This window comes from Ambystoma mexicanum, chromosome 14 (assembly GCF_040938575.1).
Source record: "Ambystoma mexicanum isolate Mex_15411 chromosome 14, UKY_AmexF1_1, whole genome shotgun sequence".
Lineage (NCBI taxonomy): Eukaryota > Metazoa > Chordata > Amphibia > Caudata > Ambystomatidae > Ambystoma > Ambystoma mexicanum.
This window is the reverse complement of record NC_090940.1, coordinates 538,601,276-538,889,633: the sequence shown is the minus strand read 5'-3', so window position 1 is coordinate 538,889,633 and position 288,358 is coordinate 538,601,276. Positions and strand designations below refer to the sequence as shown.

General features: G+C 46.8%; 1 protein-coding gene across 2 annotated transcripts; it reads right to left on the bottom strand.

Annotated features, from left to right (window-relative positions):
* Positions 1–58,588: 58,588 nt before the first annotated feature.
* On the bottom strand, positions 58,589–283,423 carry DEGS2 (delta 4-desaturase, sphingolipid 2). 2 transcript variants are annotated; one of them, XM_069637791.1, is made up of 3 exons: positions 283,310–283,423; positions 85,101–85,843; positions 58,589–60,655 (listed from the first exon to the last, which is right to left on the bottom strand). In XM_069637791.1, exons 1-3 carry the CDS (start codon positions 283,395–283,397, stop codon positions 60,512–60,514), a joined length of 975 nt encoding a protein of 324 aa, XP_069493892.1. In that variant the 5' UTR covers positions 283,398–283,423; the 3' UTR covers positions 58,589–60,511. The 2 variants fall into 2 exon arrangements, with proteins under 2 accessions (XP_069493892.1, XP_069493893.1); XM_069637792.1 differs by lacking the exon at positions 283,310–283,423 and adding an exon at positions 162,697–162,773.
* Positions 283,424–288,358: the final 4,935 nt, after the last annotated feature.

The window sequence follows — 288,358 nt, the reverse complement described above, 5'->3', positions numbered from 1 at the left end:
GAGGGACCTTGTCCGAGTCCCCACTTGTGAGTGTAAGGTGCCTTTGTTGGTGTCTTCGCAAGGACTGACAATGACTTGGCAGTTTGAGTACTGGCCTTGGTCTTTGTTAGTTCCTCGTCCATGGAGGCGTGGGACAGTTCCTTACCCTTGAAAGGTAGGTCAAGCACCTTGTCCTGGACTTCATTTAAAAACTTCATAGCATGTAGCCACGCTAAGTGGGAAATGTCAACCCCAACCATAAGGCCTCGGGCGGAAGTGTCTACGTGATGGGCTGCAGCCTCAAGTAGATCCTGTGCCAGAACCCTGGCGTCAGATAAGCCGCCCTTGAAGTCTTGAAGCCTAGCCGGAGGAATGCATCCCTGGAACTCGGCTAGCTCTTTCCAAAGTTTCACATTGGCAGTGGCCAGGATAAGCTCAGTATTAGCCTGACGTAGCTGAAGATTGGAATTGAAAAATACCTTTTTGCCAATGGTGTGCAGAAGTTTGTCCTCCTTGGAAAGGATATGCCATGCTGCAGTAGATGATGTGGAGGCCAGTTTTGACTGGAGCGTAGCTGCTGCCACCACAGCCGATGAGGGGAGCGGGCATGAAGACAAAGATGTCCTCAGACGCTTGTAGCGAGTGTATATTTTTCTATTTAGGTGCTGCCCGGTATGAGGTTTTTCTCATACCTTACGGGCCTCGGCCAGGACGGCCTTCGGTAGGAAAGGAACAGGCCGGTGTGCTCCTGTGGTGATAAGGTGAAGGCTCAGAAAGTATTGCCTCCTGTGGAGCTGGGGGCTCAAGTATTGGAATGTCTAGCGGCACCATCATATCCAGCACCGAGTCGTGAAAAGGCTCTAATAGAGCGAGATGGGTCGTCGCAGTCATGGTCCGCCTGGACCTCATCCAGCAAATCGGCAGCAGAAGACTTGTCCACCACACATGGCACCTCAGGTCCTGAAGTGGTGTTTGGCAGGGTCACCGGAGTCTTTTTCACGGGGGAAAAGTGGAGGCAGCGGGGGGGGAGGCCCCACAGGCAGAGGCGTTACCAGAATCAGCATCGGAACTGCTGGAACAGGGGCCGGTTCAGGCAGCTTAGGATACATTTCCTTAAACAAATCCTTAAAGTACGCCTTCTTGGGTTCAGAATGCACCCGCGTCTGAAACTTCCCAAAAATCGCATCCTCGGAAGAGTGTCTGGGCGCTGGAGTGCGCATGCCCCCCAGGAATGCAAAGAGGGTGGTTGCCAGGATGGTCCTCCACCAGCTGGATCCACATAGATGAAAAGCTCCGATGCAGGAGGGTGCAAGACTATGTGGCAGCGGAGTCCGAACACAGCAATCCATTATTTATTTATATAGCTCACCAAACCCTCAGGTAGCTGGGCGCATTGGAGGGAGCAACAGGTTCTTCTTGTCCATGAAACGTGGAAAAGGCTGCTCTGCCCCAAAAACAGGCCCCTCAGCACCAGCCATGGTGAACGTTGGTGTAAGATAGGTAGTCAAAATGACCACCGTGGACCACGGGGATTGGACTGCCATTTTGTCAATGAATGAGGCAAACTGCGTCACAGGTTATAAGTGAGGCTGTGGTCACCACAGGGGAGTCAGGGGTCTTATGTGACATCTTAGCCTTGTGACAAGGAACCTCAACAAAGCCAGCGCTAGCAGATCTAGTGTGTGTCTGGGACACCTTAGAGACTGCTGATAAGTTAGTCCCGAATAGGGAAGCCTCAGCAGAGGCAGTACGAGAAGATTTATGGTGCGTGACCGGCTTCTGTGTCCCCTCAGCAGGATTGATTCCACCACGGCCTGAGTGTTGGAAGGTTTGGAGTCACCCACCCCCTGCCCACCTCCCCCAGAAGCCAGGACCCTCAAAGGAGGCCCCTCAATCTTGATGGTTTTAGAAATAGCCCCGAGAAGGGGAACCTTGGGAGTGACCCCAGTACGTTTAGCCACCTTGAAAGGGACCTCAAGCCGAGACTCGGTACACTTAGTTCCAGGAGTGGAAACCTCAGGGGTGACCCCAGTGAAAACAGCACCAGAAGAACTGGACCTAACTTTAGCCCCCAAAGGGGCAACCTCAGATTTTGAAGATCCGGTCTTGACAGCCCCTTTACAGGGGTCCTCTGAGGATACTTCCATGCGCCTGTTAGATCCCTTGCAGGACACCACAGGGATATCCCTGGTAATAGAGCCGCTTAAGCCCCTGCCAGACCCAGAAGACCCGGGATGGAGTCCCCCAGCAAGGGTGCCCTGAAAAGGAATGAGCTGACCGGCTGTCTCCTTTTATCTTCAATGAAGAGCTGCAAATGTGGAGGAGGAACGTGTTGAAACACTTCCTCCCACCTGACAAGCCGACATTGGGAGTGCCCGGATGCAGAGGAAGTCACAGTAGAATCACATGTCCCTTTGGTGTTCTGGCCCAAATCACTCCAGGCAAAGAGTAGGGACCGCCCTCGTGAAGCGACATTCACAGTATGAACAGGACACAAATCCAAGATGCGCCGGCATAGATGCCCGTGTAACCGGAGTAGGATTGAAGGACAAGGGAAGAAAAATATTCCCTGTGATGCTAGTGCATCTGACTGCGCCGAGAAAAGGACTGAAGGGCGATGCATGGGGTGGAGCTCCGGAGGGCGGGGCTATGGTCACATGCAGTAGCCCAGCGTAAAAATAAAGTACAAATGTTCTTATTTTTGATGCTAAAAAAGTGCTCCGGTCCTGTCCCGAAGTATGGAGGAAAGGGGGACAGGGCTTAGGAGTAAGACTATATTTGGGCTCCTCAAAAGTGTTGAGTTGGGGTCCATATCCCGATCAGATCATGCCCTGCTGATTATTAAGTTAACAGTGTGTAACCCCCAGGAAGGACTATGGAAATGGAGATTTCCAACAGAGGTATTACATGATCAGGTAATAGCTGACTCTATACAGGATAAAATAGATTTGTACTTTGGGGACAGAGACAGTGTGGGGTTCCTTTAAGGTAGTTTTGAGTGGCCAACTGTTAGGGAGAATATTCATTAATGGCCAATTACCCTCATCTAGTGAGTCCCCCAGTAGCTTTGCTGGACTTCTGGCGTTTATTTTTTTCCACTTGGTAAGAGTGTGAGCGTTTCCCCCCACTCTTACCTATGTTTTGCCATGTGTATTTCTCTGTTTTTATGATTGTGAACTCTGAAGTACACCACTTCAGTAGCCCCCTTCTTTTTGTGCGTCACCCAGCACCTTCAGTGCGGTGGCACAGGGTTGTCTTTGAGACTTCCCCCGACTCAATTTCTGAGGCGGACTACAGTCCCCCAGAAAAGGGTAAAGTTGCCATTAACTTTACTTAGTCAATCTACCACAGATCCAGTACACCCCATCTTCCATGGAGTACTGGAAGGGGTTAATTTGTATCCCTTTTTATCTGTACCTCCTAGAGCATTGTGTCACTCTTAACATTTAGACTCGGCTGGTGGCAGTGGTATCTACCCTAATTTAGATACACGTGGTAGTGTTCTTGGCTATTATATTAGCCTCGAACATAAACCCGCTGGACCAAATCGTCTTTCTTTTGGCTCCAGTTGTGTTTATTCACCATTTCTTTTTGTTAAAGTCCTTCTTGTGTTTTACTTTGCACAGCAAACTAGGTTTGCCTTCTTTGTTCACCGTCTTTTGGCAGGCTCCTGCTCAGAAGCCCTCCACCAGGCGCCTGGGTTTCTAGGTGGGCTGAATGTGAGGGAGGGGTGTAGTCACCCCCTGCACAGGGTATCCTAGGAAACCCAAGTCGCACTTTGCCATGATTGGCTGAGGTGGTTGTCCGGGCTGGACAACCCCCCTGCTGGGTGATTGACAGCCAGGCTCTGTGAATGGGGGTTTTGCGCATAAAAGGCAGGTCTCTTGGGCTAGAAGTCAGAGAGTCGCCACTGGAACTACAAGGAACCGAAGAGAAGCGGAGAGAATGACGGCTGCTGCATCTATCCTGTCCCGGTGAAGCCCTGCTGCAGTCCTGCTGCAGTCCTGAGTTATCTACCCTTAAACGACTAAGAGAAGATCCAGTCCGGAGTCTTCTTCCCTTGAGCCTGGTGGGGATATCCAACTCATCTTCCATCAGCCAGAGGATCCTCTTCCTTGTTTGAAATCGCTGCACACGGTTGTAGTGGTCCGGACAGCCGTTGGAAGAGCCTCTCCTGTTTTTAAGGAGCGCACCTTTTATTCATTGTCGCTGCTGCCGGCTTCATCTCTGTGTGGTGCAGACCCCCTTCAGACGTCCTCCTTCACAACGAAGCTCCAGGAATCGTGGGTCTGTGGGAAACCAACAGGAACAACTGTCAAGGCACCAGCTGCACCATTGGAATATGGTAGTGTTCTGCTTGAGGAAACTGGGTGAACCCCTTTTCTTCATTTCCAAGGCTTGCCCTTGTCGTCGTCCTCCTTATAACTTTGCTTCTGAACATTGACAATATCGAAGTACTCTTGGCTACGTTGAATCGTGAACTATCTGACTGTGATCTTCGGCAACAGGCCCCTGCTGTCACTTGACCTTGGCTCCAGCCCTTTGACTTTTGAACTCTTGTCTCTGAGTGTTTCTCGATTCTGTCTGCCTAACCTAAATATTGCCTGTGATTTTTGCCTCCAACACCCTCTGGGTATCTCAGGTGCCAAGTGTGTTTTTGCCCCAGTAGCATTCCATGTAACGGATACGCGTTTATTTAGTAGACCGAACTGTCAAAAAGTGATCGCAATCGTATTCACGGTAACGTGTTTTGTTCATAACACCGGTTCATTCAAACACAGGGTACTTACCTTGAGACATACTGTACAAAGTGAATTGGTTAGTTGTAGTATATTTGACGTGTGGTTTGTGTTTAAGTTTAATAGAAATGTTGTGTTTATAACGAATGGTTTAAAAATAAATGTACTATATTTTTCTACCTGAAACCTTGAGTCAGTGTTTGCTTGAGTCACAGTAATTGTGGTCCCTTTGTGTAATCTCTGCTACTACTCATATACTCTGCAGATAAGCCTGGCTGCTCCGCCACTGCTACCACTCTGACAAAGTAGTACAGACTTGTACCAAAGGTAAAACTTGCATTGCCACCTGTAGTCTTAAGTGTGTGTAGTGGTCCCTAAGGGCACTGCACAGGATTCTGCCTCACACCAACTAATAGCTATTAAAGTGGCATGGGACAAACAAAGGTGGCAGTGGGAGGGGGAAACGGTGGGCGAAACTGAAAGAGATAGGAGAGCTGATGAAAGGCCTGAATAGGAAGATGCACAGGGCTCTGAGACATGTTCAACACCAAATAGATTCTCTACATACAAAACGAGTGGAGATGGCCTTACTTTATTTGAAACAAAGATATTATTTGAAGGCAAATAAAGCAAAATCGGCTGCTAGCTAAACAATTGAAAGGAAAAACATGAGCCCAAAGGGTAATGAAACTTCAGAACTCAAAGGGGGACAGAGGCAGTGAACAAGGTGATAGTACCCCTGAAATATATCAACTATCAATCATTGTATACGACAGTGAACCCCTATTCTCCCCCACCCCCCAACTCCCCCAGTCGGATATTTGCAAAAATTAAGCTTCCTCAGATTCTGGAGGAGGAAAAAGAGCTTCTAGAGGGGGAGATACAAAAGGAAGAGGTGAAGAAGGTGATTAGAACATTTCCGACGGATAAGGTCCCGGGCCCAGACGGGTACCCAGCAAGGTTTTACAAAAGATGCCAGGATATCTTAACCCCACCACTTATGAAACTCTTGAATACATTTAGTACCTCACACAATCCATGAATGAGGCAAAATTGATAGTATTCCATAAAGAGAGTAAAGATCCTACAATTCCAGGATCATATAGACCAATAGTGCTGATCAATCTGGATGCTAAGCTATACACTAAGATCCTGGCAGGCAGAATAACCCAATTAATGTCCAAACTTATAAACCAAGACCAATTGGGGTTCAGCCTGGAGAGGCAAATGCACGATAACACCTGCAGAATATACCATTTAGTAGAGAAAACAACAAAGACTCAAAAACTGGCAGTACTAGTGGCCTCAGATTCGGAAAAGGCATTCGCCAGTTGAATGGTCCTTTTTATTCCACACGATGGAAATCATGGGGTTTGGCAAAGTTTCTCCAGATGATCAGAGCCAACCGGTCCATAGCTCTCTAACAATGCAAGTTGCAGTAAATGGGGTAGTATAGAGATTAGGCGGAGTATGAAACGAGGCTGCCCATTGTCTCCCTTATTGTATGCTATTTACTAAGAACCATTATTAGCCAGAATTCAGGGGATGGATAAAATAAGAGGGATTGAAATTGCGAGCGAGGAGCATAAAGCCATAGCATTTGCTGAGATGTTAATTGCGCTGATGGGCCCGGGGAATTCAATCCCAGGATTGAAGAATTGGAGGAGTTTGAGATGGTCTCGGGATTAAAATGTGGCAAATTAAACTCCAGATCAATCGAAACAACGCCATTAGAGCAGCCCTCAACATCCCTAGATAAGCACACATCTCTGAAACCAGGAAGAACCTTCACTGGCTTTCAGTAACCCAAAGGATTTCACTAAAATCTCTTGCCCCGACTTATAAATGCATGAATAACCTGGCCCCTATTTACCTAGCCTCATGGTTCACTCAATATATCCCACCTCGGTCACTCAGGTCTGCCCATAGCCAGAGCCTCATGATTCCTAGATACAAGCTCCAAACAGCCGGAGGGGTCAGCTTCCCAGTCCTGGCAGCCAAACTTTGGAACACTGTGCCTCTCACTATTACAAATCTATCATCTCTGAACCTATTCAAACACAAAGCTAAACTTTGGTTAGCCACCTCAGATGACCAACTGTTATCCTGAAAACCCGATTATCTTGACTTTTATGTATGCCTGACTAACCTGTATGCACTGCACCTGTATTCCTATGCTTTGTACTTATTGTTTCTGTAATGACCTCCCTTGATGGAACTACTGTTTGAAGATATGCGCCCGGTTGTCTCCGGGCCTGGTTTGCGCTATACAAATAAAATAAATACAAATTACCCCCCCCCAACTACTTAAAGGGATAGTCCAGTAAAATATTTCATTTTAAAAATAGATGGGCAACATTAAAAAAATAATACTAGCACTTTTTTTTAAAAACTTGCTATGTAAAATTTTGAGCTATTCAAGCTCAAAATTCGCAAAAGCAAGCACATGGGGGCATCCATTTTGTGAAATGGATGCCCGCCTGTGCTGGCTTTTGCTTTTGCGGCACTACTGAAGGAAAAGCCAGCCAGCTGTAGTAAACAAAAGCTACCGCTGGGTGGCTTTTCCTTCATTGGTGCTGTACGCGGAGGACGGGGACCGGAGACCAGAGCAAGAAAGCTGCAGCTGAATCTCGGTAAGTGCTATTTATTTTAAAAAAAATAGCAAGCACTAGGTGCGGTTTTTTTTCTACGTTTTCCAGGCTGGAGGAGCCCGGAAAACTTAGAAATAAAACCGCAGCTTTAAAAACATTGTATTTATGTTAGCGGTCGCTTTGGTCTTTCACAAGTGGGGAATAGAGGCAACGAGAAGCCTGGATGGGGAATGAAGGTAGTAGTTTCTTACCTGTAACTCAATTTCTCCAGTGTTGGTATCTTTCATGGATTCACATGCTGTGAATATTCCCCAATGTCAGGCTGGGAAACCTCAGTCACTTTAACCTAGCGTTTTCTTACCAGGTTACTCATCGTAGTGACCACCTTACTCCTAGTCCATAGTCCCCTTCCCCCATACTTGTGGGACATCTCTCTGTCCTGTGGGACGGGACCGGAGCACTTTGTAAAAGGCATCCACATTTTTTTCACAAATTTGTCCCTCCTCTCTTTCCTGCGCGGGGCCCGGCACGTGACCGTAACCCCGCCCACCTTGGCTCCACCCCGCGCTTCGCCCATCAGTCCTTTTCTATCGCAGGGTCAAAGACCCATTAGCAATAACAGAGGAACCTTATTAGAGGGGACGGCGGGCGTACGGAGGAAAGGGGACTATGGACTAGGAGCAAGGCGGTCACTACGGTGAGTAACCTGGTAATACTTCTACGTCCCATCCCCTTTCCTCCATACTTGTGGGAGATTCCCAAGCACTCCTTACAGGAACTACGGGTGGATGGAAATACCCCTTACTGAAACAGGTTCTTCAGCACAGCCTGACCAAACTGAGCGTCAGCTCTTGAGCTCATGTCGAGACAGTAATGCTTACAGAAAGCAGATGGGGAGGCCCAAGTAGCTGCCCTAGCGATGGACTCCCAGGGGACATATTTCTGAAAAGCAACCGCGGCTGCCTTGCCCCGCACCAGGTGTGCATGGATACCCTTAGCAGTTTTCAGCCCTTGGACGGTGAAAGACTCTGTGATGCAGGCAGCAATCCACCTAGAAATAGTTGCCTTAGACGCCAGCTTGCCCTGAGGGTTACCAAAGGTCACAAAAAGTTGAGAAGAACTCCTAAGCTCAGAAGTCCTGTCCAGGTAGAACTTAAGAGCTCTTCGGACATCAAGACAGTGTAGAACCCTTTCAGCCTCTGAGGCAGGGTTCGGAAAAAAGACCGGAAGGGACATCGACTGATTCAGATGGAATTCGGTCACCACCTTCGGTAGAAAAGCCGGGTTTGTCCGAAGGACTACCTTGTGAAAGACCAAGAAAGGATACTCCACCGACAATGCCTGGAGCTCACTCACTCACTCTCCTTGCTGACGTAACGGCGACCAGAAAGGACATTTTCCAAGACAAGAACTTGAGGTCCACCGTAGCCATTAGTTCAAAGGGTTTGTGGCACTGCGCCGTCAAGACTACATCTAGATCCGATGGCGGGTGGGGATTATGAACCGGAGGGTAGAGGCGTGTCAAGCCAGAAAAATACCTCTTCACCACTGGGTTAGACAGTAAGAACACAGGTCTGTAGAAAGGTAAGCGGAAACCGCTGAGAGATAAGTCCTGCATGACAGGACATGAAACCCTGACTCTGCTAGGGAGGACAAGAAGGACAACACTGTCAATCGTGGCCACCCTCGGATCCAACTTCTTCTCCAAACACCAATGACAGAACCTGAGCCATTTACTCTTGTATTGAGATCTGGTCGAGGGTTTCCTGGCTGCCTGGATAATGCGCATGTTATCCGCAGACAAACTCAGATGCTCTAAAGACTTGAACTCAGGCACCATGCCGCCAAGCTGAGCGATTGTGGGGAGGAGTGCCACATCTGTTGTTCCCCTTGGTGAAGAAGATCGGGAGTTACTGGTAACCTGATCGGCGGATACACCGACAGGTGTTGAAGTTCTGAGAACCAAAACCTGGCCGGCCACCGCGGAGCTATGAGAAGAAGGGGACAGTTCGCAGAGTTCTTCAACTTCCAAATTGCACGGTGAACTAGAGGCAGAGGCAGGAAGGCGTAAGCTCTCATGTTGTGCCATGGAATCTTGAGAGCATCCCCAGAGAGGAGGCTCCCAGCCCCCCTCTGAAGGCATACTGAGGAAGCTTCTTGTTCGCCGCCGTAGCAAAGAGGTCCACCTCCGGTGTGCCCCAGCGCGAGAAAATCCATGAGAGGACCTCCGCCTTCAATTCCCACTCGTAGCTGACCACTGTCTGAGGGCATCCGCTGTGACATTCAGCTGGCCCGGGATGTGCACTGCAAGCAGCCAGACACCATGAAGCACGGCCCACTCCCAAATCTGGATGGACAGGTCCACGAGGGGGGTGGGGGGGGAGACTTTGTTCCCCCTTGTTTGTTGATGTAATACATTGACACCACATTGTCCGTTCTTATGGGGACCACCTTCTTGACGATGAGCAGTCTGAACGCCCTGAGCGTTAGGAAGATCGCCAGAAGCTCCAAATGATTTATGAGCATGAGCTTGTCCTGAGGCGACCAGAGGTCCGAAACCTGAAGATGATCTAACATCGCACCCCACCCTAGAAGGGAGGAGTCCAATGTGATCGTCACCGGTTCCTGAAACCCTGCGCGCCCAGACAGATTGCTGAGAGATGACCACCAATCCAGGTCCACTCTCATGGAATCCGGAATTATCTGCATGGAATCCGGATCCACTGCCTGACGCCATGAACTGCGAAGAGCCATCTGGGTCCGTCTCATCTTGAGACGAGCAAGAGGAATAGCCAGCACGCACGAGGCCATGATGCCCAAAAGCCTCTGTAACCACCAGGCCGACATGCTCTCCGACTGCGCAAACATCTGACACGTGGCTAACAGATCCGCCATTCTGTCCCCGGTCAGGTACACTCTGCAGTCAATCGTTTTCCAGCGAAAACCCAGGAAAATCAGGTCCTGCGAGACCGTCATGGAAGATTTCCGCCAGTTCACCGACAGCCAAAGATGGAACAGGAGCTGAAGGAGAGACTGGAGATTGCCCGCTGCTGCTAGCGGACAAGGGCTGCGTAAGAGCCAGTCGTCCAAATACGGATACACATGGATACCCTGGAGACGAAGATAGGCCGCAATCAGCGACATCATCTTCGTAAAGACACGCGGCGCCAAGCTGAGGCCAAAATGAAGCACTCAAAACTGGAAGTGCTCCTCTCCCAAAGAGAAGCGGAGATATCTCCTGTGTGGGTTCCAAATCAGGATATGCATGTACGCGTCCTGAAGATCCACAACGCTGAGCCAATCGTCCATCTGTAAGGAGGAGCGTATCTGGCTGGGCGCGATCATCTTGAATTCCTCTTGGGGTAGGAAAGGATTGAACTGGGAAAGGTCTAGGATGGTGCTCAGGTCAGCCTGGTTGGGTTTGGGCACTGTAAACAGCCGGGAGTAGAAGCCCTCCCCTCGCTCCCCAAGGGAAAGGTTCCACAGCTCTGAGGTCCAGATGTTTCTGAACTTCAGCCTTGAGGGAGGGTGAGCCCGACAGCTGAAAAGGAGGGTTGAGGGGTGGTGTAGGGGGTAAAGTTAAGCGGAAAGCCCGCTCGAGCGACTGACGAGACCCATATGTCTTTTGTGATGGTCTGCCACGCCTCCCAATGAGACGCAATGCGTCCTCCCACCGGGGTCTCGTGCGAGCGCTGAAAACCCTCATTTGGCAGGTTTTATCGGTGGCGGTGCCACCTGAACCTGATGAGGAGGCTGAGGAGCGGGAGAAAAACTGCATGCGTTGTCTACAGGGTTATTCCCCGCAGGAGTATCCACTCTGCGAGATTTGTGGTCGAGGAAGCCCCTAAAACCAGAGGAGGGTCGACTTTGCGACAACGGTCTCTGGGATTTGAAAGGAGCTTTGACCAGAACAGACAATGATTTAGCCGTCCGAGTGCTATCCTTGGTCTTGGTGAGCTCTACATCAGTAGTAGAATGAAAAAGCTCCTTACCGTTGAATGGAAGGTCCAACATCTTGTCTTGCACTTCCTTAGAAAATTTAGTGGCATGCGGCCACACCTGCCGTGAGGTATCAACCCCAAGCATCAGGCCCCGAGCCGAGGTGTCTACGTGGTGAGCCGCAGCCTCCAGGAGATCCTGGGCCAAGACCCTGGCATCGGAAAGGCCTCCTTTGAAGTCTTCCAACTTCTCGACCGGGATGTGCTCCTCAAACTCCGACAGACCTTTCCACATCCGCATGTTGGCTCCTGCCAATATCAAATCAGCATTGGCCTGCCTGAGCTGCAAGGCTGAGTTGGCAAAGATGTTCCTCCCTTGGGAGTCCAGGAGCTTGTCCTCCTTTCCCAAGACCTGAGTAGCCGTCGTGGAAGAGGATGCTGCAGGTCTGGATTGCAACATAGCCGCAGCCACCACTGTGGAGGAGGGAGGCGGACAAGACGACAGGGCCACCTCTTCCGAAGAATGCAGCCTGTACCTCGCGTCAATCTTCTTATTGACAAAAAGTCCTGAGTGTGGCTTTTCCCAGACTCTTCGGACCTCGGCCAGAACGTCGTCCTGCAGAAACAGGCCGGTACGCTCCAAGGGAGACATGGTGAATGCCCCAGAAAGCACGCACTCCTGCGGAGCAGGTGCCTCGGGCACCGGAACATCTAAGAAACTCATCATGTCCAGTACCCGGTCATGAAAGGCTCTGATAGAGCGGGGAAGGTCCTTGTCGTCCTGATCGCCTTGAGGGTCATCTGACAGGTCAGGATCCTGCTGAGCCGTGTCAGGCGCTGCCTTGTCCACTGGGGACAATGGAGGCACAGGCGGAAGAGCCGGGGGAGGCACCACAGGCAAGGGAGGCGCCGGCGGAACCACCGGAGGAACAGGTGGAGCTGGAGGCGCAGGTGGACATATCTCCTTGAAAAGCCCTTTGAAATATTCCCTCATGGGGTCGGTACGCATGAGCGCTTGGAAAGTACTGAAAAAAGCGTCCTCAGGAGATTGCTTCGGAACCCGAGGAGGCCTCTCATGAGGTGGACAAATCCAGGGACGTAACGGGGAAGGGTGCCACACCGGCCCCTCCACCGACGTATCCACATAAATCAAAGGAGCCACCCCCGCGGGCAACAAAACATTGTGCGGAAGAGGCATCCAGGCATTCCAATCATAAACTGGCCGGTAAGGATGCACACAAGGGACCTTAGGTTCACCCAAGGGACTGCGCCCTACACCAGAGGCCGATGGCGTAGTTGTAGGGGTAGCACCTAATATGGCTGCCGTGGCGGGAACGGGTGCCATTTTGTCCTCATGAGGGGAACTGCGGCACGTGAGGAAGTGAGGCAGGGGTCCTCGTCGATGGACCAGGGGTCTTAATCTTAGCCTTAACATAAGGAACCTCGGCCGAGCCGGTACTATGTGGCCTGGAATGTTTTTGTGACATACCAACCGCCAAATTAGGCTTCGAAGGAAGGACCTCGGCACTGCCGGTAAAAGAAGAACTTTGCTTCTTTGCCCCCTCAACAGATCTGGTATCACCACAAGAGAGGCAACGGTGTGCTTTCACCGACAAAGCCTTGTCCGGCCTTTCAGAACTGTTGGTAGCTTTAGCCTCTGAACGAGGCACCTCGGACCCAGGCCCGGTAACAGCCTTATCTGCACGGGCCTCGAACATCCGTTCGGTAACAACCAGCCCCAGCCAAGGCCTCGGGGTGCACCCCGGTCTTGTTTTTGAGGGAAGCCGACAGAGGCCTCAGAGCGAGCTCCGGTACCCCACGATTCAGTAGAACTGGGTCTACAAACAGCCCTCACAGGAGGGGCCTCGGAGCGTACTCCGGTGTTCACAGGCCCCTTACGGAGACCCTCAGAGAAAACTCCGGTAGAATTATTAGGCCCAATGCGCACCTCAGTGCGAACCCCGGTGACAGAGCGATAAACGCCCCTCCCGGACCGAGAGGAACCCGGAAAGGTATCCCCCGGCGTAACTTACCGGGCGTTTCTTCTTCTCGTCGATGAACGCCTGAAAACGCGAAGGAGGAGTTCGTCGGAACACCTCCTCCCACCGCTCCAACCGACGTTTAAGTGCCCGGACCGAAAGGGAGTCACAGTAAGAACAGGAGTCCCAACGGTGTTCCAGACCCAAACACTCTAAACAAAGAGGATGGGGATCCGCCCTCGCGAAGCGACGGTGACACGATGAACAATCTGGAAGTCTAATTTGAAAGACAGACTAGTAAACAAACGCTAGCAAGAGCCAGAGAGGAAAAAAGGGAAGAAAATCTTCTGAGGATGCAAGTGTGTCTGACCCCGATCGGGCGGAGAAAAGGACTGATGGGCGAAGCGCGGGACAGAGCCAAGGTGGGCGGGGTTACGGCCGCATGCCGGGCCCCGCGCAGGAAAGAGGGACACATTTTTGAAAAAAATTTGGAAGCCTTTTACAAAGTGCTCCGGTCCCGTCCCACAGGACGGAGAGATGTCCCACAAGTATGGAGGAAAGGGGGTGGGACGTAGGAGTACTATGGAAAACTTCAACACTTTAGTGTCCTTTCAACGTCCTTTTTGGGTGCTTTAGTCTCCACCATTAGGACATAGGGTATAAATACCCCTGCGGCTTCCATTCAGATTTTAACCTCCAAAGTAGAGGGAACCCGAACCAGGTTTGCCTGCAGGGGCAGTCAGTGGGCACATGTGAATCCATGAAAGATACCAACGCTGGAGAAATGGAGTTACAGGTAAGAAACTACTCCCTTCTCCAGCATTGGATCTTTACTGGATTCACATGCTATGAATAGATTACATAGCAGTACCAACGTGCATGGTGGAGTGTGAAGGCAAACCAATACAGAAACAGAATCACATGAGACAAGAAACTCATCAAGTGATAACGCTCAAAATAAACACCCAGAAGCTGCAGGACTTACCTTACTGGAACAGGTGTTGTAGGACTGCACGTCCCACCTGCTGCCCCAGACAGTAATGCCTGGTAAAGGTATGCGGCACCACCCAGGAGACCGCCAGGCAAATATCCACCAGCAGAATCTCTGACCATAATGCCGCAACGAAGCCGTGGACCTCGTCGAGTGCACTTTAGGAGTCCTTCCCAAAGGTTTCCCAGCTTTAAAGTGGCATAACGAGATAGAGGACACACAACGTGAAAGTCCTTGTTTGGAGCTAGCCTGTCCCTTGTTGGACGGACCATAAGCCACAAACAGCTGCTTTGATTTTCTGAAGTCTTGAGTTCGATTCAAATATAACTTTAACACCCTCTTAACGTCCAGAGAATGCATAGCCCGTTCTGCAGGCGTGGATGCTGAAGCAAAAAAACGAGGGCAAAACAATAGAAGACAGTTTGTGAAATGGTGTGGTCACTTTGGGAATAAAATGCAGATTAGTAGCCAGAACCACCTTGTCCTTCAGGAATCTCAAGTATGGAGGGTCGACAACCAATGCCTGCACCTCCGATATCCGCCTGGCCGAAGTAATTGCCACCAAAAAAAAAAAACCTTCCATGATAGAAACTTCAACGAAGTCGTCGACATTGGCTCAAAAGGCGGTCTGATCAGACCTGAAAGTACCACACTAAGGCTCCATACCGGCGCAAACTTCTTCACCGGACGAAAAGTTCGAAACAACCCCTTCAAGAAATGCTTTACTAGGCGATCACTAAACAGAGAAGCTGCATGACGCCTCCAAGTAAATCTCGATATTGTAGCCAAATGTACTTTGAGGTCAATGCCAGCCCCCCTTCTGCCAACTGCAACAGGTACGAGAGAACCTGTTCTGGGGAAAGGGTCCACCCCCGGTTGGGCCTTACACCATACACAAAAGCGCTTCCATCTACATGCATTGGAGACATTCGTGGACAGTGCCCTTGCTGCCTCCAAAATACAGCAACAGTCGCGGGAAAGACCTAGCTGGCCAAACTCGAAGTAGTTAGGAGCCAAGCCGTCAGGCTGAGAAACTCGGGATCGTGGTGCCACACTGTACCCCTGTCCTGAGACAGAAGATCCGGCACCGCCCCCAACCAAATCAGCTCTATTCCATTGACAACTGAAGGAGATCAGAGAACCACGGCTGCCTGGGCCAGAATGGCGCCACCAGAATCACACAGCACTGGTATCTCCGAATCCACTGGAGGGTCTGCCGGATGAGTGGCAATAGGGGAAATGCATACACTAACCGGCCCATCCACGGGAACGAGAATTTCTCCCCTAGAGACTCGGGATGAGCCCACCTGCTGGCGAACTCCCGGCACTGTTTTCCACTGTCGCAAAAAGAGCCAACAGGGGATGGCCCCACTTTCGGAAACCTGCTGCTCCTTCAGCTGCCACTCGTGCAGCTGGCCAACATCCCTGCTGAGCGCGTCTGCCTGCACATTCAACACTCCCGGCAGATAAGCCACAATGTCGATTTTTGCAAAGCAGAGCCCAATGCCAAAGGTCCAGCGCTTCCCTCGACAGGACCCTGGAACGAGTGCCCCCTTGTTTCCCGAGATAAAACAACATGGTGGTATTGTCCATCAACACCCTCACCACCGCCCCGCGTATGCGTGGCAGAAACGACTTGAGGGCCCAGTGTACCGCTCTCAACTCGAGCACATTGATGTGGAACCAAAATTCCTCCAGAGACCACAGGCCATGAACCTGCGAATCGCAGAGATGCGCCCTCCATCCCGTATGAGAGGCCTCCGCCACAATCGTAAATTGGAACTCCGGGTACAGCAATGGCATGCCCTGTACCAGATTGGCCGAGCACGTCCACCAGCGAAGAGCGTCCACCAGAGGGCCGCTGATCACCAACTTGTTGGACCAAGATCCGCGACTCTGCACCCACCGGTCCGCGAGAAACTCTTGCACCGGTCTCATGAAGAGACAACAGTTTGGCAGTAGCGGAATACAAGAAGCCATGGCGCCCAGCAGCGATATTTAGGTTTGGACCGACACCCTTGTGCCCACCTTCCACCCGCCTGCCCTTTGCAGAAGCTTCAGGACCTGCTCGCTAGAGGGCTTCACCAGACCCGGTCGAGTCAAACTCAGCCCCCAGAAATACCAATTCTTTGGGCGGTGTCAGAAATGATTTCTCGAAGTTGATGGCGAATCCCAGTCGTTGCAACATCTGCAAGGTAGCTTCGAGACTTTGTGCCTTCCCTGGTGACGAACCTCTAACCAGCCAGTCGTGATGACCCTCCCATCAGAGAAACGCTGTCACTGCTGCAAAACACTTTGAGAACATCCTGGGGGACAACTTCAAACCAAACGGGAGTACCCGAAACTGGTAAAGTTCCCCTCCTACGTCAAACCGCAGAAACCTGCAGTGCCATCGACGCATGGGAATGTGATAGGATGCATTCTGCAAATCCAACGACGCCAGAAATACGTCCGGCTGAACCGACCGGATGACCTCCTGAAGAATGAGCATCTTGAACTTCAGGCGTTGCAGTCTTGTTCAACGCCCGAAGATCCAGAATGGGCTGCCACTTGCCGTTGGGCTTCTTCACCACGAAGTAGCAGAAATAAACTTGGCACTGGTTCTATAGCCCCTTTCTCCAGCATAAGAACCACCTCCTGCCGCAGGATTTGAAGATGCAGTTGTAAGCCAAACACTGGTGGAATGGAAACCAGGGGACACTTGAATTCCAACGAGTGGCCTAGACGCACCATGTCCAACACCCAACGATGTGATGTTATTTTTCTCTACTCATCCAGGTGCATAGCCATCCTGCCCCGCAGTAGATTGCCCTGAAGGCAGTCATTGTTGCGGTTTAGCTTGCCTCCTTTAGAGGTGGAGGACTGCAAACCCTTTTTCAGCTGAGCCTGGAAGTCCCGACTCTTCTGCCCCTACTGTCAATATCCCGAATAATTTGATCGACCATAGCCCCGGTCCCTGGTGGAAGCAAACCGGGCAATACCGGAAGCACCGCTGAATGGGTGAAAGGAACGAAAAGAGCGCCCACTCTGCAAAGCCCCCAAGGCCTTAGCAGTCTCTGTGTCCTCCATCCCTTTGAGGGTCTCATCGATTTATTTCCCCAAACAAATACTCCCCTTCCCAGGGCATGTCGATAACTTTGTAATGCACCTCTGGTCGAAAGTCAGTGCATTTTAGTCAGGCCTGGCGATGAAGCACTACTCCGTTGTTAATTTGCTTAAAGCCTGAGTCTGCTAGGTCTACAGCAATATGTATGCTGTGGTTGGAAGCCTCTTCACCTTCCCGTACCAACAGCATGGCTTCCTTGCGGTGCTGCTCCGGCAGATGTTCCAAAATAGGCACCAGCCTATGCCACATTTCGCGATCATAGCATGCCATGATCGCTAAGGAATTTGCCACTTTCAGTCGTCGCCCCTAACAGTCAAAACCTTCTCCCCCGAAGGCATCCTGCCTCACTGTCAGGAGGAGTAAAATACTTGTGCTGACCTCAGGCCTTCCGGGTGGCCGCCGCCGACACCACTGACTCAGGCGTGGGCTGAGACACCAAGCACTTCAGGGTAGACTCCGGGGCCTTGAACTTCTTCTCAAGGCAACCCTTGACAGCCGGCTCCACAAATGGATGGTGCATCGTGCGCATGCCCTCCTGCCACACATGGTCAAGAATAGGCACGGAGAGGACCGCCTTCCTTCTCTTGCCCATATGATCAAACAGGAAGCAATCCTTCCGCTCTTCCTCTGCTGCCAGTCCAAAACTTTGACGCCGTAGACATCATGGCGTGGAACGCCCCAATATCATCGGGGGAAGGCTGCGCCGGACTCAGAGGCTGTTCCACCTCTCCGTCCGTATCTCACGCATCGTCCCTCGTCAGCGAAGACGAACCCGTAGACATAAGTGTCCCACGGAACACTCAGTCTCCGACTCTGGCAGTTCACCCTCCTCCGGATAAGACCGTGGACGGTCTTCCTTCACCAACGGTACCATCAACCCTGCCGGAGGAGACTTTTGCGGAGACCCATCAGGAACCTCCATCACTGGCCCCGTCGGTGTCACATTCAGAGGAGGCAATCTCGCATCCAGCTGGCCCAACAATGATTGCAGCGTGGACAGACCTTGGAGCGACAACATAGACTGTGGGTTAACCAGCGGATAACCGGCTGGACCAGCTCCCACCCACTCGACGGCCCAACACATTGTAGTCCCAAAGCCGATGGGCCCAGCACAGGCTCCTGGCCGTCGTCAACCTCAGAGGACACTGAAAAAGCCACTGTATCTTGATGCAGAATGGTGTCAGGCAGAATCGAGTCAAAGGTGGAAGACTGCCACGCCCCACTCGTCAGCAAAAATCCTTCCGTATCAACCCTCATGGACGAGAACAGCATTGGTTCCTTGTCAAACACTGTTGTCGGCAGAGCCGACACCACCTTCACCGACTGGACTGTAGATTGGAGAGCAACCATCGACGACAGGTCCACCGTCAACAAGGTCGTAGTCGGTAGTGCCACCTGTGGTGTAGACTTCACCGAAGACCCGGCCTGCTTGGAAGCACTGGACCGGTATTTAGAGGACTCCCGGCTGGACGACGACCTGTGATGGTCCCCGGACGAGCGATTCGATGACACTTCCTTTGCTTTGTACAAGCCCTTCTCCTGCAACGTCTACTTCTCGGGCCTACTACTAGACCCCCACGAATGGTCCGACCGACCATGCATGGATGAAGATGTTCCCTTCAACAGCTGCTTACTCGAAGAAGATATACTGCTCTTCCCCACCTCCGACGCTGGCACAGCAGAATGATGTTTCTTAGCCAGAGGTTCGGCCGACGCCACACAGCGATGTTCTGCAGCCTTCACAGGCCATTCCGAGGACAAGCTCCGGACGGACCCCACCTCCAAGGCCGGGTATGTGCCATCATTGAGCCAATAGATAAGCCGCTGATTGCGGTCCTTAAGAGTCTTCTGTGAGAACACCTGACAAATCTCGCAAGTGTCAGCCGAGTGATGTGGGTAAAGGCAGTAGAGGCAATCCATCTAGCCGTCACCTTCCTACACCTTCAACCCACAAGTAGCACAGGGCCAGAAAAAAGACTTCTTCGGAGCCCCTGAAGCCATCTTAATTATCAATATCAAAACTCGCATGCAAAAACACAAAACACGAAGTGATCCCAACAGTTTGGAGACGGTTGAAATCTGAAGGGAAGCTGTGGGGGCGGGGCTATTTATACCCTACGTCATATTGGTGGGTACTAAAGCACCCAAAAAGGTTGTTGATAGGACACTAAAGTCTCAATGTTTTCCATAGGAAAACGCTAGGTTAAAGGGACCCAGGTTTCCCAGCCTGGCGGGGAATATTCACAGCATGTGAATCCATGAAAGATCCAATGCTGGATAAGCAAGGAGCCCCGAGTGGGAATTCAGCATGAGCAAGCCCAGAGCAGGGAAAGAGACAACGCACCCAGACTGCTGGTTGGGAAATGCAAATATCTCCACAAAGGGAGGAGGACCAGCTTCAAGGAGAACCAGAGAGGTCTGGATGGAAACCCAGGGTGCACTCCAGCTATACATACACTATATGTTTGGACTGTGAACAGAGGCAATGAGCCTCTGGTAAAGAGACAAGTCTGGAGGCCAGCAGCCCTCCCTTTTCCTTGGGCAAGACCCAAAAGTATATCTTGGTAATTTATATTTTCTTTTGAGCAGTAGGAAGAGGAAGTAACCTACTCATAACCGTTCCACCTTTATCCCAATTGCTACTTGACCCACCAGACATGACTTTGCAACCATTGCACCCGACCATGCAGCTTTATGGCATCCCCTGGTTGTAGTTATGCCCATAAAGCATACGCTATGATATGTACTGTACTGCATGTATACCTATATGTTCCTTGACATGCAATTGTATGCACTGTGTTGTATGTATGTGCATGCATGTATATGCTTGCGACGAGCACTGTAACTAAGCTTTGAGACTTCTTGTACTGCTGCGCCCAGCTACCCAAGGGTTTGGTGCGCATTATCAAATAATAAAAGTAGGTTAGAATAGAATTCCTGCACAGAGGACTTAATTTATGTTTGACCATCTTTACACACTGATGAGCACCCCTTAGTACCTTAATTCGTATAGAGTAGGGCTCATTATCACAGAGTTAGGGAAAGACAAGGTCTATTTGAAACAGAAAATAGGGAAAAGACTTGGGAAAATCATGCCCTACTGTCCGTCTCTGGATTCTGAACTACCACACCAGATATAATTTATTCTGCAGAATGTGAAGGTATTTAACTGAATGGAGAGTGAATTTACAAGGATCTACTGTGGTCAACTATACATTAATCACTGCACAGCAGCTTAAATGCAAGATGTCCTTGCCTCCAGAGGGGTTACTGAATTTAATTTCCACCAACCGGGAAATTGAAAACTTCCAATATTCTTGTAGGGCAGAAGCAGAGTTTGGATTTGGCTGTTCTTGGATACTAATCAATTTCGTTGTAACCATGTTCTGTGCAGTTATGGATTTTACTGCGGGTTTATGGTAATTTTGCCCAAGATCATTCTGCAAACCAGTAAACAAATATAAAATAAATTATACATTCTTACAAATTGTGTGGCAAAATCAGGTGCCTGTCCCTGCCAAATTTACGGATGGGCCTCTCTGACCCAGGGAAGCAGGCCTACTAAGGACTAACTGCCAAAGAATGTGCTACTTTGATGAGGTACTGGGAGGGAATTGCAGAGGGCCACACAAAGTAAATTAGCTTTTTCCAAAAATTAAAACCTACCCTCTGAAGACTAAGGCTATATTAAGCTACCCCTTCCTCGTTCACAGCACCTACAGTGCATGCAGAAGTACATTAAATTTGACGCAGGTAAGGGCAATATAAAGAAAACGAAACTAATCATTGGTTGGTCCCTTGATAGAAGATCCAGCCCTTTGCCAGACATGATGGAATTTCCTTCCCTGTGGAAGGCGTATAAAGGCTCACTAAGCAAGTTACAGGGGTATATACTCCAGAACATGGCAAGAATCATTTCATCCTCAAGAGTCCCACATGCCATCAGGGACTGCCACAGAAGGAAGTGGAAGAGAAGTGAGCCAGGAGAGCTACAGCGACTTTCTAGCCTACTCTTAAAACTGAGTGATCCCTGTACCCTGGATGTGATCCCCACAAGCGCTCACCGCTGGGAAGCAAAGACATGCCCAGAAGCCACCAGCATTGTGTGAGACACGGCAGGAGTGGGGCAGAATGGAGGACATCCTTCTGGCCTAGGGATGGACACCCATGGTTTTAAGACACACAACAGCTGGTGCTAATAATACTGTACAGCACAAGAGCCTATCTATATCTGCCAAGACCACATGAGAATAGGCCTCGAGGGACAGATCTTTATAAGGTCAGAGACTGTGAAACAAAGGGCAGCAGTCAGCAAGAACCTAGGGAGCAGGAAGGATAACCAGGAAACAAGCCAGAATCTACCAGTAGCTCGGGCTAAGAGCACACCTGAAGATAATACACCAGCTGGCAAATAGGAAGGCACTGAGCAACTTAAAGAGACTAAAATGATGGACCAAGCTACTGGTCCTTGGAAAGCAAAGAGGCTTGATAGCCTGAGGAAGCAGAAAGGCTTGGGGCTGCCATTAAGTAAGCTACAATCTATTTCCACAGAGAGTGGACTAATGAGCTTCGATATACTCTCCAGAGATTTGAGGCCACTCTACTGAGCCAGCACTGACTCACGCCTGCGACTTTCTATCCACTTCCCAATTCTCCATCCTTGCCCTCGATCGGTCTTCTGGTTTTGAAGCTGTCAACCACCATTCTTGCATGCTCTCTTTAACGTCCCAAATCAAGACACTAACTTCCCTCCTCGTTGATCATTCCATCCACATATCCTGGAACACATTCACCTCTGCTCCTAGCCCTGGCCACACTACACTGCATGCTCTACATCACTTAGCTCTCTGTGGGGACAATCAAAGCCAAATGAAGACTGCCTGAATTAAAAGTGAGAGGTGCTGAAAAGTTGCACTGTTTCTTCAAGTGTGACATGTGATTCAACTGTGGAGAAAAATTGTGCCGGAAAAATGATTAGGTGCCACCTTTTGTAATTGACGGTAACTAATACAAGACATGAAGATTGCCTCAATGTAAAGCTTAAGGTACCAACATTTTCATGATTTTATTTATTAATATTTTCCCCCGTACTTGCTTCTTTGAGCACTGAAAACACAAGAGCTTTGCCTGCCACAGTGGAAAATATGGCTGCCAGCAACATGCAATCTCAAAATATTGATGATAATCAGCAACCTCATGTTATCAAATGCGGCTTCATTCCCTACAAATCTTGAGAACGCATCTCCAAAATGCAAAATGCCCAAGTGTAAAATGGAGATACATGTGCAGTAGTCCGCTATACCAAACAAGTGGTGCACTTCTGAAAATGGAGGAGGTGGGGCATTTACTTTTTTGGGTGCAGTTTCAACCAGTTGGTGTAAAATTTAGCTAAAGAATTTAAGTGTGGGCTCGAAACTCACATTTTTAATGATGGAGATTGACTCGCTGGAATGCAACTCTGAGCAAATATCATTGAAGTTTATGGCATCTTGGAAACCAGCAAGCACACTCCGGATCACGTTCTGGAAAACGTCTGCCATGGATACGATGCTGAAGTTCATTCCCTTGTATCATCTGAGCCATACGCCAGTGGTTAGGTAGTCAAGGCTCTGGACAGTTTCTGTAAACTGAGTTGGAGGTATCCAGATTTGAGATCTAGTTTTGAAAAGAGCTTGGATCCAGTCAGTTTCACTACTATGATCAATTGTAGGGGTTATGTGACGTTCACTTTTTATGGCCTTGTTGGGGAGGCACATAACACAGATGGGCACTTGTCTGGGCTGGTTGAATTTTGATGCAACCACGATTGGAATGACCCACTTACTCATGTCGGTTGCTCCCAGTGCTTGGAGTTCTACCTGCCGCTGCATGTATAATGAAATCCATTGACGGTGGAAGGAGAGGGGGCTTCAAGGTCTCTTTATGAAGCTTTACCGGTTTACTCTTTAGGAAGCCATTGCAGCAGAACAGTACATTTCTCGATAAGGTCTACAAGGTCTGAAGCTTGTAATTAAACTGTCGAGAGACAGATGAATACGTCATTCATAGCCACTGCCCCTCCCAAAGCCCAATATTGTAAAGGTCAGAAACGCTGTTCACTGAGACAACCATATCATCCATATCCCAAAGAAGTGCAGCAAATGATGGAACCAATGTGAGCTGACGACGGCGAGAATGACCTGACTTACGATAGACACATACATGCATCCATTAGCCATGAAGCATACAACACAAAGAAAATGCACTAGGTCAATTATGCATTTAACATATCGTAAGCAATGTATGGGGGACGTGGTTGGAGCTCATACAGTGAGGTGTTTTCTCCTCGAGCTCCCACTTTGATCCTTAATAGATCCGGACCAAAGTACAGATCATGGGGATTAGATACCTTTGCTCGCACACCCAGGCTGCTAAGAGCTGCAACCACAATTGGGAATTTGCTCAGAGAAAAATCAGAGCCTGAGAAACCGAGAAGCAGTCGCTGGAAGACCGAGGTGGTGGAGTCGGTGTATCCAAGATGGCAGCTGAGCTGGACCCATAGCACCAGATGGTCAACCTGCAGGGCTGTGGTGAAGCCATTCCATCTGCTTGATGCAGCGCTGTTGCAGCTAGAGAGTTGAGCGACCTCGTCAAGACTCTGCGGCTGTGCAATGGGCCTCCTGATGGAGCAGATGCAGAGGACAACCTGGACGGCAACTGTTGGAGGAGGAGCAGTGAGCGGGGCTTGCAGAACACGGCAGCGCGAGTGCCTGGGGGGAGCTTGCCTGATTCTGGTGCGGACACTGCTGGAGCAGAGCAGGGGGCCCGATGGTGTAGCGGCCAAGGCCGTGAAGGGGGACCAGGCTGCAGCTGATTATCTGATGCCAAATTACCTGATGCCGGTTCACCAGAAGGGTGGAGCGCTTCCCATGCACTGGGCCACATGAGGGATGGGGAACCCCACTCCTGCTCCCCTGTTGTGGTCGTTGCCGCCAGTGTGTGAGCCGAGACAAGATTAGTCAGACAAGGCTCTTTTTTCATGACATGTGGCGGGCCATACTAGTGCCACACTGCCTGTGGAAGACCAGATTGGTCATGATAGCGAGGGTGTTATAAAGGTTTAAGTGCTACTGCTGCTGCGGGATCCACGTTGGGGCAGGGAGGCGCTGAGATAGACAACTACAGGGAAGACCTTGAGGCGTTCAAGGAGCCCTTACTGCTCTCTACGTACTGCCCGTCCACCAGGTGAGGTGAGTCGTGAGTGAACTGAATGCTTCAAAGGCCCGCCTAGCCACAGAGGGTAGCCGGGCAGTAGGAAAGAAGAAGCAGGATGCAAACCACGCACCAATAGATGGCTGGGTGCAAGAGGCGGTGCCTGGGGTTCTTCAAGAACAAAGTTGGTGGAAAGGACAGCTGCCTGACCTAACAGTGTGCAGTGGGTGGGAGACTGCTGGCTTAGCTAAAGTGAGGCGGGGCCTGAGCCTTGCGCCTTTGGACCATGCCGGGACGCCTGGCACTAGATTGAGGGCGGAGAAGGGCCGTCCCAGTGGATAGCAGGCCTGATATGGAAGTGCCCTCTAGGGGACACGGGAAGCAGGGCTTGCACAGCAGCACAACCACATTCTCCATGAGTATAGGGTGTAGGAGCCGCTCTCATGCTGGATAAGTATCGGAAGGGGCACACCCGGCAGACTATTATGGAGGCCTACACGCAGAGGAAGGAGAGCAGCCCAGTGCAGCAGGGTGAACAGGCAACAGTGGCGACAGTGCCAGTGACTGCGCAGGTCAGAGGCCCAATATTGGCAGCCATAGCAGAGTTGAAATCAGCACTGGAATACAAAATCCACAGTTATTGTGGATGTGGGGTTACTTTGCCCAAGACGTGTCAGCGTTGGCGATTCGCCTGGGCACCGGGGAGCAACAGGTGCGAGAAAATACTGAAAATATCGCTGGCGCCCGGACTCACTTGCTGGAGGGAGTACAGGTTCTAGAGCATCGAGCAGAAGACAGAGGGGAGAGCCTGCAGGAATAATGTAAGGATTCTCGGACTCCCTGAAGGTGAAGAGGGATGAGACACAATGGCATACATTGAAAACATGTTACAAAAGGTGGGCCCGGGCACGTTAACCCCGGGATTCACCATAGAAAGGGCACATATATCTCTGACAAAGAAACCTCAGCTGGGAGGGCGCTGTTGCACACGAGGAGAGATGGACGCTCTCGTGCAGGCTCTCTGGATATCCTGGGCCGTGTCGCCAATGAATGCGTCTGTAAAAGCCATTTCCGTATGAAAATCAGCAGAAGTGTTCCGCTAGATTCAGGGAACATTTGTACGAAGTTTGGGTCCAACCCCCTGCACTAATCCAGCAAAATAAACTGTTGAAGTGGGCTCAGAGCCGGCGGGAGGTGCCTCATCACACAAGCCGCGGGCGGGAGGAGCCCAGCGGTGAAGCTAATTGAGACCCGCCAGTTACGCTGCAAGGACTGCCGGCACACACAGGGTCGCGGGCGCTCCGGTTCCCGTCGAGTGCCTGCGGACCCCCCCAGCCACCCAACCATTCCGGCGGGGACACCCAAGGAGCCTTGGAACGGCCCACGGGGCAACGGGGAGGAGGGGGGGTCTTCTCGTGCCAACTGTGCCTTTGTCGGCCCAATCTCCCGGACCCGGCTGCCCCCTCTCTGGTGGGCTGCCCCCCCCTGCCACACTGAGGATACAGGCAGAGGGGGACTGCGAGGGCAAGACCTCGCCATAACATTCTGGGCGCGAGGTTTCAACACCCCCATGCCCAACAGTAAAAGTGCAGCTGCAGCCCCAGGGATCAAAGGCCCCGCCAACCACAACTACCATTGTGGGCCCCCGCCAGCCGTGGGACTAGGCGCTCCCTCCCCCCGGGACACACGCCATTACTACAAATGCCACAGTGACCACGGCAACCTTATACTCTATAATCACATACCTGGCCACACAGTGGGGAACCTAGAACTGTTCACCCAAGTGTTAAAGCATTGAGGCCAAATACGCAGACTCTCACCGATCCACACAGTGGGGGGGGAAGCCCGCTAGGAGATGCTCCTCGAACAGATCACTCTAGAACCAGCTGACCCGGAATACACCACTAGATCACAGGCCCCTCCCCCCACTGGGCTGCCCCAAGTAAAGCAACAAGTACAAGGGGCGCAAGAAGAACAAGTTACTTTCTTACCTGGTAACGTTCTTTCGATGGGATGGTCCGACAACGTATTCCATATCTATCACAGGTAATCACCACAGCTGTGCTGCTTCGGAAACTTTTTTTGGCGTATGCGTCCTGCGTCGATGCGCCGTCGAGGACCTCCTCCGACGTCCGACGTCATCCGATGTGATAAGTAGGACGCATGACGCCCGTAGCCTCAGTTGTAGTTTTTTCCCCCAGAACGTGTGACATTAGTCTACTGCCAGTCAGACACAAAGCCTTGCGGAACGTAAGCTGCAATCGCAGAAGAAATTCTGCAGCGGGGTAGGGAGGGAGCGATATGGAATACGTCGTCGGACCATCCCATCGAAAGAACGTTACCAGGTAAGAAAGTAACTTGTTCTTCGAGGGGATTGTGTTCTCCGACGTATTCCATATCTATGACAGACTCCCAAAGCAGTACCAGAGCAAGGAGGAGGGAAAGAATTTATAATCAAAATTTAGAATTGCCAATCAAATAGCAGAGCAAAGGACCACCTTGCCAAAGGCCAGATCCTGTCCTCGGATGGAATCGAGGGAATAGTGACGTACAAATGTATGTACTGAAGCCCAGGTGGCTGCATCACAGATGTTGCGAATAGGAACACCCCTCTGCAGGGCAGTAGATGCAGCCATACCCCTGGTAGAATGGGCCCGCAAGCCAGCCGGTGGGTCCTTACCCGCCAAGCGGTAACACTCCGAGATGGCCAAAATAATCCAGCGAGACAAAGTCTGTTTCGTCACAGCTTGTCCCAAACGCTTTCCAGCGTAACCAATAAAGAGTTGATCATCCACTCTGACCCGGGACATGTGTGAAACATAAAAGCTTAAAGCTCTCCTAGGATCAAGCCTATGGAGCCTCTCCTCTTCCTTACCAGGATGCGGAGGAGGATAGAATGCCGGAAGAACAACCTTCTGGGCCAAATGAAATTCCGTCACTACCTTCGGAAGAAAAGGACGAACTCTAAGGACAACCCTGTCCTTATGGAAAACAGTGAAGGGAGGCTTAGCTGAAAGTGCCTGTAACTCACTCAGCGAGCGGAAGTGACCGCAACTAAAAATACAGTTTTAAGAGTCAACAGTCTCAAAGGACAAGAGTGCAAAAGCTCAAAGGCAGCACCCGTTAGAAACCTAAGAACAAGGTTTAAATCCCAACCGGGCACCAGGAAAGGTGACGGAGGGAACACATTAGTGAGCCCTTTCAGAAACTGTGAAATCAAAGGGATTTTAAAGTAGGAACACTCTTCAGACGAGCGCTTAAAGATGGACAGCGCCGCCAGGTAACCTTTAATGGTACCAACTTGCAAGCCCCTGTGGGCCAAAGAAAGTAAAAAAGACAGAATCATGGGGATGTCACATGCAAAAGGATCCACATTCTGAACTCTGCACCAGTCGCAGAACTTACGGCAACGGTACAGAGACTTTGTTGCTGGCCGTCGGGCCGAGAGCAACACCTCCATCACGTCTTCAGGGAGGTCCCAATCTTTATACCTCAACCTTTCAGAAGTCAAGCGTGAAGGTTGAGGGATCTGACCTCTGGATGGAGAACCTGACCTCCCTCCCGTGAGAGCAGATCGTCTCGGTAGGGAAGACGACGTGGAGGACAGATGGACAAGTCGAGAAGGTCCGGGTACCACGTCCTCCGAGCCCACGCCGGAGCAATGAGGATCATCCGGGAACCGAACTTCCGTAAACTCCGCAGCACTTGCGGGATGGAGGGAACGCGTACAGCAGCGGGAATGACCACTCCACCACGAACGCGTCTCCTAAGCCTCCTTTTGGAGGAAATTCCCGCGAGCAGAACCTCTCGCACTTCCGGTTGACACTGGAGGCGAAGAGATCCACTTGAGGGGTCCCCCAAAGGGCGAAGATCTCCAGGAGAATCTCCTGAGCCAACTCCCACTCGTGAGAGATCGTGCTCTGCCTGCTCAGAGCGTCCGCCGTCACATTTTCGTCTCCGGCCAGATGAACTGCGGAGATCGAAACTTCCTGCTGGATGGCCCAGAACTCGAGCTGCATCGCCTCCCTGCACAGAGGAAGTGACCCTGCCCCCCCCTTTTTGTTGAGGTAGTGCATGGCCACTGTGTTGTCCGTCAGGATCGGGACATTCTTTCCTCGCAGTCGGCAGAAAAGCCTTCAGGGCTAGCCTGACGGCCCTCAGCTCCAACAGATTGATATGGAGTCTGGACTCCGACGGAGACCAACGACCGCTGTCAGCTCGTTGGCATGAGCTCCCCATCCCGTGAGGGATGCATCCGTCACGATCGTCACCTCCGGCCAGGGAAGCCAAAACGAAGCCCCCTTCATCAAGTTGCCTTCGACGGCCCACCACAGAAGGTCCTGTGCGACTGAGGGCGGCACCTGAACCGGGTCCGACATCCTGCCGGAGGACTGGGACCATTGCATCTTGAGTGCCCAATGCAAAGATCTCATCCGCAGGTGAGCCTCTGGCACCAGAAGAATGCAGGATGCCATGAGGCCGAGCAACCTCAAGAAAAACCGAACGCTGGGAGCGTCTGGGCATGCTGAAACTTGTGCACCATCGGCTGAATGTGAAGAGCCCTCACCTGGGGAGGAAAACACTGCCCCAGGGAAGTGTCGAGCACTGCTCCGATGTACTGGAGCCACTGTGTTGGCGTCAAATGGGACCTCTTTAAATTGAGGGAGAAGCCCAGCCTGTGAAGGGAGTGGCAGGTGACGGACAGATGATCCAGGACCTGCTCGGGAGAGCGCGCCCTGATCAACCAATCGTCCAGGTAGGGGTAGACGTGAATCCCCCCCCTTTCCTGAGATGCACTGCCACCACCACCATGAGCTTGGTGAAAACCCTCGGGGCGGAGGTCAATCCGAACGGCAGGACCCGAAACTGAAAGTGCGAGTCGCCAACCGCAAACCTCAGGTACTTCTTGTGCTTGGGATGGATCGGCACATGGAAGTAAGCATCCTTGAGGTCGAGACACACCAACCAGTCCTGAAGCTGAAGGGCCTGGAGAACTTGAGAGTAACCATCTTGAACTTGTCCTTCCTGAGGAGTTTGTTCAAACCGCGCAAGTCCATGATGGGTCTCAATCCCCCGTCTTTCTTCAAAAATCAAAAAATAAGGGGAATACCATCCCTTGTTCCTCTCCGCTACAGGCACCAGTTCTATGGCGCCTTTCTCCAGCAGGGCTTGAATTTCCTGCGCTAGGAGCGGATCCGGACTCTTCAAAGAGAGGTTCCCTGGTGGATTGTCGTGAGGCCTCTGCCGAAAGGGAAGACAGTAGCCGTGGGCTATTGTTAAGACGGATTTCTGAACTCTGTCCTGGCGGCGCAGAGGTTCAGAAGGCCAACCTAATTACTTGGAACAGGGTAACCTCTGGACTAGCCAGACCAATCAGGGTAGCGATCGCGGTGGTCAAGACTAGGTCTCAAGAGGGGTGAGGGTGACTGAAAGCCCGCAATGAGCACACAAAGCAAGGACACTTACAAATTACTCCAAACAGGTGTTATATTAAAAATATATACACATTTATTCCAAGGCCTTTGCAACAATGACCGTAGCGAGAAATCACAATAAAACTCTAGTAAACCAACACATACCAAACCAATACAATATATATACAAATACAAACGAGTCTAAAGCATTAGATGCACGAAATGTGTAGTCCACCTAGAAGGGGAGGAAAACAGGCAGTGCGAAATAATGATTAGACCCAGTCCGCCTTCAGAGGCACCCAACTAAAAGGAAGTCCAAGCCCTACGAAGAGTGGAGCCTTGTGCTCAAAAGTAGCTGCACACGCTGGTGCGAACGGGCAAAAACGGGAGTCTCTTCGAGGGAATCAGGCAGTTCGGTGGACAAATGAAGATGACTCAAGTGCAGCCTCCACTGTGGGCAGAAGCAGAGCGCGAGTACGGAAAGGCGTGCTGTTTTGACACAGCGGGGAAAGGCTATGGGCTCCTGCAGGAGGGTGACCAGTTCCTAGCTATGCTACTCACCGGTCCCCGATGCAAGCAGACCCAGGCTTCTCCGCGTCAGTTTCAGTGCTGGCAGGTTCAGGGGAGCAGGGGACGTCTCGTCGTCGTGTAGATTCTGCAGCAGCAGAGTTGAGTTGAGGGCGTCCCAAACGCAGTGAAACCGCACAGTTTGTTACCACAGCAGGGCAACGGAGCGGCCGTGTGCATCTCAGCCAAATGTACACTACTCACTTCAGACCTGGGAATGCCAAGTGTACGAATCGTGTGAGTGTGACAAGGACTCGAAATAAAACACAACCTGACGGCGGTTACAGAGCAAGACTCCTGGGTAGGCTGGTCAGTCTGCTGGATGGCCCAGAGACACTTCCGAAGGCTTACGTGCAGGAGATGGTGAAGATGCCGAGAATAGCTGTCCCCGCTATTCCAAGGGTCGAAGTACCAGTACAGGCCGCCTGGTTCGATCAGAGGTAGAAAGGGTTTCATAAGGCGACAGCAGTGCAGAGGAGCAGTCCTTCAGCGGGTCACCAGCGATTCCTCGGTTCAGCTTCGTGGTTGCAGGATACTTGGCTCCTGTATTCCTTTGTTCGTGAGAACTCAGGAGATCGACATGGTAGTGGCGTTTCCAGCCCCCTCTTATCCACGGTTCCCTTCGCGCCAAAACGGAGGGGACCCAATGGGAGATCCGCTCATCAAACACTCACACCATACGTGGACCTATCACGGACCACGGTGGTCCCAGGCATTCATACCACACTAGACTTTCTGGCACCCAGGATGTGTATTGGGACCAGACATCCTAGCCCACATCCTGGAGGCACACACAAGGCCTGTAGAAGCCCGCAAACACATCTGTGTTTCGTGGGAAAGTACATGCCCAAATAAGGAAGGCCCCAGGTCGGCTCGACCTGGGGAAGGTGAAGGGGGCAAGACGGTCAGCGGACAGGACAAAGGAGCCTCGTGGTCTGGCCATTTTGGGAGCCAGGACACCATTTTGGGCTAAGCGCGAGAAACGCCAAAAGGAGCTCAAAAACACAAGAAACGATCGCTGCCACCATTCCCGTCCGTGATTCACTTGCACCGATCATTTACAATCCAAAAAGAGTATCTAGGGCCTGTAGAAGGCTAGAGACCCAAGAGAGCAGTAACTTAGCTTACAGTGCCCTCTTGTGTCATGTTGCACGAAAGCTGCAACATGATAAAGAAACTACGGAAAACAGCGTTTCCCGGTACTGACTGTCTTAAGGGCATGTCAGTTTCCCCGTAAGAATGGAGCGAAAGCCCAGAGGAGTGCGGCAGAAGGCTACAGTACAGTACCGGTGTGGCGGGCTGAGCACTATTCACGAAACTACAAAGCGCCTGCATCGAGTTCACATGGGGAGGGCATCCCAGGTTATGCTGGAAGACGTTAACGGCACCATACTCACAAGGCGGCCTAGCGGCACCCGATTTTGAACTCTATTATTTAGCTGTGCAAGCACATTACGCAGCCCAATGGGCTACTAGCTTCCTCAACCCTGAAAATACAACGAATGAACATCACACATCGGAACCCACCATACTACTCCATAACATTACGAGGTCACGTCCCAAACACAACACCATTAATCCTACGCAGGTGACGAACACAGCCTGGCCCAAGATAGCCGACATATATGGCACAGAAAAGCTCTATCATCCTAACATGCCGATTTGGGGCGATCCCCATATACCCCCTACACTAGACAAGTAGGTCGCAGCACACTGGAGCACCAGGGGAATTGTTCAATGGGGCCAATTGTTTCCAGACAATCTTTTTGTTACCTGGGAAACCCTTAAAGGCACGGTGGGAGACACAGCCAAATACAAACTGCACTATATACGCATTAGAGCATCAATCAGGAGCATATGGCCAACAATACCAGAAGAACTAGAGGCGAACCTGGGATTGGGATACATGTTCACCGAAAGAGCAGGAAAAATCACTGCGTCCACATTGTATAAAACTATAGCTCAAACTCGCCCAATGGCAGTGCACAAGGCCAAAGCTAAGTGGGAACAAGACCTGGGGCAACAAATAGAAGACCACCAGTGGCTACAGATATGCACCTTGACCAAACGCACATCCTGTAATGCCAGATACAAACTCATAGATTACAAGATAATCCACAGAACACATTACACCCCCGCTAGGCTCAAGAGCATCTTCCCCAGAACAGGGCACATGCCCACGATGTCAATCCGAAGATGCAGGCATTTATCACATGTTGCGGATGTGTATAAAAACTAAAGGAGTAATGTGCTGAGGTTTGCACAGCGCTAGACGAAATGGCTGACCAGCCCATTGACTGGCCACCACAGTTATGCCTCCTGGGGGCGCTGGATAGAATGAACCCAACATGGCGGAAACTTCTAAATCTGAGCTTGCCGATAGCCAAGAGGGCAATATTGCTGAAATGGAAGAGTAACGTACCACCTACGAAAGCAGAAAAAGATATGATATGGACAAATGACACTGAGGAACTGTATATAGATTCAGTACAACTCACTTCCAGACCCAGGAACATATGATATGGGCCAGATACAAACAATACCCATCAGACAAAGCAGAAGCTGAAGACCAGGATTGACAAAAAATGTACCCATACATGCTGTAATGTTTGGAATTCTCAACAAATGTACGTATGACTTATCTGTGTGCAACAATAAATAAATTAAAGAAACCTCAGCTGGATGCCACGCTGCTCATAGGCAGGCTCTCTCGGACGACTGCCACAAAGGGCAGGCGCCATAATCCCAGTTATAACTTTAGATGTCAGTTCTAAGTCATCAAGCTACGGCACGTGTCCCAGAGGGGAGGGTGGGCATGGAGGGAGTTGAAGGGAAAGGGGAAGTTGGGTGATCCAACAGGTTGAATCATGAATGCAGGGGTACTGGTGGACAGAGTATGACTGACAGGGCAGTGGGAACCAGAAGGCCCCATCACGAGCATCCATGCCAAGGTTTAGTGGGGTGAACATGATTACGAGGAATTTCAGAGGGCTTCATAATTATGTGAAAAGACCACGAATACACACATATCTGGTCAGGTGGCAATGTTACAAGATGCGCACCTCACGCCTGATAAACTAGCCATTACAGCTAGGAAATGGGGAGGAAAGATGGATGGCTCGACCTTTTCAACGAAAGCCAGGGGCGTGCTTACCTGGATAGCTCCAGCTGCCACATTCCAGTTGTTAGAGTTCAAGAGGGATGACGAGGGCAGAATGGTGGTCCGTGGACTGTGGGAGAACAGGGAAGTCTGCCTTATAAAAACATGTGCCCCAAACCATGATACCACTATGTTCTTTAAGTCGCTATACTTCAGGATCTCTGCATATAGGGAGTCCACATGGGTCGGGGGAGCGGGGACTTTAACTGCACTCTCAATCCCGGGCTGGATAGATCTGACAGCAAACGCACTAAGACTGCGCTGCCGGCCAAAACCCTTGGCATCCACCTCTTACAAGACTTAAGGTTGGCGGATATCTGGAGAGAGGCCATGGTGATGCACGAGATTACTCTCACTTTTTGAACCCCACACCATATATACAAGGATTGACTACATCTTCACGGGGAAGGAAACCATGGGAGAATTCATCGACATATAATACAAGGCCAGGGTTCTCTCAGACCATGTCCCGCTCACAGCGGTTTGGGAGACCACCACCTTACGTCCCCAAATACCCTCCTGGTGCCTGAGGCCAGAAGCTTTACAAGACGAGGCCCTTCTATGACCACATGAGAGAACAGTTAGGGGAGTATTTCGACATTAACACAGATAGTGTAGCAAAGACAAGCATGCTGTGGGAGGCGTTCAAAGTATTTATGCAGGGAATGGTGATAGGGAAATCAGGAGGCCTTAGGGCAGACATACTGCGGGCTCTGGAGGACATCAAAAACAAGAACGAACATGTAGACCCTCTGCACTGTCCACAAGGCTTTTTGCGGCCTGGGACCTACCCATCTGCAACATTGCCTAACTAAATACTGTCCCTCCCGAGCCCTCCGTTCATCTACCTCCAATCTTCTGTGAGTGAGACACTTCTCCAAGCAAAGATTTGGAGGGAGATCCTTATTTTCAGCAGGGGCCTCCCTCTGGAATAGCCTCCCTGCCGCCCTCCGTCTTGAGCCTGATGTCTTTAAGTTCTGGAAACTCCTCAAGACTTTCCTCTTCTCTTCCTACTCTCTCCCCTCTACCCTGCTAACCTAGCTCTCAGCGCTTTCCCTCTCACCCTCCTTTTTCTTCAGCTTGCTGACTGGTGTACTTCAGTCTCTTACAGCTCCCTGGCACATCCGCCAGTCCTCTCTTGCACTTGCCTCAGGGCCCTGCACTCACCTCACCCTCACTGTACTTGAGAAATGCCCCAAGAGAGTGACTCTCTCTGCACTTACCCCAGTCTCCACCGACTGGGTGCACTTGGACCTCCATCTCCCTGTAACTGTCCGTGCACTTGCATAATCCGAATGCATCATGCCTGAAGATCGTCTGTCCGTTCGCCCTGGTCTTCACCCCTTAATTGCACTTGGTAAGACTACAGAATCGTCGTCAGGCCTATTTGCGGTTTCTCAACTGTTAATTGTATTATATGCACTTAATCTGCCTGCGCAGACTATTATCAAAACACTTGCCTTGTGCATAGGCGCTTTATAAACATTACCATTGCCATAGAGGACACTCAGATGGAACTATCTGGGGAGTCAGAGAAGCTGCTGGGATAGCAACAAAACTGCAGCAGAGAATGGTGGGAAAGGCTGGAGAGACTGGATTTTGCAACATATTCACATAGGCTGCATGCAGAGGGAGATAAGCCCGGGAGACTGCTGGCACAGCTGTGCAGGCGAGAGGAACCAGGGACACGATTAGTGCCATTACCGATGGGAATGCAGAAGTAGTTCGGACCCAGTGTGGGATCAATGAGGTGTAAAAGATTTTACAAATCCCTATACTCCATGGGCGAAATAGAGGAAGACTGGAACATTGACGCAGCCTTAGCTCAAATTTATTTAGGAAGGCTAGAGGTGGAGTAGGTAGACATGCTGGATGCGCTCTGATACTAGAGGAGATGAGCGAGTTGATAAGAGAACTCCCACCAGCCAAGGCTCTGGGGTCTGACAGACTCCCAGGGGAGTTCTACAAGGTATATGCAGAAATACTCGCACCTAGACTGCTGGTCTATGCAGAAGCGTATGACCTAGGGGTGTCACCCAATAGCTTGAAGGAGGCCATTATAGTAACCACCCTGAAGCCGGGAAAAACCCCCATTGAGCTGTGGATCATATAGGCCTCTCTCAATGGTGAACCAGGACTGTAAAATTCTAAACGGACCAGACGGGATATGTGCCGGGGCAAAACACCACATGGAATTTGCAGAGACTACATCATGTCATGGAGAGCACTAACCATTGGGCAGAAGATTACGCGGTGGCCTCAGACCCAGTTAAGGCCTTTGACTCGGTCCACTGGGACTGGCTGCTAGGAACCCCAGAGAGATTTGGGATTGGCAAATCCTTTTTGAAGTGGGTGAAACTGGTTTACTTCCCACTGTCACCGTTTCTCTGTATCCTGGCACTGGAACCTTTGGCAGTGTTCCTCACAGAGGAGTACAGAGAGGCCGAGATTAAGATAGACGGAGTGGTACACTTGGTCTCTATGTACGCCGATGACATGCTGTTATATGCGAGACAACCGGACGATAACCTGCCACACTCCGCTGGATGATATCCATGAATTTGGCAAGTTCTCAGGCATTAAGGTGAACCAGGAGAAATCTGGCCAGTTCCCACTTGCGGGACTCTAAGGCATCTCTGCAAGAAGCAACTACCACACCTGGGTCTCCAATGGGCGATGGACACTTATCTGGGAATCAATGTAAGGCCTGACCAGGAGAACGCACATAGAGAAAACACGCTAAAGGCTTTGGAAGGGGTAGATAACTCAATGGGATTCTGAAAACAATTGCCCCTTGGGGTACCTGGCAGGGCAGCACTCCTGAAGATGGTGGTACTCCCCCGCCTCTTGTATTTCATTAATATACCAGTAGCTTTCTTCCACAAACTAGATACTATGGTCAGGGAATTCCTGTGGGAGGGATGTCACATGCACTTGCACGATCTGAATGACACCTGGCCTAGTAGGATCATTGTCTGTCTTCCCTCTGTGCCCCCCCTCCCCTTTTGCCTTGTTGCGCCTTGAAACACTTGTGTATAGGCATGTTATAAATGCCATATCATATCATGGAGGAATAGAGTTGATTTGTGCACACTGCAGGCTAGACATGTGTCAGAAGGGGGACATACAGTCTCCGGATTGTACAAACTATTCCCGAGTATCCTAGCCCCAACAAAATTCAAGGTGCATGGGAACTGCGAGGCAGACATGTGGAGAACCTTCGCAGACGAATGGAGGAGGGTGCTGTTGTATACCAAACAGGTCTTGAGGAATGCCAAATTCAAGCTAACCCAACTGTATGCAACACCCAGGGTATACATGACCCCACAGACTCTTGTATGGCAGAGATGGATCGTAGGTGGAGGCGGACATGATGCACATGTTCTGTGCATGCCCAGTAATCGGAAAATTCTGGCGAGAGGTGGCTGAGAAAGTGAAAAGGGGAGGTATTCAGATGCAGGCATGGTCAGCGGAATCTTGCTTGTTGGGTCTGTTCCCACAGGGTGGAAGACACAAAGCACACCTTTCTAAAATGAAGGCCTTGATCTGTGTACTGGCAAAACAGAAGAGCAATGGCGTGGAAAAGGACGGAGGGTCCTGAAATTGAGGCCTGGTGGGGGGACCTTCAAAGGTGGTCACTAGCAGAGCCCACAGTATGGTATAGAGCGCGGAGACAAGGGATGCACGAGAGGAGCAAGGGTGTCGAAGCTTGGAATGCACCGACATAGTCCTTGTTTGCACATGGAGAGGAGACCGGATGAGACGCAGGTTTGAGGGGTGTTAGAAGGGGCAGGCATTCACTTAAGGGATTAGTCACGGTGCACATGAACGAGACAGTGGAGACGGATAAGGATACAGGGTATAGTTGAGCTTGGAGGGTTGGTGGAAACCAGGAAGGACTGAACAGTTTATGTGCAGTTTGTACTGCTATATGGTTAGCAATCTGCTTTAAAATGAATGGAAGGCTTTGACGTTTCATAAAATTCAAACTGCTGAAATCACTGAAATACAGATTCATCCATGCAGGGCGCAGACAGTAGATGTACAGCCCCTTCATAGGCTACTGGAAGACTAGGGAGGATTTGGACAGTCAGAACAGAACACGAGAGAACAATTCCCAAGGCAGGACATTTCTTCAAGATTAAAGAACAACCAACCTTTGGACGCTATGTGCCAAATAATTAGAAGTTAAACCTCATAAGGTACGGATCAACTAGTGGTCAGAAAAGTAATGACACTTAAGTTCATATTAGCTTGAATCTTAGTAAATACAGGGTGAAATTATTCAGAGCACGGTCCTCTCACACATGACTCATAATTCAAGAACAGTGTCCATTTCTTAGCCCAAGACACACCTGCATTGACCCACCACATATTCCCAAATGAACGGCGCAGTGAAAGGCCGACTACAAAGGAGTTACTTTGGCTCCCGGGCTAGGAATAAGGGATGGTGTCTTTTTTAATGGAATAAAAGCAGTTTGCAGACCTTTCGCCCACTACTCCTCTGTTTGGCACACGTGTTGATGTCTGTCAATTGCTCAAGGTTGGTAAGTAAGATGCCAACCAATAGAAAGTCTCAATGTTGTGTCACCCAGTATATGTTGCACTAACCAATGAACTACTTTAAAGATGAAATGTATTCACTATCAATTTAGAGGTGGTCTTGGGTGGAGACATCAGATACACAATAGCCAATTAAAAGACCAAGTCATATACAACGTGTACATAGTCTATTTCTTGAACCAATCCCTCAACCCCGTAGGTTTTTGTAACCAAGATTGTGCTACAACGTCAATGATGTATTTTCTGTTTTTAAACCACTGTCACGCCACAGAAAGGCCAAGACTATTTTGCTTCTATGCTGTTTTTGCAACTAAGATTGTGGCATTACGTCAATTATGAAGGGTTTCTCAGTTATAAGATGTTTTGTATTGAAACGTTGGAGCGCTTTTGAGACCTGTGTGCTTAAAAGCTGTCCCTGCTTTATGTGGATTGTTAAACAGCTAGTTTTGCCATTTACTTTGACTATTAACTTTGAGTCTGGGTTTTCCCAGCCTACCATTTCCACTTAAACTGGGGTTTTCCAGACTATTATTACAAAACGTTAAGTGAATTAGATCCAGAGCCTGCATGGCTTTGCAGATCAGCAGCATGTTCTAGGCAGATCCCACCCTCAGCAAAGTCTTCTCTACAAAGGACTTAAACAATACCTTGCTCTCATCTATTGGCATCAATGATGAACTCAAATCAATGCTTCAACCTTTCTGTGCACAGGCATTGATCCCGTGACGCTGCGGACCACGCAAAACCATTGCAATACCAGAATGTAAAAAGTCGCACAGAATCATCATATCGGTCTTTTCATTTCATTAGGATTTGTTTGACATTTTCTGTCAATATAAACTTGATTATTGATTAACCACCGATTTTTGGATCATATAATGTCCAAGCCAATATTTGAGTGACTTTCCTTGATGAAATATTATTCTTCATTAGTACCCAGCGAGAGAAAATCAGAATGCAACAAGCATTCTGATTGGCTCTCACCGGGCCATTACCCAGCCGAGAATCCTTCGATTCTCGGCCGGGATTCCAGCCGCCTTGTCCTCAGCGGCAGTGTGGCAGCCCCTCAGCCAATGAGGAGTTTCGAAGCGGGGCCATCCCCGCTCCGAGCCTCCCACAACTGAGAAGCTGCCTTCGCCCCCCGCCGGGGACTCGGGTAAGCTTTTTCTTTTTCCTTCCCTCCCTCCCTCCTCCTTACCCCACTTAATCTTTATGCTTCTGCGTCCCCGCTGGGAAACGATAGCAGGCTCCAGCAGTGTGGAGACTCAGAGCAGGCCATCCCCGCTCCGCGCCTCCATGCGGCTGGAGGCTTCCATCGTCCCCCAGCGGGGACGCAGGTGCGTTTTTTTTCTTCCCCTCCCTCCCTTCAACCCTCCTAACCCCACTTACCTTCTGCTTCTTTTTTTTTGGGAGCGGACGCGCTGGGAACAGTTGTGTTCCCAGCGCGTCCGCTCCCAATGGCCGCCATGGAAAGGGAAAACTGACTCAGTTTTCCCTTTCCCGACGGGCAATTTTTTATTTCTGTTACGAAACGTGGCGAAACAAAAAAAAATGCCATTAGCACCCCGATCCAATGGGCCGGGGTGCTAATGGCAATAAGATCCGAGGCGACGGGCCAATACCGCCGCAGGTAATGCCCAGGGGCTTCGTTAAGGCCCTCACTACGCTCGGGCCTATAACTACGCCTCAGGCATTACCTGGGGCGGTATTGGCCCGCCGCCTCGGGTCTTATTGCCACAATATTTCTGTTCATTTGTATGTTCTTTCTTCCTGAGACCATCTAGTTCACTCAGATTATCTCTTAGGGTTTCCTTTCACTATATTTTCCTTTTCTAATATTTCTCAATAAGTTTCTGTTTTAAAAAACATTTCTAATCAATTTCCCAATCTCGCTCACGTTTTCTGATTTTTTTGTTGTGGTATTTGTGCATTTCACCTCTTCCATAGCATCAATTTTATTTTTTGCATACAAGACATGCTAATTGTCACAATCTGTGTTTGAGTCTTAGTATTTTAACATTGATGTTTATTCTTCAACATAATATATGAGCAAAACATGACAACCTTTTTTGGTCTATGTGCGTTCTTCTGGCATAGAACATAGTGAACAATTTAACTTTGAGCTTTAAATAAATCAGTGATTGGACCAATTAGGTTTTTAAATAGAACCTTTGTAGCCATCCAGGTGTAGCAGTACCCCGTTTTTGATTGCATTACAGTAGCATGTTCTAGCCTAGGACTGCTGCGAGCGCTGCTGTTCAAGTCTTGGGTAATAGGTGAGACAAACACTCCTTTGAGCGGGTTGGGAGTCTTGTTACCGTATACAAAGATCTTGATGTTGGTGCTCTAAAGAGAAGGTATGGCAAATCTTAGCTGTAATTTAAAACTGGGACTAAGTAAATGGAGAAAACACCCAAGTGTAGCAGAAACTTGTAAAGTTCACATCAACAGCCTGCATCAATGGTGTTTTGTCTTACCAAGAGATTTATGATGGATTTTCTAAGACGAAGAAGACTGTCATTGAGTCGTGGTTGTCGGATGGTATATCTCCACCACTGGCGGGTTCCAATCTCAGAACAGCTGCTTTCCTAGGGAAGCAATCATGCCACGCCTGCCATAGAACGGCAGCCATTCATAATATAATTCATCTTGTTGCAGTCACTGCATGCACCGTAGTCGGAGGTCTTGAACAGCACATCACAATGAGTGCATGATCATTTGGTGTTGGGATCACCAAATGCAGGACCGATTGACCAACCACGTATTTTCAACTGCTGTGCCCTCACTATAGCTGGCTTGTCTAGCACCTCATCCATGGCCAATGCAAGTGGTCAGCCAAGATGGGATTGGATCCTAGGTCAAGTGTTTTCTGAAGGGATATTCAACGTTCACAGAGAATGGTTACTCGCTTTAATGGCCGCACAAACTTGGATCACGTGGTCATGAATTTCTTCCTAGGTGTCACCCAACTCACATGATCTTTGAAGATGCTGGCCATGTGCAGGGTAGGCAAGAGATTACTCCCCAGCGTGGCACAAGTTGAATCACTAATAGTCAGGGTTGAACCCACCTGGACCCTTGAGACAATGTGTCTTTGACAATGTTAAATGGATGCAGGGGTGGGGGGGGGAGGGAGGGGTTGTAGTCTTGAGCCAAGGAGCCTCAGCAGAATTGTAGAGGCTGCGGCTGCAGCAGCATCTTGGGCAGACTGGGCAGGTTAGGCAGTGTCAGGATACTTGCTTGCCTGACATCCTGGAGATTAGGGGCAGCCTCGAGCTGCAGATAGAGGTGCAGGGCTTGATGAACAGGTAAGCCTGCAGATAAAAGCTTGCAGTTAAAATCTTAGAAGATGTAATGAAGCAGAAACAAGGGCAAAGGAATGGCATGAGAACACCACAGATTGTCGTACTTTGTGTTCCACGGGATGCGTCATGAATTCTGGCGTAAATGGAGTGCTACATGAGGTGTGGCTCGGAAATGCTTACTGTCAATTGATTTCTCGGTCAAGCACGGGGCAGACCCTTTTGATTTCAATAAGATACGATACAGCATTTATAACATGCCTGTACACAAGTGTTTCTAGGTGCCGTGTGTGCATCGCTGTGCTTGCATGTCGGTAAGCATCCCGGCTGCTTTTCCATGAGGCAACAAGTTTTGAATACTGCGTAAAATCCATGTGTAAAGGGTGGTTGGTTTCCAAGCAAGGGTACCTAAGAGGGGTATGAGACAGGAGTAGGTGGGCAAGAGGACACCAGGCAGAATGACACTTCAGAAGCCAAAACAAATGTGTGTTACCTTCAGGATCCTCTGCCACACTTCTTGCCGGTCTCACCAGGTCCCTGCTCTGCACAGAGCTCTGATGCAGCTACCATGGTTGATGACCGATATGAGAGAAGGGGAGTGGCACAGGTGAGGATGTGACCCAGATAGGTTATCCCAAATTCCCTTAAATGAAAAGAACACAATGCTGTGCACAACAAATACCAGACCACACTGACTGGTTTTCAGGATATCCCTCAATATTAATGAGCAAAAATGTGCATACATTTAGAATCATTGTATGCAAATTTATCGCCTGATTATTAATGAGGGTCACCCTGAAAATCTGACACCCAGAGGCTAGCAGCAGCCATTACCAAGACATTAGTGAGCCTATTTGGGCAATACACTCGAACATTTTAACTGCAGTAGGCAAAGTTCTAAGTCTTCTTGAGTAAAGTTTGTAGACTTCATGCAAACAACAAAGATTGGGACAAATGTCGTTATTCATAGGCAATATCTTGGCTATGGCAATCCCAGGCTTCCCGCGATATACAATCATATTGCCTCCAGGTCTGCATCGGACTCTCAATATTTAGCAATTTCCAGATTACTCTCTAAACATTTTTCATTACGGATTACAACTTTAGTTCGGAAAAAAACTTTCCATAAACATTACAGTATAGCAGTCTCAAAACATGAACAAAACATAATAAAAGCCACAAACACATGTTTTCACTATTAAGCCCAACATAATTTGGGAATCGCGAGTAATTATTGTATGGATTTTTATATCCCTGTTTAATAGCTTTCCTACTTCTTGTGAAGTCTTCCATTGATGTCACTACATGGTAGTTCAATTTTCTATAGCGCTGCCCTCTTTTCCCCCATTTCATTATCAAAAATGCATCTGATTTACCAGAAATGGCTTTAAATGGTTAACAGGGTGGTGATCATCGGCCATTGCCTACTACTGAACCGAACATTAAAACCGCCCTGATATAATATGAGCGATCTAGCTTACACCATGGACTACCATTGATGGTTCAAACATGGACTTGCTCCATGGCTGATCAAATGCATCCCATTTATTACCTTGTGTATCAACCATCAGATTGGACACAATACGTCTACTCATCTAATATCGATTATGCATAATCATCTTGTTCTTTCTAGTCACAAAATGACAAACATTACGGCAGAACAAAAAATATATTGAAAGATGGAGCTCGAATATGCCCTAAGTGGGGGGGGGAAATGGAATATCACCATTTAAATTTCCATTAGCTCCAACCTAAAAATGTATATTGCTATTGTAGGCTTTGATTGCGTGCTATGCTTCAAACAACCAACATTAAAGTTGTAAAACAGTAAAAAACGCTGTCACTACAAGTATTTTTTTAATTTAAATAGCTGCTTTGAAAATAAATAAAAGCCACCTCAAAGTTGTCTGCATTAGCTGGGGCTCCTCCAGCTAATATGAACCTGACAAAGCAACTCTTACCCACAGAGACAGTAAGATAAAGAACATAGATCACACTAAATCAATGTGTGATAAGCCAGGTAAAGCTAGTAGCCATGTAAAACTGCTGATCATCATGAACACTAGATGCAACCACCAGCCCCCTATTGTGGTTGCGTCTAATGGTCACCATCCCCCTAGAAAGTGCAACCACATGTAAATGTCTTAGGAAGTCACAAGGGGAAACAGAATTACAACAGTGGTTATTTTAAGAGAAGCCCTTTAAAAGGAACCGGTGTCCAAGTAGTATAGGTTTATTGCAGATACTCGAAATAGTATGTCCGGATCTAATGGTAAGACACAGGGTTCCAGTGAGCAGAAGTAATAAAGAATAGTTTGACCAAGGAGTGCATCATTCTCAGAAGGCCCACAATAATACAATTATGAAAGTATTCCAAAGGTTCCCTAATATAGAACTTTCTCTAGTGGGAAATGCAAAAAAACTGATGAGAAATAAATAAAATACTGAAACGCACAGCGGTGCTTGGCTGGAGCTATTCTTTGGTCTGAGGAATTAAGATCGAAACTAATTTAGCAAGTCGTCTCCATGCTATTAGGGGTCCTACCTCCTCCTCCCCCCCTCTGCTGACTGCTTTGTACCAGGCTGCCGTTTCAGCCTCTGCCCACTTCATAAGGATCGCCCATCACATCTCAATTTTAGGCCGTTGGGCTGCTTTCCAGCTCATTGCAATTCTGTTTGGCCAGGATGTAGGCCAGATCTTTCATCTTGCTGATGTGTCTTAGATTGCGTGGTCCGGTAAAGCCCCCAAGCATGCATGCCCAAGCTGACTCCACATCCAGCATGATCCCTTTTCCCACTAAGCGTATCTTCAGCTCCATCCAAAACCTTCCCACCTCCGGGCAAGCCCAAAACATGTGTAGCATCCCAGATTCCTCCTCCCCGCACATAGGGCATTTCTGTATCACCGGGCCACCAAACCTGGCGATTTTACTGGGGGTCATATATGCTCTATGAGTGACATAATTGAATATGCTGGAGCCTCGCATTTCGGGACACCTTATGATACCTTTGGGCTCTGTCCCATTTCCCATCCGACATGGGTTCTCCCACCTCCCCTTCCCAGTCTTGTCTCAGTTGAAGCAGCTGCTTACCCACCCTAGTCTAATGCGCACCTTCCGAGATGTCATACATCGTCTCGATGGTTGCATCGGGTTGTTCCGCAAGCACTGCCTCCGGCCACCTTTCTCGCACCCGTTTGATAATTCTAGAATAAGTGATGTGTTGGCCTACATGCACCCCAGTGTCCTCCATTAGCCTCAAAGTCTAATGCCGCCCCCTCCTGCCATATATCCCCAAGAGTAGCCAGGACCATTGGTTCCCAGTATCTACGGATCCCTGTTGTCATTTGGGAGTCCTCCCCACATAGCGCCACTAACGGCACCTGCAGGGAGAATGGGGCCAGGGTCCCCACAATTTGCCATGCCCTGCGCCACATTTCCCAGCCAAGCACCAACAGTCTCGCCATTCCCAGTACCCTTGGTTTAGGCAACCACACCGTCTTCTGAGGAAGAAGGGAGCGGGGCCTTTACCCAACAGCCTGGTTTCAGCAGTTTCTTCAGACAACCACCTGACCACATATTGCAGCTGTCCCGCCAAGTAGTATAACTCAAAATTCGGCAGGTATATGCCCCCTACTGTCACACGAGTTTTGGAGTTTCCAGACGGCCACCCTGTTCCTGGAGTTGTGCCATATGAATCCCCTACACAAGCTATTGGGCTTGGCAAAGAAGCGCCTGTGGATCACGTATGGGATATTTACAAAGAAGTGTAGAAATCTTGGCAAGACTACCATCTTAATCAGAGCCTCTCTACCCATCATGGCCAGGGGTGGTCTGGTCCAGAATCCCATGCTATTTTTGATACCTTCAACAGCCTTTTCCCATATTGCGTTTGTGTTCCTCTTCTGTCTTGTGGTATATATCAATACCCAAGTACCGAAACGTCTCGGTTCGCCAGGGTGTTGGCAAAACCGGTAGGCTCCTCGGCAAGGCGCATCTGTACCTCCCCAGGGGGAACATGCTAGATTTTTTGGGGTTTACTGCTATGCCCGAGAGGGTAGCATAACATTCCATCACCTCCAGGACATATTGTAGGTTTTCCTCTGGGAAGCGCAGGTATAAAAGCATGTCATCGGCATACAACGATATGAGATGCGAGCCTCCAGCAGTCTGGATCCCTATCGCCCCATATTGTTGCCTGAGGCAGACTGCCAATGGCTCCGACGCAAGGATATACAACATGGGCGATCAGGGGAAACCCCGTCTAGTGCCTCTGCTGAGTTGCCATTTATCTGAGATTGTAGCACCCATTTTGACTCTTGAGATTGGGGAACTGTATAGCATTTTGTCCCACCTCAGATACCCCGGCCCCATCCTGTATTCTCTCAGAGCCGCTAGCAACCAAGGCCATCTCACTGAGTCAAAGGCCTTAATCGCATCCAGCAAGACAATTGGCAGTTTGCCGGGATCGTTCTCTGTATGGTCGATAATGCGGTGGAGTCTCCCATGATTATCGGTTATGTTCCTGCCATGAACATAGCCTGTCGGGGTGTATCAGTTTACCGATGACTCGCTTAAGCCTGTTTGCCAGCACTGCTGTGAGGATTTTGCTGTCCCGATTAAGCATCAACAGGGGTCTGTATGACCCGCAGTCTGTGCTTGGCTTACCTGGTTTTAAGAGCGGGATGGATCACCGCCTCCCGTAGGGACCCCGGCAACCTACCGTGCTCAAACGTCTCATTAAGCATGGCCAGCATCGGGGGGAGCAACTCTTGTTTGTATGTTTTATAGAATTTGCTGGGAAGCCCGTCCACCCCCGGGGCTTTGCATGTAGGCAGATGCTGAATCACTGTCTCTAATTCTTCCGAGGTGATTGCGGCGTCCAGGTCCGCTCGCTCCTGATCATCTAATTTGGGCAAGCCTATGTCTTCTAATGTTTCCTGAATTTCTTGATTCATTTCTTCTCCTGCGTCCCCATAAAGACGTTTATAGTATCTAAAACTCTTACTCCCTCCTGGGTATCCCAGGCCTGGCCATCATCTCCTTTGATTTCCCTGATCACTGGTTGTGACGTTTCATTTTTATATAACCACGCCAGCAATCTGCCCTGCTTGTCACCGCCCGTGTGCTGCCTTTAGACATATTTCTTATAGCTCAACTTACATAATCTATCCCAGTGCTCTCTACTGGCCTGTTGTAGCACCTTCATCCTCATCTCATCCTGCTGTGAGGTGCTCCCCTTACGCATTATGTCTTCCAACTCCCTCTCCTTTTCATGCAACTCTCGTTCTATGCCCCCTTGGAGCCCTCTGGATTTCGATATGGCTATGCCCCGCACTTCTACTTTGAATGCCTCCCATAAGGTTCCCACCAATTGAACGCTTCTGGTGTTAGTTTCGAAATACTCTGATCGCCTCCCTCAGGTCTTCCCGGAATCCCGAGTCCTGCAGGGCCTCAGCTCTGAGCTTCCACGTTGGGATTCGCGCTCAGGTGGGCTGGTGTCACCACTCCAGGACCAAGGGGGAGTGGTCTGAGAGCACTCTGACCTTATACTCCGCGCTCGTCACTTCTACCAGCTCAGCAGCCGCGAACATATAATCCAGCCTCGTATGCAGGTTATGTGGAGCTGCGTAGTGTGAGTACTGCCTATCTTCTGGGTGTAACTACCTCCAGGCATCTTCTAGTCCCAAGTCTCTTAGCAGGCCCTGTAACGCCTTTGCGGCCAGAGTGGGCGTGTCTGATTTACTGTCAGATCTGTCTATTTTAGGATTTAGTGAACAATTAAAGCCCCTCTCCACAGGATCGCGCCACCCAATAGGGGGCTTATTTTGCCATATAGGGTCCTAAAGTAAGCCGCTGTATCTTGGTTAGGGGCGTATAAGTTTACAATGCTCACTGCCCTGTTTTCCAACATCCCCCGCACTACTATCATTCTGTAGACTGTAGCAGCTGAAATGGTACATGCGGTGCCACCCATGTGATAACTCCCCTCGCGTAAGCTGAGTGTGTGGCTCCCGTGGTACTCCCTCTCCACTTTCTTTTGACCACCTCCAGTTTCTCCCTAGTAAGGTGGGTTTCCTGCAATAATGCAATGTCAATCCTAATCCTTCTGAGGTACATCATTACCTTATTACGCTTCAACTAGCTGTTGAGGCCCCTCACGTTCCAGATCACTACTCTAAGGCTACCCGATGTCATCTATTAGGTGTCCCGCCTCCTCTCCCAGTTTCCACTCCTGCCTGATTTGACACAAGATTTGGCTCGTTTCCCTCCCACTACCAACAAACTCTCCCTCCCCCCTCCCAACTCTAAACCACTGCACACACCCCTTCCCTACCTACACCCTACCCAACCCCAACAAGTGCCCAGCTCCATCCCTGGATCTCAGGCCCCCCCGCGATTGGTCCTGCCTCGGGGTGCCGAGGTCAGGAACCCGGCAGGGTTTCACTGGACTACCGGTGACCTAACTAAACTACACATTGTGGGGATATGAGGGCTGGCTCTGTAAGGCTCCCGCGCAATATCAAAGTTTCTAGTGATACCAGATCATGCATACATGTATAGCCCTAGTTGCATCCTCCAACAGGCCATGTCCCATACTATATTCAAATCCCATTGTCTTAAGTTGTGACACCATAGGTGCCACAGTCCCATGTTACTCATCTTCGCCTTGTCCTGACTGGATACCCGATTCTTGGGGGCAGCTCTGCGCATCCAACCATCCCATGGCGTCTTCTGGGGTCTCAAAGAACAAGGTTCTGCTTTTGTGGAACACCTTCAGTTTTGCTGGGTAGAGCAGCATATACTTGTGGCCTGTTTCGCGCAATCTTTTCACAGCCTCAAAGTTCATGCGTCGGTGCTGCACCTGCAAGGTGTAATCCGGGTATGCAGTTATGTTTGCCGACCCCCTTTGTATTGTTCCGCCCTTCCGAAAGTGTTGAAGAAGTTTTTCCTGGTCCCGGTAATTGAGGATCTTGGCCATCATCAGCCTGGGGGGGGGGGGTTCCCGGCGGCGGCTTCCTCATCAGGGCTCTGTGCACTCTTAATTGAGACAACACTCCCCCAGTTATCTCCTGCAGTAACATTGATTCAATTAACTCCATGGGGTTGGATCCCTCAGCTCCTAGCAATCCAACAATACGTATGTTCTTTCTTCGGGCGCGTCCTTCCGCCTCCTTCGCCCTGCTTTCAAGGTTGCCCACGTGTTGTACTAAGGTATGGAGTTCAGATTTATGGGCTGCGCAGTCCGCTGTGTTCGGAGCAACCTCTTTTTCTAGGTCACTGGTGCGTTCTGCCAATGACCTGTCATCTTGCCGGAGAAGATTCACCTCCTCTTGTACTGCCCCAACTTTGAGCTCTAGTGCTGCTTTCAACTCGTCCATGGCCAGTCCCAGTTTAGTTTCCCAAGCCACTTTCAGGTCAGCAATTGCAGCAAGGATCTCCTGGTCTTTGCCCATAGTGTCTGTGCTCCTCACAGGGGGGGTTCTCTTTGCTCCCAGCCCCTTCTGCACCCCGTGGTGTTCTGGCATATTCGTCAAGAGTGGGTTGCTTGCCCTTTGTTCTGAGGAGCTTGCTAGTCATTGTGGTGTGTCCGGGCCGTGTGGGCTGGCCCCACAACTTGTGGTCCCCGGCCCTAGCAAGGTTAGGCTGCCATTGGTGTCAAGGCCCCGCACGGCCGTGTCAGGGGTGTCTCCAAGCTGCCGATTGTGTTCCTGGAGTGGGCTGTGTCCTCCCACGTAGCTATGCAGGTTTATTCAATCTGCTCTAGCTCAGAGCCTAAGCCCTAGTCGGTCTGGGTCCTCGGGCGCACCCCCCAGTGCTTATGGAGCCCTCCGGGCATATTTGCTGGCCCAATGTGCGTCCCCTGCAAGCCCCAATGAATCACTGACACTTCCCACCCGGAGTGGCGTTTGTGGCACACCAGGCACGCTTCACTGTACCCCTATGTTAGTCTCTGGCCCAGGCCGAGGGGGTGTCTCCCACCCTTTGCCTTTGTTACTGCTGTTCCTAGTCCAAGACCAAGTGGGGCACCACGCCAGCTCCTTGATGTCTCAGGCACCTTACTTATGTCCGTGTATACTAGCACAGCCCAGGGCTCGACTGCAGGGCCAGTCTCAGTGAAGCTGTGTGTTTCACCTGGATGAGGCCTGTGCCCGTCTGGGCTGTGTAGGTCCTGCGCACTGCTCAGCGCTCTCGTTCCCCAGCTGAGTTACTTTGCCACGGGCATGTCTATCCGCCGTGCCCATAGCGGCTCCCGCCCATAGAGGGGAGTTTCGCCCGTGCTAGTTACCTCTCTTCTCGAGGTGATCCAGAGTTCAGGCACACGGGGCTCCCAGGTGACCCATGCACTTTCGCATCCCCCTCGGGCCGTTTTAGCTACTTCGAGATCGCCGACGCGAGTCAGGGCCGCCGGATCCCCTAACCTGGTGCAGCTGGTCCCTCACCCACCTCGGCGTCAGGGGCAGCCGCGCTTCGATGCATCAGGCCTCGGGGACACCATGGAGCAAGGATCCAAGTGCTTACTTTCAGCTTCTGGTCTTCGTGCACCGCACACAAGCACTCCAGCAGGTGTTAGAGGGGCCCCAGTGCGCCGATGTCCGCATCCAACTCTCTCCCCCACAGTACCACCATCGGCTTCACTTCAGTGGCCAGCGCCTTTGTTGGCTTCATGCAGCTGCCATTTTGGGTTCTCCGACCCGCTGTACTTAGGCTGGACAATACCTGCAGTGCCGTCCTTGTCCCTGGCGCAGGCTCCAGACTGCAGGGTACTAGGATCCCGCTCCCAAGGGAGTGTGCAAGCCGACCCAGTTTTCGCGCTCTTCATGGCGCTCTGAAATTCCAGCGTGCAGGGCTTCTAGGTGTCTCAGGCCAGTCTTTATCCACCGCGGGCTGCTTTTACTGCCTCCTAGGAACACCATTGCGAGCCGGGTCCGCTGTTGGGTCCCCCCGCCTGGCACAGCCAATCCCAGACCCGCCACAGCTTCAGTTGCAGCCGTGTCACGCTGGACCAGCCTCGGGAGCATTACAACTCGGGGGTCTGTGCGGCGGCCTCCCCCCTCTGGCCTCCGGGAACCGTGCAGGGGTTCTCCAGCGAGAGTCACAGGAGCTGCAGTGCGCCGTTGCCAGCGTCCGACCCTCTTGCACGCAGCCACCACTGTCTTCACCCCGCTGGCTGGCACCCGTTAACTTCTCGCGGCTGCCATTTTAGGGTCCCAGACCCAGGATATGTGGGCGCAGCAATGCTCGCAGGGCCATCTCCTTCCTCAGCCCAGGCTCCAAACTTGCAGGGTACCCGTGCGCCTCCTTCATGGACAGGCACACGGGTTTTCAGGACATGAAAGCGTGCATTTGAGCACTTCTGATCAGGATCGAATGCCGGATTGCGGGAGCTCTCCCAGAGCTCTACTCCTCACATGGCTCTCGTAGCCACGCCCCTGCTGCTCTCCCTCTTATGGCCAGTAGGATGTTGCTACCTAAATATGTCTATAACCTCTTAAGAGGGACACATAGAAGGGTTATTACTCTTAGGCAAGAAGATAAAGAACTCATCCACATGTACCCCAAACAAGAATTGCTGAGCACAAATCTAAATTAACAAGAGCCAGCAGAGTAGTCGGAGGAATGAACCTAGACTATCTAGAAACTAGCCTGCAGATAAAGTCTAAAGCAGAAGAACAAAAACTGGTTACTTCAGTACCGCCATTATGTTACAAAATGGAGAAACCATGCTGAAGATTTTAGCTGCTAAGGCAGACACTTCGTTTTGGTTTCTGGTTAATAGAGAGCACTGTAAAGTAGACATTCAGACTAACAATTAGTGGAACTGACTAGGAAAGGCATTTTCTGAAATTCTACTCTACTGCACGCTCCAACTCTGCCGAAGTACGAGTGCATGAGGATCTCAACTAGTTTGCCCTATATATTATGAGGAAATTATAGCAATAATAAAGAGGGCTAGTAACTCTTCAGCACTTGGCCCTAATGAACTATATAATCTGGTCCTGAAAAAGCTCATGAGTGTGGGAAAGTATTTTTATCAGCATCCTGGAAATTATCATACATAGTTCCCATCTTTAAAAAAAAAGGGGGAATGCATGAATCCTTCCAACTTTAGACCCAGCACGCTAGACGTTGACGGCAACATTTTTGCAGGTCTCATTTTGAAAGAGCTGGAACTATGGGTCCTTAATCCAGGAAGAAGTACTAAATCAGGATTCAGGAGAAATATCAGGAGTTCCCTGAACGGGCCTCTTCTCAAATCTCCTACAGATGATTACAAATCATAGTGCTCAATACAATAGTGCTCCAGTTTAAATGGGGCCTGGTTGATTTTACTTCAGCGTTTGATACAGTGAACCGTGACATACTATGGAGGAAACTACTCATGGGGTTTGCCGATGGTCTGCTCAACATATACATTATCTGCACACCGATGCATCTTTCAGAGTGAGATTGGATATTTTGGAAGTCTCTCAGATACCTGATCTACTGAATAATGGTTATGTATAGGGTGTGTATTGTCAGCCTGTCTTTAAACTCTAGATTTCAGATCTGGGCCAATATTTAGAATCAGCCAGATTTGTAACACCACATTTGGGAAATGTACATATTTCATGGTTAACCTATGCGGATGTGGTCAGTTTTGGACCACACTCAGACAGGGCTGCAAAGAGCCTTGCATTTGCTTGCTTTCCATGCAGAGATGAAGGACCTCAAAGAACAAACAAAAATCATGAGACTATCATCCTCGTGCCACAAGATAGGCTTTACATGGTACTTTGAGGGTTTGCCGGTGGTAACAGTTTGGATATCTGGGTATTTGCTTGTAGCCAATGGATGCAAAGTGACATTGGGACACGAGATACATGCCAGGGTGGCTAAGATTATGCCCAGACTAAAGAAGCCGATACCTAAATATGAACGATTTTTCTATCTATGATTTACCATTATAATGGAACGTTATCCCCAAGGTTTTTTATTGTCTTGCGACATTGATAAGGTAAATGAACTAGGAGTGATAGAAGGCACAATTTGGAGGCCTGTTTTCAGCTTTCATAATTGTGTCCCTGCTCCTGTGCTACGCTGTGAGTTGGGCTTGCGGTCGCTCAAGGCGAGGGTTTGGTGGAACTCATGTCCATTTAGAAAGGTATTGTGCCTTTGACAGAATTCACTATATGGAGGACATGAATATGTAATGGGCCATTACACGACGCGAGCGGCAAGAAAAACATTTTCAGCAGATGGGATTTACCCCAGTACTATCTAAACATCTACAAACATGCATATATGAATAACGCTGAAGGATATGCAAGCAAAAGGATGGAGTGGGGTAGGCTTGTTGGAGGGTGGGATAAGGGAAGCAGTAGACACTAAACATAGGTCAGCCACTATGCAAGATAAAGTACTGCTGGGGTTGTTGGTTGATTGATTGTTTAAAAACCAATAAAAATTGTTTAAAAAAGGATATGCCCCGATTTGAAAAAGGCATAGTCAATGCCGAAACACGTCTAATTGGAAAGGGCCAATAAATAAAACTAATTGGATCACCAAACACATGTGATTGTGGAACTTTGTCAATACATAATTGTGGCGCAGCAAGGTGCAAGGTGGTGTGTGGAAAATACGCATTTCCTTACAAACGGAGTGGGGGGGGGGATCTCTTAGTCTCAGTCTTTCGCACATAAATGCAACACCTACAAATCTAAATTAAAATACTGGTCGTGGGGGTTTCACAGTGATATCACAAAAAGCTCCTCAAACCAAAGTTTTACTTTTTTTTTTTTTAGATGAATTGAGTATTGAAGGATTTTGTAATTGTTACCTGTAGCTGTTATGCTGGGTCATGTGAAAATTTTGAATAAACCAAAATAAAATTGAGGTCTATAACGTTTGCTGTGCAGGCAATAAGATTCCCCATTCATTTAATTTAATAACCGTATTATGGTCCCCATCTTTAAGAAAGGGCACTAGATCAGCCTATGTTGTGCGAATCCAGACTTGTGCACTGAAATCTTTCGTTGCAGTATCATAAAATGGCATGCCTGATTCACTTGTTTATGGTGCAGTCTTGTACGGGCTATTTACATGAGAGTGCCGTCTTTAAAAGATAGACACGGGGGACCCGACCGGTTCATGCCAGTCTGCTACCCTGCTGTCCATGAGTTGCTGGGTTATCAGAAGCTGCCACAAATACGAGTGCAGAAGTGAAGGTTGAGAGCAGATGTCAAGGGTTGTAGGAGAGGGGCTGATTGTAAAATCATTCGTGCAGGTTTTGTACGTTCCTGGAGACTTGTTCTCAATGAGATTAAATTCAGAATTTGACGTTCAGCTTAATGAAGTCATGCAAGCATGTCTTGAGATTTGTTTGGACAAAGATGAGTTAAGGATTTAGAGAATTTGTTTATGCCTTTTTGTTTTAGGCATACATCTTGCAAGACGTGGAGCTATTAGAGGTTATTGCTACAATTACATTTTTTTATTTTTGACACAAATGTTACAGTAGATTTTGTAGGTAACACTGAAGCAATGTGTTGAGCAAATAAGGATAAAATGTATCTGAAATGTAGCAAAGTTTGAAAGTCTATTAATAGCCAACAATGTACAAATATACAAACTGTCAAATTACTTGGAAAATACGTTTGCGGACTAAAATATTTTCAAATGCTAAAATACTTGATTAATTATGAATATTGAAATGAAAAATTACAAACATTGGTTGGTATCTAGTTGAATAACTGAATAGTTCCATTGATTGAAACAGAGGGAGGATTTCCCACTGGAGTGCATCCAGGTGACCTGTTGGTCCTCAACAGGTCAAATTGGTTTAAATTATTCTGTGCCCTCATTGTCTATTCTATGGCCTTTGAGCAGAATAAATGATGGTCCCAACTGTAAAAATGTGTAATCCCACATATTAGGGATGTTGATATAATGTCCTACAGATACTTGTGAACAGATCCAACTGGATGCCTCTGGTCATGTGGCCAAGAAAAAATATCAGCAAGGATGCAACGGGACTCCACTTTCACTTTTAATTAAGGACCTTTCAAAAGCAATGTCACCAGCAAGGTATTTTCCTATGATTTGCTGGATGGCGCCTACACATGTTTTCTTATAAGAACACCAGTTTGTTGGACTTGATCTGTCGGTCTGCAACATCTAACTGCACTGGCCAATAACTGTACCTCCAGATAAACTTATATAAACAAATACAATAACTCACCTAAGCAAATGGCTATTTAGGGCTGCAATCCGACGATTTGGTTTTTGCTGATCCTATAAACCAAACAAAAATGGAGCAGCAAAGAGCATGCCCTAATCCAAGGTGGTCCTTGCGCGTCACAACCAATGGATAGGATTCCTTTTGCCCTCCATAATGGAATCTGAAGGTCCATAGGATTTCAAAAGACCAACAAAATAATGAATTGAAATTGCTACTGAGCGACACCACCATAGAAAGTAATTTCAAGCAAGCTTTTGACTTTTGTAAGGACTGTCATTTGCTGGATTAAAACACCAATACATTCAGTACTAGTTAAGGAACGTTCATATCCACAAAACCGGAAATAATATGGGAATCGTGAATCAGGACCCGTATTATAACTATAAGAACCAATGGTTGGAAACTTTGGTCCCAGACCATGCATGAATGGAACATTTTGCTAGCTTATATAGAGCTGGCTCTGTCTCGTGTGAGAGCGACCTACCAGCACTAGTAGATCAGGGGGCTTTTCGGCCCCCCATCAAGTTCTGAAGTGGACCTATGGTCGCCCATTTTAACAATCGGTTTAAATGCAATTAACACTGAATCAATACCAGTCTAATGGCACTATGCAATTATTGAACCCTGCTTTGTATAGACCAATCTCATTTCCAGACTCGCTCTTTAAGATCTTCAGGTGGATTCTTCTGGCCAAAATCAAATCAAGTACCATACTATCCCTCGTGTAGTTGGGATTTAGACCTGGGGTAGGCACTGCAAGCAATGATCTGTATCTAGTAGTATCTTACTAACTATATGTAAAAAAGGAGCGCATTTATTTGGCCTTCATGGGCCCAAGCACAGCCTTTGACGAAGTAAATCAAACCAAATTATGGCTGCTCGGGTCCATGGGCTGCCGGTTGGCCATCGTCAAACTTTTAATTAGGCTCAATCAAAACACAGAAGCCTGCATTAGAAATGGCAAGAATGGCTACTGCACCGACTTCTTTCCAGTGGAGGCAGGGCCATGTCCTGGGACCCATATTTTTCAGCCTGTACATAAATGGCCTTTACAAGACTGCTGGCCTCAACTCCGGATGTACCAAGATTGTTGAATAGAGTTCTGCTGCTTTTAGTCTATGTGGCCGACAGTGCTGATTGTGCACACCCCATGCAAAACTTAATCTTAAAGTGAATGAGAGGAAGACTGTAGTAATAAGGTCATTATTCCAATGGTTAAAGAATTTGAATATTTCAGACTATGCTTTTCACCTAATCTCTTACCGGACACAAAAAAAAAAGAAAAGTTCATGATGTTTAGGCAAGCGCGTGGGGAGTGTCTCACTTTATGCAGATGTTTAAGATGTTTAAGACTAAATCAATAGACCCAGCATTAAAAGTATACTATAGGGAAGTTGCCTTGGTGGCTAGTTATGTAATGGCGCTTTGAGGATACACACACTAATTTGATTCAGGTAATTGAACATTATTTTTTCAAAAGAATTCCGGGACTTCCTCACTCAGCCTCCAACCATGTGTTTCACATGGAATTGGGCTGTATACATGGTAATGACACTCCCCACACAACTACTACTCCATCTGGAGGAAGTAAAAAGCCAATCTGACACAATCGAATTAGGTTCCTAGTTGTAATGGACGTTAATGACAACATACCGTGGTTAATATTTATAAAAACTAGGCTCAATGAAATGTATGCTTTTATGCACATATATCACAGGCTGCAACAGCTCTAAAAAGTTCCATATTTTACACACAAGAAAAGAAAAGTAGCGCTGGAGCTCTTAAAACCATCCAACCACAGACCTGCCATTATATTCGAACCTAGAGTCCAGAAATATCTTATGGGCAGGTGATCCAAGCCAGAGAGTTCCACTCCCAGAGCACAGTTCAATTGCCTTCCTCTTAGAGCAATTACAGCACTATAGAAAGCCAACAATATCACATCACAAACACAAACAGGTCTGATATGCAAGGCACCCATACTGGTCTCGCATATGGTTTGCCCCGCAAATTAAGAGGTAAGATCTGTGACCCCAATACCAATACTGCTAAAAACAGATTTTGTCCCGTTTTGTCCTAGATTAATGTACCTCTTGTGGGCTGACACCCAAAAGGTATGATTGGCACTTAACATATTTGAAGCATGCCTTGTATAAAACTAAAGTTGACATCTTAATGTTTCTATTAAGCATATACGTGTTCCTCACTGTACATAAGTATGCCAATCATGTCTCTGGAGGAAAGATTAGCTAAGGTCAGTCCAATTTCTTATTATAATCATGTAATTGATTGTTTATGCATTGCTATATATTGTGTTTTTATGAAATGTATGTTTTAAGGAAATTATCTTCATTTCCGAAATAAACTGATCAAAAATATTATTTGCCTTTTATCAAGAGGTGCGATTAAATGTCTCACAGTTTTGGTAGGCAAGATTTTTTCCACCATCCAGAAATTAAGAAGTCAACTTATTGATATTGCAGACAACTGTAAGGTTAGCCACAGCATCTTCAAGTTTGTCTGCAAATGAGGTTGTCTGAAGGAGGTCAGTGGATTAAAAGAGTGTGAACATGTGCAAGGTGGTGCAGTCTATTAGGAGTGATGTACAGGTTGATGTCAGTGCGATACTTGTGCTGGACTTACTGCCCAAAAGTGATTACCATTTTCCCACTTTCTGGTGCAGTTGACAAATTTAATTTTGTATTTTGATAGGATGGCATGTATGATACAGAAGAAGTCATCACTTAGCCACTTTTTGGAAATGGTGTTGATCCATGCTATTATCGCCAAGCAAGTACTAGATGTTGGCACTCTTTGGTAAGGGAGCAGGTGCCGAGGAGGGACCTCCTGGTTTCAGGAGTGATCTTCTGGATTGTTTGGTGGCTCGGGCAATGAGGGAGGATTTCTCATGTGGGTTGAATTCACCTCGAGCCAAATAAGGTTCTGCTTATTGTCAACCCATTAAAACAATGCATCAATATTTAATAAATCCGAGACCTGAACAGTTGTAGAAGCTATATGCTTTCTCAATTTGTACCAGATAAATAACAGGCACAGAGGAAGACACCTGCCAAGGGCTGAACATGTAATACAGATAAAGGAAGGGTATATTTTAATCCTTGAAAGGTCTTGCAGTGTGCTATAATCAAACTAAACCTGTATAGGTTTCTTGCAAGTATGTTCCACCTATGACACTGATTCAAAACTCCCTCAAATGGTTTAGTAATATATTTGATCAAGCTGTCTGAAAGCACTGAAGTGGGACGTCATTTCTATGAAATAGTTACAAAGCTTTTGCTTTTTCTAGATTGGGGAAAACAGCCAATTTGAGCAAGTTAAACTACAATGTGTTTTGCATTATACAAGTCATCGGTATTTTGATCACCTCTATATAATGCATCAGTTAGGTTTATGTAGTTTATATTGTGTATATTACATAGGGTTTACGTTCCTATTGCTTACAAAAAGCTTCTGGAAAAAACAGTGCCGTTTACTACATTTATCTTACAGGATCGCCTTACTTTTTTTTTTTTTAGACTTTACATGTGTTCTTGTGTCACGGATCTCAAAAGGTTATTTCAAAGTAGACATTTCCAACAATATATTTATCATGCATGTGAATAACCGATTTCAGTTCCAACCTGATACAAATGGATTTATCTTCCGATATGTCACAATCAGGAAAATATGTAAACCTATATGAGAAAAAGATTAATGTTGCGATATTGCATACCACCATGTTTAACATTAAACACTGTTACACATTTTCCACACATCATACACATGCCCATATGTCATTCACAAATTAGGTAGAATTCACTAGATAAGACAACAGAAGACAGTAAAGTTGGAATAAATATAAATCTACTTTTTCTGAACCAAAATATGGGTAAATCAGGGTTACAAGTGCATAGGCTAAGGGTATTAAAATACAATACATACTTTACAATTCATTGAAATGATTCACTTAGTTTTGAAAATGTTTTTCATTTCTAATACAAAACAAATACTGTGTTTCTAGTGCTTAGAGGAAACGACATTGCAAGTAATTTAATATTTTCAAATGTACATTTTTGTACACGTTAAATTTAAATAAGCACCCTTAATCATACAGTTTGACCACTGGTTAGAGAAAAACAAAGTGAACTTTGGTGCAATTATCAAAACTCATTTACACCAGTACTCCAAATCTGTAGCACTAAGCATTTGTATTAATGTTTGACAAGCTCCAAAATATCAAATTCATGTTTGTCCACCACTGTTACACCATATAATAGTCAATTTCCACTGCTTTTCCTACAATTCCCTTTGTGAACAATATTTTCTATAAAATGCATCTATGATTACATTCCATTTCAAACAGGATACATATATTTTAATAGTCATGAAAGACATTCTCACTTGTGGTCTGAAACATAATAAAGATGCATACCTCTAATGAGGTGTCCGTGTCTCACTAATTGCGTCCTGCCCTCTTAATCACACTCAAAAAACAAACAGAAGAAAATGATTCCGAATTTCATATTACAGTCACAAATCCTAATTTTGCTGAAAAAGTGTGGAAAAAGACTTGAGCCAACATGTCCCCCAGTGTGACTATGCCTTAAAACAACCAATCACTAAACTTCCTAGTGTGAAATTGCCACCAAAATATTAAAAAGTTATTAAACTGGTAAATGTGGATTACTGCTCAAAAAGACGGACATCACTGGTGTAAGACAAATCGCTTCATTAGGACACAAACAAAATATAAGTTATATAAAAACACCAAGTGTTTAATCTTCATTTTCCACCAATTAATTCATAGTAGAGAAAGATTCTCGGAATTCCAATGAGAACCTGTTAGGGAGTGATGGTGTGGCAGCAGATCATACTTGGTCTACTCAATCCATTGATCAGTCCAGTTAATGTTACATTAATACAGCATAGACAGCCACCCTGCTAGCGTGGAGTCTGGAGAATGCTAGACATTATAGAACTAGTGAAAATGTTTTGTAGCGTTCCATCCTCAAGGAAAGAAATGCACTGTAAAGTGCATATCAAGGAAATTCTGTACACAATTAAAGAAGCTTTAAAGATGGATTCCGTTTCATTTAACCTAACATGTCCAAATTGAAACTTTAATTATTTTGTTTAAATCCTAAGGGAACTTAAAAAGATCCCACCATCAAAACTTCAAATCTAGGGACGTAAAAATAAATTTTCACATAAGTGCCATTTCGGGAGAGGGTGAAACACCAGGCACAAAAACTGGAAGTCCAATCCATCAGTGATTAATGTTATCCAGGTACCCAGCTTCTTAAGGCCTCAGTAATTCACTATGTATGCACACAGTCCTAGCCCAGTGGCCCAAAAAAAGAGTGATGTCAAATGCATAGGCCTATCACTACAAAGGTAAACCTGCCACATAGCTTACGTTAAAACAATACGGTAGTCTCAACAGTGCCTCCAGAATCTCTAAGGAAACTACCACTACATTTTTAAAAGGGCTGCGTTGCCTTCACTCCTAGCGTCAATAGGACTCCAAAATTCACTATAGCAATTCGTCATTTTAGGGCAAAATCAACTTTCAAGAACCGCTTTCAAACACATTGCCATCTATTCTTGAAATCCAAGAAAGCATACCATAGTTCACATTGAATCAGTCTGAAATTTACAGTTGAATACAAATTTGGCCTGCTCAACAACACTGGTCTTTCTGGTTGGATTAACTTCACAATGACAAATTATATAATAAGATTGATTATAATAAGATTGATTCACAGTATTATTAGCCCTCATTTGGTAGTTTACATGTTCGCTTGATCCTGGAGTAGGGGCTAATAGATTCTTCAAAAACAAAATCCCAGAGAACGCATATCCAAGAGTTGTGCTGTGGGAGGGTGTCGTAGTATTCAGCTGCTATTTTCTTTACCTGAAAAAGAAACAATACTTGGAATAATGTCGCTGGAACAATGAGTCAATTTTAAAACCGCCCAGTCCGAAAATGGCACAGATTACCCTCACTGATACAAGGCAAGGCTATGGAGAAAATGTTTGGGAACTGAAAAGTGTATGCAACTCCCCAGACATATAACCACAGTATACTGTTGAGCATGCACTGCAAACTGCCATGTTTAAACCACAGCTTCTAACTGGTGTGAGGTAGACTGTACTGCGCATATCATTGCCATGAAAGCTCTCTGCCTAACATATAGAAATGCTCGCCTTCACAGTTCTCACTTCTAATATATTTCCCTTTTGGCATATGCAAGCGTGTTTTATGTTCTCGCTTTCATATGAAAAGCAGCATTAGTAGGTGGAAATCATATTTGCAAGTGCCCTCGCCTGCCTCACAGCGTGTATGCATCTTTGAGAATATTCACCTCGACTAAATCTATTATGCTATCCTGTCCTACCCAATAACACTAACTAGCACGGTAGACCGCAGCCAGCATCAAAAGCTTGTACAATGAGGGTTTGCTCAAGAGCAACATTCTTTCAAGGTCAATCAATGCCCTGTTGGGACCACCTCTTCCATTGAAAACTCATGTGTCCTTTTGGTTTTAAGAAAGTGGTGCACGAAGGGAGTGGGTACTGACACCGGAGTATTATTGTGTAATTTCTTATGTGTTGCTATTTCTTTACTTATAAATTGTACTTCTCCTGGTACTTCACTTGCGGCTCACACCATAACATCGTTCACGTGATCCACAAGGACTGAAAGGATGGCATACGCACTTCACACTTATGAAAATCATGTTCCGGTCTGAAATGCTGTCCACATTTTCACCCAATTCAACATTGCCACTCGTGTTTTTTTGCAGGATTATCCTTGGGTTTTCTGGATTTTTTTTAATTCTTTGATTAGTCAATTTCATCTTTTATTCATTCAGTGTGGGTAATGTGGGTAAAGCTTCGCATTTCTGCACAGTGATAACTCAATGTTGAAATCTCAGTAATGGAAATGGATCCATCACAGTAAACACACTGAGCCGGGAGGATAGCTCAGAGGCAAAGCATTTGTCTTGGAAGCAAGACAACAAAAAACAGCACAGGTTTGAATCCCTGTTCTGGGTGTAGTGGCTGAAGGCATGAGGTGAGATTTTAAAAACCATCATATTTTCCAAACCCTCCATCTATTGAGATTGCTCACTTTCTGAAAGCTAACTCCACCACAATTTACATCCAAGTAGCTGGAAACATCCCATTCTTCTACTTTACCTCTAAAACCTAATGATTCTACAGCCAATTCTCTCCAGCGCCCATCGCCCAGGCTTTTGAATGCTAGAACTGCGATTGCAAATGAATTAGCCATAACTGGAGCTCCCCCAGAAGGCCAAATTAGAACCGGCTCATGGATGACTGCTCAGTTTTATATGTTGGTTCCTGGAAAATATTTTTTAGGGACAATTGTTCCAATAAAGGCAGGAGGGGTTGACATTGTCCATATCCCCTTAAAGTACCACTATGTTCAATGCTGTTAGTTCCATCTTCAGTGGAAAGCCTGGATCTTCAAGTGAACAATAATTTGACATTCAAATGCAGTGAGTTACCGTCCACTTGGCTCTGGACTCCTTTTTATAAATGATTGTTATAATATGCTGTCCTCCTGTTCCTTGGACGTAGAACACCTACTTATAATGTTAAAGGATATTTATACCGCAGACTATCACCACTGGAGTCGTCCCTTCCGATTAACTTCTGGATGTACACCACCTCTTATTCCAAATGCAGGGGTACTATTTTAAACAAATGATGAGTGGGATTTTTGACCCATACTGTCAACTTAATGTTTGCAATATCCCTGCTACACTACACCATCCCATGCAAGGGCCATTGTTTAGATCTCATTTCGACTAGAAATACAGACCTCTTCTTGCAATTTACCTGGCTATTGTCGGATTGTTTCTTAATTTTTTTCCTGAAAGAGCAGACCTGTATGAAATTCAGATATAAAATCTCTAAGGGATCGGCCACCAGGGGGCGCACAGATGGGTTTACTTCCCATGTAGGCTCCGCGCAAGGGTCCCAAAAAGTGGAGTGAGCCCCCACCACGAGACCCCCCCCCAGCCGTAATATCGACAGAAATTAGTGTCAGAAGTGTTCAGGACGCACTGGGAGAAAACCCAAATTGATAAAGCTTTTTTCATGGAGAAACCCCCTTCTGCAGGACTCGGCGCACGAAGGCAGAGAAGGCCTGCGAGCTCCCGCCGCGCACTCAAGCGATCACAGAGCCGTGATACGCACGGTACCAGGGAGAGTTCGGCGTGCACACCGCTGCCGGGGCCCATCGAAAGGCACTTGCACACATGTACGCCCGGCCCCATGGTGCCCACCTAAATGATTTACGGCCCTTAGGTTTTGACAACCCCACGTCCGAGAACGCAGGGCCCGGAAGAGGGCCGAACGGACGCAGGGTGCCCCCGTGAGGGGACTGCTGTGGAGAGGGCCCAGCTTACACAGTCTCCGCTGTCGCTTTCGCCACGGGCGCATAGCGTGGAACCATATTTGCCCTGCGGCTACGCAGCACCGGCCAGCCCGCTCAAGTTGTCCCTGCAGTTTACCATAAGTAGACTCTCCTACGCCACAAACAGAGCAGGAAGCGGGCCCTCTCTCGGGTCCCACCATGGCTGGAAGGTTGTGCGTGGAGTGGGCCCTGTGATCGATGAAGCACCTTTCGCAGTCCGCATTCCCCTACGGTGCCCTGCCCCTGATCCTTGTCCCACGAGGGGGCACAGTCACCAGCTGGGTCTGACAATACGGCACCGAGACCCCGTAGAGGTGGAGCGAGCCATAGCACCTTGGGCCCCAAAAAAAAGGGCGCAAGAAGAACTTAGGCTACAAAGGGCAGAGGGTCGGGCCCCTGTCTGCCAGGGCATGTGCCCTCAGCTCCCAAGCAAACTCCGAAGCTTACCGGATCCAGGAACAGAACTCCAACATTCCGCCTGGAGTGGGCCGCGTGCATGAGGATTGCCTAAGGTGGTCATACGCAGACCACAGAGGTCTCTCTCCCAGGGGAACCCCCTCTGAGCCTTTCAATGTCCTACAGTACAGGAAACGCCTCAATCAAAAAATAGAAACAAGAACCACCAAAGGGCATTCGATCACATGAAAGAGGCTGTTTGAGGACAAAGCTCATATACACAAGCACATACTTCTCAATTGACCATTCCGGCGGGGCAATCTTTCCACTCATAGCTAAGATTCACACTCATCGTTGAGGTCCCGCCGTCCATGGACCTTAAGGCCAAACTGGCAAAATATAAGTTTACACCAACCCATGGACTCCTGAAGTCACCCACTGAGTTCAAGATGTCGACTGCAGGGTCTGATGCTGCTGCAACCAATGCGGATGTCGCTGACTGACCTGCTCACAGAGATGAGAAGCATGAGAGCAGATATAGGCAACAAAAATGACAAAATTACACAAAGAATGGACAAAATGGAGGACAGGCTGGAACAAGTTGAGCCTAACCAAACCTCCATGAACACGTTGGAAGCCCAAATAGACCACCGCATTGCAGAAATAGAACACAGAGGAGGAAATACGCCTAAAGGTTGATGATCGCGAAAATAGGGAACGCCGTAACATATGTGTGTTCGGTGTTCCCAAAAAAGAAGGAGAAACCAACTCAGACCTAAAGCAAACCCTGCACACCATTTTGAAGCTCCTCTTTAAAGATGAATCAGTGGACGAACCCAAAATTGACCACATCCACAGAGCTGGAGGCAGACCAGGAGGCCCGAGATCGGTCCTAGCTCGATTTCACAATTATGCGGACAGAGCCCGGATCTTAGAAAAGGCCTGACACGCTTCACAACTTTCACTGGACGATGCGAATATTTCACTCCATCAAGACTTATCATTCACGTTGGCAATGAGTAAGAAGTGCTCTCCAATTACAAAGATGCTGAAGGACAAAGTTGTTAAGATACCGGTGGGGCTATCCGTTCTCACTCACCTTTGAGTGGGAAGGCTCGACAATGAAACTTGTTTCGGGAAAGGACATTGCAGACTGTATAGCTGACCTGTTGGGTCCCCAGGGGGAGGGATCCGCCCCTGGTGAGTCTAGGAGAGAGGAGAGTGAATGGCGCACTAAGGGCCCACGGCACAGAAGGATTCAGGGATCCAGGAAATTCCGGAGGAGGAACAATTCACAGGATATGGGGCATTAACCTGGATTCCAGACTGTCACACCAGACCGCACGTGGCAAAGGAGCAGTGGGGTGAGTGGTACGGCTGAAGCTGAGCGCTCTGGCGCCGCCCGAGGGAGAGTGGAGTGATTTGGGTGTGTCTGATGGAGGAACTTATGCTCAGCACACGCCAACGATGCACTCGACCCCAAGATCAGACTTCAGATCTAATTGATTAATTTCTGTCGCACAAACGGTGAATTGGGGCCTGCATGTTTGGGGTGTTCAGATAGAAATATGAGGTAATACAGACACTGGAACGATGCCTAAGAAGGGGGTCAGAATTCATACTTGTAAGTTGTTTTTGCTGGATTATGAGCACACGGTTGGGGGCTCACTTATATATGTTTACATTAGGATAGGACCGCTTGTTTCGCGGTTTCCATTGGTGGTTGGAGACCGACTGGGTGATGTTAACCTGGAAGCGTCGGACGCCGAATGTAGGAGGCAGAGGGGAGGGAGCAGAGGGTGGGGTGGTAGAAAGACAATGCATCAGAAGACAGACCTGGGGGGGCGGAAGAATACAAAACTGGAATATGAAGGGACAGAACATGAACTGGTCAACCCTTGACCTCTTCAGGACTAATTGAGACCCAATTCAAAGAAGATGAACCACAAACTGCACTATCAAACATAACACGGACCATGAAGCAGACAACTTGACCATTTACATACTCACACGAAGTTCAAAATGTCACCTAAATTCTCTAACGACATTACGCATATGCACACTTAATGTGAAGGGTTTGAACTCACCCACAAAACGATCCATGGTGGGCAGAGAATTCAAGAGATCAAACAGATATTCTATTTCTCCAAGAAACACGATACTGAAGGGGTGAAGAGAAAGTGATCCCATCTCACGAGGTAGGCTCTTCCTTCTGGAGCTCTAGTATCTTAAAAAAGGCGGGAGTGGGAATCCTAACTCGCAAAGGCCTCCGGATGACAACTCTTGAGACATGGTCGGACAAGGAAGGAAGGGCTCTCATAGCTGTGGGAAACATTTGAGGCACAATTGTCACCCTTGCCACACTTTATGCGCCTAACCAAGGGCAGAATAGGTTCCTCCACAAAATCACTGAGAAGGTTTTTAGCATGGCTAAGGGACACACAGCTCTTGGTGGAGACTTTAATAAGTGGATGGATAGTTCTGTGGATAGACAAACTAGAGCCGATGCACATGACCCACCTACCTCCCGAGATGAAGCTGAAATCAAACTAACCCTTGACCTATATGGCCTCACTGACAGTTGGCGCCATTTGCATCCAGCGGACAGAGGCTTCACTTTCCACTCCCTCCCCCACGACACGCTCACGCGTATCGATTACATCTTCCTCTCTGATGGCCTCCTGCGCATACTTCGCGCGGCGAATATACACCCCGCCGCATGGTCGGATCACGATATGGTTATGGTGGACATATGCTGGAACGACCTGGCCCCCCCTGGAACACCAAATGGAGATGTAACGACTCTTTATGGGCTGACTCGGTTTTCAAAGAAACTCTTGAAACCAAGATCGAGCAACTGTTTTCTGCCAATGACACAGGAGAGATTGGGAAGACATCCGTATGGGAGGCAGCCAAGGCCACCTGGAGGGGAGTGCTCATTAGGGAAGGGGCCCAAAAAAAAAAAAAGAACAAGCCCTGATAGAAAAGAATATTAGGGAGAAGCTCTCTACAGCCCAAAAATTGGCACAGTCCTCCCCATGTGAGAGACCCAAGTACATTGCTGAAACCAGACAGCTCAGAGAGGAGCTGAAAATACTTATTGTGGGCAAAACAGCTCAAACCCTACAATACCTCAAACAAAAATACTACGAAAAGGGCGAAAAAGCAGATGCCCTCCTGGCGGCTCGTCTCCGAGCACAGAAGGCAGAAAGATGGGTTGACCTCATCGAGAGGACAGATGGCACCCTCACAGATACCATAGTAACATCTCCAAAGGTATACAAGAAGCATTTGCCTTCTTTTATGAAGATTTATATACATGTGACCCCCCCCCCTTCTTAGGAAGTATTGACACATACCTTAAAGAGGTGCGGATCCCCACACTCACATCCATGGAGGCCAAATCCTTAGATACACCAGTCACAGAAGAAGAAGTTACAGAAGCCATAAAACACCTAAAGACGGGAAAGACCACAGGAGACGATGGTTTCACGCCCGGTTTCTATAAGACATTCTCCACATTCATCGCCCCCTTCCTTGCATCCCTGTTCAACCACATCTTTGACACAGGCCAAGCCCCCGCCTCCGTCCTCTCCGGCCCTTCTCGCTGTCATTCCGAAGGAAGGTAGAGACCCCAAATACTGTAGCTCTTATCGCCCTCTCTCTTTTCTTAACATTGATGCTAAAGTATATGCCAGAGTCATTGCGGCCCGGCTTGAAACGCACTTACCACGTCTAATACACTCTGATCAGGTTGGCTTCGTTATTGGGAGACAGGGCGCGGATATCATGAGGAAAACACTTCATTTAATCCATGAAGCATAGGGAATGGGAGGGGATCCGTCCCTTATGTCACTAGATGCCGAGAAGGCCTTCGATAGGGTGTCATGGGACTTCCTAGAAAGGGTATTAGTTTGGAATGGGTTGAGGCCGAAGCTCCGCCGTGCCTTTAAAGCACTGTACACCTCTCCCACAACATCAGTGACAGTGAAGGGAGGCTATTCACGATGGTTTCCCTCGGAAAGGGGAACAAGGCAGGGCTGCCCACTGTCAGCGATATTATTTGTGGTGTCCCTTGAGCCGTTAGCGCAAACATTAAGACAAGATGGTAGAGTTAGGGAATCACAGTGGGAGAACTTGAATATAAACTAGGCCTCTACGCTGATGATATCTTATTACATTTAACTGATCCCCCTAAATTCTGTCCCGGCTGCGATCAGCATAATTGAAGAATATGGCGAACTGGCCGGCCTGAAAATCGACACCGGGAAGTCTATCCTCCTCCCAATTGATGAAAGTAGAGATTCCACCTGGGCATCAATGTTACCCATGACCTGGAATCACTATACGAAGCTAACTTCCCTCCATTATCACATGTCCTTCAAAAAGATATCCAAAAGGTGGTCCAAGCTTACCATCTCTTGGCTGGGCCGTTTAAATGCAATAAAAATTGTGATTCTCCCTAAAATACTCTACCTGTTCCAAATGCTTCCCATCAAAATGCCCCAAGAATATTTCACGGATACCAGAAAGTCTCTTAACCTTCCTGTGGCAAAGTCAAAAGCCTAGAGTCCCCAGATCTTTGCTCCAGCTCTGAAAGGACAATGCAGGGGTAGGCCTCCCAGACATAGAAACATATGATAGAGCAGCCCAACTGTGTGTCCTTGTTCCGCACATCAGGCAGCAGTCAGAACCACAATGGATAGCCATGGACAACTACCATCTCCGTCCTTTTATCTTGGGTGAATGGCTATGGGTTCTGGGGCCCCAACTACGTAATAGCGTCAAAACCCACCCCATTATTGGTACAATATGGGCAATATGGAAGCCAGGCAAGAAAATGGTGGGAGTTACATCCTGGCCCTCTCCACTGGGACACCTTTGGTCACCAGGGATCCGAGATGCAATCCCGGACCCAGGGAGCTTTAAGACCTGGTACGATGCGGGATTAGAAAGGGCGGGTCAACTCTGGAGAAATGGCTCCTTTATCACTATTCAGGAGTTTCAGGAGGCACTCGGTATAGGCCTGCTTTCGCTCTTCCTATACCTGAGACTTAAGGGGGTGATGACAAGGGCGATATGGAAAGACCAGTTACAAAGGGACCTCACCCCGTTTGAAAGAATTCTTAACACATGCACAAGCTCTAGAGGTTTAATAAGTGCAATGTACTTGGCATTGATTGAGGTTACACCATTCCTCACACTCAAGGACAGATGGGAAGCGGATATGGGTAGACCGATCTCACAAAAACTATGGCTACAAATATGTAGACGAACGGCGAAATCATCTATATCTTGCCATTACAAACTACATGCCGTCAAGTTAATATATAGATGGCAGTATGACCCAATCCGGCTTGCCAAAATGTGCCAAGGGGTAAGCCCATACTGCTGGAGGGGTTGCGGGAAGCGGGCCGACTATTGGCATATGTGGTGGGGATGTACAGTGGTCCAAGCCTACTGGTCAGAGGTTCTCAGTTGGATCAGGGAATGAGATGATGAGGAAAGGGAGAAACAACCACTGATGATTCTGTTTGGCCTGGTTGAGACGGATGACACGACCATGAAAGCACCCAAAATGATACAAGGTCTATTGATGGCCGCAAGAGCCTGTCTCACCATGGTATGAAAGAGAGCCACACTCCTTAACACAACTGAATGGCTGGGTGTTGCCCTGAACATATATAGAATGGACAGCCTGACTGCAGCCCTACATGGGGATCGCACCACAGTTGAGAACGCATGGTTTGAATTTCGTGCTAAATATGTTACATGAAAAGAATGTGTGCAAAGCGTTACTACATTCAGAGACAATCTACTCAACGGTCGACGACGTCTGCTACGCAAAAAATTCATGGGTAATATTGTGCTTGTGTGCCCCATGTCATATATATAAGAATGGTTCAGATGTAACAATTGGTCTCTTCTAGCTCTCCAGACGGCACTATGTGAAAAAGGGGCAGGGGGGCGGGCTGAAGGTAATTGGTTTTGATGATGCTATTGTAAACTTATGTGATCTCCAAAGACTTTATATGCTTTACACATGATTGTTCTTGTATGTAGAAAATGCCTGTAAATGATCGTCAAACTTCTACCTTTGGAAAACTAATAAAACTGACTTTTTTTTTTAAATCTCCAAGAACAAATGTGTATGATTTTAATTCCACGTGTGTAGATATCCATTTTGTTAGGTCTTTCTTCATGCCCTGGAATCTTTACTGCAACTAGGTAATCTGGTTAATCCCCTTAACTGAGGACATGGGAGGAGATTACAATGATTCCTTATGGGTATTTGGAACAAATGTGATGCGCGTGGGTATTCCGCGCAGTCTAAAACAAAAATGCAAATTAGTCTTTCTAGTCAATGGCCAGATCAGCTTCTTGTTACAGTGCTTTCAGTAAAGACGACAACGTCAATTAGGTACTTATTTTAGAGAATTAGATGCCCCACCTGCTTAATGGCTATTACTTTTAAATAGTACTGTTCAGTAAGTGGTTTGAAGTGCCTACCTTGGGCACATTTTCAGAAACTAGACCTTTTGCCATCAGACTAGCTAGGGTACATGACCATCATTCAATAATTTAAGAAAATTCACTTTACCATTTCTAAATCGTAGAAACCCCTGTATTAACATGCGATACCCTGTGCAGCCCTTTCACAAAACATCCCATCTTAGAGTTAAGGCACACTTTCTGTCCCCACATTTCCACAGTGCAAAGGCCACATTTTAGCTTTAAATATGGACAGCTTAATATTATGCTATATGTTAAGCTAAAAAGTGTCCATCAGTGAAAATGCATATGGTTGTCTTAAGTGTCCAAATGTAATTTTGTTGAAGGGATTGAATACATGTATGCAAGTAGAAAGACGACATTTGGTGGCCATTTGAGGATGGCTCTGCAACAAAGGACACATGCTTGACCACCTAGGCAAGTATCCAGCGGAAGAGAATAACCACTCTCCCTTTTTTGCATAAGAAAGCACCCACCCCATTCCCCAGGGATAAATACTAGCGTATGCATTTGGCGACCCACCGGACATATAAATCTAAACCTCCGCTTGAGTGGTCTCTAGCACACTATGGATTCAGAGATGGAAACCCTTACGGTTAATAACTAGATTTAAAATGGTAGCTTGTATGGCTGCTCTTTGTATGCTGGTCTGGTGCTTTATTGGGTGGAGGAGGGTGTGAAGCTACTCTCTTAGAGGATCCCCTTGCAGCCTGTTACTGCTGCCCTACTAAGAGGACAGATACTATTCAGTAGCATATGAAGATCGATCTTGTCCTGAAGAAGATGGTCGGTAATCACTCACAAACCATCGAAACCGGTCGACCTCACCTGTTGTGGCTTCACCACAACATTTTATGATACCCCCAAGACCAACAGGGGTTACTGCATGAAGTTGAGAAAAACCCAGAAAGCATGGGCTTTTCCATCCCATAACTAGTGGGATAGTGCATTTTTAGTGATAATTTGGTATCACCCAATCCACCCCCCGGGCAACCACCCTCTTGCAAGGAACTTTTGAGTCATCAAGGTTAAAATAAAATTACATGACCATCCGGATGCCTCCTTTTTTGCACTTGTCATATCTAGCTGTCTAGATTTAAGAATACGAGATTGAATCCCCCTCTCGCACTCTTTGACATAATAGTACTGGTTGCCCCTACTCCCACCCTGGTTTTCCGCTCCCCCGCCCCCTCCCATCCTTCAGGTTGTTGGTGACCAGACAAACCAAGCCAAGCCAGACTACCCTCCAGCCAGGTAGCACGCCCTACTTTGCTTGGGACCAGATATCCCACATGACACCTTCCTCCACCCAATAAAGCACCAGACCAGCTCCTTACCCTGTGTCCAATAGAATAGGACCACGGTCAATACAAATCTCATTAGTTGTTTTGTCTTGCCCTTATCGGCACTTTGATGAACCTTTTCCCCAGTAAACCGTTCCCTGTGTATCAGTATCCCCCTACGGTTTGGGAAGGCAATTGCCACTCTGGCTCTTTGAGCTTTAATTCACCCTGTTGTCTTTTCCTGCTCTTTGTATGCCCCATGGCTTCCTTTTCTTCCCCGGTCCCTTCCTATTGACAAGTAGTGCAAGCGGAGAGGAAGGAGTCCCCATATACCCATTCTGGACCTAGGTGGCGGTCTCGGTTTCCGTGTACCTTCCTAATGGCCTCTACATACATCAAGATAAGTCATTTGTACCATTATGCTCATACACAGGTGTGTTGCTAGGTCTGGAAAAGATCGGGGGCTACCCTGTTGGGACCCAGGGCAATCTAGTCTTTTGGTTGTAGCACCTGAGCTTCTATCAGGGGTTGCAACCAAAACACCTGGGGCTAAAGCCCCCTCAGCTCCACCCTAGCAACACCTCTGCTCAAACACAGCCTGTAGTTTAAGGCCCACTCTCGCAGCCCCCTTAACACAAATGGTTAGAATGCCACCAAAAGAAAATCTTTTATAACGTGCTTAATACCAGAGACCAGTATCTAAGCGAGGGACCAGGATTCAAATCGGTTTCTCTGCCTTGTCTTGCTTCAAAGACGAACGTGTTGCACCTGAGCTATACTTCCGGCCCAGAAGGATAGCAAATAATGAAAGAGCAACATGGCTGGGCATGTTAGCGACTCAATAACAGTGGTGTGTGTTGGGAATCAGACTATATAGGCAGTGGTGCCTTTGTGTTGTCTGAAGGATACTGCAAGTGAAAGACAGACAACAGCCCCTTAGTGGCCAAGTGCTACATTTAGTTCAGCAATTCACTTTTAATGGGGAGAAAATTGTCCTTATTCACAATCATGAGGTAGTCCTAATAATTAGTGCAAAAGGCTCATTGGTGGTGTGTCCATAAAACAGCACTTTTGCGCCACAAGGCACCTAGGCTGTTCGGACAGTCCTGATTAAATGGGCTAGGAGGTGTACCTATGAATTCCCTTTTTAATGTCTGTGCCAAGTAGCATATACATGGAGTACATTGAACACATTTAAATTGTTAAATTTCTTTCTTGGGCAAACCATGGTCCTTAATGTGGCTGGCAGTCAAAAGTCAACTGAGACTGAAAATGCAGACAGGGAAATGGGTCAAGCAGGGTTGCCCGGTAAGTGGATAACTTGACGCCCTGCAATCCAGACCCGGCGGTGGTTTCTGCTCCGTAGATCAGAATTGGAGTCACCTTTCATTCATAAAAGGAAGCCACAAAATGGCACCATAATTTGCATTAATCATACTGGCTTGAGAAGCTAATCTTGTCCCTTTCTGCTCAACGTGCAGATCAAATTCAAAAAGCTACGACTCCATTCATGTTAAATCCTTAATACATTGAGGTACTTACTTCCAACTCAGATTGATTGAGATACAATTTAAAGGTAGCATAGGATATCTCACCCCCACCCTCCCCAAGGACCTCATCAGAATTTTGGCTCTCTTTAAGTTGAGTGTTCAGTCACTATTCTTAGCATACTGTTGAAGCTCAGCGAGCCTCCTCTGCAGGCCAATGGGAGTCTGATCTAGCAACACAAGATTGTCAATATGAACAAGCCAACTGCCCAAGCTGTATCCCATTTGGGGAGGAAAGAAAAGTGCTCATCCTGTGTCAGAAATATACAAGTTAAATAGGATAGGGGCCAATAAGCACCATTGCTTTAGTCCTCGTTCTGTATGCACTAAAGATAGGGCTTCTTTAATTAATCTTATTCAAATTGAGGTTTCTGAAGAGAGGGATTTAATAGCTACCAGATCAGGAAAGCAAACCCAGTGCAGTAGTTTATGCCATAGTAGCTTTCGATTCACACTGTCGAAGGCCATGGCAAAGTCCATGAAAGCTACATGAACCATCTTCCCCTTAAGGGCCCTTTCCCTAAAAAGTTCAATAAAAAAAATAATTAAAAAAAATGTAATGCAGTCCCGGTACCCTTGATATGATATGGCATTTATAACACGCCTATACACAAGTGTGACAAGGCATGGGAGGGCAAGCAAGGGAGACAAAGACAACGATCTAACTAGGCCAGGTGATATTGAGATTGCGCAAGTGCAGGGGAGTTGGGGGGAAGGGTAAAAGTGCAGAGGGAAAGTGGAGGGGATAGTGCAGTACATAGAAGAACAGTAAGATAAATAGCAAGATAAAGACAATAAAATAGTGCGGCCAGCAGGTGGCAAGTGCTAGTCGTGGCTGTAGGGATACAGAACAGTCCAAGTGCAAGGGTTGCCAGGGGGGCAGTGCAGGTGTGCAACTGGTGGGGAGGGACCTGGGCCCAAGGTCAGAGGGTAGCCAGGTAACCACTGAGGTGATCAGCAGGGGAGAGGAGGAGAGAAAGCAGAGGCAAAAGGGAAGGTCTTGAGGCATTTCCAGATCCGGAGGTGGTTCTCCTCAAGTTCCAGGGGTGCCGGGAGGCTGTTCCAAAGGGAGGCCCCAGGAGAAGAACGATCTACCACCAACTCGCTGCTTGGAGAAGCAACTGACCCCGAAGGAGTTGGAGGTGGATGAGTGAAGCACTCGAGAGGGAAAATATTTAGGAAGAGTGAGTTGAAGGTATTGAGGTCCTAGACCCCAGAAGGACATGTGGCCAATGCTGAGGGTTTTGAACTTAATTCTCGCTGGCACTGGGAGCCAGTGCAGTGATTTCAGTCCTGGTGAGATACGATCAATGGGCTTGAGGCCAAGGACAAGTCTCGCAGTCCTGTTTTGGATGAGTTGCAGAGGGCGGAGAGTAGAGGCAGGCAGGGAGATTTAGAAAGAGGCTGTTGCAGTAGTCCAGCCTAGAGAGAACCAGAGCTCTGGAGACAGTGAGCCTCTGGGGGATGGAGAGGAAAGGAAGGATACCTCTGAGGAAGTGCAGCTGGTGGTGTGACAGACGTCACATGTGAGAGAAGTAAAGTGTGGAGTCGAAGATGACCCTGAGGTTTTTAGCCTCACAGGTGGGAGCGGGAAGAGGGCCAAGGGAGGCCAGCCAGAGAGTGACAAAAGGAGGGAGCAGGTGTGCAGATGAGGAGAATCCCAGTCTTATTGGAATTCAGGCAGAGATCATTGGCGGCACACCACCCCTTGATAGCAGAAAGGCAGTCAGAGAGGAAGTGGCAGAAGGCAGCCTGAAAATGAGTTGGGTATCATCCGCATAGCACTGAAAGTTGGGACAGAGTGGCAATGCGATGGGCAAGATGTGCCAGGTATTGGTTGAACAGCCAGGGAGAGTGGTTAGACCCCTGGGGAACACCACAGGTAGAGAAAGAGGAGATGAAGGACCCAAAATGGACCTGGGAGGGCCGGTCTGGGAGAAGGTCATCCAAGCCAGGGCCTGATCGGTGATACCCAGGTTATCACACAGACGGTTGAGCAGGATGGCATGGTCAAATTCTCCAATGTAACCATGCTTCATCACGGTTAAGAAGCGCACGATTACTTTGGAGCACGGCCTGATCAGAACTTGACGTTTTCCACGTTTTTCGGCATTGTTGATGCTTCGCAGAGAATCTGCAATCACATTCATGTGCACCCACCCCATGCCTAATCTCGCCACCCCCCACAAACTACCCCCATTAGATGTGCTGGTTGGGTTATGTTTGGGGCGATTTTGGTTTACATTTGACAAGTACTGCCAAGGCTCCTTTGTTGCTCATGCTTCTTGCCCCCCAACCAACTACCACCACCACTCAACCCCCACACCCTCACTATCTGCCCCAACCAACCCTCTGACCCCCCCAGCCAACCATCTCTACACCCAGCCAGCCCCTCTCCAACCACCCAGCCAACCCCTCTATGCCCATCCAGCCAACCAACTAGCTACCCCCACTCAGCCAAGCAACCCGCTACCCCACCCCAGCCAGCCCACCCACTACTCTACCCAGCCAACAACCCTCTACCCCCCACCCAGCTAGCCCTCTACCCCCCCACCCACCATTCCCCTTTCCTCTACACCACCCACCCAAATCCCATATACCACATCCACCCTGCCCTACCCTCTTCCCCACTCTCCTCTCTACAGACACCCATTCTACCCCATCTTTCTCTACTCAACCCCACCTCCTTTACCCCTGCCATGCACCCTAGCCCCCTTCTTTCTAGCCCCACCCACCCTACATTCTTAATTCCCCCAATCACCTAACACCCTTTCATTCTTCCTCTTGCTTTCTTACCCCCTCATTTTCTCTTGCTCGTCGATGGCACCCTCTAGCAATGGCTTTCTCCCTTGCTCTATTCCCCTTCTCATTCTATTGCACACCTGCACCCCTCATCGAATCCTCCTTTGAAACTTTGCACAGTCCTTTCACTGTGGTGCCTACAAATGAAAAATGCAAACAGCAATAAACGCCAAAACTTGTGATTGCCAATGCTGGTTTTATCCACTGCTGGAAAGAATCATCGACATCCCCTGCCTGACCAGGTTTCCCCAAGCAACTATGCTGTCCAGGCCACCCTTCCACCTTCTCAATTTCTGCCAGTGCAGGAATCCAATCATAACTCATTGGGCTTCATTATGACAAAGGCGGTAGCCTTGCCGGTATTTATCGGCACGGCTACCACCAGAGTCATGAAATTAACGGCACCCGGCAATGGGCTATTACCGGGCATTCTGGCCCCCGCTGGACCCGGTAATTGCCTATTGTTGGGTGCAGGTAATTGTTACTCCCCACTCCCAAGTCCCATTGGACTCAATGGGAATGGGGAGGCCGGATCATGAATGGTGCCGGTGCATCCATCGAGGTCAGCTCACGGGTGCCGGTACGCCTGCCAGGTCAGACCTGGCAGGCGGGAAGGCACCCATGAGCAGAACTTGTAGTTTGCTGGTCCGGTAACAATGGTACCAGCAAGATTACAGGTACCGTTGTTAACGGATCAGCAACCTTGTAATGAGGTCCATTGTCTTAAATGTTCAAATTGTCTTCTACTTCTAAAAACAAAGTCTTACAATTTCAGCCCCCGAAACAATCAATGCCAACTGTTCATGGATGTCATACACCTTCATGTACTCACTATCTGCTCCTCTCATTCTACGTCTCTGCCACTTTAGCGGGCTAAAGTCGCGTCCTCGGTGCATGCTTGCGAGAGCTGGACTTGCTGTCCTGGACAGCAAAGTTAACTAGAAAAAGAAAACTTGAAGAGGATGCTGGGTTTTTTATGAAGAGTGGAAAGACCAGCAGTGACAGGGGCATCCCATTGCCTCACAGGAATCATTTCATCACGCAGTAGCAACACTGTCCATATGGGAACATTGAGGTGACACCAGTTCTGCAGCTTCATTTTACAAAGTCAGCACAATCCATTATTTTATGAAGATTTCAAACCAAGCTTGAGTGCATGCTAGAGCTGGTACGAGCATTAATCTTAGCTTAGTAGTGAACCTCTTTGTATACCTACATGTCAATGTGCACGTGTCTGTGAGAAGCCTGGTCATTCATGTGTTCATTTCCAAATCCATGCTCTCGGGTGCTGAAAGTTAACCAAGACTACAGCTGCCAGAATTTATTTCAAGCATCGAAATTCTGGGTCCAGGGTGTCAGGATTTTTCTCCGACTGGGAGTTACTCGCCACAACGCAGGAGCTAGTAAAACGCAGTCCCATGTAAGAGCCCTGCGGATGGTCTACATGTAGTGAACGGCCTAAATGAGTACAAACAGATGATTAAATAAAAAGACGAGTAAAGGAAATTCAGGATTCATTACATACCAACTGCAACAAAGTCCCTTTGCAATACTCCAACAGGGAAGGGAGACTTATTCACAGGATTGGAACACTACAGATCATTTAGTGCATAGAGCACGGGGTAGAGAAAAAGTAGGACAATTGATAAGGTCCAGACGTGCAGTGAAGTCCAGAAGGGAATAGTTTCTTACCTGTAACTCCATTTCTCCAGCATTGGTATCTTTCATGGATTCACATGCTTAGAACATTCCCCGTCGTCAGGCTGGGAATCCCCGGTACATTATATAGACCCTTTTCCGTAGGAAAGCTTTTTCGACGCTTATGCGTCCTATCCACCTCGTTTTGTATCATGCGTACCCGCGTCGTCAGGGCGTCATGATATAAATACAGGCCCCGCCCCCGCGCTCCCTCAGATTTCGGCCCCCAAAGTAGTGGGGGAACCGGTTTGCATGTTCAGGGGAGGCAGGTGGGCGCATGTGAATCCATGAAAGATACCAATGCTGGAGAAATGGAGTTACGGGTAAGAAACTATTCCCTTCTCCAGCATTGGATCTTTCATGGATTCACATGCTTAGAACAGATTACACAGCAGTACCACCCCCAAAGAGGAGGCGTGCATGCAAACCCATATACTTTGTTCGCAGAGCCCATTCCCTATGATCATATATACATCACTAATAGTTAACACAGGAAAAACGAACCACATACAGTCACAAATTCCATAGGATGCAACCCCTCAGCCGGGGCTTACCTTACTGGAATAGGTGTCGAAGCACCGCCTGCCCCACCCGGGTATCTTCGGCATGTTGCTGCGACAGGCAGTAATGGCGGGTAAAGGTGTGTGTAGCCGCCCAGGTAGCCGCCATGCAGATGTCCCCCAGAGGGACTCCGGCCCACAGTGCCGTCGACGATGCCGCTGCTCTAGTTGAGTGAGCTCTTGGCCGTCGCAGAAGAGGTTTCCCTGCCCTAGAATGGCAGTACGAAATGGTAGATGACACCCATCTTGACAGTCCTTGTTTCGAAATGGCTTTTCCTTTAGCACCCAAACCATAGGCCACGAACAGCTGCCTTGTTTCTCTGAACGGTTGCGTTCGATGGAGATAAAACTTAAGGGCCCTTTTTACATCCAATGTGTGTAGCATGCGCTCCGCTCCCGAGCATGGCTCCGGAAAAAACGTAGGCAACACAATAGAGGAGTGTTTATGGAACACCGACGGAGCTTTAGGTATATACTGCGGGTTAGTGGCTAGGACTACCTTGTTCTTGAAAAATCGTAAGTATGGCGGGTCTACCATTAGAGCCTGAACTTCTGAAATAAGTCGTGCTGAAGTGATGGCCACTAGGAAGGCCAATTTCCACGACAGAAACTTTAGAGACGATGATGACATTGGCTCAAAAGGAGGCTTCATAAGAGATGTTAAGACAAGATTGAGGCTCCACTCCGGAGGAAATTTTTTCTCTGGCGGGAAACTCCGAAAGAGGCCTTTAAGGAAGTGTTTAATCAGGCAGTCGCTGAACAAAGGTGCCGAGTGCCGTCGACGAGTAAACCTGGAAATGGCTGCTAGGTGTACTTTTATTGAAGATACCGCCAGGCCCTTCTGGGCTAAGAGCAGCAAGTATGGCAAGAGCTGTTCTGGCTTAATCGATTGCGGGGCCAAGCCTGGTTGATCCTCACACCATTGACAGAAACTTTTCCATTTGTACGCGTATGAGGCGTTTGTGGAAGGTGCTCTTGCCGCTTGTAGGATACGCCGACAGTCCTCCGGAATCGTTAGCCGACCAAATTCGGCGAAGTCAGGAGCCAGGCCGTCAACTGGAGGCTGTCCGGGTCGTGATGCCAAACCACACCGTCCTGTCGAGACAGAAGGTCGGGGGTCTTCTTGAATCTCATCGGTTCCGCCGCCGCTAAGTGTAGCAGGTCTGAAAACCACACCTGTCTGGGCCAATATGGGGCCACCAGAATTACACGACATGGGTACCTGAGGATCCATTGCAATGTCCTCCGGACCAGGGGAAATGGAGGGAATGCGTACATAAAATTGTTCGTCCATGGGAAGGAGAACGCGTCCCCCAGAGAGCCCTTCTGAGGCCATCTGCTTGCGTACTGATGGCATTTTTTGTTGTTCTTCGTTGCAAACAGGTCTATGGGCGGGTGTCCCCATTTCTTGAATACTTGTTGTAGTAGCTGGTCGTTCAGTACCCACTCGTGAACTTCGTTCATTTCTCTGCTGAGGGCATCTGCTTCCACGTTTCTCACGCCTGGCAGGTGGAACGCTAAGATTTTCATGTTGTGTTGAATGGCCCAATGCCAGATTTTCTGTGCCTCCGTCGATAGGGATCTGGAGCGTGTCCCTCCTTGTTTTCTCAAGTAGAACATCGTAGTGGTGTTGTCCGTCATGACACGCACCACCGAGTCCCTCAGTTGCGGAAGAAAAGATTTTAGAGCCCATCGCACTGCTCTCAATTCTAGCAGGTTGATATGCAGGGAGGACTCCTGCAAGGACCACCGGCCCTGTACCTGTAACATATCCAGATGAGCTCCCCATCCGCTCAGCGATGCATCCGTCACCACCGTCTTTTGAAACTCTGGTTCCAGAAGAGGCATCCCTTTCGTTAGATGAGTAGACACTCTCCACCAGCTGAGTGCTTGAACTAGTTGGTCGTCGACGACCAGTTTGTCGGACCAGCGACCTCGGCTCTGCGCCCAACGGTCCGCTAGAAATTCCTGGCAAGGCCTCATAAACAGACGGCAGTTGTTTATTAGCGGAATGCAGGACGACATGGTCCCTAGCAGGGATATGTACTAGCGCACTGAGACCTTGGTACCGCCTCTCCATTCCGAAGCCTTGTTTTGAAGTTTCTGAATTCTTTCGCTGGATGGTCTCACCAGGCTTGTATGTGTATGAAACTCCGCTCCTAGGAAGACCAAGGTCCTCGAAGGCTCTACAGAGGACTTGTTGAAGTTGATTGCGAAGCCCAGTTCCTGTAAGAGGGACATAGTGGCTCGTAGACTGTCTCGTGTTTGTTCCTTGGATGAACCTCTGACCAGCCAGTCGTCCAGATATGGATAGACATGACCGTCCTTCCTTAAATGGGCCGCTATAGGGGCCAAGCACTTGGTGAACGTCCGGGGGGAGAACTTGAGCCCGAAAGGGAGGACCTTGAACTGAAAATGCTTTTTCCCCACGACGAATCTTAAATATCTCCTGTGTCGTGGGCGTATTGGAATGTGAAAATAAGCATCTTGAAGGTCTAGTGATGATAGATAATCCATGGGTTGCACTGACCTGAAAACCTCTTGGAGCTTTAGCATTTTGAATTTTAGGCTCTTTAGCCACTTGTTGAGTACCCTCAGGTCGAGAATGGGCCTCCATTTGCCGTTTGGCTTTTTTACAACAAAGAACCTGGAATAAACTCCTTGTCCTTCCTGCGCTACAGGAACTCTCTCTACCGCCCCTTTTTGCAACATAAGCGCCGCCTCTTGTCGTAGGACTCGGAGGTGGGGCTGTGTCGAGAATAAAGGCGGAAGACGCGGAGGCTTGTCTTTGAATTGCAACGCATGACCCATGCGAATCGTGTCTAGGACCCATCGATCTGTGGTGATGCATTTCCATCGGTCAAAGCGATGAAACTCGACCCCCCAGGACGTTCCGAAGGCCGTCATTGGTTGTTGGATTGCTTGGTCTTCGTCGACGATTGACCCGAGCCTCGCCGTCTGGAGGCCTGATAATCCCTGCTTCTACGAGCCGACTGGGACGCTCGTCTGAACCCTTGTGAAGAGTAAGAGGGCCTATTGAATCCACGGTCTCTCGAGGCTCCAAAGCGGGAGTTTCCAGACGCACCCCTGAAGGGGCTTAAAGAACGAAAATTTCTACCCGTTTGCAGGGCGCCGAGGGACCTAGCAGTATCCGTGTCTTCTTTCATCCCTTTCAGCGCTTCATCAACCTTTTCGCCAAACAGGTGTTCCCCTTCGCATGGCATGTCAAGGACTTTGTACTGTACTTCAGGACGAAAAGTAGTACATTTGAGCCACGCTTGCCGACGAAGCACAACTCCATGGTTGATTTGTTTGAACCCAGATTCTGCTAGGTCAACTGCGATATTGATAGCGTGGTTCGAGGCCTCTTCGCCATCCCGCACCAGTAACATAGCTGCTTTCCGGTGTTCGTCTGGCAGGTGTTCTAGGATAGGGGCTAATTTGTGCCACATTTCCCTATCATATCGAGACACGATTGCTAAGGAATTGGCTGCTCTTACTGTCGTCGCTCCGACCGAGAGCACCTTCTTTCCGAAGGCGTCCTGTCTCCTAGCCTCACTTTCAGGTGGCGTTGAACATTTTTGCTGGACCCTGGCCTTCCTAGCCGCTGCCGCCGATACCACAGAGTCAGACAGAGGCTGTGATGTTAGACATTTTGGAGTGGACTCCGGAGCTTTAAACTTTTTCTCGATCCGTCCCTTTATGGCCGGCTCCGAGAACGGATGGCGCATCGTTTTGAGACCTTCTTGCCACACATGGTCCAGGATTGGGATGGCAAAAACCGATTTTCTCCTTTGACCCATGTGGTCAAAAAGGAAACAGTCTTTCTTCTGCTCCTCCGGAATCAAGCCGAATTCGGAACAAGCTTTCCCCATCATTGCATGGAAGGCTCCCACATCATCCGGGGGAGATGGCTGTGACTGGCTCCTCGTAGACTCCAACTCTACATCCGAGTTCCATGTCGGGTCCCTCGAAGGCGACAGTCAGATGTCTGACCCTGAGTCACCCAGTACAGAATCGGACTCCGACAACTCACCCTCCTCCTGAGCTCGAGGACGATCTTTTACTGCCTGGGGAGCCGATGGGTGTTTCGTCGTCGATCGAGCCATGCAAGTTTGCTCGTCGACGGAAGGTACAGACAGAAGTGACGATGACGTCCCGGGCTGAGGGAACTGCGTATCCAGCCATTGCAGGAGCTTCTGAAGAGTATTAAGCACATCCAGAGACAAAACCGTCTGGGGGGTCAATAACGTGGACGATATCGGTACCACACCCCCGTTTGCACTCGTCGCCGTCGACGTGGAAGGCCGTAAGCCTAAATCCGATGGTTGCAGAACCAGATCACCTTCTCCTTCAGCCGAGCCGGCCGTGTCTGGCTGCAGTAAGACCTCCGGGGGGGATCGGGTCATATACCTCGGGCAGCCAAGCCATGGACTGAGTCTCCGTCGATGGGGGAATCCCCACCGCTGCTGCTTGAACTGTAATAGGCATAGTCAATGACACCGAGGTCGACGAGCAAGTCGTCGTCGTCGAGCCCTTAGACTTCGTCATCGATTTGGATGCCGACTTCCCGGCTGAGGCTTCCCGACTCATGGAAGACCTGGGACGGTCCCCTGAGGAGGATTTCGACAGCGCTAGCCTCTCCGTCTTAGATGATGATGAGGAGGAGGACTTTTTATGTGATGAGGAGGAACCATCCTGTTTCCTCTTATGCTTGTCCTCAGAGCGTGTTTCAGCTGGCCGTACCTTCTTCGATGGAGGTTCCGACCTACCCCTGGAGGCCGTGGAGCCAACTTCCGAAGCCGGGTAGGCCCCTGCTCCGCCATTAAGCCAGTCGACCAACCTTCTTTTTCGGTCCTTAAGGGTTTTTTGGGAGAAACCCTGACAAATTTCACATGTATCCGCCGAGTGGTGCGGGTGGAGACAGTAGATACAGTCCATGTGGCCATCACCTTCATAAACCTTTTTGAGGCCACAGGTTGCACACGGGCGAAATAACGCTTTTCCAGACATAGTTCGCCGGAATTTGAACTTCGCCGAAGCGAAAAACAGACAAAAACAACCTAGTTTTCACTAGTAGTAAAACACGAGGATCCCACTACTTTGAAAGACGGTTGAAATCTGAGGGAGCGCGGGGGCGGGGCCTGTATTTATATCATGACGCCCTGACGACGCGGGTACGCATGATACAAAACGAGGTGGATAGGACGCATAAGCGTCGAAAAAGCTTTCCTACGGAAAAGGGTCTTTATAATGTACCGGGGATTCCCAGCCTGACGACGGGGAATGTTCTAAGCATGTGAATCCATGAAAGATCCAATGCTGGAGAATGAGAGAAACCAAATGCACAACTATCACCAAATCAGTGGAAATAAAAGAGCACCTTTGCTTAAATAGTCATTAACAGGCATAAGTACAGGGGACCATGAAACTATATAGATCGCAATAACCTATGCAATCTTGGGTTTCCCATCTTTGTTCCTCTTGCCACTGTGTGACTAAACTTCCGTAATGAATCAGACCGTACTTTTCCAGTGAAAATCGATCCTTTCCTGCATCCGCCATTTGCCAACAAGACTTTATAACAGTCTTCTAATTGGACCATGTCAAGCCAACGTACACTCTTCAGATGGCTAAAAATGTGTCTGTTAGGACCTAAACATGATCATATTACATGCTCAAGACGGGCCCTCCACTGGCTCCCCCTTCAGCACAGGATCTCCCACAAGTTGCTTGCACTGACCTATAAATGTCAGTCGGCCATTGCTCCTTCCTATTGAATGAAGCGCCTAGTAGCGGCTCAGCCCATGAGATCCCTACACTCTGGTGATCACCATAAACTGCTGAAACCACGATTCAAGTGGATAAGATTTGGTGGACAAGCGTTAATGTGCAAGCCTCCAGGTAAATGAAACCCTCTTCCCCTTTGTCCCTGCAAATTTCCCCCTCTCTGCTCGCCTTCACGAAGGCCATTACGACTCCACTCTTCGACCGGAATGCAGGTTAAGTAGAAATGAAGCTGCTGGTTCTTTCTTAACCCCTCTGACTGGACTGCATGTTTATATGTTTTGTTGTTTGATGTGCGCCGAGGCCTACAAAGCAGGAACAAGCATTCAATGGAGCTACTTGCATTAGTTTGAACTGCTGCCATTCGGTTTCGTGTGAGATCCGACAGCAGCCAGTGCCCCCTCATAGATCAATTAGGCTGGATTTGGTCCCAGGGATGGGGTCTCAAGAATGTCTGATAGTTCCTTAAGGTTTCTGCCACGTCGCTTTCCATTTTGATGGAACTCCATGCCAGAAGAGTACTTTATAATCCAGGTTTTAGCTTAATTGGTGTGCTCTCCTAAAGACTCACCTTATCTGCAATTCCCCCTTCATACTCTCCCGCTAGTTGTGAAATGTCAGTGGGCACAGCCGTCTCTGCCATCGCACTGAGATAAATTAAATGGCTACATTCTGAACTAGTCATTCAGCTAAATTAGGATCATTACAGGAAAAAGGGCATGAAATTCTGAAATACAACAGCCTATTTGACATGGCACGCTGAAAAATGATGGTCTGCAGGGTTGTCCAGAGCTGTGCCCATGGTTAATATTTTAAACCTTCCAGCCATCAACTTTTGTTTTAGCTAAAAAAGATTAAAAGCAATTTTCAAAATAAAAAATAAATAAAAAAGCTCAAACCTGATGAATCCTGGAATAAATTTGAAGCAAAACCTCAAGCAGAAAATACTTGCTAATTTAAGAGAAGATTGAACATTTTCGATCCAGAAATACCTACACAAGGCAAGCATTCAAGGATCCTCACGAAAAGAGCACATAAACCTGATGCACAGCTATGGATAGATGTTCAAGGATTAAAGGTGCAGGGCTTAAAGGAAAACAGGTGTTACTCATGCCAAGTATTCAAAGAGCTTCTCTAAAGACATGGGAATAATTACAAAGTTTATGAACAAACAGGATTACATGATTGAGCTCAGCACACATTTCTCCAAGTGTCAATTGTCCTAGACATGTGGTCACAAAATATTTGGATAGGAACCCTAATGTACATAGCACAGATCATAGGCCTTTAGAACATGAATACATGGAACTATTAAAATACCTACCAAGGGCAATTTGCTTCCGGGAACACTGGGAAAGTCATGATGCTCCATATGGTAGCCGACGTTAAAGGTGATACAGTTCAGCGAGCCGTAATAGGAGTAGGTTTCATAGCCTTTGATGAACATGTAATGCTCCGCAATGAAGTGTCCAGAAATGGGGTGCAACCCCAAACCAAGAACGGATCCAGCCACTAGGTAAACGACAGGCTTCAGGCCCCACAGATAGCACAGTATAAAATCCACCGAGAGCTGCACCAGAGCGTTGTACACTTCCATTTTGTCAACCGGCTTGGGATTGACGTAAAGCGGCCTGAGAGCATAAAACAGTGGTTGAAAGATAAGCCATAGAAGCTTGCGGAATGGAGTGCTGAAAAACCAACCTTCAAAGTCTGTTGGAATGTCCACATCCACTATATCCCCTCCCAAATACCGATGGTGATCAATGTGGTACTTTTTGAACGAGGCAGAGTACGGCACACCGATTGGCAGGTTGGCAAATACTGCGAAACGCCGGTTCCATTTTGTCTGCTTGTTACCAAAAGCGATATTGTGTGAAATGTCATGGATAGCGAGGGTCAAGGAGTGGTTGATGCAGCCCCCAAAAGCATAGGCCCAAAAGAATATCCATTTCCAGGACAGGTCTTTTACGAAGTAGCAGGCTAGAAATTGTGTGCAGACCATTCCCGATACAATCCATTTCAAGTGGGGGTCAGGACCCATTAGTGTCTTGATTTCTGGATACTTTTCTGGGAGGAAAGCAAGGAACAAAACAAAACACATTCGATAACTGCGCTGTTCATTGCATACAATACATGCATCCAAACACTTACTTTACTAACCTTTGAGAAAACAAATCTTTGGTATGCTTAGATTTGACTGCATAGTGTACATTTGATGCATTTATTCAGGTAATTATCAAAGCAGAAGTACTACAAACCCTTTTCTTGAACCAGTTATGAGTGCATATCAGACAGGCCCCCTCCATTCTACACTTCATCAAGGACCTGAAGGCTCACAAATCCCTGATTGGTCCACTCAATCCCAGTTCTCATATCTCTCCCAAACCCCCATCCCCAATTCCTCAACGCCCCCTTTAATTTCTCTACCGCCCCCAATTCCTCTATGCTTGTACCCCAGCAGTCACCCCCTAGATCTGTCCCCTGTGACTGTGCTCCATTGCCTCTTAGCTGGGTTCACACTTTGCAAACCCCATACATACTAAAGTGGCTTCCAGCAGCAGGTGGTCTTCATCCTTGCTCTCTCCAGAAGTTCTAAAATGATCACACTCCTTCACAGGAGACATAGGTCAAAACATCACAAGAGCTGCAGTTGCAGACCCCTGTGACAGCACGCACTCCAAAATCCAATGATATTTGGCTACCAATTTCAAAAGGTAAACATGTAACTAAGACAGGTTGGCTAGCGTCCATCACTCAGGTTTGCATGATTTAATGCAACTAGTTCTGAAATGATGGCAAACCCTACACACCTCCATAAAATAGAAGGGCACAGTGATTTTTCGCCATCTATTTACACATCTCTAATTTAATTGGTCGGTGAACCTGCCATCTTTTTGAACAGACTACAGGCCAACTATCCCACCTCCCCCCTCCCACCACAAGTACAAATCTAGTTGAATACTTAGGAGAAGGAAGATCCCTGCAGTAGATCCACACTGCAGTGGAGCCGGAGGCACAATGGGATATCTTCTAACCCAGCTGTCGCTAACACCTCAAATTCCTATGCCGTCAGAAGGCAGAGTGAATACATTTTAAAAATTATGCCAAATGTTGCAATTTGCAGTATAATTTTTAAAAATCTGTTCATTAGAAATCAATAAAGATAGATATGATGGGTTATTTATAACACGCATAATACCCAGAGGTTTCTAAGCGCAGACCCGGGGATCCAACCTGTGGTGCTCTGCGTCGTCTTGCTTCCAAGGCGTGCACGTTGCCCCTGAGCTATCCTCAGGAGACAGTCCCTAGTACAGGGTGCTACTGCCCAACCAGGAATAAATGACAGCTAAATTGTAGGACAGAAATGCACACAATATTTAGACAAGACCAAAAATACACCAGATCACTTTTACGGTACACTCAGGTACTCCCAGACGTGTGGTCAGGAGTCAATTATGGGACAATGTTGCGCACTTATTTCTAGGAAGCTGTTCATTATAACGATGCTCAATGTTCCGCCTGCCAGCGGTACTTCTGCTCGAAATAGCAGCCAGTCAGTTCCCATATTCCAATAGAAGTTTCAAAGTGCTCTAGTTCTGCAAACATTGCCTTGATATTTTCTACTTCACCCCCCAAAAATATTTAAGCCAGATTCCACATTGCTCTGCTGGTCTCAATTAAGGACACATTGCCTTGCCTGTTTCTATGTTTGCCTGACAAACGTATCCAAATATCACGTAGAACGTAGTGCCCCACCAACACACACTTCAACATCTATGCCGTCATTCATGTATCTAGTACACAAACTGAGCAACAGAAACTGAGCAACCTCTCCAATGCCGATAACACAAATATGTACCTGCAAGACTCATTTCAACTCTAGGAGTCTTTCGACATGACAACATGCCTGTGCATGCTTGCTCTGTCCCCTCAACACACATTGGGTGCATCAGTCATAACAGGCCAAGAACTAGAGCAAAATGGTCCAAGAATTAAGCAATGCAGTTCCTAGAATTCTTGGATTTGTGTTGGCATGCCCATATGGGTGCCACATAGCTTCCCTTACTCAAATGCACTGCTTGGCAGATTAATTATGGTTTGGATTTATAACCAATGATACTTGCTAAAGCTTGCCAAAGTTTTTTTAGGGTTATAAATATTCTGGTTTCATTTTCCATAATCAAATTGTGCGGTAATCAGTTTCCTTTCTCCAGTTCACAGACCTTGATCTTACAAAATAAATATTTCTCTAGTACTTTCAACCCAGCCCTCAATAGATTCCATATATAGTTTGTTGTTAAGTTGTGCATTTATTTATTCAAATTTGTTAACCGCACAACAGCCCACAGGCATCGTGGCACTCGTTACAGTGGGTGATCATAGCTTAGTTACATTAAAAAGAAAACAATCATATGTACAAATAGTATAGAGCAGAAGGGGAAGCAAGAGGATAGGGAGGCTGCAGAGGTAGGAGGTATGAGCAGTTAGTTGAAGAGAGCAGTTTTGAGGTTTTTCCGGAAGGCGGGGAGAGAAGTTTCAGCTCTGAGCGCAGGTGGGAGTGCATTCCATAGCTTCGGGGCAATATACGGGAATCCTAACTCTCCTGCCTTGGCCCCATTGATGTGCGGTGCAATGAGTTGGTTGGAGTAGCATGTTCTGGTGGGCCTAGTTGAGTGATCTAGATAGTGTGAGAGGTAGGATGGTGCTGTGTAATAAATGCATGTGTGGTCGTGATGCAGTCTTTGACTGGGAGCCAATGAACCGTCTTTCTTGCTTGTGTGATGTGATCTCTTTTAGGCATACTTAGGGCTGCTCTGAGCGAGTTATTTTGGGTAGTCTGGAGCCTGTTGTTTTTGGAGGTGCCGACTAGGAGCGCATTACAGTAATCAAGCTTGGCCCCTATAGTAGCTCTGGCAACGGAGAGACTTTGTTCTTTGTCAGGAAAGGTTTTATAGCGTTAATAAGCTTAGTACTCAAGGTGGAGGCAGAGATGATAGCGCTGACTTGTTTGTTCATGGACAGCGTGGCATCAATGTGTACTCATATAGTTTTTACAGAGGATAAGACTGGGCTGATGCAGTTGTCGATGGGGAAGTTGGCGTAGAGGGAGTCTAGGTTAGCTAGAGTGGACTTTTTGCCAAGAATAAGAATTTCAGTTTTGTCCCCGTTGAGACAGAGGCCATTTGTGGCCATCCATGCTTGGGTGGTGGAGTAAATTTGCCTTAGGACTGTAGCGTCTTGGTGATAAATTCATGTCAGCGGAAGGAGCACTTGGGCATCATCAGCATAGTGTATGTGATCCCAAGTGCATCCAGTTTATCAAAAAGGGGCTTTGTGAAGATATTTTATAGCGTAGGGGCAGTACAGGATCCCTGAGGAACACCAGTATGAATGATTGTGGGCGCGGCATTTGCTATATTTGAGAAGACTCATTTTTGTGGTGATCCTGGAGACTGTCAACTTATGTGCTTAGATCATTTAGATACTTTTCGCGCCTTGAAACACTTGTGTATAGGCACGTTATAAATGCCATATCATATCAAATTATTTTTTGCATGTCCGTGCTGTCCCCGGCTTGAATATATGTGGTCGCATGGCCAATTTTCTGTCCTTGAAACTTGGGAGACCACTTTCCTAAAAACCGGTTGGACACCTGACCAAACTCCACCTTTTCCACCAAATTACGATCTTTATTGCTTCAACTTGTAAATATTGTATTGTGCACAAATATAAAAACAAACCTCGGTACATAACCAATGTATACGAAATAAATAACGGTCACAATGGTGCACAAAGAATTAAAACAGTGGCATCATTTAGTTATTACACAAATAAAAAGACGAAATAAAATGACAAGTCCAACTACATTAAGATAATTACTTGATTTCATTATTAATAGAAGCTGTAAAAAAAAAAAACAAAAAAAAAAAAACGACTAAATCAGACGCTGATGTGCAGTTTTAAATCCTTACCCAAAATGTCGACCCTAGGACCACATCAGGGGCATTTACAAATTTCACAAAATGGTTATATCTTTTTTGCCGTAGAGCTGGGCAAGAGGTCACCAGGTGTTCTAATGAAAATTGGCTCAAGGCCACAATCTGCATACCAACTGCAAATGAGGCCCTTCGACTTCCACAGAGGAAGAGCGTTTTGTACCCGCGAACGAGAATCAGAATGAAAGAATCGGGGGGTGGCATCCCCTCAGACCATGAGGAGGCTCGAAGCGGGGCCATCCCCGCTCTGAGTCCCCACACGGCTGGAGGCCACCTTCGTCCCCACCAGGGATTCAGGTATGTTTTTTTTGTCCCCCCCCGCCCCACCCTCCCAACCCGCCAGCCCCACTTACCCTCAGCCTGCTTTGTCCCCGGTGTGGGATGATGGCAGCCTCCAGCCATGTGGAGACTCAGAGCGGGGCCATAGCCGCTCCGACCCTTCACATGTCTGGAGGCTTCCATCATCCCCCACCGGGGACCCAGGTACGTTTTTTTTCCCTCTCTCCCTTCCGCCCTCCCAACCCCACTTACCTTCTCTATTTTTTTGGGAGCAGACGCGCTGGGAACAGAAGTGTTCCCAGCGTGTCCGCTCCCAATGGCCGCAATTGAAAGAGAAAACAGACTCAGTTTCCCTTCCCCATGGCCATTTTCTCAGTAATTATTTTTTTCTGTTCCGAAACACCAGTGTTTCGGGACAGAAAGAAATGCTTTCAGTAACCCGGTCTTGCAGATCTTGCGGGCCAGGGTACTAATAGCAATATACCCCCATATTGCTCAATTAAGACACTCATGAATCAACTCCTCCAAAATGGATGGGGGAATTTAAGCAGGTAAAACGGGAGAGGTCCCAGTTGCCTTTCCTCCATATTAGGATGGTCATTTTGTTTATACCTGCATACCTAAGATTTGCATCTTCCTGCCAAATTTGTTAACATGGTGGTATAGGTATATGGGCAATCCTGAGATGTTCAAACAGGCCAATAATTCATGGGACTTAGACCAAGAACTCAATACTGGCGATGCCCGATTAATTGGTGCACAATTAACAGCCAGTTGCCTAACGGGGCCATAATTCAGGCGAACAAGATTAAACTGGTCCTTTGTATGTGAGCTTTGATTGCCAAAAAGCCCAATTCCCATTGTATCGCTGCAATAGGGTCACACTTCGGCAAGCCCAGGAATTGTTGCTAGATTAAGCCTTCAATGCAGTCCGAGAGATCATTCATTAAAACCAAAAATCTCAGCACCATGGAGTAGGTTAGGAAGGATTTCCTTCTATAACAAATAGAAGACTGCATCAAAAATATACCAAATGTTTACTTAATCTGATCAATTTAGCCGCAAATGCCTTTGTTCTGGTCATAACCAAACTATTTCAGAAGATGTTTTTTCAAATCTTCCGTTAGGCACCAAATGAAATGTGCGCATTTGGCTAATTTCGAGAAGCGCATATCGGTCTTGCTTTTACTTATCAGGAAATTCTGTCATCAAGACATTAATAGTGGACAGTGGTCTCAGAAGACCCAATGGAGTATAATCGAAGATGACCAAGTCATCCACCATTGGATCCTGGTGTGACCAAATTTGGTAGGGAAAGCCTGCACCCCTTTCAAACCCTGGCCAGGTCTGAGATAAAGGTCAATAAGGGTGTTGTCAATGAGGGATGGAACCAAAACACCCCTGATGCAGGCCGCTAAATGTTTTGATAGGATTATACACAATGCCCTCTACAGGACAGAGGTGGCAGCAACTCCTGGTAGAAGGAGCTCTGAGACCCTCAGGCACATCCTTCCCAGCCAGATCGTAGCATTTTGAGATGCAGATGATTATCCACCTTGACAGGGTCACAGACCTGCGAGTACGGGCACCAGCATAGCCAACCAAGAGACATGTGATCCTGAAACAGACCATTGGCAAAGGAGAAGCCACTGAAGTGATCTAATGCGCAGCTTCACTTGTGGCACTACAAGGATGTTGGAAGCCATGAGGCCTGGATGGTGAAATAAGGCAACGGTCGGGACTTATTCCTGGGACTGAAAGACTAGATGTGTGTCACTTGATCGTCTGATGGGAATGCCCTGCCTAGACAAATTTCCAAGCCTTCTCCGATGAATCATAGTTACTGGGATGGTAAAACCTGAGACTTTGTAGTTCAGCGAAAAGCCCAGGCTTGTGTAAAAGGTGCATGTGGGGAGAAGATGCTCTAACACTAAACTGGTTTAGTGACGTCGGACGAGCCAGTCATCCAGGTAAGGAAAGACATTGATGCCCTATCACCTGAGGTGAGACAGCCCCACCTAGCAGCTTGGTGAAAACCTTAGGTGCTGAGTAGAGACTGAACAGCAGGATGAACTGGCAATGCTGATGGCCCACAAACCACAGATACTTCCTGTGTCTGATGAATCGGAACATCGAATTAGGCATCCTGAAGTTCGTGTGTCACAGTTCCTGCAGCACCCATGACTCCACGGCACTGCAGCCCATCCTGGAAGCTCCCCTGGTGACCAGCGCACGCCAAGACAACTACACTTCCCAGTCAAATGTTGCAGTCCTCAGGACACCATCATGTCTTCAGCAACGTGTGACGTCACCTAAGTTTCTCGCGCTAACAGAAAATCTGTCAGCTTGTTGGCTCATTGCTACTCAACCATCCGTTATTGTGAGGGCAGTTTTCCTCTGTGCTTTTGTTCCAGCTCCCTGTGACTGATCTCCTGGTTTTATAACTCAGAGTGCATCTTCTGTTTTCCTCCTGTGTTTTTTCCTCCACAGTTCTTGATCTTGGACTATCACTGGTTGGGCATCTGGGTTTACCTTCCAGATGACTGGCAGCCTGTTTCTCAGACTTTGGTTTCCTTCCTGGACTTCCCCTGGAATTTCCCTTTGTATGTTGTAAACTCGTTGCTTTTTGGATGTTTTCTGTTTTGGAACTCGAACCAGAGAACTTCTTGGATTTCATTTCTGCTTATGTTCATTTCTGTTCCTTTAGACAATCGTCCTCATGCCATCCAGGTCCGCTCCACCGTTCCCCTAGTGCCTCTACTCAGTTGCCACCTCTGATATTACTGCACCCGTTCTAACTCTGGCCAGTGGCTCACTATTTTATTTTTAAGTTTGTTTATTGGCATTTGTCATAAACAGTCTCAATGGCTGATCTCTCAAGCCATGTATTGCAAAACTCTTTGAAATAATAAAATAGTGAACAGAGGGGAGGGAAGGAAGGAAAGGAAGGAGAAGGAAAAAAAAAAAAAAAAAAAAAGGGGGGAGGAAGGGGATAGAGAGGAGATAAAGATCTTAAGAAAGAGAAAACATTTCGAACAATAAACAGTTAACATTAACATGAACTGTCTCCATATCTTGCTTTCATCAAGCATATAGCAAGTCTTTAGTGGGGGGTATTGTGGGGAAGGGGGGGACTCCTGGACGCATCGATTGCTTCAGGTGTTTGGGGGTCACCCTTGTGGGTTACTAGGTGTCTGCAGTTTACTATAGTCCAGATGGTGATTGTTCATGGGGGTTTGTCGTCTGAGGGGTATGTTATAGTTCTGACTATCTCCCGCCATGCTTCTAGGGTGGAGCTGGACTCATCTGTGGATCGGGTAACGTTATCCTCCCACGCCTTAGTCTCTGCATCAATCCATCTAATAAGTTCGCTGTGCCAGGCGCCACACCTAGGTCCTGCTGGCTTTTTCCAGGACATAGCGATATGTCTTTTTGCCAAAAGGCATAATAGATCCATTAGCTTCACTCGATGTTTAAGTTTGGCCGGTCTGGGATACGTTCCTAGGAGGCATTCCTCAGGAGTCCATCTGTAGTTGGAGGTTCCCGTCTTTTCAGATGTCAGCTTGACTCTTGCCCACAGGGATTGCACTGTGGTGCACTCCCAAAACATATGTATGAGATCCGCTCTGTCCGCTTTACACCATGGGCAGTTGGAGCTTGCATTTTTGTTGAATGTCGCAATCCTGTGTGGAGTGAGATATGTCCGGTGTAGGACATTCAGTTGTATAAAGCGGAATCTGTGGTTTCTTGATACAGCTTTAGGGAATGCCAGCGCTCTGGACCATTCCGTCTTCGAGAGTTCTCGACCGGTATCTGTTTCCCATTTGCTTTTCAGGGTCTCTCCCTTCGGATTGGGGTTGTCGGTGAGGTGTCTGTATATTTGGGAGACCAGTTTCTGTCCTTCTCCTAGGTTATACAATAGTGTTGTAAGAGGATCTGGTTCAGGTTCTCCAGGCCAGGTGTCCCATTTGTGTCTTGCTATTTCGCGTATTTTACGATACCACAGGTATTGACTAGTGGGTATTCCATCCATGGTCTGTAGTGTATCGAACTCTTTAAAGGAGCCGTCATCGTATAGATCTCCCCACATGTAAACCCCTTTCTTCTCCCAGGCCCTGAGGTGTAGTAGGTCTGAATCTGATCTGCATAGATCCCAAATCATCGGTATTTCTGGGGAGTACAGGTGTGTTTGATTTCTTAGTGACTTTGTTCTTTGCCATATTTGTTTCCCCAGGGTAACTATGAAAGGTGTGTCATTTAGCAGGCGTTGGGGAGCCCAGAGAAGTTCTTTAAGTTGTAGTGGTGAGATCAGAGATTGTAGCAGGGGGGTCTCGGATGTGTTCTCGTCAGCCAGCCATTTGGACACAAAGCTGAGCTGGGCCGCCAAATAATATTTTTCGAAGTGCGGGAGTTGGATTCCGCCCTGAGCGTATTGTAAGACTAGCGTAGAGTGTGCTATTCTGTGCCTTCTCTGCCCCCAGATGAATTCTCTAGTTAAGGACCTTAATAGGCGGAAGAACGAATTCTTGATGTAGTATTGCACATTTTGAAACCTATACAGGAGCCTGGGGAGGACTATCATTTTGGTTATCGAAATTCTCCCCATTGCCGACAGTGGGAGTTTTGCCCAGAAGGACATTGATCTGCGCAGCGCGGGTATTGCTGCATTCGTGTTATGCTCATGCATCAATTGGGGAGTGTGCATGATCTGAATACCCAGATAGCGGAACTTAGTGGTCTGCCACTGTATCTCCAGTGTTGGAAGCTCCTCCAAGCATTTGCCCTTAAGGCCTGATAGTGGAAATAGGCAGGACTTTGCCTTGTTGAACTGGATGCCTGAGACTTTGGAGAAATTGTCAAGGACTTCCATCATAGTTGGGACATTGAGTTCCGGGTCTCTGACGTATAAAAGCACATCATCTGCATAAAGTGAAATTATGTGATCTATCGTCCCTAGCCTTATCCCAGCGTCAAAAAATTGTTTCCGAAAATAGATGGCTATGGGTTCTAATCCCAATATATAAAGCATGGGGGATAGTGGGCAGCCTTGTCGAGTACCTCTGCATATCTCCCAAACTTCTGACACGTGTCTCCCAGTCTTTACCCGTGCTCTTGGTTCGGTGTAGAGTATTCGGATCCACCTAATAAATCGTGGGCCGAACCCGAATTCCTTCAGGACCGCCAAGAGCCATTCCCAGTATATGGAATCAAACGCCTTGGTGGCGTCTAGTGATAACAGGGCGTAAGATTCGGTGCTCGCATCTGTTTGTGCAATAATGTGTTGAAGTCTGCGTAGATTCATGGTCGTGTTTCGACCTGGAACAAACCCACACTGATCAGAGTGTACGATGTCTCCTATCTGTCTGGACAGCCTCTGGGCTAGGATTGTGGTTAATAGCTTAACATCTTGACTAAGCATAGCCAGCTGGCGATATGAATCGCAGCGTTCGGCCAGCTTGTTTGGCTTAAGTACTGGGATCACTAGGGTTTCCCTCATGCTGTCAGGTAGGATACCTCGTTCATATATTTCTTGAAAGACCTCGTGTAAGAGCGGTATCAGGGAGGAACTATATGTTTTGTAAAATTCCGAGGGTAACCCATCGCTCCCAGGAGTCTTGGCCGTAGCTTGTGCTTTAATCGCTTCGGCAATGTCTTCTGTTGTAATATCTGCTTCTAGTTCCTCTGCTTGTGTCGGGGTGAGCCTAGGTAGCCCTATTTCTTCTAAGGTATCCGCTATTTGGTCCCCAGATATTTCCATTTCGTGGGAGTATAAATGTTTGTAGTAATTCTTAAAAGTGTCATTTATTTCCTGTTGTGTCTGGTGTGTAATGCCTTGCTCGTCCTGAATCAGGGTGATAGTGTGTCTGGGATGTTCCTTCTTGCAAAGCCATGCCAGGAGCCTACTGGGTCTATCCGCTTCTGTGTGCGTCCTGTTTGTTCTAGTGGTGAAATCGAACTTAGCGAGTCTGCTCCAAGCGTCTGAGCATTTCTCGCGAAGTGTTCGAAGTCTGTCCTCGTGCCTTTGTGGGTCTATGGGGTCTGTGCTAAGCCTCTCAATTTCTGCTTCTCCCTGCTCTAGTTCCTTGCGCAGCGATCTTCTGATGCCGCCTGCTTTTGCCATGACTTCCCCCCTGGTCACTACCTTTAGGGTCTCCCATACCGTGCTTATGTAGTTCACGCTTCCCCTGTTCAGTTCTATATAGTCTATCGTGTCCTGCAGTTGGTCTCTGAATGCCTGGTCCATCAGGGCCACCGTTGGCATGCGCCACATAGGGATGGGGGGCGAAGGGCCGGCGTGGTTCCAGTTCACCGTTAATGGGGAGTGGTCTGAGATCGTTCTTCCCAGGTATTCTGCTCCCTCCATCTGGGGTAGGTGTTCCCTACCGACAAGGATGTGATCTAGTCTCGTATGGAGGCCATGTGGGGACGAGAAGTAGGAGTAGTGACGTGTGTGGGGGTGGAGTTCCCTCCACACATCAGCCAGTTCTAGTCTGTCTATCAGCGTGTTTAGTGCCGTCGTGGCAGCCATAGTGGTGGTAGGCGGCGGTAGCGACCTGTCTAGTATGAGATCCCGTACACAATTGAAATCTCCTCCCCAGATGAAGAGGCAGTCCCGATGTGGAGTGGTTATGTTGTACATCGAGGCCAAGTAGGCCGGGATGTTGTTATTGGGTAGGTATGTGTTCACTATGCATAGCTCCTGTTGCTCGAGATGTCCCCATACAATCACATATCTGCCCTCTGGATCACCAACAGATTTGGATAAGCGGAAAGGGAGCTGGGGGTGTATCCATGTGTACACCCCTCTGGCATATTTCGAGTAAGCAGTCCCAAATCCCTGTCCTCCCCAATGTTCCTGGAGTTTACCCATATGTGTCGCTGTGCAGTGTGTTTCTTGTAAAAGCGCTATTTCAACCTTCTTCCTGTTTAGGTATGACTTAATTCTGTTCCTTCGGAGGTAGGTGCCAAGGCCCCTCACGTTCCATGTCATTATTTTCACGTTCCCTGCCATGTTGTTTTAGGCTGGAGGTCTCTGGTTACAGTGCTCCGGAGGAAGTTTGCCCTCCAGGTGTCCCCTCCCCTGACCCGTTTCCCCTCTTTCGAATTAATGTATTCTGGAGACTTACCAACTGTTGTAACTTTCATCTGAACGGATGAATAACCAAAAACGTTCAACTGCAAACTGCCCCCAGCAGTTGCTTCTAACTTGCAGCGCTCAGGGGCTCCCGAGCTTTCTGGGCCTCTCCAGGCCTTTCGGTGCGGGTGGTGTGTAGGCATTTGGCCTGCACTTTCCGTGAGGGGGTGTGTCAGCGGTGTTTCTGCTCGTGGTTCTTCGTGGTCTTGCCCGATATAGCTATATTCTCAGTGTGGTCCCTTGCAATATCTAGTGAAGCGTCTCATCTTCAGTGTGGGACCTTCCATGGGTGTTCGTTTTGTTATTATTCACTTCGTTTCTATTTGTTCTTCTGAGGGTCCTCTCCGTTGTCCGCTAAATTATTATGTTCCATCCACATGATCGCCGCCGCTGGAGTCTCCAAGAAGGTCGTCTTCCCCTTGTATAAAACTTTAAGGCGAGATGGGTAGAGCAGCATATATTTTATGTTGAGTATTCGTAGTCTAGCCTTCACCGGTATGAAAGAATTCCTGGCTCGTTGGACCGTTGGGGTATAGTCGGGGTATATGACTATTCTGGAGTCCTGTCTTCTAATCTCACTGCCTTCTCTGGAGTGTCGTAGTATTATTTCTCTATCTCGGAAGTTGAGGATTTTCGCTATTATCGGGCGTGGGTGCGACCCTGGCGGGGGGCGCTTTTGAAGAGATCTGTGGGCACGCTCCACTGAGAACCCCTGGGAGAGTTTTCCCGCCCCTATTTCTTCTAGGAGCAAGGTTTCTATGAAGTCCGTAGGGTCCAAGCCCTCCATGTCTTCCGGGACCCCCAGGATCCTAACATTATTGCGCCGTGCGCGGCCCTCCGCATCTTCGGATCTTGCTTCTAGCCTCGCTACTTTCATTTCTAGGTCCGTTACCTTTGCTTTCAGGTCTGTGGTATCAGCGACGTTGTCTCGCAAGGTAGCTTCATTTGTGTTCACTTTTTCCGTTAGGTTACGGGCATCTTGCCGCATGAGCTGCATATCTGACCTTATCTCTTCAATTTTTGTTTCGATAGAGGTGCGTAGTGCTGCGATGGCTTGTAGGACTAGTGTATCTTTAGGTTCCGTTTCTGGCTGCGGTGGCGCCACATTGGGATTGGGGTCCTGGTGTAGCGTCTGCTTGGGTCTGACCGTCGTGTAGGAGTCCATTGTCGTTGACGGTATTGACTTTGCTTTGGTTGGGGACATCTTTGTATTCAGGTCCAGCGTACTGTTCTCGCAATAGTTGATTCAGCGGACGACACTAGTTAGGCGGGTGTCCTACCTCTCAATTGCTGCAAGGAAGAGCTGTGTTGTGGGTGTTGCTGGTCTCTCATCCGGTCCGAGGTGTTGTCGTGGGTCAGTTCCACTTATAGGTTCTTATGGCACCCAGGGTGATGCTTGTGGGGTTTGATCTTCGTTATTTGTGCCCACCTTCTCAATTGCAGCGTGGGGATGTTGTGTCACAGGCGGTATAAGTCTCTCACCCAGCCCACGGCGAGCAAGCGATCCGGCGCGGTATTATCAGCACGTCTGCCCACAGGGTGGCCTCGCCGGGGCAGGGGAGGCAGGAGCTGTTGTCCTGGGTCTGTCCGTAGTTGTGTACGAGGGCAGGGAGGGGGAATCAAGTCCGGGACTCACCCCTTTGCTCTGCTGGCCTTTGCGTGTTCCCCAGTCATCTGGTTCTGCGCGGCGGGGATCGCAGTATTGTGTCTCCCGTCTCACGCCGACTGCTTCCTCTGTCCGGGCAGGATCTTCCTAAATTGCTGACTGGCGAAGGAGGGAGCCCGCTTCCAAGGCTTCCGTTCGTCCGGGAGGCCGCCTCTTCTTCCTCGTTCGCGCCCTCGTGTTGGACCGTGTGTTGCCCCACCGGGTCCTCGGCTGATCTAGGGCAGGTCGGCACCCCTCTGCAAACAGCGCGAGGGAGGATCGGACGTGAGGAGTTCTGTGTCAGTCGATCGAAGTCCCAGAGCCGCGTTGCTTGGGAGCTTCAGTTCCCCTCCCCCATTGATACAGTGGGGACCGCCATCTTGTAGGGCCAAGGGGCGCCTCTTCTGTGGTCTCGTTTTTTGGGTTGCTGGGCCCGGTTTTTCTTCGGAGCAGCTGCCGAGTGTTGGGAAGGGGTCCCTCTGTTCAGAATCGTTGTTCTGGGCTCACGCGAAGTTATTTAACTAGCGCGATTTCACCCGTAGCAGGATCACGGGCAGGAGCTTCTCGAGCTCGCGTCCTCACGGCATGCGCGCTGGCCACGCCCCCGCCAGTGGCTCACTATATAGCATCGTCACCCACCTCATAACCGGGCCCCATGCCATATACTTCTCCAAGGCCGCCAACAACCACGGCCACTTGACCGAGTCGAAAGCTTTGACCGCATCTAAGGACACGATCGCCAGCTTTCTTCTTTTTTCCCCTTCTGAGGGAAGGGGTTTTCTGGCCAATGAATATTATCCCTTTGGACTGAGTGATTGGAGCTTTCCTGTGGGTGGGTCGTGCCTTCTGTGGTCTATTCCTGGATATTCATACTTGTTCCTTCTTTGTAGTTGCTGAGGGTCCTCAAGGACTATTTCTCGGCCTTACACCCTCATCCTCTCCACAGGCATATTTCTTGCTTGTGTGGTGCATGGGGGGAGGGTTCCGTCACCGGCAAGGAATATTCTGTGCTGACACCGCAACATAGTGACACCAACCTCTTCCCTCTTCTCTCCCCCTCTTCCCTCTATTCCCTGCTCTTCCTCTGGTCCTTCGGCCACCCCTCCTCCCTCTCTCTGCCTTTTCCCCGTTCTTCCCAGACGAGGTTTCTAGACAAGCCAGATCTATGAAAGTCGTCAAAACAGGTTCACCCCTGTTCCTCCAAAACCATCAAGAACCACATTGACACCCTGGCTCCCGCTCTGGCTGACTTCTGCAACCAGGCCCTCGAGACTGGAGTCTTCCCCTTCGCCCCTGAAGCACTCCCTTGTGCACCCTCTTAAGAAACCCTCTGCCGACCCGTCCTGCCTGGCTAACTATCGCCCAATCTCAATCACTCCTTTCCTGGAAAATCTGGCCATCTCCCAGCTTAATCTTCATACTGAATCTGTTGGTTGTCTCCATGGCCATCAGTCTGGCTTCAGAGCTGCCAGAAGCACGGGAACTGCTCTCCTGAACATCCGTGAAGACCTGCTCTCCAACCTCGATTCCAACACCCCCTGTGTCCTCATCTTAATTGATCTCTTCTGCCTTTGACATCCTCAACCATGCCATCCTACTCAACCGTCTCCGTAATAACCTCGGCATCATTGATCACACCCTGGCTTGGCTGACTTTCCTCCCAGGTTCAACTTGGGACCTTCCTCTCCTCTCTCTCTACCTGTGGTGTTCTCCAGTGGTCTAACTCTCCCTGGCTGTTCAACCAATACCTGGCACATCTTGCCCAATGAATTGCCACTCTGCCCAACTTTCAGTGCTTGGCACAACTCATTTTCGGGTTCCGTTCCGCCACCTCCCTCATCGGTCTGCTATCCAGGTGTACAGCAGGACCCCAGCCGCCCATAGAGCTGGGGGTGGCCCAACAGTACTTTAAGATGAGTAGCAGCACCCGTGATACGGATGGGGATGCAGGCTAATACTCTCGCATCAAATCAATGACAACTCGATAGTTTGGCAAAGGGAGTCCGTTTAATGACAAGTACAAAAACCAGGGAGTTATGAATATAGGCAGTCGCTCGATCTTCCTTCTCGCTTCAACTCCACTTAATTTCATAAAAACACATAATTTATACTAAAACATCATCACGGACGTGTAATATCTCAAAACTTAGCATGCAACTCGATTGGTTCTAGGAAGGTAACTTTAATATAGGTGCTATATCTGTATATGGTAACGAAGTGAGGGGCTTGGATAAACAGTGTCAGGTGGGGCATCCAAGCCCTTCCTTCAAAAGGGCTACTGTACACCTCACTAAAAGTACGACGTCTCATTGGTTCTAACTATAGGACCCTAGATTACTTGGTCCACTATGATTGGGTTGGCATGAACCCCACTCATGCGCTTCCACTAGCTTAGCAGCGTGCAGAATGGCCGGCCAGGTCCAGGGAGTTAGTCTGCACCCCCAGCCTGCAGCCAATTATTGCAACAATCAATCATCACTTCAGTGGTCATGTGCAAATTATTTCTTTGTATTTTGGCTTTGAGACTGCTTCTTGGTCTGGAAAAGTTAAGGTGTCTGGGCATGGCACAAGTCCATGCGTATGCGTAAAGGTTTCATCCCTTCTGCTTGCTCGGTCATGTGATTTTGACACTGAAATTGTCTTATTCTCCATGCAATTCATGTATTTGATTTAATTCCGCCAGCCATCTGCGGCTCATCTTGACCTTTCAGAATAGGATACTCTGTTCTTCTCTTCATTAATTGTATCTATTGTGGGTCTATTTCAGCCGATACGACCTTGACTTCTTGGCACAACTTCGTCTGAGTATTTCTCGGTCTTTAATTCTCAATTTGCTTGCTGCGAGGCTCTTCTCTTGCGATATTTAATAACCTTTGGTTGATTCTGCTCTTGTGCAAAGTGGAACTATACTTGTATAAGGTGCTCCTCTTGAGGTAGATATGTATAGGTACTGCTTGCCACACTATCTTACTACTAAGCTTAAGCATGCCTCACATTCGTCTTTTAGTATCTTTTTGGCTTCTTCAGGTATGGCATTTTGACAAGCGTCATTCTGTCTCATTTATCGGTACCTTTTCCTCAATGGGTACCTCACTGTCCAGGTTTTCTTAGGTGTCAGTACTTCAATAGGTGCTGTCAGTCTGATAGGTACTGGACAGAGCACCACTGCGGCTCTATGCTGGTTTATTTGCTCATCATACGTCACATATTTCGGTGTAAACGTTCCTGGTATTTCAAAATGGGAGTTAGGGGTGCAAATTGTGCTTGGGACTGCCTCTACACTCCCCCCTCCCCCTCTGGGCGATTCATCGACCACGTTCACTTCTTTTGTAGCCACCTTTTCTTTATCTTCAGGATCCATTTTTTCTTTATCTCCTGGGTCCATTGTTATTTCATCCTCTAGGTCCATACATTGAGGTCTGAAGAAGTCTCTTTGGAGTCCATATTTTTATGACTCCCTTCAAGCTTCCTGCTGTTCTCACATGTTCATCTTTATTGAATGTCATAAGTTGAAATTGTCCATTTGGGCTGCAATAGAGCCATCTTCCCACATAGTTTGTGTTTCCTTTGATATTTAAACTTTGTTCCCTCTGGTGCATGAATGCTAGCTTTCACAAAGTCTCTTATTTCTTCATCAGTCAGGTCTTTGGGCTTCGATCCTGGTTCAACATCAATCATGATCTTCATCCCTATGGCCTTTTTTGCAGTTTTCTGGCACTGAGAAATTATTATCTTGATAACCCGAGCAATATCATCACTAGCAGGGCTCCTAGGAATTTTAATGCATCTGCCATCCGTTGTGGAACCCATGAAAATAGTGATCCAAATCAGCTGTTGGCCACTTTGTCAGTTTCATCAATCATTTGATTCTGTAATTTCGTCAGCATACCTATGGCCTCTTTGAAAGTTCCATTTTCTTCATCATAAGAAGGTATAAATGTGCAACATGATTCTCCCATTTTTGCACAAACACCTCCATCCATAGCTGTGATCATGTCAAGGACATATCGGTTCTGGAATTTTAGTTGGATTTCCCTCAACTCTTCTTTGATTGTGTTGAATCCTTTTATGGTTGTGTTGATGGTCTGCAGTAACTCCCATCTGGTTATCTGCAACCATTTAGTATTTGCTCGAACCTGAACTTTTGGCAGAAAAATTGTCGTGAATACTGATGAAGTTAGGCTGAACAGCCTGTGTTCATACGGGATTGCATGAAAGGCTTCTTCTGTTTTGGCAGAAAAGTAATTCTCCCTTAATTCAGCTCATCAGTTCCACAGATCTCTTCTTCCTCAGGTGAGCACCTGCTTTCAGGAAACTTTCAAGATTCAGATCACTTTTTGAAATCACCAACACTGGAACATGGACATTCACTATGGTGCATATACCTCCCCAATTCTTTGGCAGCCTGATATGCGCTTTGGATCCACATGCCCAATAATGATCCATGATCACTACAGTACCGTGCATCATTCCTGGAGTGTCAAAGACTCCGCCACAATTCTGATTCTCTCCCATTTTTCTTGTGCCATTATTCCTCAAGCAGAATTTTGGACTCTCCAATGGCACCATCTTCAGGGGTCCTCTTCTTCGACCCCTGTCCATAGTTTTGCAAGTTTTGGCCAGGATGGCTTGCATCCATTTTTCACTATGCTGATGGTGGGCTCGTAATGACCGATGACCATCCATGTTCTGCAGATCACTACTCCTTTCTCATCTGTCTGGTGAAAGCACTGTTCCCCAAATTTGCATTTGGCCTCTGGTTTTCCACTTTCAAGCTTCTTCTGGAGTTCTTCCTTGAAAGTTCAGCTTCTTATTTTCTTTTCTTCTGATCTCTGCTCCTTAAACTCCAGAACTCATATCTGACCACAATTTGCTTTGTTTTTCCACTGTTTGTCTTTATGTCCTGGACATAATCCTCTTCATTTGGATCTGTTGCTTCAGTTGCCCATTTGAGTGAAGCATCACTTCCCATTAACTGGCCTCTGGTCTTGCACATTTCTACGTGTGATACAGTGCACTGTAGTTTGCCATCATCACATCCTTAATAGCATCCATGTAGCTACTTACTGGAGGATTCTCCGGCACCTCCGTTCAGGCCTCATCTGTACCAATGGAGTGGGCGAAAGTCTGGCAAATTTTTCCTTGACCGCTTGCATCTTTTTTCTTTTGGTTATAAATGTCATATCCACTTTCATTGGTCCAGTATGTGACTATTGTAGAACTTCTACTTGTCCCCTTCATTGGACCATGTTTGCTTGTCAATGCTGTGTTTATGCTCCAACTGCTTTTGTTTCTTCAAAAGTTCAGCTTTCTCCATTTGTCTTTTTACTTCGCTTATAGTGGAACTTCTCATAGTAGGCAGTCCAAGCTTCTCCCCTTCTTTGGCCTGTGGTTCTGCAGTTATTGACACTAGACCTGGTGTATGTTCACTCAGTGTTTGCGTATATGTTTTTCATTAATCTTTTCACGCTTGCTCTGCCGACCGGTCTCCGGCTTTTCAATTTGTTATCACAAGTGAGTGTGTGTTACTTCTCATTACATCCATTTCAAGTTCACTCATTCTGCTATCAGACTTTCTAGGGACTGGAATGACTATACAAGGTGTGGGTGCTTTTGTGGGTTTCATGCTTACATCATTAGGTGGGAACGTGCGGTAAAAATCTGAAGATGGCTGCCAGAGGCGGTGCTTAGGTAGAGGGCAGTCATTGGCTGTGGTCAGTATGACGCAGAGACCAGTGATTGGTTATTACTACGAAAGACAGATCAGAAACGAAACTGATACTGGTTTTTTCTTTACCGAGGATTCCCAGCCTGACGGGGAATATTCATGAGCATGTGAATCCATGCCAGACCCCATGCTGGAGAAAGGTACATTATTCCTCAATACGTCAATCTGCAGCACTTAGTTCTGGAGCAGTATGGGTGTCTCTCCTCTTGAGGGCTGACGACATCTCTATCATTTTAAGATAAGAAAACTAACAGTTTAATACATTCTAGACAATATCGTATCTGGATTCTGCCGTTTCTACTCATAGGTTTCAGATATTGGAACGAGTCGTCCTTTGCCTGACGAATAGATTATCTCTTGCTTCTGGAAACCGTTCCCTTTTCTGGATATGAAAATGTCAACATAAGATAATAAGTTCAGCAAGTCTCTTAGTGTGCGTGTTCAAAATAAACAAACTCACAATCAATGCCTCTCATCTATTTCACTCCCAAAGACCTGTTGCTCTGCCAGCAAAAGTGTATACTCTGTCAACACTTCCTCGATCTGTCCCTCGGCGGAAGGTTTACAGCCTTCTCCGGAAATTGATAATTACAAAGTTCAACTTGCATTACAATACCATGCAGGAGCATACTCATCTGTGTAGAGTTTGCTGGGTCTCTAATGAACGTAAGGACGTCAACAATGGTAGTGCTTCTCCCCACCCCCCAAGTTCTTGAAAGTTCTCTATTAGGCAAAAGACTACATTGCTCACCAATCTGCTATCTTCTGATGACAGGAACATTTGTGGTGTCCTTGCTGCACTGTGGGCAGGTTCTGTGATTTCGTTGAGCTTCCAGAGCAACCTGAATTATTATTCCGTTCAGGATTATGCTCAAACGGTCTGTGCTTGCTGGATCTCGAAGAAGTGTCAAGACGTCAGTGCGTCTCCCAACAAGATCTGGACAGTCTTCAAATAAGCGAAAGAATAACACGTTGACAAGCTTATTCGCTGTTTCTCCTGCTTGGGACATTTGGTCAGCACTGTACTCCAGAAGAAGGAGGAACTGCTCGGTAATCACAATGAGCAGCCTCCTTATTGTCTTTTCGTTTTCAGGGTCTTGAAGGAATTCAGTGATGTTAGTGAGTCCTCCCACTAATGACGGGTATGATCTCAGCACTAACTCGAAGTATGTTAAAATGTCCTTAGCAACGTGTCTACTGTGGGCCACCATAAGTGAGTCCAAATAGGGTTCTTGTGTGGAAAGAATCTGGATACTGTATTTGCTTCCAGTTTGTGTCCTCAATCAAAATTTGGCATATCCTTATCTTATCAAGGCTTCAGTGTGCCTCAGTCCAAAGTTCAAAGTCAGACTGTTGAGGCTTATACGTGCAATTTTTCTTCTTCACCCTGCAACTATGATGCAGAGTGTCTGTTTTATGTCCTTCTCCCCTTTTTTGCTCAGAGGAAGTGTCCAATTTAAGCCACAATTTGGAAAAAGTTCTTTGTCTTGCTGGTCATGCTTCCTTCCTAGTCATGGATCTCGTCTGCACGTGCTGTGCTCCTTCCCCGTTGTCTGTAGTCTCTACGCGTTGGGGTGCGGGCAGGGGGCCTTCTCCGATGTATGGCTTGATATCACCCAGAAATATCCAAGCTCTTTTCCCTTGTAGCTTAACTGCAGAGGGAGTGACGTCCTCCACTCTGAAGAGACCGTTGAACTTTTTTTTTTTTAACAATTTTTATTAATTTTAATCAAAGAAAACAAAACAATACAACCAACCACGCAGTGCATTTTGCAACATAATAATTGCATTAATTCTTCAATCTTGGCCACTGCTTCCCCCCTTCCCACCCCCCTTCATGAGCCGGTCTGTTCATCATTCTCTGTATCCGCCGCATGCGGCGGGGTCTCGCTTCCTGTAGATTCGGTCAAATCTTGTATTGCTCCAAACAATTCAGCTATTAATGATTTCCATGCCATCAGGGTCCCTGTATCTTCCTCCCCCCCTACAGTGTTCGACTCTTGCCATACCATTGTTTCTGCCTCTGCCCATTTCTGTAACTCCTTACACCACACCTCCACCCGTGGCCTGTGACAAGTCTTCCATCCCCTGGCAATCCTCTGATTAGCAAGCACATATGCCAGATCTTTCAGTTTACCAACATACTTAAGTTTTGATGATCTGGGGAACCCTCCCAGCAAGCAGGCCCAAGCTGTGTCTATGATCAACGTGACCCCTTTCTCGGCTAGCTTTTGTGCCACTTCTCCCCAGAAACGCTCAATTACTGGGCATGACCAAAATACGTGTGTCATATCAGCTTTCTCCTCGTCACATTTGGGACATGCTTGTCGTCCAAAGTTTTCAAACTTGGATATCCTCATAGGCGTCATATATGCTCTGTGCCTTATATAGTTGTATTTGTTTTAGTTTAGCATTCCTTGACACCTTCTTATTGTATCCCAGTGCCCGTTCCCACATCCCATCCTCTATCGGGGTTCCCACCTCCGCCTCCCAATCTAGCCTCAGCTGCGTCAAGTCCTTCCCAACCTTAGACCTCACCAACTCATACAGTCTAGAAATCTCATGCCCCCCCCCATCCGATATATCATATATTGTCTCTGTGATGGCATCTTGTGGTTCTTCTAATACAGTTTCAGGCCACGTTTCCTGAATTCTCTGCACAATTCTGTGGTATGTGATGTACTGTCCCGCATGCAATCCTGTCTCCACCCCGAGGGCCTCAAAATCCAAAATGGCCCCCATCTGCCAGACGTCTCCCAACGTTAGTAGCCCCACCGATTCCCAATGGGTCCCGAGTATCGCTCTTAACTGCATATCTTCCCCTGCCAACGCGACTAGCGGTACCTGCGGGGAGCATGGAAATGGGTTCTCCATCATCCGGCACGCCCAACGCCACATCTGCCACCCGAGCATTATCCTGGGGCACGCTCTCATTTCGGACTTGGGCAACCAGATCATCTCTTAAGTGAAATGGGGCACAATCATGTCCAAATAACCTAGATTCAGGGGTCGCCTCGTCTGAAAGCCACTGAGCCACATATTGCAGCTGACTTGCTACGTAATACACCTCAAAATTGGGCAGTTTTATCCCCCCTTTTTCGTAAAAGTTCTGCAGCTTCCACAGCGCCACTCTGTTCCGGGTACCATGCCACAATAAATCCTTAGACATACTGTTAAGTTTAGCAAAGAACTTCTTGGGTATCATGTATGGGACATTGCTAAAACAATGCAAAAGCCTAGGCAGGACCACCATTTTTAGCATTGCACCCCGTCCCATCATTGCTAAGGGCAACTTGACCCAAAATGGCATACACATCTCGATTTTCCTGTGTGCCACCTCAGTGTTATGCTTGTGCTCCTCCTCCACTGTATGGTACACATCTATCCCAAGATACCGGAAAGAACTAACCTCCCACGGTATTTGTAACACCGGTAACCGCGTCTTGGGGGTACCCTTCTAGTCGCCTAGCGGAAACATGCTGGATTTTTGGGGATTCACCGCTATCCCAGACAGTTCTGCATACCTCGCCATCACCTCCAGTATGTACTGGAGATTTTCTTCTGGATATCTTAAGTAAAGCAACAAGTCATCTGCGTATAAGGAGATCAGATGTCGTTCTCCCCCCACTTCAATACCTATCGTGTCGTATTGCTGTCTGAGGTATATTGCTAGGGGCTCCAGGGCTAATATATAGAGCATGGGGGACCAAGGGCACCCCTGCCTAGTGCCTCTACTCAGTTGCCACCTCTCAGATATTACTGCACCCGTTCTAACTCTGGTCAGTGGCTCACTATATAGCATCGTCACCCACCTCATATAACCGGGCCCCATGCCATATACTTCTCCAAGGACGCCAACAACCACGGCCACTTGACCGAGTCGAAAGCTTTGACCGCATCTAAGGACACGATTGCCATTTCGCCCTCAGCCGTACTACCCCATTCAATCACCCGTGGGAGTCGCCTATGATTATGAGTTATGTTCCTATTCGCGACATAGCCCGTCTCGTCCGGGTGTATCAGCTTGCTGATCACTCTCTGCAATCTTTTTGCCAGGACAGCCGTCAATATTTTGCTGTCCTGGTTCAACATCGAGAGAGGTCTGTAGGAGCCACAGCTGTGTGCAGGTTTATTAGGCTTGGGGAGCGGAATTATGACTGCCTCTCTGAGTGATTCTGGCAACCGTCCCACCTCAAACGCTTCATTGAGCATTTCTAACATCGGGGGGAGCACCTCTTCCCTGTATGTCTTATAGAATTCACTCGGGAACCCATCCGCCCCTGGGGTCTTGCAGGTAACTGACTGCCTCACCACTTCTTCTAACTCCTCCAGGGTGATCGGTGCATCTAGCTCCTCCCTTTCCTCCTCACTTATCATGGGTAGTCCTAGATCTTCTCATTTTCCAGTATTTCCTCTCGGCTGCCCCCCATCTTGTCTGCATACAGCGCTATGTAATATTCTGCAAACTCCTCGTTGATACCCTCTTGGGTGTCCACTGCGCTACCATCTTCACTCATTGTTCTGATCGGGGGTCTGGGAGCCTCGCTCTTGTATAGCCACGCTAACAGCCATCCTGTTTTATCCCCTCCCGCATGCTGTCTCTCGATGTACTTCTTATAATTAAAGGTTACTGAGCCTCTCCCAGTGGTCCACACATTTCTGCTGCAGCCCCAATACCCGCTCCATATCTTCGCACCCGCCCTTTAATACTCCCTCCAGTTCCTCTTCCGTCCGTCGCAGGTCAGTTAGAACCCCGCCCTGCAGGCCCTTTGATTTTGATATCGCAACCCCTCGCATCACAACCTTAAAGGCTTCCCATAATGTACTTGCCGAATCAACGCTACCCGTATTCTCCTCAAAGTAATTTGCAATCTCCTCCCTTATATCCTCTCTAAAGACTGGATCCTTGAGCGCCTCAGCACGAAGGCGCCATGTCGGGATCCGTGCCCTCGGGGGGGCGGTACTGCCACCTCAAAACCAATGGCGAGTGATCAGAGAGGACCCTCGCCTTCTATTCTACCTGAGTAACCTCTGCCATCACATCCGACGTGGAAAGACATAGTCCAGCCTCGTATGTAGCTGTTGAGGGGTGGAGTAATGAGTATTGCCTTTCTTGGGGGTATCTAGTTCTCCACACGTCCGCCAGATGAAAGTCATCTAGCAGTGTCTGTAGTGCTCTCGCCGCTGGGGAGGGCCTATCAGTCTTGCCATCCGATCGGTCTACGTTGGGATTCAGTACACAGTTAAAATCACCACCCCAAATCACTGCGTTACCCATACATATGCCGAGGTTGGGACTCAGAGTCCTGAAATATGCCGCTGTGTCCCGATTGGGGGCATATGTATTTACAATGCTCATCTCTTTATTCTCCACCAGTCCTCTCAGCATGACCATCCTCCCACCTGTCTCCGCCACCTCCTGCAATGGTTGGAACGGAACATGCGGCGCCACCCAGTTTAGTACTCCCCTGGCATACGCAGAGTATGTCAAGCCCACCACCACCCCTTTCCATTTCTTAACAATCAGCTCCATCTTCTCCCGTGTCAGGTGCGTTTCCTGCATCAGCGCGATATCTATCCTCTGCCTCAAGTATAGCATGACCTTATTCCTTTTCAAGTAGCTGTTAAGTCCCCTGACATTCCACGTAATTATTTTAAGGAGACCGTTGAACCTTGGCTCGTCCCACTTCTTTCTCGTGTGGTTTCTCACATGGGACCATGTCCCTAGGAAATATGGGTGGAATACGTAAACCCTGAACTTAGTCTGTTGTATCTCCTTCTGTGCTGCCCCGCACCCTTTGTCATCGCTGCAGCTGTCCTGAAATTAGAGTAAAACAGGATGTCATGCAATTCAATAATTTTGCATTTCAGACCCTAAAACATCTGTTGGCTGAGCATCAAATCTAGCTCTATCTCAGGGTGTCAGTGGAGTGTGCATCATTCTGCCCATTATGATCTTGTGCGGCATAAGGTGAAAGTCAGAACCAGGCTGGTTTCTGAGTGCATTCAGTGCCAATGGAAGGCAGTGTAGCCATCCCTTCTTTAGATTAAGCTTCAACGTAGCTATCTAACAAGCTGTTGAGCTTCTCACAGATCCTGTTACCTTGAGGATGATATGCCGAAGAGAACTTGTGCTTTATACCAAGCACCAAGCTAATCTGCTCAAAGACTGCATTAACAAAGTGAGTCCCATTATCTGATCTTATAAACTCACACTCCAGATATGGGAAAAACTTCTCTTACCAAAAATGTGGCCACACAGGTAGAGTCTGGGTGTGTACATGGACCTGCCTCTATCCATCTAGAGAATGGACACCACAACAATTAGGTACCTGTACAAGTTACATACTTGAATCATATCGACATGCAAGTGCTGAAAAGGTCCATTGGACCATGGGATGATTAATTACTCGTAGTGTGTGCCCAGCCGTGAACTGTTGGCAGATTATATAGTTCTCCATAAAAAATGCAACGTGCTCTGCGAAGTTTGGTAGCGTTGCCGCTAGATTCTCTTTTGTCATGTGTGCTGGCTAATGCAATTGTTCCAGTGCAATCTTCAATAGGGCTGTAGGCATCACCGGTTTACCAGTGCTGTCTTTTCGCCACAAGCTCGGAGGGGTTTAAAGAACACCCTTGCCGCTTCCAAAGATTCTTTACCTCCTCTGGTGACTCCCCTTGGAGTTCCATTAATTGGGTTTTCTCCATATTGTTATAACTGTCAGGTTCACTTCGTGCAACAATCATTCTCTCATGCACATCAGTTTTCCACATCCATTATAACTGTCTTTGGTCAACACGCTTGACTTCTGTGTCTGCTGCTAGATTCCCCTTTGAGATAAAATCTGTCCCTTTGGTGTGGGCGGCGCATTTCACAACTGCTATGCCCACTGGGAGCTGTAGTGCGTTATTGAGTCTGTCCACTATTGGCTGCGTGCTGCACTGGCGTGCCATCTGCTCAGAGGTAGCCCCTCCTTTTCTAGCGCGCTAAGCCTGCGTGCACTGTTGATGTCACATAGGCGGAGTCACTGTACACTTTCTTTCTGGTCTGCGTGATTTTCGAGTGCAAGTATCAACACCAATAATTCTGCAGCCTGTCCGGAATAATGAGATGGTAATCGTGCACTAATAAGTACCCGAAACTCTCAATTTGCCATGTGCTTCATCACAGTGGTGCCTGTATATCTTTGCCCATCATTTTGATCGATTCTCGAACTGTCAACGAAGACAGTTTCCCCCTTCTGCCAATGCATTTTCTTTCACTCTGGGAATCTCATCATAGAATTCTTCATAATTTGCGCAGTCATGGATTGGCTCTCCTTCAGTGACTGGCTCTGCTATGAACATAGCTAGGTTCACTATTTTGCATCAAATTATCTTAATCGATGGATTTGATATGATCACTTCATATGCAGAAGCTCTCTGAGATGTCAATGTGCCTTTCGGTTTCTCTAGAATAGCAAATAGTGCGTGCTTGACGAACAATGTCATTGAGCATCCCATCACAATGGTTGTAGCCTTCTCTATGGTGAACGCTGCAGCAGCTAAACTTTGTTCGAACGGGAAGTGACCCCTCATCACTGGGTCCAGATTTCCACTGTAGTATGCAAGGGGCTTGTACCCCAATGTGGTTCTCTGTGTGTGAGTACTGCTGTAATAACACTGCCATTTGTGTGTGAAAACAGGTAGAATTCCTCTGCATAATTGGGAATTCCTAAATCTGGTGCTGTGCAAATGGCCCTTTTTAGTTCGATAAATCCTTCATCCATAGTGTCAGTCCATTCAATTTTTTTTCGTCCCCTGTGCCTTCTTTAGGGCTTGTAACAAGGGCTTGGTATATGAGCTGTAGTCAAAGACCCGTGCCCTGACATAATTGCATAATCCTAGAAAACTCTGTTTTATCGTGTGTGGCTTGGATGTATTCAATATAGCTTCAGCCCTTTCAGGGGTAATGTAACGCTCACCTGATTCCCGTAGAGGCGCCGGTCTTGACTGGGCGTATACCGTATCTTCAAAGGTGATGTGTAACACACGGCTGGCTCTTTGGGCTGGACCTCTGTGCACTGTATGACTGACTCGAAGGGTAAGATGTCTGCAGATAGAAAATATGGGATTAAGGAACTGGGTTATTGAATATGTCTCTCTCTTCTTCCCTTTCTCTTCTCCTGTAGAACCCCAAAGGTTAACGCTCTCACCTTAGGTAAGTGAACGCCGTGCTCTCCATCTGCCTCGGGGCAGGGTGCTGTAACCAGTTTCTTCACTGGATAAGGGGAGCAGGCCTCTTGACTTCAGAGGACTGCTGTCCGTCGTTTACTGCACGAACATTAAGTTTCGAGTAATCCTAATGTCTTTAAAGTCTTTAGTAATGATGTCTCTTGTTTTGCAGGGTTCCGGCGATGGCGGATGACGGGCTGAAGTGAGTTGAAGATGGAGCCCGTGTGATGAATAGAAGCGCCTGGAAGCACGTAAGTAAGCGCTTGTTGCCTGCTTCACGATGCGCTCTGTCTTTTTATTTTGCAGGTACAAGTTCGGAGCGGCTGCAGGGTGCCGGAATACCCACTGGGTTAGATGTGGAAAGGAGTAATGGCACGCGAGTATTAAAGTTCCCCAATGTCTTTAAACGCACCTTGTTTTGTCTTTCAGATGAGGGATGCAGCGCCGAAGGCCTCCGGAGCGTGCGAAGAGTTGGTAAGCTTTTGTCTTTCAGATGCCGGAATGCAGTGTGAAGACCTCCGGAGCGCACGAAGAGTAGGTAAGCCTTTGTCTTTCAGATGCCGGAATGCAGCGCGAGGCGTTGGTGACAGCCGATGGACCAGGTAAGTGAAGAGCTGTCACTGAAGACCGTAATGCTAACCTGTTCTTTCTTGTCTTTATAGGTGTTGCTGAAGACTGGATTCAGGATGGTAAGCCTTTTTCCTTAGGCCCAGGATCAGATGCAGAAGACACGATGAGCGTTCTGCTGCAGAGGATGCAGAATAACGCAAAGCAAGATTCATCCATCGGGTGTGGTTTAAATAGCCTCCTGTAGTGCTTAGTGGCTCCTTCCACAGCCACGCCTAGGTAAGAAAAGAGTTCCTGCTTTCCAGAAGAGTTCCAGTGTTCTGAATCTAGGGAGTGGCTCCTGCCCCCACCCAACAGGAAAACTAGTTCCAAACAGAAGGGGATCAGAGGCTCAACTGGCAGGCAAGTAAGCAGCATGGTCTGCTGCAGGTAAGTCCACCCAAGCATTATGAGCCCGGCGCTTCCAGCGCTGAGACTGGGCATATTTATGAGCCTGGTGCCACTGGCGCCAGGACTGGGTCCAAAAGGTCCCAATTGGGACTGGTTGGCACTCGGAACCTGGGTTATGGATCTGCTTCCAAGGGAGTTGGGAAAACCCTGACCTTTTGGAAGCAGAGATCATGACAGGTAAGCCTTTTCCCCTCATGTGATATCAGCTGGCCAATGTACAGCACTTCTTGTTGACAGTACTCTACATTTTCCTTGTCAACCTTGTACCCTCTCAGCCAATACAGTTAATAGCTGAACAGAATTGTGTCTGCACGTTTCTTCTGTTGTGCTACAAATTAAGATGTCTACATATTGCAAGACAACACTCTCCAATGCAATATTGCTTAAGTCCATCTGCAGAACTCTGTTGAAAATTGAAGGAGACTCACAGTACCCGAGGTAACCTTGTGCTTTTCAGACGCATTTCTCTGAACGTGAATGACATCAAATCTTGTGAGTCTTTGTGCAATGGGATTGAGGAAAACGCATTTTTCAAGTGAATCACCATGAAATGTTTTGCCTTAATGGGTAAATTACATAGGATTGTGGACGGGTTGGGGACTAGAGGGAACTCAGCCTCTACAATATCGTTTATTGGCCTTAAATCCTGGATTAAACGCCAAGACCCTCCCTTTGATTTTTTGTTGTGTGTTTTAATCGGATAAACCGCGGTGTTGCATGTTGACTCGGACGTCACCAAGATGCCCTGCTTCATCATAGCAGAAACTGTCTTAAAAATCCCTTCATCTGCTTCCCTAGACATGGGATATTGTCGTGTTTTTGGTAAAATTGCTCCTGGTTTCAGTTGAATCCTTATTTTTCCTACTCCTTTCAACAAGCCTACATCATAGGGGCCTGTGGTCCATACTGAGACAGGCACCTGGGCCATGTAGTCATCAAAATATTCAGGACGTTTTTGTGCCAGCATCATTTTCTGGGGCATCTCTCGTGATCTTTCTCACCCAGAAATCAAAATTTACCTCAACTTTCATCTACACCTGTTTGTTCGTCAAACAGATAGTCATCAGTGAAGTCAGTCAATCTGTACCCTTCCTCAAATGGTGATTATTGTGCACCATTGTCTGCCTTAGTCATCACAACCATAAACCAAAGCCATTTTTTTCTCGCACTATGGGGCTGTGTGCATTGCCAAGGGAAACACTTGTCCCTTTTCCTCATGCATAGGTATTCTTGGCCTAAACAAACTCATTTGGGTGTCTCATGGTTTTGCCTACAAGGACTGGTAGCCCTTCCATTGGTATGCGTATTCCATATGCAAATATTTCTGGTTCCAATGGAACAGCTCTCATAGCTGATTGTCCGGCGTATGCTCTAATCGTTTCGCATACGTTCAAGTAGTGCATTCCTGGAGTTGAACATACTATGCCCTTCTCAACGAATGAGATTGTCATGTTTAACTTCGTCATTAGGTCTTGTCCCAATATATTTACTGGGGTCTGCCTTGAATATAGCTGTGGCACATTCATGTCACATTCTCTTATAGAGACTGGAAAGGAACACGATGTTGCTCCTGTGAAGCCTTGAGTATTTATAGCATCGCTGGACAAGGAAAACTTGCCTTCACGTATACATGTACCTGTTGCACTCATGTCGACTAAGGAGGAATATTCTTTATCCCATATAAGGACATCTACCCTTGGTTCCTCATGAGGGTCTGATGCCACTAATAGGATAGAACACATCAGGTTTCTCAGTGAGCTGTCATAATCCATATATAACTTTGGCCCATGCTGCGTGAATGGACTTCCTCCATCACCAGTGTTGGCTCTTATTCCAGTGTTCAATGCCTGTCCTGCACTTGTTGTCTGTGACAGTTGCATTGGCGACTGTTGAGACTGTCCTTGTGGAAAATATATCAAGTTCTGAGGTTGCAATCTTTGTTGTGCTGGTGCTTATGTTGCACCGTGTGATTTTGTGCAACTCATTTCCGCCCTGCTGTAAAACACAGGTGGATTCACTGTTCCTATTCTAGTTCCTTGACCGTTTTGCACCATGCCTCGACTTCTGCATGTGCGTGTTATATGCCCTGTCATCCCACACGTCCAACATATATGCGGTGGTCTGAATATTTGCCCATTTGACATATCCTGATTGCCATTTTTCATGTTTTGAAAACATCCCTGATTACCTTGGAAACCTCCCCGATTACTCTGCCATCCTCTTCCTCGAATGCCTCTCCTTCTGGGGTAAAACCCATTATTGCCCCGATTAGCCTGCTGTTGATTATTGACCTGCTGTATGTTCGATCCATCTGTGCTAGTTATCATTGCCCCTTCAATGGCATAATTTGACAATTTCTTCTGCACTAATTTTGCCTCTTCAGCTTTTCGTGCAGCCTCTTTTTTGCGATTCTTTTCTTGCAGCAGCCTGCAATAGTGAGCTATGGTCAACTGTATTTCAGGCCACAGTTTGGCCTCGATGTCTACCAATTTCTTGAGCTGCTTCTGTACCTGATCTGGCAGCCCTTGCACAGTATATGGTAAAACATGTATAGATTTCCCCCAAGATTCTCGCGTTTCAAGTACCCACGCGTCTTGGAAATTCTGTAGGTAAATCAAAGGATCCTCTGACTCCATTTTACGCGTCATAGCTCCCATGTCAGAAGTATCCGGGTATAGCAATCGTAATGCTTTCCATACCACGGCTCTGCAATTGTTAATTGGAGCATTAACTGTAGTCCCCGCCAGGATAACCTGCTTGTGTCCACACATCGTCAGCTTGATTAAAAGATCCTCGATATCCCCTATAGCTAACGTGTTCCCTCCCGTCATTTTTTCTAGCTCATGTATCCATTTTCCGGCTCCCGATGTTAACATTGGAAGCTTATTTTTCATATTTTCTCGATCCATGTGTGGCCAGGGTATATAGTATGGCCTAGTTCCTCCTTTCTCAAGCAACAGGAATTGTAATAGAAGGCACTCCTTTTCTTCCCTCATTTTTCTATCCACTGCAGGGGTAATAGTCCTGCAGTGCTGTTTACCTGGCAACATCCTTAGTCTGCTCACATAGGGTGGTGGAGACACCCCCCTCTGACCATAAGATACTCCTTTGTGTCGGTCTGATTGTGTGGCTGACTGATGCCTTAGGTGCACACTCGCTAGAATCTGACCATCTTATTCCCTTTCCCCTCGAGAAGCGTTTCTTCGCATCTTCTCTCGTCTTCCTTTTCTTTATAATCATCTTTCTGCGCCTGATATTGTCTTTGCCCAACTCATGTAACTCCTCATTTTCCTCATTCCCATTTAGTGTCAACCTATCTAGGGACAGCTCTCTAATTCTGCTACTTCTGGGGGCGTCCTCAGTGTCATACAACTTGAGTGCTCTCAAGGCACTCGTCCTCTCCTTTCCCTTGGGGTACCTGTGTGTGGGAGCGAGGGGCCATCAGGCCCCTCGCGTCCTCTACTTCTCAGTACAAAACTCAGACCAAGTGCCTCCAGTAGTGGGTGCGCCCCTTGCCCTTATGCGATGTTAACTTTGGTTGACTTTCGCGTAAATAGGACCACTGAGCAGGACACGGGGCATCCATTTTTGCACCCCCTTTCGACTCCATCTTGGTGACTAGGCCTCACTGCGATAGTACAAAAGGGAATAGTTTCTTACCTGTAACTCCATTTCTCCAGCATTGGTATCTTTCATGGATTCACATGCTTTGAATATTCCCCGTCGTCAGGCTGGGAATCCCCGGTACATTATATAGACCCTTTCCCGTAGGAAAACTTTTTCGACGCTTATGCGTCCTATCCGCCTCGTTTTGTATCATGCGTGCCCGTGCCGTCAGGACGTCATGATATAAATACAGGCCCCGCCCCCGCGCTCCCTCAGATTTCGGCCCCCAAAGTAGTGGGGGAACCGGTTTGCATGATCAGGGGAGGGAGGTGGGCGCATGTGAATCCATGAAAGATACCAATGCTGGAGAAATGGAGTTACAGGTAAGAAACTATTCCCTTCTCCAGCATTGGATCTTTCATGGATTCACATGCTTTGAATAGATTACATAGCAGTACTACCCCCAAGAGGAGGTGTGCATGCAAACCCATATACTTTCTTCGCCAAAGGCCGTTCCCTATGATCATGTATACATCAGTAATAGTTTACATAGGAAAAAACGGACCACATACAGTCATAAAATTCCACAGGATGCAACCCCGCAGCCGGGGCTTACCTTACTGGAATAGGTGTCGAAGCACTGCCTGTCCCATCCGGGTGTCTTCGGCATGTTGCTGCGACAGGCAGTAATGGCGGGTAAAGGTGTGTGTAGACGCCCAGGTAGCCGCCATGCAGATGTCCCCTAGAGGGACTCCGGCCCACAGTGCCGTCGACGATGCCGCTGCTCTAGTTGAATGAGCTCTTGGCCGTCGTAGAAGAGGCTTCCCTGCCCTGGAATGGCAGTACAAAATGGTAGATGACACCCATCTTGATAGTCCTTGCTTTGAAATGGCTTTTCCTCTAGCACCCAACCCATAGGCCACAAACAGCTGTCTCGTTTCTCTGAACGGTTGCGTACGATGAAGATAAAACTTGAGAGCCCTTTTTACATCCAATGTGTGTAGCATGCGCTCCGCTCCCGAGCATGGCTCCGGAAAAAACGTAGGCAACACGATAGAAGAGTGTTTATGAAACACCGAAGGAGCTTTTGGTATGAACTGTGGGTTAGTGGCTAGGACTACCTTGGTCTTGAAAAATCTTAAGTATGGTGGGTTCACCATTAGAGCTTGAACTTCTGAAATACGTCGGGCTGAAGTGATGGCCACCAGGAAGGCCAATTTCCACGACAGAAACTTTAGAGACGATGATGACATTGGCTCAAAAGGAGGTTTCATAAGAGACGTTAAGACCAGATTGAGGCTCCACTCCGGTGGAAATTTCTTCTCTGGAGGGAAACTCCGAAAGAGGCCTTTAAGGAAGTGCTTAATCAGGCGGTCGCTGAACAATGGCGCCGAGTGCCGTCGACGAGTAAACCTGGAAATGGCTGCTAGGTGTACTTTTATTGACGACACCGACAGGCCCTTTTGGGCTAATAACAGCAAGTATGGAAGGAGCTGTTCCGGCCTAATCGATTGCGGGGCCAAACCTGGTTGATCCTCACACCATTGACAGAACCTTTTCCATTTGTACGCGTATGAGGCGTTTGTGGAAGGTGCTCTTGCCGCTTGCAGGATACGTCGACAGTCCTCCGGAATCGTTAGCCGACCAAATTCGGCGAAGTCAGGAGCCAGGCCGTCAATTTGAGGCTGTCCGGGTCGTGATGCCAAACGACACCCTCCTGTCGGGACAGAAGGTCGGGGGTCTTCTGGAATCTCATCGGTTCCGCCGCCGCTAAGTGTAGTAGGTCTAAAAACCACACCTGTCTGGCCCAGTATGGGGCCACCAGAATTACCCGACATGGGTACCTGAGGATCCATTGCAACGTCCTCCGGACAAGGGGAAAAGGAGGAAATGCGTACAGGAATTTGTTCGTCCATGGGAATGAGAACGCATCCCCCAGTGAGTCCTGCTGAGGCCATCTGCTTGCGTACTGATGGCATTTCTTGTTGTTCTTCGTTGCAAACAGGTCTATGGAAGGGTGTCCCCATTCCTTGAATACTTGTTGAAGTTGTTGGTCGTTCAGCACCCATTCGTGAACTTCGTTCATTTCTCTGCTGAGAGCATCGGCTTCCACGTTTTTCACTCCTGGTAGGTGAAACGCTAAGATTTGCATGTTGTGTTGCAGGGCCCAGTGCCAGATTTTCTGTGCCTCCGTCGATAGGGACCTGGAACGTGTCCCTCCTTGTTTCCTCAAGTAGAACATCGTAGTGGTGTTGTCCGTCATGACACGCACCACCGAGTCCCTCAGTTGCGGAAGAAAAGACTTCAGAGCCCATCGCACTGCTCTCAGTTCTAGCAGGTTGATATGCAGAGAGGACTCCTGCAAAGACCACTGGCCTTGTACCTGTAACGTATCCAGATGAGCTCCCCATCCGCTCAGCGATGCATCCGTCACCACCGTCTTTTGGAACTCTGGTTCCAGTAGAGGCATCCCTTTCGTTAGATGAGTAGACACTTTCCACCAGCCGAGTGCTTGAACTAGTTGTTCGTCGACGACCAGTCTGTCGGACCAGCGACCTCTGCTCTGCGCCCAACGGTCCGCTAGAAATTCCTGGCAAGGCCTCATAAACAGACGGCAGTTGTTTATTAACGGAATGCAGGACGACATGGTCCCTAGCAGGGACATGTACTTGCGCACAGAGACCTTGGTACCGCCTCTCCATTCCGACGCCTTGTTTTGAAGTTTCTGAATTCTTTCGCTGGATGGTTTCACCAGGCTTGTGTGTGTATGAAACTCCGCTCCTAGAAAGACCAAGGTCCTCGAAGGCTCTACTGAGGACTTGTTGAAGTTTATTGCGAAGCCCAGTTCCTGTAATATGGACATTGTGGCTCGTAGACTGTCTCGTGTTTTTTCCCTGGATGACCCTCTGACTAGCCAGTCGTCTAGATATGGATAGACATGATGACCATCCTTCCTTAAATGGGCCGCTATAGGGGCCAAGCACTTGGTGAACGTCCTGGGGGAGGACTTGAGTCCGAACGGGAGGACCTTGAACTGAAAATGCTTTTTCCCGACGACGAATCTTAAATATCTCCTGTGTCGTGGGCGTATTGGGATGTGAAAATAAGCATCCTGAAGGTCTAGTGATGATAGATAGTCCATGGGTTGCACCGATCTGATAACCTCTTGGAGTTTTAGCATTTTGAATTTTTGGCTCTTTAGCCACTTGTTGAGTACCCTTAGGTCCAGAATGGGCCTCCATTTGCCGTTTGGCTTTTTGACAACAAAGAACCTGGAATAAACTCCTTGGCCTTCCTGTACCACAGGAACTCTCTCTACCGCCCCTTTTCGCAACATAAGCGCCACCTCTTGTCGTAGGATTTGGAGGTGGGGCTGTGTCGAGAATAAAGGAGGAAGACGCGGAGGCTTGTCTTTGAATTGTAGCGCATGACCCATGCGAATCGTGTCTAGGACCCATCGATCTCTGGTTATGCATTTCCATCGGTCGAAGTGATGAGAGACTCGACCCCCCAGGACGTTCCGAAGGCCGTCATTGGTTGCTGGTTTGCTTGTTCTTCGTTGACGACGGACCTGAGCCTCGCCGCCTGGAGGATTGATAGTCCCTGCTTCCACGTGCCGACTGGGACGCTCGTCTGAACCCTTGTGAAGAGTACGAGGGCCTGTTAAATCCACGGTCCCTCGAGGCACCAAAGCGGGAGTTTCCAGAAGCACCTCTGAAGGGGCGAAAAGAGCGAAAATTTCTACCCGTTTGAAGGGCGCCGAGGGATCTAGCAGTATCCGTGTCTTCTTTCATCCCTTTTAGCGCTTCATCAACCTTTTCGCCAAACAGGTGCTCCCCTTCGCATGGCATGTCCAGGACTTTGTACTGTACTTCAGGACGGAAAGTAGTACATTTGAGCCACGCTTGTCGACGAAGCACTACTCCATGGTTGATTTGTTTGAAACCAGACTCTGCTAGGTCAACTGCAATATTAATAGCGTGGTTCGAGGCCTCTTCGCCGTCCCGCACCAGTAACATAGCTGCTTTCCGGTGTTCATCTGGCAGGTGTTCTAGGATAGGGGCTAATTTGTGCCACATTTCCCTATCATATCGTGACACGATCGCTAAGGAATTGGCTGCTCTTACCGTCGTCGCACCGACCGAGAGCACCTTCTTTCCAAATGCGTCCTGCCTCCTAGCCTCGCTTTCCGGTGGCGTTGAACATTTTTGCTGGACCCTGGCCTTCCTAGCCGCTGCCGCCGACACCACCGAGTCAGACAGAGGCTGTGATGTTAGACATTTTGGAGTGGACTCCGGAGCTTTAAACTTTTTCTCGATCCGTCCCTTTATGGCTGGTTCCGAGAACGGATGGCGCATCGTCTTGAGACCTTCTTGCCACACGTGGTCAAGGATTGGAATGGCAAATACCGATTTTCTCCTTTGACCCATATGGTCAAAAAGGAAACAGTCTTTCCTCTGCTCCTCAGGAATCAAGCCGAATTCCGAACACGCTTTCCCCATCATTGCATGGAAAGCTCCCACATCATCAGGGGGAGATGGCTGTGTCTGGCTCCTCGTAGACTCCAATTCTACATCCGAATTCCATGTCGGGTCCCTCGACGGTGACAGGGAGATGTCTGACCCCGAATCATCACGTATAGAGTCGGACTCCGACAACTCACCCTCCTCCTGAGCTCGAGGACGATCTTTCGCCGCCTGGGGAGCCGATGGGTGTTTCGTCGACGGGCGAGCAGTACAAGTTTGCTCGCCGACGGAAGGTACAGACAAAAGTGACGATGACGTCCCAGGTTGAGGGAACTGCGTATCCATCCGTTGTAGTAGCTTCTGAAGAGTATTAAAGGATAGTTCCGGGACTTTTTTTTTATTGTCCCTACGGGTCGGCCATGTGTTTGTAAGCATAAATCGGTAGATCGTAGGAAACTTTCCTATGGACCTTACCCGACTTTTCGCCCATTATCGCACTCGAAATCAGCCTCCATTTTGTGATAATCCTATCATTCCGCCGCATCGACCTGGCTCACCTGCCTTTGCGGCACTAAATCAAATCCCCCGCCCCTGAGCCTGACATCAGCAGACGCGTACTGCCCATTTCAAGCACGTCTCGTGTCAACAATCGCTGCGCCTCAGCTATTGACGTGTTGCCATGGAAATGGCAGGACGCCTCTTTCCCCAATAAGTATAAACAGACCGTTTCACAACATACAGCAGCAGATTTCGATTCCATTCCTCTCTCTGTGTTACTTTGAGTATTCTGTGACTCGTTTCAGTGCTCTGGTCAGCTACCTTCGCTGCTTGTAGCCCGTGTGAACACCTGTACCATCTCTGTAAATTATTTTACTATCTTTACCGCACAATGGCCACAATAATGCCGTATATGTACGAGCCCGAGTACACCGAGGAGGAACTACTGGAAAGGCAAGCACGCGAAAACGATGGGGATTCGGACGGCAGTTGGGAGGACCAGTCAACGGATGAAGAGCCTGGACCATGTCGCATGGACGGCGTCTCCACCTGGTGCACGTGCAATCGGTGCGAGCTAATGCCAACTGAGGAGGAGAACTGCTGCTGCCGTGAAAATTCCGGGTGCTTGGCCTACATTTCGGAAAGCGAGCAAAGTCTGCAGGAAGGCGAGCAAAGTCCGCAATGCATCACCGAGCTGCCAGAGTTCAGGGAAGCCTGCCTCTCACGGACAGTGTTGAGGATGATGATGGTGCTTATGCACGAACTTCGTGGCACTGTTCGTCCGCGTAATCCGAGTAACGAGTAAGTATACTCTGTTTGTGATGTCAGTGATGCCACCACTATTTCATGGTCGTCTCCCACATATAAAATTACATTTACATATCATTCGAACGCATGTAAATTGGTTCCATATAGTGCATTTTCTAGATATAATTTTTTTCTAAGAAAAATGACATGTGTTACCTGAATCGACATTGATAAGAAAGTTTGGTCAGTTTAATACAGTTTGCATCTTTTTTTTTCACAGGTGGTACAGGCTGGTGGCCTATCGTTGCTTCACTTGGTGGCTTCACGGGAGGCTCGGACACCGCGTTCGGAGAGTAATACCTGCCTGTGCGGTACTTGCCATTAGACAACATTTCCCCAGTGACAGTGGACAATACCGCGGATTTTCCCTCGATGTGCTGCAACCTCAACTTTACAATGTGTAATGTTTATTATTTATGTTTAACTAAAATCTAAAATAAAGCCCAACATATATTTTAGCAATGGTTGTTTTGATTTTTTAAATGAATCTAGTGCGTCTCCGTTGAATAGCCTTCCAGTGCCTTGTCTTGTCACACCACATGTCTCCGGCCAGCATCCTCCCTCACGCTGGCCGCACACCTTCAATCCACATAACCGTTGAACCCATATATGCAGCAGTCATACATATATTATTTTGTGGGTTGGCATCAAGCGTTGGCAATAAAAAGCTGTTGGATTTTATTGATACAAAACATGGTTATAGGTAAATAATAAATATGGTTGATCATAATAAATCCTCTTTTTGGGCACCGGGTACAGAGATGACCCCCATATATTCTCCTGGGAGGGTGAGGTATTTATAAACTCACCCCCCTGCCTTCCATGTAGTAGATCCTGCAGCCATCCTCTTACATTCAGTTAGATGGCCTCTCCTTGGTGAGGCCCTGCGGCAAACTGGTCTTGTCTGCACGACCACCGCCCCGATCCACCCCCCCCGCCCTATCAAAGGCAGTTCGCACCGGGGTACTTGTGCTGGCAAGTGGAGCTGTCAGGGAGCGATAAAGGCCAAGAGGTGCCAAAGACCATGTACACTTCAAAGTGGTCTATAGAGCATGGGTTGTTGTTCCCATGTCTACCTCCAGACCCCGTGTCTCCTGCCAAGCATCCCCCCTCACGCTGGACGGCCCCCTGCAATCCACATAAGTGTGTCTCCATTCACAAGTCTTCCTGTGTCTTGTCTGCACGACCACCGCCCCGATCCACCCCCCGCCCTATCAAAGGCAGTTCGCACCGGGGTACTTGCGCTGCTGGCAAGTGGAGCTGTCAGGGAGCGATAAAGGCCAAGAGGTGCCAAAGACCATGTACACTTCAAAGTGGTCTATAGAGCATGGGTTTGTTGTTCCCATGTCTACCTCCAGACCCTGTGTCTCCTGCCAAGCATCCCCCCTCACGCTGGACGGCCCCCTGCAGACCGCATAATGCCACGACATATACACGTCATTCATTCACAAACACACCCCTGTTTCGAATTCTTTATAACCCACTTCATATTTCTAATGAGAACTTCTTTGCGCTTTGCTAGTCAACCCGTGAAGGTGCTCGTTATCTGCTCTTCGTCTCTGTGAACTTCCGTGACCACTTTGAGCAAACTCGTCAGTTTGCAACCTGTGAACTGCTCCCTGTTCTACGACAAGAAACTACTCTGATCCCTGCATCTAACTGTTTGTTCGTCAAGGTAAGTCCATGTACCATAATCATTTTGCGTCCAATTTTTTAATTTATATCTATTTGCTAGTAGTCATCAAATTGCATCCATGTTTTCTTTTCGTTCACGACAGTACATGCAAGGAACTAGTCACATGTTCTGAGTTTAGTCAAATTACTTTTTCTATTTTTTGAAAGTTATTGAAATACTTATCCGCATGTGAATAACGTGTATAGTTCCAAGAACCAAAACGGACCTTGCATTGAACCTTTTATGTGTCATTTAATGTTTTAACACATTGGTATTCATAGAGAATTGTTGATCTTTACTTTTCAGAACTTTCCATAATGCCTGCCTGTTCCATTGGCGGTTGCCCTTCGAAGACCCATAACAAATCTGAAGATACTATAATGCATGTTTTCCCTAAGACAATAGATCAGATAAGAGAATGGGTCCGATATTGCGGATATCCAGCCTCTGAGCTAGAAAGTAGAGTCCTTGAAGTCTTTGCGGACAAGAGGGGTGATCGATACCGCATCTGCAGCAGGCACTTTAGCCCAGACATGTACTCCACATCATTGCTAATAAAGAAGAAAACACCGCGAGCGAGGCGAAAATTGCTCTCAACCGCTATTCCCACTCTATTCGTCCACATCCCTCCACTGGTGAGTCAAGTTTACGTATTTGTCTCTCGGCCTTGCGGTAGTGTGTAGCATTAGCTAACAATAATTTCCCCATTTATGTATCCACTCAATATGAAGGCGGAAGATTCTCCATCCGTGTCGTTATTGCAGTCATCAGCCACTTCAAGCGCCTATCGGGTAATCTTACTTAGCTATTCTGACACTGACTTGTTTTAGGCATGTAAATCAATAGTTTTAATTGATCGTGTAATCATTTTACCTAATGGTACACCACAGTACTCGTCCTCTAGTCTTTGTTTTCAGTTATAATTATTGTTATCCAAAATAATGCAAGTACTGTCTTTCAGGGAGATGCTGAGGAGTCCAACGCATTGACGACAACCGTAGATGTCACTCAGATGCTCGAGGTACGTTTCCGGACAGTTCCATCGATGGAGATCATCAGATCTTGCATTCTTGTAGCGTGATTGTTACACACAATGTTTCTTTCGTTTTTAGCCATTGGTATGTCCTTCTGTCGTCGCCCTCCTATGCGTCTTCTTTTTTTCAATATTGTGTTCATTACTAATGAAAGTCCTATGTTTCAGGGAGTCGATGGAGCATTAGTCCAAGAAGAAGGGGGAGCATGCAGTTACGGGTCGGCGCAACAGCTTGCAGAAGTGTGCACCGCAGTTACAGCGTCCCTTGATGTTCTTATGCATTTCGAGGTATGGATACTGACAGATCAATCATGCGAGATCAAATGACGTGATTACATCCGCTATACTTCCTTCTTTATTAACGCAAGTACTATGTTTCAGGGAGATGACGGAGCTTCTTCTACAAGAACATCACCCCTAGTAGTTGATGCAGATCTCTGGGTGGTGACACTTCCAACGATGGAGCAAATCGAATCATATTTAGATATCCATTATTTATTTTAGACAACTGATCATTTGTGCAGGTCTATTTAGATGAGCCGTTGACGCCTGCAGAAAGTTTATGTTCTTTTAAACAAAATAGAAAACCATACTAATGCAATTACTGTGTTTCAGGGAGTTGCTGAAGCGTCATCTTCAATAATATCATCAATGGAAGTCTATGCGGAGCCCGAGGTATGGATCTTGACAGTTCAATCTAACTAGATCAACAATGCGTGAACTATTGTCGTTTGAATGTTCTACACAATGCGTTCATTCGTGTTTTGCTATTGAGATGTACGTATGGGTATTGGTCCCCAAGTACATTTTGTGTTTTCAATATTATTATACATGCTAATGAAAGTTCTATGTTTCAGGGAGTCGATGGAGCCTCAGTGAGTGATGGATGTGCTTATCATGAAAATATAGTCGTTGCAGCGCAAGAGGAAGTGGAGACATGCACACACGAGTCGGAGCAACAGCGTCCTGATGTTGAAGTTCGAGGCAAGAAAGTTTCAAAGAAAAGAAAGCAAAAGAAGGTTAGTGTCCTGGTCACTATATTATGTTGTCTTTCACTGTCAATAGTTCAATACTGTAAGTTGTGTTTAAACTGAACATCCCTTTTCCAATCTGTCCTCTAGTTGCGAGTGGGTGTAAGAACTAGATCTACACAGACAGTGAAGCGAACGAGAGATGTTGCTTGTCAAACCTTTTGGCAGGGACTTGAGACTGGAGATGCATCGTGCCAATGGGAAGAATATGAAGTGATTGACAACGGAGCTATACCACCACCAGCCATTGATAGTGAATGTCCTCCTGGTAGTTTGGATGCAGTCGGAGATCAATTCACAGAATCCACACCCGCAAAAAATAAGAGCGCGCGAAAGTTGAAGACATTGTTTTTTTCTCCCATCTCCGGACAAGGAACAGATGTTGCAATGGAAGAGAATGAAGTGGACGACAATGAAACACCATCAATATCACTCAGCATAGCGGAAGACGATATCAGAGATTGTACCTTTCATGCGAGTGACATGTCCTCAACGTTACAGGCCGAACCAGCTGGGATGCAGAGTGACAGTATAAGGAAAGAGGCCAAATTCATTGTATTCGATAGCTGTTTGATGGATATTATTATGATGATGAAATGTGGGCATTGGGTTGGTGGGGAAGTATGTGGGGAGCCATTGATTAATGTGACTCGTGCAATTCGAGGCACTAACCTTAAAATACATGCCACCTGTACACAATATCATCCGTTTGCATGGTCTGCACAACCCATGCTGGGGCAACTGCCAGCAGGCAATCTACTTTGTGCAGCGGCCACACTTTTTAGTGGTTCAAGTTTTAAAAAGTTACAGTATTTCTTTCAGTTTGTGGGAATCCATTTCATTGCGAAAAGTCAGTTCTACAAATACCAAACCGATTATCTATTTCCAGCCATCAGCGAAGCTTGGAGAATGGAAAAAATGTCAATGGAAAGTACATTCGCGGGCAAACGCTTCAGGCTAGCCGGTGATGGACAGTGCGACAGCCCAGGATTTTCAGCCAAGTACTGCACCTACCACTTTCAGGACATGGAAAGTAAGAAAATTGTGAGTTCGGTGGTCGTGCAGGTGTCACAAAGTACATCCTCAGTGGCCATGGAGAAAGTTGGCTTTGTAGCATCATTGCAAGAACTACAATCGCGGGGAATGGTGATCGACCTGATAGCCACGGACAGACACGTTTCAATTGCCAAGACAATGAGAGAAGAGTACAAAAATAAAAATCACCAATTTGACGTATGGCATCTTGCAAAAACAATCAATAAAAAATTGTCGGCTGCAGGAAAAAAAAAAGATATGCAAGGTATTTCACAGTGGTCCAAGTCAATCAGCAACCATCTTTGGTGGAGCTCAAAAACATGTGAAGGGTCGTTGGAAATTCTACTGGAAAAATGGCGGTCAGTAATGTTGCACTGTAGCAACGTACATCGATGGTCGACAAATGAGCATTTCCACAAATGTGAACATGGCCATTTGTCCACAGAGGAGGCACGGAAGAAGAAGTGGTTGATTCCTTCATCACCCACTCACAAGGCCATTGAAAAGATTGTATTTGATAAAACTATAACAAGAGATTTGAGGGGACTCACGGAATTCTGCCACACAGGAGATTTGGAGGTGTTCCACAATATGTGCCTAAAGTACAGGCCCAAAAGATTGCATTTTGGCATGGAAGGCATGATAAATCGGACTCTTCTAGCGGTCTTGGCACATAACCATAATGTTGGCCGTCAACAAAGTAGGACGACCGGAACTTTAGGGACGCTTCGCTACAATAAGGCCTTCACTAAAAGAAGTAAACAATGGGTGATCAAACCAGTGTTTGAGGATATGCAATATGAGTTTATTGAGAGACTTATCGTAGATGTCCTCGATAGGCACATACATGGAGTGGTGAACGAACCTATGCAGGGGACAACTGCATTGCCACCCAACATTGCCTCTGTTCCATGTCCACCTAAAGCAGAGCTCATTGAGAAATACACATCACGGTTTAAATGATTGTAATTTGATTGTCTGTTCTCTCGAGTCTCCTCATGTTGCAGGCCCATTGCAATTAAATCAAACAGTAATATAAATCATTTTTACAAAAATTATAGAATGTTTCCGTATTACAAACACATGGCCGGCCGACCCATAGGGACAATAAAAAAAAAGGCACGCAGACAAGATGCCCTTACACTAACTGGAGCTAACTAGAAATGTGTGCTCGCTCAAAGTGAAGGTCAGCTGCTTTGATGTTTTGCTCGGGTGGCGGAACGGCCCACGACCCAGTATAAGGTTCTATTGTGATTTGACCTTGACAGGCCGGGACCATCCTGAAAGACTAAGAAAAGATAATGAATAAAATTTCAGAAACGAAACGATGAGCCACGTTCATTAGAAGAAGTAACGTCGGCAAAGAAGGAGTGGTGTTTCGGGTCTGCCCTACACAGAGACACAATGGAAAATGCAAATATAATGTAAGTAACTTTTGATGAGTTTATACCGCAATTTCATTACTATACAGTGGCTTTAAAGACGGGTTCAGTTGTACTTGTTCGTTCTATGTGGCATATTGTTTTCTACCGCGCACTATCTTGAGGAGAAACATCTGCTTTTACTGAAGCACCTCAAAACCTTCCTCTTTGCTTCTGCTTTCTCTCTCCCTCTCCCCTGCTACAACTGGTCCACTGTCTGCGACCTCGGTCCTGGGCCCTTCCACTCTCCACCTGCACTGCCTCCCTGTCAACCCCTGCACTGGGGGACTGTCTCAGTATCCTACAGCCCCCCCTTCCCAGCACTTGTTCTGCACTTACCTTGCACTTGCCACCAGCTGGCCCTATTTATTTATTATTTTATGCTACTTACCTTGTACTCCACTCCCCCCCCCCTCCCTGCCTCGCCACGCCTTTAAACACTTGTGTACACCCAGTAGCGCTGTCCTCGCTATGATTTTAATAAGGATCTGATGGTGAGACTAATTTCATTTTTTATGTTTTTAGGTACATCATTCACTACTGTCTGTGTCACGAGTACCGGACACCGGCGGACGGCTTCTACAGCCGCCAGTTGCTTCTCCGCGTGAACAACGTTACCACCCTGACCATTTTATGGGACGATCGCCAAGTACAAGTATGCCCTTACGCGGTACTAACGGTTAGATGCAACATACCTACCGTTGTGGTGGCCTAGTGCCTCGTTGTTGGAACAGCCATGCGATTATCAGTGCGACCGAAGAGCTTATTTTTATCGTAAACCAACACCCTGTGTACTGCACACAAACATCGCTTCCCTCAAGACGAACTAATTTGGATCGAGAGCAAAGAAAAATGCAAATCGCTGAATATTCTCTAAACATTTGATGTCCAATAAACGTACTTTGCCAAATGTACAATCTTGCCGTTTGCTTTTAAACCACGGTTTCACATTCCGAATTGTGGCGCTGTATTGTGAGATGCTCTAAGACCCTGTGTACAGCAAAGGACCATCGCGTTCCTCAATACGAACTTTTTGGAACATGAGCAAATAAAAATGCAAATCGCTGAATATTCTCTAAACATTTGATGTCAAATAAATGTACTTTACCACATTTACAATCTTGCGGTTTGATTTCAAAGTACAGTTTCATATTCCGAATTGTGGTGCGCTGTATTGTGAGCTGATCTGTGTTGATTTCCGGGGTCTGTGTGGAGTCGCGTAGAAGACGCCTGGGCGCGTTTGCCTACGCAGCTCAGTCACGTCACGGATAGAGGCGGGGAATATGAATGTTTTGATAAAGTCTGTTTCAGGGGCGGGGGATTTGATTTAGTGCCGCAAAGGCAGGTGAGCCAGGTCGATGCGGCGGAATGATAGGATTATCACAAAATGGAGGCTGATTTCGAGTGCGATAATGGGCGAAAAGTCGGGTAAGGTCCATAGGAAAGTTTCCTACGATCTACCGATTTATGCTTACAAACACATGGCCGACCCGTAGGGACAATAAAAAAAAAGTCCCGGAACTATCCTTTAAGCACATCCAGAGACAAAACCGTTTGGGGGGTCAGTAACGTGGATGACATAGGTACCATACCCCCGCTCGCACTCGTCGTCGTGGAAGGCCTGAAGCCTAAAACCGATGGCTGCAGAACCATGTCACCTTCCCCTTCCGCCAAGCAGGCCGTGTCTGGCTGCAGTAAGACCTCAGGGGGGATCGGGTCATAGACCTCAGGCAGCCAAGCCATAGACTGAGCCTCCGTCGACGAAGGAATCCCAACCGCTGCTTGAACGGTAATAGGCATCGTCAATGACACTGAGGTCGACGAGCAAGTCGTCGTCGTCGAGCCCTTAGACTTCGTCGTCGATTTCGATGCCGACTTCCCGGCTGAAGCTTCCCGACTCACGGAAGACCTGGGACGGTCCCCTGAGGAGGATTTTGACAGTGCTAGCCTCTCCGTCTTAGATGATGAGGAGGAGGAGGGCTTTTTATGTGATGAGGAGGATCCAGCCTGTTTCCCCTTATGCTTGTCCTCAGCGCGAATTTCTGCTGGCCGCACCTTCTTCGATGGAGGCTCCGACTTGCTCCTGGAGGCCGTGGAGCCAACTTCCGAAGCCGGGTAGGCACCCGCTCCGTCATTAAGCCAGTCGACCAGCCTTCTTTTTCGGTCCTTAAGGGTTTTTTGGGAGAAACCCTGGCATATCTCACATGTATCCGCCGTGTGGTGCGGGTGGAGACAGTAGATACAGTCCATGTGGCCGTCTCCTTCATAAACCTTTTTGAGGCCACAAGTTGCACATGGGCGAAATAACGCCTTTCCAGACATAATTCTTCAGAATTTGAACTTCGCTTACGCGAAACAGACAAAAAATAATAAACAACCTAGTTTTCACTAGTAGTAAACACGAGGATCCCACTACTTTGAAAGACGGTTGAAATCTGAGGGAGCGCGGGGGCGGGGCCTGTATTTATATCATGACGTCCTGACGGCACGGGCACGCATGATACAAAACGAGGCGGATAGGACGCATAAGCGTCGAAAAAGTTTTCCTACGGGAAAGGGTCTATATAATGTACCGGGGATTCCCAGCCTGACGACGGGGAATATTCAAAGCATGTGAATCCATGAAAGATCCAATGCTGGAGAAATTGTTCTCTTCCCTTTTCTCGCAGCAGCACGGCCAGGCGCGCAGGGCCCTCACCCTCATTCTCACTCTGACTGGAAAACTCTGCAGGCCCATTCTCACGCTGAGGCAGGAGATGCTTGCAACACATAATAAATTTAACACATCGCTCTTCCTCCGAGATCACTGTCCTGCATGTGAACCAGCACGAGCTAAGCACATAGCTCGTCCATCTCCACAAAAGTGTCGTCGCCCCTCCCGCACCCTCGCCAGTGGAAACTTACTGCCATTGTGACCCTGTGTCCCTGCAAGATTTTCATGTGCCAGACCACGGACCATGCCATGATGCCCACCCAGCAGATCCCCAACTAACATTAGACCCCTGCTGCAGTATATCGTGGCCTACTATTAACAAATGCCACATACCAGAGATTCTTATGAGTACGGACCTTAACTTCAACCGGTGTATTATAGCAGTCAAGACCCTTAACCTAAGACCTGTATAATCCAATATTGATAGTATAGATATATGTGTGACTTTTATAGAGACATGATAAACTACTGAAGGTCTTTGAACAATTATTATTTAGTGCATGCATTTTTTGAGAATATATTTTGTTAGCTTAGATAGTGACCACCCTGCCTCCCAGCGACCTGACCTTCACCCATGCGGAGCGCAGATGACCGACGTCAATCCTCCCGCCAACCAAACGACCAACCCAGATGAAGAGATGCCACCCCACCTGAGACATCGAGTGAACTGACCAATCCGGGACCAACGTATCTATCCTATGTTAGTTGCGTCATCTACCTTATAAAATGGAATGTAATAACTTGTGCAGAGCGCCCTCAGATATCTCTTGAATACTATTCATTAGATAAACCTTGCCTTGAACTCTCGCAATCTGCTCTCTTTGCCTTATTCCCAGTCAGGGGTGTGTGTTTTATTCTTTTGCAAGTCAAAGATGGGGAGGACACAAACATTTGGTGACCCCCTGCGACGTGATTTGGAGAGGTGCCTCGAGGCCCACACTGTGCGGCGAGATCCGGGACGCCTCCCAGCAAAACCATTGCCTCCGCAGCGGACCAGCCTGTGCGCACTACAAGAAAGGGTCAAGGGTTCCCGGTTGATGAATACCTGACTGAAAAGCTGCTCGCCGAGGCGGGCCACGGCTTGGTTGGGGTGCGGACCTGACTGGGTCAGACCGAGAACGGTGACCCTCTGATTACCTGACCGAACACGCGAGTGCCGGTTGCGAAGGTTTCCAAGGAAAGGTAAGGGGGAAAGTACAGGAACAAGGGAACGGGTGATAGTGGTTTAAATCCGAGAGTAGGGACTGTGCGAGTGAGACTAAGGCTTTTCTGATCTGTCCTTTAAAAGGCCATTAGGTTTTGTGAAAAAGTGAGGAGAAGAGGTATCCTAGCCCGAACGGGGTAGAAGGCGGCGCCGCGGATCATTGTCTCGTCCAGTGCAGATAAATAAGTGAAGATAAAGAGAAAATAGTAGGGTCTCGTATATTGAGTAGACTGGGAGCAGTTATTTAGGATATTCTTTTTCCATGTAAGCAAGTATTCTTTGGGAACAAGTAAGAAGGTGTAAGGGGTGGGGAGTGAATGAGAAGAGTAGGTGAAACGGGGAAAGGGAAGAGGTGTTCAGTAACGGGAACAAAGGAGAAATAAAAGCACGCAGATAGTGCATGTTGTGTGTTGTGTGTTGTGTGTTTGCTTTTTGTCCATTTTGTGTCGCATATGCTGAAATATTGTAAGTGATTTATTGGAAAGAGGTCATACATGTTAAACGTGAACTATTGAAGTTAGAAATGCAATAGGGACAAAGATAACATTGAATATTGGAACACAATAATTGCCAATAATTGAGAAACACTTGACATATTGCTGATCTGTATAAAGGGGACAAGTGGTTGGAGGGGGTGAGTAGAAGGGAGGCTCAGGTGCAAGTGCACGTACAAGTGAAGGGAGAAACATCGTCATGGGAGGAACACCACCACTAGCTCATATTTGCCAACACCTCGCACTATATAGTGATAGAATACAAAAATACCACGATCAGTGGGTGACAGATAAAAGGGGACAGCGTGACACCAATTTGGCCAGAGGGAGGGCCGTTTGACAAAAGGGTGTTAGATTTAGTGTCCATGCACTTATTAGCAAGATATAAGGGTAAACGGTTGCAGAACAGGAGGGAAGTATTGGACCTGTGGCGAATGTTTGAAGAAAAAACAATCGAAAATCAGAAAGGGCAGGAAGAAGTAAGCTGAACGCCAAAGGCTGAGTGCACCACGACAACAGCTGAGGACGATACAACCAAAATATACCCCTTAATGACAAGGCCAGCAGTAGGATATTGCGAGCCTCTGTACATACCGCCATGCCCCACCCCCACTCCTAATGGAGCAATAGCCACCGCACTGCCGCCATATTACAAAGGAGGCCTGTATGGCCCAAAGAGCGCGGCCCCAGTAAATTTTGTGCGATTAACTGGAGATCTAGACCGCCAGCTAGCGCATGCACAGATGGAAATAACACGACTGAGAGCATTGTGTGATAAGGGACAAAGTGTCTAACAAAGAAGTATTTGACACCATAATGAAACTCAAAGCCTCCAACTGTGAAGACCAATTCCCCTCCCATCTAGTGAAACTCTGTGCCCCCACCCTCACACCTATAATTACTGAATTCATCAATGCCTCTTTCCTCACAAACAGTCCCCACCAGTATCAAAAAAGCTTGGGTGACACCACTCCTAAAAAAAACCATCCCTGGACCCTTCAATACCCACTAATTACCGACCTATTACAACGGGCCCATTTCTCCTAAAAATAATTGACAAAATAGCCTACTGCCAAATTCAGAACCATTTGGAACATCAACTATTAGGAGACCGCCAGTCAGGATTCCGTCCCAACCATAGTACAGAGACAGCCCTCCTTGATCTGAAGATCCAAATGGATGCCACTAAAGAAGCAGGTAAACTCTTTCTGCTGATGCTCCTGGAACTCTCAGCGGCCTTCGATCTGGTTGACCACGACAAACTCTGCAACACTCTAGCAAACAACTTCAACCTAGCTCAGAGCGCTACCAACTGGATCAAATCATTCTTGGCCGATAGGACTTCCAGAGTGTCCATCGGCAAAGAATCAGCAGACCCAGTGCCTGTCCCAGCAGGTGTGCCGCAAGGCTCTTGCCTATCCCCCACTCTGTATAATGCCTATACTAAGCTATTTGCAGCATTGGATGCCATGGGTGTCATCTATACTAACTTCGCCGATGACACCCAAATCATCATTCCTCTCTCAGGCAATCATGAACAAGACTCCCTCCTGGTTAACCAAATCTACTCACTCATCCAAAACAGGATGGCTAATAACAGCCTTTGTCTCAACGACGATAAAACGGAGCTCCTCATACTAGGCTCCTCCAGCAAAAACACCCTTGAGCCCGCCTTCAAATCATTCACCATCGATGGAACCACAATCCCTGTTCTTAAACAAGTCAAGACCCTTGGCGTCTACTTAGACGCAACACTATCCATATCTAAACAAGTAAACACATTAGCCTCGTCCACTTCGTACACCTCCAAACTCATCTCCCTCAGCCGTAAATTCCTCTCAGCCAAAAATTGTGTTACTCTAGCCAGAGCACTCATACTGTCTAAGCTAGACTATTGTAATATCCTCTTCCTGGGCACGTCCAAAGCCAACTTAGCCAAACTCCAACTCATGCAGAACAAAGCCCTCAGAGCAGCCTTAGGCATCAAAAAATCTGAACATATCTCCAACATCAGAAGAGACCACCACTGGGCTCCCCATCCAAGCCAGAATTTTATTTAAAACCCTGAGCATCACCCACAAATGCAGGGCTAACAAAGCTCCCAAATACCTCAACAATACAGTCACGATGAAGCCCCAGACTAGACCTCTCAGGTCCAACAAAAACGCATACCTTGAAAACCCCAGATACAAAAGAGAGAAAGCAGGGGGTAGCAGCTTCAAAACACTGGCACCTAGACACTGGAATGCGCTACCTACCCACATTATGGACGAAACCTCCTTCCCTAAATTCTTGGCTCTTCAATAAGTTCTAACTGAACTAGAGCACTAATCCGCTCCAATTAACTGTACATATCTGACTGCTTTGTATATTATTGACTGCCTTGCATATTATTGTATATTATTGACTGCTATTCCTGTGTACCTCTGTGTACTTTCTAAGATTGCATTCTCCCATTGTCTGTCTACGCCGTGATACCCCCGGGTCTGGGCGTATAACAAATGTAATAAAATAAATACAATTAAAATAAATGCTGCCGGGGGGAGGGGGAAGTACCACCATTATCTGTAGCAGATCTTACACCCTCATTAAGCGCAACAGGCGACTGGGCACCAGCAGCATCAGAGCCAGCTCGATCCATATCGTCTCATGGAACACATCACAGGGGCGAGAAAAGGAATGGCGGTCAGGAGAGTTTCTGTTCCATCTGAATGATAAACCAGTGAAAATGATATGCCCAGCCACCCCAGAAAGTCAGTGAGGGGAAGGACACAACGAGAATGGCGAGCAAGAAGAGGAAGTAGAAGAGGTGTGGAGTGATCTAGATGAGTATGAAGCGGTAGCAGCAGATATGGGATCCCCATTACAATCTCAGCTCAATGATTTTGACGAACCATCGCCCCCACGATGGCAGGGTAGATTAAGGCAGCGATAACATGTTGGTGCGTAAGATAAATAAAGGGACGGTAAGTAAGAGAGGAAAGAAACATAAGTTGCAGATGCCGCTGATACATAAGGGAGCAGGTAGGCCACAGTACATTCCGTGGTCCCAAATGGACAAACAACCTGTTGAAGCTCCTCCCCCTACTTGCGGGAGGGGCAGAGAAAACGATACATGCATTTGAGAAAAACACGGCAGGAGTACCATTAGCGATAGGTGATGTAAAGAGTTTGCTACTGTCCGGCGTCTGATCAGGCAGACACTGTGGGGAAAAAGCAGGGTTCCCAGGAATGACAATGAGTTGTGACCGCCACGATGGATCGCCATTCAACAATGTTCGAGCGCAAGTATGAGACGCATTGCGGCGCACGTTTACAGATATTCCAGATTTACATTTAGTGATGCAATGTACAATGGAGGATAATGAGGATCCTACGCAATTCATACTGCGAGTGCAAGATTTGTGGAGAAGCGAAACTGGCACGGCGTGGAATCAATCCACTGCCCTGTTCTACTTTATTATCAAAAAAGGGCTCCCGAAGGAGGTACAGAAGGCCTTGCATAAAATAGCTGGGATAGAAGCCAAGGGTTGGCCAGAAATTCCGAGTACAATTGTACACCACTGTAGGAGGATCAAAGAGAAAAGGAGATGGCACAAAAAAGGTTGGCAGAGGAAGCGAAAGTAGTGCAGAACAAATTGGTGAAGGTCGCCGCCATAAACGCCAGCGTAACTGCTGATAGAGAGAACGAGGGTGGCGAAAGTGTGGGAAATAGACCAGTTGGAATAGCAGCGCTGTGGGCCGCAGGAGAACAAGGACAGTGGAATGGAGAAGAACCACAGAGAGGACCGCAGTGGCAAGAAAGACCAAGCAGAGGAAGAGGTGGGTACCGCGGCCAGAGAGGGGGGTTCGGAGGTATGGGAAACAGAGGTTTTGGTGGGCAAGGGATGAGAGGGGGATAGCAAGGGTCATGTTGGCATTGTGGAAGATGGGGACACTATTCAAGAGATTGCAGAATGCAGCCATCAGGGTACTTTCAAGGGCAACCACCCATGGACAATGAACAGGTATGGCGTTGCCCACACCCAGGTAGCCCCTATGGACTACACATGGGGAGTGGAAGACCACAGGACCAGTGTTATAATGAACCCCAAATGCAACAAAGACAGCCACCCCCACAGCCACATCACAGTGCATCCCAGCCCAGGGCACGACAAAACACTGTAGGGAACGCCAGCAATAACAATTTTACAACAGCTGCAAACAGTGCACCTGCTCCATTCCGTGGTGTAACAGTAGTCGGAGATCATGTCTTTTCAGTGCCAGGACAAGAAAGTTACGCAGATTAGGACAGCCCACAGGGAGCACTTGCGTGTCCAGTCCTATCTACCACCCTACATGCAGAAGAGGAACCACTAGTGGGGGCAGAGATAGGAAATAAGCAGTTTATCTTTATGGTAGACTCAGGAGCAGAAAAATCATGTCTTATGGAAGGGCGGTTTCCGCTCTCGGGCAGAAATTTGGAAATGCAGGGGTTCTCTGGGGCCATTTTAAAAGTTCCTTACACAAAAGATCTTGATATAACGGTGGGGGGAAAAACAGTGCGCGCACCCTTACTGTACCACGAAGATGTGCCAATCAACTTGCTGGGAAGAGATTTGCTAAGCAAATTGAACATGACCATTTCATTTACAGAGCTGGGGATAGTGTGTTCCACCCCAGGAGTGTGCCCAGTACGAGCAATGTTGATGATCAGTACAAGTACGAGGGATACCCATTGATATAGACATGTTCATCTATGCCATCAAGGTGTTAGCCCGAGTAGTGCCTGAGATAATGAGAAAAGAGTGGAGGACACCATCGGACTTTATATTTCGCCCAATCACAAGTGTAGATGTCGTGCCAGGCACGATAATGTCCATAGACATCGAGGCAGTTCAGGTATCGAGTAAACGCATTGTGGTCATAGGCTTGGACACGCATGGGTGCGAGTTGAGAACTGGGCTATGCATAGATCCCAACATGATGATCAGAGACATAACTGATGAATTATTCACTGATAACGAAGACGGAGAAATAACAATGGAAATAAGCATGCCGTGTGACATTATGATCCAGTACAGAGGTACACAACCCGTTTATGGCCAGTGTTAGTGCCCCACCAACAATATTTGAGGAAGACATGGCAAAGGTGGCGCCAGAAATTTGGACTACAGGCCCCCATGATGTAGGGTTACTGCATGAAGTCGCACCCATAAAGATAAAACTCAAACCAGGTACCATACCGCCGAGAGTGAAACAATACCCAATATCCAGAGAAGCAGAAGAAGGGATTAGGGAAACAATAAATGCACTCCTGAGCCAAGGTATCATAGTGCCGTCAAATTCCCTGTGCAATACGGCAATATTCCCGATCAAAAAAGCAAAAGGAGGGGCGTGGAGGGTGATCCAAGATCTCCGCCCACTCAATGACAACATCCAAAAAGAATTCCCGTTAGTGCCTAACCCGGCATCAATACTGTGCAGTATACCCCAAAGAATCTACATGTTTTACTGTGGTTAACTTGAAGAATACTTTCTTCTCTATACCACTTGATCCAGGGTCACAGTACCTCACAGCATTCACACTGGGAAACAACAGATATGAGCATCGCAGACTCCCACAGGGGTACTGCGACAGCCCCAGCATTTGTAAAAGGGTACTACGTGAAGATCTTGGGAACATAAATGAAGAGAGCACCATTATATAATACGTAGACTATCTACTCGTCTGCAGCAAAACAGAGGAAAAGTGCAGGGAAGACTCCATAACACTACTAAACGTGTTCGCTACAAAGGGGAACAAGGCGGATAAAGGGAAGTTACAATACTGTCTTGCCGAAGTTGTATACCTCGGACAGTTGATATCGAAAGACGGGAAACTAATACTCCCAGACAGAGCAGCTGCTATACGTAACATAATCATACCAAAAACAGTGAAGGACATGCAAACATTTCTTGGCATATGTAGAGCATGGATCCTTGATTACGCAGCATACACACGTCCATTACTGCAAGCACTAAAAGAAGCGCAGAAGAACAGAGCCCCAATAAAATGTACATGACATGAGGACACAGTACTTTAGACTAAATGACCTTATTGCAGATGCTCCAGTCCTCGAGAACCCAGATTATGAAAGGGAATTTTTCCTGTTCTCACACTGCAATGGAACACTGATGAAGCAGTACTGACACAAAAAACATTAGGCCACAAACCATTGGCCCATTACAGTGGAACACTAGACACGGTGATGCAAGGTCACTTCGCGTGCGAACAGGCCCTCACAGCTGCGGCCTTCGCCATTGAAAAGAGTGCCACAATTGTGATGGGATGTTCAGTAACACTACATGCCAAACATTCATTATTTGCAATTCTCGAGCGGTCAAAATCGACACTGACAACACAAAAAGCAATGGCATATGAAATAATTTCAAGTCCCAATGTACATGTAGTTAGGTGTAAAACGGTAAACCCAGAAACGTTCATAACAGAGCCATGCACAATGGAGGACACGCAGGAACATGACTGTGCAACCTATGAGGGTGATATTCCCAAAGCAAGTGAAAACGCCCTGAAGGAAGGAGAAATACACTTCATAGATGGCTCAGCATCAATTAATCCGGAAACAGGGGAAAAACATGTAGGGAAGGCAGTAGTACGAATGGAAGAAGATAGCTATGAAACAATCGTCCAAAAGCGCCCCCTGTCCCATTACTCCGCACAAGCAACAGAACTAACTGCATTAATTGAAGCATTACGCACAGCCAAAGGATGCACAGTGACGATATTTTCAGATTCAGCATATGCAACTACCACTGTTCATTCAGAACTATCGTGCTGGCGTAGGAGGGGGTTCAGACGAGCGGATGGCTCGCCAGTACAGCACGCTGCACTATTGAATGAATTTATAGATGCATTATCGGAACCATTGGTAGTGGCAGTGGTGAAATGCCAGGCCCATACCAACAACACAGATGCGATCTCATTGGGAAATGCGGCAGCCGACACAGCAGCAAAGGAAGCCTCTTATTTCAATGTAATACCAGTAACAGAGTGCATTGTAAAAGCAGCTACTACAGAACCACTAGAAGAAGCTTATAGTAACACACCTATAGCACAGCTAATAGAGCTACAGAGGAGAGCACCACCGGAGGAGCAAGAGTTGTGGAGCAAGCGGGGGTGCAAACAATCAGCCACAGACCTCATATGGAGACAGGAGACAACGGGAAAAGTAGTGATGCCGGTAGAATTACTAGAAGTAGCATTCCAACAGCTGCACTTCCCAGCCCATGTAGCGAAACAAAACATTGCAGCAGACATTCAGGAACATTTGTCCCTAACCTACAGGAGCATTTGTCAAAGTTTGTACGACATGTCAAACATACAATTCAGGGATGACACCGAGGACATTGCGAGGCACCTTGCCACGACCGGTAGGGCCATTTAGAGAACTCCATATTGACTATGCCGACATGGGAGAGAGATGTAACGGAGCAAGATATCCAATTGTGGTGGTGTGTCCCTTCTCAAGGTGGGTGGAGGTAGGTCCATGTCCCCACCCAGACGCGAAGTGTGCGGTGAAGTTTCTAGTACGAGAAGTGTTTTCCCGGTGGGGAATATGTGATGTGATATGGTCAGACAATTGCCCACACTTTGTGAATGACCTCTTCAAGGAAGTGACGACACTCTTGGAGGTAAAGCACAAACTGTGTTCCATTTATCATCCGATGGCCAATGGAGTGGTGGAGAATATCAACGGCCTGCTGAAGAGCAAATTATCAAAGTTGTGCAACACACTAAAAAAAGAACTGGTATATTGCATGCCCCGAGCACTGTTCGAACTCAGGACGCAACCATGCAAGGACCACCGTCTGAGCCCACATGAGATTGACTGGGCGGCGAATACACACACCACTCTCCCTGATTAGGAGAGCATCAGACGCACACAGGGCTGCCACAGTGCTGCCACAGTGCTGGGGGAAGAATTTAGGGAATGTTCGCAATATAGCGTGCCAAATAGCACCACCATTTACTGAAAATGTGGCAACTGATACTTCCACATGAGCTACAGACAGCACCAGCAGGCCGTTGATGCTGGGGTCACAGGTGTACGTCCGAAGCTTTGTGAGGAGATGGAATTCACCAAGGTTTCATGGCCCCTACAAGGTCATATATAGTACACCCACTGCAGTCAAAGTGAAGGGACTGAAATATTGGGTGCACCTCTCAGATGTGAGGAGGGCACGCGATAGTACACTCCCTCAGATCGAACAAGAATGTTCAACTGGTACTACAAACGAGGTTGAAAAAAAACAATGTGATTTAATGAAGAAGGAACATGAAAGGATGTTATGCCCTCTGGTTTGCTCTGCCATATGTTCGTATAAAGTTTCCTTTTACTGTCTTATCTCTCTCTCTCTCTCTCAATGCCCAAGAAAAAAGGACGCAATTGAAAAAGAGCTGAGAAATGTATATAAAAATGAAATAGCAAAATGGAAGTAATGAGTGAATATGAAATGTAAATATATAAATGGATGTACATATTATGATATTATGATGACTTCAATTTTGTATCGCCCCTCCAGGTGATAAATGGCCCAACGAAGCACAATTGCGGCGGATGCAATTATGTTAGATAGTGATAGGGATGCCATCAGGGCAAAAAGGTTTAGTAATGTTGAATGTGTTTTGAAATGTGCTGCAATCTTGTTTTCAGTGATGCTGTTTTTCATGGCCTGGTAATATACTCTTATCTCTGGTTAATGATTTGCACAAAGGGGGGAGCAGGGCTAATAGGATACGAGAAGGTTCCAACCCAATATGGACTGGAGTAAAGACAATGTGGCGAGAAACTTAAAACATTGGTATTAACGCTACAAATGTAACGCAACCTTCGGAACACGCCATGCAGGTCCAACAATTGTCTCTGTGTTACATCCTGGCATAAATATGAGTAATGATTATGAATCAAATGAATATGATGGCGACTATTATTGGCCGAAAGACTTAGCTAATACAAGTGCATATACACAGGCAGTTATAGAACCTACCTCATTACGCTGCTACCACTAGTGACTATACACCTGCCATGTTCAACAGCAATGACACGACCTGGGCTGGAATGTTTCCAATACATTACCAAAGAGTGAGAAGCCACAAGGAGGGAAGGAGAAGGAAAAGGGGGGCAGGAGGGAAAGATACGATATTTATCATGACCTGGGGTTAGATGAAATAGAAGACCCCCCCGCCACCCTGACCTGTAACGCTCACCTGACTCCCCCGGGGGCGCTGGTCTAGTCTGGGTTGCTGTGGCCTCTTAGAGCGTGATGCGCAGAACTCGGAACACTGACTGAACAGGACCCTCAAATCCTGCTTCTCTGGCCCGTAGGAATATCCTTCTGCAGATGAGAAAGGGGATTAACAGTCTGCAGAATAGTGTGCTTGCTCCCCCCTTGACCCTTTCATTCTTCTCTAACTTCCTCCGAAATCCCTGGTTGAAGCTCACCTTATGGTTTGAAAGGATGAACTATCCATCCTGCTTCTGGTGCAGGGGCGCGTATTTGTCCAGTTACTTCACTGGTTTTCAGAATGGCGCTGGCAAAATCCACTTGACTTTTCCGAGCGGAATGCCGTAAGTATGAAGATTACAAAAGTTCAAGTGTTGAGCCTCCTTTTCTGTTGCCTTCCTAACCTGTGTTCTGTCCTTTATTTCAGGTGCAGAATGAAGGTGATGCGTTGAGGGATTGAATTGCCGATGGTAAACTCAGGTGAGTTAGCGATGGGGGCGATCCCTCTTAATGTCTTTATATTCCTCCAGTAATGTCTTTTGTCCTTTCCCCTTAGGGGCCGGGGTGCGGTACCTGCCAACGAAGCGGCGCCGACCCGAAATGAGGAATGGTCCACCAACAGAAGACCGGTAAGTGTTATGGCGGAAAATAAGGCTTTCCTCATATGTTCCTTCTGCTCACCTTTTGTCTCTTCTTCTCTCCCCTAGGCGCAGAGATGTGGCTACCGGTGCACACAGTCGCGGTGGAGCCAGAACTCCCGAGGACAGGTGAGTGAAGCGCGGCGCTGCAGCGAGCAACGCAGTGCTTTTAAATGAAAGTCTTTTCTCAGGAACGCTGGCGTGAAGGTTCCGGATGCAGGTAAGAAGTTTGATAAAATTCTTGGTTTTCACCTTTCTCTTCTCTCCTTACAGGTGTTCCAGGATCGAGGCGGGCGTGGCTGGAGACCAGATGCAGGAGCAGACACGGTGAGCATTCAGCTGCTTGAATGCAGAACAACGCGAAGCGTGAGCTACTGTCTGGGCGTGGCTTAAATAGCCCCCAAAGTAGTTCCAGGTAAGTATCCTTCCCTGGCCACGCCCTAGTGGCAAAATAGTCCCAATGAAAAAATAGTCCCTTTCAGGTCTCAGGGAGGCCTGAATCTTGCAGCATGGTCTGCATCAGGTAAGTGCACAAAACACCTTCCTTTATGAGCCTGGCACCTATGGCGCCAGGACTGATGTCCAACATGAGCCTGGCGCCAACGGCGCCAGGACAGAGTCCAAAGAGCCCCTATAAGGGGCCGCTGGGCTTTTACCCGGGGGCATGATGCCTGCTCCCGGGTGTGCTGGGCCTGGCCGGGTGCTCCGGGGGTAGGCATCATGACAGACCAATCTAACAAATGGTACTCAGACATGAGTGCTACGGCAAAGCAAGCTACAAATGAAAGCTGCTATGTCTGTTCACTCATTCCTCATGCATCAGGGACACCAACAAAGTTGATAACCCAGGAAGTGCCCTTGTCGGAGGCTCAGTGTTTAATTCATTTAGTTCTGTGTAGGATAAAAAGCACCTTCCAGGCACACACCGTCAGCCTAGAAAGAATGGAGAGTAAGAACATGCACAAGCCGGCGTCAAGGAGTGATTTGCCTCAGAGAACCATTTCTTGTCATGAAGGGGACGAGGTATGCAGAGAACAGATGGCACGATGAAACTATTGAGTGCAGAGCAGAAGTACTCTGGTGGCTGGCCGAAGAAGCATTCCAATGGATAAAGGGAGTGTGCACGCCTATCTGGTCACAGCATGTTGCTAAGCTAACATGGATTACAGTGCTGGAAAAGCCCATAAAAACACCAAAAGAAATACTGCACGAACTATGCTTCTGTGGAGAAGGAAAGGTGAACATGGGGGAAGCAAGAAAATGCAACAAGACAGTAATACCAGACATGAAAAAAGGCACCGCAGCCCTCATGGACCTGTACTGGGTTTGCAGCAAACAAGCATACCTGCATCTACCCGCATCCTGGAAGGGTACTTGTGCCTTGGCCACTCTCCATACAGCACTGATGGTAATACCAGAAAGCCATATTAAAGGGGCAGCACGGGATTCGGCTGGCCCATCAGCAGCGCCCAAACAAGAAAACACAGAACTTCCAGCGTATGAACTATTGTCAGAATACGAGCTGAAAACAAAGTTGTCGCGAAACAAAAGATAATCCAACTACATTTCGTCCGAATCATCAAAACTCCTGGCTGGGATCCCGCAAAAATACAAGCTGTTCTCATCTGCAGAGACATTTTTTGCATCACTCTTAGCACCAGGGCTCCAAGCACGAGCAAACACCAAATGGTTGCAAATAGTACACTGGGAGCTCATCCAACTGGCCAACGACACTGAAGAAGGATTCAACGTTACAAAAATAGAGCTCCGCACCCTACGCCTAATGACAATGCAAAACAGATATGTTCTAGATCTCACGGCGATGGAAGGTGGTGTTTGCTGAAAAATCGGGGAGCCTGTTGCACATTCCTGCCATCCGAAGATGCAGATAACGGGACACACTCACATGTGATAACAGCAGTCCACAATTTAGGAGAGAAGATGAGAACGGAGGGCGGAGCGGAAGAAAGTACACTGTTTGATAACTTGTTCAGCTGGATACCATCATGGGTAAATGTGATGATGAAAATACTAGTCCCATCATCGTCTTTGTGTTACTATTCTTCTGCGTGTGCCAACTGGGACTCCGGTGTGCAAAAAGTATGCCTTCCTCGACTATGATGGTAACAATGGGCCGACCGACAACGGTAGCAACTATGACAGATGCCCAAATACAAACAGGGGACCATAACCCTCCAAAGTACAGGATGACTGCCATCTACAGGCAATATGGGGACAGGGTCGATAATTTATACCACACCACAATCATGGAACCAACAGAATTGCAATGGTATAACGAGGTATGGGTAGACTTGGACGGGGATGGTGGGATATACCTAACATGCACTCCAGGTGAGTATGCAAGAAGAGGGAATAGCTTTAGAAGTGTATGCAGAGCATGGATGCCAATAAAGGGTACCCCAGCCTGGGAAGAAGCAGTGGCTGAAGCGGAGTACTACCGAAGGGTGAATGAAAAGAATAAAGTGTCATAATTCGTTACTTTAGATGTAACGAAAGGGGGGAATGTGTGGGAGCGAGGGGCCATCAGGCCCCTCGCGTCCTCTACTTCTCAGTACAAAACTCGGAACAAGTGCCTCCAGTAGTGGGTGCGCCCCTTGCCCTTATGCGATGTTAACTTTGGTTGACTTTCGTGTAGATGGGACCACTGAGCAGGACATGGGGCATACATTTTTGTTCCCCCCCTTTCGACTCCATTTTGGTGACTAGGCCTCACTGCGATAGTACAAAAACGCTTCTCTTCCCTTTTCTCGCAGCAGCACGGCCAGGCACGCAGGGCACAGGGCCCCCACCCTCGTTCTCACTCCGACTGGAAAACTCCGCTGGCCCATTCTCACGCTGAGGCAGGAGATGCTTGCAACACATAATAAATGTAACACATCGCTCTTCCTCTGAGATCACTGTCCTGCATGTGAACCAGCATGAGCACAGCACATAGCGCGTCCACCTCCACAAATGTGTTGTTGCCCCTCCAGCACCCTCACTGCCATTGTGACCCTGTGTCCCTGCAAGATATTCCTTTCATGTGCCAGACCACTGACCATGCCATGATGCCCACCCAGCAGATCCCCAACTAACATTAGACCCCTGCTGCAGTATATCGTTGCCTACTACTAACAAATGCCACATACCAGAGATTCTTACGAGTACGGACCTTAACTTCAACCGGTGTATTATAGCGGTCAAGACCCTTAACCTAAGACCTGTATAATCCAATGTTATTGATAGTATAGATATATGTGTGACTTTTATAGAGACATGATAAACTACTGAAGGTCTTTGAACAATTAATTATTTAGTGCATGCATTTTTTGAGAATATATTATGTTAGCTTAGATAGTGACCACCCTGCTTCCCAGCGACGTGACCTTCACCCATGCGGAGCCCAGATGACTGACGTCAATCCTCCCGCCAACCAAACGACCAATTAAGAGATGCCACCCCACCTGAGACATTGAGTGAACTGACCAATCCGGGACCAACGTAGTATCCTATGTTAGTTGCGTCATCTACCTTATAAAATGGAATGTAATGATAACTTGTGCAGAGCGCTCTCAGATATCTCTTGAATACTATTCATTAGATAAAACTTGCCTTAAAATCTCGCAATCTGCTCTTTGCCTTATTCCCTGTCAGGGGTGTGTTTGTTTTATTATTTTGCATGTCAAAGACGGGGAGGGCACAAACAACTGTTCTAGCCCCATTTCATCATATATTCTATTGATTGTTTCCCCGATGCTTCTGGTGTCGAAGTCACCTTCCATATTTGCTCTAGACGTGCATGATACTGAATCGTACTCAGGAAAGAATTCTTTTCTGTCCCCACAGTCTACTACTGGATCAGGTTTTTTAAACTCTTTCCAGATCTTCAAGATCCCGTGCTCTCGGTCTTCGGTTACTTTCTATGTTGTCATCGAAGACTCTGCACTTCCTCGCTTCCTCACTGATCCTATCTTCTTCCTGCTTCTTCGCATCTCTACGTTCATTTGCCCATCGTATTTCCTCATCCCTTCGTCTTTTTATTCTCTTCTCCCGTATCTTTTGCTCTTCCTCTATTCTTCGTTGTTCTTGCCTATCCTGATTATTAGCTGCTCTTGGCTTATGATCGGGTTTCCTTTCTTACTCTTCGCGATACAACTGCTCGCATCTTTTTTCCTGATTCTTTCATCTCTCAATCCTTTTTCCTTTTCCTTCTCTTGCCTTTTCAAATCATCTGACTCTTTTCTCACGTCCTCAATGCCTTTACCATAGAGTTTCAATAGAATCTGACCGCCCATCCATTTGTTCTGTGTGAATGCCATCTCATCAGTTCTGTCCTCATCTGCTCATCTCCTTTCCCATCTATGTTAAAAACACCATAAGAGAGGGAAGTGTCGACACTCCCCCAAACCACAGAAGCCAAATGAAGTCGACCCTCCACCCGTGGTTGGCACAGATACCTGATATTTAAAATACAGGATACCACGTGGCAGCCAATTGGGGGGGGGGAGAAGAGGGTTAGAGAGGTTGTGAACGGGGAAGGGGAGGTTAAGGGAAACCGGATAGAGGTTTAGGAAACCCCTACAGTGGTAAGGATAGGGAGAAACACAGGGAAAAACCCTACACTGTATAATATGTAGCTAGTAAACCATGACCAATAACACATAAATCACTAAATATGCCCCCTTAATACAGGCTGAATAAGGACCTTAGCTAGTGTAATTGTGCTCTCTAATAGCCCCTTGATGCCGGCACATGTAGTAATTACCAGGACATAGAATACATGTATGCAAGCATAAATGAAACAAACTCATGGGATATGATTCCCAACATGAACATGACACATGGCCCTTTGGGCAAGCAGAAGCAACAAACATTCATACAACATGTAGGACCAAAGGTGCGAGTTCAACACCAACGAAGAATGGATTCCAACAAACATATACACTGAGGGAGCAGCCTAATGCCAAGCTGTGTGTGGTACGCCCTGACCGCTTATTGCCTCCATAGTAGAAACATTCAGTAATCCGTAAACATGGACTAATCAAAGTGTTCGGCCCATATGATATGCTCCTCCAAGTCTTTCATATGCAAACAGTGCCCCACGTTAACACACGGAAAGCAACAAAATCATTGAGCACTTATCTGTGCGTCTGGGAGACTCGCAAGCCGTCCCAGACGAGAAATGATGACGCCTTGATAGAAGCGAGCGAGGCCCTGTTCACCGAGTCAGCGCCGGTATGGGAGCGGAGCCTGAACGAAGCGACGCAAGTCCTGCTTGTACTTCCTGTGCTTCGCCGCTCGTTCCTTCTCGGACCGTGTAGTTCACCGTGTGCTGCTGAGATCACATACCCGGAATCCTGATGTAAGGCGTGCGCGGACCGCATGAACCTCCAGCATGGCTTCGCCTCGTGAAACAATAAGCCACATCTGCCGTGCGCCGTTGGCCCGTGATAAACTGTTAATTACTGACAGCTGACCAACGCGCACAGCAAGGACTACGAATGGACAAGGGGCTGCTGGGAAATGTAGTTTATCCAGCCCATGTACAAATCCTAAGCTCTTTTCAGATTTAAACACCTTTCGCCTCCACCACCCCACATTCCTGACAATCTAGTTCCCATTCTACTTGTATCTAGAGATGTACTTGCTTGTGCCTGGTCTCCTTTTTCTTTCTCGTGTCTCTCGTTGTCCCTCAGGATTTGGGAGGTGATATCTCTATCTCAGTCTGGGTTTTCGTCACTACTTTGCGTAGGTGACTCATATGCTGGGTTCCTATATACCGTGGCTGCTTTAAGTTCCCTTAATGGATATAATCCTTAGTCTTTACTGGCTTCACTTTTTGTTTCAGACGGGGCGGGTGGCGCAGAAGGCGTTTCACCCCCCTCTGTGCATATGTTAAGCATCCAATCTAATGGCGGCTCCTCCTTATCCTCTTGGTACATCTTCCAAAGCTCTAAACCAGCTAGGCGTTTAAATTTTTTCCAGTGTATGTGGCGTACAAATATGTCGTACTGTGTTGTAGGACGGTTTTAGATCGCGATCCACCCTGGGGCCATGGCATAAACAATGTGGGAGGTTCCTTTATCCCATTCGGCACCGTACTTCTTCAGCTTAAGTGCATGTTTTGGCAACTGTTTGCACAAGTGTACTAACGGTGTAATGTCTTCCATGCTTAAATTAATCTTTTCCTCATACAACACTTTAATACGTTTCACGTTTCTTAAATTAAGTCAATATGCGTGAGCAGCAATCGTCGCAAGCTCCAATCCCGTTTTTTCACAAAAAACGTATTTTTACTTTTTCAAACCACCATCAATTCATGTCATATAACATTCTACCTATACAATCGCGTAATTTTCCTGTTTCCTTCAAAAATGTTCTTACCTTGTGACGGAGAAAAAAAACATGAGACCGACTAAAGAGACTCCTGCCGGCTATACAAATCTCATGCCCCTATCATTTACTCCGACATGGAGTGTAAGCCCATTTCCTTCAGATCGCCTCTCATCGATTGTCTCCTACTGCGCCCCATTCATTTAGGGCTTTAAATGCAGGCTTCTAACCACTATATTAAAGCGTAGGTATTTGGGCGCATCTCTGCTCTGGTATCCTACCGCCATCCTCTATTGCTTGGCCACCCTCGAGTCAAATATATGACCAAGCGCTCAGTCGAGCGTGAAACGCGTTGTTAGCAGGTCATGCCCACGGGCGTCCTGCCTCCGTTATCGCTGCTGCTTTCCCAGCCATGCTTTGTTTACAAATTTTTGTGTTTAATCCATTAAACCTATTTTATGACCTTTTCCCCGTGTGAGTTACGCATTACGTTTGATTGGATCTTGTTATCTGATCCGTGGAGAGTGCGATATATATATATTCTACTCTTACCTTAATGTTATTTTTGTTCCCACCTCCCTCTGTTACCTTCCCTTGCTTGTTCTAAGGCTGTTCGCATTTTTTCCCTCTATCGATGCTCGGGATCACTGCCTTCGTTATCGCCTCTCCCTGTTTTTCACTCGATTAGCTGCTCGTGGGAAGGGGTTTGTGGGGGAAGCATAGGTTCCTTCTAACCTCAACTTGCAGGTTTTGCACTTTATACTAATCATCATCTACGGCGAGCCTCTCAGTCTACTTAGTCGGATGGCAAAGGACTCGTGATATTGCAGAGGACCTAGAGTTACTGGTGTCGACGGTCAATGGGTGTCTTATCTAATAGATAATTATCTATCTCTGCTACCAAGTGTACAGCAGGACCCCCGCCGGCCAATAGAACTGAGGGTGGCCCAACAGTACTTTAAGAGTAGCAGCACCCATGAGATGGATGGGGATGCAGAATACTCTTGCATCAAATCAATATGACAACTCGATAGTTTGACAAAGGGAGCCCGTTTAATGACAAGTACAAAAAACGGGGAGTTATGAATATCAGCAGTCGCTCGATCTTCCTTCTCACTTCAACTCCACTTAATTTCATAAAAACACATTTATACTAAAAACTAATCATCACTGACGTGTAATATCTCAAAATTTAGCATGCAACTCGATTGGTTCTAGGAAGGTAACTAATATAGGTGCTATATCGGTAGATGGTAACTAAGTGAGGGGATTGGATAAACTGTCAGGTGGGGCATCTAAGCCTTTCCTTCAAAATGGATACTGTAGACATCACTAAAAGTATGAGGTCTCATTGGTTCTACTAACCATAGGACCCTAGATTACTTGGTCCACTATGATTGGTTTGGCATCAACCCCACTCATGCGCTTCCACTAGCTTAGCGTGCAGAAAGTCCGGCCAGGTGCAGGGATTTCGTGTGCACCCCCAGCCCTCATCCAATTATTGCAACAATCATCACTTCAGTGGTTATGTGTCAATTTCTTTGTATTTTGGCCTCGAGACTGCTTCTTGCTCTGGAAAAGTTAAGGCGTCTGGCCACGGCACAAGTCCATGCGTATGTGTAAAGGTTTCATCGCTTCTGCTTGCTCGGTCACGTGATTTCGACACCGTGAAATTGTCTCATTCTCCATGCAATTAGTGTATTTGATTTAATTCTGCCAGCCATCTGCGGCTTATCTTGACCTTTCAGAATAGGATACTCTGTTCTTCTCTTCATTAATTTTATCTACTGTGGGTCTATTTCAGCCGATACGACCTTGGCTTTTTGGCAGGACTTGTCTTCGTCTGAGTTTTTCTGTCTTTAATTCTCTATTTGCTTGCTGCGAGGCTCTTCTCTTGCGACCTTTGATAACCTTTGGTTGATTCTGCTCTTGTGAATATTGGAAGTATACTTGTATAAGGTGCTCCTCTTGAGGTAGATATGTATAGCTGGTGCTTGCCGCACTATCTTACTACTAAGCTTAAGCAAGCCTCACGATTTTCTTAGCTTCTTGCGGTCACTGTGCATATGTACACGTGTAAACTGGTTGAATATCCTCATCACGCTCATGGCATAAGTTTCTAACATTTGACATTTATTTCACTTTAGATTCGGGATGTCACTTATCCATGGTGTTTCATCTCTTTTAATCATTCACAGGTCGTCATATCTTCCATATGTGAGTCAGTCCGGGTTCTTGTGACGTCATCATTCCTCTTTTAGTATCTTAGTATCTTTTTGGCTTCTTCAGGTATTGCATTTTGACAATCTTCATTCTGTCTCATTTGTCGGTATGGTTTCCTCAATGGGTACCTCACCGTCAAGGTTTTCTTAGGTGTCGGTACTTCAATAGGTGCTGTCAGTCTGATAGGTACTGGGCAGAGCCCCACTGCGGCTCTCTGCTGGTTTATTTGCTCATCATAAGTCACATTTTGGCGTGAACGTTCCTGGTACTTCAAAATGGGTGTTAGTGGTGCAAATCATACTTGGGACCTCCTCTACACAGGAGTGGTGTGCCGCCACGCCAATGATCTCAGCCTTAATGCCAGTAAGACCGATTCTCCTGTTCCCTCCTTTCCGGTCACTCTCTGGCCAGCCTCTCTTGGCCCTCTTCCTGCTACCACTTGCAAGGCAAAAAACCTCAGGATCACCTTCTCCACACTCTCCTTCGTTCCTCACAGCCGACGTCTCAAATAAGTCACTATCAGGTGCACCTCCACAGAGGTGTTCTTCCTTTCCTCTCCTTCCCCCAGAAGCTCACTGTCTCCAGAGCTCTGGTTCTCACTAGGCTGGACTACTGCAACAGCCTCTTTCTAAATATCCTTGCCTCTACTCTCCGCCCTCTGCAATTCATCCTTGGCATTAAGCACAGAGATCATAGCTTTCCAAAACTGAAATCCTTGCACTGGCTCCCAGTGGCGGCGAGGATTAAGTTCTAAACCCTCTGCATTGTCTACAAGGCTGCCTGGGGCCTCAATACCTTCAACTCTCTCTTCCTAAATATCTTCCTTATCAAGCTCTTCGCTCATCCACCTCCAACTGCCCCAGGGTCAGTCATTTCTCCAAGCAACTGGGGCCTCCCTCTGGAACAGCCTCACTGCCTATCTGAAAATTGAGAACCATTATCTCTGGTTCCGGAAGCACCTCAAGACCTTCCCCATTGCTTCTGCTTTCTCTCTACCTCACCCCCGCTGATGATCTGGCTGAATCCGAAACTGCACTGGTTGCCTGGCTACCCTCTGATCGCAGGCCCAGGTCCCTTCCATGCCAGTTGCACACCTGCCCTGTCCCCCTGGCAGCCCTTACACTCGGAGGCTGTTTCTGTATCTCTACAGCCCCCTACCTGCACTTGACACCCGGGGTCTGCACTGAACCTTGCACTTGCCACCAGCTGGCCGTACTTTTTATTGTTTTATATGTGGTTTAGCCTATGTACTACACTGCTCCCTCCCTTTCCCCCCGGCACCTTCCCTCTCCCGCTGCCTCCTCCCCTTCACTAGTGTGATCTGTCACCTGGCCTAGTAAGACCATAGTCGGTCTTCCCTCTGTTCCACCTACCTTGCCTCGTTGCACTTTGAAACACTTGTGTATAGGTGCGTTAACTGCCATATCATATAACCAGTACTTCAGGTCCAGAGCTTACAGCATCTCGGCTAGGGTAACCATCTTGAACTTGTCCTTGCAAAGGAATATGATAATCAGCAGCTGATTCAGAATATAACCCAAGCCCCTCTCCTCCCTCGGTTCAGTACCTTCAGCTGTCTTGTGCCGAGCACGGTACCAGTTCCATCATGCGCTTTGAAAGAAGCTGACGGGCCACCTCCATGATTACCGGGTCCAAAGGGAGGGTGGTGATCTGAGGTCTGGGGGCACTTGGAAGACAACTCTGACGAATGACCTGTAAGGCCCATGATTTGAAGTGTTCATGGACCATTCCGAGAAGAGTAGAGTCTCCCTCCCACTGGTGTAGTGTCAGAGCCACTCACTGAAGATTTGCACCTGCGGTGCAGAGGGGATTTTGGCCATAGATGCACCCCTCTGGTGCTCTACCTCTGGCTCTCTGCCTTGCAGTGTTCCCAGTAGGGGCCTGACCACAGCCTCTAGTAGCTGAGAAGGGATGAAAAGCCCTACCTCTGGCAGGCTGTGTGGAGGGCTGTTGCACAGCTAGTCCCAATGAGTTAGCCGTAGTCTTAGATGACCGCGAATTCTGGTGCACAACCGCCTTTAACGAAACAGGTTCTGGTAATCGAAAGGCATGTACAACAGCCTGGTCTGCACATCAGCTGCAAACTGGCCATCCTCAACCAAAAGTGATGCCAGAGTAGTTCCTCCATGGCTATGGACCTGCCCACACAATCTGCGGTGTCCAAGCCTGACTGTACAATCTAGCAGGAAGCCTCTCTACCATCTCACGTCTCACTCAGGGATGAACTCGGCCGCTCCTGCCATAGCAGACCATACGCCGAAAGAATTTTACGAGAGTTCATGAAGCATTCACTGCACGCAGGACACGGCTACCAGACGGGTACATCATCTTGACTCAAGCGTCAAGTCTCTTTCTCTCCCTGTCTGGAGGGAGGGGAGGGAAAGTGGAGGTTTTCAGGTTCACTGTTGCCACCTAAACCATCAAGCTTTCTGGGGAAATGCTAAATCAGACAATGGGTATGGTTTTCTCGCCAGATCCCAGTCAGCTGCCGCAGAAGAGGCAGGTTTCTCCCAAACTTCAGTTTTAGATGCACCAAGCTCATACTGGATCTTGGATGTGAATGGGGCAGAAAGCCCAAAGGTCTGTTACCTTGCCATCATCTGCTGAAAAGCAGCCAGAGGCTTGCCCGGAGTAGGAACTGGCAAAATCTCTGTAGACGTGTCCAGCTCACTGGCGACCCACAGGTCCTCAGCTAGCCAAATCACATCCTCCCATAGAATTCTTTGGGGCAATCCCTCTCATCCTTGGACATCATGGGTTCCAACACGAATGGTACCCAATCACCTTCCTTGTCGTAGATGGAGTACATCTTGGACAGAAAAGCATCTCTTGAGAGGGGAAGAGTATCCCAGGGGAGCTTCAATAGCACCAATGTCGAGACCGAGCCCATTGCCCCCGTAGGCAGTGTCAGGCGCCTGGACCCTTTGGTCGTCAATAGATCCAGGCCTGGGCCCAAAGCCGTGCAGGAGTGGACTCCAGCAAGTGCCCTGTTGGTTACAATAGACGCAATGGGACTTGGTCGTCACCCTGGCCGAATGCGCATGGCAAATAGGTCTCCTTTAGGTGAAATGCCTCATTCCTTGTTAGTGGATGATCGATTAGGGGAAAAAAGTGACTCTTACATGCCATTCCGGGGACTCCCAAGAGCATTGGCTCCTCTTCTTAGAGGTTGAGTGGCAGGGAGAGGAACCACTCCGGGAGCATCAGCATTAAAGATAAGGGGTTTATCTGCCACTTTTACTAATTGGCAAATGCTCCCAAAAAATTAAAATGAGTAAAAATACTCACAACAAATAGGAAAAAGACAGAATATTGCGCCCCTGCTTTCACTCATGCAGCTTCATTGATATGTTTGGTCCAGAAGTGCACATAGTACCAAAGGAAAAAACTATTTTAACTGCCTGATTGTAAGAAGTAAACATGTATCTTTTAATGTGCATGAATAACTAAGTATTACAAAAGCATTTCTGTTTTTCAGTTAAAACATGTTTACTCACTTATAAATTACTCTCGCTACACCCTAAAGAATAGATGTACTCCCAACTTGAAAAAACAGGGAGTATAATACTCCAACTTCTAAAACTTACCCGGAGCACTGGGGAGCATTACGTCTAGTTGGATTTCTTGTCCTTTTCTTACTATTTTGGTGGTGCTGTTTTTTCAGGACAGCGCTCTGCGTTGAGACCTCAAACAAGGCTGCGGCTCCACACTCTTCACCTTGTGGACAAAAGTGAACCGTTTTGCAGCTCTTTCCTGCAGGGCCTTAAAGTGCATGGACTGGCAATAACCGCAATACGGCGTGTCATGACGCTCACCCAAAGAGATCCAGTGCAGATCCAAAACTAATATCTACTAGCCGCAATCTGCACACAATTTAAATCCTGAGGCCTTTAAGTCGGCATGTTACAGATACATTATTTTCAGTAAGCTAAAAGGCTCCAATAAGCGAACAGTGCGTGGAAAAAAGGAACTTGGGTCACTGCGCCTCAATATAGACTAGCCCGGACATCATGTCTGGTGTGGGGCATGTAGAGGCCTCCGACAGTGCCGTTGCAGAACCGTGCTGCGACCCAGGGCTAGAACAGACGCACTGGGCATAGTATTATCAGATGAGGAATCGTGGGAGTAACCAATACATTATAATCAAATAGATGCTTGAGCTGGACGCATCAAAGCAGATGTAGGATTACCACCCACCAGTAGACAACCAGGTGGAGAGGTTCAAATCGACCCTTTTTTGCCATGGTAGGTACACCCTGAGGCTGGAGAAGAACCACTGCTGGAGACTAACCCTCCGATGTATACAACTGTACAAAGAATGTCACAGGGTTCACGCCATACTACCTGATCAGAGATGCAAGACTGCCCGTACACCTGTGTATTCTGGAGACCGCCAGCCGGCCCATAGAGCCAAGGTTTTCCCCAAAGTACTTTAAGATGAGATAGCTGCACCCTGGATATGGATGGGGTGCAGATTTATTACTCCAACACCAATCAATAAGGACAACTCAATGGTTTGGCAAAGGGAGTGTTTAATGATGAGTACAAAAAACGGGGCGTCATGGAAATCAGCAGTGATGCGATCGTCCTTCTCGCTTCAACTCCAACGAACTTCATACAAGTTTCAACATATAGACTCAAAACTTGTCATAATTGATGTGCAACACTCAAAGGTTAACATGCAAGTCTATTGGATAGGAAAAGGTAACTTTAATATAGGTGCTATATCTGTATACGGTAACAGAGTGAGGGGATTGGGTAAACACTGTCAGGTGGGCATCTAAGCCCTTCCTTCAGAATGACTACTGCAGACGTCACTAAAGGTACGACATCCTATTGGTTCTATTAGCTATAGGACCCTAGATTTGGTCCATCGTGATTAGGTTGGCACCAACCCCATGCATAATTTTCCACTTTGCTTAGCAGCACGCAGAATGGTCAGCAAGGTGCGGGCTGCCCCTCAGTTACCCGGCCTTCCTCCAATTAAGGTTACAATCAATCATCGCTTTAGCAACTATGTGTCAATTATTTCACTGTGGTTGGCCTCGAAACTGCATCTTCTGTCTGGAAAAGTTCTGATATCTCTACTTGGGAGGCTGCCAAGCGTAGGTGTGAACCTGTGCTGCTTCTTGCTCGGCTGGTTGCGTGCTTCCCACATCGTGAATTTGTCTGGTTTCTCAATTTGTGTATTTGATTCATATTTAGCTTGCCACCTGCCTACGCTTCCTTATCTTGACCTTTCAGAGACACGATATTCTGTTCTTAAGTTTCGATTATATGTAGCTACTGTTCGTTCCTTCGATTGATATGACCTTGGCTCTCCTGGCATCTGCCGAGTTTAGATTCAGCCGTCTCTTCTTGTTTTGCTAGAATGAATCTTTTCTTGTTTGGCCTCTAGTAACCGGAGTTGATTCTACTTTTCGTGAAAGTGGAATCGCATTTATAATACTGTGCTTCGTTGAGGTAGATTATGTATAATGGCGTTTGCTGCACTATTCTACATAGCATAGCAAGCCGCACTGTTTTCTTAGCTTTCTTGCGGTTCCAAGCATATTTACAAGTGTTAGCTGGTTGAATATCTTCATCCTCTTTACAGCTTCATTCTCTTACATTTGGACATCTTTTATCTTAGGTTCACAATAGCCTTACTCATGGCGTTTCGCCTGTCATTCTCGGTTCGTCATTTCTTCTATCTGTGAGTCTGTCCGGGTCCTTGTGATGTCACCATTCGACTTCCATTAAAGCCTTTTTGGTTTCTTCCCGGACATTACTGAGGCAATTTTAATTTTGTCTCATTTGCTGGTAGGGTTTTAATGGATACCTTACTGTCCATAGTTTTCTGGGTATTGGGACTTCAATAGGTGTTGCTCTTCTGATAGGTACTGGGCGGAGCCCTACTGCAGCTCTGTGCTGATTTATTTGCTCATCATACGTCACATCTCGGTGTGAACGTTCCTGGTACTTCAAAATGGGCGACTGGAGTGCAGGCTTTATTTGGGACCTCCTCTACACCTGTGATTCGGCATGTCATAGATGGGACAAATGAGAACTATGCCAGCTTTGTGAGATAGCTCCGACCTTAACACAAACAAGTCAGATAGCTCAACCATGCACCTGCTGACATGAGCAAGCATACACAAGTTCTGGCAAGCTTATCCACTGGAACCTGGGAAAACCTGTATGAAAGATTCACTAGGTAATTAAAAGTAGACATTAAAACCTTTTTCTCTGCTCCATTCTTGAATGTTTTGTATCCAATTGTATAACTAAATATATACATAAAGATGGTTCAATGGAGAGAAAATGTCCGAAAATATATATTTTTTTTTAAACTGTTTTTTCCACACAAGGTAAACCGCCCACTCTCCAGACATCAAATCTACTCCTATTTTAAACAGATAAATCTTTCTTGCTTGGCAAATTAAATCACAATTGTAAGCTAAAATATATAAGATGATCCGATTTAACAAAATTAAACCCTAGAAATTCAGCGGGTGTACGAAGTGACAACCATCTTAACTTAATCTCCAGCACCCTTTTAAGGTCTGCCATCAGTAATTGTTAATCCCTTCTATGAAATATATGTGTTATATATATGTGCTCATGGGTTAAGCAACCGCAAAAGGGGGGTCCTTGGGGGAGGGCCAGCAGTTAAGTTGGTTGTCGCTTCCCACATGGTGAATGTCAAGGATGTTGTGAAGGGACCTCTCGTCTTAGTCCTTCTCAGATGTTTTAAGCATCATCTTCTTCAGGGCCCACCAGTCACGACCTTTAACTGTGGCAACTATTATATTGACCAATTATTTAAAAAGGAACACTGGCCTTGGCCCATACCCAGCACCCCTAGTAACTAACCAGAATCCCCCTCCTATAGCCATGTCCTTTGGCCGTGTGGACTGTACATCTTGCACCAACTAAAAGGTCAGGGGTCATGGCTGGCAGCAATGTCCACTGGCCATGCCCATCAGCCATATCCAGAGGAAAGACTTCAGCTGCCTCCACTGTACATGTTTTTCCAATTATTAAAACGGTGGGCCACTGACCATGGTCGGTGACCCCAGCATACCAGCTACAGCCCATACCCCCGCCCTCCCCCCGGTAACTGTACAGGCCACAGCCGTGTCCACTGTATATGTTGAACTAATTATTAAAAAAGGACCCATATCTCCCGGCTTAGTAAGCAACCACACCTCTTCCCCCTCCCCCAACTTGCCCAGTTTAAAAATGATGGCTGAGGCTAGGAGTCCACAGGCTATTGTTGAAAGCCCCCTTCTACCCTCCCTAGTATTTTTATTTATCGCCCTAGCAATAGATGGCAACAATGCCGTCCACTATTCCCGTGGCAATCCTTCATAGTAAACATTCACGCAGTGATAGTGTATGCCAATTTCCATGGGAATGGTGTAAATGTAAGTCTTCCCCCGTCCACACTGGACTCGCCATGTACACTCTTTAGGTCCTTCAGTGCCCCCTCCTTTTGCAATACCTCCCTGATCCTCTCCAATTACCCCGTTCATACACTCGTTCATGCGACATTTTCTTTTCTGAGCACAGCTTTTGCCATTACCGTTAAAGTGGAGTTTACTTGCCATTTCTCCTGAAGTACAAATCATTTGCCATGGGAGCAAGATGTTACTCTGGTTTCTCATAATTGAACCCAAAGCTGGTACAGTAGAAATAGACACTCCAGCCCAGAACTAACGCAGTGTACATCACAGGGATGAAGTTCCATACTCCATAGGCTGGTGATTGTGTGCTTGTTGGGAGAAGAGGCTGGAACAGGCTCTTCGACAAGTGGAAGTCTTGAGTTGTGCTTCATGGAGCATCCGTTGGGTGGCCTTCCATTCTGCATATTGGGTGAAAAGGGAGGGCTTTGAAAATAGCAAGACTTTTAACATGAATCGTCTCCTCCCAGGGGCGGGATGCAGCTACTAGGCTCAGAATAAGTAGTGACACAGCCAAAAGGCAGCACATTGTGGAATGCCAACCACAAGGAAGTTCTGAAACTCCCAGGTCAGCAGATCAGGCGAAAAGAAGCTCTTCTGGGCTTGGGCAGTCATCCGTTTGAGGGCAAGAAGCTCGAAGCTAGCCAGAATCCCCAGTGTGTCCCATGTTCCTGTGGCCCTTTACAATCCTCCCTGGCCTTTGGTCCTTGCTGTAGGACAGTTAAGGATCTGCCTGATGCCTCCACTGGAATTTAGGGACCCTGAGCAGCCGATGTCCACCAATTCGATGAGGACATACCCCTTGTTAAAGGGGTATGTCCACCTGCTGCTCTGTTGCTCCTCCAGGGATAGTAGGCAGGTCGTAAAACAAAATGATCAGTTGCCTGGATCCGGCGGGATGTTCCATTGCCTGATCACTGCATTCCCAATCCCTCATGTCCAGTGTTCTCAGCATCCCCAGGGTGTGGTAGGAGATGCCATTTACTGGTGGCTCCCAGTGCGCATACATTTCAGACAAGCATAATCCAAAGTGCATTGGATCCTCAAGGGAGAGATTGGAGAAAGTGTGTAAACCCTGCTAGCGTGCGGGGCTATACAACCAAAAGGACAGTAGTGTAATAAACGTGCCTTTGTTGCACTTTGTTCACAGGTGGCCTTGAAAAGGAGCCCAGGAACCTTGTGGGGCTGGAGCAAAGTCGCTTTGAAATTCAAGTTACCATGAACTTCTACTTGGAGCCACTAGATGCATCCTGTCACTATTTCCACCCCATGATTTATAGTCCGAAAAGAAAACACTAAGTTATTTAGAGTTTGTCGAAACCTTTGACACACGACAATAGTCAACCAAATTAAAGATCAAAGTGAAGTAGACATTTTACTCAAGATAATTGCTAAAAAAGATGAACAATGAAACTCATGACAGACACATTTTGTCCAATCAACATAAAATACTGTACATTTAATTAACCATCTGCAAGAGGGCTGACAGGTGGCCAAGAAAGAATGCCTAACATGGCACTTATTTAAAATGAAGCTTGGGGCAATGGGCTCAAACAAGTAATTGATTTTAGTGGTTGAAGTGGTTTCTGGGGGAAGAATATCAGCACAAATGTTGTCTGCATTGGACCCTCTTGCCAGGCACGTCTGGTGCTGCAAATGTGGAATTGGACACGCAAAGTGCAACAAGCGGTCCATCAAGGTGATTTGCTGAATTGTCTTACATATATACTCAAGGAGATTTTTCAAGAATTGAGAAAAAAGCCAAGAGTAGACAAACCGCTGTTGGCAGCTGCTGCAACTTATAGTTCTACAGAGTTTGTGTATTAAACAGGACGGCTTGCACTCCAACTGCACGAGCTGGCCAAGTTCATTATCTGAAGACTAATCACTCCACAGTGTCATGTCGGAGAAGATTAAGAAAGACATGCCTCCCTATTGCCAATACTAATTTCTAAGCTGCAAAGTCTATGAACCACACCGTAACTGCGCCACCGAAATCTAGTTAACTCAAGAAACGATTTCCCTTTGTCACTGTGATTGCAGTCACAAGAAATGTATTATTTCATTGCCCCCTTGGTTTACACGTGTTTCGGCCTCTCAAGGGCCTTTGTCAAAACAGAATGTTTTCTGGTCAAGTTAAATCATTCATGCTCTAAAGATGGTTTCACAAATGAGATTAAAATATAAATTATATTTATAATGAAATAAAAATAAATTATGAACATGTGTGAAAAGGAGAGGAAAAATCAGGTTTTGTAGTCACCATTGATTATCAAACATACACCATAACAATGAGCAATACATGAGACAAAATGAAACAAAGAAAAAGACAGAAAAGAGAAAAAGTTATAAGTATATGCATGTGTAGTCCCACCTCAAATCTCTTCAGCATACTCATACATTTAGTTTTAATTTTGCATTATTCAAAACACATATACTCCTATCTCTAATGTAACTTCAATCCTGTATAATGAGATCAAAGGAGTTGTACCTCGAGTATTAACACAGTTGTGTTGGTAATTACATTGTTCATGAAAAATAGCCCCTTAGCACGCTCCATCTGGTACAATTTAATTATGCCGTAGTTATGAATAGTAAAACCTGTTTACCAATTCGAGTTCTGTTAATTCACGGGTTAATCCCTGTAAAAGTGAAAGCAATGTACTCAGAAATCCGTAGTCTGAAATGCTTACAGATTTGCATAATGAATGAAAGTCGAAAATGCTGAATCCAGCTTGTCCTCTAAAACACACATACGTCCATTCAGGTAATGTGGAAATACTTGTTGGCATCGCAAGTATTATAGTTAATTTTGGATTTGGTGATTAAGCCAAACGTATCCGTACAGATGCTTAGTCTGTTACGTAGACGCGGATATATGAAAATACGAGTCAGGGAAGACCCGCGCGAGCCTCTGCACAGCTCTTAACATTGATTCTTGTGCGCGTTATCACAAACCAGTTGCGGACATAAATAAACGTCCCCCGGATCCCTCTTACCTGTTCTTGGCTGCGGACATTGCTTTCTTGCGTCAGCACCGCTGCTACTGAAAGGCACTGAGTGCGCGCCCTGCAATGTAGATTTGTTTCCATGGGAACAAAGTTTGTCCTTCGTTCCTCTCTGCGTTGGCTTAATTTGACCGCCATGTTAAAGCGGAGTCAAATGATAATAAAGCTGTATATATTACCATTTGACATAACCCGTATTCCTGCTGCTAAGAGTAACTCAGGACTTAATGAGTGAAACATTGCGGCTGTTCAATTTTAATATGCTTGTACTTAGAGTATTAATCATGTGAGAGTATGTCTTAAATTTACTTCCTATTGCATTGACTGCTGATGATGAAATATATGTAATTATAGTCCTTATTACTTACTGAAATTCCGGCCGCGTTACTGCATGCATTTGAATTTTGTCCTATCATTCAACTGGGTCATAAAGGATACGTTGAGTTTAAATTTGTGAGTTTCTAAGCTGGCGCCTTGGGATATTAGTCATTGTGGAGGACACATGCTGCTGTTCATTGCATGTCTGGAACTCATGCGCAAGTAGATCAAAAGCCTTGCTCATACTGCACACAGTTGGATAGTTATGGGGATTACCGCCTCTAGGGGCATGAGACTAATGGGGTGCCTCTGCTGTGCCCGTTTGCTCAGACACAAACTTGGTCAGGCTGCCCAGCTATTTTAGGTTGTTCAGCTTGCCTGTTCTCTGGAGAAATTGGTCATCCTTTCTGCTTCTTGCCGACAGGCCCGACTGGCCGCTCACCATTCCCAGTCTTCATATAGAACTCCCTCCTCTGACCCATAACTATGGTGCACACTTATTGGGTGCATTCAGTTCCACTCTTTGGAGCATTCTGGTTCAGTCTTGCGACTGCTGCATTTGTTCTCAGCTTTGAGGGTCCATGATTTCCAAAGGCTTCAAAAGCCTCAATGGTCAACTTGGTTGACACATGTTCCGCCTTCCTACAAGGGTTTTGCGCCAACAGGTCAGTGTGTCCTTCTGAAGTGTTCTGTTACTGATTCCCAAGTCTTGACTTTTCCGTTGCTCTGTTTAAATGTTCAAAGAGATCCAACTTGCCACAGGGGTTCAGGGGAGTGACTTGTGTGATGCATTTCTCAGTCTATTCCTCTTGTTCCCCACAAGGGTCCTTCTGGTGCACACAACCCCAGGGCATTATAGCACACTGCACATGATCTTGAACTCCATCTTGTCATTCTTAGGACTTTCTCCAAGAATCAGGAGAACAACCTTTCAATGCTACATGCCCTCAGTGGTAAGAGGTTCCTTGATCAGCTAGAATGTTTGATACAACACTGATTTGGGGGGTAGAGGGAGCAGGGAGGCACAGGTTAGGCTGATGTAAGAAGTTTAAAAGGGGATATGGTGGCAGGTTTTGTATGCCACAGTAAAAAACTGTTCCTTGCTACTTCTCCAATGTATTGGTTACTTTTATATTGTGCTGCTGCGACAGTCCTGCTACCACCCTGGGAGGATATTGACAGCGCCTCCAAACCATAATGCTCCTGGTCTGACAGGCAGGTAGGAGTCTACCAAAACTCCAGAGGGGTAGTCAGAGGGAGCATGAGTGGTGTACCTCTTTAGGTTCACACAGGAAACCATAGCATGGTCAGTTTAAACTGGGATTTGTGGAGTTGTCATGTGTTTTTTATATGACTGGGACTGGGGTTCGCAATCTAAGGTTGGGTCCGACCAGCTTTGGGGAGAAACGTGCATATAAAGGTATAATTTGCACAACACTATTAGGAATACTTCCAGTTTGATGCTGTCGGGTAACAACTCAGTAAGTCACAAATCTTATGTCGGTCAGCAAGATCTGTAGTCCGCTCCAGAGAGCCAGCAGACATGAGAGTTGAGTCAGTGAATGTGTGTGCATGAGGTTGTCCTAGTGAGACTCTTGGCTTCCAGCTATACCCCACCCGGGTAGTGGATTTGGAAAGCTAAAGGGAGGCTGGGGAAACATTGATGATTTCTTTCTGTCCCTCCCATGTCTGCTGATCTCTCACAAGTGAGTGATGTCCTCTCCTATGCCTATCTGAGGGCCACTGAACAAGTTTTCCCTTTCTTAATGACCTTAAAACCTCCAAACTCAGGGCTGCAGAAGTGGAGTGAGTGAATAGGAAAGGGGCCTTACGACAGTACAGGTTGGCCTTTTGCACCAGGATTAGTCAGAATAAGGGCGACCAGTCAATCCAAAGAGGTGCCTTGCCAACCGAAAGGCACTCCAGTAGCATACATGTACACTGAAAACCGCCAAACATGTAGATATTTATGGCATGCCTTAAGTTAGGAAAATGGGCTTCACCCGTCCCCCGCTCAACAGACTTACATATGAAGAAAGCTCTCAAAATTACAATTTGCTCAAATTGTGTGTGTATTTGGATACTTAGAGACACTGAGCAGACAATTCCAGCCAATTAAGGGGATTGGGAGAAAAGTCAAAGGACTAGAGATTGAAGGGTGAATTAAATTGTTCAGCCTTATGCTCAATTGGTAACGGATACACAGGATGAGTTGGGATTGGTCTAATCTGACTAATGTCCCATTTAAAGAAAAACATACTGTACCCCAGCAGACTCCATACCCCAACCCAGTCTGCCAACAATTTCCCATCAAGCTTTTGGCCAGTAACTGCCTCTCACTCTGTATACCCCACAAACCGTTCGCAACTTCCAGGACATCTGTCCACAACAGGTTATCCAGCCTATTCCAAAAATGACACCTGTGGAGTTGCCACCCCCAGGGTTCACCCAGCTTCTTGGTAACTTTATCCTTCAATTATCTGTTACCCAAGTGGGAATGAAGAAACTCCCATAAAGATCTCCAAACAGTTGTGTGGGATCTACAATCGAGACAATCTGGTCAGCGGGGTACCTCAGAAAAACCTAGTCAAAGACTTTCCAAACAGAGATGAGCCACAAAGATTTGCAGAAAAATGTATGACGAACCATGATTCAGTGCTATAATCCTGTCATGGGCTGGCATGACCCAAGGTATGAGAATAATCATGCTTGCAAATTAAGACTGATTTATTCAACAAGGCAGCTGGCCAGTGGCTGATCCCTAGGTGGGCAGACTTGGCACAAGAGTGTCTACTAAACACATTCGAGTTTTCCCCAGACCTACATATTAGGGGAGGATTAACAACTAAAGAAACAAAGGGAGTCAGCCGTAGACTACCCAGACTGGCCTAAAGTGGTTTTTACACAACATTCTGGCATAGCAAAATCCACAGATACAGGCCAATGCTTTTATTCACAGACTTTTCAGAACAGAAGGAGTTTAAAATGATATGCATTGTCTAGCAAACGAAGCCCATATCAGAATGATTTAGGGTAGCAAATGTGAAATCAAGCTCATAGCCCTGCAGATACAGAAATAAGAGCAGATGTCTCAGGGAGACGAAAAAGGGTTACAGTGCGGAAGAGCAGGGGAGAAGAAGGAGCAATACAGAACTTCATAGGAATGGATTTCAGGAGGCCTTCAGCCTGAAAACTACTGGAAGCAGGAGGGTCACTGAGGAACTAATGCAACAATCTACCCCAACAGAACTATGAGCCCCCACTCTCAGATCCACCCCAGTTCTCTAATCCAGGTGTGCCAAACAATACAGACCTTAAAATTAATGAAGATCAGTATTATGGCAGACCGAGAGAATAAGTCATGAGTCCCCTGATAACTATCGATCAAGATGGTCCATATGTGCAATGTGTGATAGAAGGACCGTCTGCTTCATGTTTGGCAGATATAGCACTAGCAAATCAAGCACATGATATGAAAGGTTACCAACTGTTCCTTTTACTTCGAACACTACTGATGGTTCTAATAAACCTGCACCTGATACTTCTATTCCCTCAGCCCAGTAAAATGTGATGGGGCAGGATGTCGAAGGTAAGCTGCTACAATATATTGCACATCTGTCAGGGGGTATTCCTAGATATCCTTGCGTGAAGCAGTATAAGCAAAACTACAGTAGGCTCTGCCATCACCCCTGGATCCCAAAGACATCCACTTGTCTCCAGAGGTCACTGAACTGTTGTACCATGTTCCAGATGGTCTTTGGTCCTTGCATTGGCAAGGAAGTATGGTACTTTTACAATGAACTGTTTCTGAATCAAAGTGGACTCTTCCAAGATTGCCTGGGATGCCCCAATATTTGAAGAGCCAATGTAGGGCCAGAGATGTCTGGAAAAAGGTAGAGGGGAGTACCAAGGCTGTGTGGCTTCATACAGTGGGAGGACATTGAGGATCTTTGAGCATTGCCATCAGGGCCAACTAGGAAATATACTACTTGTGCAGACACACCCTACCCCTTGGAAATAATGGGGTGAGACCAATGGCAGGCGGAGCCAGGAAGGCGGCAGGATGGATACCAACAATCCCCCTTCTTTTTGGTAAAACGATGTCAGCATGTATGGGAGCAGGAATTGTAATCATTATCCCCGAAAATGTGGAAATCGAGAGTCACTTGTCCTAATCTAGAAATACTGCAAGGTCTATTCACTATGAATTTATCAAAATGAATATAGGATAAACAGGAGCTACATGGAGATCCCGGGTATCCAGCATTCACCAATGACCAGGACCTACCACAGAGGGACGCAAAGCAAGCACATAGCATTCTGCAAATCAACTTCCACATAACTTGCACAAATATGTCATATAGCTGTGTCCATTTTTATTTATAGATTGTCCCAAATTCACACAATTAAATCAACATAGGTGTGCTTGTTCTGTATCAATTGGCCAAGGGAGCCAAAATGAGATCCTGGTAGCTGTTAGTGTCAAGCTGACCAGGCTCTACTACACTAGAAGCAGGAGATAAACAGCTCCCAGCTCCCCTCAATTTCAAACCCTATGCATGTTATTTAATTTTTCTTAGGTACAAATTATGGCATATGATTGAACATGTGGCTTTTGTTGTTTTGGCTGGTTGTACTTTTTGGTGCTAATTTTGCTTTCACTTATTGTACTGCACTGCCTTGCATGAAGCACTTTTGGTGAAGCGCTATTAAAAAATAAAATTCATTAAGCATGGCAGATGGGGAAATTGAGCCACAAGTGGGAATTCCCTATGGGCAAGAAGGGCACCATAGCCCTGGTCAAACAGGTCTACTAGGCACAATCCCCCTGGCAAGGATTGTAAATGCAAGGAAGGTGCTATATATACATATGAAGAGAATAGGTGGCAAAGCTATAGGCACTATACCCCCGGGGATAGCGAAGGCACTGAAGGCACAATACCCCCAGGACTGCGACTTGTGAAAACAAGCAGCTGGGTACTTTATCTGGGAGACTTATATTTTTGGTGGTCCTAGGTGAGACCAGCATCCCACGAAACGAAACACCTGGGGCACTTTAAACCACTCCGACACTAGACCAATCCCAGGCACCTATGCTGGTCACATGCCCATTTGTAAATAAATATATTCGAATGGATTGTGTCCTCCAACATATTCCTCATCTTTGACATGTAATGTCCAGCTTCGGAAAATAAAATCAGTAGAGGGGCCCTGCATCGATGGCGTTGAGTAGATGTCCCTCGAAGGCCTCCGTCGTGGACGACATCTGATGTTATAAGTAGCATGTACGGCGCCCGTTGGACTCAGTTCCGTTTTTCTGCAAAAGTGTTTGTTCCTGAAACTCTGCGCGCCTCGTACTTCTGAAGTGCTACTGTTATCTCTTTGACAATGGCTTAGTCTTCTACCCTGAAGACTCCTCGTTCCAGGTTTAAGAAATGTAAGGAGTCCAGCTCCAAGATGTGTATTACGGATACGCATCAGGTCTGTGCTCAAAATGTCAGTCCATGACAAGGAAGGCCTTGTGGGAATGACAGGGAAGTTAAAAAGGTAGGCAAGGTGTCCAAACCCCATAAATCCTGACCAGTTGGGGTTTCGACTGACGAGTCAAGGGGTGACTCTCCTAGTTGGAAGAAAGCAAAGCGCTCACGGTAGTACCCACCACTCTTCCTCCTCGAAGCATTCAAAGCAGCGGCACTGCTGGTCGCCTTTGTCAGGAAGTACCCCCGAGAGGGTGACATGCCCGTCCAAAATGTAGACGCCGGCAGAGTGGGAAGTTTTCCAGTTGGAGATGCTTAAGATTTTTGAGAAACAGGGCAAGGTTCCATCTGCGCCTTCTGTGGAAGCCGGCCAGGAGCGCTCTCGGCCTGATACTCGCGCGCCCTCAAGCTCGGGTTCATGGTGTCATCCACATAGAGAGCCATCGAGGCCTCGAGACAAGGTGTCAAAGGATCACTTGAGATGGAGAGGTCAAGGTCTCCGTCGAGAACTTCAGAGCCATCAACAGTCGTTGGTGCCAATTGGGTCTTCAACGCCAGTCAAGCCTTCAGTGCCATTGCCGAAGGCGTCGATGCGTCCTAGTTTACAGGATCAGTCCTCAGGCCCTGTTGACCCACTAAGGAAGGTTCTGGCTAAGTCGACACCTTCAAGGCTTTCTAAGCCTCTGGGCTCCATGTCAGAAAAATCTTTTGTCCCTCTTCCGGAAAAGGATTTTTTAGGAATCTCACTTCAATTTTTGAACAAGAGGAACATTCGGATGGGGAAGTTGCCCCCTTTGGGCTCCAGTATGGGAGTCCAAATATGCCGGAGTGCCTCATTTCTGAGGAGAGCAGGATGCAGGACCTGTGACACAGTTTGCATAATGCAAGTGGCATTGATACCTCTCCGGAGTTCGGCAACCCAGAATCTGGGGAGCATGCAGACTGTTCATATAGGCACCTTATGTCTAAAGTGGTGGAATACTTGGGCTGGTCCAGACCTCCAGCGCCTTATGATCAGGATGTTACAGATATTTTGGACAGGGGTCGAGAAAAGGGTGGCCAGGAATTGAGAGACCCTGCAGACTACAAGTCTTACATGAAAATAACACCCATCCAGTAGCAACCCCGGCTATCTGTCCCAATACCCCACTCCTGAGGGTCTGGTGGTCAGGGCAGCTACGGCTACCTTGAAGCAGGCTGCGTACCGTACCATCCCTGCTGATGGGCACGATAAGCGGGTTGATGGATGGGGACGGAAGGTATGTGTGGCAGGGAGTAGGGCATTGAAATCAACCCAACTCCACCTTTGCGCTTGCAAGATTTTCGCACTCTGTGGGAGTGCATCTCCATGGCGGCGGAGCACATTCCAGAAGGGGATGAGGGGGACAGTTTTCTGGCTATTGTTAAAGACGGCAAGGAAGCCATGTGCTAGTCCCTCCAGTTTGGATTGGATTCTGCAGATAGTATCAGCAGATTCATGGCTACAAGCACCATAATACGCAGGTTTGCGTGGTTGCAGAAGTCTGTTTTGCATCTCGTCTTCTCAACATGCCATTTGAAGGGTCTCATCTGTTGGCAGCAAGGCTGATGAGAGCCTTGAGAAGTTGCACACCTAGGGTGGCCGCCAAATCTTTAGGCGCCGCTGTTAGGCAAACTCAGCCTTTTCGTACTGGCAGACAAACATGGAGGGGTAGATCTTTTTCACTACTAATTTGAAAGTGTGAGAGGAATGGCCAGTCAAAGGGGCCAGCGAAGGTTTCCTCGTGGTGGACGAGGTAGAGGTGCCAAGTCCGCTCCAGCAGCAGCTCCTTTACCATCAGCCGCTGCAACAGCCGCTTCAAAACCGGTCTGAAGGCTTCGGTCACAATTCTCTAGTAGGGGCAGACCATCTCAGCATCTCGAAGAATAGCGAGCATTACTCCAGATGTGTGGGTTCTGGAAACAATATCCCACGGCTACTGCCTTCCCTTTCTAAGGAAGGTACAGACTAATCCACTGGGGAAACACTGAGGATTCTGGATCTACTCCTTGTGCAGAAGATTTTAACCCTGCTAGAGAAAAGCACTGTAGAAGCAGTGCATGTGGCAGAGAGGAACAAGGGTTGATATTCCCCATATTTGTTTATTCCCAAAAAAGGACGGGGGACGGAGACCCATCTTAAACTTGAGATACTTTAACAGGTTCCTCAGGAAAGAAATTCAAGATGGTCATTCTTTCTCAGATCCTTCAGACCCTCCAACTTCAGGATTGGTCGAGTCATTGGACCTTCAGGATGCTTATTTTCATGCACCGATCCATCTCAAGCACAGGAAATACCTGTGATTCGCTGTTGGCGGCTCGCACTGTTTAGAGTCCTGCCATTCAGGTTAACCTCCGCCCCAACGGTATTTATTCACCAAACTGATGGTGGTGGTGGCAGTGCATCTCATGAGAGGGGGGGGGGGGGATTCAAGTCAACTCCTACCTGGACGATTGGCTGATCAGGGCACGTTTTCCCAAACAAGCCTTGGATAATCTCAACGTTACCTGCCACTCCCTTCACAGCTTCTCCCTCAATTTCAAGTAGTCCCAGATGACACCTTCCCAACAGCTCCTGTACATCATGCCCGTTTTAGATACTTCCTTGGAAAAGTGCTTGCCTCTCAAGTTGAGACCTCAAGACATTTTCCAGATGGTAACGAAATTCAAGAATGCCCAGAATCTTCCGGCCGTCGAGTTCTTGTGGTTGCTCGGCCTCATGGCATCCTGCAATTTCCTGGTGTCAGAGGCCCGCTTGTGAACGCAATCCCTTCAATGGGCTCTTTGATCGCAATGGTCCCAGTTCTCGGGACAAATGTCGGACCGCCTTCAGATTCTGTCCAGTCTCACTGGATCTTCTGTGGTGGGCCTGTGAGGACAATGTTTTGAAAGGCGAACACTTTTGGCAACAATGGCCGGAGATCACTATTGACGGACGCCTCACTCACAGGGTGGCGAGCTCACACCAAGGAGTTAACTGTCAGCGGTCATTGGTCTCCGTTGGAGTCCAAGCTATACATCAATCTTTTGGAGCTGAGAGCGATCAGACTAGCGCTGAAGGCTTTTCTGCCATCTGTACAGGGAAAGAATGTCCTGATAATGACTGGCCATGCACTACCTCAACAAATGAGGCATAGGGTCACTAACACGTGCAGAGAGGCAATGCAGCTCTGGTATTGGGCTATTCAAGAAGTAATCTCCCTCTCGGCGGTTCACCTGGGCGGGGAGGAAAACGGCGCAGACACTCTTAGCAGGCAGAGCAGTCTCCCACGAGTGGGAACTAGCTCAGGAAGTCCTTCAAGAGATCTTCACCCTTTGGGGAACCCCTTAAGTGGATCTGTTCCTACCGGTGTCAACCGGAAGTGCAAACTGTACTGCTCAAAGGAATTTCCTCCGAGAGGAGCGCTAGGAGACATGTTCGTGGTGGATCCCACTGCTGTATGCATATCCTCCAGTCCCAGTCATTCCTCAAGTAATCAAGAGGTTAAGGAGGTTTGGGAACTGCATGATCCTCATACTCTGGATTTGGCCAGGAAAACGTGGTACGCGGACCTTCTGTATATGTCAATCTGTACTCAGATACGTCTTCCACATAGGGAGACTTCTCTCGCGAGAGCAGGGTTGGGTTCTCCACCCATAGGTCAACACTCAACCTGAATCTGAAAGGTTGAGGTACAAGGATTAGGACCTGCCGGATGATGTGATGGAGGGGTTGCTTTCAGCCAAACAGCCAGCAACTAAGTCTCTGTACCGTTGCAATGTGTTTTGTGACTGGTGCAGAGACAAGAAGGTTGATCCTTTTCAGTGTATGACACCGGATGTTCTATTCTTTCTACTCTCATTGGCACACAATGGTCTTCAGGTTGGTACCATTTCTATTTTTAAGCACTCTTCAGAGGAATGTTCCTATTTTAAGATTCCTCTGGTCACTCAGTTTCTAAAAGGGCTCGCCAATGTGTTCCCACCTTCTACATTTCAGGTTCCAGTGTGGGACCTCAACCTGGTTTTAAAATGTCTGATGGGTGCTCCTTTTGAGCCCTTGCATTCATGTCCATTGAGGTTGCTGACCTTTAAGACTATACTCTTAGTTGCTCTTACATCTGCAAGAAAAGTGAGCGAGTTGCAAGTGCTTTCTTGCAAGCCACCCTTTACTGTATTCCACAAGGACAGGTTTGTTTTGAGGGTGAAACCCTCCTTGTCCAAGGTGGTTTCACACTTCCACCTACGGCAGAAATTTGTGCTACCAGCATTCTACCCTCCTCCGCATCTTAGTAAGGAGAAGGAAAGGCTAAATCGGTTGAACCCTAGGAAAGCGTTGAGCTTTTATATTTCCAGAATGTCCAAATTAAGAGTGGACGACCAGCTCTTTGTAGGGTACACCAGACACAGACGGCCAGGCTGTTTCCAAACAGACCTTGTCTAGGTGAACCATCCTCACTATTTCTGAATGCTACAGGCTGGCAGGCAAGGACCCTCCGGAAGGTTTGCGTGCCCATACCACTTGGGGCACGGCCACCTAGACTGCCCTGCAGAGAGGGGTCCCTATTAAGAACATCTGTGATGCAGGAACGTGGTCATCTATACACACGTTTAGTAGGCATTACTCTCTGGATACTTCCTATGCCCAGGATGTTGCTTTTGGAAAGGCAGTCCTTTATTCTGCCCTCTGAAAGTTATGCATGTCTAAATTCTTCTCCCTCCTCCTATCATGGATACTGTCAAAGATGAGGAATACGTTGGAGGACAATTCATTCGAAGAACAAGTTACTTACCCCTGGAAACGTTCTTTCGACTGGATGTTCCTCCAACGTATTCCTCATTGCCATCCCAACCTACCCTTCTGCAGAATTTCTATTGCTATTGCTATTGCAGCTTCCGTTTCCACAAGGCAGAGTACTGTCCTGCCCGTATTTATCGGCACTTCTGATACACAAGGAGGGAAAAACAGAGCCGAGACCAACGGGTGCTGTGCGTGCTACTTATAACATCGGATGACGTCACCATCAACGGAGGCCTTCGAGGGACATCGACTTTATCGACGCAGGGCGGCCTCTGCCGAAAAAATATCCAAAGCACCCGAAGCTGGACATTATATGTCAAAGATGAGGAATATGGAGGAACATCCAGTCGAAAGAACGTTACCAGGGATAAGTAACTTGCTCTTTGAACTGGAAAACCTCAAGTCATGTGCTTGGTCTATCTGATGCACAAGACTATTAAAGACTGATCCCAAATCATTTGACAGTGGCAGGAAAGCCTGTTCCCTGTACACCAACATTGATGAGTCACATTTAATTAGGCTTCCAACCAAATTATGCTGGGGGCTTTTATTCCTTTAAATTTTCATAAGTAGTCTACCAAACTAGCATTTATGAAATCAAAAAAGCTCACATTTTTCCACTTGTATTTTTATTGAATTTCCAAGTTAGACCAATGCAATATAGTGGTTCAAATAGAACTCAATACAGCTAGCACAGCCATCAAAAGGAGGGGGTCAACTTTATCAGATGAACAAAAAGCATGTTGGTGTATTGGACAAATGAATTATGGTTAGAAGACAACATCCAGAGGGTTGAAGATATTTTGACAACGTCAAACAGTCCTCCCCAAATCAGCCTGCCACTGACTAGTCAAATTATAAAAATATAATTCTAGCAAGTCTTATCCTAGGAAGGTGCTACATTTTCTAAAAATTAATAAACACATTCAATGTTTTGGGATATTTGAGATTCGCTGCAAAGGACTGCAGAGATTTAATCCATCAACAGGGAATCCCAAACCCTCAACCACCACTCAATGATGAAGTGCCTAGGGGACTTCTAATACCAAGACACTATTTTAAACTGCAAGTTCTAAATGAGTGACAACCTTAAATTTACAACTCCCAAGTTTATAAATCTCGTGTAAAATCAAAACCACTATACCACTTGTTAATCTCACAAACTACATCCTTTCACCTGATCTACAGGCCACATGATGCCAATTTAGCTTTCCTTGATGTAATGATCTACCTCATCACCAAACCTTCAGATATGCAAACCTCCCACATCCTCCTGGTTGACTTCATCTTACTAGGTTCACAGGGCACAGACTGCCAAACCTCTTGCCATAGTGGCAGCAACTTTACCAATCAAGCTTCCCCACACTCTGCATCATCATGGTCACAACACCCATGCACCACTGAAATTACGATGCAACAAACTCCAGGCGGAAGAACCCTTGCACACAATTGCCTGCAAATGCACCATGCAGATGCATGGACAAGATGATTTTGGAAACGCAGCAGCATGCAGGACGCTCATAGCAGCACCCAATGAAACTGCTCAATAGTCCTCTTTTGAAAAGGCTTTCAAGCACTGAATCAGCCCTATAAACCAACCTCAATATGCCTCATTGGACCAGCATTAGGTCTAATGGTCAAAAGCAACAGTGTCACTAAATCACAGTACTCCGCACATATTGACTTGAAATCTCAAAATGGAGCAAATTCAAAATGAAAGCATGATCTATGGAGTATTCTGAAAGCGCCCAAGGCTTCCACCTCCCCGCATCTACAGGTTCCATGTGTTAAAATCGTGGGAAAAATAGCTGTGGACACAAAATATTGCAGCAAAAAGGCTGTGGTTTTGCCACCGCAAACCATGTAATGGATTCCCGCAACACCCGCTCCCCTTAAATGGTGTAATGGCTTACACCTTTAACGGGTCAAACCACGGCATTTTTGCCGCGATTAATTGTACAAGTGAAATTTTTGCAGAGATTGCATCACTGCATACCCATCTACAGCTACCTTACGGCTGCCCACTTCAACATGATCCAAGGACAGACACCAATGAATCCCACGCCCCAATTTAAACACTTCACCATATGACGACCAACCATCAGCGCACGACACATGCGCAGCGCAGGAAAGATTGAGAAAGTATTCTCCTTCAAATTCATGAGAACGGCCACCTGCAGAATTACCAATTTAGCTCCCACTTCCCATGCAATAAACACGGCCACCATCCAAGTCACAGGCCAAGCCATGCACAAAAAGGATAAAGGGAGTCCAGCTCAACCACTCTACTCCCTCCGATGCAGTGGATGCCAGGGCACTCATTAACATACTTGCCACCCATATGGGTTTGAGAACAAGGTGCATGTCTCATCACAAGCTGATAAGAGCTCTTTCTGAAGGCATGGATGCCAAGTAGCCCCATGGCATGTGCCACATTGTGAGCCAGTCAAGGCTCTTAACTTTATATGCTTAGACTTGTGGGCCCACACTCAAAAAGCAAACTTAATTCCCAGCATGTAATTGGAAAAAACATAGGAATGAGGTTTCACGCATGACACGGGGCAACTTGGCAGCTATGTGTTGGGCTCACACAGATCGAACCGGCAGCAAGTTACCCATGGAGTCCCACAAGCCTCTGCCCTTTTCAAAGTCATTTTCAAGCTGCAAATGCAGCCTTATAAATGACAAACCTGCACTACTTCACTAAAAACAGGCAAATACACAAAACAAAAGGGGAGCAAAAAAGCGTAATGAACACCATAGGAGCACGCCCTATGCCACACGGCACAACAGGCAGGTTTGTATTAATGGTAGCAGCATCAGCATTGCACCCGAGATATCCTCCTGAGGATATCTCGGGGGCAATGCACTCGCCTTGGAGGCGAGATAAAACAGAGCAACACAGGTTCAATCCCCGAGTCCGCGCTTAGAAACCGTTGGGTATTAAGCACATCATAAATAACCAATTAAAACATCACTTCTCTGAAGACAAACCTACCGTAAAAAGGCATCTCCATTTGCATTAAGGGGTGCAAAGTAGTACGTATTAAAATAAGTCAGCATTGATGCACCCAAGAAGATGCCCCCATTGAAAATGGGAATGACTTCTACCCCAAGAAACCTCTTTGTGCCCACTTCAAGAAATAGGGACTGCAAACCAACAACTTCAAAATCAAATTTCAAGCATTGAATGGATGGGGGGATCATGGGGGCAAGCTAAACATCCAAATCCACCAGGACAGAGAATCTATTTAGAGGACAACTCCGTCAATGGGAGGATAGCTCAGCGGCAACGTGCTCGCCTTGGAAGCAAGACGACACGGAGCAACAAAGGTTCAATCCCCGGGTCCGCGCTTAGAAACCTCTGGGTATTAAGTATGTTATAAATGATCTATCATATCATATGAAAACGACCAACTAAAACACTGGCTTGCTCTTATGCAGACCTACATGCCAACTCTTGACCAGAACTTGAAGCTCACTAAAAGTGAATTAATTCTGTTGAGGAATGTTTCCAAGTAAGTCCATTAAACTCAACCGATTCCCTCTCCAACTTGCATGCTCTGTAGTAGCCAAGGATTCAGTACAAACAGACTGCTCTACTTCAAAGGCCCACGTCTCCAAGAAAATGTAGACATCTTGAAAACATCATCTCCTCCATCAATCAAACCTTATATATCAGCGCCGGGCTTCAGAACGTTTAACCAATTTGATTCAATCCCACATGAGCTGGGGTTAATATCCTCCACGATGGGGTCCAGCGTCCAGCCTAGCATCCCTCAAGGGAATTGTAAGGAACTCATGGTGCAACAGTAAAGACAGACCCAAGTGATCACAGTTCAAGGTGTTTATTAAACTGTATAAATGAGTGAGAAGAACACCTACTATAAAACTAAATCTAAGATGGGAGCAAGCTTATGACCATCAAATAATAAGGCAGCCCTAGCAGTGTCTTGTCAAATAAAAAGGGCCTATACTAAAACAAAAAAAAAAAAACTATTGCCAATCCTTACCACTAAATTAATAAGAACAGTGAGGATAATGTTCACCAGAAAAGAAAGAAGTGTTCATAAAAATGATAAGTCATGACGGTATAGCACGGGTCTCCCTTGCCCACGTTTTAAGCATGGGAAAAGTCAGAACTCCTGAGCAGAGCACACTGCTGGGCTTATCCAGGACAAGGTTCACAGTTCCATTCAACGATACCAGGACCTTCAGCGCCAAGTCTCAAGAAAGTAGCTTGCCTTAGAAGGCCTGATGGATCAAAAACAACAAAAGTTCCTTCAGTGACCTTGCACATTGGGTGATTGCTTTTCACCCCTTGGATCTCTCTCAGACGGGCTCTGACCATTCTAGGATTGTGGGCCTTCCTCTGCCAGGTTCACTACGGCCTTTCACTCAATATCAACACAATGTTCTCGGGTGTATCATGCTTCAACTCCTCAACTGGGTTCACATTTGCCAATGTTGCAGTTCACTTTGCTTTTTCACGATGCAGGATTTACTTCTTCTAGCTTTTCCCACGGCATCCCTCTGTCAGGTTCACATAGAAACTCATGAACTGGGTTAAAGGCGGCTAACAGTTCATGATTTTATCTCATCAGAAAGCTGTGTTTCCCTTCCCCTAGCTTTCTCTTGGCAATGGGTCAGAGACTTTCGATTGTGCAAGGGATTTGACATGACCCTTGTAGGACCACTGACTGCTCACGCCCCCTTTCCTAGGGCCTTGTGGTACTTTTAGTTTCAACACAAAAGAAAGGGGGTCAGCCAGAGACTCGCGTGGTGCCTGACCACTCCGCAGCTGGCCCTTCTTTGGGCCAAGTTCAAACCCCCATAAGTTTTGTTCACAAGATCCTTGCATTCACATAATGTTGCCAGCAAACCAAACTGTGTTGTTCCCAAGGTTGCAATCAGCTTTCTCCAATTCACCAGCTGTGCTGAACCCGTTGGCTTGTCTTGCTTTCGGAGTCAAGGATGGTACCACAGTAGCCAGCATGCCTCCCCACCTGTACCATCAATGCGGGAGAACCCCTATGTGATGGTGAGATCTCTTACTCCACACAAGCTGTAATTCCCAGTCTTGTGTTTCCTTTTTCAGAGGCTTTGCAGGTCTTAGTTGAAAAGGACAAGGGCACTTCCCTTCTTGTTCTTTCAGCTTTTGCTGTCTTTCTTCTCCGTTTGAACTGTGGTCCTGGAATAACTGTTTCCTCATGCAGTTGGCCTTGCTCAAAGTGTGCTATCGTGCTCTGCCTTTTATCCCAATGGGGAAGGTAAAGGGCCTTCAGGTATGCGTGACTGTCAATTGACTGAATCTGCCTGACCCTTGTATTGGGACATGTCAGGTAAACAGCTCTGGTGTCAGTCCGTTGTCTGTCATGGTGTACTAAAGTTTGTGTGTTGGAAAAGTGGGGGTGGGAGGGTAGAGCTTCTAAATATCCTACAGGATAGGTTGAGGAATAGGTGTTGCAAGGAAGGGGATACCAAGTCTTACTCAACCTTTGGTGACCCCACTTCCACTCCCCCACTGGTCCACCCGAGGAACTGGATCCAAAAGCCATGGCAGTCGCCTGGCCGACTGGATGACAGATCCACGGGGACTAGCTGGTGAGACACCTTCAGCAGTCATCATGGGTCAGAAGAAGTCCACTGTTCCCAAGCTCACCCTGAAGGTTCTTCTGCTAGTTGACTCTCCAAGCTGGCCTGTTCACGTATCTTGCAGTCTGGGACAGGACTACCAGAGCATTTGCAGATGATTCAGAAACTATCCCACAAGGCCAATACACCACAATAAGCCAAATGATAAGGCCGGAAGCCAAGAAAAGCAAGGAGACAAACATGAAAACAAGCCTTTAATTGCTTTAGTTTATATAGCACAAAGGCACCATTTTGGCATCGATATGCTAAACAGTACTTTACAAAGAAACCACTGTCAACTACTGAAATCCAGGGTAAGAGTGAAAGGGGGGAAAACATGTTAAGAGCTTTCCTAAAGGAAAACGGATCAGACAGACTATTTCAGAGATTAACTGAAGCAAAGAGGCTCACCCACCTAGACTGGTAAAGCAGAATAATGGAACAGCAATAACTGAAGCAGAGAAAACCATATTTTGTCACAGGGTGATAGACAGGGCAGCAAAAAAGGGAGTGGACACCATAAACTTTTAAATATGAGGCTGTGAGGAATTTTGGAGACTATAAGCTTTTAAAAATGAGACTAAGGACTTTGAATTTGATATGGCTATCCATTATTAGAGACTTAATCGCTGGAGTACTATCAGATATTCACACTACTAATATAGTTCTAGCAGCATTCTGGTCCCACTGAAGACTTCATATTTTAGGAAGACCCAAGAATAGGAAATGTAATCAATACAACCAAAAACAGTTCGAAAAGGGTGAACGCACTGAAGCAGTTGTAAATGAAAAACATAATTGTACTACAGAGAAAACGTGTGTAGAGAATGATTGATATTTTATTTCTATCGCTCTCGTACACAAATGTTTCAGAGCGCGACAAGGCAATGGAGGGGAACAGAGGAGAACAAAACAGCGATCTTACTAGGCCCAGTGACATCGAGAACGCGTAAGTGCATGGGAGAGCGGGAGGGGAAGTGCATGGAAGGGGGGGAGAGGTGGAAAGTGCGAAGCAGAGGAGAAACAGATAAATAATAAATAAATAATAAAGACAACAATCAGTGGTAATGCAGCCAGCAGTTTGCAAGTGGTCCCAGCCGAAGACAGATCTACCCCCAGCTCGTTTCTTAGAAAACCGACTGACCCCGAGTGAGTTGGAGGTAGAGGAGTGAAGAGCTCGAGAGGGGAGATATTTACGGAGGGATAGCTGAAGGTATTTTGGACCCAAGCCCCAGAAAGCCTTGTGGACACTGCAGAGGGTTTTGAATTTAATCCTTGCATCCACTGGGAGCCAGTGGAGAGATTTCAGAGCTGGAGAGATACGATCCCTGTGCTTGAGGCCAAGGAAAAGTCTTGGAGTCCTGTTCTGGATTAGTTGCAGAGGGCGGAGAGTGGAGGCAGGTAGATTTAGAAAGAGGCTGTTAAAATAGTCCAAGCTAGAGAGAACCAGATCTTGTGATACCATGAGCTTCTGGTGGAAGGAGAGGAAAGGCAGAGTACCTCTGAGGAGGTACAGTCGGAAATTTGACTTTTTAGAGACCTCAGATGTGGGCGGAGAAGGAAAGGGTGGAGTCAAAGATGACCCCGAGGTTCTTAGCCTCGCAGGTGGGGGTAGGAGGGCGGCCAAGGGAGGCCGGCCAGCGAGTGAGGGGAAAGGATGGTGAAGATTTGCCGATGAGGAGGATTTCGGTCTTGCTGGCATTCAGACAAAGATCACTGGCTGCACACCAATCTTGAATGGCAGTTAGGCAATCAGAGATGGGAGAGGAGGTGGCAGAGGGCAGCTTGAAAATGAGTCGTGGCATCAACGTAGCACTGGAAATTTGAGCAGAAAATGGCAATGCAGTGGGCGAGAGTTGCCAGGTATTGGTTGAAAAGCCAGGGCGAGAGGTTCGACCCCTGGGGAACACCACAGGTAGAGAGGAAGATAGAAGGAAAGGAAGGACCCAAGTTGGACCTGGGAGGGTCGATCTGAGAGGAAAGGTCAGCCAGGCCAGAGCCTGATCAGTGATATCCAGGTTTTCACTGAGACGGTTGAGCAGGATGGTGTGGTTGGCCGTGTCGAAGGCAGAAGAGAGATCGATGAGGATGAGGACATTATGGAATGTTAGAGTCAAGGTTGGTGAGCAGATCTTCATGGATGTTTAGGAGAGCAGTTTCCGTGCTTCTGGCAGCTCTGAAGCCAGACTGGTGGTAATGGAGACAGCCAACAGAATTGGAATGAAGGTTAAGCTGAGAGATGGCCAACTTTTCCAGGAGTTTGCCAAGAAAGGGAGTAATGGAAATTGGGCGATAGTTAGCTGGACAAGAAGGATCAGCTGTGGGTTTCTTGAGAAGAGGATGCACAAAGGAGTGTTTCAGAGGCGAATGGAAGGATCCAGAAGCAAAGGAGTGCTTGCAAAAATCAGCAAGGGCCGGAGCGAGGGTGTCAATGTGGTCCTTGATGGTTTTAGAGGAACAGGGATGAACCTGTTTTGAAGAGGCTTTCATAGATCGGACTTGTCTAGCAACCTCGTTAGGGGTGAAAAGAGGAAAGGACGAGAAGGATGGTGGGAGGGTGGCCAAAGAAGGGTCAGAAAGCACAGAGGGAGAGGGAAGAGGAGGAGTGTGCGTGGAGAGGGTGGACAGGATGTCCTGGGTTTTTTTTTAATGAAGTGAGAGGCAAGGGCATTGCAAAGAGCCTGGGAGGCAACAGGAGGGATAGAGACTGCAGCAGGGTTGGCCAGCTCCTTGCAGATTTTAAAGAGTTTGGCCGAGTTGTTAGATGCTGCAGAGACGAGTTTGAATGTGGACTCTTCTTGGTGAGGACAGAGTCGGTATTGCCTTTGTAGCAGGCGACAGGCCAGTTGTCAGAGGATGAACAGGAAGTCCTCCATTTCCTCTCAGCTGCCCTACACTTACGTTTAAGTGTAGCTAGGTCACAGTCATACCAGGAATTGCACTTGGCTTTGGACTTCAAACGGATCCTCATGACAGGGGCAAGAGCATCAAGCGTATCAGAAATTGAAGAGTAGAGCAGAGACAGGGCTGTATCAGGATGAGAGACAGCCAAAGGTGGGGGGGTGGAGAAAGTGGCGTCAAAAGCCTCAACTGACACGCTTCATAGGCGGGATGTCCGAGAAGGTAGGTGGCAGTGTTGGGGTAGGCTTGGCTTGGGGGGGAAGAGAGGGAGAGATGAGATGAGGGGAGGGAGTGATCGCTCCAGGAGAGAGGAGTGGTCAGAGGGTTGGAGAGGGGGAGGTCAGAGGAGATCAAGACATGGAGTGTGTGCCCTGCAGAGTGAGTCGGGCCAGAGGGGAGGATGGAAAGGGAGAGGCAGTCGCAGAGGTCATGGAAGATTACAGAGGAGGAGCAAGGAGAGTCTAAATCAGGGGTGCACAACTGATTTTGAAAGAGGGTCGAAAGTACCTTACATGAGGGCTATAGTGGGCCGAAAAGTAAAAGTGGGCGGGGCGGTAGACGGGACATGTCCGGAGGCTTTTTCAACCCCCAATTTGTATTAAACACATGGAAAAGAATATGTTTTTGAGGGGTAACGATTTTTATTGCATTTCAAACTTACATTTTGTACTACACATTTTCCATTATTATCATTTATTTCGATTTAGTTACTGTATATCGTCTGTTTAATTAAATTATATATATTTTATTGACCCTTGATTGGACATTCCGTTATTTTGGACTGCTATAGTTTGCTGTTTGGGTTGCCCAAGAGGAGTATGGCCTTCCTTGAGTCAGGTTTCCTCAAAACAGCAAAGGATGTAACATCTCCTATCTGTGCCTGTTTTAGCTTTATTATTGAGTTCACTCTTGGAGTGCAACACTATGCCCCATGGCCCCCTCACCACCCCCAACCAAACACTGTGCCCCATGGCCCCCTCATCACCCCCAACCAAACACTATGCCCCATGGCCCCCTCACCACCCCCAACCAAACACTGTGCCCCATGGTCCCCTCACCACCCCCAACCAAACACTATGCCCCATGGCCCCCTCACCACCCTCAACCAAACACTATGCCCCATGGCTCCCACCCCCTACCAAACACTATGCCCCATGGCCCCATCACCCCCAACCAAACACTATGCCCCATGGCTCCCAACCCCCAACCAAACACTATGCCCCCTGTCCCTCACCCCCAACCAAACACTATGCCCCATGTCTCCCACCCCCAAGCAAACACTATGCCCCCCACGCCCCCATCTCAACAAACACAAACACTCAAAAACAAACATTCATACACATCCGACACGCCCCCCCACCCCTCATCTCTACACAACACAAACACTCAAAAACAAACTTTCATACACATCTGACACACCCCCCACCCCCGCATCTCAACATACACAACACAAACATACAGCAGAACAGACCTGACACAAACACACAGACCACTTATCGGAGACGTGCTGGAAGGCAGGTAAGCTGGAACGCTGGCGAGGTGAGTGGTACTACGGCTGGCGTGGTCAGCAAGGCTGAAATGCCTTCCGGCATCAAGCCTTACTGGCCCTGCCAGCCATAGTGCTGGCACTCCATTGGTGCAGCACACACGCACTACGTGGCTCATAGGAGCGACGTGGTGCGTTGTGCTGAGCCAATGACGGCCAGTGTTTTGTCCGGCCCGGAAGACAACAAAGACTTTCCTAATGGAGGGCGGCCGATGCTGCTTGCGGCCCACCCTCCATTAGGAAAGTCTTTGTGCCTCGCGGGCCGGAAAAAACAGCATGGCGGGCCGCAACTGACCCGCGGGCCTTATGTTGTGCACCCATGGTCTAAATGTATATTTAGGTAACCGAGGAGGAGGAGATGAGTGTTAGAGGCCAGAAGGGAGGAGGAGAGGTCTGCCCACTCGGAGAAATTAGGTGATTTGACCAGGAGGCCGGTAGATGGTAACCACAGTAAGAGAATGGGTAGGCGAGAGAGAAAGCCTACAGACAAGGCATTCAAAAGAGAAGTAGGTCTGAGTGAAAATGATCGAGGCAGGAATCCACTCAGCAAAGATTAGGGCTACCCCCCACTGGACCGGGAGGATCTGGGTGCTTAGAGGATCTTGTAGCCATCAGGGAGGAGTGTGTCAAAGCTCATGACTGAGCTGGCCGTGAACCATGTCTCAGTAAGACCAAGGACATCAAGGTCTAGTTCTTCAAGGAGGTGGCAGATGTCAGAGGAGTGTTTGACGGCAGAGCGAGAGTTGAGTGGCAATATGAAGAAGGTTGCAAGCCTTAAAGACCTTCCAGCGAGGGGTACAGATCAGATGTACGCCCTGTGGAGGAGAAAGCCCTCGGAGGGGCAGAGGAGAGCAGCGAGGGCAAGGTAGCCAAGGGGGGAGAGGAGGGGACAGCAGGCAATGAATGGAAATTGATGAGGCGAGGGAAGCGCCTATCAAAGAGGAGGAGATTGGCCTGAGGGCCGTGGACCATGACAGTGCCATTTAGGTAGACATTAATGATGACTTTAGAGGAGTCGAAGGAAGCCATGAGAACTTCCCAGCGAGTGCCACCATTAATGGGAGAGGAGGAGATAGGGCAGAGCATAGAGACCACATGAGGAGTCCATAGATCTGGCGAAGGAACAACAAAGGATGTCGGTAAGGGTCTGTCTGGCGGAAGCATTGGAGTAGTTGTCGGCGATAGGAAGACCAGGATTAGAGGCCAAGATATCCTTTTTGAACTTCTTCCTACCAGACTTAGTGAGAAGGGAAAGATAGTCAATAGAGACGCGGTTGGAGAAGATGGGAGAAACAGAAAGCGCCATTATGGTGGAAGTAAGGAGAGGATGGAGATACTGGGGGGCTGAGGCAGGTAGGTGCGAGACAAAAGAGTGGTGAGGTCAATGGGCTGGCAAGTTACAGAGAAGAAACAGTATACAAGCAAAATACAGAGAATTTCGCAATGGGCAGCAAGATTTGACTTTTTAGCACAAAGCAAAAACAGCAAGATTTGACTTTTTCAATCTTGGAATCGGATGTTTGCAAAGGGTTTTAGGAAGCACTGCGCAGCAGGATGACAACATGCGAGCAACATGCAGAAAGAACAGTGATAGTCAAAGGCAGTAGAAGTGAGTCCATAAGGAGGGAACTAACCCATAGTTCTGGAGGTGGCAAAGTCAAGGCAGTCCGGATTTCTTAGAGGAGTGAGGTGGCAGCATCATTGTGGTTAAGGTGCAGGGAGGACCCTAATTCGCGTTCCGGAAGCGGACAGGGAGCAGACAGGGGCCTTGGAAGAAGGCCTTTGCTGAGAGGGCCGGCTGAAGCCTGCCGGTCCCTGATTGGATGGAAGAGAACACTCAGCAACCAATGGGAGTGCAGCACAAGGAGAGGTGATTCAGCACAGCCTGCCTACACAACAAAGAAAACCACGGCGGCCATCTTGGAAGGGCCAAAAACAGTCAAATAAGCAGCAATAGTAGGAAAAAACTAGTGCTTTCAAAATAGCAATGCAGCTCCAGGTATTAAAAAGATCAAAAAATGGCTGCACGATGAAATTGCCAAATAAAACCGTCCTTTCCAACAATATTATGCAAATTTCCTCTATTTTTCTTTTTTCAAATTTTGATTTTTCAGGTTCAATAATTCCCCAGGAGGTGCAGTAATGCACAGAAAGTCATGGAGAGTCAACTGATTTGAATCAAATTTTTTACAGCTGGAACTGGTGCAGAGCAGTAGCCCAAGCAGGATAGCCACACGCTCTGTGACCAGATCTGGGGATGTGATAAGGAGCCCAAATCTGCATTTTAGAGCAATTCAATTTAAGGTGATGATGGCACAACCAAGAATCTTAGAATCCTGCTGAACTACCGGAAAATTTAATAGGTGGACACGAGCGATTAACCTGGCCACCTCTTACACATCAGGAAGAAATAAAGGCCATGCCAAGGACACAGACTGCTAGACCACTGACAGCTCTTGGCCATCCCATCCCCTGCAATTAAGACACTTGCGACTTGTATCCCCCCCCTATATTGTGAACAAATCTGCATTGCTAGCCAGCTAGGTCCACAAAAACCCATGAACAATCTAGGATGACTACTTATGGATAGAATGGGTTTCAGCTCTAGTTTTTTAATCCAATATCAGACGGTTTCTCGCCAATAAGGGTACATCATGCAAGACTGCAATATATGTACATGCATACTGTGGCAAATCCAGGGAATTTGTCCCTTCTCCCCAAAGAGACATCCGCTTTGGGACTAGGAATTGAAGCCTGCAATACAACACTCCCTAGGGGGCAGGGCAAACAGGATCTCATTTGTTGGATACATGGGATCTGATCACAATACAAGTGTACAAGGGCCTTTACATGTGCTTGGTTTAGTTCATGAGACTTCAGAAAGGGAAGTCTTTCTGTTTATTGCTGACAGGCGTAAAAGGGCAGAGATCCTTTCCTGGAGAAGAGGAGCCGCAATGGAACGAACCATCCAAAAGGTGTGAGTCAGCCAGAGCAACGTTTCCCACAGCAGAGGCCAATGCTTCAGTTTGTGGCCAGCATATCATGGACGCAGGATTCCATTACATACATGGTGGGTGGACAGGGCCCACAGCCCAAGGAATGCTGTAGAGCACAGAAGGGCTGAGCACCCCGGGCAACAAAGTATCCAACACAGAGACCGAACAGCCACTGACACACAACGACAGCACCCAAATGAAGCAAAACCAGGGAACTGACAACCAGCGAAGCATGGTTTCCATACTACTTGAACTGCCCCCACACCACAGAAGAATGCTGCACACAAGCAGGTACGTGGGCGCCCAGAGAGAGTGGGCAGGTTGGCCGAGCTCAGACCATCCAAAAGGGAGCAAGGACGATAAAGAACTGGATATATCCAAGGGCGCTGGTGAGACTAAGACCAGAGAGCAAGAGTAACACCCAGTGAGCCCAATCGCAATCTGGAGGATTTACCAGACACCAGGAGAAACACCCTGATGGGGTGAATGTGAAGGGCCACCCGAAACCAGAGAGTACACGAGAACCCCACAGTTGGTGAACCAAGAATGCAACAATCTACAGAGTTAAATTGTACACTTGAGTAACAAACATCTTGAACAAGACTTTTCTGTAAGAGGGCAGGAGACCCCCGTTGGGTATACAATCAAGGTGCTTTGTTGTGGACTGTGCAAACCGGTATAAGCCTAAAATCAAGGAGAGAAACCGAGAGCCATTTTAACTGTTAGAGCAGGCTACAGCTTGAAACCCCAAGGGAACAGAATTCAAGAGGGAATTTGGGGAGTTTGTCACATCAACCAGCACAAGTCAAGAAAGTTGAGTAAGAAAGCTTCTCTAGGCAAAGTCTTTTTGTTTCCTTGGTTCGTGGTAGCAACAGCCAGCAAAGCAGGGTAGCACAGGTTTGGAAGGAGGACAAGATGGATTCCTGAGACAAGCACCTTTGTGTGGTTTTCTAGACTAGGGAACCTCCACCAAGTCGGGCTAGATGAGGCATTTTTCATTACATTAAAAATATAGAGACCCTTTGAAAAACATCCAGTTGTCCGTCTCATTTGTCTAAACTTCCACAATACCCTTGATCATCGTGTAAGCAAAAAAAAAAGTGCTGCGATGAAGTACCATCGAAAACATTTTATTAGATTTTCCATAGATTTTTTTTCTTTCCCAGGGTTTGGTTTTGGCTGGAATTTGTAGAACACTACTGCCTCGCAGCAGGATCGGGCGTGCAATCCTTGTACAGCTTTACAACAAACAAAACAAAAAGAAGAAAGCACTGCCCTGGAAGGCTCTGATGCAATGCAGCAGGTCTTTCTCAAAAACACAAAGCAGCACTGCAACGCAGGGCAGGCTCACAACCCACAAAACTTACACACATACTGAGCATGCATTTGAGCCATGCAGAATGTTTATCCAGCCGATACCACATGCAAATGCTGCGCAACTACAAGAAAAAGTTAAATCATCAAATATCCACTACACCTTTTTCCAAGAGCTAAAGATTCTTCAAAAGCATTTAAGTTGAAAATAAATCACTTTAATCACATTAAGGCAATTTAAACCTGCACTGTGGCTGCCTCAATTATGATATGATATAGGTCATTTATAACGCACAGAGTTTTAGCGCTCGCCCGGGGATTGAACCTGTGTTGCTCCGTGTCTTACAAAAATGCAACTGGCTATATTATTCAAAGCCTAATCTGTTCACCCTATACTAGATCAAAAACTGATGATCCAATCATTAACATTACATGCCTGAAGGAAACACGCAGAGAGCCAAACAGGTAATGTAAAAATGAAATTCACCTATTAACTTAATACTGAACATATTATAGCAAAAGATCTTTGTGCAAGACAAAAAACAGGTAACAATGGCCTCAAAAATCAGTAAATGTAACAAGACAATACAACAATGAGGTAGATGGCAAACATTTTTAGAGAGAAAAAAAATGATAATGACCTCAACAGTGAATGGAAAAGAAACAGTGAATAAATCATTTAGTCATGTAGCCACGTATGAGCAGAAAACAAAATCATTTGATAGAAGCAAAGAGTTTTACTGTACCCAAACGAAGTGATTCGGTAGACTTATAACAAAATATCCAAAATCAAAAAACCCATGCATCTCAAAAAATTCAATGAAAGTAAAGAAGATTGAAAAACATCAATCAACACATTAATGAAAACTTTCTCATCGTTTGGCCAGGGGTGCCATGCTGCAACAATCTATTTGTGAGTTGAGAAAGATCCTTGGAACCGAGAGATTGATACTGTCTTGCGAAAACTTCGAGCAAGAAAAGTTTGCGCCTCGAACCGAAATCAGCAGCATGTTCCTAGGCGAGTGTGTTGCCCCTGAGCTATCCTCCCGAGACAATTATCCTGGGGAAACACCACCATGGCTACAGATAACTCATGCGCGCAGACAACACCCACATCCCAGATTAAATGTTGTAAAGGGAACACCACATTACTTATTTAACCGTTATGATTGCTTTCCCTCAATGTTCACCTTGAAAGTGTCGAGCTTTTCAATGTGTCAGTCTACATTGTGTCAGTTCAGCATTCTTCTCGAAAATAATAGCTACTCGTGTTGCCGTACACATGCTGTGTGCGTTTCCAAGGCGTCTTCAAACTCAACAGCAGTCGAATGTACGAGACAAATGATCGCCGATTGGTCGCCAGCATACAATGACCAACAGGTGCTCAGACGCATCTGCTGCAAACATGGGTGTCATTTCCTGGGTGCACAAATCTAAAAAGCAAGCCTTGCTCACATATCCTATGGGTTGCAGGAGCGTGTCAGCCCGGCACAACATTTATTGGGTGCAATCGGTCAGTAGCAGGCAAGTAATGTTAAGCAGGGGCGTTGCTAGGTTTGTAAAAGATCAAGGGCTACAGCCCACTGCAAGTTTGGATGTCGCATAACTACATGATATGAACGCACGCGTCCCATTGCGATTTCAAGCATTGATATTGCAAACTATACTGCTCAAAGTGCTCATGCTCATTTGAAAGATTTGCTACTCCAAAGCCTGTACATTCATCCAGTAGTGATATGTAATACTTTATGAGGTTATATAAAACAAAGATAAGCCTTTGGAGAAGACAGCCAAAGACTTGGCATGGATTGAGAAATTGTATTTAAGCAACAACTGGAGAGATATCTGTTTGCTACATTAACCATACAGTCCCTTACTGTTGGTTGTTGGACTGACAGGGGGTAGCTAGTGGGCTTACGAAGTGGTAAGACATAATGAATGTAATGATCCAATGTAGTGAGGGTGGTACGGGGGGCAGGAGGGTTCTCCCCCCCAACAATAAAATTTTGAAAAAATGCTGTCAAAATCTCACATTTCAGCATGATTTTTAAAAAATAACCAGAAAAGTACACGTTTCTTAGTGATCTAAATGGCAACCTAATACTGTATCACTAATAAGTAGCACTCTTCTCTCTATTGAAAGTACAGCAAGGTCCTGTAATCTAGATGCCCCATTGTACATCTGAGCCAATCGTGAAGGCTCCGTAAAGCACTGAATGATCTCTTACAGCTACAACTGCTCACTGGCACAGGTAAAGCAATTTGAATCATTTTTCCGTTGCAGAAAAAAGCACTATTTGACACACTGGCACTTTTTGGATTCTGCACGAATAACCACTAAAAATAAAAAAGAAGACCCACAACTGTACTTCCGAATATTTCCCTTGGAATGGTAGAAGCATATTGATGCCAAAACGCCACTCTACATTGTTATCAGTTGTCCCGTCCAACACCAAAAAGGGAGGCCTGACATTTTCCCCAAAAGAAATAGCAGTGATTCTAATGTGGCCTTCCATCTGTGGGGTCGAACCAGAAGACATGGAAAGAATCATGAATGAAATGTTAGATATCTAGGAAATTGTTTCCGCCTGTGCAACTCTTTCCGCATAGAGTCAATGAGCTACCCTAGGATATTGAAAGGATTGCCAACTCACACTGCACCAAACACTTAGTTCTCATGTACCTCGCCTCAGGCAGAGATTCAGCACTGGTCAGTCATAGCAGTAAGCATATGTTTAGGTTTGGGCTATTAGGTCGCTTTAGCGCCACCTATAAGCCAAAACTATTGCATTAGACTACAGATAGGGAGAAATGGCATATGAGCAGGGACATGAAGCTTGTATGTGTTTGGTTATTTGGCCACCCATTCACTGCCCATGGACATGCTAATCCTTATGGCCATTTCCACCCAGTTTCTGCCCCTCGACCCCTCCCTGCGCAAAACACCTCCTCATGGGAACTCCTTGAGCTCGCTTTAATCAAGTCTTCCCATCAAACTTTGCAATCAACTTGCCTGACAGTGCTTTTTTTTTTTTAAAGCAGTCGTTTGAGAATTAATGACTTAAATGGAGCTGTAAATGCACTCCTGATATACTGAAAATGTCTTAACCAGGTCTGCCTTCAGCCACTCGATTTATAAGCAGTCTACGTGTCTTGCAATGAAGTGTGGTTAAAAACAAGCACTGGCAAAGCCAACAGTTGGGTTTCTGTGTAGGCATAGGGTAGGCACTTACCAGGCACTGCCAAGGTGGTCTGCATGCTCAGAAGCAAGCAACCGCTGGGAGATGGTGCAACTACGTGGGCATCTTGAGAAATACCCACCTAGTTCCTACATTTTAGCCAAAGTATTGGCGTTGCCAATGCTTGTTTTAAACAGAAATGTAGTGCAAGGACACAACTCCATGTTTCAAATGGCGGCAGACCGTCCTTCACAATTAGGCATCAGAGATGATTATTGCAGTGGGGCTTCTATCTAGCCTGGCCCCTATGTATTTCCTGGGGATACTGTATGAGAGCATCAACGCGTCATGTATGTTTAAACAGAAATGCTAATTAATTAACAAGGCTGGTTGCAGTGCAGTGTGTCTAGCCTTTCTCATGATGGGGCCCTTTCACTAATAGGGTTGGTACAAGTTGGATCATGGATTTGTGGGCCAGCAGGGAAGATAGTCCCACTACTTCTTTTGGTACACTTCGAGGAGTGGGTGGCTAATCAATTAAACATTACCCAAGAAACAATATCAATATAATAAGATGACATTTTAGAGGTGCAAACGTGGATGCTCACTTCAAGTGTGAGCTAGGGAAGTTCCAAATGCGCATACAAGTTAAGCAACAGAACAGAAACAGTACTTAAAACTCTATAATCACATTTTAGAGGTCACTATCAGCGAAGTATCCGGAGGACAGACCTCAAAAGTGTCAAACCCGCCTTACTGCAGAAAGGCAGCCCCTTCCCTTTTCCCCTTTTGTAGCGCAAACAGCTGTTTACGCGCAGGTGGCTCCAGGGCTAAGCCTGTGAGAGCAGTTTATTAACTGGATGGAAGGCGAGTATTGGGAAATGCACCCGCAGTACTCTTAATTGTGTGTATGCGTGTGTATGCGCCGTCAATAGGGGCACACGTGTGTGCCGATAGTAAGCGGCCCTGGAGCTGTGTGTGCAGTTCCTGTCTGCCTGACAGGCCTGCGAGTGACTGAGGGGAAACCTGAGAGACATGCAAACCTACCTGAAGAGGGTCCGAACCTCGGGTTTCACGCGATCACGTGCCCTGGCACCAGCAGCAACTGTCCAGGCAATTGGACCGGAGCTCGAGCCCAGTTCACTGCAACCCCCGCTGGGCCGAGAACGGTCCTGAACTTTTAAAGCGGTTTCTCCTGGATTCTGAAATGGCGCTTTGAAGGTAAAAACATTCTTTACAACCGGTCATGGGGTCGGTAGTTGGAAAGAGCCCGACAGCTCAGCGGCTGACAATTCAATGGATGGTCTTATTCCACAGGCACTCCATAAGGCCGGGCCTGATTGCATAAAGTGTCATGTACGGGCTGCTCAATTTTACTGTATTTCCGAGACTGACGTTTTTTTAAAAAATACATTGAAAAGCAAAAATAAATACCGTTGGCAGTGATTTTCGTCTGAGCCAGGGGCCTATCCGTGCCAGGTGCTTGTTGCATCACACCCAATAGTGGAAACCGATGGAAGGTGCCAAGGACTGTCCCCCAGCCCCGATCTCTTTCCCCCCTTGTGTCAAATGGGTCACCTTGTTTTGGATGAGAGATGGCTGTGCGCAAACGAACCGACGTTATTTTAGACAGTTCACTCAATTGTCTCAAATAATGTTGGTTCGGTTCCAATTCCAAAACATAAGCCGCTGCCTATATAGTGCATATATTACCTACTGAGGCAACGGTGGGCATGGCATGGGGGGGACGGGTAAGTGATGGCGGGGGGGGGGTCACACACAAGCAGGTGGTGGCGTCGTGGCAGCTCGAGTTCCTCGCAGCAGTGGGCAGCACCAGTGTCTGCAGGCACAGGGTGTCTCTCAGACCTGCTATACCCACTGTGCAAGTGTGCGCATGCAAGGAGAGACCCAGCAGGGCGCGTGCGTTTGTGCTCGGCTCCCTGCGCAAGCGTAGACTGCACAGCCACGGACAGCAGCACTAGTGCAGCCCAGGAGGCAGCAATGTTCGTGTCACATTGTGTTTTTGATTCTATGTAATCACACACGTTGCTACTGCCTCCTGGCCTGCATATATGGGTGCCGCCGACCCGCCATCAGTAATTTCGATTTCCCAGGCAAATAATGTTCGGGGCTAGCCTTTGCTTGTAGCCCTGTGATCTTCACCCGGGGCTACAAGCAAAGGATCCGGGGCTATAGCCCCTCTAGCGCCACCCCCCTCCGCCCCCCAGCGACGCCCCTGATGTTAAGTGTCTGTGCTGAAGATTTTAGGCAGTCCCCTCCTAAAGAAACTTCTGTATAAAGCAGCCAGAGTCGAGCTACATTTGCAGACCAAGAACAATGCACTTACTTACCCCATAAACTCAAAACTTGACAAATGATCAATTGGAAGACATCAGTAAAGTGTGCGCTCTCTTGGAACTTGCGGGGTAGGAAAAAGATGGTGAGTGGCCAAGCTAACCAGCATTGGCAAAGACAATAGGCTTGCCCAGTGGATGGATTCATGCATGGATGAGATGAACATGGCTTTTAGCGGATAAATGCGGATGGGTGAGTGGGTAAAATTTTTGGATGAATGCAGGAACACTGGTGTGTGTGTGGACAGCGTCCCGTTTTGGGAGTTAGGAGCATCAAGTTATTCAAGTTGCATCATAACTGACTTCCAGACTGGCCGGAAACACATTGTCTCATGAGGTACAGAAGCTCCCAACGATAATTCAGCAGGCTCATGAGCCCGCTGGACAGGTATCCTACCAGGATATCAAAGTTCTCAGTGAGGGGTGCATATACCTACTGAGAACTCCTTCGTAAGTGCAGGACACTGTGGGCTTGAAGAATGCACTGTATGTGGATTGAGATGCAAGAATGAGGGACACACCACAAACTAAATTGTCTCTTGAAACGGGAATAATTTAGCTTCCTAAATTGGTACCAGAGAGACAGTAAGTGATGTACACTGGGTATCATGTCTGCATCGAGTGGATTGCCTTTGGTGTACAGACATAAAAGCTTTCGCAGGGACCACTACAAACAGGTGTGGCAAAACTAGAGTGGCAATTACTTATTTTTATAACAGGTGCTGGGGAGAAGTGGGATGGGGTATTCAATGGTGCATCGGAAGTGGAGCAAGAACGCACTGGTTGAAGGAAAACTAAAGTAATAGGAGGAGAGATACACGAATGTCATCTCTAGGGCATCAGAGAAGCACAGAAAGATTATATTGGTAGATAGTTGTCAGATCTCTCTCCCGATATCCACAGTGTCTAGAGCGAATATAACGGGTCTCAAAACTGCAACTCTAATCCCAAACCAGGGACAATGGGGCACCGTCCCGAGGGGACCAAGCCACACGCAGCAGGGCACCAGATCTACTCATCTGAAAGTGTGGCAGTCCTGCAGTTCTAGTGTTCCTATCACCAGTACAAATATATTGGTAGATGGGCTGAGCTGTTCATGAAAAAGACCAACAAAAGACATCAAGGCGGAAGACCCCGCCTTTTAAAGTCTTTCCTAGCTACCACTGCTATATGATTCTGGACTACTGACCGAAGAGCATTGTTTGAATGGCACCCCATCTGTTCCATCCCAGAAACCTAGCATAGCTGGGATCTCACCCTACCATAACCACTCTAGCCAACTATCCCATATCACCACCATAGCAACCAGTATCAACTGGTCATGCTATTACAGAACTATTCCAAGCCACCAGCAAGGTGCAGACAATCTCATCACAACCTAGACGAAGCATAAAAGGTTGCAGGATACCCATCACATGTAATCCTCATGAGGATATAGGCACAGAGTGAAATACTTTTCATCGTCCCCTATCTAACCCATCACAGGAGAGTAACCAAGCACTTTGCACACCCCAAGCTAAATGCACCATAACAGGACAGACAGATAACACTTTGTCTATACCATTCCAGGACAACTGTGTGATGCACTCATGACATCATAGCATACCACCCCTAACATTATACATGGCCTATCCCTGAAGAACAACGGTTCACAACGAGGTGAGCAGGAGCCAATAGCTGCTCTCCGATATCGAGCATCAAGCAGGAGCTACCTCTGGAGAGAAACAATTACATAGCAGGCCATCTATAGCATGCAGAGACAAGCTGCTACATAGCATGCAGAGACAAGCTGCTCCATAGCATGCCATATATAGCATGCAAAACATCCATCTTCCACCCGAGATGCAAACTAGAACTCGATCTACAAGATTCTTCATAATTTGTCTGAGTGTTCCTCTATATGCATTCCCAAACACGCCACATAGGTATGTGTTCATGGTACCGGTTGGCCTGGAGAAATGAAACGTGGGTCCGGGTGCCATGCTAACCAGGCTGTAGGTAAAAGCTAAATCATTCGCACCAATCTCAGCCTCTGCAACACAATAGCACATTTACTCACAGCTTATCTGAACAGATTCAGGGTAACTTGCTGCTCCTCTGACCACAGCTTAGTTAGAGTGGTTTGTGCGCACACACCCCCCACCTTAGGGCAATAAAGGACGTCTTTCAGGCATACAGCTTGCGTTTTATCCCAGCCTGCCTGCGATACTTTGAATCACGTTCATGATACTGGCAGCTGTGCCCACAAAATATGCCAACACTGCAACTTTAGATCTTAAAATACTGTGCCCAGAGCAATACCAGAGGGTAAGATTAATTCCAAACCTTCCAGCCACCACCTCTTGTTTTGCTGTAGGCACCCCGAGTGGGACAGGTATGTCTCGATGTGGTTCCCATTCTGTTGGGCCTAGAGACCCAAGCTACTCCTCACTGAGTAGGTCCAACAGGGCTGAAACACGTTTGGGGATGCTTGCGGTCTCGTGCAGAAGGGATGTGACCAAGCAGTTTGGGCTGGACTGCCCCTTTTGGGGTGGGGCCCAAGCCTGATTTGCATATGGTCTTTCCTCTTTTGTAATGGCTTGGCAGATGAATAACTATGGTCTGGGGGGGTTGCCCAGAGCAATGCCAGAGGTTAAGATTAATTCTAAACCTTGCAGCCACCACCTTCCGTTTTGCTGTAGTCACCACAATATGCCAGCATTTGGACTATCATGTTGATGAAGCGGCACCCACAACAGCATTGCTTCTGTACTTTTAGTGTGAAGCTGAGCCAGCTATGCATAAAGGCCAATGGCAGCAGCACTGGCCTTGTATATCATGTTTATCAATACTTGCAAACAATGCCACTGTATATCACGTTTCATGATCGGCACATTAGTACAAAATTGTGTTACTGTATGCAGAATTCTGTTTGATGCACACAGATGGAAAACCAATGTATCTGAACCTTGTTGATGACATGAAGGTCGCTGCACCACTCACCTTACCCTGCAAGCTATTCCGCCTGTGACAGATTGGGTTCGCAATTTGGTTATGCTAAACTTGTCGACAAGGCTGCAAAAACATAATAAAGGGGCACTGTGCAATGGCAAGCTCTGCTCGCCACCCTTTTCTACGAACCCCCTGTAAGAAGGTTAAGGTGGGGAGTAACCCATGCGTTGATTTATAGCGACCATGTGGCGAGCCCAGTATCTGGATCGTTCCTAGGTTTCTGATAGTGACTTTTCTTGCCCTTACACATTACCCCAAATTTACCAGTGGTCAATCGATATGTTCTTTGAACGGATGCCGGCAGGTGAAGCCGGCAGGCTAGCTTGGTAAATCAGTCAACTAGCTGCAGAGACATTGCAGGTCGCAGGTTCACATTTCAGCAGGTGGAAAGATTACGCTGTGTGCCCTTCTGAGGAACATGCACCACGTGACTCTGCAGTCCAGCTCATGGACTCCACAGAAGGGCTGATGCGAGTGTGTACTATAGGGGCACAGCCATATAACGAGATGTTTCTTGATCATTTAATTTCAGCATAAGTCTGACTTTCCATGTTACGATTGCTTTGAACCCCGGCCTGGTTGCCTCAGCACAGGACTAAAGAGCATTGCCGTTAACTGCTTAAAGGAATAGTGCGCTCAAAAATAATGTCCCAAGCATTCAGGCATGTGTTTTTAAGCATACGTTGATCGTACAAACATTTCCTATGTACCTTACCACAGTTTCCCTCACTTCTACACATGCGAAATCAGGCAGCAGGGCGTGGCCATCTTGAGCTAATCGTATCCATTGCCACAGAGGCCTAAGGTGAACTGCCCTGGCGGCACTAAATCATATCTCCCGGCCCTTAGGCTGACATCACTAGACGCGTACGGCCCATTTCACAACACCAATGCACGTCTCGTGTCAACGTTCTGTGCTCCAGCTAATGACATGTCTCCACGGAAATGGCAGGACACCTCCTCAATAAGTATAAACAGACCGCTTCTCATCAGACATCAGACTTGCTTTTCCAATCGTTTCACTGTGTTTGTGTATCCTGTGGCTCGTTTCTGCTCCTTTCATCTTCGGTGCTCGTAGCCCTTGCAAACAGATACTAGTACTATTACTATCTATTTTAATGTTGTCGCATAATGGCAACAATACAGCCCTACCAGTACTAGCCGGAGTATTCCGAGGCAGAATTACTCGAAAGATAAAGATGCGGAAACGATGGGGCTTCGGACAACAGTTGGAAGACCGAATCACCAGATCAAGAGCCTGAGCCTAGTCGCATGGACGATGTCTCCATCTGGTGTACCTGCAATCGGTGCGAGGTAATGCCAACCGAGGAGGAGAACTGCTGCTGCTGAGAAAACACTGGATGCTTGTTCTACATATCAGAAGACGAAACATGGCTGCAATGAGTTACCGGCTGTATGACTTCAGGGGAGCCTGCCTCACACGGTCCGTGTTGAGGATTATGATGGGGCTTATGCACAAACTTCGCTCAACAGTTCGCCCTCGCAATCCAAGTAACGAGTAAGTGTACTCTAGATGTGATGTCACTTAGGCCACTAACAGTTCATGTTTTCCTCCCATATTGTCTTAACTTTGATCCATCACTGCCAAATGAATGTAGTCTGGCAATTCAATACATCTCTCGCGATTTGGGGAAATCATAGTGGTCATCATGTGTCTTTCACGTACAACCAAATAATATTTCTCTGTGTCCCAAATGTAATGGAATGCATAGTTCTCTTTTGTAATGTGCCTACACTTTAAAGCCCAAGTTGATCGATCCCTGAGGTAACATTTGTACTGGCAACAATGCCATAGGATACAAGATTGCATTTTCAACTAAGGTTTCATGCACTTAATTTGCTCATTTAAATACAGTTTGTATCTTTCTCTTCCACAGGTGGTACAGGCTGGTGGCCTATCATGCCTTTACAGGGTGGCTTCATGGGAGGCTTGGACACCGCGTTCAACAAGTAATACCCACCTGTGCCGTTGGTGCCATTAGAGACATTACCCAGTGACAGCGGTCAGTACAGGGGATTTTCCCACACTGTACTGCAACCCGCAGTATATAATGTGTAGTGCATTTGTGCCATCAACATCAGCAACAATAGAAAATACAACTGAACTTTTATGAATGGTTGTTTCAATTTTTCAGTGAATCAAGGACACGCTCACTTGTCCAGGCAGGGCTGACTGGGTGGGTACAGGCGAGGTGCCAATACCATGTACATTTCAAAGGTATCTTCCGCCCAGGAGCCATTGTACACGTGGCCTCCCCAGACCCAGTGCCTCCAGGCAGGCTCCCCTGAAGCAGGCCATGCCCCTGCAAACCACATACTTGTATCTCTCCCTTAATCAGTGTTCCAGGCCTTCTCTGCATGCCTAATGCCCATCCATCCCCCCTCCATTATCAATGGCAGTTGGCACCAGTGGAGGTGCGCTGCCAAGGGGGCTGGCAGGAATGGGAACGGCCAAGATGCCAAACACCATGTACAATTCAAAGGTATCTTCCGCACAGGGGCCATTGTTCACATGGCCTCCCCAGACCCAGTGTCTCCAGGCAGGCACCCCTGAAGCAGGCCGTGCACCCTGCAATCCACACAAGTGTCTCCATTCAGCAGTTTTTTGGCTCTTCCCTGCATGCCTCTTGGCCGTCCACCCCCTCCTACCCAAGCAATGGCAGTTCACACTTATGTCCGTGCCCTCCAAAGGCAGCTCTCAGGATGGGAACGGCCGAGGTGCCAAACACCATTAACACTTGGCATCATCTGCGCAGGGGCCATTGTAAACATGGCCTCCCCAGACCCAGTGTCTCCAGGCAAGCTCCCCTGAAGCAGGCCGGGCCACTATCATCCACATAAGACCACGCCATATAAACGTCACTCTTTCACATACACACCCAGTTTTCTAATTCTTTATAAACCCCTTGATATTTATTGTGCGAAAGTCAACGCGTGATTGTGCTACCTGTTCCCCTGCTACTAACTACCCTGCTTGCTGAATCTGTTTGTTGTCGAGGTAAGGGCAGGTCACCTAATCATCTCCTCTTGATCTCTAAATTTCTATCTATTTCGAACGAATATACCCAGTGGTGTAATGTTCATTCATCTCATTGCCATTACCATTGACTTCTATTTGATTTGTTCTGTTCGATATATAGCAATGTCAATTGGGATAGGATTGCATCCTTCGCGGGCCTGGTCTATAAGAACGTTTCCTTTTGATGCATGATAGTACATTCAAGGCATGAGTAACGCGTTACGATTTGCGTCACAATCAATGGTGTATGAAAGTTAACCGAGAATACAGTCGGCTACGCTACACAGGTTTTGCTTCTGTGACCAAAACAAACATTGCATAGAAAAATGTACGATATAATTCTATCTTTCTCACGCATTCATGCAAAATACTTTTTTAACAATGGACTTTTTCTTATAGATTTTTCAACAATGCCTGGTTGTATGGTTTATGGTTGCTGTTCTAAGAGTCATACCAAACCTAAAGGCACAATAATGCATATATTCCCGAGGAATATAGATCTAATAAGAGAATGGGTCAGATTTGCACCGAAAGAGCTTGAAAGTAGAGACCAGGATGTCTTGGGGGACTTCATGGGACTTGATGGGTGATCGATTCCTCATCTGCAGCCTGCACTTTGCCACAAATATGTACGACGAATCACAGTACACAGAGACATCAACTCGGAACGTCCAAATGCAATTCCAACTATTCATTCACACGCTGCCTCAGGTGAGTCACAGTTCATGATTTAGCTGTAGGCCTTTGGGTACTGAACATGGATGGATTGGTGTTTTAGGTGTAAATGTTTCTTACTAAACTTTACATATTTACCAGATTGTATTGCTCTATAACTATACCCCAGTTTGCTAGACATCCCTAGTCCCTAGTTTTAGGAGCATCATAGAAAATGATTTAGGAACACAGAAAACTATGCTATAGTGCCCTTCAAAATAAGCACAATCTTTTCGTAATCGGTTTCTTCATATGTCAATTTTTTTTGTAGGTCAGCATATTCACTGAAGCACAGACTACCGGTAGTGACATCACTGACACATCCAGTATAACAATGGTGAGCCATACAGACTTGAAGTTCATATTCTAGAGTTGATCTTCCCACATATCTAATGCAAATCTAATTTTCCATTTACCACTTCGTGATGATGCACTGAAAATGAAGGAGCCAGATTCTGCATCCATTTCTTTTCTGGAGTCAACAACAACTTCAAGCCCATATCAGGTAGTTATTTCGCTATTCGATTACAGAAATGTAATATGCATGAAATTTTAGATGATATGAATTAGTTTACGTATTCTGTTTGTTTACATAATGTTTCATTTATGGGTTTTTATTGCTATGTACCATTGACTACATCCGATTGTGCCTGTTCAAGAGTTTAACCATACTAAAACAAGTACTGTGTTACAGGGGGATGCAGGGACTTTGACTACAATTACATCATCCTTTGGATCTGGTCCAGAGCATGAGGTATGCGTACTGACAGTTCCGTTGAATGAAAGAAAGTATATCCTACATTTGATACTATTAGACCGTGACGACATAATAAACTACTGTCTTTTCAAACTTTTACCATTTCAGTTCTAAAGTTACAATTCCTACCCTAATGCCGAATACAACGAAAAATGCTTGAGTGCAACATTACAAACCGAGGGTTTCGCACAGTGATCAGTACAATAGCCATCAAACAAGTGAAATATGAAATGTATATTTTGACTAATGAATATTCTATTCAAGGGATGTATACAAGGTCGGGAATTAAAAGACGAGGCACATGGATCATAGGTGGCTGACCAGCTTGCTGGTGCGGTCGTTACAGTGAAGAACACGGTTTCACAGAAAATCAAGAAAACAAGGGCAACAAACCATTTTGTTTACAAAAAAGTGGTTTGGGCTGGTGTCTTCATAACATTTTTTGTATCTAAAGTGCTATATACTGTATGTTGGCTTCACATTGAGTATCTTTTTACAACCCATCTCCTAGAGGTCCAGAAGAAACGAAGTATGAAGACACAGACAGATTTCACCATGGAGCAACTACTGTTTGAGGCGCGGCGTATTCCAATCAATAAGCAGACTTGAGATGCTTATGCCCAATGGTCAGAAAATGATGGAATGCATCCGGCGAAGCAAGCAAAGTGTTTTTGGGCCATTGCTACAATGTGAAAACTCGACAAGATGAAGAAACTGAATATAAAGATGCTTTTGAATTACTCAGTGACCACAATCTACACCCGCAAAAAAAGGGCCACCCAATAAACTATCAACAGTGATGGTTTCTCCAATTTGTGTGGAAATAAGCTGAAATAACAGATGCTGAAGCCTCAATCCAATTGACTGAGGAAATAGCCAAGGATCTTGACTTCAGTGTGTCCTGTTCGGCTGATATGTCCACCACAGTTGAGGCACAAACGCCATTCATGCAGGACGATAGTCTAATAAAGGAACACAAATACATTGTATTCGACAGCTGCCTGGTTCAGATTATACTGATGCTGAAATGTGTCCATCCAGTGAGGGGGAAAGTATGCGGGGAGCCATTGGTGAATGTGACTCGTGTATCACAATGCACTAACCTGAAAATCCAAGCCACCTGTGCACTGCTCCATGCTACATTTTCATGGTCAGCTCAACCAATGCTGGGAAAAGTGCCAGCTGGAAATCCACTGTGTGCATCAGCTTTACTTTTCAGTGGCTCTACTTTTAGTAACTTGTCCAGCTTCTGTCAATTTGTGGGACTGAAGTTCCTTGCTAAAATGCAGTACTATAAATATCAAAGAGAATTTTTATTCCCCGCTATTAGTGAAGCCTGGACAATTGAACAAATGTCAATTGAAAGGACATTCTCTGACAAACCGTTAAGGCTAACTGGCGATCTACAGTGTGACAGCCCCAGAGTTCAGCAAAGTACTGCACATACCACTTTCAGGACATTGAAACTAAATACATTTTGAGTTTGGTGGTCGTGCAGGTGTCCGAATGCAAATCCTCAGTGGCCATGCAGAAACATTGTTTTAGAAAATCCCTGGAAGATGTCCAATCGAGGGGAATGCAAATGGACCTCATAGCCACAAACAGACATGTTTCAATAGCCAAGGCCATGAGAGAGCAGTTTCCAAACATTCGCCATCAATTTGATGTATGGCACGTTGCCAAATCAATGACAAAAAAAAAATCACATCTGCTGGTAAAAAAAAGGTTCGGAAAATATTTACAGTAGTCCCATTCTTTGAACAACCATCTTTGGTGGAGCTCAGAAACTTGTGGTGGCGGTCTGTGGAAATTCTACTTGAAAAATGGCACTTATTGAAGCACCACTGTTCCAACGTTCGCTCATGGACAGAGAACCAACATTTTCACCAATGTGCACATGGACCTTTATCGAAGGAGCAGGAACGCAAGAAGTGGTTGGTTCCATCTTCACCTCCACAAAAAGCTCTTGAGAAGATAGTGTTTGATAAAAATAATGAAGGGGCTCCCAGAATTCTGTCACACAGGAGATTTGGAGGTGTTCCACATTATGTGCCTAAAGTACAGGCCCAAGAGATTGCATTTCGGCATAGACGGGATGCAATATCGGACATTACTAGCAGTCTTAGCGCATAACGAGAATGTGGGGAGAGAACAATTGAGGACTGCAGGAAACTTTGGGATGCTTCGTTACACAATATCCTTTACTAAAAGAAGCAAAAAATGGGTGTTCAAGCCAATATAGCAGGAAATGGTATTCGATTTTGGGAAAGATCTCCCTTTGACTGTGTTGGACATACATACTCATGGAATCGCTCATGATTTTGTTCCTAGGACACATACATTGCCACAAAACATTGCAAACGTGCCCTGTCCACCGAAAGAAGACCTTGTGGAACAGTTAACTTCCCGGTTCAAATGATTTTCAACTATTTTTTTGTTCAACTATATATATATATATATATATATATATATAAAGTATATATAGTGCCAAATAAAGCGTCCAATTTGTCTTTAAATGTATCCCCTGTCCATTTTTTTTCCAAGAAGTGCGTTTTATCAGCATGAAAGCAACTTTGGGGTTCTGAAGTGTCCTTACCACGCACGTGTCCAAGTAGCTGAATAAATATGCGTCCCACAAAGGAATGAGACCTAGGCTACATAGGATACTTGCCATGCAAGAACTACAGACTAAGCAAAACAACGCATCAAATGGGGTTGTTGGTGAGAAATAAGTGCATTGAGACCTTTATTTTTATGGGGGCATGTGTTAGGGGTCGTTGCTATCGGATGTCTTATCACAGGGGCCGAGCTATGATTTGCGGCCCTAAAAGTTTTACGATTTCGAATGCAGTGGGGATAGGTGTCAGTGTTACCAAAATATATGACCACTCCCGATTAGGTATATGGGAGTTGAGGTTGTGCGGGGGTAGAGTCTGGGGGCCAGATGCGTTCAAAGGGAACAGGGGTCATGGGTTCAGGGGACCGTGTCCTGGCAGGAATGAGTTGAAGATTGCATGAGTCAGTGAGCAGAGACGGATTGTGCACTAGGGTTGGAGCAGGGCCCGCTCTGACATTCTCGTACAAGCACATTTTGTCAGGGCTCGAGACTCGCTACTTGCAAAAATGATTAGCTGATTTGCTTTGCAAACAGGAGACGGGCTGAGCTGACAGGTGTTGGATGCTTGCTGTGCGAGGCGCTGGGAGAGAGCAATCCACCAGAGGGACACTAAAAATAAGGCATTTGGAAGTAAACTAGCTGTTTTCAATAAAAACAGTAAATCACTAGAAATTTTGCGCGGCATTGGGAGATGCAAGCAAACAATGTGTTTTACAAAAATATTTCAGATGCCACTGTGGTCTGCAAGGCTATTCACTCACATTGGAAGTGAAGGTCACATTTGAATTTTGCTTATGGGCTGTGCACACCCACGCATCCTACACAGTATAAGGTTCGATTGTTTTTCGTCCTTGGAAGAAAGGGAGGATTCTGAATGGAATGAATGGAGGTGTGTAATACCATGAAATATGCTAAGGTTCACCATTACAAAACTGGACCAAGGAACATGTAATTTCATTTTATGAAAATGTGTAGATCAGAACAGAGTCTCTGCATTATGCCGAGAGAATGGAAATGCCAAATATTATATAAGTTTGACTGTAGACTATTTTATAAAAAAACAAGTCATGGTTTCATTATCTGACCGTTATTGCTGCCTTAGATTGTAATGGGTTGGTGTGTGTGGCATATTGTAACGACACGCAAAAACAACCCGTGTGTATGCTTGTCTATGTCAGGGGCAAATGGCCAGTCCAGCACCGAAATGCACGTAGTCCACATCTGGGTACCCTCAGGTTCCACCTACACTAATATTCCGTTAAAATGCCGTCTATGTGTACTTCTAATTCTTCCGTCAACTTCCGCATCCCGTTGCGAGCTAAACATCAAGCACATCATAGACTCCCAAAGTTTTTCCGTTTCCATTGTTTAAAAGATTCCAAAGTAGATGCACTCCTAATATGATACGTTTTCAAAATAAAAGTCATGAAATTCTAAAACAAGTTTATGGTTCGGGGGAGGAACCGAGATCCTGGCACAAGACCTCCACAAATAAGAGAAGAGAGGAGAAGTTCAAACTTTGAATCCTCCCATTCCCTGCACACTATTCTGTGATGGACAAACCAACTACTATAGTCTAAAGAGAATGATTTTGGGAATTCAAGTGTAAATAATTCTCAAACACAGCAAGTTTTGTAGGACAAAGTTGTGTATATATATTTTTACAAAGTACAAATTGCATAGAAAAACAGCAACAATATTTTTACAGAAAAAAGGTAAATTGAAGAAATGTTGACAGTAGTCCGTTTTCAAATGGCGACACGTTTTGAGGAGAGAAACCTTCATAGGCCTAAACAGACTATAAAAATATGCATTACAAAAACTGTCAAGTTTTGTTGTACATTAGTCCATAAATGCTGAGTTATTTGTACACCATGTAAAGTAAACTAAACATATTTTTAGCCTTTGAATTACATACAAGAGTGATTCTAGTATGATTCCACTAAGCTATGTTTTCAGCACGTAAAACATGAGTACTGTCATATTTTCGATAGAACAAATGAGTCCATTCTCCATTATAATGTGACCAATTGTATAATGCCCTAAGGGGACATTTAACTTAAATGGGTAGGGGTCCCGTGTACACAACTTGACAATCCAACAAGAATTCAAACCAAGCGGTTGTGTCAAAAAGAGGTAAAGATTACCTGATGGAGCAAAAATGGAGGAGTGAAAAAGTGCACACCATCACAGACCAGTGTGCATGTGGATTCTGCAAAGTACTGCTTCAAAATGAAAGCTGGAGAACAGCTTAGTTTGTATCAATTATCGAATGTGGGTGTAACTCAAGAGACCAGCTAAATCTGGAAACAAAGAGGTAAAGAGAAGACTCATGTCAAGTATATTTTAAGACAAGGGCGTGGCTAGGACAGCCATGTAAAGGGACGTGCTCCGCAGGAACTCCCTCGATCCTGTATTGATCCTGGGGAGAAAAGTGCACGCACGGATGCCTGCCAGCACTGTGAATTTAACATCCGTGACCATGAAGGTGGGGGCCATACTCGCTGAACTTTTGGACCATATGGGATGCACAGACACAAAGTTATACCCATGTGTATAACTGCGGGCCCCGAATCGAAAAATGGAAACAAAATGGCCACAGAAACAAAGGGATTATCGAGGGTCATGGGCACGCTGCAGCGATAACTGACGGAAGGATCAGACGGTACCTGTAATGGATTTCAGGATCTTGTTGGGCCGAGGTGTGGAGAAGCGGAGGAAAGAAGGCGGACTGCCCGGGCCGTGCTTATGCTTTGCGAGCCGAGGGACAATATCGCGCCCGGAACCCGAATGCGCATAGATGTTAACCGCCGAGACCCGCCGAACGAACTTGCGGCTGATGCTGGGCCGGCAGTGAAGTCAGACAGAACTTGGAAGGTGCCCATGGAGTAAGTCACGACACAGAGTGCGCAAGTACGTGGGTGGACACAGCCCAAAGGGTGAGGCGAGCGACCAAGACACATGGGCATAGCCACTACGGCCCTATACTGCCAAGAGTGGGCTGGTGCCACGCAGACCATTGTGCACGGGGAGGTGCAGCTGGCTTACGCCCGGACAACATGGCAGGATGTCTAATAAAGTTGTTAGACCCAGGACCAAACAGCCCACGTTGGAGGCCTACACCAAGACACCCCCAGGTGCGGAGGGAGGAAAAAGCAAGGAGACCCCACGACAGAGGCAGAGGCACCAGGCACGATCCAGGAGGTGCTAGCAGCAATTGCAGACTTGAAAGTGGCCTGGGAGACTAAACTGGGCCTGGCAATGAATGAACTGAAAGTGGGCCTGGACCTCAAGATTGGTGCGGTCCAAGAGGAAGTGAACCTGCTGAGACAGGACGTGCGGACGATTGCGGAGCGCACTGGGAACTTGGAGAAGGAGATGGCCCTGAATACTGCAGCGTGCGCCGCACATGGATCTGAGCTACATGCCCTTGTGCAGCGGGTGGGCAACCTGGGGGACAGAGCGGAGGAGGCAGAAGGGCGGGCCAGACGAAACATACAAATTGTTGGCTTGCCGAAGGAATGGAGGGGCCCAACCCAACAGAATATGTGGAAACCATGCTCCTGCAGGAGATAACTGGCGGGGCGCTGACCCAGGGGTTTGCGGTTGAAAGGGCGCACAGGGCCTTGACAAGGAGACCGCCCCCAGGAACCCCCCGCCCCCGTGACCGCTGATCGCAAAAATTCTGAACTATCGAGACCGGGAGAAGATACTCGAATTTTTTCGGAAGGGAGGAACGATCGAAAGGGGGTCGGCAAAAATCACAGCATATCCGGACTATACGCTGCACGTACAGCGTAGCAGGATGAACTTTGGGTCAGTGAAAAGAAGATTAAAAGAAGCAGGCCATTGTTATATGTTGCTTTACCCAGCCAAGTTCAAAGTGCTCTACAAGAACAAATCCCTGTTCTTTGAGACCCCGAAGGATGCAATGGAATGGCTGGATATGCAGGGTCGCCCTCAGGAACCGGATATCCAGATGGGGGCTGCAGGAGATTAGTAGCACGCAGCCATGTCCTCCTTGGGGACATGGCTAGGACATTGGGACTTGAATATAGAGTTAAATTAAGCTTGTGGGGAGTGCGCTGCAAGATAGGCTGGCGGGATCCGCTGGGCGCAACAACCCTAAATAGATAAGTGGGAGCACCTGGGAGGCATCCCTTGAACTCAGTAGTACACCTAGCTAGGTCACTGTTAGATCGGCGACGCCCTGCGGGGTCCTAGTCCTCGGGTGCTAGATAGGACCATGCGAGGGTGGGCCTGAGATCCAGGGATGGAGCTGGGCATTTGTTGGGGTAGGGTGGGGGGAGGGGTTGGGTTGTGTGCAGTGGGGTGGAGTTGGGGTACGGGGGGGGGGGATTGTTGAGGCTGGGTAGGTTAAGAGTCGGTAAACGGGCCATCACGGGAAGCATCGGAGGGAGGAGTGCATTGGGAGCACATCGATTAGATGGCATCGGGTAATCTTAGAGTGGTGACCTGGAATGTGCGGGGCCTAAACAGTTACTTAAAACGCAACAAAGTGATGCTGTATCTAAAAAGGATGCATATTGATATAGCCTTGCTACAAGAGACCCACCTCACGAAGGAGAAGCTGGAGGTGGTCAGGAGAAAATGGAGGGGTAGTGTCATGGGGCCACGTATTCGACATATGCAAGAGGGGTGGTCACATGGGTGGCACTGCACGTGCCGTTCCAGGTGCGCAGTTCGACAATAGTCCCAGAGGGCAGAATGGTGGTGGTAACGGGACTCCTGGAGAACAGAGAGGTGCACATCATCAATTTGTACACCCCTAACCATGATACAGCGGCTTACTTTAGGTCCCTATACAGTAAGATTAGCCCCCTGGTGGGTGGCGCGATAGTGTGGGAAGGGGACTTTAATTGTACCCTGAATCCTAGAAGAGACAGGTCAGATGACAAATCAGGGAAGCCAGCGGCTAAAGCGCTGGGGACACTGTTGGAAGGCCTAGTGGATGTTTGGAGGAAGCTGCATCCATTGGATAGACAATACTCTCACTACGCAGCACCACATCACTTGCACACGAGGCTAGACTATGTGTTTGCAGCTGCCGAGATATTGGGAGAACTAATGGGAGCGGAATATAAGGCTCGGGTATTATCCGATCACTCGCCTTTGGTCGTAGAGTGGCGATACCAACCCCCCAGGGCGCGCATCCCGACATGAAGACTCAGAACTGAGGCGTTACAAGATGCAGGGTTTCGAGAGGACCTGAGGGAGGCCATCAAGGAATATTTTTAAACGAACACGGGCAGTGTACGCTCTGTGGATACAGTATGGGAGGCGTTTAATGTGGTGGTGCGGGGTGTCGCTATATCAAAATCCAAGGTCCAAGGGGGCATTGAACGGGAACTTCAGGAATCAGAAAGAGAGGTGGAGGGTCTTATGCAAAATGAGGAGACTACCCGGGAGAACAGTGTCAAGATAAAAGACTTAGTTAACCTGCAGTGGACTCTGGGATAGATTATGCAAATTAAATTACAAAAAATACACAGAAGCTACATGCAGGGGGGATAAGCCAGGTAGATTGCTGGCCTGGTTGTACAAGAGCGAGACCCCCCCGCTCAGTGATTAGAGCAATCAGGGATGCGGAAGGCCGAACCCGTAACACCCAGGAGGGGGTAAATGAGGAGTTCAAGTATTATAGACAACTATATGAGGACAAAGGGGAGGATACGAACCAAGACATACTGGGAACAATAGAGGATATAGGGCTGGCCACTCTGGATGACCTAGAACATGCGGATCTGGATGCCCCTGTTACCTCGGACGAACTGGAAGTGGTGATCCAACATCTGCCCACATGTAAAGCACCTGGGTTATATGGGTTGCCTAGCGAGTTTCACAAGACATAAGCAGGAGCTACTCCCGCCCTTGCTTGACATGTTTAATGAAGCCTACGAGCTGGGAGAACTGCCACCGTCCCTCCGCGAGGCAGTGATCATCCCACTTCTGAAACCAGGCAAGCCGGCCATGGAGTGCGGGTCCTATAGACCCTTGTCCATGCTCAATCAGGACAGTAAAATACTCACGGCAGTTCTAGCCGATTGGTAAGTTGATACACCCAGATCAGACGGGCTATGTCCCTGGTAGGAATATCACAGAACCATAGGAGGCTGCACCATATCATTGATTACACCGGGGAGGACACGGGCGAGTTGGCTATCGTGTCGCTAGACGCGGTCAAAGCCTTTGATTCGGTGCGGTGGCCATGGTTGAAAGCGACCCTGAAAGGATACGGAATGGGACCTGGATACATCAGGTGGGTTCAGATGTTATATAGCACCCCGGTAGCGAGAGTTAAAACGGGATTCACAATTTCAGACAAATGGCAACTCAGCAGGGGGACCAGACAGGGATGCCCCTGGTCATCCATGTTATACATACTGGCGCTAGAGCCGCTAGCAAAATGCCAACAATACGGGGAGGCGGGGATTCGTACGACAAGTGGCATGCACCTGATATCGCTGTATGCAGATGACATACTCCTCTATTTGTGCTACCCGGAGGAAACCCTGCAATATGTATTGGAGGTGCTGGATAGTTATGCCACCCTCTCAGGCATATCAATGAACCCAGGGAAGTCTAGTTTGTTCCCCTTGGGAAGGTATAAGAGTGTCCCATTGGAGAGGCTGCCTATCCTGCAAATACCCTGGCAACCTGAGACATTTAGGTATCTGGGAGTAAACATTTATCATAGGATAGAAACAGAGCACGAACATAACAGAGAAAGCGATCGAGGGAGTTACGAATAGTATGGTGTTCTGGTCTAGATTACCCCCATCTATGATGGGGAGAGCAGCTCTGCTCAAAATGGTGATTTTGCCCAGACAATTACATGTTTTTGTAAATGTCCCGTATTTGATTCCCAAAAGCTTTTTCAAGAGACTTCACGGTATGTGCAGGAGCTTCATATGGGGCAACTCCAGGAACAGAGTAGCCCTGTGTAAACTACAGGACAGGGGGCATAAACTTGCCGAACTTTGAGCTTTATTATCTGGCAGGGCAACTGATTGTGGCCAGGTGGTTGTCAGAGGACTCGGCAGAAGCTAGACTTTTGAAGGGCGACTTGGCTCCATACTTTCTGAGAGAAGCAGTGTGGCTACAAAAGAGTAAACTGGTGGGAAGAGGGAGTCTATTGGAGCTGGGTTGGGAGGTCTGGCGCAGGACGTGGAGAACGGTGGGTGATCTGGATCCGCTCTCCCAGCAGGTTCCGCTGGTGGCGCGGAGTGGAAACTACTCCCAATTGCTTGAGGTAGTCCGTAGATACTGGGAACCGATCGGCTTGGCCACCCTCGGGGATATATGGCAGGAAGGGGAGGTATTGGAATTCCGGAGTTTGCAGGAGGAGACAGGGGTGCATAGAGGCCAATATATAATTTACACCAGACTCACGAAACGGGTGAGGGAGAGGTGGCCTGAGACGGTGTTGGCGGTAGAACCTGATGCCGCCCTGGAAACGATATACGATGTCTCAGAGGGCGGGCACGAAATATCCAGGGTATACGAGCTCCTGAGAGCAAAGGCTGGTAAGGAGCTGCTTCAACTGAGGCAGGACTGGGAGGAGGAGATAGGAGGACCCATGACAGAGGGGCAATGGGAGAGAGCTCAAAAGGTACCATAAAAAGGTGTCCCGAAATGCGAGACTCCAACAGATCCAGTTGTATGTCACCCATAGGGCTTATCTGACCCCGAGGAAAATAGCCAGGTTTGGAGGCTCGGCCACACAAGTGCCCCAGGTGCGGGGAGGTGGAAGCGGGGTTGCTACACATGTTCTGGGCCTGCCCCGAGGTGCACAGATTCTGGGACGAAATAAAGACGGCCGGAGGGGGAGTGGTGCTGGATGTGGGGGTCGGCTTGGGTATGCATGCTCAGGATTTTTCCCAGGCCACGGAATCTAAAGCACATAAGCAAGATGAAGGACCTGGCTTACATCCTGGCCAAGGGTAGGATCGCAATGGCCTGGAAGGCGGCCCACAGACCCAGGGTGGAGACATGGTGGGCGGACCTCCTAATCTGGGCGGAAGCAGAATCCGTAGTATGGTTTGGAGCCGTTACCAGGGGGGTGAGGAGGAAGTGGGCCCCCTGATAGCCTGGCGACAATTAGTGACCTCTATGGTAAACCCCCACCAGGTTAACTACGAAACAGAAGACTCAGACAAGTCTACAAGCGCTGCGATTCCCGAAAACACTCCTGTAGATGACACAGATGAGCTGGCTCAAGTTTATGGGGGGGTGGGGAGAGGACGGAGAACACTGTATAATGTGATGGTTTGATATTGATTATATACGTCCCGAAAAGCTGTATTGTTTGTTGGTTTTGTTTTTTTAAAATAATAAAAATAAATTTAAAAAAAAGTATATTTTAAGACAAAGATGTAAACAGGCAAGGTTACCATGGAAGAACCAATTGTAAACGTAAGACACCTACAATGGATTATAAAGTTTAAAGATGGATATGTAATTTAGAACAAAGTACCAAGTGTATGGAAAACTAGTTAAAAGCACCAATCACTGTATATACAAAAGTTAGAATTAAGCATACACCCCGAATAGAGGGAGAAACACGTAATCTAGTGGAGTAGTCCAATAGTGGAATACCTCCACATGATACAGAGGTGTGGTGGTCCCAAGAGGACCTACTATATGCAGAACGAAAAGTATAAAAAATAGACAGTAAGATATAGAAAGAGACCTTAAGGACAAGAAGGAAAACGAGATATAGTATAAGAGAATAGAACCACTAAACCTAACTTGCACTGCTCCAAAATTGGATAAGTACCCAATAATTTATTAGTGAAATGTCTTAAGCTAGACTTGTCTGTGGGCGGCTGTCAGAGTAGCCCATCGTTCGTACCACGAGCCAAGAGGGAAAGAATCTATGAAGGAAAACCAAGGAAAGAAAAATAATAACCATCCTATTAGTGAAGGATAGATCCCAGGTATGAAAAGATAAAAGCAGGGAGAGTAATAACATACACAGATGATGGTATGTCAAAGCATAAAATCAACCATGCTGTCCATCATTAAAACATGGAAAGCCGTAGGCTACGTGTTGGTTGATATGCCGAAAATTCCACTGTGCAGCAGAACCAAGGCTCGTTGAGCTAGCGCAGAGGTTGCAAAAAGTCAAAGAGACACGTAATTAATCGTGGTAGTACACCACTTTGTAGAGGGTCCCTAGCGTATCAATGTAAACGCGAGTGAACCCACCTGAAACAGTGTTCTGGAGCGCAGTCAGGAACACACAGGCATCGGCGTAAATCAGCATAGTGACGCCAGTCGCCATTTTAAGAAGGTAAACGAGAAAGGCATATATCACGTGGTATCCGGTGAAAATGCAAGGCCTAGTGAAAATAGAGGGGACAAAAGGTGTCCTCATTATAACACAGGGGCTATATTGTAGTGCATCTCTAATGTAGGAAAAATAGCGTGTCATCCAAACAGGATGCCAAGATGTATATTGAGAAAACCGCATAATACCATAAAAATAAAGGTATAAATGTAAAAAATCATAATACAAACACCTATGAGGAAAAAGCACATAACCAAATATAAAAACCCAAGTGTGAATCAGACGTGAGACATCAAGGAGCAAATGAAATAAACAAGGGATCGGAATGCTAGTGCAGCTAAATAGGGACTGCCTAAGGAGCGGACTCAAGTGGGATTGTCACGGAGTCGACCTCCATTTAAGATATATCACAATATGTTTTTCATGATAATTCGTTCATGATATTTCAAAGGGGACAACATCCCTAATGTTCATAATTGTTAAGAGTAAATCAAATACACATATATAAAATGTCAGTAAAATGATCCAGAAGAACTGTAGCTTGTGCCCTAGGGAGCTTATGGCGCCCTGGGGGACTATGAAGCTGCGGGCGGTCACCCAGCCCACTCTGTCCCAAGTCCGGCTCTGCTCACACTGGCCTGCATTTAAATGCACACATCCAGCCAGCGATCCCTATAGACACTCAAACAACCCCACCCCTGACCGCATAGTAATTTATATAAGGTTGTATACCGGTTTTGGAGGTTATTCATACCATGTCGCATTTCATTCAGTTTTCCCATCTGCATCAGAGTGGTGCCGTTCGTGAGCAACATTTGATCTTTTCAACAATGGACAACAATTGCACTGTTCGCTGGTGCAGGGAGTGAGTTCCGGGCTCACTGTATATTATCCCATAGCCGAATTGATAGAGTAGCTAGACCCAGTCACTGAAATTACATCCACTTTTGTAAGAATCGAGTACTGTCGCCTACTGTAAAAATGCCAAGAAAAAGTTAAATATGTAACTAAGCATATGTATTTCCTCATATTTGCTCAATATTCTTTTAGGATGGGAGGTCAGATTCTATTCAAACTATGGTAAAGGCATTGAGGACGTCGGACAAAAGGGAGAGCTAGACGATTTACAAAGAAAAGAGAAGGAATAGGAAAAAGGATTGAGCGATGAAAGGATCAGGAAAAAAGAGGCAGAGACAAGAGCGGTTGTATCGCGAGAAGCAAGAAAGGAAATGCGATTGTAAACAGAGCAGCTAATGATCAGGACAGACAGGAACAGCGGAGAATAGAAGAGCAAAAGATACGAGAAAAGAGAATAAAGAGACGAAGGGATGAGGAAATATGAAGGGCAAATGAATGTAGAGATGCAAAGAAACGGGAAGAAGATAGGGTCAGGGAAGAAGCGAGGAAGCACCGAGTTCGATGACGACATAGAACGTAAGTGAAGACAGAGGGCACGCAATCTTGAATATCTGGAGCGAGAGGTTAAAAAACCCGATCCAGTAGTAGATTGGGAAGGGCAAATATTGAGGATGACTTCGACACCAGAAGCATCGGAGTGACGATCAAATGGATTTATATTGAAATGGGACTAGAACAAGTACCCCAAGGGAAAGGAGAGGACGAGCATCTTGAGAGCACTCAGTTGTACGATACTGAGGCTGCCTCTCAAAGTAGTAAAAATAGAGAGCGGTCTCTAGATAGGTTGACACTAAATCGGAACGAGAAAGATGTGTTGCACAAGTTTGGGGGCAGACAATATCAAACGCAGAAAGAGGAATTTGAGGAAAAGGAATAAGGGATGACGCGAACGCTTCTCTGGAGGAAAAGGGATAGTCAGATTTTAGCGAGTCTGTACCCAAGGCATCAGAAACAGCCACACAGTCAGGCCGACGCAAAGGAGTATCTTACGGTCAGAGGCAGGGTGTCTCCAATACCCTATGTGAGCAGACTAAGGACATTGCCAGGTAGACTGCGATGCGGGAATATTACCTCTGCGATACAGAAAAATTATAAGAGACGGAGGGCTATGCATCGCAATTCCCATTGCTCGAGAAAGGAGGAACGAGGCCACAGTATATTCCATGGCCACACATGGATCGAGAAAACCTGAAAAATAAGCTTCCAATGTTAACATCGGGTGCCGGAAAATGGATACATGAGCTAGAAAAAATGGAACACGTTGGCCATTGGAGATTTTAAGGGTCTTTTAATCGCCACACTTGGTGATTGAGCCGACGATGTGTGGACACATGCAGGTTACTCTGGCGTGACTACAGTTAATACTGCACACGACGGAGCTCCATTTAACAATTGCAGAACTGCGGTATGGAAAGCATTATGACTGCTATACCTGGATACATCAGACATGGGAGCCATAATGACACACAAAATGAAGGAGTCAGAGAATCCTTTGCTTTACATTCAGAACTTCCAAGACACATGGGTGCTCGAAACACGTGAATCTTGGGGGAAATCTATGCCCTTGTTTTACCATGTATTATGCCAAGGGCTGTCAGATCAGGCACAGAAGCAGCTCAAGAAATTGTTAAGAATTGAGGCCAAACCGTGGTTGAAATACAGTTGACCATAGCTCACTATTGCAGATTGCTGCAGGAGAAGAATCGTAAAAAAAGAGGCTGCGCGAAGGTGAAGAGGCAAAATTAGTGCAGAAAACATTGTCAAAGTATGCCATAGAAGGGGCAATGATAACTAGCACAGACGGATCAAACATACAGCAGGTCAATAATCAACAGCAAGTTAATCAGGGCAGTAATGGATTTTACCCCAGATGGAGGATTTAGAGGAAGAGGATGGCAGAGTAATCCGGGAGGCTTTCAAAGCATGCAAAATGGCAATCTGGATATGTGAAATAATCAGACCACCGCCAATATGTTGGACGTGGGGGATGACAGGGCATCTAGCACGAACATGCAGAAGTCAAGGCATGGTGCAAAACTACCAAGGAACAAGGGCAGGCATGGTGAATCCACCTGTGTTTTTACAGCAAGGAGGAAATGGATTTGCACAGAATCACATGGTGCAACAGCAAGCGCCGGGAGCACAGCAAAGCTTGCAACCTCGGAACTTGATAATTTTTCCACAGGGACAGTCCCAACAGTCACTGATGCCACTGCCAGACAACAGGTGCAGGACAGGCATTGAACACTAAGAGCCAACACTGGTGATGGAGGGAGTCAGTTCACGCAGCATGGGACAAAGTTATATATGGACTAGAACAGCTCACTGGGAAACCTGATGTGTTCTATCCTATCAGTGACACCTAACCCCCACGAGGAACCAAGGGTGGATGTCGTTATTGGGGATAAAGAATATTCCTTCCTAGTAGACACAGGTGCAACACGCTCGTGTATACGTTAACGCATGTTTTCCTTGTCCGGCGATGCTATAAATACTCAGGGCTTCACAGGAGCAACAATCGTGTTCCTTTTATAAATGAACTTCCAGTCTCTAAGAGAATGTGATATGAATGTGCCACTGCTGTACTCAAGACAAACACCAGTAAATATCGTGACGAAGTTAATCATGACAATTTTATTGACGGAGAAGCGCATTGTATGTTCAACTCCGGGAATGCATTATTTGAACGTATGCGAGATGATTAAAGCATACGCGGGACAAACAGCTATGAGAGCTATCCCATTGGAGCCAGAAATATTCGCATATGGAATACATGTGTTAATGGCAGGGCTACCAAACCTTGTAGGCAAAACCATGAGAATCCCCAATGAGTTTCTATTTAGGCGAAGAAAACCTATGCACGAGGAAAAGGGAGAAGTATTTCCCATGGCAATGCACAGCCATAGTGCGAGGGAAATGGCACTGATCGATGATTGCAATGAAGGCCAACAATGGTGCATAGTAATCTCCATTGAGGAAGGGTACAGATTGAATGACGTCACCGATGACGATCTGTTTGATAACAAATGGGGAAGAATCAGTTGAGGTAAATCATCTTTTGGGTGAGGCTGATCAAAAGAGAAGTGCCTGAGAGAATGATGTTGGCACAGAACCGTCCTGAATATTTTGATGACGACATGACAGAGGTGCCTGTCTCAATATGGACAACAGGCCCCTATGACGTAGGCTTATTGAAAGGAGTCGGAGAAGTAAAGATTAAATTGAAACCAGGAGCAATTTTACCAAAAGCACAACAGTATCCCAATGTCTAGGGAAGCAGATAAAGGAATTTTCAAAACAATTTCTGCTATGATGCAACAGAGCATCTTAGTGACGTCAGTCGTCATGCAGTACCGCAGTGTACCCTATCAAAAAATCAAAGGGAGGGTCTTGGAGACTAATTCAAGATTTACGCCCGATAAATCATTGTGGAGGCAGAGTGCCCTCTATTCCCTAACGCTGCCACAATCCTATCTAATATACATGTCAAGGACCAATATTTCACAGTGATTGACTTGAAAAATGTATTTTTCCCAATCCCATTGCACAAAGACTCAAGATTTGAGGTCATTTACATTCAGACAGATGCATCTGAAGAGCAAGAGGTTAACCCAGGGGTACTGTGAGTGAATTTTTAACAGAGTCCTGCAGATGGACATAAGCAATATTGCATTAGAGAGTGTTGTCTTGCAATAGGTGGATGACATCTTAATTTGCAGCACAGCAGAGGAAAGATGCAGAGACTAGTCTATTCAGCTGTTGACTATCTTTGCTGAGAAAGGATATACAGTTGATAAAGAAGTTGCAATATTGTCAGCCAGAAGTGCTGCACATAGGCCAGCTGATCTTGCATGAGGGGAAAAGTTACCGCTGAAAGGGCTGAAGCCATACTGAACACAACCAAGCCACACATGATAAAACAGATGCAGAGTTTTCTAGGTCTTAGCAATTATGTCAGGGCATGGGTCTTTCAGTACAGCTCATATACCAAGACGTTGTTACAGGTCCTGAAAAAGGCACAGGTGACTAAAGAAAAAACGGAATGCCTGATACCATGGAAGAAGGGTTTACTGAACTCGAGAGCCATTTGCACTGCACCAGTTTTAGGGATTCCCAATTATGCAGAGGAATTCTACTTGTTTTCACACACGAATGGCAGCGTTATGACGGCAGTACTCCCACATTGGGGTACAAGCCCCTGGCATACTACAGTTGGAATTTGGACCCAGTGATGAGAGGCCACTTCCCTTGCGAACAAAGTTTAGCTGCCGCAGTGTTCGCCATAGAGAGAGCTACAACCATTGTGATGGGTTGCTCCATGACATTGTACGTCGAGCACACACTATTTGCCATTCTAGAGAAACCAAAGATCTCAGAGCGCTTGTGCTTATGTGATCATATCAAATCCATCGATTAAGATGGTAAACCCAGCTATGTTCATAGCAGAGCCAGTGACTGTAGGAGAGCCAATACATGACACTGCAAATTATGAAGGATTTTATGAGATTCCCAGAGTGAAAGAAAATGCATTGGCAGAAGGAGAAATTGTCTTCATTGACGGTTTTGAGAATCAATCAAAATGATGGGCAAAGATACACAGGCACTGATGTGGTGAAGCACATGGCAAATGGAGAGTACTTATTAGTGCACAATTACCATCTCACTATTCAGCACAGGCTGCAGAATTATTGGCGTTGATGCTCACCATCGAGAATCATGCAGACCAGGAAGTGATGATGTACAGTGACTCCGCCGATGTGACATCAACAGTGCGTGCAGGCCTAGCACGCTGGAAAAGGAGGGACTACCTCAGAGCGAATGGCACGCCAGTGCAGCATGCAGCCGTATTGGATAGGCTCATTAAGGCACTACAGCTCCCAGTGGGCATAGTGGTCGTGAAATGCGCCACCCACACGAAGGGAAACAGATTTGGTCTCAAGGGTAAACGAAGCAGCAGACACAGAGGCCAAGCGTATGGCATCCAAGGGCAAAACCATAATGGATGTGGAAATAACGGATGTAAATGAAAAAATGATTGTTGCACATGGTGAACCTGATGGTTATATTAACCTGGGGCAAGCCCAGTTAGGGGAACTCCAAGGGGAAGCACCACAGAAGGATGCATACTCTACAGACACCCGGAGATAGATCTAGATGTGATGCCCAGCCAACGAGAGAAATCTTAGGGTCTGAAATGCAAAATTACTTGAATTGCATGACATCTTGTCTTACTACAATTTCCGGACAGCTGCAGTGACGACAAAAAGGGTGCAGGGCAGCACACAACACAGAAGGAGATACTACTGCAAACTCAGTTCAGAGTTTATGTGTACCATCAATCTACCCTGGAGATACGGTCCTGGTAAAAAAAAAAAAGAAATCACACGAGAAAGAAGTGGGACGAGCCAAGGTTCAATGGACCCTTCACAGTGGAAGATGTCGCTCCATCTGCAATCAAGCTACAAGGAAGAGGAGCTTGGATCTTCCTGGGTGACATCAAGCCATAGATCGGAGAAGCCCCCCTGCTCGCACTCCAACGCGTAGAGACTACAGATGATGGGGAAGAACCACAGAACGTGCAGACGCGATCATGAGGAGGAATAAGGGCGCATGACCAGCAAAGCCAAGGCAAAGAACGTTTGTGCTGTCATGGTCATGAAGTCAGGGGCACAGGCATGTAGGGGTCACATGCACAGGAGACCTGGGGGACACTGCTTTGGCACCCAGCTCATGAACACAAGTAAACAAGAACATCCATTTAACACCAAAAAGCTTTTATTATGGACATAGCACTTCAGATGCATTAACATTGAACATTCCATCCATTAAGCAGCCCCAAGTGTATTCTTCGTTGTGGCTGCTAATGGATTGTCTTTGCATGTGCTCACTCTCTAGGAGTGGCAGGGTGTGGCTAGTAAGCCGGCCCCAATGGGCGTGCCCACGATCTCAGCTATACATGCTGCCCTGATCCTATAGACAGACGCTTCGCGTTATTCTGCACTTGCAAGCAGCGTAACGCTCACTGTCGCCTGATGTCAGACTTACCTTTGAAGATCCTGCTTCTTGGACATACATTTCTTCTGCAAACCAAGTATTCATCTTTACACTTTCCGGAACGCCAAAATCTTCATCTTGGCACTGCAGCACGACACGCTCCATCGTCGACACCAGCGCCTGCAAGGGAAAACAGAAGACCAGGTTAGACATCGAAAAAACAGTCAGTTTAAGATTGTGCTTCATCATACTTCGCACTTTCCTTAAACCATCACTTACCTGCTTTCAAACATTGCAGTGGCATCCATCTTCCATCCGGCCGCTTCTCGCGTCTCACAGCTGCATGGAGGCCGCATTTCTATCTAAGGGAAGAAAACAGAAGAGACATTATTGCAGGCATAAATAGGAGCAACATATAAAGACATTTAACAGAACCAACAGCATCACAAGAGCTCAGAAAGACTTACCAATCATAAGAAGCATAGTCGCAGCTGGACTCGACTAATCCTCATCAGGGATCAGTGAAGGAACTAGATCCCATTCGACGCACCCCTGCCAGAAGTAGCAGGATGGAGAGCTTATCTTCCATAATTCACAGGTGAGCTTTATGGACCTGCATATGCTCACAGAAACCATATTTCGGGGTGAAGGGTTCGAGAGGTACAACAATCAAAGATTGGCGCGCACACACACTAATCTCCATGCAGGAGCAGTATTACCACGTACCACCGCTCACAGCTTTTCTACTGATGGAGGCCTGAAGGGGTGATTCAAGTTCAGGGATGGCTGCAACTGTGCCCTAATGCATCTGCAGAAACCAGGTGAGCGTAACAGCAAGGTTGTGGCTGAATTATGGGCATTTCCTCTCTGCAAAATTGAGGACAAGGACATAAAAACGGACACTGTCTATCCTAGTTGCAGGGTGAAGAACTGCATTAATAAGCCACAACATAGGTTATTGACTTTGAACTGAGGCATACTAAAGCCTTTATAAGGAAAGGATATACCAAATTTTAATCGCAGACACATGAATTGGAAGAGAATACAGTATCCAGACTCGTTCCAAACGGGAGCATTATTTGGACTTGCTTAGGGTGTCCCACAGAAGCGACATCACTAAAGACGTTCTGAACTATTTTGACCTGTCTTGGTCATACCCGTCACTAGTGGGAAGGCTCACTAGCATCACTAAATTTCTTTAAGCCACTGAAAACGAAAAGACAATAAGGAGGCTGCTCACCGTGATCGCCGAGCAGTTCCTCCTACTTCTAGAATACAGAGAGGAAACAAATGTCCCAAGCAGAAGAAGAAGCAAATAGGCTTGTTGGCGTGCTATTCTTTTGTTTAATTGAAGACTGTCCAGATCTTGTTTAAGACGCACCGACGTCTTGACATTTCTTCGAGATCCAGCAAACAGAACGCTTGAGCATAATCCTGAACAGAATTAGAATCCAAGTTGCTCTCCACACACATCAAGATTGCAGAAACTGCTCACAGTGAGTGAGGGCCTAACAGTTCCAAACTTCAGCAAGGGCAGGACAAATGTCCCTGTCAGCAGAAGATAGACTGGCGAGCAATGTGTTTTTTTGCCTAATTGAGGACTTTCCAGAGCTTGTGGGGAGGCACGTCGGTGTTTATGTCCCCACTTTCATCAGAGACCCAGCTAATTCTACACAGATGAGCATGCTCTTGCACGGTATTGTGATGCAGGTCGAACTGTCTAATCATCAGAATTTCCAGAGGCGACCAAGACTTTCCGCCGAGGGACAGATCGAGACTTCACTCTTGTTTATATTATCAAGGATACGACATGTCTGGAGCCACACAGAGACATATATATATATATATGCATATATATGTATATACATACACATATATATATATATATATATATATATATATATATGTGTATGTATATATATATATATATATATATATATATATATATATATATATACATATATACATATATACATATACACACATACATACATACATATATATATATATATATATATATATAGATATATATAGATATCTATCTATATATCTATCTATAAATAGTCTTTTTTTCCTTAAATGATAGAGATGGGAAATCAAAGCAGCATCGTCATCCCTCAGGAGGAGAGACGTGCTCATTGCTCCAGAACTAAGTGCTGCCGCCTAACCTACAGAACAGGCCAAAGAAGGGGAAAAGGTTGGACAACCATCGATGAGAAGCTATCCCACAAGTGAAATAAAAAGACAAATGGAGACTGCTAATGCGCAAGCTGTGCATGACTACCTAGTAAGACCCGCTCATGGCGACCGCGAGAAATATCCTGGCAACTCCTGGTCCCCAGCACCTGTTTCTATGAAGAAACGGCACAATTCGGAGAACCCTGGACACAAATAGCCCTAACGCTGACAAAAATCGGAGCCTCAAAGCCAGACTCAGCAGGCGCTGAAACCTTGCGAGCTCAGAGGCCACAACCCGCCAGAAGCAGGGGAAACTGTTTCCCTCCTGCCCTCCCTGCCCCGGGGCACAGTGAGCCTTGCAGCCATTGGGAGCCGAGGGGCTACACTCCTTGAATCGGGGGCACTCGCCTCGCAGCGAGGTGGGGGAGGATCAAACACGGAGGAGTGAGTGCCCGGGGAGCTCCCAGCACCATCTTGCCCACACAGCAGCACGAACTATAGCAGCAGCCCGCACATCTGAAAGGGTCACTGCTCCTCCCAACACACCAGAGACGGAGTCAAGGCTGACAACCTCTACCAGCCACCAGATCACCGTCCTGGACAACGCAGCCAGGGAGGATCTTATCCGCGGGAGTGCCAGCACCCACAGCAGGCACAACGTGAGGCCAGGCGAACTCAGACATCTACCAGCCTGAAGTGGCAGAGCGCGCACGCTCCCCCACCAGCTGGTACCGCGAGGTGGAGCGAATACACCGGAGGCAAGCAGCGTGCAAAACAAGAAGCACCAACACACAAAGCCAAAGGCAAACCAGATCGAAGAGCCTGTCGCTGTGTGGCATTACAAGGTACGACCAGAGTGGCAAGCATAAGTTGGAGCACAAGGTTGCATGGGAGGCACTGAGCAGACCTAAGAACAGGGCAAATTGACCATCACTGGCAGCATTTAACACTCAGCCCCTCGCTGTGAGCGGCAGTCAGCGCAGCACTACCCACTGCCTAAACGCTGACCACCCAGGCGCCTGGGCCTACCTACACACGCTGCTGACCCGTCCCCACTAGGAAGATATCCCCAGTGCTGCCCCCCCCATGAGCAAAGCTGCACAGTGACACCTAGCAGGAGACCCACAAACAGAAGAGTGGGGGTACCCCCAGCCACTAAGCAAGATCATACAAGGAGCAAACCAGGGACAGAAACACCCTGCCCTCTCTCCTGCCCATAATAAAAGCTGGGCAGGTGAAGCCACACAGAGCAGAACACTCCCGCAACCGAAGCCCGCACAGATTAACCTTAAGGAACCACCTCTGCCACAGAGGGATCCGTACGCTTGAGTACTACAACCTATTAGCATCACACCACGCACTGAGCCTGGCAACACAATGGGAAAAGAAAGTTAAAAAGCAGACCCTCCAGAGCAAGATCTTTTCATGGTCGGACTCCTTCGGGGCCCCCCCAATCACAACTCCTGAAAAAGAAGGGACGGGAGAAGACAAACTCAACATCTCGCTAACAGACGTCATGAATGCAATCAAGGAGTCGTGGACGTCCCTCGAAGGGAAAAATGGGGCCTAAGCTGCGCAGGTGTCCTTTCTACGGCAGGACATGCATAACCTGTCCTCGAGGGTGGTAGAAACAGCAGAGGATCTCCACCACGGAAGACACCATGAAAAGGATGAGGAAGCAACTCACCACCATAACCCAGAAAGTACCATGAAAAGGATGAGGAAGCAACTCACCACCATAACCCAGAAAGTAACAGCTTGAAAACAGAGCTGAGGACAGCGAAGGGCGTGCAAGAAGGAATATACGGATCTTCTGAATCCCAAAAAGGAAGAGGGCCCCAGTGTCAAGCTTTTTCTGGAAGATTGGCTGGCAGACATATTCACTCCCAAAAGATTATCCAACTTCTCCATTGAACACGCCCACAGTGTTCCAACCGGACAGCCCACCTGGTGCACAGCCACGTACAATAATAGCCAAGCTCATGAACTTCTGTGATAGAGATACAATCCTACAGTTGGCCCGCGCCACCAGGCCTATCACATACAACGGCCATCAGACGGCTTCTACCCAGACTATACCGAGGAGGTCCAAAGAGCATGGAAATTCTTCGACTCAGTAAAGAAGAAACGCCCCGTTCTTCCCAGCATTACTCAAAGTGCACCACAAAGGCACCACTCATTTGTTCCATTCACCAAAAGCAGCATGGTACTGGTTGGAAACCAGAATCCTAAACACACTGGAACACCGAAGATCCCCAAGAGAATCCCAGAGGCAGACGCCGGGCCTGGCGCCCCCCCCCCCATCACAAAACCCAAGGAGCTACGACCACCCTCCACTGTCACAAAACAGCCCGGTCAGAGAAGGGACCGGATGAGGACTGTCGCAAGGACTCTGGTATCTCGAACATCGCAGAACTAAGGGGACAATGCACTAGGGGCCGCCATGGGAAGACGGAAATTCATTAGCAGTTGGCTTAAGCTCCCCGCTAACTTCTATAATGTTATGGTTTTAGGTTAAGCGCCCAGTTGGCGTACAGTTTGGGCTACAGGTGCTTCTAGAGGGGGGGGGGGCGAGTACGGGGAGGGACAAAGGATGGGTGTGCGCGTCATAAGGAAGCGAGCACAGAGTAACCCGAAAAGGCATCTTAGATCTTAGTTTTCAACCAACCATGGCACATGCTTCTTCTCGCAGACACACAGGCAACACCTGAACATTGCACACCTAGCACGAACACCACATATAGTCCGAACCAATGGCCTAAAAGTGACAAGGGCACCGCAGAATGAATGCTGCAACTCCCAAACCCCCGCCACGCCCGATCATGGCCACACGTATCACTGCAAATAGGAACATTAGGTTACTAACTTAGAATGGTAACGGAATTAAACGGTGACTAGTTGTGCAATTCCTGAATAGGCACACGCCGGACATAGCATTCCTGAGTGAGACGCACCTAGCAGGCACAAACTGCACTTTCTTCAAACTCACAAATTACCGTATTGCAATCCCCGCTGGCTTCACTATGGGCTCCCGCAGTGTACTAATAAATAAGAAACTCACCCTCCACCTAACCACAGTCACCCAGGACAAAGGGGGCAGATACACGTACATAACAGGGACACTTTGGGAACTATTTCACTACCAGCAGTATAAGCACCACCGACCCTATTAACCGCGCTGCTCACTGAAATCTCCCCCCTGATCACCTGGGACACATCAGACACCATGGTCATAGGCGGCAACTTCAACAAAGTCATGAATGTGGAAGTGGACCGACACATCTACAAGGTAGAAACCTGGCAACAAAATCAAAACTGGCCATATTCACAAGCGCCCTAAGGCTACAGGATGCTTGGCGGACTGTGCATCCTGACCGCAGAGAATACTCATACCACTCCGGTGCCCACGCCTTACTCTCAAGACTAAAGTACTTCTTCATTCCATCTATAGACACCCATAAAATTTGAGAGGCATACCTACTCCCTAGAGGAATCTCTGACAACTTCCCTCTGATATTAGAAATCAGTTCCTCCAGACTGGACCCCCTTCCATGCTGGCGCTTTATTACTTATTACCTGGGTTTCCAGGAGATGATAGAGAAGCTAAAAGACACCACCAAAACATTTTGAACTAAATACAGAAACACCAGCCTACCAGGGAACACTGTGGGAAGCCTATAAAACAGTACTCAGGGGCGATATCATTTCTTGGACAACCGCGCAAAAAGAAAAGCACATGGCCATGCTGAACGAAGCCAACAGCAGGTCAATCAGGCAGAAGAATCTCACCTGACCCAGGCCACACCCAAAACACAAGGCACCGATACTGGCGCAGAAACTCCTCCAAAACACAGCCCTGGACAATGCCAGGCAGGCCCACAGAGCCCTATGCATCAGAGTCTACAAGACCGGGGACAAAGCCAGCAAAATGCTAGCATGGCTAGAACGCAGGGAGGAAGGATCCAACCATGTTAGATGACTCAGCAATGGTGACTCTGACCCACTAACAGACATTGCGGAGGGCTTTGCCACATTCTATGCGGATCTATATAAAGCACCCCTCCTCCCCATAGACAAATCGATCATGGAATAAATTTCCCTCACCGCAGAGCAGCAGACCCTTCTAGAGAAGGAGATCACATAAGAGGCAGTGATGGCGGCCATGTCAGGACTACAATCCGAGAAATCCCCTCGGCCGAACGGCTTCCCAACAGAGATGTGGCAGAAGATCGGGGCAAATGAAACGCACGAGATCAGGGCTCCCTGTCACCAGACCTCAGAGAAGCCACGATAATAGTGCTACCCAAGGCGGACAAAACCCTCCCGAATACTGCGGGTCGTACAGACCCATCTCCCTCAAAAGGCGAAACGAAAATCTTCGTGAAGGTATTAGCTAATCGACTGCAATTGGTCATCTCTTCCCTAATCCACCCAGACCAGTGTGGCTTCATGTCACAGAGGTCAACCCGGATGAACATATACAGATTACATTCCGCCCTAGAAAAAGCAGACAGTCTTCGGGGTCCCATAGCATTGCTCATCATCGACTTTGAAAAAAGTTTCGATTCAGTGCACTGGGAGGCCATATGGGAAATAATGAATTGGGCTTCGGTCACCAATTCATGACATGGGTAAAACTCCTATACAACTGTCCAAGGGCGAGAACTAGGGTCAATGGCTGGCAGTGGGAACCCTTCACATTGTGGAGGGGCATGACACAAGGCTGTCCCCCATCGTCCATGATAGTCGCACTAGCGATAGAACCCCTCGCAACACTGCTGAGGGAGTCAGAGGTGGGAAGGCTTCTGATGGTCAGACACCTGGGAAGACGGGGTCTCTGTATGCAGACCTACTAATCTACCTGAGGGGCCCTGCCAACTCAAGCCCTGAAATCACAGACTTGTTAGAGAGGTATGGTGCCTTCAGCAGACTAGGAGTCAACTGATCTAAATCGATATTATTCCCGATAGGGAGGGCAAACAACATAACCCCTGCAAATAGCCCATACCGCATTGAAACAATACGAAGTACCTAGGTATACAGATCACAAACAGGCTCACAGACTACATACCCGAAAACCTACATCCCATCACTACGAGATTCGTAGAGGATACGCGTCACTGGGCCTCGCTACCACTAACTCTACTGAGCACGGCAGCCCTTTTCAAAATGATTGCCCTTCCCCACTTCCTGTATGTCCTACAGAATGCCCCTCTACATATCCCAATGCACGAGTTACAGAAAATAGATTGCTCCCTCTGGAAACTGCTATGGAGCGGTGGACACCCGTGCATAGCATTTGCCAAACTCCAACGATCCATCTGGAAGGGAGGAATTGGACTGCCCAGACTACAAACATACTACTGGACCGGCCAGATGGCGGTCGGGAAGGACATGCTACATGGGGACTCAACACTGCCGCATATCAGAGCAATAAACACTAGCAGGGGAACACCCCCCATCAAACTACTATACCGCACCCTGGACAGAGCAGCCCCACCGTCCATGATATCACACCTGCCACGAATATGGGTAGAGACATAAATGTATGGCTTGGGACAGGAAACTGACACCTGAGCAACCACTATGGAACAATAGATATCTCCCAGAAATTATCTCCCAAGATGGCCCAACTGGGTAACACGGAATAACGAGGATCAAAGATGTCATACAAGAGGGCAAGATATCTACATTTGAAACTTTGCAGTCAACCTTCTTCCTCCCACCAACAGAACACTACCACTACACTCAAATAAACCATGCACTACAAACTCATCTACCGAACAATATGCCTGACTACACACCCCAATCGAGCGCAACATGTTCCCGGAACATGTTCCCGGAACGGATCAAACACAAAGTCACCTCAACCATGTACAATGCAATCACCTCCTTTGCACAAAGGAATTAGTTAGCCTCAAGGCCAAATGGGAAAGGGATGTAGGAGCACTACAACCAGAAGACTGGATGACTGCGTTAATGTACCCCAGGGAAGCCGCAATCTCATCCAGACTTCAGCTCGTCCAGCTTAAGATCCTACACCGTACTTACTACCGGAGAGTAGCTCTCTTCCGGTGGGGTAAAGCCCCAGACCCATGGTGCTTGTGCTGGAAATTGATGTCCAGACAGCACACTATCACACGTAGCAATGTGCAAGACCAGAGGCCAGTTCATGGGAAGTGATGCCTCACTGAAATGGGCAACTGAAGCAACTGATCCAAATGAAGACGATTATGTCTATGACAAAGACAAGGAACAATGGAAAGACAAAGCACATTGTGATCATATACGAGAAGCCTGGAGTTAAAGGAGCAGAAATCAGAAGAGAAGCAAACCAGAAACTAAACGTCCAAAAACTCCAGTAGAGGCTCGAAGCTGGAAGAACAGAGGTCAAATGCAGATTTGGGGAACAGTGCTTTCCCCAGACGGATGGGAGAAAGGAATAGTGCTCTGCAGAGCATGGATGGTCATTGGTCGTTACCAAGGTACCATTGACATAGTACAAAATGGATGCAAACCATTATGGCCAAAGCTTGCCAAGCTATTGACATGGGTCGAAGACAGGGGAGGACCCTTGCAGATAGTGCCATTGGAAAGCCCAAAATTCTGCTTCTGGAATAATGGTACAAGGAAGATGGGGGGAAATCAAAACTGTGGACGAGTTTTTGACGCTCAAGGAATGGTACGTGGTACTGCAGTGATCATGGATCATTATTGGGCGTGTGGATCCAGAGCATATATCAGGCTGCCGAGAAACTGGGGAGGTATATTTACAATAGTAAATGTGATCTGAATATTAACAGTTTCCCAAAAGCAGATGCTCACATGAGGAAAAGGAGACCTGTGGAACTGATGAATAGAATAAAGAGCGAGAATTACTTTTCAGCTAAATCAAAAGAAGTTTTCCATGCAATCCTGTATGAACACAGACTGTTCAGCCTGACCTCATCAGTGTTCACGATGATCTTTATGCCACAAGTTCAAGTTGGAGCAAATACTAAATGGTTGCAGATAACCAGATGGGAGTTACTGCAAACCATCAAAATGACCATAAAAGGATTCAACACAATCAAAAGAGTTAAGGGCAATCTGACTAATGACACTCCAGAATAGATATGTCCTTGACGTGATCACAGCTATGGATGGAGGTGTTTGGAGAATCATGTTGCACATTTACACTTTCTCCCGACAAAGAAAATGGAACTCTAACAGCGGCCATAGGTATGCTGACAAAACTACAGAATCAAATGATTGATGAAACTGACGAAGTGGACGACGACAGTTGGTTTGGATCACTATTCTCATGGGTTCCGCAATGGATGGCAGATGCATTCAAATTCCTATGAGGCCTACTCGTGATGATACTGCCCGGATTCTGTTTTATCGAGATAATCTCTCAGTGCCAGAAAACTCTGAAAAAGGCCATAGTGATGAATATCATGATTGATGTCGAACTAGGATGGAAGCCCAAAGACCTGAATGATGACGAAATAAGAGACTTTGTGAAAGCAAGCATTCATGCGCCAGAAGGAAGTTTCGGTGTCCAAGGAGAAACAGAAACTATGTAGGAAGATGGATCTATTGCAGCCCAACTGGACAATGTGAACTAATGACATGGAACAAAGACGAACACGTAAGAACAGCAGGAAGCTTGAAGGGAGTCATAAAAATATGGACTCCAAAGACATTTCTTCAGACCTTCATGTGTGGACCCTGAAGACGAAGTAAAAGTGGACCCAGAAGATGAAGTGAAAGAATACAGAGGATGCAGGAAAGATGGATACAAAAGAAAAAAGTGAAAGTGGTTGATGAATCACCCAGAGCGGGGAGTGTAGAGGAGGTCCCAAGCATGACCCGCACTCCAACCGTCCATTTTGAATTACAGGAATGTTCACGCCAAAATATGTGCCGTATGATGAACAAATAAACCATCAGACAGCCGCAGTGGGGCTCTGTCCAGTACCTGTCAGAAGAACCACACCTGTTGAAGTTCTGACACCTAAGAAAACCTGGACAGTAAGGTATCCATTGAGAAAACCATACCAACAAATGAAACAGAATGAAGATTGTCAGAGCACAGTCCCTGAAGAAGCTAAAAAGTTACTAAAGTAAGACGAATGTTGATGTCACAAGAACCCGGACTGACAAACATATAGAAGATATGACGATCTGCGAATAACGAAAAGAGGCGAAACACCATCGATGGGGGACATAATTAACCTAAAGTGAAATAACGGTGTCAAATGTAAGAAGCTCATACCATAAACGAAGATATTTGCTTGGAACCGCAAGAAAGCTAAGAAAATCATGCAGCTTGCTATGCTTAGTAGTAAGATAGATTGTGGCAAGCACCACCTATACATATCTACCTCAAAAAGGAGCATTTTAAATAGGTATACTTCCACTATGCACAAGAGCAGAATCTACCAAAGGTTACTAAAGGTCTCAGGAAAGGAGCTCCTCGGCACGTAACTCGAAAACTAAAGAGAGGAACTCAGACGCATGCAAATCATGCCAAAAAGCCAAGGTCTATCGGCTGAAATAGACCAACAGTAGATACAATTAAGGAGGCAAAGAACAGAGTAACCTGCTCAGAGGGGTCAAGATAAGCTGCAGAAGGCAGGGGGTCGACAAAACTAAAATCAAATATACTAATTGCATGGAAAATTAGAAGATTTCACAGTGTCTGAATCATGTGACCAGCCAAGCGAGAAGAAATGGAACTTTCACACCTACGCGTGGCTGAGTGCCATACACATATCTGAACTTTTCCAGACAGAGATGCAGTCTCGAGGCCAACCACAAAGAAATAATTGACACATGACCACTGAAGTGATGATTGTAGCAATAATTGGAGGGAAGCTGGGGGCGCAGAAAAACTCCCTGCACCTGGCCGGTTATTCTTCATGCTGCTAAGCTAGTGGAAAAGTATCAGTGGGGTTCGTGCCAACCCAATCATAGTGGACCAAGTAATCTAGGATCCTATTGTTAGTATAACCAAAGCGACGTCGTACTTTTAGTGATATTTACAGTAGCCATTTTGAAGGAAGAGCTTAGATGCCCCACCTGACACTATTTATCCAATCCCCTCACTCCATTACCATATACAGATATAGTACCTATATTAAAATTACCTTCCTAGAACCAATAGAATTGCATGCAACATTTTAAGCGTTACTGATTGTTTATGAAGTTTGTTGGAGTTGAAGCGAGAAGGAAGATCAAGCAATAGCTGATGTTCATGAATTCGTCATTAAATGGACTCCCTTTGCCAAACCACTGAGTTGTCATTGATTTGATGCTAGAGTATTAATCTGCATCCCATCCATCTCACAGGTGCTGCTATCCATCTTAAAGTGCTATTGGGCAACCCCCAGCTTTATGGGCCGTTTGGGGTCCTAGTGCACACATTTTAGTAAGACCCAGGAATAGGAAATGTAATGAATACGACCAGAAACAGAAAAGGGAGAATGCACTGAAGCAGTTGTAAATTACACTGCAGAGAAAATGCGTGCAGAGTCATGGAGGGGCAAAAGGATTTTAAGACAATTTTTTCTTTTTTTTTAGAACAGGAGCAGAGCACTAGCCCAACCAGGATAGCCACACGCTCTGGGAGCAGATCTCAGGATGTGAAAAAAAAACAAATCTGCATTCTAGAACAATTCAATTTAAGGTGATTATGGCACAACCAAGAATCATAGCATCCTGCTGAACTACCGGAAAATTCGATAGCACGAGCTATTAACCTGGCCACCTTTTACACTTCCAGAAGAACGAAAGGCCATGCCAAGGGACACCCTGGACACAGACTGCTAGACCACTGACAGCTCTTGGCCATCCCATCCCCTGCAATTCAGCCACTTGCAACTGTTGTATCCCCTGATATTCTGTACAAATATGCATTGCTAGCCAGCTAAATCCACACTATACAAAAACCCATGGAAAGTCTAGGATGAAGACTTATGGATGGAATAGGTTTTAGCTCTAGTTTTTTAATCCAATATCAGGCGGTTTCTCGACAATAAGGGTGTATCATGCAACATTGCGACAATATATATGTATATTGTGGCAAATCCAAGGAATTTGTCCCTTCTCCCCGAAGGGAGACACCCGCTTTGGGACTTGATTGGAGCCTGCTCCACAAAACACTCCCTAGGGGACACAGCAAACAGGATCTCATTTGTTGGATACAAACCAATCTGATCACAATACAAGTGTACAGGTGCCTTTAAAGGTGTTTTTTTTTGCTGACAGACTTTAGAAAGGGGGAAGTCTTTCTTTTTTGCTGAGCGGCATAAAAGGGCAGAGATCCTTTCCTGGAGAAGAGGAGCCATTATGGAACGAACCAGCCACACGTGGGATTCAGCATCAGCAACACTGCTCTCAGTGGAAACCAATGCTGCAGTTCGTGGCAAGCGCATCCTGGACGCAGGATCCCATTGCATATATGGTGGGGGGAGAGGAGCTACAGCCCACGAAACGCTGTAGAGCACAGGAGGGTTGAGCGCCCCGAGCACTGCGGTATGCCACCGGCGCGGAACAGCACCCAGATGAAGCAAACCCAGGGAACGGGCAACCGGAGAAGCGTTGTTTCCATGCTAAACGAACTGCCCCCAACCCACAGAAACTGCAGACAAGCAGGTACGTGGGCTCACACCGGAGAGTGCGAGCAGGTTGGCCAAGCTCAAAGACCATCCAAAAGGGAGTAGGACGATAAAGAACTGGATATATCCAAGGGCGCTTGTGCGACTAAGAACAAGAGTGACACCCAAAGGGCGTGAGCCCAATCTCAATCTGGAGGGTTTACCAGACACCAAGAGAAACAACCTGAGGGTGTGAACGTGAAGGGCTAACAAACCAGAGAGTATGCGAGAACCCCACAGTTGGTGAACCAAGAATTGAACAATCTACAGAGTCAAATTGCACACTTGAGGAACAAACTATCTTGAACAAGACTTTGCTGCAAGACGGCAGGAGAACCCTGTTGGGTATTAAATCAAGGTGCTTTGTGTGGACTGTGCGAACAGGTATAAGCCTAAAATAAAGGAGAGAAACCGAGCGCCATTTTAATTGTTAGAGCAGGCTACGGCTCGAAACCCCAAGAGAACAGAATTCAAGGAGGTTATTTGAGGAGGGTGTCACATCAACCAGCACAAGTCAAGAAAGTGGAGTAAGAACACTTCTGTAGACCAAGTCTTTTTGTTTCCTTGGTTCGTGGTAGCGACAGCCAGCAAAGCAGGGTAGCACAGGTTTGGATGGAAGACAAGATTGATGTATGCAAGACGTCCTGATGAGCACCTTTTTGTAGTTTTCTAGATTAGGGAACCTCCACCAAATCGGGCTAGATTAGGATTTTTTCTTTACATTAAAAAAAATGGAGACCCTTTGAAAAACGTCCAGTTGTCCGTCTCCTGGTCTAATCTTCCAAAATACCCTTGATCCAGAAGGGTACACATTTTATTAGGTTTTCCATAGATTTTTTTTCTTCCCAGGGTGTGATTTTGGCTGAAATGTGTAGAATACTACTGCCTCACGGCAGGATGGGGCGTGGGGAGTGCAATTCCTGTACAGCTTTAGAAAGAACAAAAGACAAAACTGCACTGCCCTGGAAGGCTCTGATGCACCGCAGCAGGGCTTTACCAAAAACACAAAGCAGCACTGCAACGCAGGGCAGGCTCACAACCCACACAACTTACACACATACTGAGCATGCATTTGAGCCATGCAGAATGTTTACCCTGCTGATACCACATGCAAATGCTGCGCAACTACAAGAAAAAGTTAAATCAGCAAATATCCACTACAAATATTTCCAAGAGCTACAACAAAAGCATTCAAGTTGAAAATAAAACACTTTAATCACATTAAGGCGATTTAACCCTGAACTGTGGCTGCTTCAATTGTGATATGATCTAGGTTATTTATAACACGCTTAATACCAAGAGGTTTTTAAGCATGGACCCGGGGATCGAATCTGTGGAGCTCTGTGTCGTCTTGCTTCCAAGGCAAGCGCGTTGCCCCCGAGCTATCCTCCCGAAACCATTATTCTGGGGAAACACCACAATGGCTACAGGTAACTCATGCGCGCAGACAACACCCACATCCCAAATTAAATGTTGTAAAGGGAACACCACATTACTTATTTAACAGTTATGATTGCTTTCTCTCAAAGTTCACCTTGAAAGTGTCGAGCTTTTCAATGTAGCAGTCTACATTGTGTCAGTTCAGCATTCTTCTCGAAAATAATAGCTACTCGTGTTGCCGTACACGTGCTGTGTACGTTTCCAAGGCGTCTTCAAACTCATCAGCAGTCGAATGTTCGAGACAAATGATCGCCGATTGGTCGCCAGCATACAATGACCAACAGGTGCTCAGACGCATCTGCTGCAAACATGGGTGTCATTTCCTGGGTGCACAAATCTAAAAAGCAAGCCTTGCTCACATATCCTATGGGTTGCAGGAGCGTGTCAACCCGGCACAACACTTATTGGGTGCAATCGGTCAGTAGCAGGCAAGTAATGTTAAGTGTCTGTGCTGAAGATTTTAGGAAGTCCCCTCCTAAAGAAACTTCTGTATAAAGCAGCCAGAGTCGAGCTACATTTGCAGACCAAGAACAATGCACTTACTTACCCCATAAACTCAAAACTTGACAAATGATCAATTGGAAGACATCAGTAAAGTGTGCGCTCTCTTGGAACCTGCGGGTAGGAAAAAGATGGCGAGTGGCCAAGCTAACCAGCATTGTCAAAGACAATAGGCTTGCCCAGTGGATGGATTCATGCATGGATGAGATGAACATGGCTATTAGCGGATAAATGCGGATGGGTGAATGGGTAAAATTTTTGGATGAATGCAGGAACACTGGTGTGTGTGTGTGGATAGCGTCCTGTTTTGGGAGTTAGGAGCATTAAATTATTCAAGTTGCATCATAACTGACTTCCAGACTGGCGGGAACACATTTTGTCTCAGGAGGTACAGAAGCTCCCAACGATAATTCAGCAGGCTCATGAGCCCGCTGGACAGGTATCCTACCAGGATATCAAAGTTCTCAGTGAGGGGTGCATATACCTACTGAGAATTCCTTCGTAAGTGCAGGACACTGTGGGCTTGAAGAATGCACTGTATGTGGATTGAGATGCAAGAATGAGGGACACACCACAAACTAAATTGTCTCTTGAAAGGGGAATAATGTAGCCTCATCAATTGGCACCAGAGACAGTAAGTGATGTACACTGGGTATCATGCTTGTGGATCGAGTGGATTGCCTTTGGTGTACAGACATGAAAGCTTTCGGCAGGGACCACTACAAACCAGTGTGGCAAAAAATGATTTGAGGGGGGCAATTTCTTATTTTTAATAACCGGTGCCTGGGAGAAGTGGGATGGAGTATTAAATGGTGCATCAGAAGTGGAGCAAGAAAATACTGGTGCTCTTGTTGAAGGAAAACGAAAGTAGGAGAGATACAGTAATTTGGTCTATAGGGCATCAGAGAAGCACAGAAAGATATTGGTAGATAGTTGTCAGAACTCTCTCCCGACATCCACATTGTCTAGCGCGAATGTGACAGGTCTCAAAACCGCAAGTCTAATCCCAAACCAGAGACAATGGGGCACTGTCCCGAGGGGACCAAACTACACGCAACAGGGCACCAGATACACTCAATGGAAAGCATGGCAGTCCAGCAGTTCTAGTGTTTCCATCACCAGTACAAATATATTGGTAGATAGGTTGAGATGGTAACGAAAAAGATGGTAACGAAAAAGACCAACAAAAGAAATCAAGGAGAAAGACCCACCTTTTAAAGTCTTTCCTAGCTACCACAGCTATACGATGCTTGGACTAATGACAAGAGCATGGTTTTAATGGCATCCCATCTGTTTCATCCCAGAACCTTAGCATAGCCGGGGTCTCACCCTACCATAACCACTCTAGCCAACTATCCCATATTACCACCATAGCAACCAGTATTAACTGGTCATGCTATTACAGAACTATTCCAAGCCACCAGCAAGGTGCAGACAATCTCATCACACCTTATATGAAGCCTTAAAGGTTGCAAGATACCCATCACATGTAATCATCATGAGGATATCTGCACAGTGTGAAATACTTTTCATCGCCCCCTACCTAACCCATTGCAGGAAAGTGACAGAGCACTTTGCAGACCCCAAGCTAAATGCACCATATCAGGACAGACGGATTCCACTTGGTCTATACAATTCCAGGACAATTATGTGATGCACCCTTATGACACCATCAAAGCATACCACCCCTACCATTATACCCGGCCCATCCCTGAAGAACACCAAGGTTCAAATAGAGATGAGTAGGAGCCAACAGCTGCTCTCAGATATGGAGCATCAATCCGGAGTGAAGCAGCTACGTAGCATGCCATCGATAGCATGCAGAGACAAGCTGCTATGTAAGATGCCATCTATAGCATGCAGAGACAAGCTGGTATGTAGGATGCCATCTATAGCCTGCAGAGACAAGCTGCTACGTAGCATGCCCTCTATGGCACGCACATACAAGCTGCTACATAGCATGATCTATGGCATGCACTGCACAGACAAGATGCTACATAGCATGCATCCTATGGCTTGCACGGACAAGCTGCTACATAGCATGCAGAGACAAGCTGCTACGTAGCATGCCATCTATAGCATGCAGAGACAAGCTGCTACGCAGCATGCCATCTATAGCATGCAAAACATCCATCTTCCACCCGAGATGCAAACTAGTACTCTGTCCACAAGATCCTTTATAATTTGTCTGAGTGTTCCTCTATATGCATTTCCAAACACTCCACATAGGTATGTGTTCATGGTACCGGTTGGCCTGGAGAAATCAAACGTGGGTCCAGGTGCCATGCTTACCAGGCTGTAGGTAAAAGCTAAATCATTTGCACCTATCTCAGCCTCTGCAACACAATAGCACCTTTACTCACAGCTTATCTGAACAGATTCAGTGTAACTTGCTGCTCCTCTGACCACAGCCTTCATGAAGGGAAAGGTTAGAGTGGTTTGTGCGCACACACCCCCCACGGACGTCTCACAGGCATACAGCTTGCTTTTTATCCCAGCCTGCCTGTGATACTTTGTATCACGTTCATGATACTGGCAGCTGTGCCCACAAAATATGCCAACACTGCAACTTTAGATCTTAAGATACTGTGCCCAGAGCAATACCAGAGGGTAAGATTAATTCTAAACCTTCCAGCCATCACCTCTTGTTTTGCTGTAGTCACCCATAGTGTGACAAGTATGCCTCGATGTGGGCCCCGTTCCTGCTGGGCCTAGAGACCCAAGCTACTCCTCACTGATGAGGCCCAACAAGGCTGAAACATGTTTGGGGATTTTTGTAGTCTCATACAGAAGGAATGTGACCAAGCAGTTCGGGCTAGAGTGCCCCTTTTGGGGTGGGGCCAAGCCTGAGTTGCATATGGTCTTTCTTCTTTTGTAATGGCTTGGCAGATGAATAACTATGGTCTGTGGGGGTTGCCCAGAGCAATGCCAGAGGTTAAGATTAATTCTAAACCTTGGAGCCACCACCTCCCGTTTTGCTGTAGTCACCACAATATGCCAGCATTTGGACTATCATGTTGCTGAAGCGGCACCCACAACAGCATTGCTTCTGTACTTTTAGTGTGAAGCTGAGCCAGCTATACATATATGCCAATGCCAGCAGCACTGGCCTTGTATATCATGTGTATCAATACTTGAAAACAATGCCACTGTATATCACGTTTCATGATAGGCACATTAGTACAAAATTGTGTTACTGTATGCAGAATTCTGTTTGATGCACACAGATGGAAAACCAATGTGTCTGACCTTGTTGATCACATGAAGAGGCACAAAAGCACTGGCAAGCTCTGCTCGCCATCCTTTTCTAGGAACCCCTGTAAGAAGGTTAAGGTGGGGAGTAACCAATGCGTTGATTTATAGCGACCATGTGGGGAGCACAGTATCTGGATCGTTCCTAGGTTTTTGATAGTGACTTTTCTCGCCCTTACACATTACCTGAAATTTACCAGTGGTCAATCGATATGTTCTTTGAATGGATGCCGGCAGGTGAAGCCAGCAGGATGGCTTGGTAAATCGGTGTACATGCTGCAGACATTGCAGATCGCAGGTTCACATTTCAGCAGGTGAAAAGATTAGGCTGTTTGCCCTTCTGAACATGCTTCACGTGACTCCGTAGCCCAGCACATGGACTCCCCAGAAGTGCTGATGAGTGTGTACTATAGGGTCACAGGCGTATAACGTGATGTTTCTTGATCATTTCATTTCAGCACAAGGCTGCCTTTCCTGTGTTACGCTCCCTTTAAACCCTGACTTAGGTGCCTCAGCACAGGAGTAAAGAGCATTGCTGTTAACTGCTTAAAGGAATAGTGCGCATAAAAATATTATTGTGCCGAGCATTCGGGCATGTGTTTTTAAGCATACGTTGATTGATCATCCAAACATTTCCTATGTACCTTACCACAGTTTCCCTCACTTTTACACATGCAAAGATCAGGCAGCAGAGCGCGGCTATCTTGTGCTATCGTATCCGTTGCCACATAGCCCTACGGTGAACTGCCATGGCGGCACAAAATCATATCCCCTGAGGCTGACATCACTAGACGCGTACGGCCCATTTCACAACGCCAATGCACGTCTCATGTCAACGTTCTCTGTGCTCCAGCTAATAACGTGTCTCCATGGAAATGGCAGGACACCTCTTTCCTCAATAAGTATAAACAGACCGCTTCTCATCAGACATCAGATTTGCTTTTCCAATCGTTTCACCATCTTTTTTTGTGTATCCTGGGGCTCGTTTCTGCTCTGTTCATCTTCATTGCTCGTAGCCCTTGCGAACAGATACAAGTACTATTACTATCTATTTTAATTTTGTTGCATAATGGCAACAATGCAGCCCTACCAGTACGAGCCGGAGTATTCCGAGGCGGAATTACTCGAAAGAGAAAGATGCGGAAACAATGGGGCTTCGGACAATAGTTGGGAGGACGAATCACCAGATCAAGAGCCTGAGCCTAGTCACATGGACGGAGTCTCCACCTGTTGTACCTGCAATCGGTGCGAGGTAATGCCAACCGAGGAGTAGAACTGCTGCTGCCGAAAAAACACTGATAGCTTGTCCTACATATCGGAAGACGAGACATGGCCGCAATGCACTACCGAGCTGTATGACTTCAGGGCAGCCTGCCTCACATGGTCCGTGTTGAGGATTATGATGGTGCTTATGCACGAACTTCGCGCAACAGTTCGCCCTTGCAATCCAAGTAACTAGTAAGTGTACTCTAGATGTGATGTCACTTAGGCCACTAACAGGTTTTTCTCCTATATTGTCTTAACTTTGATCCATCACTGCCAAATTAATGTAGTCTGGCAATTCAATACATTTCTCGCGATTTGGGGAAATCATAGTGGTCATGTGTCTTTCACGTACAACCAAACAATATTTCTGTGTCCCAAATGCATTGGAATGCATAATTCACTTTTGCAATGTGTCTTCACTTTAAAGCCCAAGTTGATTGATTCGTGAAGTAACATTTGTACTGGCAACAATGCCATAGGATACAAAATTGCATTTTCAACTAAGGTTTCATACACTTAACTTGTTGATTTAAATACAGTTTGTATTTTTCTCTTCAACAGGTGGTACAGGCTGGTGGCCTATCGTGCCTTTACATGGTGGCTTCATGGGAGGCTTGGACACTGCGTTCGATGAGTAATACCTGCCTGTGTCGTTGGTGCCATTAGAGACACATTACCCAGTGACAGCGGTCAGTACAGGGGATTTTTCCCACACTGTGCTGCAACTCGCAGTATATAATGTGTAGTGCATTTGTGCCATCAACATCAGCAACAAAATGAAATACAACTGAACTTTTATGAATGGTTGTTTCAATTTTTCTGTGAATCAAGGACAGGCTCACTTGTCCAGTCAGGGCTGACTGGGTGGGAACGGCCGGGTGCCAAACACCATGTACAATTCAAAAGGTATCTTCCGCACAGGGGCCATTGTTCACATGGCCTCCCCAGACCCAGTGTCTCCAGGCAGGCACCCCTGAAGCAGGCTGTGCACCCTGCAATCCACATAAGTGTGTCTCTCCATTCAGCAGTGTTTCGGCTCTTCCCTGCATGCCTCTTCGCCATCCACCCCCTCCTACACTAGCAATGGCAGTTCAGTTCACACCTGTGTCCGTGCCCTCCCAAGGCAGCTCTCAGGGTGGGACTGGCCGAGGTGCCAAACATGTACACTTCAAAGGTATCATCTGCGCAGGGGCCATTGTACACATGGCCTCCCCAGACCCAGTGTCTCCAGGCAGACTCCCCTGAAGCAGGCCGTGCCACTGCTATCCACATAAAATCACATCATATAAATGTCACCCACTTTTCTAATTCTTTTTAAACCCCTTGATATTTATCGTGCGAACATCTGCGTGAACTGCAAGCCAACTCGTGATCATGCTACCTGTTCTCCTGCTACTAAGTACCCTGCTTGCTGAATCTGTTTGTTGGTCAAGGTAAGGGCAGGTAACCTAATCATCTCTTCTTGATCTCTAAATTTCTATCTATTTCGAACAAATATACCCAGTGGTGTAATGTTCATTCGTCTCAGTGCCATTACCATTGACTTCTATTTGATTTGTTCGATATATAGCAATGTCAATTGGGATAGGATTGCATCCTTCGCGGGCCGTGTCTATAAGCATGTTTTTCTTTTCATGCATGATAGTACATTCAAGGCACGAGTAACACGTTGCGATTTGCGTCATAATAAATCGTGTATGAAAGTTAACTGAACAGTTGGCTACGCTACACAGGTTTTGCTTCTGTGACCAAAACATTGCATGGAAAAATGTATCATAATTCCATCTTTCTCACGCATTCATGCAACATGATTTTTTTCATACATCTTTCAACAATGCCTGCTTGTATGGTTTACGGTTGACATTCTAAGAGCCATACCAAACCTAAATGCACAATAATGCACATATTCCCAAGGAATATAGATCTAACAAGAGAATGGGTCAGATATTGCAGATTTGCGCCAGAAGAGCTTGAAAGTAGAGCCCAGGATGTCTTGGGGGACTTGATGGGTGATCTATTCCTCATCTGCAGCCTGCACTTTGCCACGAATATGTACGACGAATCGCAGTACACAAAGAAGCATCGACTCAGAACGTCTTGTAAATTGCTTCCAAATGCAATTCCAACTATTCATGCACACGCTGCCTCAGGTGAGGCATGCTTCATGATTTCGCTGTAGGCCTTTGGGTACTGCACATGGAGGGATTAGTGCTTTAGGTGTAAATGTTTCTTACTAAACTTTACATATTTACCAGATTATATTGCTCTATAACTATACCCCAGTTTGCTAGACATGCCTAGTCCCTGGTTTTAGGAACATCATAGAAAATTATTAATGAACACAGAAAACTATGATATAGGGCCCTTCGAAATGAGCACAATCTTTTCGTAATCGGTTGCTTCACATGTCAATTGTTTGTAGGTGACCATATTCACTGAAGCACAAACTATTGTTAGTATCACCGACCCGTCTAGTATAACAATGGTGAGCCATACAGATTTGTTGAAGTCCATATTCTTGAGAGTTGGATAGTACCACATATTCAATGCAAATCTAATTTTCCATTTACCACTTCATGGCAATGCACTGAAAATGACAGAGCAAGATTCTGCATCCATTTCTTTCTCAGAGTCAACAACAACTTCAAGCCCATATCAGGTAGTTATTTCGCTATTCAATTACGGAAATGTAATTTGCATGGAATTTTAGATAATATGAAATAGTTTACGTATCCTGTCGTTTGTTTACATAATGTTTCATTTATGGGTTTTTATTGCTAGGTACCATTGACTACTTCCGATTGCGCCTGTTCAATTTCAGAGTTTTCATCCACACTAAAACAAGTACTGTGTTGCAGGGGGATGCAGGGACTTCGACTACAATTAAATCATCCTTTGGATCTGGTCCAAAGCATGATGTATGCGTACTGACAGTTCCGTTGAATGAAAAAGTATATCCTACATTTGATACTATTAGACAGTGACATTATAATAAATAGCATCTTTTCAAACTTTTACCATTTCAGTTCTAATGTTACAATTCCTACTCCAATGCCGAATACAATGCCGAATACAATGCAAAATGCTTGAGTGCAACATTACAAACAGTGGGTTTCACACAGTGATCAATACAATAGCCACCAATCAGGTGAATTTTGAAATGTATATTTTGACTAAATGATGTACACATTTTACGAGGGTATGTAAGCGATTTGTGTGAGGAAAGAATTTGATTTCATATACTATTGACTTTTTAATAAATATTCTGAGATGTATACAAGGTCGGGAATTAGAAGAGGCGGCACAGGGATCAGAGGTGGCTGACCAGCTTGCTGGTGTGGTCGTTACAGCGAAGAACATGGTTTCACAGAAAATCACGAAAACAAGGGTAACAAACCATTTTGTTTACAAAAAGTGGTTTGGGCTGGTATTGTCTTCATAACATCTTTTTTTAAAAATCTAAAGTGCTATATACTGTATGTTGGATTTACATTGAGTATGTTTTTACAACCCATCTCCTAGAGGTCCAGAAGAAAACGAAGTATGAAGACAGACAACAAATGAAACCAAAGATGCTGCTTGCCAAACAGATTTCACCATGGAGCAACTACTATGAGGCGTGGCGTAGTCCAATCAATAAGCAGACTCGAGATGCTTATGCCCAATTGCCAGAAAATTATGGAATGCATCCGGCGAAGCAAGCAAAGTGTTTTTGGATCATTGTTACTATGTGAACTCGACAAGATGAAGAAACTGAATATAAGGAAGATGCTTTTGAATTGCTCCGTGACCACTTCACACAATCTACACCCACAAAAAAAGGGCCACCCAATAAACAGTGATGGTTTCTCCAATTCGTGTGCAAATAAGCTAAAAGATGCTGAAGCTTCAACGCAATTGACTGAGGAAATAGCCAATGATCTCGACTTCAGTGTGTCCTGTTCGGCCAATATGTCCACCACAGTTGAGTCACAAGCCACATTCATGCAGGACGATAGTCTACTAAAGGAACACAAATACATTGTATTCAACAGCTGCCTGGTACAGATTATACTGATGCTGAAATGTAACCATCCAGTGAGGGGGGGGAAGTATGCGGGGAGCCATTGGTGAATGTGACTCGTGTATCACAATGCACTAACCTGAAAATCCAAGCCACCTGTGCACTGCTCCATGCTACATTTTCATGGTCAGCTCAACCAATACTGGGAAAAGTGCCAGCTGGAAATCTGTGTGCATCAGCTTTACTTTTCAGTGGCTCTACTTTTAGTAAGTTGTCCAGCTTCAGTCAATTTGTGGGACTGAAGTTCCTTGCTAAAACGCAGTACTATAAATATCAAAGAATTTTTATTCCCTGCTATTAGTGAAGCCTGGAAAATTGAACAAATGTCAATTGAAAAGGACATTCTCTGACAAATGGTTTAGGCTAACTGGCGATCGACAGTGTGACAGCCCCAGATTTTCAGCAAAGTACTGCACATACCACTTTCAGGACATGGAAACTAAAATTGTGAGTTTGGTGGTCGTGCAGGTGTCCGAATGCAAATCCTCAGTGGCCATGGAGAAACATGGTTTTAGAAATTCCCTGGAAGATCTCCAATCGAGGTGAATGCAAATAGACCTCATAGCCACCGACAGACATGTTTCAATAGCCAAGGCCATGAGAGCAGTTTCCAAACATTCACCATCAATTTGACGTATACCACGTTGCCAAATCAATGAATAAAAAAATCACATCTGCTGGTAAAAAAAAAAAAAAAAAGGTTCAGAAAATATTTTACAGTGGTCCCAGTCTTTGAGCAACCATCTTTGGTGGCGCTCCAAAACTTGTGGTGGTCGTCTGTGGAAATTCTACTTGAAAAATGGTGCTCATTGATGCACCACTGTTCCAATGTTCACTCATGGACAGACAACCAACATTTTCAGCAATGTGCACATGGACCTTTATCGGAGGAGCAGGAATGCAAGAAGAACTGGTTGGTTCCATCTTCACCTCCACAAAAAGCTCTTGAGAAGATTGTGTTTGATAAAACAAGAGATCTGAAGGGACTCACAGAATTCTGTCACATGGGAGATTTGGAGATGTTCCACAATATGTGCCTAAAGTACAGGCCCAAGAGATTGCATTTCGGCATAGACGGGATGCAATATTGGACATTACTAGCAGCCTTGGGTCATAATGAGGACGTGGGAGAGAACAAGCAAGGACAGCAGGAAACTTTGGGATGCTTCGTTACACAATGGCCTTTATGAAAAGAAGCAGAAAATGGGTGGTCAAGCCAATATAGCAGGAAATGTAATTCGATTTTGTGAAAGATCTCCCTTTGACTGTGTTGGACATACATACTCATGGAACCGCTCATGGTTTTGTTCCTAGGACACATACATTGCCACAAAACATTGCAAACGTGCCCTGCCCACCAAAAGCAGACCTTGTGGAACAATTCACATCCAATGATTTTCAACTATTTGTTCAACAATGTATATAAAGTGTCCAAATAAAGCGTGCAATTAGTTATTTTAAATGTAACTAATGTCATTTTTTTGTTGTTGAAAGAAGTGCCTTTTGGAGGATGCCATACAGTGTAAGGCTGTGCTTTCACACTTCCTGCTTTCGTCAAGCTCTTGTGGGTCTTTCACTGATCAGGGGAGAGTCTGATGGATATCAGCATGAAAGTAACTTTGGGGTTATGAAGTTGCCTTACCATGCACGTGTCCAAATAGCAGAATAAATGCGCGTCCCACAAAGGAATGAGACCTAGGCTACAGAAGAAACTTGCCAAGCAAGAACTACAGACTACGGAAAACACCACATCAAAGGGGGTTGTTTGAGAAATAGGTGCATTCCGACCTATATTTTTATGGGGGCATGTGTTAGGGGTTGTTGCTATCAGATGCCTTATCAGAGGGGCCGATCTATAATTTGCGGCCCTCGAATTCTTACTATTTCAAACGCAGTAGAGATAGGTGACGGTGTTACCAAAATATATGACCACTCCTGATTAGGTATATGGGAAGTGAAGACAAGGCGGTGCAGGGGTAGGGTCTTGGGAGCAGATGTGTTCAAAGGGAACAGGGGTCATGGGTTCAGGTGACCACATCCTGGCAGGAAGGGGTTGGAGATGGCATGAGTCAGTGAGCAGAGACGGATTGTGCACTAGGGTTGGAGCAGGGCCTGCTCTGACATTCTCGTAAAAGCACATTTTGTCAGGGCTCGAGACCCGCTACTTGCAAAAATGATTAGCTGATTTGCTTTGAGAACAGGAGACGGGCTGAGCTGAGAGGTGTTGGGTGCTTGCTGTGCGAGGCGCTGGGAGAGAGCAATCCACCAGAGGGACACTAAAAATAAGGCATTTGGAAGTAAACTAGCTGTTTTCAATAAAAACAGTAAATCACTAGAAATTTTGCGCGGCATTGGGAGATGCAAGCAAACTGTTTTTCAAAAATATTTCAGATGCCACTGTGGTCTGCAAGGCTATTCACTCACATTGGAAGTGAAGGTCACAGCATTTGAATTTTGCTTGTGAGCTGTGCACACCCACGCATCCTACACAGTATAAGGTTCGATTGTTTTTTGTCCTTGAAGAAAGGGAGGATTTCGAATGGAATGGAGGTGTGTAATACCATGAAATATGATAAGGTTCTCCATTCCAAAACTGGACAAAGGAACATGTCATTTCATTTATGACAATTTGTAGATATGAATTGAGTCTCTGCATTATGCAGAGAGAATGGAAATGCCAAATATTATGTAAGTTTTACTGTAGACTATTTTATAGATGAACGAGTCATGGTTTCATTATCTGACCGTTATTGCTGGCTTGTAATGGGTTGTTGTGTGTGGCATATTGCAACGACACGCAAAACAACCTGTGTGTGTACTTGCCTATGTCCGGGGCAAATGGGAAGTCCAGCACCGTGCACATAGTCCACATCTGGTTACCCTTCGGTTCCACCAACACCTACACTAACATTCCGTTAAAATGCCATATATGTGTTCTATTTCTTCCGTCAACTTCCGCATCCCAATGCGAGCTAAACATACTCCATAGCACTAACCTCTCAAGCACATCGTAGACTCCAACTTTCCACAATGTTTTCTCCGTTTCCATTGTTTCACGTTTCTGTTCATCACTAGTTTTCACACGGTACAGAATTAATGGGTAATCTGATACATTTGAATAAAGAACAGCCACTGAGAGACATTTCTGTTATGTTTTCTACACAGCTACAACCTGCCTTTTTGCGAATGTCATCGATTCACCACACCAATTGAAGGCTTCTGTAGCCAGCAGATGCAGATACACTTAAATGGCTGGATCACAATTACGCTGTTTCGGGATGATTGTCCCGAGCCAATATGCCTTTTCACAGTACCAGCAATAAGGAGCAATTTGACATCTTTTACAGTGGCCTAGTGCCAAGCTGAATGCCAAAGCCTTGCAATTCACGGATGCGTCCAATGCGCTTATACCCACAAGGACCACCGTGTGACTCACGATAAACAATTGTTGATCGAGAACAAAAAGAAATTGCCAATGTGGTTGAATATGGCAATCGCCAGATGTTCTCGGAGCTTTTATTGTGAAATAAAAGCACATTATAAATTGCAGAGTATTGCGGTTTCCTTTAAAAATAATGTTTTGTATTCAAAATTGAGACGCGCTGTGTTGTCAGAGGGTGTGTGTTGATATTCCGGGTTCTGTGTTAATGGACATCAACACGTAGGTGATGACTGGGTGCGTTTGGCTATGCTGCCCAGTAACGTCATGGAGATAGGCAGAGAATATCGGTGATGTCAGCCTCGGGCGGGGGATAAGATTTAGTGCCGCCAGGGCAGTTCACCTTAGGGCGATGCAGCAACGGATAAGATTAGCACAAGATGGCCGCACCCTGCTGCCTGATTTTGCATGTGTAAAAGTGAGGAAAACTGCGGTAAGGTACATAGGAAATGTTTGAACGATCGCTCAACGTATGCTTAAAAGCACATGCCCGAACGCTCAGGACAATAATATTTTTGAGCGCACTATTCCTTTAAGCAAGAGCGGAGGTGTCCACTCAAGCAGCAAACATCCAATTTCAGCTGCAGTTGATCGCTGCTAAGTAGGCGGGTGCCTACTTTCAGACACCATCTGCTTCAGGATGCACAAGCTTGTGTCCTTTTCTGAAAGTGGCTGTGCAAGCAACCCCCCACTCCAGCTAACATGCTGACCCTCCGTGCCGGCCTTAGTGGCAGCAGCTCTCTGGGCAGAAAACAATTTTGCGCCGCCCTACCCCTACCACCGCGCCCCTGGTCAATTGGGGCACCAAATGTTTTTTGTGGTGGGAGAAGAGGCACCCTAAAAGAGGATTATCGCCCCACTCCGGCACCAGAGCAGAGTGGTAATTATCACAATAGGGTGCCAGCACCCCATTGTTAAATGCGCCAGCTGCCACAAGCACGTTTAATTTCAAAATGACACTTCTACCACCACGCCAGCTTGGGGTAGCCCTTGAAAGGCTCCCCGCGAGCTTGCGCCCTAGGGGGCTAATGGTGCCCTGGAGGACTATGGAGCCCCGGGCGGTCGCCCAGCCCACTCTGCCCTAAGGCCGGCTCTGTTCACACTGGCCTTCATTTAAATACACAGCCAGCCACTGATCCCTAGACACACTCGGTAACAACCCCGCCCCTGACCGCATAGTAATTTATAAGGTGGTATACCCGTTTTGGAGGTTCTTCATACCTTGTCACATTTCCTTCAGTTTTCCCATCTGCGTCAGAGTGGTGCTGTTCGTGAGAAACATTTGATCTTTTCAACAATGGACAACATTTGCACTGTTCACTGGTGCAGGGAGTGAGTCCCAGGCTCACTGTAGATTATCCCATAGCCGAATTGATGAGTAGCTAGACCCAGTCGCTGAAATTACAGCCACTTAAAGCAATTTTGGAAGAGTCGAGTACTGTCGCCTAGTGTAAAAATGCCAAGAAAAGGTTAATATAGAACTAAACATATAGTTCCACATATTTGCTCAATATTTCTACTTAAACATTTTCAAATTATTCATGCATATATCTTTGTTTCCCTGAACGGAATGCATTTTATTTGGCTTTATCTGTATGTATTATTAAAAGGTATTCTGTTTATTCTGCCTAAATGAACCAGTTTCTGTGAGCGGTTCTGGTTTGCAGGCACTTGGAAAAGGCGTGTGCGACTTGCAAACATCAGATGCATCTCCCACGTTGCCTTCTTGATGGCTACTGTGCTCAGTAAATTAATCGCCGATAGTAGGGCACAGCTCATGTTGCTGTGGGCAGCTTTTAATCGAAGCAGGGTCAACAATGAGAAGCCGATTTATGAACTATTTTCAAGGATTATGGTTAAATACACGCAGCATGCTTTGTGACAAAATTACTACTGCCCCCTGCCTGCAGCAGAGGGTGTAGGTCCGTGTACCTGCTCTCCTTGTCATGCTCACCGAAATCACTGGTTTTGGCTGGGTTTCTTTCTCCTTTCCTGCTGGCTTCAGGCCTGCTGACGTGTTAGCATGCATCTTGCAAAATTAGCAACTACTGCTGACTTCAAAATTGGAAAGGAGTCTTGGTGGACCACCTGGCCTTTGTAGGGGGGTGTGGGCAGGCGAAATCTGCATTGCAGGTGCAAGAATAGCAGGGGATTCTATAGCAGAATGCTGAAAAGACAACTCAGAAGATTAGGTGACTGTTGCTGAAAGGTTATGGGTTTAGACCTGTCTGTAAATGATATGGCTTTTTACAATTCCTGCTGCAAATGAGATTTCATTCCTTTGTCCCCAGCAGGGGTCGTGGCAGTCCCTCAGCCAATGAGGAGGCGCGAAGTGGGGCCATCCCCGCTCTGAGCATCCACACGGCTGGCGGCTGCCTTCGTGCCCCGCTGGGGATTCAGATAAGTTATTTTTTCTCCCCCCTCCCCTGCACATAATCTCCTCCCCGCCCTCCCAACTCTACTTACCTTCCTATTTCTGCCTTTTCGGGAGCGAACACGCTGGGAACATTTCTGTTCCCAGCGTGTCCGCTCCCGATGGCCGCCATGCAAAGAAAAATGGACTGTTTCCCCTTTCCCGGAGGCCATTTCCTTCGACTTTTTTTTCTTTTCTGTTCTGTTCGGAAACGCTGCAGCGTTTCGGAGCAGAAAAGAAGGCAATTAGTACCCCAGCTTGTGGGCTGGGGTACTAATAGCAATATACTAATATGCCCCTCGCCGCAGGGGCATTACCGAGGCATGTAGATGCCCCCACAGCAAGGGGCATATTGCTCAATTATGCAGAAGCGTCAGCCTCCTGTCTAACCACCATTGCAATGCACATGGCTCTGCTCCAGCCCCAAGAGCATGTTTCATACATATTTCACAGGGCAAGCACCAGCCTCCCTATGAACAATTACTAGTTGACCCGAAAAAATTAAGGAAAGGGTAGTGACCTGACCCATCTGACCAGACCGGTATGATGCACCCCGAGGAGCACTCCAGGGTTTTTAACTTGGCAAAATGGGATGCAAGTACCATGTTTTCCACTGTGGGTGTGACCAGGCCAATACGCTGAATGAATTCTTTGAACAGCTTTTCTAATCCCAAAAATAAGTGATTACTGCGATGCATCTGAAAACCACCAGCTAAAAGGGCAATTAAGGTGTGATTTATGCCACCAGCAAACATAATCTTCATAACGAATTTACAAGACTGCATTCTCCAAAGCGTGATTGAGGCAATTCCCAGTCCACACCTTACTGCAACGGGAACAGAACTGGGAATCCTCAATATTCCTCTCCATAATTTCCATCCAACCACAGAAGAGGTTTCTCATTTAAAACCTCTAAAGCATAAAAGATCGACGGAATCACACTAGCTTATTAACCTGCAGAAAAACCTCCATTGAAAGCCCACCTTCCCTAGCAAAGAAGCTTTTAAGGTTTCATTTGCGGATAACTTTCCCACGGAGGGCCATCTCATAGAATGATTAGGAGGGAAAGTGGACTATAAATGCACCCAAACAAACACTTTTGACCACTTCCAAAATGGCCGCATCCAATTTGCACGTCTTGCCCCCAATAATCATGCCACTGGTTTTATTTACGTTAGCATGAAGATTGTTCATATTTGCATAGTCATTAAGTGTGCATAGAGATCTCTGTAAACCTATAGGAGTGTGGTCCAAAATCCCTGCCATCTGCGTAGCAGAGCCACAGTAGGTGTTCCTTAACCATTTTTGGGGGGTAATTATGTACACAGCCACATATAGAATGTATAACTGGAGCTAAAACACAGCTTTGCTTTAATGCCAAATTAGAGCCAATTGATCTAGATAGCATACCACTTGCATCAAAAGTACTTCAACAGTGGTATTACTATACAGCAATTTAATCAAAAGTTGTAAAGGGGAAATTCCCCAATGTTGTAATTTAACCCAAAGTCTCTCCCTGATAACACAGTCGAAAGCTCCCGCATAATCAATTTAGCAGAGATACAGACTCCTTACAGTATGACAGTCATGTCCAAATAGAGTCAAGAGTACAATGGCCCGATCTAAAGCCCATGTTTCCCCAAGATCCAGAGGTTTAGACTGCGTAACAAAGTGGAGACTATTTTGCAGCAATTGCCCATCATCGCCAGGAGACTGTACTTTCCGATTGGTCACTGTTTGTATATTGGTACAACAGATTTGCACCAACTCTGCATAATACTTCCATCCTAGATGGAATTAAACATACTATGCAATATAGCCCATTTATCTGGATTACACTTAACTATGTTGGTAATGCCAACCGGCTCTGAAGGATTGAAGATAATTACTCTCAAAATATGTTGATCAAAGAGAAAAGGTTCATGCAAGCCCTGGCAAAATGTTGCAACTTGGGATGAACCATCAATCTCATCTTTCTGATGCGAGCCTCCCATTGCTCAGAAATGGAATCAACCAATTTGATTTCCCCTTCAGAAAGATGTTGTCTAAGTGCCAAAATTACTGATCACGGGGTTGAAGCATCCTAAAAATCCTGCGCCAATTAGCATTGCCAACATATTCATAAGAGCGAAGCCTGTTCCTCTATTTAGTTTGTTGCAGAGAAAGCAGTGGAGATTTGGCTGAAGATGTGTAGATCTTCTAATGTTCTGCAGTGCTTTCCGATAGGCTAACTTAATTCTATTGATTACTACCTCATACAAATTATGATTCCCCATTGAAGACAATAGCCTTAAATTGCATAGCCTTATCCAACAAATTATTAAGCTCAAATATTCTAAGTGCACTTAATTACAAAAGAAAAAAAGAAAAGCTGCAAATAAATGGGCAAATAAAATTAGCCTTGGACCACAGAATCCGATTCCCACAAAGATTGGCTGGCAGTATACCACCGTTAGGACAGTAATCATGAAAGGTAGAATCGAAACAGCAGCTTCAAAACTACATGGACACTGAGCAAGGTGTTCATCAAAGGGAACGGTTGTTCCATGGATTTCTTTACTCGGAAAGGGGGCTGTGGGAGGGGGGAGAAAATATAATCAATATGAGAGGAACATTTGCAGTAACATGGGAATGTCGGGTTAAGAAAATCCAAGTCAAATTCCCCAGAGAAATGCTCTCCATTTCTACCCATTAATCCTCTGTACAGCATAAGAGAAAGGGCCCTAATGAGCGTCCACGGGAGCACGAGGTTCACCTTCCAAAGGCCCTGTGAGGGGCATCCCACAGGTAAAGTGAACATTGGCATATGACAATAGGAATTGAAATTGCCAACAAAATAGCGACTTTAGGGTGATCAAATGTACGTCCATCGATAACCTTCACCACATGCATGTGAATTTGTGTACTTCCCACCAGGAGGATCATATATATATATATATATATATATTGGCAACACAGGACGTTTGCAACAGAGTGCTGCCATCTCTACCATTGATTTAGATGCATATACAGGATCGAGACCTACTCTTTCCGGTCAGCGAGCCCCTATACCAACGTGGGCATGTGCAGGAGTTTTTCCACAATTGTAGGAGGAAACAAACACGCGCAGGACCTGGTCATTGGTAAACCCTACTTTGAGGGAGATTCTGCCTGGCCGCAGTGGGAAATAGAAGGCCTGCTGTCCTGTGTTTATCATTATTAGCAGATGTGTTTATTTGCTAGAAATTTAATGTAGCACAAAAGGGACAATTGCATCAATATTCCAGGCAAAAGGGAAACAAAAACTATTTTAAAGGAATGTTTCTCCAAGCTTTTCCCAGCTCCAGTAGGTCAAAAAGTCTCTGCTATTTGAACTGATCTGCCACAAGACTACTTGGCGGAGGAGGGCGTCCCCACTAAATTACCTTCGGAGAGCAAGCCCCCCCCTCAGACCTAGAAACGGGTCATGTCCAGCCCTCCAAATATGAGGTCAAAAACGAGGCTTTTTTGCAGGTGGCAAGATCATACACGGTACAGGTAGTTTCTGCAGCCTTTAAACCGGTATGCCTTGAAAGTAAATCCATTCTCTGCCCTCTAGACGGGTTGGCATGTGCTACAAGACTAACCGTGTGGGGCCGAGATGTGTAGCCCCCCCCACATTACCTCCCGGTGGCCCCACTCAGGCAGCATAGGTCTCCCTTGAACTTTACACTGATGAGCGGCCTGACCTATTGACTAAGGGGAAATAACCCTGAACTGAATTCATGCAGTAACTCACATGTACATACCACCACTGCCGGCACAGGGACCATGTATGGTTGCAATTACTACAGTTTAACTAGCCTCAAGAACACCATGACCACCAGATGCTGACATTTACTAACAACTGGTTACAGTACATACTACAAAGTCTTAACGTTACGGTGAAGTACCTTATTGGGTGTAGTTATGTCGCGCCACCTTATTCATGATCCGTTACAAATTAAATGCTGTACTCACATTTTTACTCCTGTAAATACATGGCACCTGCCAAAATGTTTAGCATCAGAGGAGTGCTTCAATTTGGTTACCTGTGGGGGGACCCTTTTGCAGAACCGGTGGTTATCCAGGGACTGGCAACTGCTCTCCAACTGTTGGGATGAAGAACTAAGCACATATCAGCTAGGTTTGCTAGTTAGCTACTTGTGGGACAACCCCCCTCCACAGATGTGTCCGGGTACAACTGATCGATGCACTTTTAAGAGTGAGTTGCTGGCTGACACCAATCACTCCCACTCTTCACTTCTCCTTAAGCAGTATCATAATTTCACTGCCTCCTCTTTAAACTGCTTTAGGATTGAAAGGCAACGCCCCTGGTTACAAGGTTTCTGCCACCGCTATATTCCTTTTGTCCATACCTAGACTAAACTAACATTTCCCTACTTGTCATTCCCTGTGTCCTCAATCCATAAACCGGACTCGCAAGAACTACTCGCCCAGCAGAGTTGATTATCTGGAAAGTTGACTACCATTTGTATGGTAGTCTAGTACAATGAAACTGCGAGATGTCAAACATTTGATATTTACTTCATTTGCGGTAAATGTGATAAAGGTTTCACTGTGCATGGGTGGCTTCTGGTTGGCAGAAGCGTGCCAAACATGAAGTGGGCGTATGTTGACATGCACCATTTTACAGAAAAGCTCTCCTAATGTTTTTGTCACCATGGGTTGAGTGCATTTCTCTTAGTTCAAGTAGGCAAACTATGTTAATCGATCTGCAGGTCTAGCAGCATGTTCAAGAATTTGCAAGGCCTGCTAATGATGTCCAATACCTTTCTTGGGTGCCTCCCTCAAGCTTTGGCATGTGGGCTTATGGCTTGTGCCACATAACGAGTTACTGTTGTGCGTTAGGATTCTCCCCTCTCCACTAGGTAACTGAAAGGATACTTACCAGGCAGGAACTTTGCACAGCATCCCTGACCTGAAACCCGTCTGCTCCATTACACCACCTCACCCCTTCTCGGAGACAGCTCCCTCTGCCCCGTCAAGTAAGACGACGTTGCTTCGGTCCACGATCCGTCACTGATACAATTACTCCCTTCTTGCTTCCGTGGACATGATGTGTAATGAGGTTATAATATTTTGTTTAAGTTGACAATTGCAATGAAGGAGATGAAGGCTACATTTCTGAATCAAATGGCAGCTTTGGGCTAGAAGGCAAAAGCACCAACATCCCCAATATGCTACAGGACATGTAAGATGCCTTCACAGGAAAAAAGTTCTAACACTGGCTTTTGAAACTCAATATCAAAGTTTATGACTTTGCATGGAGTTGGTTCTCAGGACACATTAAATAATAAAGACAAATAGTTCCCCCACCCCCCTTTAAAACTGCTAGCTGCCACAGGGCCTAGACAAATGCTTTATCAATACATCAAATTCATTCTGAGCAGCAGTCTGCTCTCTGAATAATAACAGTTCGCTAGATCTTCATATGAAGATCTAGACTCCCACCTTTGAAGACTGAATGTCTGGCAAAGGCACAGCCAGATATCCTGGGATCATTCAAGGGGGTGAGACTGAAGTCATAAAAGGCCCGTCAGATCTGTACTTGAAAGAACTTGCACAATGGCAACCAGGCCTCTGTGGGTCATAAATGCTCCAGCCCTCACCTCCAAAAAGGAACGGACACCAAATGTATTTTCACCATGAAGAGGGACAGGAGATGAGGTGTAAAATAGAAAAGAGCTGGGGTAGTGCCAGAAGGTGGCAGCCTTTATCAACAAGAGGGTCAGCCACGAGACAAGCAGACCGCAACCACAGCTAGAGCGCCAAATTGCGCAGTCTAACCACACTGGAAAGTGGACAGTGCTTAAGCAAGTAACACCTCTCCCCCCAAACTCCGGCTCATACCAGACGCTGAGGACACTCCAAGCAACCCACCTGGATGACTGAGTCTAGCCCGGCATACCCTACTGGCATGCAAGACCAAGATTACAGCAAAAGGGTGCATGTGGGCCCCCCAGGGACAGATTCAGAACTGGCAAATGTAAGCAGCCCCGCCTAAAAAAAGAACTTTCCTGTGGGCACAAGAAGGGCCATTGCTCCCCAAGAACACCAACAGCGACCAGAGCTGCGCTGCCCCTGTGACGGACCTATTCAAAGAGGGGAAACCACAGACTCAGCAATTCGCCCCGGAAGGGGGGGGGGGCGGGAGCGCCATCGACCCCCACCGGGATGTGCAGCCACAGGGTTCCAGGTGGGCAAAACAGCATCTGCCCCAGGAGAGAGTACCTGCAGGTCTCGAAAGGCAGTAGAAGGGAGATCCAGGAGAGACACCAAGACCACTCTTGCTCTGACATCCAAGAGGGTAGCCCCTCGGATCCCAAGTGACACTGAACACTCCCAACAGATTCAGATGCCAAGGGCTAAAGCGAGATCCGGACAGTTCAAAACAAGAACACTGGCCAAAACCCAACTAGGCAAACTGAAAAAGTGCTGGAGACAGGGACGGCGAACGGACAGCGAATCACCCCCTCCGCCTTGGAACGCTTTAACCACACAGTGGCATCACCACTAAACACCATGGCGTCAGACAAGGAGGAACTCCTAAATTGTTTGAAGAGGATGGAAGCCAGACTCTCAAACACGTTTCACAATCAGTTGGAACAGATGAAGGAGGAACTGAAAGCCTCCCTCCAGGAGGTAAGCAGAGAAATGGCAGACCAATAGATATCGTCGAAAATGGTCTGTCAAATGTAGCAGAAGAAACTAACCAGAACAGCATCTTACTAGAAAAGCTAGCTAACGCAACAACCAACCTGGAACTACAAGCGGAAGACCTTGAGAACCGCTCAAGAAGGTCCAACATCAGGGTCAAAAGCCTAGCTGAAACGATCCAGGATAAATACCTCAAAGACACTAGGCAACAATGTTTCAGCAGCAAGCTCACGGACATGCAGCCAGATCAAAAATTGGGTTTGACGGGATACACAGAGTTGGCCTAAAACAGAACGACCCTGGAGCAAGGCCTAGAGATGTCCTGATAGCAGTAACTTCCTACTGCCTGAAAGACGACATCCTGAGAGCAGCCAGGCCCCACAATTATCTCACAATCAAGGGCTCTCGCATTCAATTATACCAAGACCTATCTTTGGTCACCCTCTTCAAGAGAAGAATGATGCAGCCAACTACAAAAGCGGTCCAAGCTAAGCAAATACAATACAGGTGGACACATCCGTTTGGCATATCCTTTACATGGGAGGGTAAGCAGACGAACATTTACACCTGTGAGGAGGGCCGTTCAATCCTACAGCTGGAGGAAGACCAAGGTCGCTCGGACAACCAACCATGACTCAACCCTCCAGGCACAGCAAGTAAACCTTGGGAATGGTCAACCGAAAGAAGGCGAAAGTCAAGGAAAGCAGAAAAGTCCAAGGTTCAGCAACAGAGCCAGGAATGACTGGCACTGGAAGAACTGCAGGAGAAACCACCAACAAGAGAGTTAATAACCTTAGAACAATGCTTGCGGACTACAATACACTGATCTGCACGGAATCCACACGAGGAAGAACACATCTAGGATGCTGCATCAGGATAAGTTTAGATCTTGGCAGATCAAAGACTGAGGTCAAGTTAAGGCCCAAAACCCAGCGAGGGGAGACAGGTGGAATTCCTTGCGTCTGGGCCAAATGTATTCTAAGATTGGGGTAGGTGGTGGGGAGGGAGAAGGGAAGAGGGACAGGTGGAGGGGGGAGGGAAGAGGGATGGGTGGAGGGGGGAGGGAAGGGTGGAAGAACCAAGAGACAGCAACAGAACAGGCTAGAGATCCAGGGGACGGAAGAGAAAGGTGGAGGAGACACCAGAGAGCCCCACTCAGCCCAAAATAATGCAACCTCCTCTACACTGAAATGGCAGTCAAAGATAATATCCCTGAATGTACAGGGCCTGAACTTACGTTGGGTGGTTCTGGACAGGCTGAAAGCAATGCAGGCGGTGATAGGGCTCCTACAGGAGACACCTCCTCCCTAAGGACGAGAAGAGAATGGCCAATCGAGCCTTTCCACAGCAATGTTTTGCCTCAAGTGGTGGGAAGAAAAGGGGGGTAGCCATACTAATTGGGAGGGCTCTAGACTTAAAAAATTACAACTCTGTTGAGACAAAGAGGGACACTACTTGGTTGCTCAAGGGGTTGATAAAGGGGAGAATGTACACAATCTTGGCTACCTATGCTCGTAATAGTCAACATGATGTGTTCATAACAGAATTACTAAGCTATTTGGGCATCTGGTTCGAAGGCCAACTGTTATAGGTGGGAATTTTAACACTGTCATGGACCCATTGTTGGATAAACCACCCCCCTCCCCACAACAACCGACCAGAAAAATAGACAGGCACTGGGTCGCTTCTTCAGAGAATAAGAGGTTATTGAAACTTGGCGATTCTTCCATGGAGACAAAAAGAGTACACCCACTATTCAGCCGTCCACCTTGGATACTCTAGAATAGACATGATCTTAATATCCGCAACAGTCTCGGTGGGTATAGACTGGGGAGTGGAAGGGAGCAGGGCAAAACCACCTTGGAGGTTAAATGAAATCCTCCTGAAGGACTTAGCATTAAGAGCTCATTTGGAGACCACCATCATCAACTACTTTAAAGAAAATGACAATCGGGAAACAGGTTGGGGGGTAATTTTGGAAACAGGAAATGCATCGCCATACTACAGGGAAAGAGCATTGGGACAAACCAGCTGGAAAAGGAGGTGAAAGCTGCCGAAGCCCAACACAAAGCCCACTGTTCGAGAAAATCTGTAAGAGCGCTTCGGAAAATCAGAGCCCAAATGGAGAACCATATGGCCCAGTCACTGATACAAACAAAACAATCATATTATATCCTTGGGGGCAAGGCAAATCGTTTCCTTGCAGCGAAATTGAGGAAACTTAAAACCCAGAACTATGTAGCACAACTGAACAATGTCCAGGGAAAACCCCACACGACAGAGCTCGACAAAAAAAAATAATGAAGCATTTTCATAAGGTACCTTGACCTGGGATGGCAACTCTCCTACATCAGCCAGCTCCCGCTGCCCCAGATGGCGGAACAAGACAGAACCAGTCTTGGGAGCCAGTTCTCGGCACAAGAGGTCAGCGATGCCATTTCAGCTCTACCAGCAAAAGACAACAGGCCCAGATGGCCTTGGCAATGTTTATTACAAGACGTTGCACACCCAACTACTCGCCCCGTTGACAAGGCTATATAAAATTCAGAGCAGAGGGGAAGGTCACGCTCGATATGGGGAGGTCTCACTATACTGCCCTTGAAGCAGGAAAAGATTCCCACAACTGTGCAAGCTATTGTCCTATAGCGTTGCTGAACTCCTGGCTACTCGTCTGATGAAAACCCTCCTGACAAAATACATGACGACCAAGCGGGGTTCATCATCGACGGCACACTTAGGGTAACGTAAGGAGGGCAGAAGACATCAGACGCGGGCCGACAAAAAACAGATGTTTGCAGTGGATGGCCCGGATGCTACCCGGGCATTTGATAGCATGGACTGGTGTTATCTGAAACTGATCTTGGAGCACTTCGGCTGTGGCCCAGAATTCACCAAGATGGTGCTTGCCAATTACCAACATCGACAGGTTTCAGGATCAACGGACAAAGTACGGAATCCGCGAAGATTAGAAGGGGCAGGCGACAGGGGTGTCCACTCTCCCTTCTGATCTTTGCGATGGAACCATGCAAAATGCAGTTCAAACAAGATGTTAGCATCAAGGGAGTGACCATCGGTCAGGAGAACCACAAAATAGGGCTGTACGCTGACGACATGCTCTTCATGGGAGACCCAGAAAATACGATGCCCAGAGCAATGGCCCAGCTGGAGGAATTCAGGCAGGTCTCGGGATTCGCCATACACTTCTCCAAATCAAAAGCTATGAACATTACAGCAAGGAGGGAAGTGACCGAGACGCTGGAGAGGATATTCCCCATGAACTGGTCGCGGGACACTCTGGAATACTTAGGGATCCACCTTACTAGAGAACCACAAGCTATATCATGCAAAAATTGCTCCTCTGTGGAAACAGTTACAGGAAGACATTCTCAGATGCGAATCTCAAGAGCGGTCATGGTTCGCCCGCATCACAGCTGTCAAAATGACCATCCTCCCTCAGCTTCTCTATGTAATAGGTTCAATACAGGTGCCTATACCGCCAGCTAAGATCCGAGAATTGCAAAACGCGATATTTAAATTTATATGGCAAGGTAAGAAACCCAGGATTCAGAAACTAATCCTAATGCACCCCCTGCATTTGGGCAGCCTGGGAGTTCCAGAAATGGACAGATATATCTTAGCAGCACAGCTAGCACCTGTCACACTCACCTGTCTCTCTGCAGCAGCACTGGACGAGCCTCCCTTGACCCAAAGTCTTCACTTCCCCTGTTTCACCTGGAGGAATACCTGTCAAATACGAGGTGTACACTCAGACCTGAATTCACCCGATTCCCCTGGGCCCTTCCCTTCTCTTTACTGTGTGCTGTGATGTCCCCCTATGGGCTTACCTTGATCTGATGTTTTATGACTTCACAGCAAGGCCGAGAGATCAAGGCGCCAGTTTCTTCACTGCTAGAAATTCCTTCCCACAAGTGAACGTTGCGGAGAATGTTGATTGTCCAAAATTGTCCATATTGTCTTAGTTTGCTGGTATTTTTGTGGGCGAGTAGTGCTGCGTGTAGAAGCTAGCTGCTGGTAGGTTTGCGCAGCGCCTTCAATTTGAGCGCGCCTGGTAATATCTCTCCCTTTCCCTTGCAGGAGAAATGTGGTATTAGCGCCTCGGGTCCGGGTTCAGCGCTACTGGAGACTTGGTGGTTAGGTAAGTTTGCACAGAGGCTTTTGGTAAGTATTCACCACGTAGAGAGAGCGCAGTGAAATAAGTATCCGTGTTATTGGAGCTAGCGCAATAATGTCTCTTGTTTCACAGAGGTTTGCAAGCTCGTAACTAACCTGGATTCCAACGTCACAGGAAGATTCGGTGAGTATGCGCAGCATTACTGATGTGCGCATGTTAACGCTGTTCTTTGTTCTTACAGGTGCCGGTGTAGAAGTCCCCTCTTTGACTGGAGATCGATGCGGCGTGGAGTAAGAACCAGGTAAGCCAAAGCAGGATGATCCAGAGCGGGTCAGCAGAAGCAGGATGATCCAGAGCGGGTCAGCAGAAGCAGGATGATCCAGAGCGGGTCAGCAGAAGCAGGATGATCCAGAGCGGGTCAGCAGAAGCAGGATGATCCAGAGCGGGTCAGCAGAAGCAGGATGATCCGGAGCAGGTCAGCAGAAGCAGGATGATCCGGACGGCAAGTGTGTTGCTGAAACAGCTCACAGTAAGCAACACGAAGCATTGGAAGAATCTTGGGTGTGGCTGATATAGCCAGCCACACCCAAACACTAGACAGCTCATGAGTTATCATGCACTTCCTGTTTGGCAACAGGAAGTTGTAACCAGGAAGTTACTACAAACACTAGGAAGGAATGAAGGGAGGGATTTGTTATGGGTTCCTTGTGTGCCTAGGCCAGACCAGCCAAGCCTCCACCCAGCTTGCCCCAAGTACCTGCCCGATACCCATGACAGCGCCAATGTTGAGGTGGGCAAAACCTGAGAATCACAAGGGATGGTGTAGAATTGAACAATCAACCTCGTCAACTCCCCTAATAACCCTGCTGAGCCTGAAAGAGCCTGAGAGCGCCTGAGAGAGTGAGGATGCGCTTTTGGAAATGACAAAATGGTCACTGTAAAGCTGAGACAAAGCCCGGAAAAAGAAATGCATCCCGCACGGATTGGGCCCATACATGCTGTTGATGCACAACCCAGATTTCACACCGAGGCTCCAACAAAAGTATTGGGTGGGATGGTTGGGTGCCGAGACCTGTACCTGAAAGACATGTACAAAGACGGTTCTCCATTACTCTTCACAGACTGTCAGCAGAAATTCAAGATAAAAGAAAACGAGTGCTATAGATCCGCACAAATAAGGCACTGGATAACCCACCCAATGGTGAAGAGGGCTGGCACAAGAACACTGTCAGGCCTAGAACTGACTCTGCAGGAAGGCCACACAGCAAAGGGGGGCGGGGGGGGGTCACCAGACTCTACAGACTGCTCTCCAAAAATCAATCGATTGTCAGAATCCCATACAAATTGGACTGGGAAAGAGACATGCAAGAGTTGCTAACGGAGGAAGAATGGAACCAAATATGGACATGTGCACACGGCACCTCCAGATGCACTACGATTAAGGAATCAGCTTACAAATTATGCCTTAGATGGTATATGTCCCCAAACCGTATTCATAAAATCAAATCATACTCACCAAACTGCTGGAGGAACTGCGGTGAGAGGGGAGACCTATTCCACATGTGGTGGACATGTCCTAAAGCTATGACTTACTGTAAGGAAATATTAAGCCACATAAGACATTTCAGGAGTTGAATTGCCGATATCCCCGAAGACAATTCTCTTAGGGGTCCCCGTAGATGGAAAATACGCAATGTCAGGGCCGACAGCGACCCTCATTACTCACCCGTCATCAGCGGCAAGAATGACCCTTGAACAAAACTGGAAAATCGAAGCGGGTCCAACCTCAGCATGGTGGTGGATCAGGGTTTGGGGAGTAATGGCCATGGAAAAGATATGTGCACTTAGTACTGGAAAATATCTAAAATTCCAGTGTCTGGAACCCTTTCCATGAACTGGTACAGGATAGAAAAGCCCAATTCTTCAAACCTCGCCTTCTCCGGAACACACGTCATCTGAGGACTAACAGACAAAGAACCTGGGACTCAACCGTCAGGGAAATAACTTGCATCCGTTGAACACTGTATTACAAAGTAGTGGTTAAAGCTATGGTGGAGGGGGTTTAGGGGGAAGGGGAGGGGGAATTGAAAACCCTCGAAGGCAAAGGAAATTTCAACGAACTGAATGGTACGAACACAAAGTTACAGAACTTACTCAATAACTGATGTCGTATTCACTTGTATGCCTTCGATCCAAAAATAAAGTTGGTTTTAAAAAAAAATAGAAAAGAAAAGTCACTGTTTAAATGACATATGGAATCATATTTGCACCTTAGATGAACAAAAGGTCAAAATATTTTAAAAATGTTCTGATTAAAATCTCCAGCTGGATGTAAAATTATGCGTTATATAAACTGGGCGAATGTGGATATCTTCACACAAAAACAGTGATTTATATACCTGTGTCTGTGATGGCAAGCCGGTTATGAGAGGAAAACATTTTGTATAGAATCAGCTGAAAGAAAATCTAACTCATCCACTATGTCATGCTGAGATGAAAGTTACATTATTTGAGTAGTCTAGGTGAGAGACATCCGATTAACCGATTAGTAACATGATCAACATGTGAGGAATAAGAAAGTTGCAATGGTTTAGTGTCAGAATCTCCAAGAGGACATCACATCAAATGGGAGGGAACGTAGGTGTATAAGTCAGCCCAATTAGGCTGTCATTGTAAATATGCCCAATGATTGCAAAGAGGATATTTACTGTGGTGTCACTTTTGTAACATTTTCCTATCACATACATTGATCAATTAGATACACCCACCTCTAAAGGGAGTGGTTTTAGCTCTATAAAAGTTAAAACCCATAGATTATGGGGGTGGGGACACTGGCTCACTGATGGAGGGGAAGGAGGAGAGAAAGGAGAATAGCAGAAATCAGAATGGAATAGATTGTTTCCTTTTGAACCCATACTGGATTACTGCATGCACACAGCGGGTACATTCACTTCTACTCTCCTCTGTTCAGGTGGGAAGGGTCATCGCTTTTGGATCCCAGAGAAAAACAAGCGATGGAGGACCACCTGAGTGGAGGGTCCTTGAGGATTAGAAAGGGCACCTGCGGGCGAGACATGGTATCCCCCTTACCTGATAGTGACCTACCCTTATCCTTTATGGATTATTGTCAGTCCTATTCCCTTTACCTCTGTAACTCCCCTGGGAGTACTGCGAAGAGGAAGAGGCATCTTCGAGTGAGGAAGATTGCCCACAAAAGAAACCATTATAGTACTGAGAAAGATGCAAGCAGGAGCAAACCAGTACTTTCAATGCATGTGTCCCACTAATGAGGTCAGGCCAAGTAGCATCACCTGCAGCCTATCAGCCTTTGCTCGGAGTATAAAATGGACACAGGACAACCCAGAGAGAACGGGGAATGCAGAGCATGAGGAGCAGCAGGAAGGGTTGTCGTGTCCCTGAAAGAATGGTGTGGCGAGTCAGAAGTCTGCACTGGAAAGTCTACAGTGTGGCCAGGGAGCTGGATGGAAGAAGTGAAGAGAGCAGCGTTTGCAGGCAGTCCCTGTGATGAACACCGAGAATAACTTGTTACCCTGGCTGGAAGCGCTAGCCCATGGTTGTCAGAGGGGCAACCCTACCTTTCACAAGGCAGAAAGGAAACACCAGCCATCCAGGCGCGATGCCAGTGAGTTTCAGAGGCTGAATGAAACATCTAATTGACCATACAATGTGGCCACCTAGTCACGTGCGGCAGACTGCTAAGTTGTACAAGTGTGAAACTGAAGCCGAGCACCTGGCTGTTAAGGAAAATAAAGTAACATTTAACAAGGCTGAATCTCCTGCAACCACTGAGTGAAAAGCTACTGAGGGGAGCTAGCGAAGTGCGAACAAAAAAATTGTGAAAAATATAAGAACGGCTGTGGCCTGGGATTATAGGAAAGCAAATTGTCAAAGTAAAAGAGGAGGCTGAAGGCAGCACTGGGGTGACTGGTTGCGTGACCTGGTGGACCGTGTGGGCTAAAACTGCTCCTAGACCAGGATGCTCTAAGCCCAACGAGGATAACAGCCACTGATTGCATGACTTGTTCTGGGTGGACCATGCGGTCTAAAACTGCACCACGACCAGTACGGGGCTCCAATGAAAGTTGTAATGTGAGAAGAACCTGTGAACTTTGTTGTGTGAGCAAGAACTGTATTGAGCTTGGAGAAGCGAACCCTGAGCCTTGAATGTATACCAAGAGACTGTTTCTTGGGAACTTTTGATAACTGGATACTTCATGAACTGGTACCTGACGTTTGGGGAAGGGTGTTTTTTTTAACTGAACTTTAGCCAGTAAACCTTTTGGGGATTATAACTAGAGACTATACCCCAGAAGGTACGAGATTTGCGAGATACTATTTGAACTGTCTCTTGACTTGGGAAAGGGAGCTAGCCATTCAGTTAAACCATCCCTTCACTATTGTTCTTAGTTGTGAGGGCAAGCATTGGTTTGGACACAGACTTTTTGATGTGGACACAATGACTGACAATCCTTAGTTTATTTTGGCAGGGTAATCCCGCCATAGTGATAGGGCAAGATTGGCAATTCACGCATCCCGATTCATGGAATAAAGGTTTTGAAACAATCACCTGCGTCTGTCTCTCGATATCATGCCTGTCTCAACACAATAGTGGGCTACCTGGAGCTAAGGTTTTAGGCCTTCTTCAGTGGGAAAGACAGCAGATGGGCCCAATTATAGAAAGAAGGTCACCAGACTTGCTGAACTGATGCCCATGTTAACCAGTGATTCTAATAAAAACAGGTATTTAATAACGAAAAAATGCAGAATTTGAGATATATATATATGGGTGGGGTAAGGGGTTAAAACCGGTGGGGAGTGGGGTTACAAAAATAGGGGCTTGGGGAACTTGTCTCGGGAGGATAGCTAAGGGGCAATGCGCTCGCCTTGGAAGCAAGACATTTTCTTAATCTCAAATGCATCATTCTAATGCACAACAAACAGTAAAAAAGAACATACACCACAGAGAACACAGAAGGAAATAATGCAATGATCATACTTCATTATACTTTAGCATACATTAGCATAGTTATGTGTACATGAGAGCAATTTTCTATTTCCTGTCAATCTTTTTCTTAAATTATTTAAGCAAATTTGTGGGATATGCTCAGTGCAGTGAGGCATGTATTCATATATTGATTCATATAATTTATAGTGATTCCTAAATACTGTTAGTGCGGAGTGTATTTGTTACCCTCCAAGGTGGGTATAAGTAAGCAGTTTCTGAAACCCACAAGTTGTATATTAAAAGCACCTAGTTATTGGTGAATGGCCAAGCATATTAAGTGTGTAATCCTGGCCCCCAAAATGATGTTTGCTCGGAAGGTAAGAGGTTGGTCCTTATTGACAGTTTCATACCTAATGGAGCCACGGTTAGTCGTAAATCCTGTAACACAGGAGAGTACAAGGTAATGTTATTGATACCTGTACTCATAATAGGCCAGAGTTCAAGTGAAGGATTATGGTGGAGAAACACTTGTGAATCACTTACTCTAATATGTGGTGGCACTGCAAGTCAGCTCAGTACATAAGTGCTGCCAATGTGAAGCAGCGATTACCAGCATGAGAACTGGATAAACTTAAAGATCAATGCAATATATCCGTTAGTATATTGCATGTAATTGCCAGCCTAGTGTTTAAAATCATACAGAGTGATAATTCCTCACCCGACTCGTCGATTGAGAATTGTTTGATTCTGCACAAGATCACCAATAATATATAGCAGGACTCTTCCTAAGAGTGCTGCAGTGACCTTTCAGACCGCTGCACCTGACAGCCTGGATAACGAACGATGTCCGAGTTCATTAACTCGGACATCATTCGTTATCCAGGCTGTAACTTGAATGTAATGATTGGGAGATATTCTCCATGAATTCCTTAGAGAGTAACTTACCCTACTTGGTATTTTAAACCAAAATGATGATCGAAGAGCGAGAAATCTGTTTCACGTGGTAGCACATGTCCCACGATGTGATAGCCTGTGTGGGACTCGATCAGGTTGCCCAGCAACAAAGTGTTTCAGAGATTATATGTCTGAAGTCTTGCTATATTTGAATGATTCCATGTTAGCACAAACGAACACGAAAAGTTGTTTGTAGGGCTACATTATGTGAAAATGTTTTCCTGATATTCATCCATGAAGTAGATTTGGTAGAGTCCCCAACACAAACATGTTGGATAAACTTGTGTGGTTAGCCTTGTGCATAAGTGATTGGTGGTATAGCAATAGGGTCTATGGTTTGATGACACGGGTAGTCACGCCTCTAATCTCATTTTAGAGGGATGGGTAGCAGAATCAGCTCCCATGGCAGATAAGTGTTTTAAACCGTAATTATGATTAAAGCTTTCCCCAACTTTAGAACACAAAAGGGCAGGTGCCATATTGGAAGGGGCTGATGTTGCCTGCAATAATTCCTGTAGTTGTACTTCAATTAATAAGTGGACCACCAAGTATCTATGTCTACAAATAATCAAGTTGGGTGATTTGTAATCCTGCTGAGCTAGGCTGACATTTCCCATGGCTTGTTGAATAAGTGGTGAAAATCATCAACCTGTATATGGCACATAAATACTCAATCCAAGCAATGCAAGGGTTTATGGACACATGGAGTTCATGATCTGTATTCAGGCCTTCTTTAGTGGGCTGTATCTCAAAAATCTATCTGGCTTCCATTTGTCTTGAGGGATGGATGAATCCACCCCCTGCGCCTCCTCCCATAAGGTACATGGCCCGTTAGAAGAACATGAGACAGTACGATCACCCATACCATTTCGGACCAATTCCTAGTGCTCCTACGATAGAGAAGTATGTCGAGAGGTACCCCTCAGCCAACCCTACAGCCAAGAAACAGTGCAACCGTTACCCAGAGTGGATGAGGAGCCTCAGGATGCAACTAAGGAGATTTCAATTGACAGTATGAGGGCCAAGAAGCCACGTTACTGATGTCGTTAGAGACACCATGACATAGCAGCATTAGACAGGAAGCACATGTGCCATCAGCACCTCGTGACAAAAACACATAGGAATACACAGACACATGTGCAACAGTTCTATAAGAGGACAGGAACATACATACTGTCTTTGCTTTATTATTTTGTCATTAGCTAACGCAGGAACATAGAAACGGCAAGAAGCAAGAGATTCTGAACAAGCTTGCAGATGCTTAACCATATAGAGCTGCAGGAGCGCCTATGGGACGTGAGAGCCATGTGCAATTAACATGTGGAGCATATAGAATAGTACACACATATACGAGCCATGTTATGAGTAGGAAACCTGTAAACGGGCCACAAACCCTCAGCAGGAGCTGAGCGAATTCAGCCTGGACAGAGGAGCAAACATGTGGAACAAGGCCCAGTGCCAAGGCCAGAGATACGAGTGACATTCCATTCCTTGAATGACAGTAACACCAGCTGCAGTAAATGCAAATAATTCTTACATTTTCAGAGTACTTCAGAGGTCAGAAGAAGCCCAAACACTGTCTCTAGACACATGACTCAGCAGGCTTGGATAATGAATCAAAACCGGCGCTGGGAAAGAGGAGCAAACCAAGCCACCAGACAGAAGCTTGCAACAAAGACATTACGAGAAGACAAGAGTTGCATGATGTGAACGGGCACTCTCAGACTATGGTGGTACACACATTACAATGCAGACAGTTATTTCCTTGAGAAGGTACACCTCAAGCTGAGAACAGTTTTGGATCCAAGGCCTAGGGACATCAGCTCTAGCCAACCACAGTTCAGTATCCAAGGGGTGGGTAGCAAAGAGCAAGAACCAATGGTAAGACCCTCACACTGCAAAATTGTTTAGTGATAGAAATATTGGGATGAGCCTGGCCCGACACCCGACATGGGGAGAGCCAATAAACTAACATATACAGGGTCCACTATAGGTGGACTATTACTCTGTACCCAATCCAGTGCTGCGTTAGGCTTGCTGGAGAGGGGCCAAGGTTGTAACGTCACTGACTAAATCAGACGAAAACTGGCCTGCCAGCTAGGGAACAATGAGATGTCCCAGGATTTTCTTCGATCCTTGTACTGATCCCTACCGGTTTTGGCTGTAATAAACCACAGTTTGAACCTACTGTCTGGCTGAGCAAGTGTTCCTTTTGGGGAAGGTGTTGGGCCTTCCATGAGTCATGAGTCTGCAAACTCCTAGTAGCCCTCGACCCTACGTGGAGTTTGCTCCAAGAGTTGGTAGTGCAGAGGATGGTTAGATGCACCAGCATAGCACCAAGCTGACTCATCACAGAACCCGAGGGGCTGTATTTCGAGAAGACCAGAATAAGCATGCCCATTTAAAGGTCATCAGCTGTTTTAGAAATCATCCCACTTGAGATCGGCAAGTTGTCCAGGCAGACCAGGACGGGGAAGCGACCACATTGACAGGGAGTAAGCAGCCGAGCAAGGCCATCATAACACGGAACGTAAGTATTGGTCCAGACCAACAGCAATTGTGGATGAAAGTGTTGTAGGGTATTCTCTAGTACTGTTATGCATTGCCATGGTCTACTAGGGTCATAGTATTGTCTAGTATTGTTTCAGTAGGGACTGTAGCAGTGGTAGAAGTCTGTTTTCTCCATTTAGGGCATATTCAATCCTCAAGATAAAAGGTTCTGATGAGCAGTATGGACTAAGTAGCCGAGAGGATTCAGATAAGAGTTTTGTAACAAAGTATTCCTGTGGGTTGGGCAGTTTAGCTCGGGTCATAGATGGTATTCCTGTGAGGGTTAGCTGGAGCTATCCTAGATAAAAAGTGATTTGACTTGTAAAGTCTTCTGGAGAGAGACGTTCACACGTTAGGTGACACAAAGGGTGCCATTCGATCACAAGAGAATATTGGTATACTCTACCTGAAGAGCAGGAAGATGGCTGTGGGGTTTGTGTGGGGTTGGCGTAATGGGCTACTGTTGTGTGTGCAGAATCATCCATCAGTATTGTTAACTAGCTTGGTGACGCCACCCTTAGGTTGGTGCATAGGACAGAGTTTTGGCAATGAGGAGCTAGTATTGGGAACTTGGGATTGGCAGACGAGGTGAACCAGTGGTGGTGCTCAGAAGGCACAGGATTGTGGTTGTATGCCAGAGAAGGCAGGGATTGTGAAGGAGGGGCTGCGCGCGGAGCACGCCTGGTTAAGGTGCAGAGCCAAAGAGGCTCGTACAAATTGGAACGTACTTTTCATAACATTGTGACTTTTTTCCCCAGAACAGCAGATTGAAAGCCTCACCCTGAGGTCAGGTAAAGAGGTATTGAAATATATCAGAACTAGAGGGGGAGTGATCCGCCTTCAACACTTGTGTAAAAAGTTCCCACCTTATAAAGAAAAAATGTGTGAATAGAGTATAAATGGTCTAAAGGTACAAAAGGTAAATTGACTAAACCATGGCCGCCTTGTGGCAGTTTCTCCAAAGATGTGCAGCAATCTATTGACACATACAGGGCGCTTACAAGAAGAAACGGACTAAACGCAAGGCCATATTTCAGGTTTCAGGAGGGCGAGGGGGAAACTACGAGGCGTCAATGGATGCTAAGCCAGCAAGAGGCAAGAGAAGAGAGGACCCATCCCTCCGCGCCTCCCTCTGCCCCTCAGAGCACAATATCTGATAGTCGAACAGGGATCTGAGGAGGGAGCCAAGGGCAGCAAGGGGGTACTCAAATCCGATCTATAAGCCACCACCATACACTAAAGAGGACAATCCGGAGGGTACAGGACAGCCACCTAGCAATGAAGGGGTGACCAGCGCACGAATGAAGAGTTTGGGAACTTAAGCTTGACCAAATGGATAGCAGCGCAGGTACTTTTTTAAAGCTTATGGGGAAGACGAGGGAGCGACGGAGGCTATTCAGAAACTAGAGAGGGACAGCGGAACTACCGACAGGCGGAGCTAATGGAGAAGGAAGAGGAGGAGGACATTGAGGTGAGATTAGAACAAGAAAGCGTGAAGGAGAGAGGAAAAGCTAGAGCACAAAGAGGGAACAGAGGAGAGAGGAGGAGAGCGAGCATTTGGAATGGGAAGAATAAATAGAAAGGGATCTTAAGGAATGGAAGAGATCAGAAAGAAATGAGGGAAAAGAGGGATAGAACTGGAGAAGGCAGAGGCGAAGGGAGATAGAGCAAGAAAAATGCTTGTTGGCAAAGAGGGAGCAGAGGAAGTCGCAGTTGGACAGAATGGCGAGAGCGGGAGTGTGCAGGCAGGAAGAAGAAAGAGCAAGAAGGACAATGATGACAGCGACAGCCCTGGATAAGGAAAGGGACAAAGGTGAGGAGAGCAGACAGCATGAGCCAGACAGCACGTGTTCACGAGGCAGGAGCGTGATGGAGGGAAGCGGGACGAGCTTAGGAAGCTGCACAGGAGGCAGCAGGTATATTGATCTTAGCACAAAACAGCGCAGACTCAACATCTAGGAGATGTTTTGCTGACTACTTTTGTAGGAACATGGACATAGAATCTGACCATGACGATAAGCACAGTAGGGTTGAGAGGGAGTAGCATGGAGAGGCACAGCCCACAGGGACAGACAAATGGGCATCATGGGAAGCTCAGGCTGACAGACAAGGTAAAGGAGGGGTCTGTTCAGGGGAACAGGCGCAGTAGAGGCTCATGTGCACAACACAATACATGTGTTAACAGACAGATCTCCAAGGATGTAGGGGGGGACCCCACTAGCATGTTCACAGGGACGATTGTCTAGGGCCTATGCCGACAGCAAAAGGGTACCCACATTAGAACCAGTAGATGCAGAAATTGAGGACGAGAGAGGTAAGTACCCCTTAGGTTTGAAGGTGAGGATCCAGCTGGCTTCTGTTCTGGTTGCAGTCTTGCAGATTCTGGGTCTGAGTTGTGGACAAGAGGGAGGACGTCTGGAGGACTCCTGCACTAAGGCGGCTACAGGCTTTGTTAGGTTATGCGGCACTAGACGGTTTCAGATACAAGTTAATCTTGGGGTTAGTTGGTCCTATCAACCCAAGGGGAGAAGTCATCCATTCCGGGGCTTCTTTAGTCGATTCAGAGTTGGAGCTTCAGCACTGCAGCAGGGCTTCACCGGGCAGTTCAATGGTCCAGGAGGGTGCAGCAAGCAGCTCTTCCAGATTCCTTCATTGGCTGTTTCATCCAGTGGTCGGCTCTGCCTTCAGTTCAAGAAGCCTCAACCTTTTATGCAGGCTTCTCCCATTCATGCATAGCCTAGCTGTCACTCAGCAGGGTGGCTGTCTTGCAAGGACAGCCAGCCAGCCAATCAGCACTAGGTGCATTCGGGTAACCAAGGAGGCTACAGGGAGTGTCAGGCACCTCCCTCGCTTCCTGCTCTGCCAGACACACTGGAGCAAGAGGCTGGTTTCAGCACCGAAGCCCGCCAAAGGCAAAATGAATAAAAGGGTTAAACCTGGTTTGGCGCAGAGTAAAACCCAAGAAAGACCTCACAAGCAAGAAATGGCGAAAAAAAAGACTGGGGCCAGTTTGACAAAATGGGCACCCATGGGTGCACTACTGCAGCCAAGGATTCAGCCTGCGGTAGCAAGGCACAATGGTAGGAAAATTAAAGCACTACCACCAGCCATTAAATGTAGGGAGGGTAACAAAAAATGTTACATGAGTAAGCAAGGAAAAATGGCTACTAAGTAACCCCCGGCACGTCCACATAGGATGGGGTGTACTGGACCTACATAGGCAAAACGGGTAAGTCAATTTCACTTTACCACTCTTGGGAACATGCGTCACCCAAGAGAAGGCATTTGAACCTTATGAGAAATCCATGGGAATGCTCTGTGACACTTCACTTGAAGGTGCTGTGTGTGTCACAATACAAAAGTAGATGCCTATGGAGTTTGTCAGACTCCAAAAACACAGTCCAAATCAGATCAAAAATACGAGAGAGTGAAAAAAAGGTCTCACTTCAGGATAAAAATTAAAAGTCCTAAAGTCCAGCAAAAGAGGTGGGGGTCTCGAAGGTTGAAGGGAATTGGCACAGAAATGAGAATTCACAGTGCTCCTCCACAACTTCCTAAGGCGCTGGAACGTGCCCCGATTTACTGGCCCTCACATAGTTGAGGCCATAGCAGACCGAGCAGTGAGAACCATATCCAGGGTGTCAAGCCCTACAAAGCAGTGGCCTTCCCTGGCAACAGAATTTTAGTGACCGACCGGGCCAACGTTCAAGATCTCGACGAACAACAAGTGCAAGCGGATCTCACAAAGTTAGGGAGGCCAGGTCACCCAATGGTTCGGCAGTCCCAAGTAGCAGAAGTAGCAACTGACCCACTTGTCCAGATAGACTAGTGCAACACAATTATTCTTTCCACACACGCAGGTTTACGTGAATGTAGTGAGGGGTGAATAGATTATTCGTCTGATGTTACCTCCCATTGATCACCCTGAAGCATTCTCCAACCAGATTGTGCACTATACAAGATGCCCCAGGAAATTCCGAGCCCGATCCCCAGCAGTGCATTTCCTTGTATTTATAGAGTATTTGGCCCAAGCGTAACCACAACTTTAACGTAGTGCCTGCCAGGTTTTGCTCACCTTAAGAGACCCCTCAGTAAGACTTGTTTGGGAGGAGGTCTACCACTCATTAAGACCGGTTTGGGAGGAGGTCTTTCTTTTGCCATCAGTGATTATTTAGTTCGCATAGCTTGAGTGTACCAACAACTACTAAAACAACAAACACTTTTCTTTGCAAATTTCAGGCGGGCAACTACATCATCTCATCAGGCTGCAGGAACCAAGCAGCGCAAGTGGTCATGACAGACAATAAAAATATCATCAAGGTGTGTTTGATTCCTAGTGGCATAAAAGGGATTGTGTTTTGGAAGCTTTATATGGCTATCAGTATTAGCGCTGTACCCTCTACTAGCATTACCCTAGCAGGAGGGATGACCATGTCAGGTGGACAAGAAGACACTACTGTTAAGGTAAGGAGAGGTAAGCGCAGTGTTGACACAGAAATTAAGGGAGTTGATATGTATCTCAGACACAGCACGAGTTACAAATAACATGTGGTAAAAAAAATCCAAAATGGGTAGGGAAACCGCCGGGAAGAGCAGTTATGTCTGCTCTTTAATCCCCTACACCAGGAGTGCTTCTCGAATGTTCATAGCAACTGAAATACCCGCAGCAAGAGCACAGTGCCCAATGTACCTCACCATGGTGCAGACGCAAGCAAGATTTCAAGGGAAGACGGCAGCATTGAGATGATGTCCAAAGGGACCTTCCCCTATGAAGATAGCTACATACAGATGCTAGACGTGATGAATAACTATTGGCAGCTACATGAAGGATTGCCGTACATAACCAACGGCCCTGAGAAAGGAGAGATGAAGACTATTGCACTAAAGGAGTTATGTCCCTGGACAAGAGTAAAGGAGGTAAGGAGAGCCTGAATGCTGGGAAAGACTACAGATATTGATTTACAGAGTATACACTAATGACGGATGGGAAGATGAGAGATAGGATGCAAGACATTGACCCGGGCACAGTCAGCAGTGAAGAAGTTCCAGGAAAAAAATGATAAGTGCCTACACGAATGGAATCCGAGCAAAAAGCTGGACTAACGGCAATAATTCCCCTGAAGATGCCAGCCTTGTGCTATCAGAACAATGGCGATGTAGAAGTTGGCGAGAACACAGGATGCAAGACAGTAGAACAACTTCCAGCCATGACAGCAGGAACAGCAGTGCTAATGGACCACTACTGGGCGTGTGGATCAAAAGGCCTATGAGAAGCTGCCACCTGATTGGGGAGGAATATGCTCCTTTGTATGTACACATCAACATGCCATTGTTGGTGGTGCCCAGAAAGGATGTGAAACTCAATGACTTCTCAAAGATGAATAACAGACTGAAGAAGAGGTCTGTCAAGATAGCACCAACAGTTCTGACAGAGAAGTTGAAGCACAGTGGATTGGGCAGAGTCAAGAGAGGGAGGAATTACTTCTCAGCAAAGTCAGAAGCGGCACTGGACAAAATACCAGCAGAACACAGACTATTTAGCAGAACCCAAATGTTCTTTACAACACTAATACCAAGACAACAAACGTACACAAACGCCAAATGGTTACAGATCACTCATTGGGGGCTGATGGCAACAAAAACAGTGAATGGGTTAAACTCAATAAAGGAGGAACTCTGAGCAATACGGTTGGTGGAGCTCCAGAAAAGATAAATTCTGGATATCCTCACGGCAATGGAAGGAGGAGGTTGCACAAAAATAGGGAGTTCATGTTGCACGTTCATATCAGCTAACAATGAGGATAACAGAACTCTCTCAGATGCAATTGCAGAATTGGCACAAATGCATGTGAAAATGGAAGATTAAGCAGGAGGGACAGGGAATGAAGAGCTGGCTAGCATACATAGGATCATGGATGCCATCATGACTGTCAGATGGACTGAGGATAACTGGAGCACTGATATTGGGAACAGCATTAGCATGTAGAATTAAAATATGCATTGAAAGATGCAAGAAAACAGCACAAGAGGCAATCGGGATGCAGGTACTAATGGATGTAAACATAGAACAACAAAAGATGACATTGTAGCAGATTGAGACACTATTGGTGAAAATCGCACAGTGATTTGTTTGCGGCAGGGAACAAAAATGGACAACCCCTGCAATCCAAAATTCTACGAAGGGAAGTGGGTTTGGTGCAACCCTGAAGGAGTATGCTGCTACATGCACTGGTCCTTTGATGATCACACAAACTATTACGGACACCTTGGAGGAATAATGAAAATATGGCAGCGCAGGGCAAAAAGGTGGACATATCGAGATTTGGTCGACAAGTAGACCAGAGGGGGGACTGAAGAGGGATGGACGAATCCACCCCCTGCTCCTCCTCCCATGAGGTACATGGCCCGGAAGAACATATACCGCGATCGCCCATACCATTTTGAACAAATTCCTAGTGCTCCTATGACAGACAAGTATGTTGACAGGTACCCACTCAGACAACCCTACACCCCAGGAGCAGTGCAACCGTTACCCAGAGTGGACTATGAGCCTCGGGACTCAACTAAGAAGACTTCAATTGACAGTATTGACTGAAGCGCCAAGAAGCCACATTACTGACGTTAGAGACACCATGACATAGCAGCGTTAGACAGGAAGCACACGTGCCTTCCACACCTCGGGACAAACACATCCGAATACACAAAAACAGTTCTGTGATGGGACACATACATACTGTCTTTGAAGCAACCGCAAGAAGCAAGAGATTCTGAACAAGCTTGCAGATGTTTATATGCAATTAACCTTAAGGAGCTGCAGGAGCACCTATGGGACCTGACACAGGCATGTGCAACTAACATGTGCAGGATATGGAATAGTACGAACATACCAAAGCCTTGTAATGAGTAGGAAACTTGTAAACCGGCCACAGACCCTCAGAGGGAGCCGAGCAAATTCAGCCCTGACAGAGGAGCAAACGTGTGAAACAAGGCCGGCTGCGAAGGCCAGAGATAGGAGTGACATTCCATTCCCTGAATGACAGTAACAGCTGCCGTAAATGCGAGTAATTCTTCAATATTCAGAACACGCACTCTCAGACTATTGTGGTATACACGTTACAATGCAGACAGTTCTTGGTACACCTCAAGCTGAGAACCATTTCGAATCCCAGGCCTGGGGACGTCAGCTCAAGACAACCACAGTTCAATATCCTAGGGGTGGGTAGTAACGAGCAAGAACCAATGGTAAAACCCTCACACTGCAACATTGTTTAGTGATAGCAATATTGGGATGAGCCAGGCCTGACACCTGACATGGGGAGAGCCAATAAACTAACATGTATACAGTCCACTATAGGTGGACTATTTCTCTGTACCCAATCCAGACTAAAATCAGATTATGAAACTGGCCTGCGAGCCAGGGAATGCTGCAAAGTCCCAGGATTTTCTTCAATCCTTGTACTGATCCCGGTTGGCTTTGGCTGTAATAAACTGGGGAAGGTGTTGGGCCTTCCATGAGTCAGCTAACTCCTAGTAGCCCTCAAACCTACCTCAGAGTTTGTCCCAACAGTCTCATCGCTAATAAACTCTTGCATCTGGTATTGTGTTTTAATTGATGTATGGCAAAATATCTAATGCAGCTGCGTTCTAAACCTTGATTCCAGTGGTTGGCAAGGGGATTCAATGCATTATTGATTCTGGTAGCATATAGATGTTCTAATTCGAAACCTCAGTTCTCGTTTTGGTGCCGTTAATATAGTATTGCTGGCAGGCACAAATATAGTAAACGGCATAGTTGGATCTACAGTTAATAAATCCTTGTTTGGTGATTCCTTGGCCATTGTATGTGGTGTAACTAGACTATTCATTGTATCTTTTCCAAAAGTTACTGTATGGTTGCAAAGGTTACAGGTACCACATCAGTGAAAACCCAATGAGAAGGGTGCAACCATTTACTGATCTGTCAGAGGGTCTTCTCAGAAAGCTTGGACTAATGATGTTGCCCAAGCTTTGGGCTCTTGCGAGTACCATGTTGACCTAGTCTAATGTAATGGTTAAGGGCTTCGTTCAATCTCCGAATGTTGCAGGGTCTTCACAGAATGATCTGAACATCCTGGTTATGTGCCGAAAACCTAGTTACAAAGAACACTTGGTCCTTGGCATCCTTCATAGTTTTACACTTGGCGGTCAATAACTTGGTATGTTCGGTTGTTCTAGCCTAAGTGATAGTTCTGTCCTTGGACCGATATCCCCTAATCTTAAATGTGTCTGCAATTTAGGTTGCCACGAGCTCAAAATCTATGTTATTACAGTTTATCGCCAATAGCATTTCTCCTTTCGAGATGTTACTTATCACACTATTTTTATGTCACTGAGGGAATGAAGGATAGTTCCCTTCATTGGATTTCCGATATTTGCAGGTGCTGATTGCATTATCCACAAAGTTAATTTCTAGATCTAGACAGGTTATAGGATTGCGACTAAAAGTAAATGTTAGTTTAATGTCATTCCTGCTTGCATTGCGTTTATTAGTAAAGGCAAGTAGTTGTTCTTGATCTCCGGTCCAGATGACAAATGTCTATATAGCGCTTCCACTGTAATAAATTATTTTCCAAGCAATTTGGACCAGGAACAAGTGCATGAGGGGGAGCTATTTTTGCTCACATCGCCACTCCCTTTTGATGTGAATATTATTGCCCATTGAACAGAAAATTGTGTAGTGTAAATTCAAGCATTTCGACCAATATCCTACCAAACTGGTAATGTGATGCAGATTTGTTTAACCAGTACTCTACTGTGGATATGCCAGGTTATGCCTGGTGTTGGTGTACAATGCGTGGATATCATATGACATTAAGAGGTAATGCTGTTGCAAGGTAATATTCTGTAGTACATTCAGGATATCATTGAGTCCCTCGGATATCATTGTGAAATATGTACACTTTGAACTGGCTATTCTTATACTTTGTATAACAATTTCTAACAAACTCAATGGCTTAATATGTCTCTGTTTTTCTCTTGCTTGTTTTGTTAGAACTTTCATCACAACAGTTTGTAAATTAATCAAGTTTATGCCTAATGCAGGCTGAATACTTCCGTTACTTATGCCGAATGTTGGCTGGCTGAATACATATGTCACATGATGGCCTACATGCAACTAATATCCAAAGTAGTGTCAAGTCCAGTGACTTGGGTTAAGAGAAAGCCATTTTATGCGATCACCAGGAAGAAAGCGAAAACATTTCACTTTTAATACAAATCTGGGATTAGGAGATGTAAGTGCAGGCCGATCAAAGATGACAGGAATGCATACAAAGGCAGGGGAGGCCCGCTGGGAGTGTAGGAGCTGGATAAGGTGGAGCTAGAGAAAGCCGAAGAGCCTGCAAAGTTCAGAAGTGCTCTGAATACAAAAACACTGGAAGTCCAGCGTGTGCAAAAAGCAAGAGGCGAGGAGTCTAAAGTGGGACAGAAACATTACCACAAGGACGTTGTGGGCTGGCTGCTCACCTAACAACGCTGACACCATACAGAGCAAGACTTTGCAAATGCTCCAATCTCCTGTCAAGATACAGACACCAAGAGAGGGAGAGAACCACAAGGAGAAGATGTCAGCGGAAGAAAGCAGACAGGAAAACAGTTAAGTAGAAGGTTGCACACCAATACAGACCCCCCTTCCCCCAACAGACTAAACGTTAACAAGGAGAACAGGCAGGCCAAGCAGGGCTCATTATGAAAAAAACAGACTTGTCTCAGTACCATTGCAAAGTCCTATACCGAAATCTGATGAACACTGACAAAATAGGAAGGATCATAAATAATCTTGGGAGTGATCGATGGAACATGGGTCACGTTATCCTACGAAGAGGCAGAAACACCCAGTCACTCAAAGAGCAATGAGGGGAACGTAAGAGCAAAAAGATCATAAAGTGAATAGGAGCAAGGCCTCAGGAATGGATATACAAGACTGAGTATGCCAAGAAATGTTTAAGCCTAATTGTAAACAAAGGAAAAAGCACTTCACGGTTACCCAGAGTACATTAAGAATCAAAGGATTTGGCAAAGATCAAAGAAAGCAATCATTAAAGGGGAAAGAAAAACTAAAATTTTGCTACAATAACTACAGGAACCAATACAGAAAGTAAGAAAATGTTAACATTAAATATTAACAAGATCAAAGAAGAAAGGTGCAAGAAGCATTCGTCAGGAGAAGGGAATATTTCTCTTGGCCTTAGTTTGTTAAGAATTGTGGTAGGGTCATTTAGCATTAATTTTGGACAGCAGACGTATTCCTTTTGACTTTTACCAACAACTACTGAAGACCTAGTTCATAAAATAGTTAGGGAATATCCATTCACTGGCATAATGGGGGCACCCACCGCCACATGCCCTTGGGGTGGGCCGCCTTGGACTTCAAAAAAGAAATAGTTTGAAGTCACTGACTTAAATGATTTCTGTTACGGGACCAAATCGTAATGAAAATGTCTTTATAAAGGCAGAGTGACTTCTTTATGAAGGCAGAGTGACTTCAAAAAGAAATGTATTTTGAAGTCCTAGAGCTCTCCGACTCCATGACATGAAGGCCTCCATCTCCTCAGCTTTTGACAGAAACAAGGTTCCTGCTGCAGAGAGCTGAAGGTGTTTAACCCCCTTATCCCTGGTGTCTTTCTTTAATAATTATAGTCATTACAGTGTTGCCTCAAAAGAAGTCTTCTTGTAACTGAAAACCGAATTTGCCTGTGTAGCGTGTGCATTACCCCATGAATTCCTATTTGCATCTGTCCTTTTAAAACCCCAAACTGTGGTCCCATTGAGAGCAATCTCTTTTGCCTACAAGTCTGTTATGTCTCCCTGTGTCAATGAAACACGATTTCTCTATTCTGAGCTATGCCCCTTCCCTGAGCTGCCCGTCATTGTAGTCCTGTGTAAAACAAATTTCTATTTGCCATTGTATCTATCCTTTTTGCATTTGCATCCTTCCAAAACAGATTTTAATAGTTTATTTTCATTGTTGCCCTAGTGTGCTGAATAGTAGTCTCCAAGCTTCCCTATCTCCTCAAGTGTAGCAACACAAATTTTCTTTCCTTCTGTCCCATTGCAGTTGTCGTAATAATCAAAATCCCATTCTGCCATTTTGCTCCAAAAACGAATTTTCACTTGCTTTGCTGACTTCCCCATCTGTGGGCAGTGGGCTGTACTCTATATCCGTTATTCTCTCTATGCCCTACTCCTTGCCACTGCGTTCCATTCAAAGGAATCAAGTTACCTAATGTTTGGAGGAGGGATAAACCAATGGTGTTCTCTTTTTCAAATTGTTCTTTTTCTGTGTTGCCATTAAAGACTGAGTTGCAATAGGATATCATAACCCAATTGTTTTGTAGAGGTTAGTGCATTTTGTGTTGCCACAACAGTGGTGGCTGTGAAATTGTTTGAATTTCCTTTTCCATTATATAATAAATTAATAAATATCTTCTTGATCCACAACAGATTGATTCCTGGTCCATTGCGACACGGGGTGTTTGTGGAGATTGTGTGCGAGACGGGTTGGGGGCTACTCAAAAAGAACCTGTGGTATATTAAAAATAAAAAGCGCTTTATTCTACACCACATTCATTGTCGAGGAGGGAGTCCCTGGTTGGAGTGTGCTGTTTAATAAAACGGCGACAGGGCTGCCTGCGATACAGAAACTCTGGGCTCTCACTTCACCTTCGTTAGTATGTTGGGTGGCAGGCAGAGCACCATCTCAGACCTCACCAACTTCCTCAGGTGCTGCGCTGAACAGGCCCTGCTGGGGATTTTGACTCTTCGGAAACGTACTGCATTTGTTGGGCAATCTTTGGTGTTCTCTGCAAACGTATCCCTAGCATCGCAGGTGGGGGCATTTGCACACTATTGCATAATACTGCCACAACATAGCACCGTCCTCAGGGTGATTCCCCGTGGGAGTTTATGAAGCCTATGTTCAGATGTCACGGGTTATGCTGTTATTCTAGAAACTTAAGAGTCAGCGGTTCCACTTGTGAGGCAGTTTGCAGCTCAGTGCCGAGACACCTTCCTCCTACCCAGTTCAGAACTCCATGGCTACATGTGAGAGACAAGGTCATGCAGTATATTAAGAGCGAGTATGGCTCTCCTTGCAACCGCCTCATTGTTTACATTGTTCACAGCTTCCAGTTGCAGGGGGCGAAAATGAGGGGAGCTGGGAGCCGTTTACCATATGCTTGTGGCCTAGAGGAGCCTGGTTAGCTTGACACCAACAGATGTTGGCTCCTTTACACAACTATATGATTGAACGGTTTATTTGGAACAAACTTTAAATAAACCTTAGGACACGTGACATTTAAAGTATAATGGATCATAAATAAGACAAAATGATCTTATGTTGAAATTAGATTTGCGGAACACTCTGGACTAGCTCCTGGTTAATGCTGGATACCCATGAGCTGGTATTGGCTCCTTATCAAATCTCAATTTCGGTGCTGCATTGGTAACGACTGTCCGCGCCAAAGGGAGGGATGACGCAGCAAGGCACGGGAGAGCTGACTAGCATCAGGCTCTTCACAGCACAAACGTTCATATTCCTTGGAATGCGTTCAAGTGCAGCGTAACAGCTAATAACGGACACAAGGGAGAGAACAAAGCAGGAGAGCATTAGATCACAAGTACTAACCAGCAGGAGGATGGGAAGTAAAGAAGAAGCCATTAATTTCTAGGTGGTGTGTCATCACCTCAGGAATACGCCCAGGCTTCAACTAATTGACTGCTTGCTCCACCAGCCCTGGATCGTAACTAGGTGGCAATGCTTATGGTGGGTCACACTGGGTAATGTTCCTCCACCCGAGTATATGGATGGCATGTCTCGGGAGGATAGCTCAGCGGCAACATGCTCGCCTTGTAAACAAGACGACAAGGAACAGAGTTTCAAGTTTCGATCCCCGGGTCCGCACTTAGAAACCTCTGGGTATTAAGCGCGCTATAAATTACCTATCATATCATTTAACAAGGGTGGCAGAGGCAATTACAGTCAGTCACTAAAAAAAAAGTAGTCTGCAAAGAGCTCCCGTATTCTTCCGTCATTGGAAAAAAAAGCTACAATCAAGATGGCTGCCAAACAGGTAAAGGCGCTCTAAGAGCCCTTTTTCTATTGCCAGGGCAGCCGGCAGTGGCATAAATGGGGCAAAAGCAGGCGGCAATAGCTAAGCAACTGTTCCATTTATTAAACTGTGTGGGGTATGCCAGCAGAAAGAAGTGCCATCAGGCGAGAAACAGGGATAGCGGAAATCCTCTAAGATTCCTCCAAATGCAGGCCTTTCCCATACCACTGCCCCCACTTTCACAGCCTGGCTGCTCAACCAGAGCAGCATTTAAAGCAACATATGCCACCAGAACTCTCCCGTACGGAATAATTATATGTACAATTTTTTTAAAAAAACACATCAGGAATTCGAGGGCATCAACAAGAGTGAAATATGGATTTTTTTTGTACCCAAAAACGCTATTGAACAGACTTGCTGGAGCCCCCTGAATGAATTCACTATTTAGACCATCAATGAAATTGATAGTAATTGTCAATGTCGCACCAGAAGGTGTGAAGACGTTTATGCACTCAGACGTGAACAATTGTATATTTTTCTGCAGTCATGGTTCTTATTTTTTAGTTTATTTTCGGGTATCATTTAAATGTCTTATTGTAAACGAAAAAGTGTTACAGACCTAAAACAAAAAAAGTTTTACAGTGAAGAGGGAAAAGGTGCATTGCCCGGCAATGTAAAGGGTATTAAGTATCTCTGACGGGTACGTTTCTAAAAGCAAAAAAAAACAAAAAAAAAACACTTTACACCTTGCTAAATAAAAGGCGTTCCGTTGTGTTATTTCAGATATGCGACAAAGTAGATTGGGGATTTGAGTTGTCAAAGTAGTATTCGCTTCCGGGAAAATAAAAAAAAAAAAAAAAAATCACAATATTGAGGGAATGTGGCAATTGTTTCTTCAAACAAAAGCACGTGCTTGATTTAGGGACAAGCGAAAATATAAACTGACAAATTAGTTTCCCAGATTAGAATTTCTGTCAAAAGGATTTATCAGAGCAGAATCCACAAATCAAGCTCACGAATATAAAGCAACGGGCGTCGATCCAGAAGATTCTAGAAACGTTCGGGAGCCTCGCGACTCGCTTGAACACCTGGAGAACCCGGCGTGCTTACTGGAGTTGCGCATGCGTCATTCAAGATTGTGCTTTGTTACAGAGGGCTCGTGTACACTTGCGTAATATAACGGAATATAGTCGAGAAAGGTTTAAGGGCAAACACATTTCACACCCATAAAAAGCCAGAAAAAACAAACGAAACGTTGTTATGCTTAGGTTATACGGGTTTACATGAAACATGGCATAGGTCTTACATGAAACATTTCATTTCAAACAGTTAATACCATATTTTCCCTTACTAAACAATATCGTACAAAAATGTGCATTAAAACCCAGTTAATCTATTCGTCGTGCATGAATATTTGCATTTTAATCAAATTCCAGAATTGGGAACCGCGGCCAAACACAAAGCTCCCTCAATCACGACTCAATGCCGTTGTTCGTTTAACACAACTTATCTTCTCATCAATTAGGTACCTCATATCCGCTCCATATGTTGCGGTCTCAGTCTGTTCGTGATACTTGTAAAAACGAATGATATGTTGTACTCAGCAATCACCCTTGTGGCACAACATGCACAACTCAATGTTAACACCCAAAGCGCTGCCTTTCACAGTGACTGCACTCAAGGGGTGCATACGGCAGTTCCAGTCATGGCTGTCCAGCGTTCCAGCGTGGCGACGAAATGACTTATTGAAACAAGATAGCTAGGTTTTATTAAATCACAAGCACACAGATGTAAACCAACCCTGTCATTAGGGCAGTATATTCAAACCGAGTCCCCAAGCTCTTTAAAATGTAAGCAGATTGGTTTTAGTAGAAAATATAAGCAGTAGACAATCACCTCAATGCTTTTTATATCACAAACAGTAATCCTAATCGCTTTTTAAAGAGTCGACCCCGCCCCCCATCCTTCAAGACCCCCAGTTTGAAGACCCCTGCATTAGGGTGCAAGCCTGCATAGTCCTGTTGTATTCTGGTACTTGCAGTTTTGATATTTCCTTCATCATAAATGCGGAAACATGAACACCTGTGGTACAGAGGGGAAATAACCACTGGCTCCCCGTCCATCTGGCACCCCTAAAAAGCCACGTGTTGAAAGGGCTGCCAGTGCGCGCCGTTTCCTACCTAGGATCTCTCTCCTCCGCCGTGTGTGCGGCTGGTCGCTGTACACCCACTCGAAGTCGCCCCTCGTGCCTGTGCCGCCGGCCCCCATGTCCGAGACGATGCTCTGCGCTTTCCTAAGGTGGCCCGCCGCCCCGGGGAGGGCCTTATATAAGCTCCTGGTCCGCGTCTGGGCGGGGCGGCGTCAATCAACACTGGAGTCCGCTGGATCCACCTACCCACCGCCGCTGCCGCAGCGTGGCATCAGGGTGGATGCACTTGACACGGGCGCAGCTTTGGTTGTATTTTCCCGCCCACACGCGTTCAAGCCATGACGGTCCGCGAGCCCCGCAAGGTGCCACTGTACCTGTACTCAGCCAAGTGCCGTAAAGTGTAGCTGAGAGCAATGAACGTGAAACCCCCGTGTAAATTCGTCTTCAGTGACGCTTTTGAGGGAAATGTTCTAACCTTCTGTGGGATGATAACTGTAGAAAACCGTGCAGTTTGGAAGCACATTTCTTTCTGGAGAGGAGCGCCTGCTACGTTTTTTGAAATATTTGAAAGGAACTTGGGGTTGGTCACCCCGAGTTACCTGGGGGCAACCAGACGTGGACTCCCTGCTCACTGTGCTCAGAGAGGCACAGCTTCACCTCACTGATGAGGCCCAACAAGGCTGAAACACGTGTATGGGGTTGCTGTTGGTACTCTTGTTCAGAGAGGAATTGCCATAGCATTTCAAATGGGTATTTCCCATCTGTGAAAGGTACAGTGAGCAAAAAGCGTGTGCTGCAAACTCTCATCTCAGAACAGGTTATCATGCCATGTTCTTATGCTACTTTTTTTGAAATAGAAGCAAATTCCACATGACAGCTTACCTTTCATGAAAACATTTGGAAACTAAAAGTTACAGTTAAAGGATATATTCTTTGAGCCCATGAATAAGCCATCCTCCATCTACGAGTCTATTGTGTCTGCCCTGAAGAAGGCTGGGTGTTCCTTTAAGAACTGTATACACCGGAAGGCCGAAACTCGAGTTGGCATCATTTGTACTTTTACCTGTAGGATTGTTCTCCATGGCATATTTGTGGTGAATATACGTCTCTAGGCGTCAGATTTATTGAAACGCCAGGTGGAACATTAATCGTTGACACATGACAAATCAAAGGGTAGCACGAGCAGTGTGATGTACTGTTATGTTATGTTATTGGAACTTATTAAGCGCACGTTCGTCCAGGGGCATCATAGCGCTAGATGTACTATATGTGCAATTCTTTTGCAGAACATCTTCCACGCGTTCCTATTTATGAAGTCTTGAGGTATTCATGAGGTATATATGAGGATGACTTTGAATGCAAAGCCTGATGTTAAGTCTTGATTAAAGCGAGCACAAAGAGTTCCTGCTGTGTGGAGGAGTTTTGGGCGCAAAGGCGCAGGAATGGGTGGGAATGGCCATGGGGATTAGCATGAGTCCCATGGTCAGGTAATGGCTGGGCACATAATCAACACCGACAGACTCTCTGTCCCTCCTCATATGTCATTCCTCCCTACTCCAGTGCAATCGTTTTGGCTTGCGACACCTAAAAGCCCAAGCCTCCTCTCCTTGCATTCTGCCGCTTGAAGATTAACATGTATAACCAAAGAATCAAACCAAACTGGCAAGAGAGCTCTGTCGGGGCTGTGCAAGCACTAGCTAAATTAGGGGGCTGCCTATGTTGCCACCAGCAAGGAGCGCAAATCAGAGGGTTTTGTCTAGGCGGCACAATGGTTCATGGATTCATTACATAAAACAGTGCTATTCAAACTTTTTCATGCTGAGCTCCCCTTGAGTAAAAATATTGTCATTGAGCCCAGCCCCACCCCTGGAATAAAAATAGTGGTACTGGGTCTCCCAGATGCCATATCTGCTTATAGTTTCTATTGAAAGCAGTCACTTTACCAGCTTTTTAAAGAGCCTTACGCTCCCCCTGACCATACTTCACCCCTCCAAGGGGGGCCAGCCCCACAGTTTGAAGACCACTGACCCAAAACATCACAATAGGCTCCTCGTCTCACTGCCTGCCCCAGCCTGGGCTTGCACTCTTTGTGACCTAGGACTGGGCTTCAAGCTTTGTTTCTTACCTTTCCTCCGAAAGATACAAGCATCAAAATGTATCTAGTCCTGGGCACTGCAGTCTCTTTGTCAGCGCCTGAAGAGCCGGCAGTGAGGGGCCGTCTTGTGCCTGAGGTGCTGCTAAGGCTTTGGACAGTTTGATGGTGTCCTTTGCTGTTCGGAGTGCCTTCTGCAGGCCCGATAGAATGTCCTGGAAGCTGCAAGCATCAATGACTTCAACAACTGACAGGTAAAATTGGGTCATATTGAAGCAGAGTGAGCACCCAGAGGTCGGCTTCGGGGGAAATCCCCCATGTCCAAGAAACAGAGGGGTCCAGGATTGTGACAAATTACTGCTTTTATTAATGGATTTCAAAAGCAGGGACAGGCACACAGATTTCTGCAGCTTCCAATGCACTCTTCACTCCTTACAGGCGGGGAACAGGGGTTTTATTCCATGAAGACATCACAACCAAAAGTGATATTCCTGGACTTAGATAGAATGGGATTGGGTGAACAATGTAGACACATTTACATCCTATAGGGTACAGGGGATCTGGTTGGCCTGGCCATATCGAGTAGCTCTGCATGGTGCCACACGCAGAAGGCCTGTATGAGCCTTCTCAGCTTGGGGAAATGACCAGCACATGAGCACTATGATGGGTGGAGAGAATGGCTTCAGGGTAAATACCACCTGTTACCACTTTTCCGACTCTTCTGGCCCTGAACAAGGACATTCCCGCCTCCAACTTCATGCTATGTTACATTTTTGCATCTTCTGTCTTCAGTTTGATGGGAACACCATTTTCTGCCTGCCTCAGATGAATAGGCCTTGTTTCCCAGGTTCAGATCACGTGTGTAGGGACCGTAGATTTGAGTTTCTCTGCTTGCATTTACGAAGAATTTCTGCTCCGAGGCCCTGCAGTTGTTTTATCTTCTCTGTTGACTCAAAACACTTTCCAACATCATTCATGGCAAAGCTGGGCACATTAACTGCACTGCCAGCCCTGTCTGCATTTCTTAGGGAAATCAGTATGTCAGGACTCTCCCTGTATCTTGATCCTTTCCAATGCCTTTCATTCAATTCAATGCACCTGTGGCTTCCATATTTATTTTGATGACTGCTCATGTTTGTGGCTGTTAGGCATCTGCAGGCAGTTCATGTGTATTCTTTTGCAACTAGCTAATGCCTCTAAGTGTGCATTCAGCCATGAACCCTCTTCATGATTACTTTAGTAATGTAATCCACTTATGGTGCTTGGGGCTTTTTCAGTGGGTGGCATCTGCTGTCTTGGTGGTATGCCGGAGGGTTTTGGGGCCCCGCACAATCATGTGAGCGGGGGGGTTCGAGGCCCCCCACAAGAATGCAAGGGGGGTTTGAGACCCCCACGACAATCCCCCCTCCGGTCCATACATATGGACCACATATTCTCAAATCCCCTCCACGCTGATGGGTGTCTTGTGGTTCCACACCTTTGCCACTCCCCTCAGGTCATTGGAGCTCCTTCTAGGTTGGTTTATGTTCTGGGTCACCTCCTCCTCTAGGCGTGGACCATCTGACCGTTCGGCAGTGAGTGTTATACTCTATTCACCCTGCTTATTTTCCCCTGGACCCCCTTTAATCTCACTGCACCCTTGCACTTATTCCCCCCGCCACCTCCCTCTTGAATCCTAGACACAATCACTTGTTGAGGACTCAACGACAAACCTTACCACTCTGATTCTATAGTTTGCACATCACTTCTCGGTTGTATCTTTAGACATCTGTACCTTTGAAACGGGTTAATGTTCAATTGCTTCACTTCTATCACTCTTGAGTCTTTGTCACCAAGACTGGGTGCTCTGTCTCCTTGATTATGACTCATACACGAGTACATTTCCTGATATCACTGGATACTCTCTGCTCCACACTATGGCTTGATCATTCTGCTCTTCACCATCAACTTAGCATCCTATTATGTACACTGTTGGAATATCGACCCACTGACATTGAAATGTATTGTATTTTCTCTGTTTCCTTGTATTGATAAAAACAGTCCAATGAGGCCCTTTGAAGAAGAGGAAACCCTTGAAACGCGTCGGCTATTTCACAATTGGACAACGCTTTTTGCATCATTTGTTGCTTCTTTGCATTGCACTATGTTAATTGTAACACATTTTTCTTTTTAATTATAAGTGCCTCTGGGCAATTCTTTTCCCATGTCAAATAAATTGTTACTTTCAAATTTACATAACATTGATATGCCTATTTGTTTGAACGCCTTTTGTGGCATCTGTAACTAGTGTGCAGGGGACGGGAGGGCCCCAATTTCTTTTGGGTCCTCTTTTCCTTTTTCTTCACCTCCTCCTCTTCACCCTGCTCAGATTCAGTGACCTCTTCTTCCTCCAATGTGTGTCCAGTTTGCGGAATCCACCCATTTCTGCTTCTTTTTTGGGGCACCATCGAGGCTGGTGTGTTCAATGGCACCAGGGTACATTCTTCACCTCCAATTGGGTGGTATCTGCATGTGGGCTTCAGGCCCAATAGTGGTCTGGAAATATTGTTGCACCTCCGCTCATGCCATCTACCCTCAAGATGTGTCTACAGCCTTCTTTCTCTCCAATCCTTACTGAACCGTCTTCCTGGCAATATAGTGGCATTATTCTAGACGGCATTCTGGATGGTTTAGGTCTACTTGATTTAAAATATTGGACCTTTTCTTCCAATCTGAGCACATTTCCTTTGGTCATTTTTTTGGTTGAAACCCCCCTCCCCATATATATATTTAATTTAATTAAATTTGACCAAAAAATGATCAAAAAAATTCTGGCAAATTAAAAGGTCAAATGTTTTTCAAATGTCTTTCGATCAAGTATGCTAATACCTTCTGGACAGAGGCCTGCCTTGTTTTCTACCCACGTGAGCAGCTTGAACTTCCTTGCCACTCATTGTTCTCTCTCTCTTTCTGCACCATCTCCACTGGAACTGTCAGGAGCACTTGTGC

Excerpts from the sequence above, each read along its gene's own strand:
- DEGS2 (XM_069637791.1), bottom strand. The coding sequence starts at position 283,397 with ATGGGGGCCGGCGGCACAGGCACGAGGGGCGACTTCGAGTGGGTGTAC. Across the intron at positions 85,844-283,309 it reads GCGGAGGAGAGAGATCCTAG|AAAAGTATCCAGAAATCAAG; the intron begins GTAGGAAACGGC and ends CTTTCCTCCCAG. Across the intron at positions 60,656-85,100 it reads CCGGAAGCAAATTGCCCTTG|GTAAAGAAAATAGCAGCTGA; the intron begins GTAGGTATTTTA and ends TTTCTTTTTCAG.